This window comes from Dipodomys merriami, unplaced genomic scaffold (genome assembly GCF_024711535.1).
Source record: "Dipodomys merriami isolate MVZ:Mamm:240054 unplaced genomic scaffold, mDipMer1.0.p SCAF_11, whole genome shotgun sequence".
NCBI lineage: Eukaryota > Metazoa > Chordata > Mammalia > Rodentia > Heteromyidae > Dipodomys > Dipodomys merriami.
In genome coordinates this window covers 25,351,724-25,640,081 of record NW_027202382.1, presented here as the reverse complement: position 1 = coordinate 25,640,081, position 288,358 = coordinate 25,351,724, and the positions used below count along the sequence as shown (strand labels likewise).

Below are 288,358 nucleotides of genomic sequence, written 5' to 3'. Positions count from 1 at the left end.
ATGATTAGAAAAATAAAAGTTAAGAACCCATAGCTCTCTTGATAAGAGATATTTTGATAAGATTATATTTTTTGCCAGGCACTGGTGGCTTAAGCCTATAATCCTAGCTACTCAGGAGGCTAAGATCTGAGAATCGTGGGTCAAAGCCAGCCTGGGCAGGAAATTCCATCTTCAATTAAACACCAGAAAATGGAAATGGCACTGTGGCTCAAGTGGTAGAATACTTGCCTTGAGCCCAGACCTAGAGGCCAAGCCCCATGACCAACAAAAAAAGAAAAAAGAAAAACACGAAAAAAGATTACAGTTTTCTAATCACTTTCCTATAGAATCAGGATCCTTAAAAATAGGATAGGTAAGCCAGGTGCTGATAGCTCACACCTGTAATCCTAGCTACTCAAAAGGCTGAGATCTGAGAATCTTGGTTCCAAGCCAGCATGGGCAGGAAAGTCTGTGAGACTCTTCTCTCCAGTTAACCACCAGAAAACCAGAAGTACTACTGTAGCTCCAAGTGGTAGAATGCTAGCCTTGAGTGAAAAAGCTCAGGAGCAGCATCCAGGCCCTAAGTTCAAGGCCAATGACTGACAAAAAATAATAGGATAGATAGGTCATGTATGTATCCAGACAGCCACAACTTTCAGTGTTTGGAAGGATATGTAGAACCTTTGTCCAAACATGATTTCTATCAGCAACAAGACCTTCTGACTTGATGACCCAAATAAAACCAACAATTTGGATTGGAGCCCCAGGGAGAGAAACAGCTTTTGCTTCACTTTCTCCAACTCCTCAGATGTAATAGTAATGGCGAAGGTAAAAGGGAGCACAACTAATTGCCAGCTAATTCCTTCTTTGAAATATCAGTAATGGACAGCAAATCGTAACTCTTGGAGATAAACTAATTCAGTGAATTTTAGTCATAATTGAGAACTTCAGAGAGGGTGAGAGGAATCACAGAGATACTCATTTTTAAATGACACTGTGGTGTTTACAATTGAATATTGGTATTATATGTAAGGTTGAGCATTTCTTCGTGTGTCTATTGGCCATCCTTCTTTCCTCTTCAGAGAAGTTTCTCTGTAAGTCTTTAGCCCACTTATTTATTAGGCAGTTGTTTCTTTGAGGATTTGTTGTTGGGGGATTTAGTTTTTTGAGTTCCAGGTATATTTTAGATAGGGGACCCTTGTGTAAGAAATGGTTTGAAAAAATGATTTCATTAATTAAAGAGAAAGCACAGTTCTGGTATTATTTTAAATTTGACCTGAAGACACATCCCAGAGTTTACATTGCTCAAGGTACCCTCACTTGTGGCGTCAAACCAGGTGAAGAGACTGCCGGCCGTGGTCTTTCCAGCACTTCTAGCTAAGGATCAGAACTTGATAGATCCCTTTTTTTTTTTTTTTAATTTATTTACTTAGAGCTTCTTTTTCTTTTACGTAACCACCCAGAATTGAATTAGAAATACACAAAACATCGAGGATCATGAGATACTATTTCATCAGTCATTTGAAACACAAATTTGCTGAAAGTTTAAATTTTTTTTTTTTTTTTTGTCGGCCATGGGGCCTGAGCTCTGGGCCAGGGCGCTGTCCCTCAGCTCTTCAGCTCAAGGCTAGTGATCTATTACTTGAGCCACAGCGCCACTTCCGGCTTTTTTTGCTTATGTGGTGCTGAGGAAGAGAACCCTGGGCCTCATGAATGCAAGGCAAGCACTCTACCACTGAGCCACCTTCCCAGCCCCGACAGATCCCTTCTTGAGATTGCTGGTGACAGATTCTTGAATGCTGGCTGAGCAACAAAGTAGCCTAGACTGCTTAAAAAATAGATTTGGATGATTTTGACAGCTTGACAGCTTTCTAACTAGTGGGCTCCTACCCATCACCAGTAGTTCTTTCTGGCCTCCATCCATAAGGATTGGCATCCATCTTGGTGAATAAAGGTTGGTATAGTCCAATGGTGTGCCAATAAAGTGTTTCAAACCTGACTCTCAATGGGTAAGAAACCTTAGCCTGTAACATTTGCCAATATCCAGTATGTAAATACTCCCACTGATGTCAGGCTATTAATGAGACATCACTGAGCCAAAGGCTGGAAAGAGATGTACATATTTATTTCTCTAGAGTGGATGGGCTAGCTCCAGCACACCATGTCCCACTTCCTTCTTCTCAGTGAGGAATTCACAGGCCCCCCACTGTTTTCTGTCAGTTCTGGCCCCCACAGTCTTATCCATTCTTCCATTTCCCCCATCTCCTCCCACCAAAGCCCAGCCAATACCTTAGGATATCAACTTTATCAAGTGACTGATTCAGTTAAAAATAATTCTTTTAATTCAGTGTTTTGTAATGGATTTAAGGTAAGACCACAGACATTTCTCCCATTCCATCATTTAAACAAGTTAAAAAAAAAGAAAAACGAACAAACCCCCAAACAACCCACCACTTACATTGGTTTAGTTTCGAGTTGTTTCTTTTTTAAACTAAGTGCTCAAAGTTATTTCACTAGATGGTGCTAGATAAAGTTGAGAATTAGGGCACTACCATAAATCTGGGAGTCCTCTGAGGAAATTGTATCTTCTTATGACCAGAAGTTGTAATCAAGTTGAAATTAGGATATGCCAATTGCTTTATTCCTTTCCTTGTTTTTGTCTGCCATATTGGTCAAAGCTTCTCACCAAGATAAATGGACATTTGCCACTTAAGGTAAGCATTATTTTGTTTAGTGATGGGAAGTGATTTAAAATTTCTGTCATAAAGAACTTGATCTCAGCCAGGTGCAGACATTTGCACCCATTTTCCTCGTGCTTCAGGAGACTGAGATCTGATTATCTCAGTTCAGAGCCAGCCTGGGCAGACAAATCCTCTAGTCTGGTATATAATTAGATAATAATTAGTTAATTAGAACTAGCAAAGAGCCAGAAGTGGAAGTGAAATCAAGGTGACAGGTTGGTTTGGGAGGAATGCAATACAGAAAATGGATAGATGGATAAGTGGGAAGCAACAAGGTAGATTGTGGGCATGCTTTGAATCTTACATTATTATCATCTTTGAATAAGATTTTAAAATGGGATGGGAGAGAAGTGATCAGTTATGTATTCTCTTGAGCATTTTTCTGGGTTGTATAAATCATATTGTAGCTATTTTGTGTGTAACTACAATGAAGACTTGGCTGTATACATCTGTGGAGCTTGTTTTAAATTTTCTTTTTCTTTTTTTTTTTTTTTTTTTGTTAAGATTTGAAGTCACTACTTACCTACTGGATATTTCTCTGGATTGTGTTGCCTTTGATATTGTGGGGTCCACATTCATAAATTCAAATACCTATGAATCTGAAATAATCAGAAAAACACTTTCAGAATGCTCCAAAATGTAAAACTTGAATCTTCCATGTCCTGGGTGCCTTGTTGAATCTATGTAAATGAAGTGGCATGTGGGCATTGTATTATGTGTTAGAGATAATCAAGGATGAATTAAAGTACTGAGGAAGATGCATGAAGGTTATATCTAAACAATGACCATACATTTATATAAGGGCCTTGAATATCTATAGATTTTGATATCTGCAAGGTAAAAGTGGAGTGGAGGTGGAAGAAGGCTGGAATCAATTATTCTCAGGTACTAAGAGATGCTTATAGTAAATATTCTGTAAATGTGTTTATTGAATTTAATAAAATTTGTCAGAAAACTAGCACGGACTAGCACGGTGGAAACACATTCTGATTCCCTCCCTCCCTCCCTCCTTCCCTCCCTCCCTCCCCCCCTCCCTCCCTCCCCCCTTCCCTCTCCCCCTCCCTCCCTCCCTCCCTTCCTTTCTTCCTTCCTTCTTTCCTTCCTTCCTTCCTACCTTCCTTCCTTCCTTCCTTCCTTCCTTCCTTCCTTCCTTCCTTCCTTCCTTCCTTCCTTCCCTTTTGTTCTTTTTCTTTGGCTTGCTATTTCTTTCCTTCTGGGATTGGCAGCCTAGCATCCAATTGATATCCTAATATTTTGTTAGCTGTTGGTGAGTCAGGAGACCTTTAAGTTTGAGGCCAGGAATATTTTTTATGAGAACTTATAAATACGTAAGAATCCAGAGTTCCATACTCAGCTTTTTTGCTATGTGTGAAGAGGTGTCATCATACAGGTTACTGTTGAGTGGAAGAGATTCACAAATGAAAAGCAGTATCATGCATTTTATTTTCTTCCACCAACTTGAAGAGAGAAAAATGGTAGCCCAAGTTTTAGGGGAAAAATAAACTACTTATATACAGTTTCAAAGTTCTTAAATAATGTCTAGTGCTAATACATACTTTTTAAATAAAAACACATTGTTTCTAATTTGAAATGGAATCCTTTTGATTTAAGAGTCAATTTGATCATGAGAGGGATGTCCCTGAAAGCTAGTTCATGCATTTAAACATCCAGTCATCAAAGTCAACTTAAATATAAAAATAGAATATCTCCTAATGCCTATTAGACACATGCAGAGATTTTTCCAAAGGACAAACTACAGGGAGCACTTCCCAGTAACTTCTACTTTCAACATGCCCTGGCCAAGTGATGATGTCCTTTGGAGACACAATCTCCAAATTATCTCTGGAACCTTTAATCTTGAAAAACTCAAGAACTAGAATCCCTCTCCCAACTCACTCTCCCCTTTGGATCACAGTTATGCTGAACGTGGGAGCCTGGAAGTACCCCTGCCAGCTGTGGACTACAGTAAGAAAAACAGTGCCTTGGAGCACATCCGTCTCTGCTCATACTTTGTGGAAGAAAAGGGTATATGAAATGAAGAAGCAAAGACAATGTGCAGTTGCCACTCCTATACTCCCATGGCATGCCACTCATGGAAGGAAGGACCAGCACTCATTTTCGTAATAAGAGATTTTTCTTTTGAGCTCTTCTGAATGGTCTGGATAAAGCCTACTTAGTTAGTAGCTAAGGAAGGTGAAATGGATGGGATTAGGTATGCCTAGTATTCAAGTCAATTTTTGTTTCTCTAACAAAATACATGGTGCTAGGTACTTTATAAAGGAAGATATTTATGTAACATAATGATATACATGTGGGAAGTTTAACATTGGATGGACCATCTGTTGAGACTTAGTGAACCATCTTCTCTCATGGCAGTTAATGTAGTCCTGTGACACTGGGTCTATTCTTGAAAGACAGTACAAATGCATCCATGGGCATAGACTGTCCATGATCTTGCTTTTTGATAGGCCCTTTATCTTCAAGGTTTTAGCATTTCCACATCTGCACAGTAAGGACAAAGCTTCTAGCATACAGACCTTTGGGGGAACCAGCCATATACCTAACGATGGGAAAATAGAGTCATTTTTCCATTTGGCAACATTCACCTATCCCTAGAACCATAACTGCTCATCTGTTTGAAGTGAAAATATTCTATGGTTCATTAAAAATTGCTTGGTAAATAGCCAACAAGATAATTACGCAAATGTAACACAAAGAAACATGAAGCAAACAGAAGTTTAGGAGGACATTAAAGACTGTGTTTTTATCCAAAGATTTAAAGAAATAGAGAACAATGATAAATTAGCAGCATAAAGTCCAAAAAATACTTCTGTTACCTGAGTGGCGTCCTGATCATACCTTGTATTTCCCCAAGTTGTACAACATGGGGCATACACCAAACCTGGTGGATCCTGAATGAGCCATTCCCCAAAGGTGTCCTCTTGCTTCCGAGTACAGGCCAGTAATGGGATGACTGTCCTTACTTCCCTGTCAGTTCCCCCCACCCATGCCAGGTCCCCCACCATAACCATTTGGCATCACATGGAGGGAGACGTGCCAGCAAAGCTCTTACAGTTGTTTGCAGAACCAGCTGCTTGCTTGGCACCCAGCAGAGTTTCTCCAATCCCTTTTGTTTGGGATTGTTCTTAGAGCTCATGCTAATTTCTTTAAGGTTGTAAAAAACTGAGGTATTTCCACATGTGCAACCACTGATGCTTGCTCAGTTAAAAAATAATGATGAGAAATTGCTTGGCTGCCTGTAAGAAGCCAAAAGAATGTGCATGTAGCATTTACGGAGTGTTCACATACCCAGTGCTGCACTGAGAATCCCTTGGCAAGCCTGGGAAATAAATGCCATTTCTATCAGATGTTAATGAGGCCAATGTAAGTGGACTGGCCCAGAGTAAATTCATAACTCAAGCCCAATATTTTTTAGATTAATACACTTTATTTGCTATAGTAGTTTCAGGTTGACAGTAAAATTAAATGAAACATACACAACCTACCCCATTATCAACACCTGTATCACAATGCTGTCATTGTTTGCACTGCTGAATCTATATATCCGTGATCAATCAAAATTCCAGAGTTTGGGTTAAGGTTTACTGTTTTGTTGTAAATTCTACAGATTTGTCAAATGTTCAGTGATGTGTTCCCATCACTCCTCCCAAACTCCTGGCAACCACAGAATGTCCCACAATGTCATTTAGTTGAAATTATACAATATCTTTTCAGAGTTTCATAGTTTGCCATTTAGATTTAGGACTGTGATACATTTGAAATTAATTTTGTGAAGGATGTGGTGTTTAATTTTGTTTATACTTGTCATTGTCCATTTTTCTCCCACAATATTTGCTGAAGTGACTACTTTTACTTTTATTGTATCACCTTTGCTTCTTTTTTTTTTTTGTTAAAATGCATTTGACTATATTTATGTGGGTCCTGTCTGGACTCTGTTTTCTGGCCAGTTGATGTGTTTGTGTGTTCTTTCACAAATGCCATATGATCTTGATTATTGTAGCTTTATAATAAGTCTTGAAGTTCAACAAGTTTCAGTCCTCCAACCTTGTCATTTTACTTTGATATTGAATTGGCTATTCTAGATTTTTTTCTTTTCTATATAAAGTTTATGATCAACTTGTCAATGCTCATAAAATAGATTGCTGTGATTGTGATTGCAAGACATTTACTGATCAAGTTCAGGAAAAGTGACATCTTGACAATACTGAGTCTTCTTATCCACAAACACTAGCATTTTGATATCATTCATCAAATTTTTTCTCATATAGATCTAATACGTATTTTGTCAGATTTATGTTTATTTCATTTCAAAAGGAGGTGATACATTCTTCAGCATCCATTTTTCTGGTATATAGAACAGAATTATTTTGGGGTTTTATGCATGAACAATTGTTTTCCCAGTCTGTATATATTTATTTCCTTTTATTATGTTTTTACATTAGCTAGGACTTCTAGAACAACATTAAAAAGCAGAGGTAAGGCAGACATCTTTGACTTGTTCTTTTTTAAAGAATAATTTTATTATTATTAAGGCATTATACAATGAGGTTACCATTTCATAAATAATGAGTACATTTCTTTTTTGGACAATTCTGTGACTTGTTCTTGATTTTAATGAGAAAACTTCTGTTTCTCACAAATTAACTAAAAATTAGTTGTAAGTGTTTGCAGATACTGTTTGTTAGGTTAAAGCTGTTTGATTCTATTCCTGGCTACCAGAGTGTCTTTTCCTTTAAAAAAAATCATGAATGGATATTTGACATATTTTTGTATCTGCGTGTGATTTTGTTTTTACGTCTACCAATGTGATGATTTTTATTAATTGATTGCATAAATGTGGATCTACTTTTGCATATCTGGGATAAATCATAGTATGTCAGGGTGTACAAATGGGTTATCTTAAGAGTGAGATGAATCTGCTATGAAAGCTAGTTTGGCTAGCTCTCTCTCAGTTCCTGTTCCTTGGCCTGCCCTGTAACACTTCAGCATTCTGCCGTGAGAAGGCCACCTCTAGATGTAGAATTCCCACATGGACTAGAACCATAAGCTAGAGAAACCACTTTTCTTGATAAAGTATCCAATGTCTGGTAAAATCTTATTAGCCACATAAAATGGATAGAAAGACAGAAACTTGCTGCCATGAGTTGGGCCCATGGCTAAACCGACTAGCTTAAAGCATAAAAGGTGACTTTAGAATTGGGTAATGCATCGATAATAGAGCATTCACTAGAAGTGAATTGCTTTTAATGATGACATTAAGGGTGTTTCTGGAAAGAGCACAGAAGACAAACAAGATGCTTGAAGCTTCTTTTGGTTGCAACCAAAATGCTAATAGAAATATGAAAAGTGAAGACTATACTGAAATGTCTTGGAAATGAACATCTTACCGGGAAATTGGAGAAAAGGCCATCCTTGTCACTGCAGCAAGGAATTTGAAAAGATTGTGTTTATGTCCTAGGACTTCACAGCAGGGCAGATCTAAGAATGAAGAATATTTGCAGAAGAGCTAATAACTAAATATCAAAGCAGTCAAACAGCTTCATGGCTGTTTTTTTCACTTCCCATGTAACTTGGGAATCAAATGGAAAAAGTAGAAATTTTGGTAAATTTTCAGTCTGATCATGTAAAGAATGAGAGAAACATGTTTGGGAGGGAAAGAAAAGACATGGCCTAGTAGCTATTTGCTTAAAAACTACCACAGATAAAAAGTTACCAGGTTCTGCATATTAGAATAAGGAGAAAGAGACCCAAGAGCAAAATTTAAAAATCTGCATATCTAGCCTCTTATCACAGACCCAGAGGCCTCAAAGGTCAGAATGCTTTTAGGAAATGGGTCCAAGATCATCTCATCTCTATGCGCTTATTTCCTAGTGTTGATTTGAAGCTCTGCTTCCATCATCCTGATAGTACATCTATGTTTTCCTGCTATGGGTTAAAAAAAGCACGGCTATGGATCAGTGCACTACACTGAGTGGAGCAAAATGCAGAGTTTGATGGCATCCGGGTGGTGCTAATTCTGCAGGTGTGCAAAATGCAAGCGCTATTGGGTCATGTTGGATTCCACCAAGATTTGAAGCCAATAATACCAGGCAGAGGATTAAAGGTCTGCCACAGAGAACCCACACTGGGGAAATGCCTAATGAAACAATGGGAGCGGCACCAACACAGGGACTCCAGAATTACATTTGAATGCCATCAGCATTCAGTGCTAATTTGGTAGAGAGACAGATATGAAGCTCTAAGCTGAAAGATCCTAAATGTATGATTCTAGTACAACCATGGGGGTAGTAGCGATTGCTTTTGAGACCTGGGGGAAAGTATGTTTGTCCCAGGATGCAGATATGGAGCTTTAAAGTTAAATTTCTGCCCTCCTAGATTTCAGATTTGTTTTGGCCTATTATTGTTTTCTACTTACCTATTTCTATCTTTTGGAATGGGAATGCATTCTCATTTCTGTCCCATAATTGTATCTTAGAAGTAGGTAGATGGTTTTTATTTTATAGGTTCTGAGATGGAAGAAGTTTTCCTTGAGTCTCAAATAAAACTTTGGGCTCTTGATTGATCTGGAATGATTGAAGACCTTGGGACTATTTAAGTAAAATGATTGTATGTTACATATGAGAAAGAGATGCAGTGGTTTGTGGTCTGGGGTAGAATATTACAGTCTGAATATGATTTGTCCCTTCTGAAACTCATTTTGAAATTTAACCCTCATTATGAGATAATGAGATATTAAGAGATAGAACCAGGTGAGCCTTTAAAGAGATGATAGTGGGGGTGGGTAAAATGGCAGACTAGAATTTGACTCCATGGCTAAAAGAGTCAATGTAACAAAGGGAAAACTCTATTTTGAAGACAGGAATCACAAAAGGGGTGACAGTACAGCTTGAAAGTATGAAAAAATAATGCAAGAGAGAAAAAATACTCCAGCTCCCTCTGGCCTTTAACTATAATATGATGTGAGAGTTTTCTCAATTTTTCTGCTGTCCCCAACACATTCCTTACTTCATGAACCATCTCTTTCTCAAGATTGGAGGAATTTTCTGCTGTCATATTCTTGATATAGTCTCTATGCCTTTCGTTCATACCTCTTCTTCTCCCATGATTCATAGGTTTGCTCTTTTAATGGTGTCTGGGAGTTCTAAATGTTCCAATTATATTTTGATTTTTTTCAGGATTTATTTCCATTTTTAAAAAATTAAATGCCTCTTTCATATCTTCCATTGTGTTATTTTGTTCAACTGTCTATTCTCATGGAATTCACTCTGACATTTTTTCATGTCTTGTTCAATTTCTTGATCATTCTTATAACCATTCTTCAAAAGCCATTTTGTCTGGGATTTTATTTATTTCACTGTCACTAGTGCTTTAATTGTGGAGTTGTTGGCTTTTGTAAGATTCATAATGCATATATATATATACATACATATGTGTATATATATGTATACGTGTGTATATATACATACATCTATATGTGTGTGTATCTATCTCTCTATCTATCTTGTATTTCTTCATTTGTGCATCTGAAACAAATTCATTAGTGAAAAGATCTTATCACCTGTTGTTTTCATTTGGGGATCTTAATTTGGGACTGTGTAATGTCAGGATTGAGGAACAGCTTCTCACCACTGGTGTAGAAGAATCAATGAATAGCTCAGTAGTGAACCTTTCTCCCACATGCTCAGGCAGATGGGCCTCATTACAGACACAACTTGTTTAGAGGGAAACTAGCTGGAATCTCAGTCCCTAGTGTGCAGGTTGTTGCTGTTTGTTTGGTGAAGGCCAGGCCAGACGTCAAGTGTCGGTCATCTACTTCTGAGCTGCTTTCCCTTCAGAGGCTTCCCTTCTTTGTATAACAGAAGCTACCACTGGCCTGCAGGAGTTCTGTGGCCTGTGGGAAAAGCAGATTCCCATTTTCTCCCATAAGCCCCCTAGTTTGTGCTATCAGTGCATCATGACTTTAAGCTGTGGAGTGTCCAAAAAAGTGTTGGTGAGTGGGAAGAGCAAACAGAGCACTGAGTTCTGCACTGGTAGGGGAGAAATCAGGGACTTGGGTACTCTGGCTAACAGCTGGTTCTTGTTTCTCTGTTGCAGCTGTTCATGTAGACTGCACTTGTAGAAAGAACATGACCAACTGTCATATATTTTGGGAGGAAGGGGACAGGACTTCTGAGTATAGTTAGGATGGGAGACCTGAGGGCCTCTTGTACATAAAGAAAGCAGATAGACCCTCAGTGTGTCCTCCTGGATGGACCCTCAGGTCTTCCAAGACTGACATGGGGCACTGGTAAGATTTGAGGGCTGATTCATAACCTAGCCATTGCCCCCTTCATTTAAACTATACAGACCTAACCTTATTCACGTCTCATATTAGCATTCATTTTGTGTGAACTCATAGCAGACTTGCTTTATGGTTTTGAATTACTCACCATCAATGATCTTGTTATTTACTCTTTTATGTTTTATGCCTAATTTAAGTAAAACTGGGAAATGTGCTAATTTTATTCAGCTTATAATAAGAAGATGCAGATGTAATTTTAATGACCTTAAGCACAAGAATGTAGGAGGAGGAAGAGAAAAAGCTAGTCTATGTAGGGTAGAAAAGGACCATGTCTTTCTCTTAATCACACCTTACCTTTCACATGTCCATGAACTAGGAAGACCAAGCTTTTTTTTATGGGGATGGCTATTCTGACTGTAAAAGAGTACTTTGATTTAACAAAATACATTTGTTTATAATATTTTCAACACAGCCCATTATTGTATAGCTCGATATAGCATCAAAAACATATTTTAGGGAAGCACAGAGAGAATAGTAATTAAAAAGTATATTTGGGTAGCATGGGGATATTAGTTACATTGGAGATTCCAAGTTGACAAGCGAATGCTAGCAATCTGCCAAGTGAAAAAAGCAGGTTAATAGAAAGAACAGGCAGTTATTTTGTAAGTGTTCATACAGTCTGGAAAAGACTATATTTACTTGTGATCCAGCAGCCAAAAATGATCTGGATGATGAGAAAGAATTCAGGGCAAACTGAAAGACTCTCAGAGGTCCAGCAGACATAGTTCTTCACAAGCTCACTCCCAAATCTGTGTTCAGAAATTGAAGGACATAATAATGCAGATCCTATTTCCCAACATGTCTTGAGTCCATACTGGATGTGTGGCATCCTCTGAGCAGGAGTTCCCAAGGATAATAGACAAGAAGACAGATGCTCTGCATCTACCATATCCAAATCTGAGAAGGGGCACGAACACAAGTATACACATTAGGGATGAAGAATGAACTGGGTCAGGAGCTATATTGGAAATGTCAATGCCTTGCTTTTTTATTTTTTTTTAGGTCACAAATCATTTTGTCCTAGTAAGAGAATGCAGAGGGGAAAGATAAATCCCAGAAGGCCAGGATAAAGGGGGTTTAGATCCTTGGAGAAGTCTAGAGAGTTTTTCTCTAGACTAATTCAGATTTCCTGAAATGATAACATACCCATTAGTGAATATCCTGGCTCGTCTGCCCCGTAATATGGGGGGTTGTCAACATGAGAATCTCAGCATGCGTGCAATTTTCCCCTCTCTCCAATGCCTAGTTTACTTGTAGCTCAAGTTTGTTTTTCCAGTGGGGCTTTGAGGACATGCATGCAGGAAGACCTCCCTTAAATTTGCTCCATGACACGCCCCCCCCTTTTCCTTCTTCCTACAGATTTTCTGACCCATATAACTTTCTAGCTTATTTTCTTTAAGACCTTCCCCCTCTCTTCCTCCAATTTTCCCCTGGTTGTTAGAGGAACATTTCAACTTTTGGCCCATGCCATTTATCTGCAAGATAATGCTTGATGCAGTGAATAGTTTTGAAACTACTGTTTTAAAATGTATTTCATTTCAAGCTCTCCCTTTTTCCTACCTTTTTTTTTTTTTTTTTGGTTGTTAAAGCCCAAGAGTATTTTTGAAGAAATCAACATGCATATTAACTTTACAACATCTGGGCTAATTCAATATTCTTTATTTGCCTTTTAAATTTTAATTTAGATGCACATGAGTAAAAATGTTTTCCAGCCATGCCTTCCACTGCCGAGCACACTAGACATAGTTGTCCCAGGAGGCATGACAGGGTTAGAAGCAGCGTATGCATTCTATATGTAAATTGCCCAGGCCAGAAACCCAAACCTGCATCCCAGAATGCACTTGGGTACACAGAAGCTTCAAAGGGAAATCTTTCCCTGGAGGGAATTGGTAAAATTGGAGTTGGGTGAACCTCAAAGAGTCTCGATTCGCAAACATCGCTTGTGTTTGGATTTGGAATTGAATTTGGCTCCAGTGCTTGGCATCTTAACACTGTGCTGTGGATAGCTCCAGCCACAGAGAGGGGAGGGGGAGGGGGGGCGGAGAAGAGGGGCAAAGGAAGGCTGAATTGTGGGGCTGAATTTCCAAAAAGTCACAATAGTGCAATGTTGATTCAATTAAGAAAATGAGAAAATGAAGTTAAAATGGGAAGTCCATCTTTATCTGTTGCTTCCTTTGTGATACCCTTTCAGCTGTCTTCTTTGATCTCATTTGCCTTCCATTCTCCTTCCCCTTCTCTTTCTTATAAGATTACTATTCAAGCCTGTTGCTTCTTTCTTACAGAGTCTGCCCTAAGGCAGATTTAGGAAAATCAGAGCTGAAAAAGACCTGGGAGGTTACAAAGCAGTATGTTCAGTGTGAGGTACATTTTAGAAAATGAATGCACTTATTTATGTATATAGAATGGCTGTACACAGACAGGAGGTTAGAAGAGTACTTGGAAAATTTTGACTGCTTTTGTTTTTTCTTCTGTATCATGGAAGATTTTCTCATTTTTCTTATTCTTTCTTTTTTTTTTTATGGTCCCTGTAAAGTAGTGTCCCAGTTGTCTGTAAAGAAAAGTTACAGACCTGAGTGCTGGTAGCTCACACCTATAATTCTATCTACTCAGGAAACTGAGATCTGAAGATTGTGGTTTGAAGCCAGTCCAGGTAGAAAAGTCCCTGTGAGACTCTTTTCTCTTTAACCTCTCGAAAACTGGAAGTGGAGCTGTGGCTCAAAGTGGTAGAGAGCTAGCTTTGAGCACAAAGAGGATCAGGGATAGTGGCCAGGCCTTGAGATCAAGCCCCCCTCCCCATATAATAGTTACAGTATAACAAATGCAATATATGAAAAGACTGCTAATCTGAGATGCTCTTGTAATCAATATTCAAAAACTGAATTTCTTGTGTCCTTTATTTATTTTTAAAATTGCCATTATTTAGTTTTACTAATATTCAGATCTTTATCTGTTGTGTTTCAATTATAAAAGGATGTTTATCCTTCATTGAAAATATACTTGAATTTTATTGGTTGCATATATATGTGATAAGCACACCAACCCAGTAAACAGTAGAAAGTCTTCAATGTACTATGTATAAAGTTTTAATAAATCATACACGGACAGACTTATAGAAATGCATTCTTACAAAGCAATGATAAACAATGCATTTGAAAAAGAAAATAATCTTACACAAAGTTTCTTAAAGACTTCTTGAAAGCCTTAGTGTCCAGTTTTCATTGTAAAGTTGGTAGAAAAGTGGTTCAGGAGAAAAAAAATTATCAGAAAGTACATGAATAGGGGAGGGAAGGGATGGTAGGGGAGAAACAAAGGAGGGGGTCACAATGCTTGATAGAAAATGTACTTGTTACCTTACTCATATAATTGTAACCCCTCTGTCCAGTATCCTCACAATAATATATATATATATATATATATATATATATATATATATATAGAGAGAGAGAGAGAGAGAGAGAGAGAGAGAGAGAGAGAGAGTGCATGAATATGTGGTAATCATAAGATAAATCATTAGGTATTGATATGCATATGATGTGTCTGTATATATATATATATATATATATATATGTATATACATGGAAAAATAAAATGATTTGAAATATAGATCTTAAATAATGCAGAAAAGACCCAAAACAATCCGTTAAATGTTGAAGGGGAAAAACATTATCTCAAAGCTAAATATAAAAATTGGCAAAGATTTTTGCTGTCTTTTGCCATGTTCTTTACTAAGAATAAAGAGAATCATCTTTAAAGGGAGATAGAAGCAAAACTCTATTGTAAATCATGGTAATCCTCACATTTTAGGTCTTTAGTAAATCACTTCCTTAGAGTTTTTGCTGGGAGACTTTCATCTTCAGCGAAACTCCCTTTTCCTGGGCCATGACATGTAGCAAAGCTTTAATTCTTGTTGAAACAAAGAATAGTTTTAATGGGTAAAACACCCTCATTATAGAATATATCTGAAAAGATAGGACTTTGAGTATATATAGCCTTATATTTACAGTGTCTTCCAGAAGACAGGTCAGAAATTCTGCATTAAGGAATCACAATTTATCATTCATTCTTGCATTATAGTAGATAGTATGAGTGTTCTGTCGAGACAGCCTGGATTCATTATCAACTCAGTATCTTACTTGTCCTGAGATTCTGGACTCTTAATTAGCTTTTCTGTGTTTCAGTTGATTTATGTATATAACAAAGAAAACAATAGGATTTATTCCATGTAATGGCATTGAGAATCTAGTTATTCATACACATATACCCTTAGAACCACATCCAGCCATTGATGTTTAATACAGATTAGACTCTATTATTTCAGCAAAGCAACATGATACACGAAGACCAGCATTGGAATTTATGGAATTGTTTGGAGACCCTAGATCTCAGAGCCAGAGAATCTATGGTTATAGTCTCATTCATTGTTTGCTAAGCAATCTTGGCTGAATTACTTAGACTTTTTTGTGCCGCAGTTTCTTCATGCATGTTCATGTGTGCCAATAGTAGTTCCTACCCCACAGAGTTGTTATAAAAACTTAAAGCTATTATAATGAATTAGGGGAGCAGAAGGGAAAAAACAAATTGTTTAAATAGGGATACAGGTTGACCCATTGCAACAATGAGATGTACAAGATGCTATGTCGAAAAATGAACTTTACAATTTAGGCGGGGGGAGGGGACAATGTAATCATGGAGATGGGGAGGGAAGGGATGGTAGGGGAAAAACAAAGGAGGAGGCAACAATGCTTGATAAGAAATGTACTTATTACCTTGCTCTTGTAACCTTGTAACCCCTCTGTACAGTATTTTCACAATAAAAAACTTATTTAAAAAAAGAATTAACATATAAGAGCACAAAGTGTAAACATTTGAAAAGTTGTGTATTATTTCTAGCTACTTCACATAGTTGTGGCTGTTGTCTGAGCTTTTTTTTATTTTTTATTTTATTGTAAAGGTGATGGGCAAAGGGGCTACAGTTACATAAGTAAGGAAATGAGTACAATTCTTGTTGAACAGTGTTACCCTCTCCCCGTTTGCTCCTGCTCTCAAGTAGCTCAAATGTACTTATGTAATTCAGTAGACCAGTGAAGCACTTTCCTTCCACACCCACCCTTCTCTACCCAATGTTGTACTGCTGGGGCTGGAAACCTGCCAGCTTCATTTCTGCTTTGCCAGCTGGTTCTAGAATAGCAGCTATCAAATAGGGGGCACCGGTGGGGTGGAACTTACTCCTTTCCGTCTACTTCCTGCTCCTGGAGTTACCCTAGCATGTCCTTTTCACCTTGGTGCATACTTCTTCCTCTGAAGCAGTTGGATCTGTGTACCAGTTTTCCAGCACTGGCAGATCTAGTGCTCTTGTCTATGTCAGAGATGGCAGCAGCCAAATGACATATCATCCTCTCTCCCCACTCAGAGTTTGGGCCTGGCCCTTTCTGACGCATCCCTAAATTTAGAGAAATCATTACTGGCCACAGGGACCACTCTTCATCAATCTGAATTTCATCTTCATTAGGCTCTTGTACCAAGCTTCTAAATTTTGATATTTTCCAAAGAAGTCCTTTTTGATGTCTGGTTGTTGTGACACCATAGTATCCTCTTCCTATTCACTGAATTATCTAGTTAACTTTGACTTGTTGGACACCTTCTCTATGTCAGATTAATTATTAGTGAGGAATGGCTTCTACATCCTACCTGAATCATGACTGATACTTGAGGAAATCCCAGATTTGTTCAGGAAGCAGAGTACCTGGAATTTTCCATGGCTGGAATTAAACCATAGACACTGGTATATTCCATCTACATGAAGAAATCATTTTCTTCATCAGCTACAGTGAGCTCACTACCAACAGCTCATACGTCAAAAGAAATACACATCACCTGATTTGGAAGAAATACTTTTATTGTCAAAGTTTGTAGAGTTCACAAACTTTATAGACCACGATAATAATTTTCCTTGTGAAGGTTAAAAGGTGTTTGTGACGTTAGTCAAGTATCACTATCCCACAATGCTGTGAAATTTATGTAATCACATAGAAAACAGGCATTTCCTCTCGTCAGTTTCTTCTACCACATCTACTTAATAAAGTTACTAGAATTTTCTGACTGAATCACTGATTTAGCTCGAAGGACATCAGCACACCTTAACAGCAAAGTTAAATCACTAAATCTTTTAATATTCTGTTTTAGGAGATCATATTCTTTTCTCCAAGTAATGGGAAGGCAAATTACAACCCAAGTTCAACTAATGTAAGCCCTGCCCCATTCATGAAGTTTAAGTTTAGAGGAACCTGCTGTGTTTCAAACATCTTTAAAAACAAGATGACTAATTGGAGAGAGGCAGCAGTGTTCTGAATCCAATGTATAACTGAATTCAAACCTTGTCCTACTCAGTCTTTTTAATTGTGGCAAAATTGTAACTCCCTGTTTTATCCCTGGGCATGAACAGATCTAATAAAAAGGTCCCATAAGAATGGTTGGAAATCAAATGAGTCCCATAAAAGAGCATTTTTGATTATTTAAATATAAGTAAATTTGGAACCTGCTAAAGTATCTGATGTCTTTAAAAGTCCTAAAAGGTTAAAAATGAAGAGCCAGTTAAGATCTAGGGAAAATGAGTAATTTCATGTATGAAACATCTTAGGTTCTCTGGGATCCTTGGATGAGCCTCAAAATACACACATGAATACATATGTAAACATATGAATTCCATATTCTTAATTGGTAATGAAAGTGTTCCAAGTTAATCTTGACTATCAAATACATAATCAGCAATTTAAGTTAGAATCTGTTTCAGTAAATGGAGATGCAAATATTATATATGTGGTTTTATGCTAATGGATAAATGTTAAGTATTAGGTAGTTTAAACAAATGTACTGTGGAGAACATAAAAACATTTTTCTCTAGCCCAGGAGGGAAAGTGAAAATATGTTTTTAGAAGGACTATCACACTTGCATGGCTCCAAATGTTTGTTGATACTGGAAACACTTACCTCAATTGATCAGCTTCAAAATTGAATTATGATGAACATTTCTTGTGATATTTGTTAGCTTAGATGTCAGAATTTCTCATTCAATTATCCCTTCCTCAGTGATTTCATAAAGATCAATAAAATCACATCTCTTACTATTTTCTCTTCCTCTTTTGTTTTTATTCTTTTCCTCTTTTTTTTTTTTTTTGAACCAGTACTGGGGATTGAACTAAGGCCCTCACATACTCCCTTAGCTTTTTCACTCAAAGCTTGTGCTCTACCACTTGAGCCACAGTTCTACTTCCAGCCTTTTGGTGGTTAATTGGAGACAAATCTCACAGAGTTGTCCTTTTATTCTTTTTTTCATCTTCACAAATCTTGTCAGTAGGACTTTTGATACTGAAATTGAGGTGGAAGTGAGAGCAGTATTTTCCAACTCCTGAAGGAGCTTTGATATTCGGGGCCAGATCTTCCCTTTTCTGGACTTCATTGTGCCCAGAGGTCAAATATTATTTCATCTTCCTTCCTTATGTTTTATTTTATTTCATCTTCTTCCTTAAAGTTGGCCTTCCATTTGTGATCCTTGGATAATTTTTCCTCAGTTTCTTTGTTTTATAATGATATTTACAATGCTGAACTTGGCAGTATATTAACCACATTTCAGTAGAATATCTTTATTTATAAGTTCTTATCTTTTTCTGGTGAGTGTATATGTTCAGAAATATTTTTTAAAATATCTTCTAAGAATATACAAATCTGAGAATGACTTTCTTTTGCATTCACAGATGAGTGACATTTTGATTAGGTGTAAAATGTCTTAGTCTCTAGCTACTCAGGAAGATGAAATCTGAGGTTTGAGGTTCAAAGCTAGCCTGGGTAGGAAAGAGTGTATGACTCATATCTTTAATTAGCTACCCAAAAAAGCTGGAAGTGGAGCTGTGGCTCAAGTGGTAGCACACTAGCTTTGAGCACAAAAGCTTAGGGACAGCACTCAGGTCCTGAATTCAAGCCCTAGGACTTGCACAAAAACACATAAAAATTCTCAGTCTCTAAATTTTTCCCTCTAGAGACTGAACATGATTGTTTTCTGTAATTTAGTGATAGGTAGAAGCCTAAGACATTATTTATCGAATTATTTTTGTTGTTAATCTACTTAGTCTACCCGAATATTTGATTGATTATATCACGATTACAATTTAAAATAGCTGTTAGTATATATGAAAGGAGTGCCTTTAGTTTTTATCTTACCTGATATAAAGAGATTGGCTTGCTTTTTACTTGAAATGGCATTGTGTATATGTATGTATTTTGTTTTTCTATTGTTCTCACATCCTCTTTGAGAAAATCTAAAATGTTTAGGTTAAGTCCTTTCTTATATCTATTATGCAATCTCTTATTATTGTTTCTAAATTTGATTTTGAAAGCTTGAGTATTAAAATAAAAATAGTTTATATTTAAGGTATTATAGTGTGCTTTTTTTTTTTTATTGTAATGGCAATACTGAGGATTGACCTCAGAGCCTTTTGCTTCCTAGGCAAGCACTCTATTACTTGAGCCATGCCTCCAGACTGCTTATAAATTGGTTATTTTTGAGGTAAAAGCTTGATTTATACCCAGGCCAGTCTGAGTTTCAAGCCTTCTATTTGTGCTTCCCCGGTCAGCTGAGGATGACAGGCTTATGCCCTATCTTCCAGCCATTGTGCTTCTTTTAGAGCTGGGATAACTAATATGTACCACTGTACCCTGCCATTGGTTGAGATGGAGTCTCATGAATTTCTTTTTGCCCTACTTGACTTCAAAGCCCAATTCTCTGATCTCTACCTCCTGACTAGCTAGGATTACAGCCTTCAAGCTCTGAACCCTGAACAATGTGAAGATTTGATATATATATATAGACAGTGAAATGGTTATTCATTTCTTCTAGGGGTATTTGTGTATATGTTTACAAACACATATATTCCAATTTTCCCCCAGAAAAATTTAGTACAGCATTATTACTGTCCTTGTGCTATACATTAGATCCCTAGAACTTATTATTACATGAGTAAAGCTATGTACCCATTGGGCAAACCACTTTCAATTCCCAACCCCAAGCCCTGTGCCTGGTAACCCCCATTCTGCTCTCTGTTTCTGTGAGTCTGACTTAGATTCACATAAAATTGAGAAAATGCAGTATTTTTCTTTCATTGCCTGGCCTATTTCACTTCATATAATATCCTACAGTTAATTCATACTGTCACCTATGGCATAGTTCCTTCTTTCTAAAGACTGGTTAAAATTCTATTTTGTTTTTTATATGGATGTATGGGTGTGTATATATCTGTTTCCCTCAAATTGTCTTTTTATTTTGTATTTATAAAGTTTTTCTCTGTAGGACCAATTCTCTGTTTATGTTTTTATGTACATTCTGCCATCATTTTGTTCTTTGTGCATTAAAAAAAAAGTCATGTCATCTGGTTTAGATCATCCCTCTCCTGAATCTCACTTTTATCTGTTTATCTCATTCTATTTACCTTCCTATTCCCTCCCGTTTCAAAGCAGCCCTATCTTTCTTCTTCATTCTTTCAAATAGACTATTTATTTGCCAGTTCCTCTCAGTGATCATTTTAAGGAAGCAATCTTTTCTGTTAGTTGCTAGACAATATTCCATTTTGCTTGTTGTGTAAGCTTTTTTTTTTTTTTTAACCAGCTTTAAGCTGACCTTCCCCTTTATTTTTCCTCATTGGAAAAATTTTCCCTTGAGCTACCCTGAATCTGTTGGACTAGGGTAAAATGCTGTCCCTTAGCTCTGTCCATCTGACACTTGAAAGCTATGATCTTCTAGTCTAACATGCATTGCTCGCTGGCTTGTTTACTTCCCGTCTTCACCTTGCAGCGTGCACCATGCCACTACCAGTTCCTTCTCTTCCTTGCAATGATGGTCGACTGCTTGGATTTTTAGTCTTAAGAGTAGATTACAAACCAGTCTTTTGATTACTTGTCATGATGCTGAGTAGTTTTCAAGTTTTCCAACTGTTCTTTCAGGGTTGGTTTTTCAGTGTTGTTGAATGTTTTCCTCTTTTTCTTGGACTCTGTGTACATTTAAATGGCAGGAGCTCTGGCTGGGGCTGCTAGCCAGATGTCATTGTAAAGCTTAAATAGTCTACACATTTGAAATTTTCAATACATATTGCTAAATAGCATTCCAAAAGCTTTGTAGTGATCTACAAACTATTTGTTAGGCAGAAATAGTTTTTCCCAGGGCTGCTTTTCAGTCTATGTTCTTACAGATGCAAATACTGTCTCACAGAAATGACTCTACTTAAGCATTTTTATTGTCATCATCTGCTCATACTGATGGTCAATCATGTTGGCTGTCTGTATCTTTAAACCGTTTAACTGACAAACTTGTATTTATGTTTTGTCTTTCTTAAATAGAGTATCAATGTGGTTTGTGAAGCAAAATATCAATCAGTATCTGTAATCAGAACTTTAAGCCTTGGTTTCCCCAATTAGCTGCTGGATAATAGGGAAAACATACAAGTTCTTTGGGGGCATCTCTACAAAGTGGTAAGAGGGAACTAGAACTGGACTCTGAGGTGATGGTTTCAAATGATGGTTTGAAATTTCATAGTAATGTTGGCAGAGTGGCTGAACTGGTGGATTCTCTAATGAGAAAAGTGTCACCTCAGCCATAAAACTACACAGGGTTAAATGAAGTTTTGGATAAGATTTCTAAGCTCCTTGAGTCTTAGTCTCTCTTCTTTGTCAAATCATTTTTAAAAACATGCACTCACCCCTGGTTACTGTGAAGATTAAATGAAGCCAAGCATCAGTGGCTCACGCCTGTAATCCTAGCTACTCAGGATGCTGAGATCTGAGGATCACAGTTCAAAAGTCAGCCTGGTCAGGAAAGTCCATGAGACTTTTATCTCCAATAAACCACCAGAAAAACTGGAAGTGGTGCTGTGGCTCAAGCAGTAGAGTGCTCGCCTTGAGCTGACGAGCTGAGGGACAGTGCCCAAGCCCAGAGTTCAGGCCTCACAACTGACCAAAAAAAAATGATTAAATGAAGACATGAGTGAAAAGAAGTCAACAGAGTAAATGGTAGAACATGAGCGCTCAATAAATGTTAGACATTGTCATTGGGATCATTAAATTCTAGAACAAAGGAAATGCATGCCATCCAGCATGCATGAGTATCTGTAGGGGGCAAAAAGTCCAAATACTGTGAAAGATAAATAATAAAGTCAGACAATATGAAGCAATTTTATGAATCTATTTTTTTCTTCTTTGACTGGGCTCCCATGGTTGGGCTCCCATGGCTACACTGGAACATTGCTTTAGCTCTTTCTTTGGTCTTTTTTTTATTACTACTATTATTATTTTGTTCCACAAAAATCCAGCTAAGAATTTCCAACAGTTTATTGGCAAAGGAATTTTCTTTGTTTCTCTCATGTCGATTTCACAAAGAGAAAAATAACAATAACAAAACGCCTAAAGAAAAGTCTAAACTTCCCACCCCATCTTTTTCTAGTCAAAGATTCCACGTTATTCTATTTAAAAAAATACTGCAACGATGTTGTTGTTGGGTGTTGTATTTACTTATTGTTTATCTTTTCATCATGCAGTATACACAACATTTATATTGTTTATGCAGTGATTTTATCTAAATTTGCTTCTCAGGGCTAGTCTGTTAAGTGGACATCATATAGAGGATCACAGGGAGGATTTAATGAAATGTGATATGAAATGTGCCTTAGCAAAGATCCTGAACCACAAAGGTACTGTACTGTGTGGTCTGTGGGGATGACCAGAGGGTGCAAGGATCCTCTGGAGGATTGGCTCTTCATCAAGACTGACTTGTTGCTGATTGTAGCAGAAGTCAGGGACCAACCAGGACCTTTCTTACCCCAGCTTGGCTCAGCATTTCACTATGCCTGGTCCTGTTCCCCTTGACTTCTCTATGGCTATAGAGTCTTCTAGCACTCCTTAGTAGTCTTCTTGAGTGCAAATCTATCTCAAAGCTGGAACACAGTGTGTAATACCTTGCCATTAAATTCCTACATGGAAGTCCTAGTGACTCTGAAGTTTAAGTTCATGAAAATGCCTTCTAAAGCTCTTCCTAGTCTTCAGTCTAACATCAACCTGCTTATCCAGCATCTAATAAGACTCTCCTTCCCTATTACTCCAGCCATAGTCCACTTCTCACCAGCCCTAGGATAAATAGCCCTCACTTTTCTGTCTCCTTGCTTTCTTCTATACTCCTTTCTGCTAATGTCTGCTCATCCCCTATTTGATGACTCCTCCTCATCCTCCTCTTATTCTTTCTCTCTTTGCCCATTTGAACTCAAGGCCTTCTGTTTCTACCACTTAGTCAAGCAGATTCACCAATGCTTTTTTGCATTGGTTACTTTTGAAATAGTATCTCACTTTATGCCCAGATCAGCCTGGACTGCAGACCTTCCATTTGTTTATCTCTGTACCCCTCCCCCCACCCCTGGGCCTACATTTTTGGGACAACTACCACCACACCCCAGCCACTGATCAAAATGGAGACTTGCAAACCACCAATCACACCCAATTTTGAAGCTCTGTTTCCTGATCTCTGCCTCCCTGGCTTCTAAGATGACATCCTTGAACTAGTATGACTAGCTCTGCCTTATATTCTCTCTCAATTTGTTTTTATTATCTTTAAATAGTTGTACAAAGGGGCTTTAATACTATGTGTCAATTTATGAACACAGTGCATCTTGATCAGTGTCACCCATCCATCATTCTCTTGTATCTCTCTTACCTTCACCCATCCTGTTACCTAGCTTCATTTTCACATATGCACACTAAGTACTATGACTATATTTGTCAACCCTTGCTCTCTTGATTCTTCATTTTTTTCCTCTGCCCACTTTCCTCCCTCTGACAACATGTATTTCAGAATCATCACTTTTGAATTTTGGTGTCTTCCACTAGAGTGCCTTGTGTTTGCTTTTTGGCTACCATGCTTAGAGACAACTTAGAAACTCAGCCATGACCTTAACTTACCTGGGATCTACCACAGGCCCCAAAGGCTTTCCATGAAAGCATTAGTAGTTTTTCCATCCTCATTCCATAGCTCTCATCCTGGGTTTAATCATGAATTGGTCCCTAGATTTTGGTTAGTTATCTAGTTTCTGATTGGCCTTGAAGTCCCTTTATCTTAGATTGGTACTCAGGTATTTATTCACTGATTGGATTTTCATCAATTATTTTATTTTATTGTTTTACTTTCAGTCCATGACTGTTTTTTCTACTTCCTCATCTTGTCTTTGAATTGGTGATGGAATAAACCCCATGAACATTCTTCATCTCAAATTAGGAAGAGGGAATATTTGATGGTCATAGTTTCCATGTCCTTGTGGAATCCTTGAGTGGAAGTGGAAATAGTCTGGTAAATCCTTATGCTTTTGTTTCCTGGCTTAGGGTTTGTACTACATAGGTGTTTGTCTGATTTTTTTTTTTTTTTTGCTGGTCCTGAGCCTTGAACTCTGAGCCTGGGTGCTGTCCTTGAGGTTCTTTTACTCTAGGCTAGTACTCTACCACTTGAGCCATGGCACCACTTCTAGCTTTTTCTGAGTAGTTTATTGGAGATAAGAGTCTCAGACTTTCCTGCGTAGGCTGGCTTTGAATTGTGATCCCTAGATCTCGGCCTCCTGAGTAGCTAGGATTACAGGTGTGAACCACTGGTACCTGGCTTACCTGATGTTTTTAAGAAGTGGAAGACTTATCAGATTTTAGAAACACTTCATTAGCTGTGCTAAAGAAAGAATCTAACACAAAGACATTGTAGCACTCGTGAAACTGAATTGCTTAGAATTTGGTATCTCTCTAAGAAATGGGATAGCTTAGCCAAGAGTCATCATTAGGAGTCACAGAGCATTTGGGGAAATTGCCAATAAATGTTTCTATGAAGAGAACCTCCCTTGTTTCATACACAAGGGTGAGTGCTATAATAATGTGAAAATAAAGTCTATAAGGAAATTTGGTGATAGGGTGACAGTCTTTTGGGATTGGCAATAAATGCGTATGAAACAAAGTCGAAAGCAGCATTTTTTTTTTTTTTCCAGTCGTGAGGCCTAAACTCTGGGCCTGGGCAATGTCCCTCAGCTCTTCAGCTCAAGACTAAGGCTCTACCACTTGAGCCAACAACTTGGCTTTTTTCTGCTTATGTGGTGCTGAGGAATGAGACCCAGGGCCTCATGCATGCAAGGCAAGCACTCTACCACTGAGCCACCTTCCCAGCCCGAAAGCAGCGTGTTTTATGAAGTTGCTTGTTTTAGAAACTGAGAACCCAGAGGAAGGAACGTGGTTGGGAATCTCTAAGAAAGAAGGCTCAGAACTGAAGCCTTTCTACATTATGTTTCTCCAAGGCACAAACCATATTATACTTATATCTATTGTCCCTCATTGCACGCCTGCAAAATAATCTCTTCATTAAGAGCCTGGCACATAGTTATAAAAACCTTGGATGTGGTAAGGATGAGCATGTTTGAGTATAGGAGATGAGACATGGAGAATCCATTTGATTTTAGTGAAAAGAAACTATCTTTTGCCTTTTCATCTGAGTGTGAAGTTGCTGAAATGATGGACACAGGTGGCTCACGGAATGATTGAAAAGCTCCTGAGGCAAGCACAAAAGATGGATAAAGAAGCCCGGGGGATTGGCAATGTGGAGGAGCCATGGAATATTCTCCTTAGACCTTCACTACTAATACTGGAGACCCTAGATCCTGATGGTCTCTGCCTATGAGTGTCAACACTCTTGTCAGCTTCGTGAATAACTTAGAAAATAACCCTGCATATTTGCTTCATCCAGGAAAGTTGTCCATATCCTTTTTTCAAAAGGGAAAAGTAAATTTCAGTTTGTTCCCTGTGCTGGCTCATCTGTAATGTGTGCCTACCAACGTGAGATACTCTTGTAACAAGAACAGGTTTCCCGAAGGGAGAAATGCATGGGAGTTGAGTGAAACAATTGACATGGCATGGATGTGGCAGTTGAAATTTGTCTTCATGAACATTGTATACTGTCCGAATCACTGGAGAAATCAGCTTTTAGTGGGAAAGATATGGACAGCTGGTTATATTAGGCATATAGAGTACGACAGAAGGTACCTTTCATATGGGATCAGATGTTTTCATGTTAATGAAGGCCAAGGTTTTTTTTTTTTTCAGGTTACAGACTTAGTATCCTGGCTTTTTGTGTCTCTAATGAAACATTTTCAAAAGATTAGGAAAACAGTCCCTGAGAACTGGTCCATTCATGCATAGACAGCAAAGCATATATTTGTATTGTCTCCTTGTCTCCCAATCATAATTACACACAGGTATGCAATAGCAATGGGAATGAATATTAATATTAATAGAAAGCTTTGAGAAATAATGGTGCCTTTTCACGTCTAGAAATAAAACAGCTCATCAGCCAGAAAAGCACATTAAATATTCATATTACGTTATATTGAGGGAAACGAAATACTACCTAGTCCTACTATTAGTAACATGTTCATAAATTCATTCGATTGTTCACTGCCAGATAAGATCAACATCAAGTTGAAAATATAGTATAGGTTTCCCACATTACTCTCACCAAAATCCACAAATATTGTGTTGATATTTTGAAATATTTACCTTATCATTTCATTCTTTCTCTCATTTATACTCTTCCTTTCTCTTCCTCTGTTTCTCAGAGAGACAGAGAGAGAGAGGGAGAAAGAGAGTTTCCTTATTTTCTGAATTGAGATGTTAGAGACATAGTATTCCCTAAATTGTACAGAACCTTCTTTTGTATAACCACAGTATAATTTACACAACCAGAAAATTAACATCGATACAGCACTATTATCTAATCTAAAAAAATTGTATAATTTCACTAACTTTCCTACTAATATCCATTAAAGGAAAAGATTGTATATTTTCTTGCCTAGAATCTGGTCTGGAATCAAATTCTACCTATGGTTGCCACACATTCTTATATTTGAATCAGATCGATAGTCTTGTTAGCATGTCTTTGACATTTTTTAAGAGTATTAGTCACTTGTTTGGTAGAATGGTTCTCAATTTTTTTTTTTTTTGGGCCTGGTTGTGGGGCCTGAATCTGGGCCTGGGCGCTGTCCCTCAGCTCTTCAGCTCAAGGCTAGCACTCTATCACTTGAGCCACAGCGCCACTTCCAGCTTTTTTCTTTTTGCTTATGTGGTGCCGAGGAATCGAACCCAGGGCCTCATGCATGCAAGGCAAGTGCTCTACCACTGAGCCACCTTCCCAGCCCAATGGTTCTCAATTTACGGTTCCCTCTGTTTCATTGTAGTTGCATTTTTTTTTACACCAATACAGCAACGATATTTTTGTGCCTTTCTTAGTGTTCTGTAATTACTCTTTTCTTTTTAATTAATCTATATCTTATTGAAAAACACTTTGATATATAAATTTCAATTCACCTATTGTTTTTATCATTTGTTGATGATTTAAAATTTTTTTATTGTCAAGGTGACGTACAGTGGGGTTGCAGTTATATAAGTAAGGTAATAAGTACATTTCTTGTTAAACTTGTTATCCCTTCCCTCATTTTTCTCCCACTTTCCCTCCTCCTTACCCCCCATGTTGTACAGATAATTTCCAACATATTGTCTTGTGTTTGTTGATGATTTTTTTTGGGTGGGGGTGTGGTCGTGGGGCCTGAACTCTGGGCCTGGGTGCTGTCCCTCAGCTCTTCAGCTCAAGGCTAGCGCTCTTCCACTTGAGCTACAGTGCCACTTTCCAGCTTTTTTCTTTTTGCTTATGTGGTGCTGAGGAATTGAACCCAGGGCCTCATGCATGCAAGGCAAGTGCTCTACCACTGAGCCACCTTCCCAGCCCCATGATGATGATTTTTTTATGAAAACAATTACTACTGTGGAAGATTTTAAGTGGTGATTTTCTAATTTGTCTTCTTTTTAATTTTTTTTTTTTTTTGCCAGTCCTGGGACTTGAACGCAGGGACTAGGCAGTGTCCCTGAGCTTCTTTTGCTGAAGGCTAGCACTCTACTACTTGAGCCACAGTACCCTTTCTGTTTGTATGGTACTGAGGAATCAAACCCAGGGCTTCATGAATGCTAAGCAAGCACTCTACCACTAAGTCACAATCCCAGCCCCATTTTTCTGTTTTATCATAATGGGCAGATACCCCAAATGTATTTTCAAGTTACACAAACTTTTAGAGTAATGCCAAAATTTTTACTTTCAATTAATTTTATTTTTTTCAATTAATTTTAATCTTACCTGCATATCATAAGTTCATTGAGGGGCAGAAGCTTAATTCTATTTCCTGTTGAACGTACAGGGAATCAGCACAGGTACTCCATAGATACTTAAAAGCAGGTTTTTGTAATGAAGGAAGTAGAGGCTTGAGGAAACTAAATGACTCTAAAAATTGGTGGAGCTCATATTCAAGACACTCCTTTATTATACCTGGTCACTACAACAAATGGATGTTTGTTTTTCACATGCTTCATGAGCTGAGTAGTATACTATGTTTTGCTTTATAGTCTGATGCTTATAGGCTGCACTAGGAATAAGAATTAATGACACAGAATGAGTGGTAGAGCTAGCTTGTGTGAACAACTCTATTCAATCACGTCAATAAGAAATGAAAGGCAGATTATCACCTAATCCAGTCGTGATTATCCCCATTGTGTTTCATGCTCTCAGAAGCTACTGAAACAGGAGACCCCTGCATGGTGTGGTGCTCTTGCACCTAATATAGACATTTCTGAGTGGCCAACGTGATTCCTGAGCCATCATCACGACTTAATGTTAAAATAAGCTTATGAGTGCTATACATACCTGCTGGGTTTCTAAGTGAGGTTGATGCCGTACTGTGATCAGAGACAAAAAAGAAAGTATCTGAACAAATCTGGAAAATCCGTTGAGCATATCTATAACATCTAGCAATGGTATAGCCTGAGTTGAAATGGCTTTAGCCAGACGAAGGTACTTATAAACATAATTTCTTACTGTGTTCATAGGACAGCAGTTCTGGATGTAACTCCAGAACCATCTACTCTGTAGGACTAGATTCTGGGGTAGGAGACTTCATAGCTTCTTGATCAATGATTCCCAGTTGGCTGTGACAAGCTGCCTGTCCTCTGAGAACTCCTGGTTTTCTGTTGCTTTGATGTTAAAGAATTGAGAATCATATTTGGAACACAAAATATTAGAATCTTTTTCCTTTTTTGCCAATCCTGGGGCTTGAACTCAGGGCCTGGACACTGTCCCTGAGCTTCTTTTGCTCAAGGCTAGCACTCTACCACTTGAGCCACAGCACCACTTCTGGCCTTTTCTGTTTATGTGGTACTGAGGAATTGAACCCAGGGCTTCATGCATGCTAGGCAAGCACTCTACCACTAAGTAACATTCTCAGCCCACAACATTTCAGATTTTAAATACTTTTGATGATACATGTTTTCTAAACTCATATTAAATAGCTCAAGAGGAACAAATATAATTTAGTCTTGAAATATTGGGAAAGCATAAATTTATCAATCTGTTTTATATTACCAAAGGCAAATCTAACTTTTCTCTTTTATACCCTATTAGTTAAAATATATACTCTGAAAATATATGGGTTTCATAATTATGGATAACTTTCTTAGCAATCATTTGCTAGCTGAGCAAGGCTTTTGTGATAGAACTTGGAGCTGTATAAAAAAATAGATCAGTTATAGGAGCTATAGCAGTGAGAACTTTTTTTTTTCTTTTTTTGTCCATCATGGGACTTGAACTTAGGGCCTGGACTCTGTCCCTGAGCTATTGTGCTCAAGGCTAGCACTTTGCCAGTTTGAGCCACAGCTCCACTTCCCTTTTACTGGTGGTTAAGCTGGATATAAGGGTCTTAGGGACTTTCATGTCTAGGCTGGCTTTGAACTGTGATCACATCCTCCTGGGTAGCTAGGACTACAGCAGTGAGCCATTGACACCAGATCCCTCAATAGAGGGATCTATTTGCTCACATGCTGAGACCAGGCATAAGTTTGGCTTTAGAGAGGACTGAAACAGGCTTGGTGATATCAGAACCCAGTGTTTCTGATCCCTGTCCTCTGCTTTGTTCTGTATTGATTTCATCCTTTATCTATCTCTTTCTCATGCTTCTAACTCCCATCTTGCACTTGCAAAATTCAGATTTCAGAATCTTGAGACATGAATCTTCCTTCTCTACAAGAGATCAGAAGGGCAAGTTGGAGGGCTAGTTTTTATTGGCTCATATTTAGTTGCTTGCTCACTTTGTGCCAGCTTCTGTGACTACATTAATAAAATGCCCAAACTGTCTAGGGCCTAGGTCATATTCCCTGACCTGAAACTGTGTGTTGATTCAGTTCCTTCCAAATTGCATGGTAAGAAAATTGGATGGTACTGGTTTTTCCAAATGAAATCAATGTCCCCAAAGCAAGAGGAAAAACTGATGGGCTGTGAATGAGTATTTAATGTCTAAATCTGGTTGAACCCTGTTCAGAACAACATGACATTGTGTGGTATGACACATCCTACTTTTTTTGGGGGGGGGTCCGGTCTTGGGGCCTGAACTCTGGGCCTGGGTGCTGTCCCTCAGCTCTTCAGCTCAAGGCTAGCACTCTACCACTGGAGCCACACTGCTACTTCCAGCTTTTTTCTTTTTGCTTATGGGGTGCTGAGGAATCGAACCTAGGGCCTCATGCATGCAAGGCAAGCGCTCTACCACTGAGCCACCTTCCCAGCCCCAACACATCCTACTTTAAAAGTGCATTTTCATGCACCTTATATTTTATAACCTTTGGGATATTGCTATGAGGGAAGTAGGGAGGAGTGCCAATCCCATTTTATAGATGAATGGGTTTGTCTGGGGCCACATGAAAGCCTCTCCTGCCTGCCTCAGTCTAAGCCATGATAAAATCTCTGCCTGTGTAGTGGCAGTGCTGTTCAGAGTGAAGCTCTGTTTTGCTTCTATGTCCAGTAACAGGGGTATGTGCAATCTATGGTCTCACTGATTTGGAACTTCTGATTCTAATATTTGGAACAACCACAATATCTCACAGAGCAGATTTTACTGGAAAGTGGAAAAAAATGGAAGAATTCCTCCTTTGTGTTAGGTTTTTATTGCTCTTCCATGGATTAGAAACAACAAGACAGTCTTCACTAAATTGAAGTGTGGCAAATACCATCAAGCCCTGAAGAGGGTGGCATTAGAAACCAGTGTTCCTGTGGATGAGGAGAATGAAGACCACACAGGAGGAAGGGGGATGACCAGCTCTACAGACCTAGTTACAAGCAGAACTGACTCCTAGTTGGTGTGCTTTCTCCCCATTTCACACGGTCTTTCTTCCCAGATGTATCTAATTGGAAAAATTAGTGTATTTATAGAACTACTTTGTCTTATTCTATTTGAAATTGTTTATCAGATAAAAATAAAAACAAAACAAAATTAAACAAAAGAATGTAAACTATGCTGGCTCCCAAATTTAGTCTCATCCTGTCTGCTGGCCCCCTCCCTCTGCACCTGCAGTCCTCAGAAGTGATAACTAGAAGCCCCACCCCCTCCCCAAACTTGTAGCCAAATACTCTCTCAATTTAGCATGGGAATGACAGATCTAGCAGGTCCAATACCCAGGTCCAATTGAAGTTAGATAATGAAACACACACAGGGATGTATGAGTGTAAGTACATCATTGGTAATATTTGGAGAATACTTATATATCATAAACAATGTAGTGTTTACTTCCAATTCAAATGGAACTGCTCTATTGATATTTTCTCTGGCAACTTTCTGGAAATCTGGTAGAAGAACTTGCCTTTGTGGCTAAAAAGGATCAGTTACTAAGTATTGGTAGAGAATTGAGTTGAAACCCTAAGGAAAGCTAGACTGGCTCAGGAAGGGTCTTCCCTGCTCTCCCACAAGCTTAGAGCTTTGAAGAATCCATCTTGTTAGAAGACCAAAAGTAAATATAAGTCATGATCTTCCCCTCCCAGAAAAGGTATAAGAAACGAACTCATAGAATAAGCATAGCCTGATACAGGAGGATGGAGAGGAATGAATCTTGGGGTACCAGCTCATTATAGGAGGTGGATAAACACATATGCCCATCTGCTCCCTTACCTTCCTGAAAATGAAAGCCAAGCCACTTCCTCCCCCCTTCTTCTTTCTTTCCCTCTTTCCTCCTTTCTTCCTTTAAAATCTCTTCCCTTCCTTTGCCCATTTTCTTCTCTTCCCCAAAGGCTACTCTTCAAATATTTTGTGCATCCTTTCATTTGTATGTTTCTGCAAATATTCATTTTGTTTTTGAAGGAATGCATTTTCAATTTACCATCATTTTAGATGCTGCATTCTCTTTTAATTAGTCTAGCTATTAAAAGTATTTTAAGATGCATTTATTTTGTCATGCCTACATTGGTTAGGCAATTTCTTGGTTCCTTCTAACTACTTACATTTTTTTTTCTTTACCCACAATGTAATCTTGAAGGTTAGATCTGTTTTATTTGTCTGAATCTCCAAAGCCAACTGTAGAGGGCAGAACTTAAATGCTTAAATAATTTGTGTTGAGGATTGTAATATGATTTTAATACTCATTTTTATTGAAAAAAAATTTAATTGAATAGAATGGAATGTTAATGAAGAAAGCAGTTATTTATTACAGATATTAATAATTAGGCTGGGAAAAGATTCTATGCTGTTGGAATCTTTGATGGTCCTTATTTAGCTTTCTTCAATTTAATACCAGTGAGTTACAGTCACAAGCATGGTTACCTTGGGGCTTCTGTGTATAATTGAAAAGGTTTAACACAGTCTTATTTCAAGTAAGGCTTGAGGAAAACAAAAGGGATACACCCAGTGTGTAAATTCTGACTTAAGTCACAACTGAAGTGGGAATTAACCTTTAAAGGCAATCAGTCAATTGCATTGCTCAAGTTCTATAAGTTCTTGTGAAAGTCAAATCCAGTTTTGAGTCAAATTAAATGCATAGAACAAAAATTCCACCTTGGTTTCCCGGAAGTAGAGAATGTAAGTTTGTACACAAGAGATAAACAATGACTATCAGCGACAACACAAACCTAGTAAAAACATTGTGGTTGTTTTGTGTAACTTCAAAAAAAATAAAAGCAATGTCTCAATGTTTGCTTCTCAATGATTGCTTATAAAGGGGGCCCAGACATTTTGGCTGATAGGGGTGTGTGTATGTTATGGCTGGTGAGGGAGCTATAGCTGGTGGAGGTTGCTATGTAGCAGAATCACCTAGTCTCAGCACATGAGCTGTAGACTGGGTGGGCTGGCATAGGTAGTGGTGGGGGGAGGGTGGGAACTCAACATGAGAGTGAACTATGGGTGGGAAAACTTGTCAGAGATGAAGTCCTGGAAGCTGATCTCTCTCCTACTCACCCCTGCCTGATCCTAGGGGATAGATGGGTGCTCAAAACCACTTTGCCCATGCCCTGGGATTCAAGGTTGAACTCAGAGCTCCCTGAGGTAGACATAAAATTGGCATGAAGGAACCCAAGATTAACTTCACTTCTGTGTTTCTAGATTTTCAGGAAGAATCTTTCTCATAAGAAGAATATTGTCCCGTCTTTGTGAATTTGACAATATTATGTAGTCATGGAGACCAGGGGCTTTGGAGCTAGACCACCTGGTTCGCAGATCAGTTCTGCCATTTATCAGATGTAGGACCTGTTCCAACAGATGGGACCTCCATGAGCCTGAATTCTGTAATCTGTTTGAGTGATCCAAACACCAAGGCTAAACAGATTTGTTTATCGGAGAATTTCCTAAGGTCTTTAATATGATTAATGTCTACGGTGAATCTCCCAGAGACTGCGAGAGTGATAGAGGAGTTTCCAAGCATACTGTACCACTGTGTGCTTTTTAAAAATTGTTATTCCTCAGAGTATCTTATGGAACTTACTTATGGGAAATGTTCCCACATGAGAATGTTCTAATACTTCTTTCATTACTGAAGAGCAGCCCTTGATTGATATTGCTAAATCTCTGGCATTGGTTGAGTGCTTTATGTGTATTATATTTATTTTATACTCAACCCTATAACATAATCATTACCATTCGTTTGCATATGAGAACACAAAGGTTCTTATTTGAATAAGAACATAGTAAGATTAATTAACTTTCTTAAGCTTATAAAGCACTCGTCAGCTGTCTAATATACTATTTTACCCAGATGTGATTTTTTTTTTACTTTCACTTTTTCCCCCACCTCTACCAGTTCCTTTTAGTTCTTTGACCCAAAAATATTTTAAACCAATATTCTGTTCTTCCATTTGTTTCTTCTATGTCTAGTAATTTAAAGAAGTAATCTAAACCATAGGAAAAATTCCAATTACAAATATATTTTAATAGTGTTATCTGTGATAAACAACAATTCGAAGAATTTAAACAACTGAGAATGATATGATGCTTTCCTGTTCTGAGATTTTCTGGAATTTTTTTTTAAATAAAGAATTTCTGGGGCTGGGAAGGTGGCTCAGTGGTAGAACGCTTGCCTTGCAAGCCTGAGGCCCCGGGTTCGAATCCTCAGCACCACATAAGCAAAAAGAAAAAAGGCGGAAGTGGCGCCGTGGCTCAAGTGGTAGAGCGCTAGCCTTGAGCTGAAGAGTTGAGGGACAGTGCCCAGGCCCAGAGTTCAGGCCCCCATGACTGGACCTCCCATCCCCCCAAAAAAGAATTTCTGCTGAGATCAAAACTGTGTCCCGTATATCTACTGAGGATCATATGTGCCAAAGTCTACTGACTGTTTAATATGTTGCATCCCAATCATTGAAAAATAGTTCTTTTAAATAATTTTCTATAGTAACTATAGATTTTTTAATCATAAAAGTATACTAATTTGGACACATGCATGTAGCTATACAACCACTACCACAGAGAAGATTCATTGAATTTTTATCATACCCCCAAATCATCCTTTATGCCTAGTCATTATGGTGCCTATAATTCTTCCTTTCCCAGAGTGTCACATAAATGGAATCCTTACTTCTGAGTATTGTTCCTTTTACTAAGCCTAATGCATTTGAAACTCATCCATGTTGTTACAAAGCAAGTATGTTTCTTTCAATTGGCATGAGTGTATTTATCCAGGCAACAGTTCAAGGACATTGGATTATTTACAGGTTTGTTTTCATTTTTTATTTATTTATTTTTTTTTGTGTGCTGGTTCTGGGGCTTAACTCCGAGCCTGTGTGCCCCTGATCTTTTGCTCAAGACTAGACCACTTGAGACACCATTAAATTTTTGGCTATCTGGTGGTTAACTGGAGATTAGAGTCTCATGGATTTCCTGCCCTGGACAGCTTTGAAGAGTGATCTTGAGATCTCAGCCTCCTGAGTAGCTAGAATTACAGGCATTAGCCACTTGAGCCAAGCTGCCTACTTGTTTTTGAGCAATTATAAAAAATATCTATAAATATTTATGCTCAGAATTCAGTGTGAACATAGCCAGGTGCTGGTGGCTCATGCCTGAAATCCTAGCTACTTAGGAGGCTGAGATCTGAGGATTGCGGTTCAAAGCAAGCCTGAGCAGGAAAGTCCGTGAGACTCTTCAATAAACCACCAGAAAACCGGAAGTGGCGCTGTAGCTCAAGTGGTAGAGCGCTAGCCTTGAGCTGCAGAGCTGAGGGACAGCGCCCAGGCCCAGAGTTCAAGCCCCATAACCAAAAAAAAAAAAAGAATTCAGTGTCAACATAATTTTCATTTCATAAATACTAAGGAATGGGATTAATGAGTTGTTTAGAACTTAAATATTTAACTATATGAAAATTTCAAGTTGTTATCCAGAGTTGTAGCTGTACTAAACTTATATTTCCTACCAATAATGTATAAAGGCTCTTCAAATTCTTACAAGCATTTCCAGCACTTGGCATGGTCAAGATGTTTCATTTTTCTTTCATTTTGGGGGTGGGAGGTACTGGTAGTCTGACTAGTATCTTATAATTTTCTATAGTGGCATATTTTATAATTTTAACTTTCATTTTGCTGCTAGGTAGTAAGGTCTTTCATGGTTTTCTTGTTTGTGTTTCTTCTTTGGTGAAAGGTATTCACATTTTGCCTATTTTTAAAGATTGGGTTTCATGTATCTTATTATTGAATTTTGAATGACCTACATATGTTCAATGTCTCTTATCAGGTATGTATTTTGCAAATATTTTCTCTTTGTATATAGCTTTGTCTACTTATTTTCCTAATGATGTTTTCTGAAGAATACTTTGTAATCTTGATGGAGCCTCTATTTTGTGTTTGTGTTGTTTTATTGGTGATTATAAGGTATCTTTACCTCCTCAAAAGTCACAAAAAGTTTGTTTTCCATTCTTCTAGAAGTTTTAAGTTTTTACACATCATGTTAAGTTGTATGATTCATTTTAAGTTAAAATTTTGTATTATCTATAGTATGGATTCTCATTCACTTTTCATGTATAGAAACCTAATTTTTCCAATACTATTTGTTGAGGAGACTATTTGTTGACAATGAATCTTCTAAGTTTATGGAAATTATATTTTCAGGCTCCAACTAATTGGGTTTTACTGATCTATATATCTATTCTTTTTGCCATTACTACACTGTCTTGATTACTATAATGTTATAGTAATTCTTTGAATAAGCTCCTGCTAATAATCCATTGTTTTCTGAAGATTGTCTATCTAATTCCTTTGTCTTTCTCTATGTTAGAATCATCAATTTGATTTGTTAAATCTATACAGCACCTTAAGTAGAATTGTCATCTTAACTATATATAGCCTTCTGATAGATGAAGGCTCTCTATTCACTTACTTCTGTCTTTTTATGGGAGGAGGGTCAATTCTGGGATTTGAACCTGGGATTGAACCTTAGTCTTGCTAGGCTGGTGCACTACCACTTGAGCCATGGCGTCAGCCCTATTTTTACCATTTAATTTTTTTTGGAGAAAAGGTTAGTCTTCCTGCATTCTAGTGGGCCTGAGCCAAGAGTGCTTACTTGAGTCTTTTCAACATGTCTAGGATTACAGGTGAACATACCTCATCTAGCTTTCCTCTATGGAGAAGGCATCTCAAAGACTTTTGCCTATACTGGCCTGAAGCTGAAGTTCTCCCAATATCAGCCTCCCAGGTAACCTGGGATGATAGACACACCCACTGCACCACACTAGGAGCAGAAACCATTGTCTTAAAGGATTTTCCTTGATCTGGTCTTAAACAGCAACACCCCCCCCTTCTTAGCTCTGGTTGTGTGTGTGTGCGTGTGTTTGCTTGTTTTACATTCAATTATTTTATTTTATTTAAATTTTATTGTCAAAGTGATATACATAGGGATCACAGTTACATAAGTAAGGTAGTGAGTACATTTCTTGTCGAACTTCTTACCCCCACCTCATTTTTCTCCCACTTTCCCTCCCCTTCAACACCCCCCTACCAAGTTGTACAAATCATTTCCAACATATTGTCTTGTGAGTATCTCTGTTTCATTAGTTCCCCCTTTGTCTTTTACATATTGTTTCCCTTATTTGTAATAATTAGTATACATCTAGGATCATCTTAGCAGATGAGCAGTATTCTGCTCATAGCAGAATATAGCTATATATATATGTATATATATATACATATATATATATATATGTATATATATATATATATATATATATATATATATATATATATATAACCATATAAGATGAGGCTAAGTGAAATGAACTCCAAGACATGGACACAAGAGATTTCTCTTTCTTGTTGTTTTTAATGTACTATGTGATTTCTTTTTTCTTTTGTGTCCTTTTCCTTTCTATGGTTTATCCCCTGCTGTCCCTGTATTTGATTTTGGTATCCTGGGTATTGTATATATGTTTATGAGAATTAGGAAAGTAAAGAAGAACCAAAAAATGGTGAAATAAATGAGAAAGGGGGAACTTTATGATTTCTGGTGCTACTTTAAATGTTTTATTTTTATTTCAGTTTCTACCTATGCATTGCTATTACATAGAAATGAAATTTATTTTCTGTTTAATTATCCTTGTATTCTGAAATCTTATCAATCACACTTAATTCTATAGTTTTTTAAAAATATTTTTACTTTATTTTTACACAGGCTATCTTGTTGTCCCTGAAGAGTGGGTCTCATCTTTTTCTTTATAATTTTTAAACTTTATTTCTTCCTTCATTATTGCCCAGCTAGAACCTCTAATATGATACTGTATATAAGTAGAGAGATTAGAAGCTAGATTTGAAATAGTTATAATGACTTAGGCAATTGAAATCAGGGAAAAATTAATGTGTATTTTCTCCCTTCTTCCCTCTGCCCTCTCTCTTGGTGACAGAATCATTCTCAGTTCTTCTCAGTTTTCTCAATAAAAATTGTATGTCTTAGAACCCTCTTTTCATAGGAAAACCTAGAAGTTTTGTCATCCCAGTGTGTGCTCAGTATGGTAGTATGTGCATCTGCAGTAGTTTGTGTATGTGTGTGTATCTGTATGTGTGCACACATGTGTGTAAGGTACATGCTGGAGATGGAGGATAGAAAATTAAATTACTCAGTGTTCTTCTGATAGCCAGCTTTAAATTCTATGGTTGTTTGTAATTTATTAATACTTTCCTTTATTATAAGAAGTATGTATCTAAAAAGAGGGGAATTTATCATTAGTTGATAAACAAGTAATTTCCAATTAAATAGACACAAATATTATCCTGGAACTTATATTCTAAAATGAGTAACATAAGAATCAAATTAGTGCTGAAGTTTAGAAAAGTTTTCCTGGACTACACCTGCTACTTTATAAACAATATCTGCTTTCTAATTGGGTATAAATGCTTTTTATTTTATGTTTTTTTTTAATGTAAGTAACTGCAAGAGGAAAATTCGTGTAGCCATGTATACCTCATGTCAAAAAGGAAAAAAATACCTGTAAACATTTCCAATTTAGGACTTTGAACAGATAAATAATATATCCCAGTAAGTATAATCCAAAATTATTTGTTGTAATATATTCATGGCTACGTATTCACAAGCAAAAAATGTAAAATAGGATTTTGGCTTGATCTTCTGCAGTAATCCTTAGGATGTTTGTGAAAACCATGCTCAAAGAATTGGCCAACTCACTTAGGGTTTGCATCTGATTTGTGGAGTGTAGTTAAAATAAATCACAAATTGAAAAATCCCTTAGTTATACTGACTACACATATCACAGTCATTGCTCTTTTTCATTTTTCTTGTCTTTGAAGGAAGCATAGCCATTCATGCAAGCATCCAAGGAGGACAGTTGTAAATGGGGCTGAGCAAGAGTAGCTTATTCGACTTAGGTTTTCTGAATCTGAAAAACAAGCTCCTATTTTCCACTTTTTCCAACCAGCTACTTGCCATCTAATTTCACATGAGTTTTCCAGTTTATGTTCTGCTTTTCTGTCTCATCTTTGGGATCATCTTCCTGCTATCAACTTCATGGTATTTGTCCAACTCTCAGATTATTGGCATGTTCATACTAAATGTGGTGGTCATGTTGTGATTGTTAGTTTTCCAATGTATTTCATGTGGCATTCACAATTATGGTTGCTGTAGAGGAATGAAATAGACATATGTTTAGATATCCTTGTTCTGTGGGAGTATTCAGCTCCAGTGATTCAATGTGTGCCTTCTATGAGTCAGTTTCCAAACTGTGCCATTTCATTTCAAAATGTTCAGAGCTTTAATGAACTTTCTCTTTCCTCCCCTCAGATTCATCCCTCCCATCCTGTCTTCCTTCTTCCCTGCCTAGTGCATGCAAAGAAAATAATAAGCCTGCTTGTCTACCTTTTACTGAAAAGGTAAAAAGTTTAAAGAACAAAAGGTAAAGAGTTTAAAGAATAAAAATCTTTATTAATTTAATTTTCAATGTATGACTTCTTCCATTTTAGCTCTGGTAATTATATTCTCAGATGCAGCAGAAGCTGGTTTTGATTAACTGCCTGATTTTCTGTCCTCAAGCAACATATGAGGCGTTTCTATCTTGCCTTGCCTTCATTCTCAATATGCCTCTCCTCTCACTTCGCTTACTCACTTTCATCCTTATTCAGGATTTTACCTTTTCTCCCTGATCTGAACAATAGCCACAGCCACCTCATCTACTGAAGTATATGTTTCTTAATGAATTTTTTACAAAGCAGGTAACTTCAAATAAGAAAAATGTCTTTCCTCCCATTTAGGAGACCCCAAGTCAAAATGTTGTAGAAATATTATAGGCTCTCAGTTGAAAATTCAAGGGCCAATAGCCCTTTCTAAATTCTTTAATTTAATAAATATTTGTTAGCTGGGCACTGGTGTGTCTGCCTGTAATCCTAGCTACTAAGGAGGCTGATATCTGAGTATCATGGTTCAAAGCCAAGCCTGGGCAGGAAAACCTCTAAAAGACTCTTATCTCCAGTTAACCATCAGCAAACAGAAAATGGAGCTGTGGCTCAAGTGGTAGAGTGCAAGCCTTGAGCAAAAAAGCTCAAGGACAGTACCCAGGCCCAATTCAAGTACCACAGCCAACACAAACAAACAAACAAACATTTGGTAATTACAACTGTATCACTATCATAGGACTCAGAGACTAAAACAGTGAGTAATAACCCTGAGAAATGGTGTACCCTTGCCATTCTGAATGTCTGGTTTAATAGATGAAGTGAATACTTGATCAAAAGAGAAGACATAAAATGTCCTAAATATATATTAAGTGTCATCAGAATCTTGAATGGAAAGTGAATGAAGAATTTCTCTTTCCCATGCAGAAGGTGATCTCTGAAGTTTATTTCTCCCTCTCATAAGGTGAAAAATGGGAATTCCTAGTTAATGAGTAGATCTACAGTGGATCACATCCCTGGCCTCCCCATTTCCATCCCGTGACTCCATTACGTTCAGCACGGGACTCCCAAGACTGCCGTTGTCTGCTTTAGAGTGGCAGAAAAGCACAAAGAATTCACGTGGGGAAGTTTTTGGTGGGTCAGATAAGGGAGTGACCCCATCAGTTCCACTCAACCTTGCATTCTCTATACCCCAGTGGTCATACCAAACAGGCATACAAACCTCACTATATGCCCAGAATGAAGAGGAAATGGGTGGGTTAACAAGTAACTAGTCTCTACTGTAACACACGAGGAATTTAGCATGGTTTGTGGTATGCTATGAAAGTATATACATAATAGTTTACAATATCCAGCCCCTTGCCAACTAGAGCATCAGTGAAATTCTACAGTACAAACACTCATGTGGAATAGGGGAAAAAAATCAAAGAAGTTTACTGGAGACGTTATGTTGAAAAATGAACTTTACAACTTTGGCAGGGCAGGAATGGTAAGGGGAAACAAAGGAGGAGGCAACAATGCTTGATAAGACATACACTCATTACTTTGCTCATGTAATTGTAACCCCCTGTGTGGTATTTTCACAATTAAAAAAACTTATTAATTAAAAAACAGAAATTTTTTAATTAATGAAGTTCTTACATGCATTATTCTTCTAAGCAACCAATTCACTTAACTAATACCTGTTGGACATCATTGATTCAGTATTTGATAGACAGCTTAAGCTCAGAGTGTCTAGAACTGAATTTGTTGTCCTTCCTTTCTGTTTTTCCTTCAAACATAGGATTCTTTGTTTTTATTCATCAAAAGAAAGGTAAGAAAAACCTACTTAGAGAGTTTGAAACATTTCTGCACAATCATAATATTGAATCATATAGAATCATAAGGTCTAGCTTGATGAGTTTTCACAGAAAATATAAAACACCAGGTGGCCAGCAACTTGGTCAAGACAACCTGGTCTAATGAGATTTGTCTTGTCAGGAAGTAGGCTGGACTCTCATTCACTTTTGCTACCAGTCAACTCCCCCAGTCTTGACTTCTAAAAGCATAGAATAGATTGGTTATCTCTATATTACACCTAGATGGCCTCTCATGGTACATCTATTTTCATGTCTGAGTTCTTTTGCTTAACATGAGGCTCATATGTGATACATCCACAGTTTTTCATAACTTCAGGTCCTTAATTTTCATTGGATATGTTTATCCATTGCATTACTGATAATTTCCCACTTTGGTTTGACTAATGAGTCTGCTATAAACACCTTTTGGTGAATGGATATAGGTATTATTTGGGGGGGGATACATGTGGGAATTAATTGCTGGTCATGAAGTATTTGACAATTTTTATCTTTACAGCCAATCACATTTAATTTTATGTATCTCTTTATCTGCATTAACTGAACTCTGAAACCTACTGTTCTTTTTTCTTTTTTTTTTTTTTTTTTTGGGTCTGGTCGGGGGGCTGAACTCTGGGCCTGGGCGCTGTCCCTCAGCTCTTCACTCAAGGCTAGCACTCTACCACTTGAGCCACAGTGCCACTTCCAGCTTTTTTCTTTTTGCTTATGTGGTGCTGAGGAATCGAACCCAGGGCCTCATGCATGTAAAGCAAGCGCTCTACCACTGAGCCACCTTCCCAGCCCCTGAAACTTACTGTTCTTGATTGTAACAAGACTAAAGTGAGGTAATCCACTCATTCTTTGCTGTTCTCTATCCTGCTTATAGATAGGAGAACATAGTTGTCTTCTTTTTTGTTCTGGAATAATAGGCTTGCAGATCTCTCAGAAGAGTAATGTCTTCTTACCAGTTGGGGAAAAGAACAGAGGGGGAGGGGAGGGAGAGAGAGAGAGAGAGGGAGGGAGAGAAGATAAAGACTAGGCTGTAACAAACTCTTTTCTAAGGCATTTATAAGATTATTTCTTTGTTGCTTTGTATGTCCCTCCCCCACAGTGTAACCCCCCGCTTTCACTATATTTGATGTCAGTATAACATGTGGAGGAGATGGGGACAAACAAGTCGTTTAAGGATTCAGGTGCACCTGTTGCAACAATGAGAAGTACAAAATGTCATGTCAAAACCAACTTTACAATGTCGGTGTGGGGGGGGGGAGGGGGGTATAATTGGGTGGGGGGAGGGGGGAGGCTGGGAAGGGAGGTGAAGGGTAAACAAAGGAGGAGGCTGCAATGCTTGGTAAGAAATGTATGCATTATCCTGCCCATGTAATTGTAGCCCCTCTGTACAGTATGTTCTCAAATAAAATAAAATTAAATTAAAAAAAACTCTTTCAAAGAACTAAAATCTTCTAAAAGTATCCAGCCCTAAGTTCCTCATGGTTATATTATTTACACAAATAAAGCCTATGCGCCCTTCTGTCAAATATCTGTGGAAAGTATGACTAGCTATGAAGTGGAGGGGTGGCTGGAGTCCAATCAAGACAAGGTGCCAGAAGGATCAAAGTTCTTCCTTTTCTACCCCTGCTGGTATCTGGTCACCCACTCAGGAAAGCTGGGGTCTGCCTTGGCTTTGCTTTACTTTCATGGATAATCAATCACTCACTCTCATTAGTTCTATTGTTGTTACTTCTCAAGTCCACTCTTAGTCTACCCTCCCTGCCAACTTTCTCCTATATATCACTAATGTCCTAACTGTATTTCCTCCTCTATTTCTCCTCTCTTCCTTTATCCCTTCCTACCTCCCTCATTTGTTACCTGTTAGAAAAGGAAAGGTCATTCTAAAATATAAAATCTGGTTGAGGCATTTGATTATTCTCCAATGGAAACTCTTCATAATCTGTTGGTGTCCTTGTTTGAGTATACCTGACCAGATCATGGATCAAAGATGAATACAAATGTCTATCTTTTCAGACTGACTTTGGACACTTTCTTCTTCATAGAACACTTTTCCCAGTCACACCTCACCACTTATGTTTTGGGGCCATTACTACCCCTTATTATTGTCTCTTATTTTGCACACAGCTCCTTCCTTGTTCTGTTTTCCTGTTAATTTCATTTCAAGCAAAATATAATATGCCAGGTCACTTCTATTTAATCTCTCTCTTTATGCCAGTCTTGGAGCTTGAACTTAGGGTCTGGGTGCTGTCCCTGAACTTCTTTTGCTCAACACTAGCAGTTTTCTACTTTGAGCCATAGCTCCACTTCTGGCTTTTTTTGGTAGCGTAATGGAGATAAGAGTCTCACAGACTGTCCTGCCTGGGCTGGCTTTAAATTGTCATCCCCAGTGTCTGCCTTCTATTTAAACACGTATTCCTTCAGATCCCAGACATGTTCCTTCCACTGGGCTCCGACAGACCTTGTACTTCCACAGAAACAATGTATGACAATCATTTGTTTCTCCATCTATTCCTCCATATTCAGCTTCACACCATTCAGTTAGTTAGTAGCGGGGACAATCAGTACTTTTGTAGGTTGTAGGTAATTTTATTGTGCCTTTGAGTTGAGAAACAATGCCCCAGACTGTAAGTTCCTCTGATCTTGAGCCTTTTCTTAACTAACTTTATATCTTTACTTTGTTTCCTTGGGCCTTGTCTCAGTGAGGTTTTTAGATCCTCATTCAATATTTGTTGAGTAAACGAGTATAGATCATGAAGAAGTTTGTTGAGGCACATTATGAGGCTTAGGAAGAGGAGGGATTATCCTTGTCCCTGGCCAACACCAAGTATCTATCACCAAATGTTCAACCCTACAGAGATCCACCAAGTTTAAGACACTGGAAGCATGCCAACCTCTTACCCCGAAGATGTTTAATCTTGAGATGTTTCATCTCCATTTGCACATTTCAACCTCACTGATCCATTAATCACAAAGTGCTCTATGCATGAGTGAGTCTGTGGAAAGTGTGGGAGTTTCTTAGCTCTGTAGCTTATGGTATAATACGGTAATTAATAGATAGAGTTTATTTAAGTGGGAGGACAGGGGATCTTGGCTCTTAAAATTCTTTTTTCATGTCTCTCCTCTAATCTTTCAGAGCTACATTTAGTAGAAGACATTCCTTTAATTCAAAGAAAAGCTATGAAAGCTGACTATATCCTCCACCCTATGTATATTACAAATAAAAAAACCCCATAATATTATCTGTACTCAAGTGAAGGTTTTAGTATGAATTCATATTTGTCTGCATTGTGTCTTTAAAACACATACTCTATCAGCTTATTTGTAGTATGATATAAATAGCAAATGTTGCAACTCTGAATTCAAGGGAAGTAAAAGAATAGGTTGGTATCTTCAACAAATATCAGACTCTAGGGTTTGATTTTTCTCTAATTTCTGCTGTTATAATGGCTATATTGTATTTTGCCATTTGGGATTGTGTTGATTTTAATATTTTAGTGACTATAGTAAAAGTCTCAACCAAGATTATGGAAAAGAACTGAAGTCAAAGGCAGCCACTCCATTGTTGGCGTTCCTTTTCCTGGTTCTGGTCTTTCTGTTGGCTTTGTCACGTTCAATAGATCTTTGATCCTAAAGCAAAGACTAATGATGTTTTGTTGTTTATCCAAGGGTCTCTAGGACTTACTTTGGGGCATCATAAAGACTAGATGCTCAGCATATTTCTTTGAAATGCAAGGATGGCTGAAAGAACATAAAATTATTTCACTTTCCCCTGGAGTATTAGTGTATCTTTAATTGTTCATATATACTGATGTAGTTGAACATTCTTTTATGTTTTAGTCTTGATCTCAGGGCTTTGTGCTTGTCAGGCTGTCCATTCTCTAGTCCTCCACCCCACCCCCTTTTTTCTGGTTATTTTTGAGATAGGATTTTGTATTATGTACACTTTTCTCCCTAGGCTGGCCTCCTTGTTCAATCCTTCTGTTCCCAGCCTCCTGAGCATCTAGGATGGCAGGTCTGAGCCTCTGACTCCTAGTTAGTCTAAGACAGTCTTTTATTTCCAGAATCTTTGGAATATTTTACATTTGAGCTTTACTTTATGAGAGCTACAAAAGCCTGAGAGGACAAAGCTGAGAAGGTTTGATAACTGGGGAAGAGAGGGAAGCGGGTTTAAGGGTACGGGACCCATTCTAAACCTCCCAGTGCTCAGCATTACTATTGCAGTGCACAGTATCCTTTGTGAGGGTTGTAGAGCCTGATCAGAGTGCCTGGTATACAACTCATCCCTGCACCCGCTCGGAAACCTCAAACCACCAGCTTCTGCTTAGTGCTGAGTTACCAGGAATTTTTTTTTTAATTCAACTTGACCTGGGACAATGTTTATGGTAACTTTTTCTCCTGAGAGCTACTGAGTGCTGGGTACAAATCAATTGGAGATAAGAAAACTGAGGCTTAGTCCAAGTTCCTGGCCAGCTTTACTGTGCATATAAGCATATGTCTTGGGATCTGGTTAAAGATTCTGGTTGAGTTGTTCTAGATGGAATCTGAAATTCTGCATTTCTAACAGCAGCTGTCACATGACACTGCTGCTAATTATGCCCCAGGGATCTCACTTTGAACAGTAAAGTAACTATTCTTTTAGCTCCCAATCTGTATTGATTAATAGATGCTGTGTTACAGCCTGCACAGGAATAATTTCTGGTTTTCTACTAGGTAGAGGGTAATTGTAGTGAAAAATGTTGTATTTTGTGTTTCAAAAAAGGTAGGAAAGAGGACTTTGAATGTATTCGTTAGGAAAAAATGGTATAATTTTGAGATAATAGATAACCTCAGTATTCTGTTAGCCAATTTGCAGATTATATGTATACCCAAACATTTTCTTTCAATTAAAATAATTTTGGATTTAGCCAACCACTGGTGGTTTGTATCTTGTAATACTAGCTACTTGAGGAGCCAATACTGAGAGGATCAAGATTTGAGGCCAGTCTGGATGAAAACATTCATGTGACACCCTCAAGGAGAGACAGGCATTGTAGTGTGCACCTGTAACCCTAGTTATCATAACTAGATTGTGTCCAAGCATACACTACAGCAGGAAATAAGACCTTATTTTGAAAGTAATGAGCAGAAACCAGAACTAGAGGTATGGCTCAGCAGTAGTGATGCCAAAATAAAAATAAAAGATAAAAAGTAAATCTGGTTCGGGGCTGAAAAAAACCCACAATCCGGTTTTATGACAATGTTCTCCAAGCAAGTTATAAGCATGTTGGAGTTGGAGAAAAGCATTACTCTGTAGTAACAAGCTTTATGGATAATTATGGACTTTCATCTTTTCCTTATTTTTCTTTGTAGTCCTGGGAATCATACATACACAGTGCCTGACAGAAGCTAAGCAAGTGCTGTACCACTTCTCTAAACCCAGTCCCCCAGCTATATAATTTCTCTTTTGAGAAGTAAAGGTGATGTGCAGAGGGGCTACAGCTACATAAGTAAGGAAATAAGAACATTTCTTTTTGAACAGTGTTAACCCCTCCCTCATATTCTGCCATTTTCCCCCTCCCCTTGTACCCTTCCCCCCAAGCTATAAAGTTCATTTCCAACACAGTGTCTAGTGAGTATCACTGTTGCATTGGTTCAACCTTTGTTCCACTTTTTCTGTGATTCCCCTTCTCTTCCCCAAATCAGACATACTTATATACAAGATAAAGGGTACAGAAATAAAAAACAGTGACAATAGGGAATTAGCCAAAGGGGGAAAAAGAAAGAAAAAAGAAATAACTCCAAACAGTACAATAAAAATCCCTCTCACTTCCATTTCTTGGATAAGCATCATTTTATATAGTCATATGCATATCGCTATTGAGCTGTTGTGATCCTCTGCTAAGAATAGCCTAGACATTTTTTAGTTATTACAAATGAGGGAATCTAGGCAGCCTATGTTTGGTTTACTTTGCTTAATATAATTTTTCCAAGTTTTTCCATTTCCTTATGAATGGGGCAATGCTATTCTTTCTGATGGAAGCATAGAATTCCATTGTGTATATATACCATATTTTCTTGACCCATTCATCTACTGGAGGGCATTTGGGTTGATTCCATATCTTAACTATGGTAAATAATTCTGCAATGAACATAGTTGTGCTGGTGGCTTTAGTGTGGCCTTGTTGCGGTCATTTGGGTAAATATCCAGAAGTGGGATTGGGGGGTCATAGGGTAGTTCAATGTTTAGTCCTTTGAGGAATCTCTATACTGCTCAGCAGAGTGGTTGAACAAGTTTACATATCATCAACAATGTAGTAGAGTTCCATTTTGGTCACATCCCTGCCAGCATCTGTTATTATTAGTTTTCTTGATAATGGCCATTCTAACTTGGATGAGGTAGAATCTCAGTGTTGCTTAGATTTGCATTTCTTTTATGGCCAGAGATTTTGAACATTTCTTCATGTGTCTATTGGCCATTCTTATTTCTTTTTCAGAGACGTCTCTGTAGTTTCTTTTTATATCAAAGTTGTAATAGAAAATTACTTTCAAGAAAAACATGTCTAGAGAAAATTGCCTGACTCTAAAAAATATATAGAACAATGTCATAATAAGCTAAGAGTCTGTCTTTCAACAACAAATATGTGGGATCTTTTTCAGTTCTGTCATTCTTTGGGAAACAACTGGTTGTCCAAATCCAAGTTGAACTAAGCTGGACACCAACTTAGTTCAGTTCTGACACTAGCCACCTGGAGTGAATACCAGAATCCATTAGTCAGGTCCCCTGTGACTGCTTCCACTTAAGATGACAGCTGCAAATGGGGTGTTCTGGCTAGTTTCATGAATGATGATGTTTGTGTTTTGCTCAGTCTCACTCAGGTATGATAATTTAAATAACTCTTACATGATAGGAAAGTGCCAATGTTCATGATTTCTTGTGTAGCCTTTGGTATATAATTATAAATTAAATCATTGGCCATTGGTGATTCAACTTGATCTCTAGCCCTTCTCTCCTACTGGGAGGTCAGGGGGTAGAGCTGAAATGATTAGCCATCTTGACACTATACTGGGGTTCACCAAGAGTCACCTCAGTAGTATAAGCTCCTGTCTGGTCCAAAAGGGCTTATTCAGAATAACAAAACAAGAGCTCTCAATCTTATCACTTATTAGATTCCTTGAGTTTTAAAAGACATGTTACTAGAGATGAGAACAAATGCTATATATAAGCCTCTCCCATTATACCACATAGTGTAAGTTTACGAATGCACCATATCAATTCTATATCTACATATTCTTTTTTTATATATAGTGTTTGTCCATATTTTCTCCTTGTTTTCCTCACTAAACTCTACTGGGCATGTAGCATGAGTTCATGTATTTATTAAAAGTTGCCATAGATGTCCGTTTTTAGAAGTATACCCCCAAACAACTGAGGATCTCACATACACCCTATTCATAATGAGAAATGACATTTCTTGAGAAAGAGAGAAGGGCAGAGAGAAAGTAATGAAGTGTGAAGTTGGCTGGGGTTTGTTGAACCACATCTTCTGGTAAGGGTGGAATCATTCATTTGCCTGGGCGGAGTTTGGGAAGGAAGAACTGTGAGAGCTCCAAGATGAAGAAGAGAAGTTACGTTCCAGACTGAGGAGGGGGAGAGCTGGCTGCACTTCTCTCTAGCTTCATTGAGAGTTTCTAATAGGTGGGTTTAGATCAAGCATCCCCTCCCCTCAAATGTTGTCTCCTTTATCTAAGGAATCTCAGTTTAGGGCATTGTTTTAAGGAAAGAAAAACACCATACTATACATACATGCTATGTATAATAGCTATTTTGAAGTAATATACAATTGGAAACAAATCAAATTACTAAATTACTAAAGGACTGACTAATAACCTACAGTAATTAATAAACTATGCACCCAGAAAAGTTATATTTTTGACCCCAAAATATGTATCAACATGAACATATTTACAATGGGGGTTAAGTAAAATGGCAGATTATTAAAAATTATGTGTTTTTATGAGTGTGGTCATGAAAATTAGAGATAAGAAGGAGACTATAGCAAAATTGGATGGAGTTTTAGAATAAGAGAGGAATTTTCTCTCTTAAAATTTCCTTCTTGTTACTGCTTCTCCAAAGAAATGTTAAATGTTCTTAAGAATACAAATTGGCTGTATCACCGAGCACGATGGTGTAGCCTAGCATTTTATAGTGAGAACAAAAGCTATAAGCAAACTTTTATTTACTTAAAAGTGTCTCTGTGAATAAAATTAATTTTCTGTAGCTTTTTGCTCTATAGGACTTGTGCAAATGACTTGGAAAAATGTTCAAATTCAAAAGTATGGTGAATCTGAATTGAAGCCACTGGCACCTGGGGGTACTAGTTATCTAATAATCTAAAAACTCTAAAACATCAAAATGTTTCTAGATTACAAATAAGAATGTTTCTATGCTTATCTTCACATAGTCAAAGTTATTTTCATGTGTGTACACGCTTTGTGTGGGTGTGAAAATATGGGCAAATGTAAAGGCATGACAGTTTTTGTGACTCGTGCAACTTTATTTACTCAATTGATGATGTTGGAGGTTAGATCTAATCAGCAGTTTCTACAACGTCCTTCTCATTGACCTTCCCAGGAATATTGAATGACACTTTTGCTAAAGAGAGTCATACTTGGTGACATGTGCCAGGTACCTAGAGGCTCCTGTTACATCCAGGAATCAGGCCAAACTCTCAACAATCAAGCAGAGATTTGAGGCCTGAATTATTTCTTGCCAGCTAATGTAAGGTGCATTTTCATATGTGTTTGCCCAATGATGCTCTCCCATGGGTCCAAGGCCACTATGGGACTTCATTCTCAGAAACCTCTTTAGATTCCCTCCCTTCTACAGCCCCCTGGGCAATCTGCTGCATCTATAAGACCTGTTACCCACATCTCAGAAAAATGAGATCACTTGCTTGAAGCCAACAAGATATTTGTTTCACCTTTCCTTTCCTCAGCCACGAGTACCAACGAGCACCACAAATACTGAAAATAACACTGTTAAAAGGCTGGGAAGGTGGCTCAGTGGTAGAGTACTTGCCTTGCATGCATGAGGCCCTGGGTTCGATTCCTCAGCACCACATACGCAAAAAAGAAAAAAAGCCAGAAATGACGCTGTGGCTCAAGTGGCAGACTGCTAGCCTTGAGCTGAAGAGCTGAGGGACAGCGCCCAGGCCCAGAGTTCAGGCCCCACGACCGGACCCAAAATAAAAATACTGTTAAAATATAGATCTCTGGAGGCATAGCATCTTTTAAAAGAAGATCCTGATGTTGACCTAGAGATAGTCATTAGTTGCTAGTTGCTGTAGAAGAATGACACCTTGGGATTATTTTTGAAGGATATTTCAACCTCAAAATCAAAATATAGCAGTTCGAAACCTCTGAACAAACATCTAAGATGAAATTGCAGCAGTATGTTTACCAAAGAAAGATCTGGGAATCAGCTGTTGAGGTAGAAATGTATTTTTTCTTGATAAACAGAAGTGAAATGAATCAATTCAATACCATTTAGAGGTACGACGAGGAGGAAGAAGAAATTGTGTTTACTCCCCTATTCTTGTGTGGCTCCCTTTTATGCTTTGACACCCTCATTGGGCTTGAAAATCTGGCTTCACTTTGAGCTAGAGAAAACTTGGCTAATTTTTAAGGTCAAAAGGCTAGGAAATAGTTGCATCCAGACAAATTCAGTTTTGACCTCCTCAACCCACCATTTTTAAGCTCTGGACTCTTCTACCTCCAATTTAAATAATTTTCTCACAGATTTCTCATCTTTTCTGTTCTCTAGGAAACAAAGACCATATTCCAAGCTCTTGACAGGGAAGTGGGCCAGGACCCCTTGCTTAGCCTAATTCAATTCTCTTTCCTACTCAACAGTTTCTCAGAATTTGTCCATTTAAAGTTCTCCTTGGAAAGCACTCTTTGAAGAAGGGCTAAGATCACATTCTTTCACCAATTCTCTGTAATCTCTTCCAAAAAGCAAGAACCACCATCTTCTATGTTAGCTGAACTCTCAAAATCATATGACATGTTTAAAATGTTACCTTTCATGTTCTCCATATCCTTTGAACTTCTGCTCTCCAGGGATATACTGGTCAGTTCTTTAATCTTTTTGAAGCACAATTTCCTTACCTATGTGGTGAGGGAAATATCAGAGAACTGAAAGAAAATGAGCCGTGATAACATAAGGGAGGCAGAGATGTTATGCCTATCAGTGGTGAATGCAAGATTTGACCCTAGACAGTCAGATTCTAGACTACCTGATAAGACAAGGTCAGAGGATATTCTAGACAGGAGGACCACTAGTTACGAAGGTCAGGAGGTAAAAGAGTGTATGACACATTTGATCTGCCAATCACAGTTGGCTGATCAAAATGTTGGAAACTACTCTGTAGTGTCTCTGTGCCAGGAAAGAGCATTCAGCAATATGCTTTGGACTTTAAGCCTCTGGGCTGTGGGCCTGTGTGGCTACCCATGATGGCTTTGTGTGCTATTTGATCTTGAGGTTCTAACTCAATTACTTCCTGAGAGTAAACGTAGATTTGGTACTGAGTTTGTTCTCCAGAACAGAGAACATGTGAAGGTGTCAAACATTCTGGGTAGCATCTCCTACTTTAAATCTATGAATGGCTTGATTTGTGCATAATTGCTCTCTGTAGACAATTAAAGGCATAGACGTGGAGCAGAGAGCTTAGTGGCAATGGTTAACTATCAGATGGCATATTCGAAGCAGAGGACAAGCCGGCATTGCCATTCTGGGCCAGTACAAATATGGACTAGTTAAAGGGCACTCTGTTATGAACATCATTATTCAATCTATCAGTGAAATGGTGACTATCTGTCCTTATTACACCTAGGACCCTCAGAGCTGCCTGATGACTCTTCTCTCATTTATGCTCAGAATTATGATACTTTTTTTTGCTTGCTTTCAAGAAAAACTATATTGGTTCATGATTGTTTCTGCATTCAGCAGGTATCAATGTCCTCACTGTCATTTTTAAGGTAACAGAAAGTTATTTTTTCACACTATGAAAAAAATCACTTAAAAGTGACTAAATGATAACAGGCCCAGAAGGAGAATGAACTAGCCTCAACTCAAGGCATAAACCAAGGTAGGTTGCCTTTTGAGGTAATCCTGTTCATTCCTTGTATTTATTGAAATTTTGGCTTTGTGGTAAATATGAATGAAGGCTGTCATGGTTTTCGTAGTCTATATTTTTGGAGGTGTTCTTAAAATTCCCTTCTTAGTTCTTGAATGGAGCATAGTTATAATTTTGTGGTGTTGGTGGTAATCATTTGCATGGCTTAGATTTCTAAAAACTCTTTATTTGGGGGAACTTTTCAAGCATTCAAAAATAGAGCTAGGTACGCCCTTACAGCCTATATTCAGGCTCATCTGTTGTTAATGTTTTGCCATATTTGCTTTATCTGTCTGTCTGCCTAGCTAGCTATCTCCACTTTAGCAGACTATATTTCTTATTATTTTATGCCAAATATTTCACTATCCATTTCCTACATATAGTTATCAGTCTCAATAAGTTTCACGGTGACCTAGTCCTTTTATCCTATTTAGAGTCTATATCCAATTATCAATTGACTAAATCATATCCTTAGAAATGTCATTCAGATACCTTAACATAATAAAGAGGCTGTATATATCAAACCTATAGCCAACATCTTACTAGCTGGGGAAAAACCCCTGAAATCATTTTTCCTAAAGTCTACTCTGAAGTAAAAGATTTATATTATTTAAAGTAAAGAATACTAGGCACAAAAAGGAACCTTCTATACAATATCATTTATATAAATTTTTAGAATAGGTGATGCTAATTTGTGATAGCTGGTCAATAGATGTCTTGGGGTGGAGAGGCTGGGATACAAACCAAGGAATGATGATGTAGTTCTGTCTTTTGATAAGGATATTAGTCAATAGGTGTATGTGTTTGTCAAAGCTGTTTGCCCATGTGATGAAGACTTTACCACTTATGATATGTAAATTTAACATAATAAAATAATATGAAGAGCACTTTTAAAAAAAAGAAATGTCATTCAGTAGTACAGTCCCATCTAGCTTTGTATTTAGCACTAATATTTATTCTCTACCTTAGAATTTTTGAGTGGTTATAACAATGCAATAGTCTAGATGGTTTATAAATAATAATTTATTTCTTGCATTTTTGGAGCTAGGAAGTCCAAATTCAAAGCTCTGCAGAAAGTCTGTTTCCTTCTTAGTAGATTATCTCTACTTTGTATCTTCACATATAGTAGAAGAAGCAAGGAAGTTCCCTGGAATCTCTTGTATAAGAGCACTGATCATGTTCATAAGGGCTCTGACCTTGTTACCTAGTCCCCTTCCATTGGTCCCACATCCTAGTACCACTGCATGGTGGTGGGGAGGTAGAATTTCACATGTGAAATCTGAGGGAACATTAGCATTCAGTTTGTAGCACTCTCCTTTTATCAGGAATCCTTCCTTAGCCTTGTCTTTTATGATGTAGATAGCCTCTTTGTACTCATGTTCTACTACTTGAGCCACAGTGACACTTTTGGTATTTGTTTTGTTTTTGTTTTTGTTTTGAGTAATTTATTGGAGGTAGGAGTCTCACAGACTTTCCTGACCAGGCTGGCTCCAAATGGTGAACCGAGGAACTAGGATTACAGGTATGAACCATTGGTACCTGCTCTCCTTTCCTACTAAAGATATTCAACTCAATCCCCCTTCTAATAAACAAGGAGATCTAGCCCACATGGGTAACTGGCCCTTACTACTGTAAGGGGCAGCCCATAACTCAAGCCCCAAGCTGGCAGAATACAGCTTATGCAGACACCACAGCTTGGAGTAGAAAATACACTATATTGTTGTAAGAGCAATATACACAAGACAATATGTTGGAAATGATCTGTACAACTTGTGGGGGGGGAAGTAGGATAAAAATAAGGGAAATAAAGGAAGGGGTAACAAGTTTGACAATAAATGTACTTATTACCTTACTCATATAACTGTAAACCCTCTGTATATCACCTTGACAATACTAAAAAAATACTACAAAAAAGAAAATCCATTTATATTATTTTTGTCCCAAAGAATGTGATATACAAAAGAACTCATTCTGGGTATCATGTTTCCCCTGGTTGGGTTTGCCTATCCATTCTCTACTGGACAGATGACATTGTCACATGTGCATCACAGGTTTTCTGGGACAGAAATCTTGAGTTATGGACCCAACCCTGTAATTAACAACTCACGCCATCCTGGATCAGTTACCCATTTGGGCCTATACTTCTTCATTAACAAGAGGAAAGGATTGAATTGAATGATCTCTAATAGTCCTCTGGATCAAACCACTTTGTGTATGTGTGTGTGTGTGTGTGTGTGTGTGTGTGTGTGTGTGTGTGTGTGTGTGTATGTGTGTACACCCACACGCACTTGCATGTGCACACACACTTGCCAGTATTGGGGTTTGGACTTGAACTCAAGGCTTGGTCTTTAACCATTACTTCTTCCTCTGAAGGTGACTTGAACTCAAGGCTTGGTCTTTTTTTTTTTTTTTTTTTTGGTCGGCCGTGGGGCTTGAACTCTGGGCCTGGGCGCTGTCCCTTAGCTCTTCAGCTCAAGGCAAGTGCTCTACCACTTGAGCTACAGCGCCACTTCTGGTTTTCTGGTGGTTTATTGGAGATAGGAGTCTCACGGTCTCTCCTGCCCGGGCTGGCTTTGAACCGCGATCCTCAGATCTCAGCCTCCTGAGTAGCTAGGATTACAGGCGTGAGCCACCAGCGCCCGGCCAAGGCTTGGTCTTTAACCATTACTTCTTCCTCTTGAGTCATAACTCCAGCTTTGGCTTTTTTTGTGGTTAATTGGAGATAAGAGTCTCTAATTAACAGACTTCCTGCCTGAGCTGACTTCAAAAGGAGATCCTCAGATCTCAGCCTCCCAAGTAACTAGGATTACAGGCATAAGGCACTGATTACTCCCCCTTCCTCCTTTTTATGAATCTGAAGCAAATGGCTTGTGTTTAAAGGTAATTAATTCCTAAAATTTAGGGTGATAATAATCAAAGCAGCTTTCTTAGTTACCCAGATATTTAGAAATCTTGGTCTGGATTTGCAGGAAAAATGATTAAACTAGAAACATCCATTGTATTTTGATTAGTGAGGGAGAAGATCATTTTTGGCCTGGACACCGAATATAGTTTATCTCATGCAGATAAACTGATACATTAGCACTGAAATTCCAAGATGCTCACATATTTCAAAACATATACTTAGGATCTAAAGATTTCTTTTTGGCTGATAACAAGATTCCTGTAATAACATGCATTTAGAGTATTTTCCAAATACCCAAAGGCACGCATGACTTTAGAGAACACATGTGCATTTCATTGCAGTAACCTACTTTTGTGCTTAATTAAATTTCATTTGGCAAATGTGGCAATATGAATTTGATACACTATTATCGCATGGCATTACCAATAAGCCTCTCAGGCTTCTTCTGCCCTGGATACCTCTGGCATAGAGCACTCTGCAACAGAAAGAAGAAATCTGTGAAGCTGCCAAAGGCAGGCAGAACATTCCCCAAGGCAGCTCCCGCAACCTAGAAAGAGGAGCCTGAGAGATCTCAGAAAACACAGGCCTTTGGTGCTTTGAAAGACAGTTCAAGTACTCCTTGTCCTCCTGCTCTTTATTCAGTGCACGTCTGAGCTTGGCACTCAGCTAAGCTTTCAGACATCGGTCCTGGGCCTAGTATTAATGGAAGAGTGTAAGTTAGAGTTGTGTGGTAGTTTGTAAAGCTTTTTGTCCTGGGTTCCAGGAGAGGTAGCTTAGGGAAAAAGAAGGCAGAAAGGGGCAATTTGGGAGACAGAGATTGTGTCCGAAATCTGTTTTTGATCCTTATTAATATACTTTTATAATAATAAGGCCCCTTTTTGCCTCCTTCATCTGAAAAAAAAAATGAGTTTTTTTTTGTGCCCAATTCACAAGGTTAGAGATGAAGGAAGGTGCAGGTAGTTGGCTATCTGGCACACAGCGGGTGTTCTTTTCCTGTATTTTAAAGTAAGTAGGAAGGACAGGTATTCGTAATCTTTTTTATATAGACGAAAATGGCAGCTCATAGAATGGTAAGGTCACTGTTCTGGAAAGACCGAAGAAGGGACTGAACTTGGGACTTTCCATCAGCCCATCAATGCTCACTTGTCCTCGCAGTATAGTATTCTGGGAGTTGGGTATGTCACTGCAAGCTTCCAAAAGGCTTGAGAAAAATTATTTTTTTTTAAGAGAAAAATTATTTTTAAACACTTTTTTTCCTTTTGAAACTTTAGAATAATATAGACTTTCAGAAAGGTTGACAAGACAGTACAGAAAGATCCTGTTTACTTCTCATTCATTTTTTAATTATTATCTTTTTTTTTTTTTGTCAGTCATGGGGCTTGAACTCTGGGCCTGGGCACTGTCCCTCAGCTCTTCAACTCAAGGCGAGCGCTCTACCACTTGAGCCACAGCGCCACTTCTGGTTTTCTGGTGGTTTATTGGAGATAAGAGTCTCATGGACTTTCCTTCCCGGGCTGACTTTGAACCACGATCCTCAGATCTCAGCCTCCTAAGTAGCTAGGATTACAGGCATGAGCCACAGGTGCCCAGCTTAATAATTATCTTTATATAAACAAAGGGGTTGCAATTCAATATGTCAACTTATATGTGTAAACAACAACATCATGCCTTTCATCATTCTCCATACACACACACACACACACACACACACACACACACACACACACACACACACACACACACACATCTATCCCAGCCCCACCCATCTATGCAAGTTTTTTGTTCCACTTTCATATATGTATATATGAGTGTTATGACTATATTTGCCCACTCTTCCTTTCTTCATCTATTTTTTTAGCCCAGTTGTTAGTGCAATACATCAGGATGGTACACATATCACAACTGATACTTTGGTATCATTGGTACCTTACTGTGAACAGTTCATTGCGATTCTACTATTAATTGAAATTTGTACTTTCTGTGGATTTAACTAGCTGTTTTCTAATGTGGCCAGAGTTTTAGGCCAGTGGCCTAACTTGCATATTAGATCCACCACTCTTCCTAATACAGCCAATAAAGTGATCAGTAAGGACAGAGGAAGATTTATGACCATGGTCCAGATGTACCACAGAAAGAGGCAGAAGAAGGATTTTAGCTCAACTTTGTAATGTAGACATGAATGGAGGTTTGAACAGGGGAAGAATGGGGGCCCAGGGCAAAAGGTGTGCATAATTATTAAGTAGTCCAGGGAAAAGTATGGCCTGGTTGACCAAGTGGTTTCGGAGACATTGTCATCATTGTTATCCCTTGAGAGGAGTAATCTGGTCAATGTAAGCAAGGATTGTCTTGTGTTTGGTCTGTTCTTTGGAGGCTCTGCTGTTGGTTTCCTTGGGGTAGTTTATTCTGTTCTTTATCATAAAAGTGTGGATTGATCAGTCCTGTCAGTCCTAAATTTCAAGGTAGGAAATATCAGAGCAAAGGAGGTGCTTACAAAATGGAGGCAGAGATAACAGCTTTCATCCTGCTTTAGTTCATTTGTAGGCCTAAGGAAGGAGTCCGTGGTTTTCAGCAAAAGCAGCTTCTAAGTACCGAATATACTAAAGTCTTTCTTGTATGCTATCTTCATTACCTATAATTGTCATGTAGCCTCAGCTCTCTCTAGTCTATGATAATTTCTGTTTCCTTGGTTTTGATGGCCTTGACAGTGTGGAGGAATGGTGATCAGATATAATGTTCCTTGGTGGTTTTTTCTGGTGTTTTCCTATTGTCTAGACTGGAATATTATGGATTGTAGGGAAGAAGACCATAGGGATGAACTGCTACTGTCATCACATTACATGAAGAATACATGCAATCAATAAGCTATCACTAAGGAGGGCATGAGTGACATCATATTTCTTCATTATAAAGTTATTCTCCACTCTTTAGATTTTGTGGTTTTATTTTATGTTTTAGATTCTTTGATTTTTAAAAACAAGTCACCACATGCATGGGATAGAGGGAAGTTAAGCTCCACCTTCTGGAGAAGTGATTTTTCTAAAGCATACAAGTGTTTTAAGAATGCATTCTTCTTTTCCAACATACCTGAATAATGTTAACTGCTGCTGCTATTGGATACCAGCTGTCATTGCTAGTTCACCTTCAAGTCAGCATTCAGAGAACAGAAATATTTTACAAAGAAGGGTAGAGTTGAAGAAAACCCCTACAATCTCCATAACAATACACTTAATCTAGATAATCCATGCAGAATTTATCTTGTAAGTTTTACCACGTATAATTTGTAGATGTGTAATATGTGTTTATCATTTATGATGACAAATTGTCCTTTCAGTGGCTTTACAAAAATTTTAGCGATGATAATAATCTGTTCCATTTAAAAAGCTTATTTCTTACAACATTGCTTCCATCACCTTAGATAATTAGAGCAGGGGTCGATTTTGATCCTGATTATACATTTCTTTTCCTGTAATACCTTCCCTTCAGACATCAATCAGTTTCTCCCAGTTTTTCGTTTATATGCATTAACAAAAAAAGTTGAAATGATTCAAATAGAATAAAAATTTAGAATCATATTTTTAGACTTTGAGTCCCTCTCCGCTCCCAGTCTTGGGGCTTGAATGATGGGTCTGGGTGCTATCCCTGAGCTCCTTTAGTTCAAGGTTAGTACTCTACTACTACTACAGCACCACTTCTGGCTTTTTCTACAGTTAATTAGAGATGAGAATCTCACGAACTTTCCTGCCTGGGTTGCCTGTGATCCTTAGATCTCAATTTCCCGAGTAGCTAGGATTACAGGTGTGAGCCACCTATGCCAGCCCAAGACTTTGAGTTTTCTTTTTCTTTTCTTTTTTTTTCAGTTTGCTTTCACCCAGGGTCTCATGGTTTTTCCTGAGCAAGCTCTTGTTGTAATCATCCTACCTCCTCTTCTTCCTGAGTAAGTGGGACCACGGGTATGTGCCACCACACTCAGCTGGACTTTGCTCTATTATGTGACACTTATAAATTAATAAAAGACATGTCTATAAAATTTTGACTCATTTGCAAACCCTAGATACTAGTGAAGGAAAACAAGAGTTACATTTCTAGGGTCTTTTTATATTAGTTTTTGGGGTTTTCCCCCCTAAGATGAACTTATAATATGAAGAGCTAAAACCTTTATAGTTCAAGGTATTAAATTTATATGAACTGTACAATGAACTAGGGAAGAATGAATCTTCTTCTGCCCCAAAGGAAATACACATGTTGCTAACAGGGGGAAATGAAAAGAATTAGAGAAGACAAGCAGAATCTTGGTTGCTGGTAGGATCATTCCATCATTCCAAGTCATTGATTGAATTATTTTTGGAAGAGCATGGAAAGGAAGAGGGAATGGTTGTTATCGCATACCTGGTTTTAGTAATTCCCAAGTAAATTCTTGAAAAATCCAAAGCAGAAATGTTCACGGCTTTGTTTCACTGGGTGAAATCTGGAAACTGTAAAATTCAACTGGTTTTTGGCATTTAAGCCAGCAAGTGAGAAATAGAGAAATATTGAGTGGCAGGAACTGAGAGGGACTTTACATACTCTGGGGCAATGGAGGAAGTGTTCCTGAATCCAATCCAACCCCAATAGCGAGGAATTGGCATAGCTCAGAGCCCAGCAGCCATACTGAAAGGACTCTGTAATGTACAATAGGAGAATACAGAACAATCCTGAATGCAAGTATAATGGAGCAAGAGATGATCTTGCTTTGTATCCCACCTTAGGAGATTAAAGACCATACAGGGGAGAGCTACCTAGATAAGATGGAGTTGTCGATTTGGTATGTCTCCATACTCTGATCTCCAATCAATCCATTCTAAATGTCATGTCACATTTTGATCACTGTGTACATTTTGTTTTGTGTGTTGGTACTGGGAACCTTTTCTTTTGTGGGTACTTTTTATTTTTTGCTTAAAGCTAGTACTCTGCCACTTGAGTCACACCTCTACCTCTGATTTTGTTTGGGTGGTTAATTGGAGATAAGAGTTTTGCAGACTTGGGCTGGGAAGATGGCTCAGTGGTAGAGCGCTTGCCTTGCAAGCCAGAGGCCCTGGGTTCGATTCCTCAGCACCACATAAGCAAAAAGAAAAAAGCCGGAAGTGGTGCTGTGGCTCAAGTGGTAGAGCACTAGCCTTGAGCTGAAGAGCTGAGGGACAGTGCCCAGGCCCAGAGTTCAGGACCCATGACTGGACCCAAAGAAAAAAAAAAAAAGAGTTTCGCAGACTTTATGTCCAGGCTAGCTTCGAACTACAACCTTCATGAGCTACTAGTATTTAGCTTTGTGTACATTACTTTGTTTCAAATGGGTATATATGCTACTCCTGAATATGGAACAGAACAAGGACAAGCAGTATCAGAGCATAGTTTGCATAAAATATACATTGTTATTTGTCTCATGGATGGATCAGGAGGGCAATGAGAATCAAGGTTGCTAAAGATAATTTAGTGAAAAAAGTCAATAACTATGGATGTAACTAATTCCAGCAAGATGCTATAAAAACTTGCCACCAAAATACCTCTATATTAATGTGGGCAATAACTTTCTTTAAGGGTAGTCCAACCCTGCAGTCTTCGGAGAATTCAGGTTAGGTCTTGAATAGAAAACTCTTTTCATGAATATTTGTAATTACTAAGGTGAGAAATGAGCAAAAGATTCATTCTGTCACTTTGAAAGAACATAGGAAGGAAAGACAACAACATACTCTGTTGGTGTAGATATATTAGTTTTTTGTTTTTGTTTTTGTAAATTCCATGACAGCAAGAAATGTATCTATTTCATTTATTATTAAGTACCTATTTCTTTCTTTTTTTTGGGGGGGGGGGTCTGGCCGTGGGGCCTGAACTCTGGGCCTGGGCACTGTCCCTCAGGTCTTCAGCTCAAGGCTAGCACTTTACCACTTGAGCCACAGCACCACTTCCGGCTTTTTTCTTTTTGCTTATGTGGTGCTGAGGAATTGAACCTAGGGCCTCAGGCATGCAAGCCAAGCGCTCTACCACTGAGCCACCTTCCCAGCCCTTAAGTACCTATTTCTTAGAGTTCTAATTGTAAATAGTAAATTCTCAATACAAATTGAATACGGCAAATAGATAATAAGTCAGACAGATCTTTATCAGATCAAGATTCTACTGAAAAGAATCTGCTATTGTTCTTTAAGAAAAAAAAATTGATCATGGGGCTTAAACTCTGGGCGTGGGTGCTGTTCCTGAGCTCTTCAGCTCAAGGCTAACACTCTACCACTTGAGCCACAGAGCCACTTCCAGTTTTCTGGTGGTTATTTGGAGATAAGAGTCTCAAAGACTTTCCTGCCCGGGCTGGCTTTGAACCATGATCCTCAGATCTCAGCCTCCTGAGTAGCTAAGATTACAGATGTGAGCCATGTGCACCCAGCATGCTGTTAGTTTTTTGTTGTTGTTGTTGTTTTGGGTTTTTTTGGTCATGGAGCCTGAACTCTGGGCCTGGGTTCTGTCCCTCAGCTCTTTGGCTCAAGGCTAGCGCTCTACCACTTGAGCCACGGCACTACTTCTGGCTTTTTCTGCTTATGTGGTGCTGAGGAATTGCACCCAGGACCTCATGCATGCAAGACAAGCACTCTACCACTGAGCCACCTTCCTAGCCCCCGATACTGGTTTTAATTGGAAAAGTTTCAGTGTTTCCTAGTCAATGGGGCCTCCATATCAAATCTTGAAGTCTTCTTAGGAGATTCTGAGATGAAAGAGTGAAACGTGTGTGATCCTTTCAGAGGGACTGCCTGTACTATTGAAAAGGAAGTAGTTAGGTATTGTCAAAGCTGAGAGCAGTGTAGTGTGAGGTGAGACTCATCAGACTGGTAGGTTGGAACCAGCCATTCAAGATCCTGCCTGCCTGCCATGTTGATGTGTGATTACTTGCTCTGTAGGTTTAAAGTAGTATGAAGGGTTTTCAGTGGAGGAGTGGCATGATGAGATTCAAGTTCTAGAAATATCACTGTGAAAAGATGCTTTAGAGGTGGGAAGGAGACTAGAAAACCTGTCAAAATAGTCTTGCAAAAGTCCTACCGAAAGATGAAGGTAGGAATTTCCCATAACCAAAATGTGTTGTATTTTGCTGTCCCAATTGCTTGGTAAAAAATACCTAGGTTATGTCATGCATCAGAAATATAGTCAAATTATACATCTCTGAATGATAACTACTCTAACTTTCTTAGGTCAGTACAGAATGAGTTAAACAAAGGGCAGTTAGCAAGTGTTTATGTGCAGAGAAGAGGCATGCCCAGGAAATGAGGTAGCTTGTATACTGTCTCCCTAAGTCATACAGACAGCAGATCCCAGAGCAGCAAGAACTGGTGCCAGTTAGAAGTACAAGTTCATATTTGCATGTCCCTTCCTTTGCTTGCTGATCCTCATTCCTCTTGTTGATTCTGCCATCCATAACATGCACAGACGGAAAAACGCTAACCTGAGGAATTATCTAATAATGTAGTCATGCTTTTAGCAATCTACATTAGCCTTTTTTTTCTCTTTGACAAACTGTCAGGGTACAGGGACAAAGAGAGATCTTTATGTTACAGGTTTAACTGCTAAACCTTGTCATAAACTGCTCAGCTCTACTTTGTAGAAAGAAAATGTATTTGGTGAACAATGGAGTCAAGTTAAAACAAGAAAAAGAACATGTTCTGTTCTTGGGGTAGATGTGGTTGTGCCAGGTGTCAAAGTGCCATTGTTTTAAGGCAGTACACATTTGAGGTGAGGATTCTAAAAGGCCAAGAGCTATTGGAAGACCATACCAAGTAGACAAAAAAATTCACTATGTTGATGGTATCCAAAAGTGGTGTGAGGGTATACTGTGATGGTGGCAGGAGGGCAGGGGGAGGAGGGAGGAAGAGGGCTGGAAATACCATGACTGATGACTTTTAGTCTTTTCTACAGGTAGAAATAATGGAAATGGCAAAAGATGGCACAACAGAGCTACAGAAATACCATCCTGAGGAAGATCCTCAAGTCCCACCTTTGCCTCAAACTCTGGTGAGACTTTAGAAAATCTCTTCAGCTACATGAGGATTTTTTTTCTATCAATAAAGCAAGTGTTGATTTATATCTCCCTAAATTCCTTCTCACTTTGATCCATCTTTTAGACTGTGGTGTAGAATCTGTAAAGAGTCACTAAAAAGCCTATATGTTGCAGTAGAGGCTGGTTTTCTTTCTTTTTTTTTTTATACGATTTTTTTTATTGTGAAAATACCGTACAGAGGATTTACAATTACATGAGCAAGGTAAGGAGTACATTTCTTATCAAGCATTGTTGCCTCCTCCTTTGCTTTTCCCCTACCATCCCTGCCCTCCCATCTCCACTACACTCCTACACTACATTCCTACATTCACACCCCCCCCCCCCGCCAAACTTGTAAAGTTCATTTTTCGACATAGCATCTTGTACATTTCATTGTTGCAATGGGTCCACCTGTATCCCTATTTAAACAATTTGCTTTTTCCCTTCCCCTGCCCAAATTATACCAACATCAACTACAGTGAAAACAGGGGTTATACCGTGGGGGAGGGACATACAAAGCAACAAAAAAAATCACCTTAAAAATGTTAGAAACAATAGCAAGAAAGAAAAAAAACACTTGTGTCCTTATCTTGGGGTTCATAGGTTGGTTTTCTTCTTACACAGATAACTTGAGGATTACCTTTAAAATGAGATCATATTTCAAAGGGATTAGCATAGAACTGGTCAAATTGTGGATTCTCAGTATTTACAACTCTCCTTTATTAAGCCTCCCATCCACTTAAGTGATTTACTGAGTCATGTAGTGTTCTAGCAGGTAGGTGCATCATGGGAATAAGATACATTTGCTGCTTTTATGGAATTTATGATAAACAATCTAAAGGATATACACAGGCAATGTTTTATTTTCCTCTTCCCTGTCTTCCCTTCTTCTTTTAACCTCCACAGCTTACAGCAATAGTTGCTGGCTGGTTTCTAACCCCAAGAGCAGTTGATTGGAAGCCAGAAAGCCTGTTGTGTCAGACTGGATGTTTTATTTCAATGGCTACCATGAACCTTTTCAACTAGAGGGCCTTGCTTTGAAAACAAGTTGGACAAGTGAGCGTGAAAGGAAAATGAATAGAGTTAATTAGAGTAGGTAGATAACAAAGATATGCTTCAGGGGTCACTGCATAAGGAAGCTGATAAACCAATACTGGGCATGTCTCTAGATGAAGCATCTGAAAAGCCATACCCACTAAAGATGATAAAGATTTACTTAATACCATCTTGCAGGTGGTAGCAAGTTCCCAAGAAGTAAATAATGTATTTCCACTCTCAAGTTTTCCCGAGTTAGTCTATAAATTCAGGAATCCACATAATGTAGATCAAGAAATTTTGACCTTATCATTTTCATGTGGTCAGTTCTGAAGTAAAATGCAAAGTTCTGAAGTTAAACAACCTCTATAAATATTTAATACTAGGGTGATGAAATCACATGCACATCTGATTGGTGGAGAAAATAGACAAAAGTAATATTGAGAGAGGCAAATATGCATATATTTAAGAAGAGCATTATTGATTAAATCTTGATAGATTAAATTACTTCAATGTGATTTTTTTAACTTGTAAAATACCACCCAAACTTTAAAGAAAGCAGACTTGGGTAGAAATATCTCAGTAACAACAGCAAGCCATAATGATAGAGATATAATTTATAAAATTTAGTACAGAGAAAGAAACCTTATAAATAAAAAATATATAGAAATCACTATATAGATGGAAAAGCCCCCGTGGATGTTATTTAAGTAAATATTAAAACAGAAAGTGCAAAAAAGAATTTACTTTGCTCTAAAGAATATTGACCAAACAGTGGTTTTATCTTTCTTGCTGTTGCTTTATTTGTTTCTTTGTATGTTCCTCCCCCATGGAGGAACCCCTGTTTTCACTGTATTTGATTCCGATGCCCTGTATCTTGTATATACACTTCTCCCATTTGGGGAGGGGAAGGGAAAAAACAAAATAGTTAAATAAGGATACAGGTTGACCCATTGTAACAATACAAGACACTATGTTGAAGACGAACTTTACAACTTTGGGGTGGGGGGTAGTTGTGGAGGTTGGAGGGAAGGGATGGTAGAGGAAAACAAAGGAGGAGGCAACAATGCTCAATAGGAAATGTACTCTAAAAAATGTACAAAAAAGAACATTGTAATTTAAATGGTATCTTAGTCTCCCCAGAGATGATACATTTTGGATGAAAATTCATCAATATAGAACTTGATAAAGATGAGCTTTGTGGGTCATATAGCAGAGGGAAAGGGTAGATGCTGGGGAATAATAAAAAAAATACCCCAATTGTGCAGTGCCCTATCATGACAACTATTAGTTGTCCATAAAATATACCTATTGATCCTCAGAGCAAGAAATAGCAAATTGTGTTTTCTGAGTAAGATAAACTGGATACTATAGCATCAACCCTTCAATCCAATCTTCCTTAGATAGTCATATTTCTAAGCCCTTGTATTGTGAGCATCTGTTTTTATGGTTGATAACCATAAAACCTCCTATCAGAGGGTAATTTTCTTAAGGGTAATGATTTCCTTTTATGCCTATGCTTAGAGACAGTGCCCTGTAACCACACAGGAATTTAGAGAATGTTTGTTAAATAAATGAATGACCAAATTTTACATAAAGAGTCACATTGCCCAGGTTAGGAAAGTTGAGATGCTTCTCTCTTACTTTATTTCCATCAGAATGTAGGTCCAGTTGAGAGACAAGCTGTGTGGTTTCAGGATTTCAGCTTGATTCTCAGTAGAATCAGAATCTGACTGAGAAGCTTATTTTGTAGGGGGAACACCTACATCATTTAAAGGAAAATCTGAAACTAGATGTCTACAGGGGTTTTCCCCAGAGACAGATTCTGCTCCACCATTTCCTTGGAGACCCCTGGCTCCACTTGTTCTGTTTTTCGTAGTAAAGCTTTTGGCCCTAGCTTTGACAGCAGCTTGGAGGCAGATAGAAAGATTATTTCATGAAGTAATTTAGATATGATTAAAAAAAATTTGTCTTGGCACAAACCATACAAAAGCATGGGCTTAACCAGTTACTGTAACACAGCAGTGAAAAATAGTCTAAAAATTCAAAAACTACAAAAATCTAGGAAGAAAAATCTTGTTTCCATTGGGTTATCAGGTATTCACTATTAAAATAAGGCATTCAAGTGGTAAAATAGGGCTTGGGGCATGGTTCAAGTGGTAGAAGACCAGCTTAGCAAGTACAGGGTCCTGAATTCAAGTGTCAGTACTGTTTTGTTTTGTTTTGTTTCTTTTTTATCTCTAAAGAAAAAAGAGCAGTAATACCAGCTGCCAATGATTTATAATCCTAGCTACCCACCAGGCTGAGATCTGAGGATTGTGGTTCAATGCTAGCCCAGTCAGAAAACTCATGACACTCTTGTCTACAATTAGCCACTAAAAAGCCAGAAATGGGCCTGTGGCTCAAGTGGTAGAGCACTAACTTTGAGCACAAAAGCTTAGGGACAGTGCTCAAGCCCTAAGTTCAAGCCCTAGGACTGGCACACACACACTACAAAGCATAATGGAGTCCTTATTTTCTTGTGCAAGTTCAGAAAAGGCACTTGAAGAATTCTTTATTTGTCCGGATCCACAAAGAACAGATATTTGGAATTTTATAAGTTTGCTCTCTGTAGCCAAGAATGCTTATTATCAGGCCAAAGGTTTGAAGGATTTGTTGTTTGAAATCTCCCACTACTAGTTATGGCTTAAAGAGTCATTTCATCCTCTATCTCTGAAGTAATCTAGCAGGGTCTGACACCGGAATTATTTTGCAAGATGGGAGATTAAGGAGCAACTTTGTTGTCATGCAGACAAAATTCTTGTATACATTTGAGCAAGTCCTTCAACATCTCTAAGCCTGTTTCTTCATCTCTAAAACAGTGATAGATTGAGGAGGGAATATAAAGTATCTAATGCAGGGACCAGGAGCTCAACCGATGCCCCAAAGGGAAGTCAAGAGAACATAGCATCAAAGGGTGAAAAGTGACTAATTGCAGGTTCGAGCCCACCTGTGTCTACTTTTCAATTGAATATTCTTTTTCTTTAAAAAAAAGATGGAGATGAAATTCCTATAACATTGAATTCCACATTATAAATAAATGAATCAGTTCCATCGAATACATTCATAGTGTTGAGTATCTGCCTCCATAACTCATTTCAAAATATTCCTATCACTTTGGTAAAACTCCTTCTCTATTAACCATTATTATCTTCTCAGTCTCTTTTCCCCGAGTCCATGGTAACTTCCAATCTATGATCTGTCTCTAGGAAGCTGTCCATTTTGTCTATGTCATATAAATGGAGGCATGCATCCTGTAACATTTTGTGTCTGGCTTCTTTTACTTATTATCTTTCTTTGGGAAAAAATTCAGCCATCTATGTTAATTTTTAAGATAAAGTTTACACACAAGAGAACACACAGATTTTAAAATCTAGACATTAAAAGAGCTTACAGAAGTGTTCCAATTATGCAATCACCATATCAGTAAAAAAAATCACACATATTTGTCACCCTAGAAAATACTTTTTGAAAATAAACAGGGCTTAGGAATTCATGTTGTTGATGCTATTGCCAATGGTACACTCCACCTTTTTTATTTACTTCTTTGGAAGTACTATGGTTTGAACTCAGGGCCTTGCTTGGCAGACTGTCTACAGTACTTTTAGCCCTTAAGTTTTATTTTTGAATCACTTGTTGTTGGTAGTTAGAAAAAGAATTGGTTTTTGTTTGTAAAACTCATGTGACCTGGAAACTTATACTTTTTAGTTCGAGGAAGGTTTTTTTGTTGTTATTTATTTGTTTTTATGAGTGGGGTATTATTTCCTACATGATCCAGTATGCCTTCTGTGAATGAAAGATGATTTTACTTAACAGTTCTTAACAATTTTCAGGTCTTGTACTTCTTTTGTCTTGCCTAATTTTGCTAGTTAGGAGCTCCTGTACAAAAGGCAGTATGAAGCAGGGTGTTTGTGGTTCATACCTGTAATCCTAGCTACTCAGGAGGCTGAGATCTGAGAATTATGGTTCAAAGACAGCCCGGGCAGGAAAGTCCGTGAGACTCTTATTTTCAATTAACCTCCATAATATTAGAAGTGGTGCTGTGGTTCAAAGTGGTAGAGTACTAGCCTTAAGCTGAAGAGTTCAGGGATAGCACCAGGCCCAGAGTTCAAGCCCCATGACCGACAAAAGAAAAAAAGAAAAAAAAAGGCAGTGTGATGGTAAAATGTCAGTAAAAAATAGTCTATGAGTAAAATCCTAGCTGCTGGCCACAGTAATGGAACTATGAAGGCAAAAGGAAGCAGAAGAGAGACAAGAATGGAGGTGGTAAGAAACAGAAATGCACTGTGATGACCCTATGTGCAGAGACAGAAGATAGGAAAGCATAGAAACTTCCCAGAGGCCTCTAGACCTGACTTTATGAATAGATCCCAGATGATACTATGGCTGAGGTGGTTAGTGAGCATTTGTTAGGCAGGCTTTTAATCTTATCTTCTATTGCATCTAATCATAAAATCATCATGAACACAATTTACATACTTTGGCTTCTCAGGAATAGTGATTGGTTTTTTTACCATGTGGAATATGAGTTTTATAAATTCATGTGTCAATATGGTAGAATCACATCCACTCAAAGACTGACCATTAAAAAAATAAGTTTTAGAGGTCATCATTTTTAATGAGTGGAAGTCATCACAGTTTTTCAATCTTTGGAGTTTATTTTCTTAGGCCCGAAGAATTCTCAAAAATGTGATGTTACCAAGACTTTTCCTGTGCATCGTTCAGTCTTGGTCCTCCATTTTTTTCTAGTTGAGGATACTTAAGTGGCTTGTCTAAGGTCACGCGAAGAACAGTGGTAGACCAGAGATTGGAATCCAGCTTCTTACTCTTCAAAGCTCAGACTTCAATCTGCTGTTCTTCATGAAGACAATGCCAACACCAGAACCCTGCAAGGAATTCCATGAAACTTTGGTATTTGGGGTCTGGATCGAATCTTCTCAAACAAAACACAGGAGACCGTTTTCCTGTTGAAGACATCATGACACAATACAGTATAAACCGTGTTTGTCAACCATGGTAGTACAATGGGTCAGACTAGGTCAAATTTTCACTCACACGAAGGAGACATTACAAAGTGTTTATGAATTTCTGCTTGGACTATAACTGAAGTTTTCTTAAAAGAAGAAAATCAGAAAGTAACAAGTTAGAACAAAGATGAGAATTTAAGTAAATGAGAGTATAAAAAGAAAGTGACTCTAAGAACAGAAATAGGACAAAAGAGTTTGGTAGGGTTTTCAGGTACCGAGTCCTAAGACTTCTTTCTGCGAATGAAAATTAGGATGTTCAGCATAGGAAATCATTTACCATTCTCAAATGTCCTGTTTTCTCCTCTTCCTTTCTTCCTGAGTTTCCCCGTCTCCCTCTTATTGAGTGTTGATGATGAATGTTTTCCCATCACACGCTTAGTAGGACCAGAGATATTTCTCTACTTCTCCTGTGGGCCTTTCTTTTGCCTTGTTCACCTCTGTAAGAGATGAGATCCACTAACATTATCCAGACTCATGTAAACAATTTGCTTATACCCACTCATTTGATGTTGTGGTTTTTTAAGCAAAAGATTATGGCTGACTCCTCTTTACCTTAATACTTACATCAAGGTTAGTATACAGTAAACCCTCAAAAATTTTTTCTAGCAGATGTACAGCAAGAAAGCTCCCAACAGTGAGAAACTCTTCTGCTAGATGCACTTTGTATAAGTAGGAAAAAAAACTTGTAAAGCACATATTTGAAAATTGTCTCCAAATTAGATCAATACTAAATACAAGTAACTGCTGACATTTATAGGATTACTTTCTTTATATCCATGCTGTGGAATGAGAGTATTGCTACAGCTTGAAGAACTTTGTGACATCCAAAATTACATGTTGCTTCTGGAATGCTCACTGTCTAATAAAAAAGGAATGGCTAGGAAAATGGGTAAAACATGAATATTCTGGTTAAAAGAAGTAAATCTCTAAAATTTTATATATTTTATTCAATTAACAGTCATATTCACCACAGCCAAAGTATATGTTCATCTATATATGTCCTGACTAAAATACATAGCACATAGGATGTCCCTCATCATCATTACTACCACCAAAACCCAGAACAATCCTATATCACCAAAAATAATACATGTGTATGCGTATATGGATAAAGGAGTTAATGACTATAATGCATCTTGATCAGTGTCACCCCTTTCATTGTTCTCCCCCATCCGTCCCAACCCTACCTTCTTCTCAATTTTCCTAGTTTCCTTTTCACATATAACATTCAGTGTTATACCTGCATCCACTCCCCCTCCCTATTTTACTTCTTAGATAAAGTCTTCTACTTTGACCTGGGGCTGGCCTGGGGATCATGATCCTTCTACTTCCACTTCTGCAAAACTGGAACTATAAAGATGTATAACCACACTTGGCCCTATGTCTATTTTTAAAGTTAGTAGAAGAGGAATATTCCAGTAGCCTAACAAACTTCCATATTTTTAGATAACAATGTCTGTGATGTTTTGATGGAAAGTTACAGTAAAAGCCCAGTGAGATAAAGTTACCATTACTACACTGAAATTATATTACATTGCAAAAACATGGTCTATACAACTCCGACTCCAGGGAATCTATTTTGGCTTTATTTTTGCAAATGAATGATTTATATTTGCACATGTTCCATGGGATTTTGGAAAGAAGATTCTCTGTTTCTTCCCTTATAATCACCCCATATAGATTAGATTAATACATTATTCAAATCTTTGATATAGGTTGTTTTTATATAAATTTGGATAGCCAAGGCTATGTTAGTATTTGAAATTACGTTTGGATTTCTCTACATTTTTCTTTGCATTTCTAACAAATAAACATTTTTATTCTTGAATTCGTTGTGGAATATATATATATATATATATATATATATATATATATATATATATGTTGTGAATATGTGTGTGTGTGTGTGTGTGTGTGTGTGTGTGTGTGTGTGTGTGTGTTGGTTGGTTGTTTGATTGGTTGGTCATGGGGTTTGAACCCAGGGCTTAGGAGTTGTCCCTAAGCTCTTTTGCTCAGGGCTAACACTCAACCACTCTGAGCCACAGCTCCATTTGTAGTTTTCTGGTGATTAATTGTCAAGAAGAGTCTCACAAATGTTTTTGTTGGGACTGGCTTCAAACTGGGATCCTCAAATCTCTCAAGTCTTCTGAGTAGCTGGGATTACAAGCGTAACATGCTTTTTATTTAGGAGGGTACTATAGTTTGACCTGAGGGTTTTAGGCTTTTTAGGCACTCAATCATTTAAGACGCACAAATAAGTGGCTCTGGTTATTTTGAGATAGGGTTTTAGCTTTTTGCCCAGGTTGGCCTGGACTGTAATCCTCCTATTTGTGTTTCCCATATAACTAGAATAATAGGTGCTTTGCTCAGATTTTCTGTTGAGATCTTCCTAGTCACAGCACAGGCTCCTGAACAGCTGGGATTATATGTATGAATCACTTCACTGAACTAGAAAGTACTTTCCATGCAACTTGTTAACACATGCTCTTTTGTTTGTAATCAGTACTTTGACTCCTATTTCCTTTGTATCTGGATTTGCTAAAATAAAACTATGTATTCCTTATATTTGTATTTTTGATTCTTAAAATTAAAATCTTTTAGTTTTGTTAATGTTCCTCATAGTGATTTCTCACTGTCCATGTGCATTGATACAATTGATATGGATGCTTATATTTCAATCATCTTTTCTTGGATAATCTTTTTACTATGCATCTCTAGTGATTAATTTCACTAGAGCTTAGTTCTCCAGGGTGGGCTACAAAGCAAGCCAGGGGTGATGTTTAGGGGAATCCCAGACTAAACAACAATTTTCAGTCTTCACATTTAACTACTCTACTAAGCTTTATACAACTTCTCTCAGGTGCACAAATAGGACAATGCTCACACTGTTAATAGTAAGTAAGGTAGAAAAGAGTCAGTTCTAGAAGTGGAGGTGGGTGACAAGGACACGTCTCTCCTTTGTTCCTGTCCATCTACTCACTGGAAGTGATGGTGGCTCAGTGAAGTAGACTTAAGAGTTATTGCATTTATTCCTGCCTGAGCTCACAACAATGACAAGGATTTTAAAGTGATTGCACCCTAAGGACAACATTTGTGATGTAAATGAAGGAACAATGATGGTAACCATCTTGTCCTCTACCCTCCTAAAAAATGGACTAAGTAATGCTTTCCATTTTTCCTGGCAGGAATGTACCACCAGCCACATTATGAGGTAACAGAGCATTTCAGAACGGATATTTGGAAATGTTTCCTAGCGTTTCTATTGCTATGTGATACGTTGCTGAAAACGACTTAAATGTTATACCTATAAAAAATAATCTCTCATATCAACACACTTAAAAAAAAACTCCATACCAAATTTTTATGCCCTTGAAACGTTTCAGAGAATTTTCAACCCATTTACTGAAGCATAAAAATACACATACTCATTCCTTCTTAAGAACAATTGATGGATATCATAGAAGGGGGAAATTTACTACCAAATTATAGCAGAAACAGTTACGTAATTGATAGATAAAATAGAATGTACATGTTGTGGTTATTCAGTATAGCCCAAAGCAACTTATTCCCCTTGAGTTTATCCCTGTATGATTCTGTGAAACATCTTACTCGTCTATCAAATCTGAAATAAACCTGGACCCAGAACCAGATACTAGAGGCCTGTAACTACTCAGGAGGCTGAGATGTAAAGATCTCAGTTCAAAGCCAACCCAGATAGAAAAGTCCTTGAGACGCTTAGCTAAAATTGTAGACTTAGAGTCCCATTTGGGATTGCTATATTGCTAGGCATGCAACTCAGGAGTTAAAATACATTCAGAGCAAAATTATCCATTCTACATATACCAGAAGTTATTTCAGTAAATGAAAGAAAAAAATGATATGTTTACTAATAAATACAGTAAATTTTAAATTACTGCTAGCTTTAAGTTCATCCTTTTGTACAAAATCACTAGATGAGTATAAAAGGTCCCTCCAAAAACATTTTACTTATAAAAATAAAAAATAAAAGACATAATCTTTTTAAGTTGGCCTATCCATTTTCCTTTTAATGTGTTAAACAATATGTTTTAAGGTGGTGATGTTGAGAATTGAACTGTATTTTTTGTAAAAAAATGGAATACGGTTTTTAGTGTTGGGGCTTGAACTCAGGGCCTCACATTCTTCCTTAGTATCCTCACTCAAGGCTGACACTTGATGCTTGGATCTCAGCTTACAGAGTAGCTATAATTACAGATATGAGCCACTGGCAACTGGCCTAAGTTTTATTAATCATAATAAGTGATGATAGTATGCTGTGTACTGTGAATTACTGGACACTGGAAGACTTGTTTTTTAAAAGTAAGTTTTCTTATTCTTCTGCCATCCTCTCTTCTATCCATTTTTTTTTCTCCCCCAAAGGAGTTACAGAAAATAGAATTCCTCTCCTTCAAAGCATATCATGCAAACTCAAACTGCTCTTTCCCCCACAAGGCAACCCACAAAGTTAACTATCTCCCTTTTCCCTTAACAACCTTCCTTCCAGAAAGGTCTTCTGTCTAGCTATACTAGACAGGCCAAGAAAGAACATACACAGATGTTCCTTGCCGGCTTCCCTGCCTGTTTATGACTATTCCATTATGTCTTCTGTCCTATCACATCTCTACATGACTGTTCATTCTTCATGAAACCTAGGCACAAAATGACAGTTTTCCCTGAGTCTCTGGTTTTTCATTTCTGTAGGATCTTGAATCTCATAAAACAGTTTCTGTATTTCTGACCATACCAGGGACTGAATTGAAGGACTCATACTTTTGCTTGTTTATTTTGTTGTTGTTGTTGTTTTCTGAAATCTGGCATTCTACTACCCACATTCTACTACCCACACCACACCTCTACTTCAAGCTTTTTGCTGGTTAGAGATAAGAGTCCCTCAGATTTGTCCTTCCAGGGTGGCTTTGAACCTTGATCCTCAGATCTCAGTATCTTGAGTAGTTCAAATTACAAGTGTGAGCCACCAACACCTGACTTATTTCCAACTTGGAGTAAATAAGCTTGTGATGCTTTTCTATGTGCTCACATACCTCTTCTTATTGGTGTATTGGCCATGACTCTCATGATAGATGAGGAAAGGTTTTATACTTTTCCATAATGACATCTGTAAGATATCTCTTTTACACCTGCGATGTCTTTGTCAGACTTGACCCTAAGTAGTCCTTATGGGCTTGGCCTCCAGCTTTGGAAGTGACAGCTTGCTTCTGATGTATACACCTTGCTCATAAGGCTGTTCCTGACTCAGGGAGAAAATCCAGAAGCAGTAGTTCTACACTTAGATTGTTGAGTTTTCCTTTCCCAAAGTCTCTTTTTGCTCCTCAAAGTTAGAATTATCTGGGTCCTTGCATTACCTTGTTGCTTCTTTCCAGTCCTGGGGACAATCATGAGTATATTTGAATGATGCTTTTGTTTCATTACCATGAGTCTATATGGAATGTTGATTCCTTTACGTATTGGGCATATTGTGGCACTCTTCCTATTTTCCAGTGTGAAATGTTGGGCTTTCCCGAATTTTATATCCACTGCTCATCCCATATGACTGAGGGTGGAGAGGGCTGGGTGTTCAATGCCTGCACTTACATCACTGCCAGATGCGGAAGAATTACACGATCTTACATTTAAATGCTTGTGGAAATTATATGGCCTGTGATATCAGTTTCTTTAAAACACCTTGTAAACTTTCACTTCTGCAGAACTATCATAAATCTGTTTAATTCAACAGTTTACATTAAGTACTCTCGTATTCCACTTGGAAGTAGAATGCTTTTCTGCTCCATTGGAACTTTGCACTGTTGGAAGTTATTAAGAAGCCCACTTGTAGTGGCCAAATTTCTCTGTATCTGAGAAGCAAAAGGAGTCAGAGCTCACACGTGGATCTGTTTAGTGAGGAACTCCTGAGGCCAAACTTTCCAGAGGTGTGCTGAGCGCTGTGGAGCCCCTGGTTACAGACATCAGAAACAGAGCTTCTGCCATTAAGGGGCTCCCAGGCCAAAACCCTTTTGTTGCAGGGATCAGACAGTCACTGAAAGAGCATGGTGATATTTTGCACCATCAACCCTCAGGCTTACTTCTCAAGCTTCTTGCAGGTGACATATACACTTTTTTTTGATGTGGGGAGAAGGGAGAATAGGAATAAAAGGGTAAAAAAAACAACAAAGACGCTTTTGTTTTTCAGACTTCAAAATGAGCTTTTAGTCTTCACAAAAAGGTTTGAGTGAAATATGGCACAACTGTTATACCAACACCATCCATTCTAAGTGTTTCCTATCATTGAGAGTGATTCTCTGGGCAGGAATGTGATTTGGGAGGAGTGATCCTGTGAAGCCTGGTGGTGTGGGGGATGAGCAGTCAGATTTGGGCATTCATCTGTGGGACATTCATCCAAGACCTAGCTGAGTCCTAGGAAGCGTTCACTCTAGGGAGATCCTCGTGGCTCATAGTTTGGGACAATTACAAAATTCCCCACCACAGAAAAGGCTGAGGGCCATGACATCCTAAGAAGCTGAAGATGGAGCCTCAGGATTTCAGATTATAAGACCTTTGGAAAAGGATTTACAAGGGGGAGAATGTGTTAGGTGGATGGCTATTGAACAATGAGCACTAGAAATAGTGAGAAAAAAGGAAATAGCATAAGAGGTACAGCAAGGCAGGGCTTCATAGCAGGTAGTTTCCACTTCCTGAACCCATGTCCAGCTGAGTAAGGCCAGTGGCCAATGAGAAAGCTGGTTAATGGCACAAGTGGAATGAGGGTGGGAACTTTGAATCCAGTTATGAGGGTATCAGCCACCAGAATACTCCAATATGTGTGCATGTCTGTGTGTGCATATAAATATGCATTCGCATGCGTGTGTCTATGAGATGTTTTACAAAGTCAAGTAAATGAAGTCATGTGCAATCTTATATTAAAAAAGAAACTTTAATTAAACATGAAAGTCATGGAAATCCATTATCATCTTGGAAATCTTAATCACTATCCAAAACAAAATGTAAAGAAGAGTTAATGAACATTTGGAAATTGAACACAATGTGTGTATGGGTATGGAAACAGAAAGTAGAAACAAAATGAAGGTTATATTCTAAAGAATAAAGAATTTTTTAAACTAATTCTGTCTTTTGTAGGAAAATGGATGGAACTGGAGATCATCATGTTAAGGGAGATAAGCCAGAGTCAGAAGGACAGTTATTGCATGTTTTCTCTTACATGCAGAACCTAGAATTTTTTTTGAAAGGGGAGGGGATTGGACCTATCTGGTAAGCAAAAGTGGACCATGAAGGAGAGGAAAGAGTAATGAGAGTGAATATAATTAAAGTACACCATATACAAGTCTGAAAAATGTCACAAAGTAACCCTGTATTTTATGTAATTATCATACACTAATACAAATGACTGAAAAAAAGGTTTTCTTCCAATGAAAGTTTCTATATAAATATCTATGGGCATATTTATCAGAATGACAACAAATATGAAAATTTGAAATCAAAGCTTTAAAAATTGTATATTTTAAGGAGGGAATTTTTTTGTCTACTGAAGTTATAACTCTACATTAGAATTTGATGTTTTGAGCATAAATAATAACTTATATTACTTCTTTGACAAAAGAAAAAGAGTGATCCTTTGTTCATGGAACCAAAGACAAATTCTATGGCCTACTTGTTCTCAATGACTTCATTCAGTTTGACATTTTAATATCTTGTCAAGGTCCTGTTGGGCATTGATCTCAACAATTCATTAGGAATTCATGGTAGGAAAGCATTACTCTGAACATTTGTTCCAGTTCTTACAGTAAAGGAGGTGTCATATACATTACATAGCTTTTTCCTGTTAACCAGTAACTCCTTGAAGATGTAGATATTTTCCATTATTAGCTCAATGACATTTATTATCATATTCCCTCTTATGCTATTTCTCTATTCTGAGACCCCAATGACTGAACTCTGATTCTATGTCATTATATAAAATTGCACAAGTGCTCCACAAACAAAATTATTTTGTCTAACTTTCTTATAACAGACTAAAGAAGGAATTGCTTTCCTATCATTTCCCTTTATATGAGAGCTCTGTTTATTATAACAGTACAGATTTACTACTGTGATTTGATCTTTGGTGTGTGAAAATCATAAGTTTAAATTCTAGAAATGACATTTTATAGTAAAAAGTGCACTAGACTAGAAGTGATTCACTTGAATATCAAATAATTACTTGCTGTGTTTCTTAAACAAGGCACTTCACCTCTCTAATTTATTGTCTTAAAGTGGGATAAAAAAAGAACTTGTTTCATCAGGTGCCTGTGGCTCATGCCTATAATTCTGCCTACGCAGGAGACAGAGCTGAGGATCAGGATCTATAGCCAGCCTGGGTAGGAAAGTCCATGAGACTCTCATCTCTAATTAACCACCAAAAAAGGAAATGGAACTTTGGCTCAAGTGGTAGAGTTCTATTCTGGAGCATAAAAACTCAGGGACAGCACTCGGGCCCTAAGTTCTAGCCACAGTACTAGTGTGTACACATGCATGCACACACACCCACATATACCCACACACTGTTTCAAGGTTGCTATATGGATAAGAAATCTACTATACTGAATGCTCAAATACAGTAAATGCTTCGTAAATGAATTCTGGTCTCTAGATTGGTAGAGAGGCCAGCATGCTGGATGAGGAACTGGCCATTGCAACGTTGAGTTTTGAAACTTAGAATGGCGTGATTTGGATGTTGAGGCTTCAATGTGTACAGCAGCCTTGAAAGCAGAAGATGTTTTATGGTGTGTACAGAGAAGATAGTACTTCAAACCTGAAAATGGAACCAAATCACTTGAAGAGATAGATAGGATTGGAATAGTTTGGGGGTTGGAGGGAATGATGGAAGAAGTGACATGATCAAGATCCATTATATAGATAATTTTAAAGAATTAAAGAAAAGGCACAATGGACATAAAATCCATGGCTTAAAAAAGGAGAGTACTTAATCACACATTTGCAGTGAAGAAGATAGAGAATTATGATCATTGGCATTTAAGTACTTTGGTATATAATTAGAAATCAGAAACTTGTCTGGTCTAGCAAGTAGGAAACCCTTTGCTTTTAGGATCAACCCTGTATGCAGGGTCAAGATTACAGATGAGGGATCTTGGTTGGTTGAAAATGGCTTTTGAGGAGAGAGTTGGATGGGTAGAAGAAGGAGGAGGAGGGGGAGGAGAAGAAGGAAGGGAAGGACAAGGAAAAGGAAGAGGAAGAGAAAAGAGAGGAGAAGAAAAAGAGAGGGGGAGACCGAGGCAAACAAGGAGAAAGAAGAAATGGAGGAGGAGAAGGACAGACTGACTGAGCTTGTCTACACTGTTGAATGTTTGGAGAGTAATAGACAACCTAGGAAGATGGATGGCTCCTGCTCCTGGAAGGCTTAGCGACATGCCAGCTGCACGAGAAGCGTCAGTCTCACGGAGAGTGGTGCAAGGTTGGTCCAGGAGGCCAGGAAGACCCATGCAGAGGTCCAACTCTACAAACATGGAACATTTGCTGAGTCCTCAAGTTGCTGCCAGGACTGTGATCATCTTTAGTTTTAACCTTTCTACTTGTTGATTATGACTAATGAGATCCCATATAGAAGATGATACAGTTGCTAGCCATAAATGAAAATAGTTGGGAATAAGATAGTCTGGAAGATTACATATGTAGGCAGGCATCGTGTCTACTAAAATAGATTTATGTGTCACTAAAGAAGAGTGAGTCAACCTTCTTGTTTGTTACTATTCTAACTAATAATAATGTTCTTCTCTCAATCCCTTTGTGTTGTTCTAATCTCCATTCATAGGCACTCATTATTCCAAAATTCCCAACAAAACCCTCTCATGCTCTTAGTTTTCAAAGACAAGAGGCAAGAAGGAGGTTGTATAGTGGAAAGAGATGGACCCTTCCCATTTGGAATATGGTAGGAGAAACATACTAAATCCCAGATCCTAGCACTTAGCATATCAGGAAACATAACATGGAATAGAACATATTCCACTACAACCCTCCTCCCCCTTATTGGGGCTTGAACTCTAGGTCTTAGCTGTTCCTGAGATTTTGTGCTCAAGGCTAGTGCTCTATCACTTGAGCCATAGCTCTATGTCTGGCTTTTTTGGATGCTTAGTTGGATGTAAGAGTCTCACAGACTTTTCTGCCTGGGCTGGCTTTGAACTGTGCTCCTCAGATCTTAGCCTCCTGGGTAGCTAGGATTACAGGCATGAATTACCAGAACCTGGTCATATTCTCCCTTTTTAAAACTTTAGGTTCTATTTTATCAAAGCTATGTATTGGCATATTCTTATAAACACAAGGATTTTTCTAGCTACTCTCACGACCAGCTCAGAAGCAACCATTTGCAGCACTTCCATAGACTCTTTTAGCATATAGCTTTATATATTTAAATAAATTTAAATTTATATATTTAAATATGAAGTTGCTACTTCACATCTTGCACAAACTATTGCTAATTTCCTCCCATTGAATTGCATAGTAATAGTTCATATTTCTCTTTCCCTCATTCTCTTAATGTACTAAGTTGTACCTGAATATGTGATATCGTGTGATTTTTCTTACACATTCCTTTATTGTTCTTAGAATTATCTTTTCTCTGCAGTGTAATCTATGTGTTTGTCATTAATTCAGTCCTAAACTTTATTCCAGTTGTATGAAGTTAAAACACATTAGTCTACTAAGTTCATCTCTTTGAAGGTATTTTTACTACCAACAGAGACCAGTGCAGTGGATGTGGAGATATATACCTCAGAAAGTCCTTCAAGAAACATCTTTTTTTTTTTTTGCCAGTCATGGGGCTGAACTCTGGGCCTGGGTGCTGTCCCTCAGCTCTCAAGGCTAGCGCTCTACCTCTTGAGCCACAGCACCACTTCTGGCTTTTTTCTGCTTACGTGGTGCTGAGGAATCGAACCCAGGGCCTCATGCACACAAGGCAAGTACTCTACCACTGAGCCACCTTCCCAGCCCGATCTTTCATTCTAGCTATTAGGACAAGTCAGCAAAGAGCCCGCCTCCAGTGATCAATTCCTCCATCCTTGCTTTGGTTGCAAAATTGCTTTACCTAAGAAGCCCATATCCAGTGATGGATGATGGGGTGGTTACAAAAGTCAACCTAACCCACTTTGGTGTGACTCTACTGGGCTGTGATGTTCCAGAGCTTTGTGTGATCTTAATTCTCTTGCCTTTCCTCTTGGCCAATAGAAGTATTGATCGATGAAAAGAACAGTGTTGTTTAGTTCTCCAAAATTCATTCAACTTACATAACCTGTAGGACAGTCATTTCTCATTTTCCTAGCACTCCAAACCCTGGAAACTACCATTCTATACCTCATAAAAATGCAATCATGCAATATTTATCCTACCGTGTGCATTTCTGTGTTGGTCTCACTGTTTATCAGATCTCATTTTTTCTCTCTTTAGTTTATTCTCTTGTTTTGACAGTGCAAATTCTCTAATAGTTTTCCTAAGAAACACACACACAAACACACACACACACATATGAAAATTATTTTTTAAATAGTATGTGTCCGATAATGGCTTTATTCTACGATTCCATTTACTTGATAGCTTATTTAGATGTAATCGTTAGGGTACAACATCTCTTTGCCTCAAAGATATAAAGACATTGTTTAACTTTTTGTCCACAAATTTCTCAATATAATTATGATGTCAATACAATTCTTTTATTTAATTTATTTTTTATTGTGAAAATACTGTACAGAGGGGTTACAATTACATGAGCAAGGTAACGAACATATTTCTTATCAAGCATTGTTACCTCCTCCTTTGTTTCCCCTTCCCATCCCTTCCTATCCCTTCCCTTTCCCCCATTCTCCCCCCACCCCGCCTTGCCAAAGTTGTAAAGTTCGTTTTTCAACGTTATGTTTTGTACATCTCATTGTTGCAATGGGTCCACCTGTATCCCTATTTAAACAATTTGTTTTTCCCTTCCCCTCCACAAATTATACCAACATCAAATACAGTGAAAACAGGGGTTATACCATGAGGGAGGGACATACAAAGCAAGAAAGAAATCATCTTATAAATATGTTAGAAACAATAACAAGAAAGGAAAACCATTTGAGTCCTTATCTTGGGGTTCATTTCACCTAACATCAACTTATCTGACCATTTCTACTTGTCTCAGACATATACTAGTTATTGTGAATAAGGGAAACCATGGGACCTATGTTTCTTTGGGCCTGGCTGTTTCTTCTTTCCACACTGTAGGATCTTTTCTTTGTTTCTGTTGTTTTGAGATTATGTCTTAATCCAGTTTAGGACTCTACTAATATATTGCTATTCATCTAGTCATCTTTTTCTTTATATTTGTGTATTTATGCTTTAAATCAACAGATAGGCAGACAGACAAGCAAAATAAAACACTGTGATGTCAAATGGCATTTCATCAAAGTTGAGATTTAGCCTAACATTATAAACAAAGGAAGAACTAAATTTTCTTAAAGGAAAAATTCATCCATTGAATTTACTGTATCCTCCTTTATTTACCCTTTTCTTCTTCCCCCTTTCTCCTGTTTCTTAAGTACTAATTTACTTTATTATGCCAGACCTCATGTTTATAAAGTTGTTATGTTGGTGTTTTTGACTCTACATAGCTTCGGCTAAAAACAGTTTTGCTTAAAGATAGGTCTGCTCAGTCCTGATTCTAATTCTGTGCAGCCTGTGTTGGGTACCAAGCAAATTGTTATCAGGTAAGAAGAGTGATAAGCATACTTATAAAGAAGCTGATATTCTATGGATTTTCATAAAATTTTCATCCAAAACTGTCCATTTTCAACTACTATGAACATCTAAAGTTCTATCTAGGAAATACAAATAGGGAGACATTAGAGGAACCTCTTGCCCATGTCACTTTTCTTATGTAGTGAAAACAGAACCTCTTCCTCTGAAATGAATGTGTGATAGAAATGGATCCTAATGAATCAGCTGTCCAATTCTTTACATCCCTTCGAATTAGCTATGATCTCGCTATGAGAATCAACTGGTGTTTTGCACTAAATGGTATGAAATTACAGACCATAGTCCTATGGCATTCAGTTGCCAGGAAAATGAAAGCTCATAATTTCTGGTCCTATATGTCTGAATGATAAGAGCACCTACAGAAAAAGAAGAGGCCCCTGAGCTTTGGTTTGTTGGTTTGCTTTTAGCTATTCTGCTTCATAGCCTTTTGGTTCAAGTAAGTCATGTACTCTCACAAAGAATTATGTTTCTTCTCTACAGTATGAAAAATACAGATTTCTCCATAGAGTTGTTGTCAATGAATTCCTATATATATGACCAGGAAAACTGGAATTCTCTACCAACAGGTAGTTGAGCAGGTGTTCGTTTTAACACACTGAATTGTTCATCTGGATAGGTTTCAATTGCCTCCTCACACACTGAACCCTCAAATTAAAGCCTGTCAATTTAAGGTGTGTGAAAACCTCAGAATGAGGGGAGATTTCATAACTGGAGTTTAGTCCAGCAAAGAAAATTTGGGTTTGGATATAGGAACTGACAGCTACAGCAGAATTCATCTTAATGGCATGCATTACAATCTGCAATTGGAAACTGGCATTGTTGAATTGTCCCTTAGAACTGGCATGAGACAGTATGAATCCTGACATGGGAATTCACGTGGACAAGAAACATTCAATAGACTTTTCCCCTGTATCCAGGGACACAGAAGATCAAAGAAAGTGGTCTACTTATTCACACCAAATTATCATGTATACAGGCTGTTTCCATTTAATATAATAGCTATATTGGAATATAAAGAGTCACAGTATAACTTACAAGTGATGAGGAAATTGGACCACACATCAAATGTTTAACTTTAGAAAAACAACAACACAGTGACTACAAGTCTCTCTGTTAAACTCCATTATCTACAATGACTTGGAAGGTAGGTGTCCATCCAAAAAATGATGAGGGAAAGAAATCCAGTCTAGCTATTGGGGAACTCTTCCAAGACTAGTTGCATAGGGTTTGTGCCTAGGATCTGATTCCAAATTGAAGGATGACACAATTACACCAACTCTTCTTCACCATAGTAAGTGACAAAGTACTAAAGTCTAGGGAAACTATTGGCCAGCTTGGATGTTGATGGCTTCAAAGTTGTATATGTTACCATTAGCACTTTGTGCTAACCAGGCAACACATGGCTTTTAAGGAGTTCCAATTATTGTATCTGTCTTACCTGATTAGAATGTCTTAACTGATTGGAATGCTATAAAAAAATCAATGAAGTTAATAGAATGACTCAGAAAAAGGGATTTACAAACATGTATAAATTTCCACAGCCCCAAAGTGTAATTCATAAACTAGGAAAGTGTGAAAATATAATTAATAAACTAGTAAAAGCTTACTTATTAGCAATGCTTTATTAAGAGCCCAAAGGTAAAGATATCTCTTTCAAGTTTAAATTTTCTATGAAAAAATGTATTTCCCTGTTTATTGGAAGTGTCATTTTATTCTTTTTTGAAGCAAGATATAAGAGACAATATTTCTGTTGTAGAAGAAATTGTATTTTTTCATATCATATACCCTATATTTGTCTCTTTATGAAAAATCCAAATATGTGATCACTGATTGTTTAAGTAATCAAATATTTCCAGCTAGCAGAAAATTGAGAATCAAGGTGAGGTGGAGTTGTTGTGTTGAGAGATGGAGAATTACTTGACAGTTATAAGGATCTGAGAGAAACAACAACAACTATCTATAGGCTCAAGCAACATGACATATTGCATTACATACTGGATATTGGTAGTGGCACATACAAATTTATTTTACTTTAAAAAGTGTTCCTTGTTTTTGAAAAGTTTGGTGGCCACTTTTCTACCCTAAAATTTCAAATATACCCATGTTTTTCTTCACCTGGTTTAGACCACCGTGCGATGAAAGGAGATATTGAGGCCTTCACCAGGCAGAAACCATCCATAGTCCCAGAGATTCTGTAACATGGTCAAAGCCATGGGACTCAGGAGAGATGCAGCCAGGTTTGAAAACCATATTGGTCTCATTTCAAAGTCTAGGTCTTTATCATGATGCTTTCCCAATGAGCAAATTTGCTTTTTTATACCATTGTTTTCAAAGATTCCATTCCTGTGAAGAAGCAATGAGAATGTTTATTCCTGAGGATGTAGAACTATGTTTATATGTGCTGCTCTGGGCCTCAGTCATCAGTCATTTAATGTAATTAAAAGCAAGTACCCAGTGTAGTGGCCCTGAGATTCTTAGAAGAGAAGAAAGAAACTATCTGGGGAATTAGGAAGGTTTACTGCTTGTAGCTAAACACTGACTTTCTATGTGACCATGGAGAAGACATTACTCTATGGTGACTTCTGATCTCCAATTTGTAAGATTAAAAATTTTAAATCTACTCCAGAAACAATTGGCTTCCTAATCCAAAACACAAAGTACCCAGGCCAAGGGACAAAATTAAACCTGATTCAAGTCTTCATTATCAGCTGGCTGTGTTTCTGGGGTAAACAAGTGAAACCAACCTATTTTAATTTCACCTACTCGCCTCCTTCATATTGCTGAAGAAATCACAATAAATATTATTCTCTTATTTACTTTGCCAAGAGGCAATAGAGCCATTAAATCTGTTTGTGAAGAATTAAACATCATGCTGGCTTCATTGTCAAAAAATGGGGAAAGGTATACAGAGAGATTATAAAACTTTCTTCACGAATGGAAGAAATTATAAAATAGTCACAGGAGAAAGTGTTATGGTTCCATGGGCAAATGATATATTATTCACCATAGAAACACTCTCAATGAAACTTCCAACTGGACTTAGAAGATAAATGAATGCATTCTATTTTATAAGCAAACCACCTCAGTGGGATCATTTTAGACAAATTAAGATATAACATAGTAACACATGTTACTAGAACTGCTTGGTACTTGAGGGAGATGCTTTAGAGGTGCCTTTAGCTTTTGACCCTCAGGGGATAGGTAAAGTTTGAAAGTGCTAAGGTATATGTGTGTGTGTGTGTGTGTGTGTGTGTGTGTGTACACACATATTTGTGTGCATATTGTATATATATATGTGTGTGTGTGTGTGTGTGTGTGTGTGTGTGTGTGTGTGTGAGATGAGTGATGATTTACCAAGGTTTATTTGAGAAAGAAAAGGGTCCTAGAATTGGTGAGCATTCTAAATCAAAGTTTATTCAGAATTTTCCTACCCCACCAGAATCAGAGAAGAAAGAAGTAACACATAGAAACATCTTCATTAGTTGAACTTGGGTTCTTGCTTTATATGGGTGTGATCTGATCAGTGGGCAGCTTGTAATTGGCTGAAGCTTGATTTCTGGGATTAGTTGAAACTCAGTTGTGTGGCTACTAGAATATTCAACTTATTTGCACATCCGGCTAGGGCTGTTTGCTATTTATGGAGACCACTTTGGGCCACCTTTGACCACCTGAGTGCAGAGACAGGCTAAGATTAAAATCAACAGTTTTGCAAAGACCTGTATTTGGGGCAACCATTAGCTCCCAAGTACATCATACCTGAAAGTGCAGAAAAGTGGTTTTACTAGCTCAGCGTGTTGGTTCTTGCAGCAGCTAGGACTGTCTGGGAATCAGTATAGCCATGTCCATTTTGAATTATAGAGAAAAAGGCTTGCAGATCATGCTTTTATTTTCCTTCTGAATTTGCAGCATAGAAAGATTGCTTAACACTATCACAGAGGAACATATAATTTTGATCCAGAGACTATTATAGCTGGAAAGGAACCCTACTTTCATGTAATTTTATGAGCCATAGGAAAGGGTCAAAGATGGTACGGGTGTGACATTCTGGCTTTTACAGTGAGAATAAAGTTAGGGCTTTTGGAGAGAGTGGCTCATACTTGTAACCAAAGCTACTCAGGAGGCTAAGGTCTGAGGATCACAGTTCAAAGCCAGCCCCAACAGGAAAATCTGTGAGATTGTTATCACAAATTAACCACCAGAAAACAACAACAGAAAGCCAGAATATTGATGAGACTGAAGTGGTAAAGTGACAACCTTGAGTGAAAAAGTTGAGGAACAGTACACAGGCACGCGCACGCATGCACACCCACACACACATACCCCCCCCCACGTACACATACAGAATGTTGTGGAGGGGAAAGTAGGTGGTAAGGGTGCGGCCAAGGAAAAGATACATTTCGTGTCTCTTTAGGTTCTTGATGAAATAGTAGAACTACAGTTTCAATTCATAATTGGCAGTAAGCAGAGACCATACCCACACAATCAATTGATTGAATCATTCAGTCAATAAGGATAACAGCAAACTCAATCATTTTTAACATGCCTCCTTTGTTCTTTTTAGACACTCAGCATTGCCTTGAAGTGGACAAAGGGGAAAAAAAGTCTTCCAAAACCAAGAGTTTAGGAAGACGCTTCTGATCCTTCTCCTATTTGTGCTTGTTTGAAGGGAAGGATTGTTCATCTTTGATAACTCCAAATTCAGTGGAGCTCCTCTGCACTATCAAATGCCATCCTCACAGTGCTTTGTAAGGTGAGAGCAGTACAACTTAACACTATAGCATGTAAGTGTAACAGTGAGCATCAGGGATACTTTGGTCAATCTCACTGTCTATCCCAGAAGAAAGCAATGCAGAACATCTCCCTCTTAGTCTGGAAAAGCTTTCCTTTGTCAGAAACTTCATCTGTTGTATTAGAGGTCATTATTTACTCCATCCATCTGAAAAGGTTGCTAGGGATATGAAAGGAAGACTAAAAGGTGCCAGGCAAGCAAAGGAACTCCTACTTCTCAGTCTTGGGCCAGGGAATCCGTTCTGTCCAAACATAGTGGGGGATGAGAATTGCTAAACTTGTGCAATAATGTTCAAGGAAACAGGATAAAGGACTTGCATTTAATCTGATAAAACTGAGCCTGATTTTAAAGCTGGTATGTACAAGGAGGAATGGCCATCCTTCCTGCTAAGTCCTCTCACACCTTTTTCAGCATGGTCTCTGTCCTCCTTGGATGCCTAGCTCTGCAAATAGATTGAAGAATGATTCTCTGCTCACTGATCTGCCTTTCTTTCAGTCAACTTGGAAGCTCTTTATACTCCTCATGGTCTGAGGTGATGATTTTGACTAGTTTCTGGAGAACAAAGTTCTTGCTCAAGGGACTATAATCCTGCCAAATATCAACATTGTTTTTGGTCTTTATTGGCCATTCTTACTTATCTAGTGACAGGCCTTAGTGAACTAGCAAACTGCCCAAACACCCCCAAAATATTGACCTTTTTGGGAAGGAAAGACCAAGTTCATTGTTAAACTCCTGACCCTAGACTATCAAGGTGGGAAAAGCAAGAACGGGAAGAACTTCCCTCCCAGGTGATTGATAGTCTTTACACAAGGCCGTCCACTCTAGGGAGGAAACTTTTGAAGAATGTGCACTGCAGTGGTAATTATTTAGAACCTTAGCACCACCATCTATCTTCAGATATTAGGGGATGTGACTAGCTGCTCTTCCCATGTATGCTTCTCTATATTCTGGGGAAATGTTTAACAAAGAAAGTGCTATCTATTCAACCATGGGGGTTCTGGAGTCTAAACTCTTTTTATAAATTATCACCAAAGTTGTAAACAATGGGAGAGAGGGATTATAGAACCCTTGGTTGGTGCTACATTTTCCTTAGTAGTTGTACATTTTACTGGGAATTTATCTTTCCACTGGCATAACATCTAACTTCTTTTTTTTTTAACATCTAACTTCTGATAAGTTCAGGAAGCTATAATCATAAAAGCCCATAGATAGACAAATTAGTGGGAGAAAGCTCTATGTGATGAGAATATATCATGCTGGCTTTCAAATGGGCTCTCAGATATTCTATGGCTTTCAGTCCATTGGATCGTATAGAGTTAACTGAATAAGTACATTTCAGCTCAGGCTGAGGATACCCTTGCCCCAGGTATATGACTAGTCCATAGGATAACCTTTGAAGGAAGCAGAGCTGTGAGGCCTCTTTATTAATCTTCATGCACCTAGCTTCTGATGAAACTGCTTTATTCTGGGCATTGAAAATCAAATGAGATCATGTAATGAATTTCCCTGACCAATGTCTAATGAATTCTACCCTTTCTCTTTTCTCTCTCTTGCCTGCTTCTGAAGTGCAATTATTCTAGATTTAGTACAGATTCAACCTCCATGTCCAAAACCTTTTAAACTTTCCCATTCTTGGGGAAAAGCTAGGAAAGTTCATGTATTTTTCTATATTACTGGAGTTGTCTATGAATAGTATAGCTGGCCAATCTAAACGGATCTCCCATTCCACTCTCCCCAAAGCAACCCTCACACTCCTGCCTCTATTCCTTCAATTCCTGCACCAGTGTTTCCAACACTAATGCAGGTGTCTGTGTGTGTGTGTGTGTGTGTGTGTGTGTGTGTGTGTGTGTGTGTGTGAGACCATTAGTCACACTTTTCTGGGGTACCACTGGCACATGCTCTCTTATCATTGCAACTCATATGATCCTGTAATATGCCATATCTAGTTCTTTCTCTCAACATTGAACTCTTTGAGATAAGGGACCAGATCTTGTTGAGACTTGTTACCTAGTGCCCAATATAGAAACACCATGTTTTCAATTTAATGAAACATCATGCCAGACACTGGGAGTCAGGGAGGGGAGATAGGAAAAGGGTCTGAATATTGTAGACAATCTTAGTTTTCTTGAAGACTTCTTATCAAATAAATACATATGATTGATTACTTTAGAGAGAAAGTGAATTGATTTTTCTCTGTGAACAAGGAAGATGCTTTTTTCTTACATATATGTGGTGAAGGCCATACATTATACAAAAAACAAGACCCGGATAGGTAAGCCTACTTAACTCAATTACATATATCAGACAACAGCCAGGGTGAGAGAATAGAAAAGGAGGGGAGAAGACAGGAGGGAGGAGAGATTTGGATGATAGGAGAGGGTGTTGTGGTGTTGGAGCCCACTAGGAAATTTTCTTCCTCCCTTTTCTTTGGAAGGAGAGAAACAGAGGGGGAGACACGTAGAAAAGATGGAGCAGCTGTCATAGAAAGGGAGAACCAAGGCTTATTAGTTATATAACTCTAAGTCAGTCTGGAAGATGATGTTCAATTTGAGGATTGTTAAATAGAGAACACACAAATAATTTTCAGGAGACAAATGGAAAAAAGCAAACACAGACACAGACAGACACAGACACGCACACACACACACACACACACACACACACACACACACACACACACACACACACACACACACACACACACACACACACACACACACACACACACACACACACACACACACACACACACACACACACACACACACACACACACACACACACACACACAGAGGAACCCAAAGTGAGGAAAACATGAACCAGGCTTTAAAAGGAAGGGCAGTCTAATTAGAGCTATTTGAGTTAGGAAAAGTCATGCCTGAGGAAGAAAATACACAATTTATAACCCCAAGGAGGGAGCATCCACAGAAGGTCAGTGGGGTGGGGGCTGAGGAGCCACAGAAACACAATAGTTACTTCACTTTATTGGGTGATTGGTTTGGACTTTCTTGTAACAATTCTATATATCAACAGTGTCTTCCTTTCTATTTACAAGTTAAGTGTGGGTTCAATATTAGCTATTTTAAAGTCAAGATTTGTTCAGCTGGTTAAGGGGAACAGTCAAGATTTGAACTCATGGCTACTTAACTCATCTCCCATATCACTGTACTGTTCACTTCCTACAGTGGGATATGATGCACAAGACCCTATTTTCCCAGATCCAAGTTATAGTATTTGCACAGTTGACTTGGAACTCTAGGGTGGGACTTCACAATAGCCTTCACTACAATCCTGTTGAACTTCTCTCTTGCGTAGAGTACTGTCCCTGTGCTTCTCCAACTCCTCTTGTGGTTCTTCCCTGTGATCCTAGTCAAATGGGAACACACCATCTGGGACTTTGTCCAGCATAGCAGGTGGCAGCGTGCACCCTGAAGAATCATGCTCAGCCCAGAATTGGCAGTGCTTATCACTCATTTGGCAGAACTAGCCAACTAGAAAGCCAAGCTCCAGAAACATTTCCTGAGCAGCATCAGTGGCATCTGTTGCTTTAATGTACTGTGTATTGTGTGTGTGTTATGTTTCATGTACCATCCATGTGGGTACTCTGTGAGGACATAAGATCTCATCTGTTTCAGTCATAGATAAATCTTCAGTGTCCAGAATGTCCTTGGTAAGAGTGGAATGTCAACAAATGGTTGAATGCCTGAGAGAATACTTCACTTCTGCTCCTCATTTGCAAAATGAACTTGGGCAAGTTTATCTACTCCATGAGCTTCCCCATTACCTTTGAGAAAGGGCTAATTTCTTATAGAATTGTGGTTAGAATTAATGAGATAAATAGGCATAGCATCTAGTACCAGTCCAAGCCCATAACGTACTCTGGGTAAATATTGATTTCATTCAACTGCCAATGGCCAAAGTAGCCTCTTGCTTTTAATCCAAATTCTCCAGCAAATTTATGTTTTAAAAAAGAGCAGTTTTATAGTTTGAATACATTCTAAAATATTTCTTCCTTGCCTAAAATGCAGAACAATACTGATGTTCTTTCCAACTCTTCTTTCTTTTCTTTTTCCTAACATTGCTGTAAAAGTCTATAAAAGGAGCAAGTTTTACAACCTGGGTGGGGGTGGGGTGTGTGTAGCCACTGGCCAAGCTTTTCAAAAAGTGTAACAAACGAGGTGTGAATCCAACTGGTGAAAACACATACATTCTTCATGAGTCTGGCAAATCATGTGTAGCCCCCAGGTGCACTTGACCTGTTAACAACATTTAGACAGATTTATCAGCTGTAAATTTTGCGCCAAGCAAAAAAAAAAAAATACAGTCATCATGGAAAACTATGGATGTCCCTCACAAAACTAAAAATAGAATTACCATACATACAGCCCAATAATCCTATTTCTGGGTATATATACAAAGGAAATGAAAGTAACTTCTGCACTCAGGATTTCATGCAGTGCTATGCAGAGTAGCTTATGTATGAGGAAAACGTGTCTACCATCAGGTGATGAATAAAGAAAATATGATATATATATACATATCTATATACCTACATACACATGTATTTCATATATACACATATATTGTGTAATTGATACATCTATGTTTTTATATACACACAATAAAAACTGCTTAGCTTTTAAAAAGGAAATCCTATCATTTGTGACAACATGGATAATCTCACACATGGAATCTAAAAGAATTGAACTAATACAGAATAGAATGTTGTGTTGAGAGGCTGAGAAATAAGTTGGGTAAGGAAAGGGAGTCCACCATTTCAATTAGGAAGAATAAGCTTAGTGATTTAGTTAATGGACTATTATAATAAGTAAGTTGCATACTTCAACTTTTTTTAAATGTTTCATCACAAAATGGTTTTTGATGCAAAAGATTTATCTATAAAACTGAATAAGTCACTCCACATTGTAAACATGACGGTAAAACATTCCATTGTACCCCAATTATTTATCAATGAATATTTAAATTCAACCAAGCACTGGTGGCTCATGCCTATAACCCTAGCTACTCAAGAGGCTGAGTTCTAAGGATTATGGTTTGAAGCTAGCCTGGGCAGGGAGATTCTGACCTTCAATTAACCACCAAAAAACTGGAACCAGAGCTGTAGCTCAAGCAATAGAACTTCAGCTTTGAGTAATAAAAGGTAAGGGACAGTGTCCAAGCCCCAAGTTTAAGCCACAATACTAACACACACACACACACACACACACACACACACACACACACACACACACACACACACACAATTAAATAAGTAAATATTCATTTATATTTGTTCTTTTGAACATAGATAGAAAGATTCATTGGCCATAAAGAAATTTAAGCAAATTCAGTAGAGGGTTTGATTTTTGCCTTTAGTGGTCTACCTGGTTCTAGCCCATTACTCCTGGATTCTAGGCATCATGTTCACCTAAGCCTGGTGATTAGGAATAAGCAGAGATGTGAGGTGTATGCCTCAAGCTGGGACTGGTTAGCTCCAGTTTCAAGAGCTTGGACCAGGTAAGAAATGAGCAAAAACATCCTTAATTAATGCTGTTGCAAAGAAGGCAAAAAGGAAGAGAGTCCACAGGACAACAAACCTTCCCAGAACTTTTTGATGACACACTATGTATTTTTATGAGATCATTTGCTTGGGAATGTATTGTTTGACAAAAAAGATGGAGTTAATTTTGAAATGTCCTAGATTGAACTGATTGTGATGAGTCAGAATGCCATGAGCTTTGTGTTTATGAGACATCTTTCATTATATAATGGGAGAAAGGAGATTTGGACTTGAGAAATGAGTTCATTCTCCACAACTTACAGAATACATGACGTTAGGTAAATAGTTAACCCCCTAAGCCTTAGTTTCCTTATCTGAAAGAAGGATTATAAAGCTAGTGTCAGAGGCTGTTGTAAAAATTTTCTGTGGATTGGAAGGATCAACATCATGAAAATAGCAATACTTCCCAAAGCTATCTACAAAATCAATGCTATACCTATCAATATTCCAACCTCATTCTTCAAGGAAATAGAAGAGGCAATCCAAAAATTCATATGGAACAATAAAAGACCCCGAATAGCAAAAATGATCCTTAACAGAAAGAACAGTGCTGGAAGAATATCAATACCAAATTTCAAACTCTACTACAAAGCCATAGTAATCAAAACAGCTTGGTACTGGTACAAGAACAGACCTCAGGACTAATGGAATAGAATTGAAAACCCAGAAATGAACCACAGACCTATAGCCACCTAATCTTAGATAAGGGAGCTAAAAAAATAGAATGGAAGAAAGACAGCCTTTTCAGTAAATGGTGCCAGCAAAATTGGTTAATCATTTGTAGAAAACGAAAGCTAGATCCTTATATATCACTCTGCACCAGAATCAATTCCAAATGGATCAAAGACCTCTGTGTCAAAACAGACACCCTGAAAACATTACAGGAAGGAATAGGAGAAACCCTAGGTCTCCTTGGCACAGGCTGAAATTTTCTTTGTGTGTGTGTGTGTGTGTGTGTGTGTGTGTGTGTGTGTGTGTGTGTGTGTGTGTGTGTGAAAATACTGTACAGAGGGTTACAATTACTTGAGCAAGATAATGAGTACATTTCTTATCAAGCATTGTTGCCTCCTCCTTTGTTTCCCCTTCCCATCCCTTCCCATCTCCCCCCCCCATGCTCCCCTTGCCCCCCTACCTTCCTCCAGCACCAAACTTGTAAAATTCGTTTTTTCGACATAACATCTTGTGCAACAATGAGATGGGTCCACTTGTATCCCTAGAGACCCAGAAACACAACAAATCAAAGAAAGGTTGGACAAATGGGATTGCATAAAGTTGCAGAGCTTCTGCATGGCAAAGGACATAGCTAGCAAGATCAATAGAAAGCTCATGGATTGGGAGAAGATCTTCACTAGCCATACAATGGACAAGGGTCTCACACCTAAAATATACTTGGAACTCAAAAAATTAAATCTCCCAAAAACAAATTCTCACAGAAACAACTGCCCAATAAATAATTGGGCTAACTACTTAAAGAGAAACTTCTCTGAAGAGGAAAAAAGAATGGCCAATAGACACATGAAGAAACAGTCAACCTCACTAGCCATAAAAGAAATGCAAATCAAAACAATATTGAGATTCCACCTCACCTCAGTTAGAATGGCTATAATCAAGAACTCTAATAACAACAGATGCTGGAGGCAATTTGGACGAAGGGAACCCTACTGCATTGTTGGTGGGAGTGTAAACTTGTTCAACCACTTTGGAAAGTAGTATGGAGGTTCCTCAAAAGACTCCACATAGAGCTCCCCTATGACCCAGCAATCCCACTTTTGGGCATTTACCCAAATGTTTACAAACAAGACCACACTAAAGCTACCAGCACAACTATGTTTATTGCAGCCTTATTTACCATAGCCAAGATATGGAACCAACCCAGATGCCCCTCAGTAGATGAATGGATCAAGAAAATGTGGTATATATACACAATAGAATTCTATGCCTCCATCAGAAAGAATGGCATTGCCCCATTTGTTAGGAAATGGAACGACTTGGAAAAAATTATATTAAGTGAAGTAAGCCAGGCCCAAAGAAACATAGGTCCCATGGTTTCCCTTATTTGCAATAACTAATATATATATCTGAGATAAGCAGAAAAGGTCAGATAAGATGATATTAAATGAAATCAACCCCAAGGATAAGGACACAAGTGTTTTCTTTCTTGCTTTCTATTGTTTCTAACATATGTATAAGGTACCACATTTTTTTGTTGCTTTGTATGTCCCTCCCCCATGGTTTAACCCCTGTTTTCACTGTATTTGATGTTGGTATAATTTGTGGAGGGGAAGGGAAAAAACAAATTGTTTAAATAGGGATACAAGTTGACCCATTGCAACAATGAGATGTACAAGACACTATGTGGAAAAAGGAACTTTACAATTTAGGTGGGGAGGAATGTAGTCGTGGAGATGGGAGGCAGGGATGGTAGGGGAAAAACAAAGAAGGAGGCAACAATGCTTGATAAGAAATGTACTCATTACCTTGCTCATACGATTGTAACCCCTCTGTACAGTATTGTCACAATAAAAAACTTATTTAAAAAATTTGTGAGTTAATGTTTGCAAAATGGTGCTATCAATTTTAAACTACAGTGGTGGCGGTTAAAATTTTTCTAAGGGAATTATAAGCAATTCAAAAACTTATCCTATTAATTCTTGGAATGGAGATAAAGATTCAGTGCTCTCTTCTCTCTTAGCAACCCTGACTTTCCTTAGAAGCAGTTGATATATGTGTTTCTTATTACCTAGAATGTTAAATATCACCTATGCACCGTTACATTTATTAGTACACATACTAATAAATGATCATCTACATCCCTTCATCAGCATTCTCATTGCGATTTATAATTCCCTTTCTAGACTGTTGTAATTATCTCTGACCAATTACATGGGCTGTCTTTGTGTTGTCATTCTAACTCAAACAATCTAAATTAAATGCATATCATAACATATTACTTTTCCTTAGGGATCTATAACCCATATCAGCTTTGCTCAAAGGCTGTAGTTTAGTCTAAGTGGTTCTCAACAAGGAGGTGGGGAATATCTAGGGATATTTGACAATAGAGATATTCTTGGTTGTCAGAGTGGCAGAGAAGTTACTACTGGCTGATACGAGTGAATAGAAGCCAATGCTAATACCACATACCAATTCCTGTGTATCAGTATTTCCCAACACCCAGGACAGCCCATGCCAACAGACATGCTGCTCAGAATGTTACTGGTGATGTGGAAAAATGTGAGCTTATCCCACGGATTCTAGTTAACTTGGTTTTTCCTACACCAAGCCCTAGTTTCATCATTGAGCTCACATGGTGGCTGAAAGCCATAGTGAATTATTCTCTTCTGTCAGATCATTCTAGCAGTTTCCAAATGCTGTGACATCTCTGGACCTTGGTACTGGCTGTGTTTCCTGCTTTGTGCTCATTTCCCCTGCCTTCACAGCCGGTGAACTCCGCCTTTCCTGCCCCTTGGTCATGTGTCCCCCTGGCCCCCCCTTCTGCCTACTCTCTCATCTGACTTTTGTCACATTGTAACCAGGGGAGCTTGTGCTATGATGCTATCTTTGTGGATAACCAGTAGTGAATTGAGAGAAGGCAGGGCTCATTATCATTTATTTTAGCTGCAGAGCTCACATAATCTTAGAAAGCAGGAATTGGCTGAAATGGAGGACACCTCGAAATCAATGGCTGTCAAATCTTCTGTTGGAATGCTGTAAAGAGAGCTGCTGAGTCAAGCTGTTTCCCTAGTTACTGTATGCCTGATGGTCAAAGGTGTACCTGTATACCTGATGGCCCTTTAGACATTGCTTTGACTAGGTACCAGGAGCTTGCAAGGGTTTTATTCACTCTACTCAGCTTAGACTTTCTGGTGTATATCTTCTCATTGTTTCAATTATCTAGATGTAGAAACTGAGGCGTGGAAGTTGTTAAAAGCAGCTCCAACAACGGGGAGTGGAGCCTGGGTATAATCCAGGCATTCAGTCCCCACAGCCCACCCTCCCTAAGGCTGTACTTTGTCATTCTGTGATGACATCCACTGTCCTGATTTATAATCCTTGGGGAACAGTTTTCAGTGGGTCTGCACTTTAGAGATACAGAAAGAGGGCTTGTAGGAGACAGTCATTAATGGTACATCATGTCAAAGTGGAGCCAGACATTGATCTGAATTCTTTCTACTCAATAATATAACTTAATGGTCCAATGATACACTGTCAAGTAAACCTCTCTTTGCCAAAAATGTCCACAATCTGAGGCAAAGAAGCATCTGTGATCGGGATTCACATGAGCTTAAACCCTGGAAGTCTTTGCACACACACACAGTAGGGACTCGCTGCAGATAGAACTTTGATAATTACTTAAGCCCCTTAGAAATCTACACCAGATCTGGAACAACTTTTGATTCCTGTCTGGGACAAGTCTTCCAACCTGGGAGGTCTCTCTCTGTGCTGAATGCCATTTGCTACACATCCCTAAGAGCTTCCAGGCTGCTTAACTCTTCCCAAGCATTTTGGTTTAAAAATACATTTCTAATCAGTGGGTCTGGGCATGTTATTTGTGCCTAGAGAATGCTATTCTCTTTGACTTCGGAGCAAGCCAGCACATAGCACAAACCAAAAAATGTGACACTATTTCCAGATTGTGTGGCCAGAGAGCAGAAAAGGATTCCCATGAAATTCTGAGAAGAGGGCTTTGTTTTTCCAGGGTGGTCCAATGGTCTTGGATTGCAATCGGCAATAAGGTCTGGCATCTTTGAGGAAATCTCACAGAAAATTTATTGCAGAATTTCCCATTCTCTCCTTCGCAGAGTATCTTTGCCAGGGTCTTTACCTGATTAAAGGTATCCAGTTGTCATTTATCACATGTGATCCCTGACATGCTTAAGCTTTTGTCATGTTTATGATTTTGAAGCTTTTACTGAGCTTCCCCTCAATGTCAGCTCCCTTAGGTACTGGAGAATAGGAGTATTTAAAGTGCTCATCATCTTGCAAGGAAAACACAAGATTTTTAAAATTTTATTGTCAAGTTAGTATGCAGAGGGTTACAGTTACATACATAAGGTAGTAAGTACATTTCTTATCAAACTTTGTTGCCCCCTCCCTCATTTTTCTTCCTCTTTCTCTCCCATTATCCCTTCCCTCCACAAGTTGTACAGTTCATTTCCAACATATTGTCTTGTGAGTATCGCTGTTGCATTGGTGCCAGATTTTTTTTAGCCCATTATTCTCTAGTTTTGAACTCAATTTCATTAATGGTACAATGGACACTTTAGCACAAATCTATGCTAACAACCTGTGAGAAAATTGAGTCACCAGTGTATTGAGAGCAGAAAATGAGCTCAACAGACCAGAGCCTATTAATGGAGAGTTGAACAGAGATACCATGGTGACCTGAAGAGAGTCAGGAAACTCCAAGCATGGCATAATGGTGGCAGGGGTAGAGTGGCATAAGTAGGGTCATGGTTAGGGGGCAGGGTCACAGGGAGCTAAAAGGTTCAAATAACTTGGCAAGTTTATGGTGCAGGTTTGGCAAGTCCAGGAACCTATTGTTTAGTCTACTGTCCCATCTTGTCTATCACCTGAGGGTAGAGTGGGGAAATGGAATTTTACATTTAGATTAAGATTCTAGGCTAGAGACTAGACTAAAGAATTATGGAAGATCCCCTGGGGGGGAAGGGTAGTTATTGAGCCAACCCATGGGAGCAATACTGAATTATGCAAACAAAGCAGATTCCCATCATAACCCATCATGCTCTGGTGCCTTTGTCATTTTTCCTTTTTTTAAATGGAAAGTGGATCTGCACGAGCTATTTCCCAACATGAACACTATCCCATAATACTCTGCATCAAAGACTCCAAGGCTCCAGGTCTTATATCAGAAATATCCTCTCCCCTGGCACTTCTCAAGCTTCCCAACCTTTTCACATCTGCATCACTGTTGGAGATGGGGATGCTGGGTCTAACCAGTGCCATCTTGGCCAATGGTAGATAGGGAATTGGGTTTAACTGGTGCCATCTTGTCTTCATGGTAGAGGAAGGGGAATTCCTACCTCCCAGGTGATAGGAATGCCTGAATGCCTAGTGGCTGGGGCAGGGACTTGGATGGTAATGTTACTTGACCTGTCAGTCCTATGAATTGAACTGGGATACTCTCGAGTTTCCTGTGACCCTACCCCCTGACCTGACCAGCTCAGACACTATCACACCAGGTCTCTGGGCTATTTCCTAGTTTCTGGCTCTCCTCCAGTCAACATGGCATCTTAGTTCAGCTCTACATTGGGGTTGATCTGGGTTGTTAATGTTGTTTTTCTGCTCTTTCTTTCCTCCCCTGCTCTCATGGCTCAGTTTGCTAACAGTGTTAAGTGTATTCATGGGGCTACAGATCTTTTGCCAGGAGTCTGCCTGCAGATGCCAGCTTTCTAATAAAGACTCTCAATTTGACCCCTCAAAATGTGGCTTCTCTGTATCTTGCCAACTGGATTCACTTTACCATGGTGTGTCCCCAACACCTGCCCCTCCAGAGTGACAACTCTCTCTTCTTGGAACCCCAAGTCCATCCATAGGTCAGAAGGCCCTCCTTCCTACATGATTCTCAGGATCAGAATACATCAACCTACCCTTGAACTTATTTTGATTCCACCTTGATCTTCTTCAAAGGTTCACTCTCAGTCAGCTTCTTCAGGTAACTTTAGTCCCTGGGAAGAAATAGTCTCAGTTGTGCCAAATATGGAGCCAGTGTGCTTCTGTAGAAAGAACCAGGGTTTTGAGTCCATTGATGTTGGTCTCCAGCTCTGTCACTGGTTAGCTGTGTGAACATGGGCAAATCCCTTAAATTGAGGCTTGATTTTTCTCATCTATGTATGGAAACTATAATGTGTAACCCCTAGGACTGTTTTGAGAATTGCTTGAACAGAGAGCTTGGCACAATGTCTGGCCTCTAGTATTGTGTTATAATTAGTAATCAGCATAGCTGTTTTGAGTCTGGCATCCTCCTCTCCTCTTAAATCTATAGGAGGGGATGACCCATCCAAAGGGTATTTTATAATTTGCATGCATGGAAAGTAGGGGACCTTTCTCATTCCTCTAGGGTCTGCTGATGAATCCCAGACCCAAGTCAGACACAGCAGTTCATGAGCAGACTGCATGACTTTAAGACTTTTCCATGAGAGGAGCTTGTGTGCCTGCCTGCCTCACAAGGTGGTGGGAAGAAATCCAAAGATCAACTGAACAATGAGATGCCTTTGTAAACTGGAGTGTTCATGTTTCTGTTTATTTTATGAGTTTTAAATCAAATTTCTTCTGGTATAATTGACATACAATGCTTACATTTTAAGTGCATGCTTTGATGAGATTTGACAAATGTATACACAGGGATAACCACCACTTCAACCATGATACAGAACACTTCTATCACTCTAGAAACTTCTCTCATGACCTTCTGTAGACAATTCTCTCTTACCCCTGGCTTCAGGCAAACATTTATCTGATTTGTACCATAATAAATTAGTTTAACATTAGCAAGGAGTTTACACAAATGAAAACATGGTGGATGTACTCTTTCACTTCTGGCTTCCTTAATTCAGCATGCTTCAGATTCATCCCTTTTGTTGTGTCTGTCCATAATTGGTTCCTTTTTATTGCTAAGTACTATTTCATTATTTGACAAACCAGTATTTTGATTAAATACTAACCAGTTGGGGATCATTAAGTTGTTTCTTTTCCAATGTGGGATTATTATAAACATGGTTGCTTTAAATATTCAAGTAAAGTCTTTTTGTGCTTTTATTTATCTTAAAAAACAAATACATAAGACTGAAATTTCTGATTTATAGATTGTGTAGTATTCACTTTAAAAGAAACCTCTAATCTCTTTTCCAAAGAGCTTGCACTTTTTACAATCCAACCAACAATGTGTTTGTTGATTCATATCTTTATCAACCCTTGGAAATGTTGGGCTTTTAATTCCAGCCATTGTAGTAGGTATATCTTAGGTTCTAATTGTGGTTTTGATCTGGGCTTTCTGATGATTACTGATGTTTACTATCTTTTGAAGCAATTTACATTTGAATCTTTTATCAAGTATCCTCAAATATTTGACCTAATCATTTTCTTTTTAGTTCTTCCTGATCTAGATCCTCCTTCTTTGTCACAAGTCTATATTGTGAATTTCTTCTCTCTGTTTATGGCTGCCTGGCTTGTTTTTCCCTCCCTCCTTCCCTTCCCTTCTTTTCCCTTCCCTTCCCTTCCCTTCTATGTTACAAGGCAATTACTTATATTGAGTTTTTCTTTATATTTCTAATTTATCAAAATGTACTTTTAAAATGAGCAAAGGTTAAGAAACATTTTTCCAGGTTGAGAGAGGAAGGGAAGGATCTGCTCTATGGACAGAAATAACTGCTTTAAGCTGGGCACTGGTGGCTCATGCCTGTAATCCTACCTACTCAGGAAGGTGAGATCTGAGGATTGCAGCCTAGCAGGAAAGGTCATCCAATTAACCTCCAAAAAGCCATAACTGGACTATAGCTCAAGTGGTACAACTCTCTGGTCTTGAGAAAAAAAGCTCTGGGGCAGTGACCAGGCTATGAGTTCACACCCCAGTACCAGACAAAAAAGAAAGAAAGAAAAAAAAGAAAGAAAGAAAGAAAGAAAGAAAGAAAGAAAGAAAGAAAGAAAGAAAGAAAGAAAGAGTTGCTTCAGAATTGATGCAGACATTATTACATGGGAATGAGTATTACTAAAGTACTTGGCTGAAATAAGTACTCTATGCTTCTCTGAGTTGATTGATTGATTGATTTCCTCATTACTTCATTTATGCCCAGCATAAAGACCAACTTAATACAACTTATTGCAAAATCCAAATGAGTGAGAGGTTTGAAATAATAAGGTCATACAGCATATGACAGGACTGATAAGGCTAAAAGATTTGTTGTGATGGATATTTTCTTGGGCAAGAGAATTTTTGGATATGGTTTGTTGAAGTATGACTCTGCCCCATGGCTGCAAACAGAATCTGCCTTGCTAGAGGCCACTATTATTCTTTCCATTACTTGAGAGATTGATTACCTTTGCTTATTCTTCTTTATGGGGAAATTGGCAAGATTTGATCATGATCCTACTATAAAGAGATGTAGATGCCTAGGCTATTCCTAAAATCCTTTGGACGCTGAATTCTCCAGTCAAAGAATTGCTTCACATTCCTTTTCCAACTATCCAGCATATTAATTTTCTAGAGCTTCTATAACAGAATATTGTACATCGGGTAGCCTATACAATGAAAATTTATTTTCTCACAGGCTGGAGGCTGAAAGTCCATGGTCATGGAGTTGGAAGGTTTGCTTTCTCTGGTAGCACTTTTCTTCCAGGCTTAAAGAATGTCATCTTCTAGAGTCCTCATGTGATTTTTCCTTTCTGTATATGAACATCCCTGCTATCATTTGCTTTTGGTTGCTGGGAGTTATAACACATACCTATTATCCCAATATTTGAGAGACAGACAGAAGAACTGACTATGAATTCAAAGCTAGTTTGGGATATGTAGCAAGATTTTGTCTCAACTTTCTGTTTTCCCCTCCCCCCCAAAAAGGGAGTTATATTAGCATAGGTAATACACACATAACCTCATTTAAATTTGCTAACCTCTTTAAAGATCATGTAGCCAAGTGTATACAAGTATCAGGGTTTCAGTGTATCAACTTTGGGGGAGAACAAAATTTAGCCCATAATATAAAGACCTCATGTGGTTTACTTTTGAATTGGTTCAATATCACATCCATTTTTCTCCTTCCCTGGTACCCAGAGAAATAGAGTACCCTCATAATTCTTGAGAACAATTTTAGTAAAATAGAGCACTTAAGAACTCCTAATAGGGTCTGGGAATGTGGCTCAGTGGTAGAGTGCTTACTTCATATGCATGAGGTCCTGGGTTCGATTCCTCAGCACCACATAAGCAGAAAAAGCCAGAGTGGTGCTGTGGCTCAAGTGGTAGAGTGCTAGCCTTGAGCTGAAGAGCTGAGGACCCAGAGTTCAGGCCCCATGACTGACAAAAAAAAAAAGAACTCCTAATAAATAGTATAAATTGAACTCTGAGTCTGGGGGCAAAACTTCCTAGATTGTATTGAACTGTGTCTCTAATTAGTAGTGTCTGAACTTTTGGTCAGTGTTTTAGAGTATGCAGGGTAGTTTACATGACCTTAAAAAGTATAATAGAAAGCTGGACACAGGTAGCTCATACCTGTAATCCTAGCTACGAAAGAGGCTGAGATCTGAGGATTGCTGTTTGAAGCCAACCTGGTCTAATTTTGAGCACAAAAGCTTAAGTACAGCCCTGGGTTCTAGCCTTAGGACAGGCATATACACACAAATTGTAGTAGAACACATGCAGACTTCGTACCTCCCAAACACTGAGTTTCTAGTAAGTCAAACATTGGTTATGGGATATACTTATTCCTTAGGCAGGCTTGATTAAATATTCCCAGGAGACAGGAGTCTCATCATGTTGCCTTGTTTTATACTGAACTAACCTCTTTGATGCTGTGCTGGTAAAAGTGACAGGCTCTGCATATTTTATTTTATTTTTTACTTTCTTCTAAAAGTATTTTTGTTTTAAGTAGTCGTACAAAGGAGTTACTATTCAACAAAGCAGTCTATGAGGACAGTTTTCAACATTTTCACCCATTTCTCCCAGCCCCTTTCCTCACTTCTGTTAAATTGTGTAGGACCTACAGATTGAAATTTTGTCTCCCTCCTTCTTCCCTTAATCTTACCGCCATCCCTTTGACCGATGCCAACCTTTTCAAGTAACTATTTCCTTGTGTTTATTTTGTTGAACTATGATTTTGCCTTTCTAAGGAATTACATTGTTTGACTTCTCCCCTAAAGCTACTGTAGTGCAATTAATATGGTTATGTACACTTCTATGCTCAATGTATAACATTAGACTGTGGATTCAAACTCAAGCTCCTCTAATGAAAGAGTCAAGAAAAAGCAAGAGGCAGGGCGTATGGGGTCCTAGATGATTAATTTTCCTTGGTATTTTGCATTGATGGGCCTTTTATCATATCTCACAGTAAAATTAGAAGCTATGGATAAATTAGTTACAGGTAAGACGAAGGGGGCTGAGAGAGACTTTGAGTGATGTATGTAACAGTCTACTAAATTTCCCACCTTAGCCAGGATTTGAGAAATCTTAGCCATAAAATTATCCTCCCTAGCTGGGCGCTAGTAGCTCATGCCTGTAATCCTACCTACTCAGGAGACAGAGATCTGAAGATTGCAGTTCAAAGCCAGCCTAGGCAGGAAAGTCCATGAGGCTCTTATCTCCAATTAACCACTAGAAAACCGGAAGTGGCACTGTGGCTCAAATGGTAGAGTACTTGCTTTGAGCTTAAGAGCTCACAGACAGCGCCCAGGCCAAGTTCAAGCCCCACAACCAATAAAAATAATTAAATAAAATGAAAAATAAATACATAAATAAACAAACAAATAAATAAATTATCCTCCCATGCAAAACCAAGAGGAAAAGAAGGCCATAATTTAAAAAGAAATCATAGTGATTCTAACAAAAATGCCTATTTGTCTTTGGAGATTATCTTCACTCACAGTTTAAACAAACAGACCAATCAAAAGAAAAAGATGATTGTTATATTTATCATGTTTCTCTACATAGGGTTGTGTTAACTAAATTAATTATATTACAAGTACACCAAATAGGATTCCAAGCTTTTGGTAAGACAGAAGGGAAAATAAGCAGATGGATGACCAAAATTGTACAAATAAAGTGATCAACTAAGAGAGTAGGGAAAAAATATTCATTTCTTGGCTTTACAAATCTATTTGACTTTTCTTCACTTTAGTGTTCCTGGTTCACAGAAGTATGTACTTAAAGGTTAATTTGAATCATCTGGTTTTTGTGCCTTGTTTTACTCTGGTAGAATGATTCCAGGGAGTTACTGTACATTCCTTCTCTGATTACCTGTTGAGAATTCCCTTGTCCAATGTGTTTCCTGCCTGTACTTCATACACTACCAGTGGCAGTGGCTGGTGGCGTTCACATTAAAGACTGGGGGCAGTCACTCAAGGTGGCTTCTATTTTCCTTCTGGTTACCCGAAGGAGACCGGAAGGCAATTGGTAGGAAAAGAGATTGATTTTTTAATTTATTCTCTATTTTTCAGCAACAGAATGTTGCTGAAAACTTTAAAGGCAATCTCTACCATTGAGAGATAGCCGATATTGGGAGTTTCTTCTGGATATAGGAAGAAGCTTGACATATTAAAAAAAGACACCCAAGATTATTTGGGTGTGTATTGGATGACTTTCCATCTACCTTTGCGTGAAGGCTGAAGGATTCAGCCAGTTTCCCCCAGTTTGCTTCAGTTAGGAGAGTCACCCTGGGATGAGCTCCTTTTGTCTGCTGCCTCTCCTGTTGGGAAAACAAAAATAAAAACCCTCATGAGGGGCTTGGAAGGTGGCTCAGTGGTAGAGTGCTTGCCTTGCATGCACGAGGTCCTAGGTTCGACTCCTCAACACCACATAAGCAGAAAAAAGTTGGAAGTGGGGCTGTGGCTCAAGTGGTAGGTCACTAGTGCTAGCCTTGAGCTGAAGAGTTGAGGGACAGTACCCAGGCCCAGAGCTCAGGCCCCACAACCAACAAAAAACAAAAACAAAAACAAAACCCTCATGAGCCTTCAGGGGGAACATCCCATCTGAAGAATGCCATTTTGTTACCAAGTGCAATTTGCATCTCAGTGACTGCAAAGTCAAAATAATCTTGGATGGGAGACACAAAAGTGGAGATTTATTACCTGAGCAGGTGAGAAAAGCATGGATATTATTTCCAAAGCAATGCCTGCCCCAAGTGAATGAAACAGAGATTTTATTCAGGGCACCTATACATACTGATATGGAAAAGTATTTTGGGGATGGGCACATTCCTGAACATGCTTGATTCAAGATGTTCACTACTGAGCATGCTCAGTTTAATTCATAGTTCAAAGACAAACAAGGGACAGGAACACTTCAGGATAAGTTTAAGTTTACCTATGTTGTAAAGATGGCTAACAATCACAAATTGCTTTGTCAAATGACAACACCTTTGTACAGCCACCTAAAGATAATTTTTTAAAAGAATTTTTTAAAAAGATGGCAGAACAAGAATGCTTCGGGCATGCTCAGCTTCTTTCCCAAAATGATGTTAGCTGCAGCCAAAAGAAAGAATGCTCTGAAGGTACATTAATATAGGAGTTTTCCTCTCAGGTCACTTGCCTCAACTAGCTGCTAATAGACACACAGAGAAGAAATTCTTCTATTTTAGGTTCTAGCGTGTCATTGAGGTGATGTACAAAGACTCTTCTGAAAGCACTAGCTGCCGAAGGAAAGCAAGAAGTCTGCATTTGGTCATAACCCTAGAATTCCATTACCTCCTGCAGGAGAGACCTTATGTGAAAAGAGGACTTGGTAGGCCTATGATGTATAAATTTGTAATTCACACCCATTTTCCTGTATTCACATGCACATGACTCACTTTGTCATAAACCTGAGAAAGCTCTGTCTACCACAGCTCTGTGGCATGTATGTGCTTGAATGCTTGAACAGGGGGGGTGAACAGTGCCATCTGAAACCTCCTGCTTTTAGATACCATAGTACAAGAGAGATATGCTGGGGTCTGGCAGGTCACATCTGCAGTTGCAAAACCTGAGGAGTAAGCATGCGACAAGGCTAACCAAGTGCTGTCTTTCCGAAAGGTGAAGCGTTCATGCCTATGTCCTGCTCTGGAAAATTGATAGGCCCAGGATGTTCTCCCATGGCTCCCTTGGCTGGCTTGTAGCTCTGGAGTCCTGCAGGGTGGTGCCTAAGGCTGTCATCATCCTGGAAGGTTTCCCTGGGATGGAAGGCTTCACCATATGGAGTTGTGATGGTCATGGAAAGAATGCTAGGCAGCAAGTCAGCCTTCACCCTGAAACTGACTCAATGTGACTTTCAGGGTAGCTTGCTTAGCTCCCCAAAGGCTTCCATTATTCCTCTGTAGAATAGACAGAATGTGAAGCTACCCTCCAGCTCTGAGTTGCATGTTCTTCGGGCGATAATTCTTGCAAAACACTTGCAAACTCTGAAACTAATGGACTCACCTAGGAATTATTCAGGACCCCAGAATCACATGAACAAACTCACAGTACTCACCGGGAGCTTGTTGTTTTAAGTGCACTGATTTCAAACTTGTCCCTTGTAAACAATAAAACGTGAGTCTTTATATCTGAGCATCATGGTGCATTGGGAAATAAATCATTCCTTTTTAAAATGCTAACTTTTTAATAGGGCAAATTATTGGCATTTAATTTCTAATTAGGGTGCTGCTTACTCATCTAATTACACTGTGTGCATAACAGAAATGTCCAGGGGTTAGAAGAGTAGATTAAAGCTCAGAAGACTGTAATTCTTGTGTTTACACAGATATTGATTACTTCAGTGCCTTCAATTCTGGACTGGAATACATGAAAAGGACAAAACTATAATGCACTCTGGAAAAGGTTAGGCTGAGGCTCTTTGTGGTGAGTGTGTATGTGTGTAGGTATGTGAGTGTGTGTGTATGTGTGTGTGTGAGTATGTGTGTGTGTGTATGTGCACTGATACTGGGTCTTGAACTCCAGACTTCATGCTCTTGCATAGCTTTTTTTCACTCAAATTTGGAGCTCTGTTACTTGAGCCAGGCCTCTACTTCTGGCTTTTTTATTGAAACATTAGAAATAAGAGTCTTGTGGATTTGTCAGCCTGGGCTGGCTTTGAACTTCCATCCTCAAATGTTGAATTTCCATCCTGAGTAGCTAGGATTATAGGTTTGAGCCACCAAGCTCTCGTTATTATTATCCTTACTACTACTAGTGCTGCAATTTCATTTAAAATTATTTAAAATACAGGTCATGAAACTATTTCTTCATTCTACCTGTAATACTATTAAAAACAAGCTAGTGAAGTAAGCCAGGCCCCAAGAAACATAGGTCCCATGGTTTCCCTTATTTGCAATAACTAGTATATGTCTAAGACAAGCAGAAAAGGTCAGATAAGTTGATGTTAGGTGAAATGAACCCCAAGATAAGTATTTAAATGTGTTTTCTTTCATGCGATTGTTTCTAACATATTTATAAGATGATTTCTTTGTTGCTTTGTATGTCCCTCCCCCACGGTATAACCCCTGCTTTCATTGTATTTGATGTTGGTATAATTTGTGGAGGGGAAGGGCAAAAACATAGCTTTTTTATTCTGAAGAGAGTGTTTTTTTCTAATTTTAATTCTAATTATAGGTGCACTGAATTGTAATTGCAGAATACAGAGAAGTATGTAAAAGAAATAGAACTACACCAGATACTCACTGTCAGTAATTCAAACTGTATACTGTTAGCATCATTTTCTTGTTTCTTTTGAAATGAGGTCATACTCCATATATTGTCTGATGAGCTAGGCATTTTTATATGTAAAACATACCACACAAATTTTCTTTCATCCATAAACATGAATTGCCAAGCAAAAGGCTGAGGCTCTGAAGTTCAAGCCATAGTACTGGTATCACACACACACAGAGACAGACAAACACACACACACAAATAAATAAATATGAATCATGAATCTATACCTTTTAAAAGGCTGTATTATACCCCCATGATAACCTATTTCATTCCCTATTATTGGGCATTTTAGCTCTCCCTCAATGTTTTGTTTTTTGTTTTTTGTTTTTTTGGGTCCGGTCATAGGGCCTGAACTCTGGGCTTGGGTGCTGTCCCTCAGCTCTTCAGCTCAAGGCTAGCGCTCTACAACTTGAGCCACAGCGCCACTTCTGGCTTTTTTCTTTTTGCTTATGTGGTGCTGAGGAATCGAACCCAGGGCCTCAGGCATGCAAGGCAAGCACTCTACCACTGAGCCATCTTCCCAGCCCCATCCCTCAATGTTTCTGAAGTATTATATTACATGGTTGCATTAATTTTCTTCCATTGCTATTACAAATCACCACAAGCTGAGTGGCTTAAGACAAATTTATTCTCTTATACTTTTAGAGGCCAGAAATCCCAAACCAGTGTTTCTGAATACAGTCAAAGATATCATTGGTCTGGTTCCTTCTGGAGATTCTGGAGAGCACTTTCTTTTCTTTTTCTAGAGTTGACCTATATACCTTAGCTTGTGGCTCCTTCTTCCATCTTAAAAGTCTAGTATATTCGTCTAGTCACTTCTGTTGCTCCCTATATATTATAAGGACTCTTGTGATTCTATCAGTCTTGCTTGGATAATCCAGAATTACCCTCCCATTTCAACATCTTCAACTTAACCACAGGCGCAACAACATGTGCAGTGACATTCGTCAGTGTGGGGCATTCATTGCTATAAAAATTTAATTTAGTGCTTCATTGCACCAAACGGCATTGTAGGCATTTTTTTCCAGAACAATCTCAGCTCTGTAATTCCATGCATGATGAGGCTTTTAGAAGAATGGTTGTAATTAATGTAGAAAGATTTATGAGAGCGAGTGCAACAGTAAGCAGAAAACTAAGAGAGATGTCTGACACCGGGGTAGCCCTCTCTGACACTGACTTGCTGTGGCATTTTCTTTACTTCATTTCAAAAGAAGACTGTAATTCTTTGAAATGAAGTACTGCAAGTGATATAAGAGACAAGCAACAGAGATGTGCTCAAAACATTAGCAGTGATGATGTAGGCACAGGATCGCAGCGCTCAACACGCAGTGAACATGCTTTAATTAATGAGAATCTTTGAAAGAAGCCTCACCTCAATCTCATAATACCATCATCTGATCATTTATAAAGCACCTGCTGTACATAGGATGGTTTATTTCTCTCTCTTCTATCTCCCTCCTTCCTGCCTTCCATCCCTCCTTTTCTTCTCCTTCTCCTCTTTCTCCTTCCTTAGTTTCTTTCCTCCTCTTCTTCCTCCTCCTCCTCCTCTTCCTCTTTTTCTTCCTCCTCCTCCTCCTCCTCCTTTCCTCCTCCTCCTCTTCCTCCTTTTCTTCCTCCTCCTCCTCCTCCTCCTTTCCTCCTCCTCCTCTTCCTCTTTTCTTCCTTACTCTCTCATTTTCCTGCTGATTTTCTTTTGTTAGTACTGGGGCTTGAACTCAGGATCTTGACTCTTTGCTAGTACTCTACCATTTGAGCCATTGCCTCCACTTCTGACTTTTTTTGTTGCTATTATTTGTCTGCCTGGGCTGGCTTTGGACTGCAGTTCTCAGATCTCAGCCTCCTGAATGGCCAGGATTACAGGCAAGAGCCACCAGCACCTAGCTCACAGGATGTTTTCTATCTGCCATCAATAATTCTCAACAGAAATCTCATAAATGATGAGACACTGCAGTTTTTTTAATACAGCATAAGTAACTTATTCAAAGTTCCACAGATGCGAGGGACTGAATTGTTGGTTTATCCAGATGCCCTTGGATTCCAGTTCCAGGGAACTTGCTGCTTGTGCCCATATTGAATAGAGTTAACTGCAACAGTGGTATTAGAATCTGGAGGTGACATTACTAGAATAATTCATAACACCATGTCATTGGAAGTTTGGGTATTTTTTTATGAGGTTTAATGGGCAGTTCTTGGTGGATCTGCACACCAGCCTTGTTTTGCTGCTCTTGAAATCATGTTTCCCCTGCTCCAGACTGTACAGAGAAACCAAGTAAAGTCTGTCCATTCCTTCTGGCTTCCTTGGCTGGTACTGGTGGTCAGGATTCACTCGTGCTGCAGTTATATAGCCAGCCCCTTGCCAAGTTCCTTTCCCTTATGGAAACCAGATGGAAGGTGGAGTCAAAGTCTCAGCCACAGAAGTGAGGCTGAGTTGCCCAGATAGATTCTCTACAACGTTTCAAGAGGCATAACTTCTCTCCCCCGCCCACTGCCCCATTTCTACTGCCCCAAATCCAGAGTCAATTGTAGAGATATAGCCTTTCTCTGGGCCTTGCCCAGATACTCTTTTTTTCTTTTCTTTCTTCCTTTTATTTTTTAAATTTGCAATTGCAACTTTGTTTATAGCAAGAGTTCTGTTTGGTTGTCATAAATTGTAACCAAGAGAAATAATATCCACAAAATAGTCATAAGCAGCATATGCTTTGAATAGCCTAGATTGATAATGTGAGGTCTTGCATAACTTTACTAACCTCTAATAGCATTTGGGGGGGGGTTAAACAGATGCACAGTAAAACAATCAAGCAACCAAACAAAAACAAAAGGCCAACAAAGCAAGCTGGAAGAGTGGTGAGGAGAGATTTGGCATGTGCTGGTGGCCAAAGAGAGAGAGAGTCAGCAAGATTGACTCCCAGCCTTGTGCAGTTTTCTTTGTTGTTGTTGTTGTTGTTTTGTTTTGTTTTTAGGGAATCAGTATTTCAAAACTTGGAGAAATCTTTTAGCTCATCCTATTAAGTTTCCCAAGCTCTTCTCTGCTGGGAGAGCCTGGAATAGTTGTATTGTGAAATAATATCATTTGCTACTTATGACTTTATATGCTAGATACAGGAGTAATGCTAATCGAAAAAATAGAGCAATTGGTGGGAATGTAATCAGTGAGGACTGAGAATTTCATAAATGACCACACTCTAGTTACATGCTGTGGGGCAAGTCCCATGCTGCGCAAAATAACAGAAGCTATGAATCAGAACCACATTGGGCATTGGGTACATATTGGCTGTGTGGCTTTGGACAATATCTTCAACCTCTCTGGGTATCAGAAGCAACCTATAATGAATGAATTTGAAATGTGTAGTAACCTAGTACTGGGATGTGGCTTCTGTTTATGGAGTGGTTGCTTCTAGTTTGTTGTATGTGCTCCATAGATCCTGTATCTGAATGTCTACCCGTGACCTAAATTTGCTGCAGAGAATCATATAGGAATTTATCTCTGGAAACAACTATGGTTCTTATCCTTTTTCAAAAAGGCACCATCCTTTTTGGAAGAGTCACAGGATTGTGGAAATTAGAGCCAGATGGTTTTAGATTAAATATCTAAACTAGGCCTCCTTGAGTCAATTCACTAAAAGAGGGCCAGGCATACTGTGGAGATAAAAAGTTTGTTGAGTAAATATGAAGAGGAGTGAGCTGCACTTTTTCTTAGTCCATTCTGTCTAGATTATTATTATTTTTTTTTTTTTTTGGTCAGTTGTGGGGCTTGAACTCTAGGCCTCAACTCAAGGCAAGCATTCTATTACTTGAGCCACAGCAGCACTTCCTGTTTTCTGGTGGTTTATTGGAGATAAGAGTCTCACAGAATTTCCTGCCTAGGCTGGCTTTGAACCACGATCCTCAGTTCTCAGCTTCCTGAGTAGCTAGGATTACAGGCATGAGCCACCGACACTTGACTTCTATCTGGATTTTTAAAAACATAGTCTTCAAGACTTTGTTTCCTTCTGCTACATCACACACACACACACACACACACACACACACACACACACACACACACACACTCACTCACTATACCAACCTATACCCTAGTCCTGGCCACAGCCTCACCCATGGACAACAAACACCCAATAGCCTCTATACCCACATTTCCAGATTGCCTCATTTCCAAATTGAAGCGTAAGTTAAAAAAATTCCTAGGAAAAGTCTGAGACAAACTAGGCTCTCTCCTTTATCCCTCTCCCTCATCCCAATTTCAGGATATATATATATATATGTGTGTGTGTGTGTGTATCTGTAGAAATCTAATATCTATAGATATCTATCTATCTATAGATATACTTGTATACATATATAAACATATATACATATAGACAGACAGGTAGATGGATGGATAGATAGATAGATAGATAGATAGATAGATAGATAGATAGATAGATAGATAGATAGATAGATAGATAGATAGATAGATAGATAGAAAGAAAGATAGATAGAAAGATAGATCTATCTCACATTCAGGACCTGTCAAAGCATTGGCTATACACTTCTCAGTTCCTGTCCCATCATAGTAACCACCAGTTCTATTATCAGGAACATGACCCAAAACATGTAGAAGCAAAAAGCGGTGTATCTCCAAGTTTTACAGCACTTAAGGCAGATAGACTGACCAGGCTCACATAACCTTGCCATGATCTGGCCCATTGAAGAGTTTTGTGCTGCCGCACAAATTCAGAGCCTGATACCCTCCAAATCAAACTCATCTTTTATGGCATGGCCTGAGAGATTCTTAGCACTTCATTTTTCTACTTCTTTAGGTAATATTTTTTCTTGATCGGTGCATTCGATCTGTTATAAACTCTTGTTCCTGTTCCATTAGGTGACCTAGATTTACAGTCTTGATTCCAGTACTCATTAGCTAGTTGCTTTGGCTGTAAGTCATTTGCATCCTTGGAGGTCCAGTTACTTTGTAAGTGAGACAGGATGGCAACCTGTTCTGCCTTCCTTGCATGGTTGTTGCCAGGATAAGATCTGACAAGGAAGGCAAAGGTATTTGGTAGCTGTGAACTGCTGCCACTGTTAGTCATTGGTGGTAGGAAGACTTGACCTAGGATGTCCAAGCTACCTAGTTTGTCTCAGACACTTCCCGTTTGAGCATGAAAATTGACAGCATGGGAATCCCCTTAGTCCTCTGCAAACCAGGCTGGGTGTTCACCCTCCCTTTATCAACCACCAGTATGTCTCCGAAACACAACATAGCTCAAGAACTACTTCTGGCTTACTTTACTTAATATAATTTTTTCTAAGTCTTTCCATTTCCTAACAAATGGGGCAATGTCATTCTTTCTGATGAAGGCATAGAATTCCATTGTGTATATATACCACATTTTCTTGATCCATTCATCTACTGAGGGGCATCAGGGTGGGTTCCATATCTTAGTTATGGTAAATAATGCTGCAATAAACATAGTTGTGCTGGTAGCTTTAGTATGGTCTTGTTTTGATCATTTGGGAAAATGCCCAAAAGTGGGATTGCTGGATCATAGGGGAGCTCTATGTGGAGTCTTTTGAGGAACCTCTATACTACTTTCCAAAGTGGTTGAACAAGCTTACACTCCCAACAGCAATGCAGTAAGGTTCCTTTCTGTCCACATCCCCTCCAGCATCTGCTGTTATTAGAGTTCTTGATTATAGCCATTCTAACTGGTTTCCCTTATTTGTAATAACTAATATATGTCTGAGACAAGCAGAAAAGGTCAAATAAGTTGATGTTAGGTGAAATGAACCCCAAGATAAGGATTCAAATGTTTTTGCTTTCATGCAATTGTTTCTAACATATTTATAAGATGATTTCTTTATTGCTTTGTATGTCCCTCCCCCACGGTATAACCCCTGCTTTTACTGTATTTGGTGTTGGTATAATTTGTGGAGGGGAAGGGAAAAAACAAATCGTTTAAATAGGGATACAGGTAGACCCATTGCAACAATGAGATGTACAAGTCGTTATGTCAAAAACCGAACTTTACATCTTTGGCTGGGGGGGGGGGGTTGGGAAGGGATGGGAAGGGGAAACAAAGGAGGAGGCAACAAGGCTTGATAAGAAATGTACTCATTACCTTGCCCATGTAATTGTAACCCCTCTGTACGGTATTTTCACACACACACACACACACACACACACACACACACACACACACACACACAGCTAAAAAGAAAAAAAACTACTTCTGGACACTAAAACACAGGGACTCCATGGGAGAAGAAAAGAAGCTGACAGTGTGGGTATGGTCACAGTGGTCATGGAGCAGGAAGATGGTGGTAGGATGTGCGGGGGGGGGGGAGGATCCCAGAATTCTGCTTGGATATCTGGTGTCAAGCTGGCTGAAGGTCTCTGACTTCACATGCACACTCTGTCCTTCAGGAACCCTATATTTTGGGGTATCATGGGAACCAGATGCCTTGAGGTCATTCGTTCTGAGCTCTGTGTAGTGTCAGCTATGTGAAATAAAAGCAGTAGGCCCCTGTGGGGAGAGTCTGTCTCCTTTCCCCAACAGGACCATCATCTCAAAGGTAAATGGGCTATCTTCTAGGGGCTGAACAATTTTGCTAGGGACATTCTTTGAACCTGGCCGAGAGGTGGTAACCGGTCTCCACTGAGTTACCTGCTAGAGGTGTCATGTTTCTGTCAACTCCTGACAAAGATAGTCATTGTCTTGTGTCACCCAAAGATTCTGTAGCAATACTGCAGACCAAAAATGAAGTGGAGGAGAAGATGGAAGGTAGAACTTTCCCCATTGCCAGCAAGCCTGGTGGTGGTGTTAGAGAAGGCTTCTGGGTGCTAGGATCAGAGAACAAGAGGCCAGGAGCCCTCTAGGCAAGCAGAGAAGAGGTGAGCAAGGAGATTGAATGTGAGCTGAAGACTTCCAGCTTTGGTAACATGTTCCATTGCCCTAGCAGATGTCACTTGTAAGACTCCAAGTCAAAAGCAGAATTATTTTTTTTTCCAAAAAAAAAAAAACCAAGCTCGTGAGAGCTAAGGCTTCTTTGAGCTTGGATTTCAGATGCATGAGACCCAAAATTGCTTCAGATTGTGCTCAAGTATCGATTACATAGAGCAAGTCACATTTCCTTCTTCCAGCCTCTCACATGTGCAGTGGACTCTTGATTGTTGGGTGGATAAAATGATATTTAGCTTAAGCCTTTGGGATAGTCTTCATCATTGAAAAATAATATAATAAGAAAAGAATACATATTAACTACAGAAAAAATAATATAAGAAGTATTAAAGAGCAAAAATCAACCCCCACTTCTTCTCAGGGGACAAGGGTGAGCTGTTATGAGAGAGAAATGCTATTTTAACATATCAGATAGTATAGAAGTACATTTGTTACAGTTACATTTTAAGCATGAAAATACATAAAAGGAAAGATAAAGAGCTTACCAAAATTTCAGTAGGGTTAATGACTAGAAATGGGAATTGGGACTTAATTTTGTCATTAACATTTCCAGGAGTTTCTCAAATTTCTGTATGTATTCCTCTTTTGTTGTTGTTGGATGTGGGGCTTGAACTCAGGACTTAGGTGATGTCCCTGAGTTGCTCAAGGCTAGCACTCTACCACTTTGCGCCACAGCTTGACTTCCAGTTTTCTGGTGGTTAATTGCAGATAAGCATCTCACAGACCTTCCTGCCTCCTGAGTAGCAAGGATTACAGGCCTGAGCCACCAGCGCTCAGACTGCATTCCTATTGTCTATAGTACGTTAGTTTTCAAATGTTAAAACAGCTTCTAAGATCTAGGTTAAATGCCATCCCACTCATCCATTTCTTTTCTTATCTTTAAAAACACACAACTTGGGCTGGGAAGGTGGCTCAGTGGTAGAGCGCTTGCCTTGCATATCTGAAGCCCTGGGTTCGATTCCTCAGCACCACATAAGCAAAAAAAAAAAAAGCCGGAAGTGGCGCTGTGGCTCAAGTGGTAGAGCGCTAGCCTTGAGCTGAAGAGCTGAGGGACAGCGCCCAGGCCCAGGGTTCAGGCCCCATGACAGGACCAAAAAAAAAATAAAAACACACAACTTTGTGGGGTTAATATCCTTACTGCATTCTCTCCTTCTCTTTCTCTGTCTTTCTCTCTTTTGGATGAAAATCCTGAAGTTCAAAGATATGCGAAAACTTGATCAGGGCCATATGGCTACGACTGGAAAGCCTGGTGTTGAAATCTCTTGTTTTCCAGTTTTGTAGCCCTTACTACATACTCTTCCAAACTACTGCAGCACTCTGGCTCTTGTTGGGACATTCTGCTTTGCCATCGAGCTATCTGGCTTCTTTGTCCAGCCCTCCTCTGGACTGGAGGCAGTGTACGTGTGTGTGTGTGTGTGTGTGTGTGTGTGTGTGTGTGTGTGTGTGTGTGTGTGTGTGTGTGTGTGTGTGTGTGTGTGTGTGTGTGTGTGTGTGTGTGTGTGTGTGTGTGTGTGTGTGTGTGTGTGTGTGTGTGTGTGTGTGTGTGTGTGTGTGTGTGTGTGTGTGTGTGTGTGTGTGTGTGTGTGGAGACCTTCCAGGCAGGAGGTGCTCAACCAGAACTCCTGGTGATGGAATGAATGTTTGAGAGAGATGAGGGTAGGCTCCACCTCAAAAGGACTGATGAGTGAATAGCCAGTGCTACCCTTCCACTCTCATGGCTGCGCCATCCTGAGGAAGACTTCCAGTTTCCGGCCAGCAGTTCTCACTGCAGCTGCCAACTTCTCAAAGCAAAAGCAGCCTCATATTTTAAAGTATTTTTAATAACAAGATGACAGATATTCAGTGAGAGGCTCCATGCCAAAAGTCTCTATTGTTTTGACTCATTTGTGCTCCAAAATAGATTAACATGGGCTTTTAATCCTTGAGCTCCTGAGGTACCATGACAGAATGTTGTTTATGTGTTGTTGGACCAGGATGGAAGAGTTTCTTTGCTTTCTTTTCTTTTTTCTTTTTTTTTTTAAAGTATTAATTTGAGGTGTTCAGGCCAATATCCTGACAAAGAGGCTCTCCTTGAAAAACTCTTTCAACTTTCAAGAGGTTTCTGTGGGGCAGAACAAGAGTTTGTTGGAAACTAGAAATTATAGGAATAGGACCAGGAAACTAGAAATTATAGGAATAGGACCAGAACACATTCTAATCATGCTATTCTTTTTATGGGCTTTGCCACTTCTGCTAAGCCTTTCTCATAGGGTGGCTGTACTTCTGGCATTCCTGGTATAAAAACCAAATATACTACAAAGGTGGTAGTTTATCAGGTGTACATAGACAGTATACTACATTAAAAAAAAAAGAAGGAAAGGCTTCCTTTTCTTTGTCTTCTCTCTCATCCTGAGATCATAGTTGTGTCTCTGTCTTTCAGCCCATTTCAGGGATTCTGGCTCTTCCCAAAAATATGACTCTAAATGTCATGCAATAACTTCTTCCAGCATTTCCTGCAACTTTATCCAACTGGCTTCTGATTTGGCCTCTACTACTTGCAAACTCAACAACCTTGTATAGATGTCTAGCACTGCCCTTCTCGCCTGGTTTTAAATTAATCAGTGGGTTCCTTTTCTGCATTAACGTTGGGAGTTTCTCAGGGCCAGAGGTATATTTTTCCATTTTTCCCACACTTAGCATTTGTCTCATACAGAGAGGTTCAGCATCTCATACATGTAGGAAAAGTGAATAAAAGCCTGCCAGCTTTTTCATCCAGGATGCTTTCCTGTTAGAACAATATACACCGTTACCACTCATTTTAAGATGATATGCACAATCTGATTCATCTAGCAAAAATCTCAAGTAAATTACACACACACACACACACACACACACACACACACACACACACACACACACACACACACACACACATGCATACACATCTAAACATATATGCAGCACTTCTGCAGAATTCTGGGAAACCTCTGGCAATAAAAATGAAAAATCATTTTTGAGATGCAAAGCTGATGTTAGATAAACTCAGTAAACTGGGTCATGTATCTAGAAGGTTTAGTTCTAGAAAGAGGGTGAGAACAGAAAAGTTGTTCTTGTGCCAGGCCAAAGAAGAATGACTATAGGCTTACCTGGAGAAGATTTTATTTCCCAGAACTGGCTGCAGATGGACATCTAATCCTCAGTCTTTGGTGTGTGGCACTGGAAACACAAGGGGCTCCAGACATAGAGAGTTCTTTTTGTGCCGGTGCTTCTCTTGGGAGAGATGGAGGGTAGTCAAGGGCTGATTACCATGCCCAGGCACACTCACGAAAGTCTGCCAGATTCAATAGCTAAAGAGGCCTTGACATGTTTCCATTTCTGATTCTGCCCTTATAAAATCTTATAAAATGTGCTGCTAATTAAAATAACTGCCAGCTCAGTCTCCTGCAGGGAACCCCATGCATGTGCACAGAGGCAGTTGTTTTCCACGTTTCTAGTGCCAGCATAATAACAAAAAGTGACAACACTAGCAGCAGAGCCCCACGCAGAAGGGCAGCCTTAGGGGAGCCATGCCCCCATGTGTAACTAATCAGGTGAAGCATCCACTCACTCTGTCCTGTGCTAGAGAAGGAAAGGGTTAAGTAGCAGTTGATGCCACTTCCAAACATGCTATAGGCATGTTTGATTTGGCAAGTGGAAAAAGCATAGAGCACATGCCCTGACAAAGTCGAGTATTAAATCAAATTCAATACACTTACCAAATTGAATCTGGAGTCCGTGTGATTTTTTTTTCTCCTCCATCTGAACCATAGTTTGGGCAATTGTTTTTTAAGAAAATTCATATCTGGTCATGTTACTCCTTGTATGCCTCCTTCACTGGCTCCCTAAAGCACTCTGCAGAAAGCCTAGACTTCTTCACATGGTGGAAGACTTTCTGGGATCCACACCTCCCTTACTTCATTGCTTACTCTACCATGACAGCAAACCATGTGATGCCCTCAGAGAGTCACATTCTCCCCTCCCTCTGTCCTTGGATGCAATGTTCTATCTGCTGCAGTGACCAGCACATCTGTCCTCTCCCACTAGCCCATTCGTAAACCAACTCGACAGTTCATGACCGTGTTTAATCATTGAGAGAGTCTTTTCTCACATACTTCCTTCCCTTTATCCTTGACCCTCGGTCCAGAGAAATACTCCCAGTGAGCTTTTCAGGATTTTTCTATCACAGTTATCAATTGCAATTGACATGGAGGAAAGAAAGAACTGCTCCCTAGCTATGCTCAGAACCCAAGCTTAAAGTCTGGGAACCTCAAAGACTCTAAGGTTGCAGATACCCGACTGGTAAAAGAAAGCTTGCATAGCTAAAATATAAAGGTCTGACAACCAACCATAGGAAATAACCTGCCATAGAAATAATATGTTGATTAGAAGTAGGAAATAGTGAAAATGGCTTGCTTCCTCTTTAGCTATTTATTTCTTTGTATCTGTTTTCCACCTTGGTGACCCCATGGCTAGTTGAGAGCCTCAACTAGTTACTGCTGTTTACTGCTGCCACTGCCCAGCATTGAGAGTGAATATCAAGCCACCTATTGCTAGTTCAGGAAAAGATCAAAATTCAAAATTTGAAGTGCAATTTCTCACAATATATATCACGTTCACACCATTGAAAAACCAAAGTGTCATAAGTGAACATGTAAGTCAAGAACAACATGCACGCTGAATAAGCATTTGCTTGGTGTTGGATCTGTAGTGTGTTTTAAGGATTACGGACATGATTGCAACCCAGATGGCCTCTTAGTACTTGAAATTTATATCTCAGTTAGAGAGTCATACATACATATAATTAGACATGAAATTATTTAATCATAAACTTAGATGTACAGAGCAGAAGCAAGGCATTCAGTGAAGGATTTTAATAGGAACATCTAACCCAGTGTGAGAGTCTAGGAACATACTCCCAACACAACCACTACTAGAGAGGAAACGGTGAGAATGCTTGTATTATATATGAGACAGACTGAGCAAAAAGATACTGGGCAAATGCAACCTCATATGTGAAGCCTCAGAATCAGGAAAGAGACTGGAATGTTCAAGGAGCAGGAGAAAAGAATGGAGTTAAAGAGGAAAAAAATAGCAAAAAAAGCTATAGAGGTAAGGGATGAGCCTTGGAGAAATAGGTGGAAGAGAGGGAAATCATGTAGTTTTATAAACACAAGGTAAGGTTTATCTTAGAATGTTGTCCTTATTGTAATTGGTAACCACTGAAAGTGCTTAAACTTTATGATAAATCCAGTTTTCAGGGTTGAAAAATTGCTTGGCAGCAAGTATGAGTACATCAAATGGGACCCATTGGAAAGCTGTTGTATTGGTGGTGGCTTGCCCTAAAAGCAATGAGAAAAGAATGCTGAAGAGTAGATGGAATCAGGAGATAATGAGGAACTGGAATCAATGACCTTCTGGATCAATGGGGCTGTTGAGTTGAAACAGGATGAAGTATCATAGAATGAAGTATCAATAACAAAATCAAAATAGCTTCATTTATTCAACAAATAGCCCATAGCTGCTCATGATATGCCAGATAAATACACTGACGATGATGTCTCTACACATCTCCAACTGCCAGCTTAAACCATAGTAATACAAATATGCCTGCTAAAGAGCATTGCTAAGTTTATTTCTGATACTAATTCACTATGATTTTAGTCTATGTATTTATTAGTGTAGATTAATTGCACAAAATGATTTTACTTATGACTTTGTTATATAGCCATATATCTTATTCTTTTGCTTTCAATAATTTTCTTCCCCCCTCTCCTCTATTTATCTTCCCTAATACTTCCTTTTCAACTTGCATGTCTTTTTTAAAAAATTGATATTCCACATGAGAAAAAACATGTTTTCCTGTAGAGTCTGTCTTATTTTATATGATAATCTCCTTTTACTTATTTTCTGGCAAATGACTTTGTTCTTTATAGTTAAATCATATTCCATTGTTTGTATATACACTATGTTTTCTTCATCCATTCTTTCATTGAGGGTCACTTGTTTCCACTACATTTTCATTGTATACAATGTTTAGCTGGCCATGACATACAGTCTCATTCCCATGGACTACCACCAAGGATTATTATTTATTTGTACTTGAATATGTCATCATTTAGTTCTATTTGGTTTACTTTGGTTATTCTGAAAATCTGATCATCAGCCCTCCATCGCTGACTTGTGTGGACAGGAGGCAGAGATTTTATTCTGCCTCTTACTAACGTCATGGATATAAGTGCATTACCTAACACATAATCTCAGGATTCATCTTTCTAAAGGAGCCTAATTTAAATGATGTTTGTATCACTAATAACCCTTATGGATAATCAGATGTAATATGCTTCCAATTATGAAATATATAAAAATGAAGATTCACCTGTGATGCATTCTAGTTTCAAACCTTTAACCTAATTCTAACTTAACCTTTACATTAAAGTTCCAGCTTAGTGGCTACAAAAGAAGAGATATCATGAAAAATAACACCATGAAGGAACAAATACAGAAAATGTATGTTTTAGAGAAAACTAGTTTGGCCTTATCAATAGTCCCATGAGATAAGAATGTTCTGGATTAAAGAGAAGAAGAGCAATATAGCAAATAAGTACAATCAGCAGTTTTATGTAAGCTTAAAGATGAAACTGGGAAGATTGGTGATGAGTATATGAATATGAAACTTGTACTAGGTAATGTTAGAGAACCTCTATAGATTGCCTTAGTTGATGAAATTAACCAGGTAGTATTTGAAGGAATCTGCTTTTGTCAATTAGAAAGGAATAAGAAAATATTTGAGAAATATGTTGATATCTGTGTTTCACTATGAAAATTACATGTGTGTAAATCTCATACATATGACTAAAATTGTTTCAAAACAGGCCATATACTTATGGTCATTTATTATATTAGTTCAGTTAGTTTCTATTCTTAATAACTAGTGAAGTAGATTAATAAAATCATAGTCATAACACAATGTTGTGAGACTTAGGTAGTATATCCAGAAAGTCTTATTTGGGTTTTTTAATTCTTTTTTCCTCACTTTTTTTTATTAGCATCAACTAATTATTCTAGGGTTTTCCATTTTGACATCTCCATATGCATACACAATGACTGGCTTCCTCCTTATTTTCAATTCGTCCTCTGCTTCTCAAAATAATCTCAATAAGCTTCATTTTCATACATGTACATGAGTATTTTGACCATGTTCACCTTGTTCCCCTACTAGTAACCCCTCATACACATAAAGGGGAATATTTAACTTTTGTGTCATTCTTCTTTTCTTCCAAGTGTATGCAAATTGATCAAAGGGGTTTCATGTGGTATTTCACATATGCATGTTCAATGTTTTAATCTGATTGACCTAGTTTGCTACTAGCTCTCATTTTCCTTGTCCCCTCTATCCTCTATTATTCAATAAATTTTTAGTGAACCCTATTTTGTGTTAAATGAATGAATAGTCTAACTGATAATAATTTTGTTCCATTCTGTACATCAAAAGTTCAGTGAATTCCTGAATCTCATTGAGTTCAGCCACAACATATCAGGAGAAGTCTCTGGAGCCTCTTAGAGACTAGCATACATGTGAATTGTTTACATGTCATTGTGTTAAGTAGACCCAATCTGTAAAATTACTATCTAATTTACTACTATGCAAAGAAACACTACAATCTAAGTATTTAACAATCAAAATGCATAATAAAATTTATATTTGGAAGTATAGAAATATTCAAAGACAGCAAGATCTTTTCTGAGTTGAAAAGAACCACATGGCTCTTATTGCACAAAAGATCTTTCTTATGTACAATGAGCCACTGTTCTGGAATTTTTAAAAGGGGAATTGGTTCTTTGTCCTTTCTGTTTTTACTCAAGTCTGGAGGGAAAGATAGCTCATTTAAATGAGATGATATGGACCCTGAATTTGAGGAGACCTTCATTCATCATGGCAGTACAACTGCTACTCTGCAGCTCTCATGACCCTAAAATTGGGAGGTCACCTTAAATTTTGCATCCTAGTTACTTCATTTGCCTTACTTTGCCCTACTCTTGGTTTTAATACCTCCTGTGTACCTTTTCTGTCACAAGTGCACTGAAGAATTTTGTTCATCTCTTTCCCTTCTTGGAATGCAAGTTTTTCTTTCCCTGAGGAACTACATGCTACTAATCTCTGTATCTACTAGCACTATGCATACAGGAAATGTTTATATATGATGGTTGAGAAATAGGAGGATGGTGGAATAAGTCAAATGACATTGGAAATGCATATAGTATTAGAGAGTTACTGAACTATCAGGAACAAATGACATCTTTTGTAGAGCTAGGCAGTGGAAGATGAATACAATGTAAACTTTGTTATCAGAAATATTCCCGGTAACCATGTACTGGTCAACCACCTAACTACCCTCTAGGAGAGTCTAAAGATAGTCACCTAGGTTTGAGGTATGAAAGAACTGTAAATCTTAGGGTACACTGGGAGAAACCAAATGGTCCACTGAATCTAGGTTTTCTCCAAAGAGACTGCTATGTTCCTTGATCAAAGATGAAGATAATGTTCCCTGGTCCCCTCTGTTCTTCTCCATATCCTTTATGTAGCATGTTCAGGGTGTCAGTTCAGAAAGAATGGCTGGCTATTAGCAAACCTCTTTTATGTTCTTGTCACCCTACCAGGTCTTCTCTCACAAAAATTATATTATCTATTCATCATAAAAATTCGATTCAAAACTTTGGCAAAGTAGCAGGTTATAAAATTAACCCCCAAAAATCAATGGCTTTTCTATATGCCAACAATGAGAAAAGTGTGGCTGAAATTAGGAAAGCAACTCCATTTGTAATAGCCCCACAAAAAATAAAATACCTAGGAATTAACTTAACCAAAGAAGTGAAGGACCTCTATGATGAAAACTTTAAAATCTTGAAAAAGGAAATCAACACAGAACTTAAAAAATGGCAAAACCTCCCATGCTCCTGGATTGGCAAGATTAACATCGTGAAAATGGCAATACTTCCCAAGGCTATCTACAAATTCAACGCGATACCTATCAAAATTCCACCCTCATTCTTCAAGGAAATAGAGGAGGCAATCCAAAAATTCATATGGAACAATAAAAGACCCCGAATAGCAAAAACGCTCCTCAACGGAAAGAACACTGCTGGAGGAATATCAATACCAAATTTCAAACTCTACTATAAAGCCATAGTAATCAAAACAGCTTGGTATTGGCATAAGAACAGACCTCAGGACCAATGGAATAGAATTGAAAACCCAGAAATGAACCTACAGACCTATAGCCATCTAATCTTCGATAAGGAAGCTAAAACAATAGAATGGAAGAAAGACAGCCTCTTCAGTAAATGGTGCTGGCAAAATTGGTTAACTACATGTAGAAAACTAAAGCTAGATCCTTATATATCACCCTGCACCAGAATCAACTCCAAATGGATCAAAGACCTTGAACTCAAAGCTCAAAACTCAAAACTCAAAACTCAAAACACTCTGAAAACATTACAGGATGGAATAGGAGAAACCCTAGGTCTCCTTGGCTCAGGTCGAAATTTTCTGAATAGAGACCCGGAAGCACAACAAATCAAAGAAAGGTTGGACAAATGGGATTGCATAAGATTGCAGAGCTTCTGCAGGGCAAATGACATAGCTGGCAAGATCAATAGAAAGCCCACCGATTGGGAGAAGATCTTTACTAGCCATACAACGGACAAGGGTCTCATATCTAAAATATACTTGGAACTCAAAAAATTAAACCACCCAACAACAAATCCTCAAAGAAACAACTGCCCAATAAATAAGTGGGCAAAAGACTTAAAGAGAAGCTTCTCTGAAGAAGAAAGAAGGATGGCCAATAGACACATGAAGAAATGTTCAACATCCCTAGCCATAAAAGAAATGCAAATCCAAACAACATTGAGATATCACCTCACTCCAGTTAGAACAGCAAAAATCAAGAACTCTAACAACAACAGATGCTGGAGGGGATGTGGACAGAAAGGAACCTTACTTCATTGTTGGTGGGAATGTAAACTTGTTCAACCACTTTGGAAAGCAGTATGGAGGTTCCTCAAAAGACTTCACATAGATCTCCCCTATGACCCAGCAATCCCACTTTTGGGCATTTACCCAAATGTTAACAAACAAGACCACACTAAAGCTACCAGCACAACTATGTTTATTGCAGCATTATTTACCATAGCTAAGACATGGAACCAACCCAGATGCCCCTCAGTAGATGAATGGATCAAGAAAATGTGGTATATATACACAATGGAATTCTATGCCTCCATCAGAAAGAATGACATTTCCCCATTTGTTAGGAAATGGAAAGGTTTGGAAAAAATTATATTAAGTGAAGTAAGCCAGGCCCAAAGAAGCATAGGTCCCATGGTTTCCCTTATTTGCAATATCTAGTATAGGTATGAGTCAAGCGGAAAAGGTCAGATAATGTGATGTTAGGAAAATGAACCCTTAAATATGTATTTTAATGTTTTCGTTTCTTTCATGCATGTGTTTCTAACGCATTTATAAGATTATTTCTTTGTTGCTTTGTATGTCCCTCCCCCACAGTGTAACCCCCGCTTTCACTATATTTGATGTCAGTATAACATGTGGAGGAGATGGGGACAAACAAGTCGTTTAAGGATTCAGGTGGACCTGTTGCAACAATGAGAAGTACAAAATGTCATGTCAAAACCAGCTTTACAATGTCGGTGTGGGGGGGGGAGGGGGGTATAATTGGGTGGGGGGAGGGGGGTAAAATTGGGTGGGGGGAGGGGGGAGGCGGGGAAGGGAAGTGAAGGGTAAACAAAGGAGGAGGCTGCAATGCTTGGTAAGAAATGTATGCATTATCCTGCCCATGTAATTGTAGCCCCTCTGTACAGTATGTTCTCAAATAAAATAAAATACAATTAAAAAAAAAAAATCATTGAAACAAAGTCTGTGCCCCTGGTGGATGAAAGGGAGAAAGACAGAGACCTTGCAAAACTTGCCTGATGCCACACAATTAGGAGCTAGATGGAAAAGACTACCTCTAGGCTCCAGGGAATTAAAACAGATTCTTTTTTTTCCTTTTAACTTTTATTTTTATTGTAAAGATAATGTACACAGGGGTTGCAATTAAGTAAGTAAGGTTGGAGTTGGGGTATGCTGGGTAAAACCAAATGGTCCACTAAATCTAGGTTTTCTCCAAAGAGGACGGCTATATTCCTCAATCAAAAAGGAAGATAATATTCCCTGGTTCCCTCTGTTCCTCTCCACATCCTTTATGTAGCATGTTCATGGTATTAAATAAATTAATAAGGTAGTGAGCATATTTCTTTTGGAGCGATATTACTTCCTCCCTCGTTTTCTCCCATTTTCCTCCCCCTGGCCTCCCCACCCCCTCCCAAGTTGTAAAGTTCGTTTCCAACATAGTGTCTTGTGAGCATCACTGTTGCATTGGTTCTTGAAATGTTTATATTAATCCACAGAAGACTCTAAACACCTATTCCATTCTACTATGGAAATAAAGCACTAAAAGCTTGTCAAAGTAACTATAGAGGGGTGTAGAAGTGGGTAGGGGGGGATAGATATTGAATAACTCATAGGGGTTTTTTAAAATGTATTTCTTATTATCATTAAGTAGTTATACAAAGGCATTTCCATTTAACATGTCAATTTATGTGAATAATGCATCTTGATCATAGGAGAGTTTTGGAAGAACAAAGAGATAGTACTATCAAACATAGAAATGTATTTTCCTGTTCTAAGGAGAGAACATAAAATTGCAGTTGCCAGGTTTGCCTTAATGCCAAGAGCTACAAGCTTGAAGACACCCAACAAAAATAACACTATCTCCTAAAACTTTCCCAAAGAGAATCACATCACATATCATGCCTCAAGCTAACCGTAAGGTATTTGAGGCAGAGAATGAGATTATTACATGCTTTCTTTTGGTGAAAGAGACATACTTTGGGGAATAAGGGCCTAAAATTTCTAATTTACTTGTTTAAAGACTCTTGGCCTTTACTTAGCAGAACCATTGAGTTATGACTTCAGACTCCATATTTGGTCCCTTTGATTTCTGCTTTTGTGTGTGCATGTGGACAAACTATTATTGGGTAGAAACCCTGTGAAAACTTCAACCAAAAAAGCCACTAACATTCAAATATTTCTCAGTTCATTTTCAAATTACTCACTCATCATCTCCAAAAATCAGCAGCACGAGAGTTCGAGCAACTCTGGTCAAATTCTCCCCACCAAAGCCCCACTCTCTATGACACAGTTACAAATGCTTTTTAGCTCCATTTTGCATACAGTCTAGAAAACTTGGCAGGGTCTGTAAAGTGTGTTTTCATACTCTTTGGATTTCATCTTTGTAGTGCAGCCTCATGGAAAAACATCACATTCCAAGTGCGACTGGGAAATTTCATTCACTACAGTGATTGCCAATAACATGTGGGGAGTTTATTGTCCCTCCAGCAAGCTCATCAAATCCAAACTAAATGTGTGCACTGCAATCTCAGCTGATTCATTTCCATAAGATGCAAGTTGATGCTATTTACTGGATACTCAAATCCAAATTTATGAGTCTAAACGATGGTGGAATGGAATATAAAATAGATTTTTGGCACAATATAGCAATAGAGTCTTAGCAGGAAATAAAATAGCATACTCAAAGGTTGACTATAATTTCATGAAAAGAGTTATCTACAAATACATGAACAAAGTCAAGGGAGTCAAGAAGGAATGGGTTAGGCACTCCAAAATTAACAATAAGAAGAATCTATGCCCCAGATAGAAGAGGCAAAGGGTAGAGAGGTGACCTAACAGGACCTGCAGTTGTAGGAAACAAATCATGGCTCAGTGCAACAAGACTGAGAAGAAACACAATAACAAATAGCATAGTCCTTCTCCCTTTGTCCCTGATCACTTGCTGATGCTGTCCATAGGCCAGGCTCAATCAAAACTTTGAGAGCCAAGGACATGGAAATATCCATTATAGAAGACTGTCTTGGGCTGGGAAGGTAGCTCAGTGGTAGAGCACTTGCCTTGCATGCGTGAGGCCCTGGGTTCGATTCCTCAGTACCACATATGCAAAAAGAAAAAGCCAGAAATGGCGCTGTGGCTCAAGTGGTAGAGCGCTAGCCTTGAGCTGAAGAGCTGAGGGACAGCGCCCAGGCCCAGAGTTCAGGCCCCACGACTGGACCCCCCCCCAAAAAAAAGAAGTTTGTCTCCTGGAGATCCCTGACAGACAGACAAAGCCAGAGACTTGCCATAAGAGAAGGAGATGATGCAAGACACAGAGAAAAATCAGATAGTGCATACCAATCGATCAGATTTTACTCTAAGACACAGAATAGCGCCTGAATAGGAGCTTGGTTTTGATGTTACAGATATCTAGATTCAAATTTCCCTAACCAGTGAGTGAGACAATGAGTTCTTTTTGGAGAACACCTGCTGGGATTCAAGAGAATTCCAGTTTATCCTGTCTGAGTTTGTTTCCTCAGCCAATAAACTAGAAATAATAATAATACTAATAACAATAACAATTTACCTAATTAAGTTATTGAGAACACTCTATAAGTTCTTTCCAATAGACTCTGGCAAAAAAAAATAGTAGCTACATATGTGTGTGATATTTGTGTGTTTCCTCTGTAATTCGTCTATCAGTTAATCCTTATAGAGTGAGATGACTTCCTTTTGGAGGTGGAAGAACTAGTCCAACAGTGTTTTATTTATCATCTTTTGTTATTTTATTTATTACTGGATTTCTTGGGATATTCCCTGTTGACTCATACCTAGGAAAATAGACAATGGGCAGACCCAGGTGAAATCTTGTATATCGAGGCTCCATGTTAGGAAAGAACCATTTCAGTGGTGTCAGTTGTATGAAGATAACTTTCTGGGATGTAGCTCAGTGGCAAAGCGCTTGCCTAGCAAGTGCAACGTCCTGGGTTCGATCCCCAGTACCAAAAAAAGAAAAGACAAAATAAATCTAATGTTGTCTCTCCACAGGTTTTCAGGGAGCTATTCTTTACATTGTTCAGCAAGTCTTCACCATTTCTTTAATAAGTTTTATTCCCATTTCATAAGTGGATGTTCAAAAATGTTCCCTTCCCCCTAGTGTGCACATTGGCTGTTCCTGCTTTTTCAAGAACTCAACCAATTTAGTTCCTGATCATAAGGTTATCTTCTTCCGATCTGGAGCCACAAAACACTTTACATCTGTGAGTTTAGAAGCATATAGACATGGTTGGCTACTTATAATTTTGACTGGACTATTAAAAATGGTCTGGTGATTAGAAAACAACAACATAGTGGTCCTTCGTTGAACTATTCATTAGTTCACACTGGTATTACCTATTAAATATGGTCCCTAAGTTTCACAACTATCCTGAAAGATAGTGTCTTGCTCTCCACTAAGGAAATTGAGGCTCGGGTAGATGGGGTGGCATGTTTAGCTACTAAGAAGCATAACTAGGCTAGACACCATGGGCCTACTCGAATCAAAACACAGGGATCTGTTTATCTTCAAGTCAAGGGCTATATTTTCATTCAGCCATGGCTATTTAAAAATACAAATCACAAGGCTATAGGTTTTCCTATGAAAGGGGTAAGTCTTATTCATCTCTCTCTTCCCTCTGCTCACCACTGTCCCTGACATAACATGGGTGACTGATTAATGTTTGTTGAATGAAAGAATGATTGACTGAATGAATCATTGATACAAAGATATTTTTGTCTCTACGCAGCATTTTTCTAATGCATATTTATATTTCATTTGACAGTGTTTGCAAATTGCTTAATATTCCCCTTCAGCATAACTTGCAGTGTGGAAATGTTTCCATATGCTAGACGTTTCCCCTCATTTGACTGAAGGAGGAAAAAAAGACTAAGAAAAACATCATTTAATGGCTAAGCATCCATATAAACCCACGTTCTTGCATGTACTATTCACAAACAGTATATTTTGGAAGGGTGATTTTTCCAAAATGTATTGAAATAGACATTCCGTTTGGGTTAATATGGGTTAGGAAATGCTCATGGGCTTCTAAATACAGTTTTATATTAATTCACTATGTCCTTAAGGAGTAGAGTAGAGGGAAGAGCATGTGTCCTGGATCAATTGGCAGTATTCAAATCTAGGCTGTACTACTTAAGAGCAACATTGCTTAGACAACTTACTCAGGAGAGCTGTATCTTACTTGAATTCTTCTCTAAACCAAGTCCGATTGCTCTTTGTCTCATGACATGGTTAAGAGAATCCAATGAGTTAGTACAGGGGATTATGACTGAAACTGTTACTAAAGCCCCAGTAGCGTTTAGTTCAGAAAAGCCATCCATCTTCTCCATTCCCATATCCCCACAGTAGTTTAGGATCCTGTGGAGTCCGGACTGACTTGCCTTCCTGCTTGCTGGACTGAGTCCTAAACTCGTACTACTCAAGCCCTCTGTCTTTCTGAAACTCTGCTATTGTTCCCTCTCAACTTCAGGACTAAGCACAATTGTCTTTGTATTGCATCAAAGTCCTTCACAAACTCGTTCCCTTTTTCTCCTCTAGCCTCATTTCCCATCACTCCTACATACATGCTTTACTACAAGTACCAACAAATATAAAAAGTTGTATCGGCTTGATGAATCATATCACCCGAGTAAAAGAACTGAGCAGTGCTTTTTTTTTCTTCCGGGGAAAGCTACAGAGATGAAAACTTTGGAAGGTGCTTTGATGGAAGAACGTATAGAAAACAATGCAGGAAAGAATTAACTGGGAGATGCTCACTTGTTGGAATGAGAAGGGAGCATCAATAAGGGGCCTTAAATATGGCACAAATGCCTGAATGGATAGTGAGTGATATTGATAATGGAGCTGGGGATACCCAGGAGAAAGACTGTGTGTGTTCATTTAAGTGTGTGCATATGGTTTGGTGGAAACAATAGGTGATTATACACACGTGTATAAAAGCCACCAAGAAACATTCAATGCTAAGCTAATGATCATATGTCCACTTCTACCCCGAGATCTGTTTCTGACAAATTCTCCCTTCTCAACAAGTGATTTGAAGTCTTTCATGATTCCTCTCTCTCACAACTAGTATCTCACATGTCAGCAAATTCTGCTGTCTTTAAAAATATATATATCCAAGATCGGGTCATTTCTCATTGTCTTCGTAGCTGCCCATTCTCAGGGACACCACCATCATCTCTCATGGGATTATTGAAAGGACCTCTGATGCTGAGTGGCTTTCTGTCTTTCCCTCCCACAACCTGCTGTCAACACAGCAGCCAGTGTGGCCCTCTTAAAGAGGAGTCAGCTGACCCCTCTGTCCAAAGCCTCCAAGTTCATCTCACTCAGAGTAAAATCCCAGAATATTTATTTTGCGGTCTGTATAAACCATCCCTCTCCAAGTGCCAAGCCCAGCCTCACCAGGACGTTTTCTACACCAGCTTTCTCTTAACCGACTCTTCCATATTGGATTCCTGAGTACTCCTAAGATCATTATGTTCCTCACTGGAACTTCCCAGTGTCTTTCTCTCTAGCTGAGATGGACTCCCCTTAGATGCCCACCAATTAGCCCCCGACAGCCTCTCTGTCTTCACCTGAATGCCACTTCTTCAACAAGGCCTCCTGTGGACTTGTTAGCTGAATCAAGTGCTCAGCTACTGCTGATCTCCCAATTGCCGCTCCCCTGATTTATCCCTCTTCAGCATGTTATCAGCGTGTGCTACACCCTACCTTTTACCTTTAAATTGTCATCTATTATTCTCCATCTTTCTGCTTTATTGCTTCCATAAGCAATATGGGGATACTGATTATGATATTATTTCCCACTATATTCCATGAGTTTCACATAGTATACCTGATCACAAGTCATGTAACAAGCATTTGCTGAATGAAAGAAGGAATCCAGGCAGGGTCTATAGCAATGTGTTGCTCTGAAGATGTGGTTATTGAAGAGGAAAGATCTGGGTTAAAGCCAGATTTAAGAATCCTTAATAATGTTGTTATAACTATGTGGGAGTAGTTAAGTCAGATGAAGAAGGAGATATTTGAGTTTTGAAAAACAGGGCCAATATAAAATCTAGAGAAAATAATTAAAGCTGCACAGATGAAATTGCAGAAATGATAGCAACAGCTTTGGGTGTTTGGACTTGTACTTTACCATTTACTATCTATATGAACCCAGGGAAGTGACTGGCTCATTCCTGGGCTTCATATTCTCACAGGTGATTGGACAAAAAGATGTCCGTCAGAAAGTTATTAAGAAGATCATCCAATAAGATACATCTAAATTAGGTAGCAGAAAGTATTAAGAATATAGTCTGTTGATTTGGATACCATTATAATTATTAAAATCTAGGGATGAATAATGCAAGGGAAAGAACCAGAAGACTGTAATAGAAGATACATATGGAGACATTTTTAAGAAAGAGAGACTTAACTGGAGATGTTTCTCTGTGGCTATGGCAAAATACGCCAATGGATATGTTAGGCCCTAGGGTAAAGCTATTTAAGAGAACAATTTCACTTGAACCAAAAAGTTATAATCCCATATTTTAAAATGAGCTAATGTTTTCTGGAAAAATAATTGTCCAAGAAAAGAAATAAAATACAAACAAAACAAAACAACACTGAGACCTCAATTGTGTCCAGCTGACAAATGTAGGAACATAGTGACCCAAAAAATTGTTTCTGGTCTTTAGGAGATTTACTTGCTCACTAGTCAGAACTAGTTTGCTAGTTTTATGAGGTTAAGCTATTGTGCAATAGTATTCAGCTGGCTCTGTGGGTGTTTATTTACAGATGGCTGCCATCTTGATATATTGTCTGTCAAATTATAATTATTAAGGATGGAGTTAATTGTCATTTCAACTACCTGGTAATTACCCACTGTGCTTTCATGTGGTGACAAATCTGTCCTTTAGATCAAAATTGGGAGCTTCATAAAATACTTCGCCTCCACGTTCATCTCTATTCATGTCATGTTCAAAATAAAAAATTAGTCAAAATTATCAATACTTTTAAGTGTAATTTGTAAGCCTCCCAGTAAAAGAATTGGCAATTGTTATAAATATTTTTGAGTAGTAGGGCTAGTATAACAAGAATCCAGTGAAGTGAATTTCATAACTGAAATTACAAGGCATGGTCTTTTAAAGGTTCATCTAATAAATATTTTTTAACAATGCTTCTAGTATATTCCATGGTATATCACCTACAGTGATAGGTTATAACCTTCATTATTTGTTTACCCCATTGTATTCTAAAGACACTTACCCTTATGTCCTTCTGAACTTTTAGGATGGAGTCCAGCAGAAACAGCAATGGTTAGTCTATCTATAAGGCCTTTATCACTTTGGCCTATGGCTATGAATGGGATTCTCCTCTTGTTCTTGAGGAAGACACTGACAGAATTAGTGAAAACAAAGAGAAGTGAGAGTATGTGTGTCATAAATGCAAGATTTTTCTTCTCATTTTTGGCGTCTGCCCCTTTCTTTGCATACTTGCACTTTTTTCTTCTTTTCCACGTGTCCATTTTTGGGAAGATACACAGAGTGGTCTGAGTTATGAGAAGACGATCAGGCAGAATCTTTCCCAACAAAGCATGGCCTTGAAATGTTCTTGTCATCTTACCATCTTTCTTGAAAAAAACCATCAAGTAAACATCATGTGTCCCTCTTCATCTAGCTTTTCTAGGGACATGCAGGGAATAAGCTCATGCCCCTGGATCCTCACAAATTCTTTTTTTTGGGGGGGCGTCCAGTTGTGGGGCCTGAACTCTGGGCCTGGGCACTGTCCCTCAGCTCTTCAGCTCAAGGCTAGCGCTCTACCACTTGAGCCACAGCACCACTTTTGGCTTTTTTCTTTTTGCTTATGTGGTGCTGAGGAATCGAACCCAGGGCCTCATGTATGCAAGACAAGTGCTCTACCACTGAGCCACCTTCCCAGCCTCGATCCTCACAAGTTCTATGCATGGTCATCTTCTAATTAACAATAGCCATAGTTTAATCTCACCTTGGCTGCTTGCTCAGTAATGAGAACCAGCCTGGCTGATTTCTGCTAATGACCTTTCTCAGTCAGAGAGGCATCTATCTATCCATGGGGCCCAGAGAAAAACCTGTGAGGAACTTCCATTTTCTTCCCTCTGTTAGTTTGTGAGTCCATTAGTTAAGGAAGAAAAGCTCGGGAGGTAAAGGTGGGACCACCTTGTATTTTGTTACCAGGCTTGGACCTGGTAACTCTTAAAACCTGGTTTCTCTTAAGAGATGATGCACAACTGTACAAGAATTCAGCTTCTTCAACAATGTTTTCCAGCTGAGTTTCCTATCATGGCTTCCTCTAATGTCTTTTCCTTCCCTCTGTTTCATGAGGCCATAGTAAAACTCCAATTTCACCCATAGGATCTTCTGTAGGTTCTTCTCTAGTGACTATCTGTCTGCTAGTATCAGTCTGTCTTCTATATGTTCATGTCTGAGAGAGACCTCACATATTTTTGATGCTAACTGGTGGAGTCGAAAATGTTCATGATATTCAGTTGCCTTTAGCATCTGGTCTTAAACTATCACTCCTATCTAATGTTCTTATCAACCCTATGGAGTATGGTCTCTCTATGATAGACTTTACAGTGAAGAGTCCAACTAATTTGCATGTCCTTTCCTCCTCCACTTCATTCATCTGGAACGTTCCTGTTATTCTCCAAAGCTGGCAGGTCAGTGGGGAATCCTCCACTTCCCCGGCAATTTCTATGCCTATCATATAACACTAAATAACTTTGCTTATCTGCTCACTTCCTTTTTGGGCTCCTCAAGAGCAATATCTAGTGTGCTTTATTTTTGTCCTCATAAAGTAGGAGCTAAGAAGTGGGGATGTGGCTCAAAGTGGTAGAGCAAAAATACTCAGGGACAAGGACCTGAATTTAAGGCCCATGACTGACAAAATGAATGAATAAATAAATAAATAGGAGCTAAATAAGTTGGATATATTTGTGTTTCATTATTTGTACATATCCCCTTCTTTATCATCATGAAATAGGAAATAAATTGGATACATTTCTCACTTCTAGGATCAGTGTATAGTATGCTATATATATATATATATATATATATATATATATAAGAATAATTAGTTGCTAATGGATCCTTATGAAACACAGCTAAAACTTTGACTAATATTCTGGGTACCAATATCAGACTATGTAATTACCTTCATGGAAAAATAAGAATTAGTTTTATGGAGATGTCTACCTTTCCTCCAAGACATTCATTCATGGCACTGCTGATTAGAATAAAAGAAGGCTTCCGTTTGTATTAAAGGAAAACTTTTTTTGTTAAATATTAAGGAAACAGAGCATGTATTTTTATGATCAGTGTATATTTTTCTTTTTTATATGGTTATTTCTGTGGAATTCAAAGCATTTTTATTCTTTTCTATCTCCCTCTATCTTCCTTTCATCTTATCAAAACAAGAAATGTATAGAAAACATAGGTTGGCTAACTTCTAGAAGGAAAAAATGACAAATCTTCCCATCTGCTAATAAAGCATTCTTAATGAAAGATTAGACCATCTCATACTCAATCTAAGATGTTAATTGATATAGACACCTATCTGTAAAACTCTTCTTTGGGGGGCTGGCCATGGTTGTACACACATATTGTCCCAGCCCAGCCAAAAGTTAGCATAAGTCCTTATCTCAAAAACTAAAACAAAACAAAACAAAAAGAACTGGGGTAGAAGGTAAAGTTCAAGTGGTCGAGTGCATGCGTAGCAATCACTAAACTTGAGGTCCTGAGTTCCTCCAGTATTGCCAAACAAACAAACAAACTTCTTTTCTTACTCAGTGTCCACTTGAGGATCATTAGCCAATGGAACCTGGGTCCATGAAGGAGAATCATCTTTCTTGGTTGGGATTATACAAGAACGCTACTTTCTGAAATTCAAATGGCTCCATATGAACCTTGCAGTATTCTACCTCTGTTCTGTTCTGGTCTCATTGGGAACTTTTCTAGGCTAAGACTTGGGAGTGTACAAAGCTGTGCTAATGGAGTTCATGACTTCCTAAGGCTCTGCTACTCTCTAGTGAGGAACCATTAATTACTCTCATGATGATTTATATGTACACATCCACTATCTTCATATCAGCAAAGCACCGCTCTGGATTCAAAGTTGCAATCCTTGTCCCTCCTACAGGAAACAGTTGAATGACAAGAGTTGAGATGTCAGATACACAGACGGTGCTATGCTATGATTTGGATTCCTGCCTTAGTCTTTCTGGTATTGGGCCCTGCTCTGATGCATAGAGCTGCTTCTCCTCCTCCTCTCCTCCTCCTCCTCCTCCTCCTCCCTCCTCCTCCTCCTCCTCCTCCTCCTCCTCCTCCTCCTCCTCCTCCTCCTCTTCCTCCTCCTCCTCCTCCTTCTTTTCCTTCTTCTTTTGATCCATATTGTCAGTATTTCAATGCCTACATTGGAAGGGGAAAAAGTAAAAGCAGACCAAAGTATTTAACATATAAAATGTGTGACAATTCTTTTCCCTCAAATGATGGGCCCTTAGAAGCTCAGGAGCAGCATAACTATACCTAGAAATAATACTCCAATTTTCATTCTAGCCAAGGAGTAGAAGGAGCAATATTGACCCAAGAGGTGGTAGATATGGGATCTGGCACTGACTGATCCTGTTACCTTGAAGTCCTCACTTCTTTTCTTTAATCTGAGTTTCCTTGGGTCTGAATTCCCTGACATGTAGAGAGTTAAAGGATGATAGATGAATCACTTTGTAAACCTTTAAATCCTGGGTGTGTATGTGACTGCCAAGAAGTCTTTTCTTATCACCACTGTTGAAACCTACTATCAGGGCCATACACGTGTTTGCACCCATAAAATTAGCGACTTCCCTCTAGGAAGTTTATTGTAAGAAGGTAAAAAACCTTAGGAAGGAGGGAAATGCTATGCTAAAGGAAGTGCTTATTACACAATTCAGCAGTTGATTGTAAGCCCAGTGGTCAGTAGTAAGATAGGTCAGGATCGCTGGTGGAAGTTCGAACCTCTTGAGAACTACAAGGAGAAGTGCTTTTGGTTGTACAGGAAAACCAAATGCATGTGCCCGTAGATTGCAAATCTATACGAACAAGAAAAATGCAGGGGGATTGGATAGCTTTCTGTGGCATATTGTCTCTGAGTTAGGTGCCAAAGCTAGGCATGCTTTTATATGAGTTATCTCATCATTCTTCAGAACAATTATACAGAGAGATACTACTTACAAATTTAGGAATTTAAGTCTCAGAGAACTAGTTGCTTGCCAGGTCCTCACTCCTGCTAGTAGGCCTTGTGCTTTAGATCCAAACCCAGAGAGAGTGGATTTTTGTTGTTCATAGTAACTATGGGGTATGAAGTCTTAGTCTCAGTGAACATTCACTAAGTAAATATTTACCAGTCACTATTGGAGAAAACATTAGATTAGGTGTTTTCAAAGTAAGGTTTGTGCATAGTTAGGTTTCTATGTATCATTTTTTTCTATACAGATACTCCCTAATTCAGGAGAGTTCAACTTTATGATTTTTGTACTTTATGATAGTATAAAAATGATCCATATTTAGTAAGAACCATAATTTGAACTTTGCTCTTGTCCAGGCTAGCCACAAAAAGGATGATATCCTTTTACAATGCAAGGTATGCAAGGTAGCAGTATCCCCCCCCTCCCCCGCCCCAATGTGAACACTGGGGGAGATTCTCAGATCTTTTCCCTGTTGCTGAATTCTGATGTTTAGCAAGTTAGGGGAAATAGATACTTTTTTAACTTAATATTTTCAACCTACTATGGGCTTATTGGGATGTAACCCCACTATAAGTCAACAAATGTGTATAATCTTACTTCAGGCATGCTGAGGTAAGGTTAAGGATGCTCCTTCACATTGACCATTAGCATGGTCATACAAGTCTAATGAAGTTTATCGAACACACATATTTTCTCTGTAAGTCACATATATCACAGCCATTTTGCACTTAGAAACACTAGACCACACTTTAACACTGCTTGGACACCAGTAAAAGCACCACCACAGACAAAAAGAAGCATAAAAACGTAAAATGCATGGCACCAAGTACACTTCAAATAATACACTGGTTTACAGTTTGGAAGCTAAAATAAGACAGTGGTGCTTTGCTTAACCATGACAGGGGATGGTGAAAAACTTTTTCCACTGCTCTACACATGTCTGTGAACAATTGTGGAATTATTCCGGGTTTTGAATTTAGAAATAAATTTTAGTGAGTAGACAAGTTCACAGTTGTAGAATCCATGAGTTAATGAGACTTGCATTCACTCAATCACCAGGTGTTTACCGCATGTCTGTTATGTTGCCTAACATTGTTGTAGGCTTTGGGGATTCCTCAATGAATAAACTAAAGGCCCTGTGCTTGTGGATCCAGCAGTCTGGGGAAAGAGTGAATGCAGGATGGACATATGCCATGTCCATGGCAGAAGTGGATGGAGACATAATAAACTGGGAGTTTATTATTGTGGACAGAGAAGTGGAAGAGTCCATTTTACACAGGGGAGTCTAGGGGAATCATGGGCGGTATTATCTGACCAGATACTCACAACTAATCAAGTCGTAGCCCCAGATAGGAAGAGTGATTTGGAAAATGGGAACATGGTTAGCAAGAGACCTACATGGGGGCCTGGGAAGGTGTCTCGTGGTAGAGTGCTTGCCTTGCATGCATGAGGCCCTGGGTTCAATTCCTCAGCACCACATAAGCAGAAAAAGCTGGAAGTGGCGCTGTGGCTCAAGTGGTAGAGCACTAGCCTTGAGCTGAAGAGCTGAGGGACAGCGCCCAGGCCCCATGACCAAAAAAAAAAAGACCTACATGGCTAGAACTATAGGAAGAAGTGGTAGAGGAGATTAAGAAAGACTGGACTGCCAAAGGATGAGGGACTCTTAGCATTCCACCTGGTTTTTGACAGGATCATGGTAGGAAGGTGAAGTGTCTGTACTGGGATACTTTCTAAGTTGTCTTAATGGTGGCAATCCAAACACTATTACGTGTTGGTTCTTGGAACAGGTCACGCAAGGTCCTGGGAAAGGATCTTTTCAGAGGAGAAGAGGCTTTGCCAAGGCTCTCAGATCTCTCCCCCCTGCCACACACACACACACACACACACCTCTTTGCATCATCTGAAGAAGGTAGGGCATCTCAGGTGCCTTGCTTAGGGAAGTGACTTAAAAATGAGCTTGGGCTTGGTGAGATTCTTTGGGAGATAGGACAGCTCTGGGCTGCAACCATGAAGACAATTTCACCAGCATTTGTAAGGCATCTGTGGAGTCAGTCACAACAAACAAACCATCCCCCGGACAACAGAAGTGGGAATGGGAGGCAAATCCATCCAGTGAGAATGAGCTTGTGGAAAAACGCTGCTCACTCCGTGCAAGTCGAGCTCTGTTCACTGAACTGGTCAGAAAGTGAGTGCTGGGGGCCCATGTTGGAGCCAGCTGCAAAAGTCCTCCACAGTTAGACATCCTGGGCCTCTGACTTTCAGTGTTAATAAAGAGGGAAACTGAGGCTCACAGAGGGAAAGTGATAGACTCCTAACTCAACACTAAAAGAGTGGTTAACTGCAGCTGGAATGAAGTCATTCTAGACAGTTATTACTAGAATTTAGAAGCACTTTGACAATGTCCCATAATTTTCAGAAAACCCATAGCTTGTACCAGCTGCTTTGTTTCTGTTTATGCCAGCGGTAGCAGCAGCAGCAATCTGTACCATTTGGCTCAGTGAGCTGGTTTCTTAATGTATTATGATTTTTGCAACCTGGTCACTTCAACATCTGGCTGTCAGAGTGCCTGGTGGAAATTTGTGGCTAAGATAGGAATCAGTGCCAGGAGAAATGTTCTCTGTCAGCAAAGGTGGCCACTGGACGTGGAAAAAGAGTGAGGAAGATGTCCCACTGCTTTAGACTTTACTGAGGAGCTGTCTTCCTTTGTAGTTTCCTGGAGAGAGAGGCCTGTGGTTTGTAAGGGGTCTGTGGCTATGGGTTTATGCCCATCCTCTGTGAAGCATTCAGTGCAAATGAGGTTGAAAACGGCTGGTTAGGGACAGTGCTGTGCTGTCAACTTGTTGTCTGGAGCATGGATGATTGGTTGAAATACTTTTCCTAGGATGGATTTGAAGCAACTATCAATTCATACCAAGATGTCAGAAGTCCTGAAAATGTGACCATCTGCTTCCCTAAGCTTGTTCCAGCCACCTTCAACACACCTTGATAGCTCTCGAAGGAGAGGGTACTTAAAGAAGGGAGATGTGGTTAATCCGAAGAAGAGGGAGATACGATGGGAGAGTGTGTCTGTTTTCAAATCCTAGATTGCAAGAGGAACAGGAACTGGAAAACTATTCCATTTGGGGAAGTAGTTCTGTCTGCTGTTTAAAAAAATATATGAAAGGGGAGGAAAAAAGAAAGAAAACATTGGCAAAAGTAGTGCGGGGATTAGAATTCAGGAAGGAAAACCCCAGGGTATAATGGTCATTGTTGCTAGATCTCTGTTGGGCTGAGAGGTACTTTTCCTGAACCCTGAAATCTGAGTCAACATGGGTTGGGAAGCGGCTAGAACAGAGAGGTTTATGAGAGCTCAGTTTTAAGAATGTTCTGGTAAAGCTACCCAAAGAAAAGCAGGACCTGCCCATAGGGAACACTTCCACACAGGGGGACGAGGGAGTGCAAGGACACGGGGCAACCGCTAGGTGGAGCTGTGGCTGTGAGACGCCAGAGACTCCCAGTCTCAGGGGGTCTGCTCCGCCCACAGATTGTGCCTCCTTCCCTCTTCCCTGTTCAATCAGTTTCATTTCCTTCTTTTTTTCCCCCCCTCTCCGAATTCTGTTTCCTCCTGACCAGCGGTTCATTTTCCTACTTGCCTTCTTAGCTGGCTTTAGCTCCTGCTTTAGACACTGACTCTACAGCTTTCTGCAGAGGGAGCATGCTCCATAGCTTTCTCCTGTCCTCTGATACCCCAGGTACTTATAAAGCACATTCCCACTTTTCTCCATTTCCCCTTGCTCCTTGCTCAGGTCTCAGCTCCACATTGCTGACTGCAGAAGGACAAATAAACAAATTGAAACTGAAACTGAGTGTTGGCCCTACTGTGAGGACATCTGGGAGGCTGGTAGGGAAATTAACATGCTTGCTGGGGTTTCAGGTTACATATTTTGTGTTGCCTGGCAACGGGAGCCCACTGTTCCCTTTCATGCGTTCTTCTTCCCCTATCCCCTGTTTATAGTGTAATTACCACTGTGACATCATAATCCCCCATTGAACAGCTGTCAGGGGGCCCAACTGCTGAGTAAACAGGGCTTTACAATCTCTCCTCCACAGGCTGGTTTACTAAATAAATCAATATTTGGTTTGTAGGCACAGAGATTAGGAGGAGATGGAAGTGTCTTTTGAAAAAGCCCTCTGGTTTCCCAGGGCCCCCAGCGCACCTGAGAATGTTGGAAAGAAAAGCCAAGTTCACGGACAAAAAGAATCCTCCAAGAGACTTTCACCTGCCTTGTGAGTTCCCAAGGAACAGCTTCTCTTTATGTGAGACCTATTTGTGACTGAGTAATGTCTCTTTATTCTAAGGCTTAGGCTGTACTTTCCTCTGTCTCTGTCTGGTTCTCTCTCACTCTTTTCTTTCTGCCTCCACCTAGGTCTCTTTTCTCTGTCCCCAAACCCATTTTATTTAATCTTTCTAAATGGATATGATACCCTCAGGGACTAAAAGAATGGCACATAGATAAACAAACACTAAGCTCTCCTTCCCTTCTATTTTACCCACCCCCCTCTAAGGTTAGAAACTCCATAAAGAAAGCAGCCTCTAAAGGCTTTTTGTCCGATTTCTGAGGGATCATATAGGAGAGCATGATTTAGATCCTTCCCCTCTCCCTGGTTGGGAAAGGATGGAACCTAGATGCCGAGAACTTGACTCTCAGAGGCTCTGAGTTCTAACCCTGGCATTGTCTGTCACTTGCTCTGTGACCCGGGATAAGCATCAGAACTGTGCTACTAGAATCTCCATGCTTCTCCTAGCAGTGTCAGACTGAGTTGAGTTCAAATGTTGCTCAGTTAATAATCAACCACAAAGCCTGAGACAGGCAATCCTGTGGCTTTTACGCAGTAAGAAGGAAGTTAACCATCTATTACTGTATTAAATGAAACAGTACACACATACCTTGCTGAGGGCAAGGGCTTGGTTGGTATGGTCGGGTTTTTTGTTTGTTTTTTGAGACTTGAACTCAGAGCCTCATGCTCTCCTAAGGGAGTACAGAGTTGGTGCCTTATTGTGTGAGCCATGACTGCATTTCTGGCTTTTTGCTCATTGGTTAGAGATAAAAGTTTCACAGATTTATCAGCTTAGACTGGCACTGAACTGGGATTCTTAGATCTCTGCCTCCTGAGTAGCTGCGATTATATGTGAGAGCTGTGTATCTGGCTTAGTGCATGTCTTTTTAAAGCTAAAATTATGCAATTCCTACTAAGGCCAAACTATGATAAAGAAAGGGCATTTAAAAAAGAAGGAAATAGAAGCAAAATCAACACCTGTGATGCCTATTCAGAACACACAAAGTACCATATCTTTGTATGATCATAGTAACACCTTGAAGAAGTAAAAACCAAACCCCAACAGAACAAAATCCTCACCGTTATTAAATGGATTATTCACCATCCAGGTGTCCACAAATACGCTCTTGGGTTCTTTATTTTACAGAAAATCGAGGTTCAGAGAAGTGAGCCTCCAAGGTCATCTCAATGTTGAAGATTCATCTTTCATGAGTGAGAATCCTTTTTCTTCCCAGGGCCATTTGGATGTAGCAACATGGACAGGCCATGCAATACTATCAATACAGACAGATGGGCCATAGAAGCCAGTGGATGAGAGACATAGATAACTGTCCCATCACATACCCAATGATTTTAAGGACCTTGTAAGGGCTGCTGGCCAGATGAGGCACACCTCTGTATCACTGGCATGTTGTTCTCCCTTAGCTTGGACATGTCTGGTCCACAAGAAAAATGAGGTGGCAAGAAATGAAATGCTCAAAGTTAATGACCTTGAGGAAGAAGAGGTGTGTCTCAAGTGGTAGAATGCCAACCTGGAGCAAAAAACAAAAAAAAGCCAGGCCAGAACAAAGTCCTGAGTTCAAGCCCTAGTAACAGCACACAAAAACTCAACCGAAAATACATGAAGATAATGACGCTGGGCAGGAGAGGAAAATTTCAATAGCATCCACATGCTTCTCTCCTCTCTTCTTTTGTAGAGTTCACTGTGCTGGGTTCATTTAATGGTTTCAGAGAGTAATTAATCTCTTCCTCATATACAACTCTGCCATTGTCTGCTGTGTCCAGGACATTGCTAGACTTCTGGTTGGGAAGTTGCAAAAGGTCTGCATATCTAGATGTGTACCCTAAAAGAAACCACAAGTCCTCAGAATGGAGGGCAGGGGGAGGGAGGGAGGGATGATAGACCACGACTGATATAAGTTTGTGGTAGGGGTTGGGAGAGAGCATCAATTTTAGACAATCTTCAGAAACTCAGTTTCCCCATTTCTATACAAGGTAAAGCCCAGGCATGTGATAATTCCACTGTTCTCGCTGGCTGGTGGCTTTCTCTTTGAAAGAGCATGGTTTCAATCCAGTTTCATTATAGATCTGTGTGTAGATCTGTATACTGATAACATTCCTTCGTGCTAAGTCTGTCCAAGATAACTAACCTGTTTCCAAGATCTAATTTTGTACGTGGGAATCTTGCCTTGCCCTGATTTCCAGAGCCATAGGCAGGCTTGGCAGGCTGCGGCTAGGGAGGCCCCGGCTTATCCTATTGCTGCCCTGAGCAAGAAGATATCCCTGACCTGCACACTGAAGCAGAAGTGTCTGCTGGCTTGTGCCACTTCGTTTCCCCTCAGGAGAAAACACCTTGTAATTTAAGGTCCCTTGTTTATCTACCAATGAATAAAGTATACCCAGATCCCTTTATACTGACTTCTGTAAAAGATTTACTTTTATAAAAAAAGCCCTTGAGCCAGGCACTGGTGGCTCACGCCTGTAATCCTAGCTACTCAGGAGGCTGAGATCTGAGGATCAAGGTTCAAAAGCCAGCCTGGGCAGGAAAGTCCATGAGACTCTTATCTCCAATTAACTACCAGAAAACTGAAAGTGTCATTGTGGCCCAAGTGGTAGAGTGCTCACCTTGAGCTGAAGAGTTCAGGGACAGCATCCAGACCCCACAACCAAAAAAAAAAAAGCCCATCTGGAGGCTTCCATTCATCAGTAGATCTCAATCTATAGAAGAAGTCTGCTAAAACCCCAAACTAGCATGCAGGCCCAGAGCTCCTGATTAAGGAAATGGCTCTGAAGTGGAATCTGAGCATCTATATATCTAAGCATTTCCCAGGGGTTGCTGCAAATGCCGATGATCACCTTTGACAAAACACTTGCCCAAACCATCCTCCATTCCTGCAGCCCATGGCATCTGATGATTCTGAACTAAGTTTCTACATGATTCATTATTGGTCTAATTCCTTCTTCCATCAAAGAGTTCTGGGTCTGTCTGTCTTCTCAAAAACAAGACTGCAAATCAGTTTGTTTTTATCTAGTCACATTTTCCATATCCCATTGTAGCCTGTACCACATGCCAACAGGTAGATGTGGACAAATTCTTAACCTGCTTTCTCTCTCATGACTACATCTTTGGCCTTGCTATTTTCCTTCCAGGCTGGAAGGTCTGAATTATGGATCTGAATGGAATAAAAGTTAAGGCCCAATGTGTTGCTCATCTCTAAATGACCCACACAAGGAAGGATACTTTTCCATCTCTTTATTTAACTATGGCTGCTAGAACAAACGTTCACCCAACCCCTAAGACACTGTCATGGCAGGATGTATGTGCACACCTCTGCTACCCACTAGATGAGACAGTAGAAGGAAGAGACCAGGTAGAACTGAACTTGAAGTTCCTCAAGTCCTAGGTGCAGTGGGTGTCGATGTAGGGTATGCCACAGTCAACTATGACAAGAGGAGCCTGATGCTCAGCTTCTTCTGCAAGCCAATCATACCAGGTTCTCTTGGGAAAAGAATGTCAATCTGGGCCCCCATCTCTAGATTAACTAGGGTGAATGTTTCCGCAGTTACAGCTCCAGTCTCATTTTGTACTTTAATGGTCTATGTCATGTCTACAAGCCAGACTGAATATACTTTTATAGTGTTCATTTTACAACTGAGAAAACAGCTTTAAGATCACTAATGGACACAGTAAATGATTGGTGCATTTATTTATTCCTCATTCACTCATTCATTCATGCATGCATTTACTTAAATATATTTGGTATCTACCATGGGCCTGAGCACACAAATAAAAGTCACATGTTATCAATGTTCACATGAGGCTTTTGGTCTAGTGAGTCAGACACACTGATCCATCACCCTAGTGAATGTAAAATCATGCCTCTAAGAAAGGCTAGAAAAGGAATGATTTGCTCAAGGGAGAGGCGTGTAACTGGTTTGGAGTCAGTAGCAGAAGACTTGAGGACTGACAAAATCCTAGAGTCTAGGAATGGCTTCTGTGGCAGAGGCCAGTTGTCTGGAGAGTAGAAGGAGATGCTCACTGGGTCACGAGGGAAAGGAAGAATCTCAGGAAGAAGGAGCTATAGGAGCAGCTAGAACTGGCCCCTGGAGTCAGGATCACTCCCTCAACTCTGGCCTTCTCTGCTTTCCTCAGCTGTTCTGTTTGGCAGCAAGTATGGCTCTAGGAAGGATCAATGGTATGCATGAGAACATATTGACACAAACATAAACACCTGTATGCATATACACACAGACACAAGTACACATGCACACATGCATTATTTTTGGCCCAGATCAAAGCTAAGCTCACTCCTTAGAGCTGGATCTAAATGCTGATACCCAGAGCTACCTTTCTCAGGAAGCTCAGAACATTTGAAACTACATTCTCTCTCTCTCTCTCTCTCTCTCTCTCTCTCTCTCTCTCTCTCTCTCTCTCTCTCTCTGTCCCTCCCTCCCTCCCTCCATCCCTCCCTCCCTCTTGTGTGAAAAAGAGTGTGGAGGAAAAGGAAAAGAGACCAGCAGTAGATGACGGAAAATGAGATCTTTAGTGTTAGACTGTTGGGGTCTACTCATGATCTAACAGCTTCAATTAAGCTCTTCCTTCTTGCTGTTTGTGATAGAACACAGGAAGAATCAGGATGTGCTATTATTCCACTCTGAGCCTTTTGGTTTCCAACATCCATTGTTCATACCACATCAAAATTTTCTTTATGAAGCACTTATTTTAAACAGTGGGGGACACTGTTTTGTTCTGTGTAATAGATAACCAATAATAATTAACCTGTCCTTTCAGCCTTGCTAAAAATGACTATCAAAAGGGAAATGGTTCCTGTTTGTCAAACTCTCCTTTCTTTCCTTTCCTTTCCTTTGAGTTGTTTTACATAGAAAAACAAATTGACCCAGGAAGTAAAAGTAGTTTAGAACTGTTCATACCATAATCTTACAAAAACAAAACAAACAACAAAAAAAACCAGAAAAAATCAAATCTTAAACTGTCAGTAAAGATGGCTGGAACAAACCTGCTTCTATGGGCAGACTTGATTAAATAATTACAATAGCCACCATTTTTGAGCACATATTAGTTGCCAGCTAATATATCAGGCAATTTCAGAACTCCAATTTTATAGGAAAATACTGAAGTGCAGAAAAACCAACTTCTCCTAAGTTACACAGCTAGTAAATGAGATTCGGTTCCACCACAATACTTTCCGGCAGTGCAGTCTCTATGGCTCCTGTATCTCTGTGTTCTCACCTGTAAAATAAGTAAAGTATGGCTCACTCACCCTCTCTATGTCTTTCAGGAGTTATTAGCAACCATAGCATTTCCAGTTGGTGTAGCACTTCCGTTTCCAAACCATTTATGTATCCTGAGTCCCATCTGAGCAGCATAACCACCTTGTGACATGCATGCCATTACACTTATCTTTCAGACTGAGGAAGCCAAGGCTCAGAGAGGTAAGTTGATTTGCCCAAGGTCACAACTCTAAAGGATGGAAGCACCAAAAATGGACTTCAGTATCAGTGCTTGGTCTACTTAATGTCAGCTGCCTCTCTAATTACCCAAGATATCTGTAGTAGATTCAGAGTTGCCCAGGAAAAGAAGGGAGCCACCATATAATATTGCACAGGGGGTTATTAGCATTGTCACCATCTTTGTTGGTAGGTGCCAAAGGGCACTTGTGATGTGACAGGTCCCCTTTATCCCCAGCAGATCACCTTACCTTTCTCTTTCCTGTAAAGCAAACCTCCTCTTTCCTCTCTTGGCCACTGAGACCACACTGGTCCTTATGTCTCTGCTGTGTCTCCCTACAGTCCCCAAACTGTAGTCTGGACTTTTTCTCAAGAGCTATGATTTTGTTTCGTTGTGTTCTTCTCCCTTGAGTACACTGGAAGGATCAGAGTGTTCAGCAATTTAATTAATATTTTAGGTCTATGACTGACTGGGATACATACCCATTAAGTTGTCCTGCTTTAAATTGGCTTGAGAGTAAGCCCCTGGGAAAGATGGAATATAATTAAGAATGTTCTTAACCTGTGTTGTTGGCTCAAGTGAATGAACACTGATAGGGCCAGACAAAGTAATCATTCAGGGTAGAGAAGTGGACTCCTTGTTTACTAAGTGAGAAAGAAGAGCTCGGAGCAGGTCACAAGGTGTTCATCAGATAGTGTGGAGAAGATTTTCCACTGCTGGAAAAACATTCTGATATTCATAGAGTTCTGGCTGTAAGACCTATTTATTGGGAATCTCTGATAGGAATTTTGATAGCATCTGGAAATAGGTTGACACAAATAGTGACACCAAGAGGCATAATAACAGGATGATTAAAAAGAGTTGGATATAGATATTAGATATATTCTAAAAAGATGTCTGCTTGGGCAGGATAAAGGCAAGAGAAAACCCTTGCTCCTTTTTTTTTGCCAGCTAGAAATATGGCTCCTTGGCACCTGTCTGTCTGATTGATGAAACAGTGAAAGTTATCTTCATTGGCCATTTCTCCTTTGGACTTGGATACACAATACTACTCCTGAATATTCTGCCCCTCTTGAATTGTCCATTCTCAACAAGGTAAGTGATCATGTTCCATATACTTGGTCCTTGTCAGACCCAGCTCACCTCCGGTGGATGTCCCAAGATCCAGAATGCAAGAAAAAGAACAGAAGCTTTTAGGAATCCAGTCTCATATTTCCCAGAGACATTGCCTATCATTAATACTGTGATTTCAATCCATGTTTTTTAAATACATTTTCATTGTAAAAATACTGTACAGAAGGGTTACAGTTACATAAGCAAGGTAATGAGTACATTTCCTATCAAGCATTGTTACTTCCTCCTTTGTTTTTCTCCTACCCTCCCTTCCCTCCCACCTCCACAACTTCAATCCATGTTTGACTCCAGTGTGTCCTGCCCTATGGATTCAGAACTCAAGTGGGAGGCAGTGTGATTAATTAGCACCCGTTAAACGTGTCTCAAGCAGAATCCATGCTTAGATGTAAAGAAATCTTTTTTTTTTTTTTTTTTTTTTTGTCGGTCGTGGGGCTTGAACTCTGGGCCTGGGCGCTGTCCCTCAGCTCTTCAGCTCAAGGCTAGCGCTCTACCACTTGAGCTACAGCGCCACTTCCGGTTTTCTGGTGATTTATTGGAGATAGGAGTCTCATGGTCTCTCTTGCCCGGGCTGGCTTTGAACTGGGATCCTCAGATCTCAGCCTCCTGAGTAGCTAGGATTCCAGGCGTGAGCCACCAGCGCCCAGCAAGAAATCTTTTTTGTGATTGTTAGATATGGTTAGAAATGGATCCCACAGAAGAATTCTTGAGGAAAAAAAATTAAACTAAAACAGAAGTGGACAGTTGAAAACACTTTTTAAATGTTGATCTGAGGATAGCCACTCTTCCCACAGCCTGGGAAGATTGTGTTGTTATTCAGCAAATAATTCAACTTGAAGAAGGAGCCAGTGGAGAAATCTGTGTGTCTCGTTCCAAAGAGATCCATAGAATAAAGGCTTTCCTTATGTAGTCAGAGAGAGTCTTGGGTGGATCTTGCAGTTAAGACTGAAGGAACCATCAGAACTAAAGCAAATTTGAAGGGCCCTCACAGGATGGGAATTGTATGTGTTGTCAGACACATGAAAGTGGCAGAAAAAACTAATAGAGAAATCTATTACAGAGGTACTTGAGCAATCAGCATTTCTGTCCCCATCTGTCACCCTTCCCCAGGATAATAATCCTAGTTATGTTAATTGCCACACCCGTGGAAGTGGTGCTAGTTTGTATCATAGGGACACTTACCTATACTATATTGCTTAGTTCTGTGAGAGATGAAATAATAACTCTGTATTATAGAGGGAACATCAAAACTGGATATGAGCAAATTAATGAAGACTAAAGAATTTGTAAATGGGGGCTGGGAAGGTGGCTCAGTGGTAGAGTGATTGCCTTGCATGCATGAGGCCCTGGGTTTAATTCCTCAGCACCACATAAGCAGAAAAAGCTGGAAGTGGTGCTGTGGCTCAAGTGGTAGAGTGCTAGCCTTGAGCTGAAGAGCTGAGGGACAGTACCCAGGCTCAGAGTTCAGGCCCCATGACCAACCAAAAAAAAAAAAAGAATTTGTAAGTGGTAGAAACTATGTTCAAAATCACCATCCCAAATTCCATTTCTAATTACACTGCCTCTGAAAGATCCCCAAAGTACAGGCTTGTCTTCTCCCTTTCTCAGCTCATTCTGTTCTCTGTCTGGAACATTGTTCATCCATATTCATGTATTCAATAAACATTTTGAGGATCCCTTGCTATGTATCTGGGAATTGGCTTAACCCTGGGAAAACAGATGGACAAAAAAACATACCACTACCCTTCATGAAAATAAAATCTAGGGAGAATAGGTACAAGAAGACATTGATGTAATTTGACAGCATGATTTGGGGTTAAAAAACCCCAAACACACAGAAAGCACACTGTGAAATCATAGCTAATGAGACAATGAGCTCTACTAGTAGATGAGAAGACAGGGAAGGAGATGTGGAAAGGGAAGATGAAGAGAGGACTTAGAAAAGCATTTTTGAGATATTATACATGATAGCACTTATGGCATTCTGAAAATTAGCAAGTGTTAAAAATAATTAAACTTTTAACAGCTACTCATTACAAGGCTTCTGTATGTTAGACTCATTCCAGGTTTTAAAGATCCAGCTGGTGCTGGGCACTGATGGCTCATGCCTGTAATCCTAGCTACTCAGGAGACTGAAATCTGAGGATCACAGTTTGAAGCCAGACTGGCAGAAAAGTATCAATGAGACTCTTATCTCCAATTAGCTGCTCCAAAACTGGAAATGGTGCTGTGGCTCAAAATGGCAGAGCACTAGCCTTGAGCAAAAGAGCCCAGGGATGATGCCTAGGCACTGAGTTCAAGCCCCACATCCAACAACAACAACAACAAAAATCCAGGTGGTACTAAAGTCCCTGGACTCATGAAGCTTACATTTTAATGGCAGAGTCAGTTGCAAAGAAATGAGAAGTTCTGGGACTTAATACCAAGTGATTATTGCAATGATGAAAAATAAACTCAGGTAGGGAGATGAAAGGAAATAAGCTACTATTTCACAAAGTCAACCTGGGGAGGGCCTTGCTCAAGGGCTCTGGGGGGAATGAAAAATGAAGCCACGTGGGTTTCTGGATGGGGAGTGGCCCAGGCCTAGGAAACTACAAGGCTCTGAAGCCAGCTCATGCTGCACAATGTTGAAGCATAAGCAGAGGAAGGAAGATGGATCATGGAGGGGTCAGTCCTCCAAGGGGACAGTGCAGCCCTGCAAGCCTGATGAGAAAATGCTGTTCCCCATCACTGTTCATTGTCTGCTCGTCTATCTACACTAGAAATGATTGAGTTTCCTACACTGGTCTAAAAGACACACACATACATACGCACATGCATGCATGCTTCCTCACATGTCCTAAGAATCAGCGGTCATCTGGAGTATCAGCCCTGGAAAGGAGCTCAAAGATTCAGCCAGGCTCACAGTGCAGATGGGGAAGTAGATTTAATGAATCTTCCAGTGTATCTATACAGTTGGCTCTGGTGAAGATAGCAGTGTGTTCCAGAAGTGACTAAACAGAGCCAACTTTAAGGAGGTTTATAAGCCATATCTTAGACAGACGTTATAATTTGTTGTTGTTGTTGTTGCTTGGAGGGCTTGAACTCGGCCTGGGTGCTGTCCCTCGGCTCTTTAGCTCAAAGCAAGCACTCTACCACTTGAGCCACAGTACCACTTCCAGACATTACAATTTACATAAACTTAAACACGTTAAAAATGTTTAAAAAAATTCCTAATTGTACTCTTGTGCTCACTGAAGTAGCAGTGGAGATGCAGCAGACACTATGTTTATCAGTGGCTACTATCCAGCTTTTCCCACTTTTGTGTCAATGGCGCCATGGTGGAAGGTGAGAATCAATGACAGTGGACAATTTATACCACAGAAACTGACAAGTGCTACCAATTAGAACTTGGCTTAGCGTTTTGTTGATCATCTTAAAGAAATGGAGAGGATGCTATCAATGAAGATAAAACTTAAAAGTGCAGTATCCTGAGTCTAAAGCTAAAGCCAGAATAAGTTCTGGTTTAATGACTATGATTTGACTTCAGTGAGAAATACTGTCATGATAGATCACACATCAGTTATTAACATTAAGCTTATTAGAAAAGGAGGGAAAGAACTAGCCAAGAGGTTAGGTTAAGAAGAGCCTTAAAGGCTATGAAAGACATGGGAAGCCACTAAATTGGCTATTTCTTATATGAACTAATTACTAGACACAAAGTTGTTCAACAGACAGTTATAATATAATTATTTTTACAAATAAAATACATTTTTAATCACTATTCATTGAGCTGGCTCACCAGTACTCAGTTTAATCAAAATGGATTTTTCCTATTCTCTCATTGGTATAGGATTCAGAGCCATTTAGGGGCAAGATATCTTCTAGCCAAACTTTTCTTTTTTTAAGTTGGTTTGTTTTTGCCAGTCCTGGGGCTTGAACTATGAGCCTGGGTGCTATCCCTGAGCTTCTTTTGTTCCAGGCTAAATACTCTACCACTTGAGCCACAGTGCACTTCTGGCTTTTTTTTGAGTGGTTTATTGGAGATAATAGTCTCACAGAGTTTCCTGCCGGGGCTGACTTCAAACCAGGATCCTCAGATCTCAGCCTCCTGATTAGCTAGGAATACAGGTGTGAGCCACCAGCACCCAGCTACAATCATCTTTTAAAAGAAAAATTAGTGTGGAGGAAATATACACAATCAAAAATTTCAGCTCACCCAGTTGGAGAACCAGTTTGACATACATAGGTCGAAACTAGAAACTATCTCCAGCTGATTATCTTATTTTGGTTTCCTTTGCAGATCCATTCACCAAAACATGGGGCATCTTCATAGATACTGCTCCTTTGTGGTAGGCAGCAGCACCTCGGTCTGAAGCAGAGGCCAGGAACCAAAAATCTCTTTTCTATGTCAGGCCACTTCCAGCTCTTCTGGAATATTCCAGGAGTGGTAGTTTTCCAGGTTGTGAACATAAACCAGGGAGGTGACTTTGGGGGCCATTTGTGGGTGAAGAGTAGCCTTATTATAGTTCCCACAAAGGTAGTGAGCAACCCACCCACAGCGAGAGCCACACACTGTCCCCCAGCTCCGGTTCCAGTTCCTGGCATAATCAGAGCTTGGGACATCAACAGGAGTCTGGACTCCTGGACACTGATTTGAAGAGGCTGAGCCAAGGGGGAGGAGTGGCCTCGACCACTCCTGATTTAGTCCTGCATGTCCTCGGCAGAAAAGGAGTTAGGGGATGGGGAGAAAAAGGGAAAACCGTATTGTCTGCCACTTTACCTACTAGTCCTAGGCATGCCCATGAAATATTTATTTCCCAAAGCTCAGGGAATGGTGAAGGGCTTAGGCATCAACTAACAAACTCCCACCCAGCCTCTCACACGAGTCTTTTTCTGATTTTGGAAGTTAGAGTTCTGGAAGCTTCTCTAGGCCAGGTTTCTCTTCTATGGCTATTACAGGGGATAAGGTAGGAAGATTGATACCAACAGATCAGAGTACTCTGTTCTCTTGGTTAAAGAGGGAGTTCAGCTCTTCTCTGGAAGTTTCTAGCACCACTCCTTCTCCTGTGGTCTGGGCAATGGTGGCGTCATCCTTAGAGACACAGCAAATGTCTTATCTACACACCATAACCTACCCTGTTTCTTCAGTGGGTTACCTCACCTGTTGGAAGCCATCTTCATTCTTCTTTGTTCCACGAGCCTCAGGAGGTCACTTGGATCTCTGCAGTCTAACTCATGCTCTCAAGTGCTGGAAGTTGCTCCAGTATTTCGGTAATATTCAGATGAAATCCACATTGTGACTGTCGGTGCCACCTGATGGCCTACCACTGTGGCTGAGGAAATGGAGGCCATAAACAGGAAAAAGCCTGCTTTAAGTCCAAAATCAACACTTCTTTTTGGAAGGGCAGCTTTTTGTTTGTTTTGGTTTTGGTCCTGAGGGGTTTTTAGAGGTAGATTATTTTTGAAGCCAGGCATTCTTGGCTCATGGCTATAAACCTAGCTACTCAGGAGGCTGAGATTTGAGGATAGTGGTTTGAAGATAACCTGGGTAGAAAAGTCCTTGAGACTCTTATCTCTAATTAACCAACAGAAAGCTTGAAATAGGGGTGTGACTCCAGTGGCAGAGTGCCAGCATTGAGCAAAAGGGTCAAGTAAGAGCACAATGTCTTGAATTCAAGCCTCAGTTCTGGCATACGCACACAGAAAAATATTGTCTACAGTCATTTTTCCATAAACACTTTGAGAGTCTTGTAATGCAATGGCTTCCTCTAAAGTGTTTACAGATAAAACACCCAAAACACTGTTTTGCCTTCCCCTGTAGTTCATCATCAAGGGACTCCTCTCCTACTGCCTTCCCAGTGAAGAAACATGAAAAATCACTATGGAGATGAGCATAAGAACTTCTAACAAACAGTTCTGTTTAAGTGCTTCAATTGCAAAAGACAGCTTTTAGAGATGGATTCTGCCAAGTCTGGGTTGATCTTGGTCATATAATCTAGTTAAGAATTTTAAATGGCTTCTGACTAATAGGCTCAAAATTAGACATAATTTTGCATACATGCACACACAGCCATGCACCACATAGCTCTTACTTGTTCCATCTGCTGGATTTAGTTTTCCTTCATAGTGCATGATCTTGTAATTAAGAAGTCTCTTCTTCGAAGAGACAATTACAGCTATAGATGGCAGGGAGCGGGAAGCTCAAAGAAGGTTTCCTAATATTAAGCGAAGGCCATTTGCATTGCAACTTAGAAATCTGATGTGAGTTTCAAGATAATAAAGTGAGAATGCTTATAAAACTGCCAAGAAGCTGTAATTATTCAAAGAACTGATGTGTCACCACATGAGTTCAGGAAGAAACCCTTCTCCCCAATACTACAAACATATGCAACTTGTAGAATCTTGGGGTGGGGGTGGGGTCTGAACTATAGCTTAGAAAATACAAGTCATTCTGTCTCTTTTCCCAATGATTTACAGATAGGTCAAAGAGGCACTCAAGAAGGAAAATGAATTGACAGGAGGCTGGGTTTAGAACTAGATTAGAAATCTCTCTCCTGAACCTCAGTCCATAGCATCCTATTACATAAGCTGCTTTTATCCAACTTGAGCCCTACTGATCTCTATAGGAGAAGGCTAAGAAAGGGTAAGTAGATTCAGAAAAAAAGCTGGGCATATCTACAAATGAGAATTCATTTCCCCAAGTCCCTTCCTTTTCCTATCTCCTTCTTTTTCTGTCCCCAACCCCCACCTCACCCTTCCTGTCATGGGGTACTTTCTCTTAGAATCCACCTGAGGTGAAAATTCTTTAGTAGGTTATGTAGCAGCACTGCCAACTGGCCAGATGACTTATTCCAGAGCTGCTAGGGTTCAGATGTCATCTCCAGCACCCTCAGACCCCCTGCTCTGCTGTGATGTCTATAACACGTTTTTCTTAAAGAAACAAATCAACACATTTATTTGCAAAGCATGTATGAGGAACTCTCTAAGCATCTGAAAAAAACTGCTATCGGGAATGGCTAGATTTAGGATCATTGCAGGATATAAGATCAATGTAGAAACCAAGTTCTAGTCCTATACGTGAGCAGAAAACAACTTAAAAATAGACTTTGAACCATACATGATGGCTCATACCTGTAATCCCAGCTAGTCAGAAGGTGGAGATCTGGAGAACTGTGGTCTAAGAACTGCCCCAGGTAAAAAATGTGAAAGTAAAATTTGAAACTTTTAAAGGGTTAGGTTGGGAGACATGGCCCAAGTGATAGACCACTTGCCTCACAAACGGGAGGACTTGAATCAAACCCAGTATTGCCTAAACAAACAAATAGAAAATAAAAATAAAATTTGAAAAACAATGACGTTTTAAAAAGCATGAACCGCATGAAAATCTATCTGTATCTCTTGAGGCTTCCATAACAATAGACCATAGGTTGGCTTTACAAATAACTATGTGAAAAACATTTATCACTGTCTAGCCGAAATAATTGATCCATTATGCTTATTGTTTTTAGCTTTTGTCTCTCATCCCCTACAACCCCAAGAGAATTTAAGCTCCACCAAGAAAGAGAAAATAAAATAAAATGTATTAAATTTAAAACCAAGTATTGATTAAAAACCAAATATTTGGTGCTATTATTTGGCATAGCAGGCATCCACGAAGTATTTGCTGAGTAGATAAACAGAGGCTACATTTTATATTTTAGGGTTAGAAATAACATCTGCAGAGATTTCCTATTCTTCCTTTCCAGTTTCTCTGGCCTATGAGACACTGAATAAGATGATGAGAATGTCTAAACTGAAGAAACATTACAAATGAGAGTTTTGGACTATGGTAATGAGAGCAGTTTTATTTTTGTTGCTTTGTTTTTGTTTCTGTGTGTGTGTGTGGTGTGTGTGTGTGTGTGTGTGTGTGTGTGTGTGTGTGTGTGTGTGTGTGTGTGTGTGTGTGTGTGTGTGTGTGTGTGTGTGTGTGTGTGTGTGTGCTGGTACTGGGGCTTGAACTTAGGGCCTGGGCACTGTCCCTTAGCTTTTTCAAAGTTGGCATTCTTAACACTTGAGCCATTACTCAATTTTTGGCTTTTTTGGTGGTTAACCAGAGATGAGTCTCTCAGATTTGTCTGCCCTGGATGGCTTTGAACTAGAATCCTCAAAACTGAGCTTCCTGAGTAGCTAGTATTTCAGGTGTGAGCCAACCAGAACCCAGCAAAAACAGATTAAAACAAAACCAAATGAACAAGAAATGATATAGAGAATTTTGAGGTTCAACCCAGGGAACTTAAAGTATTTTACTTTAGGGTGGAGTAGTATGCTGGAGTATATAACACTGGACTGGAAAGCAGAAAATGTTCATCTAAGTCCTTTAAATTCCTTGTCATGTCTTTATATACCTTCATCCATCACTAAGCTACCCACTCCCATGCCCATCTATTCTTCCATTCACATATCCAACTTTATGGGCATAGATTAATTGTATAAAGAGATCTCTTTGTTTTATTTCCATACATACATATACTATATTTCAATCATATTCATCCCTGTATTGCTCTTTGTTGTGTTTCCCTTTAAAAATTTCAATGAGCTACATTATTCCATTTTCATAATTGCATATAATATATCCTGATCACATTTACCCCCATCACCCTCTCTTTTTGTCTTGCTCCATTGACTGTGGAGAATGCTCCGTCTTTTAAACTTATGTTATAGATTTTTTTAGGTCTACGTTCCATGTATGAGAGAAGACATGCAATATTTGTCTTTCTGAGTTTGGTTTATTTTGCTTACCATGATGACCTCAATTTTAATTAGAATTTGTTAATAATGCCTTGACATTTAAAAATATCTCACTTTTGGCCGGGTGCTGGTAGCTTATGCCTATACTTCTAGTTACTCAGGAGGATTGCCATTTGAAACCAACTCTCAGGCAGGAAAGTCTGTGAGAATCTTAGCTCTAATTAACCACCCAAAAGCTGGAAGTAGAGCTGTGGCTCAAGTGGCAGAGTTAGAGCCTTGAAGAAAAACAAACAAACTCAGATACAGGGCAGAGGCCCTGAATTTAAGCTCTAGGCTGTTGCATGTGCATTTGTGCACACACACACACACACACACACACACACACACACACACACACACACACACACATTCTTTTAAAACACTTTCCAGCTAATGTAATTTTAAGATTTAAAACAACATTTAAAAATTTCTCAGATTGATTCAATAAGCATGTGTTGAGCACCTACTATATGGCTGGCACAGTGCTAGGTGCTAGAGTTGCCAAAAGGAATAACACACAGTTCTTCTGCTCAAAAGGCTGGACATCTCCTGGGAATGTAAACAAATAGTGGCATGAAACCCAGCCAACTAGAAAGATCTTTTCAGATAATGTTGGCATGTGCTCCCCTGAGGGAGCAGCAGAAAGCAAGTAACGAACTCTTTGGAGACCTACAAGTCAGAGAAAGTCTCAAAGAAGACCTTATATGAAGCTGAGTGTTTGGGAATGGAAATCTCTTGCCTTTTCTTCACATCCATCCATATTTGAACTGAGTCAGAATGATGTAGTGAGAGCATTAATCACTCCGTGCACACTCTTGATAGGGGAGTAGGTTGGTCTGGTTTGGAAAGAACACCATGGTCACTTAGGAGCCAACAAGCCACAGCACGAGAGTGAAACTTTGCACTTCTGAATGCATGCAACTTCAGTTCTTTCAACAAACAGTCCAAACATCAAAAACACATTGAATCTCATTACACCCTTCAGATAAAAAGTCACATAGTCCATGAACATTTTACATACTCTGTGTATTGCATTGTGTCTTTCACCTTTGGGGAAACTTCAGCAGGCCTGGGTCAGAGGTGGCCTCTCCCCTGTCATCTTAGTGAATCAATGATCAGAGGCCTTTCCTTGTTGGATGGGATCTGTTCAGTATGTCTGTAATGACCAGAGAAAGAGAGCTGGTTAGCAATTTTGGACAGTCTCCCTTCTAACCAAATCATAGCTCAGACTCAATCCATAAGATAATGTCCAGGATTTTCATCAGAATAGTTGCTAGGCCATCATGGCCTCGAAGTACCTGTGCAGTAGGGCATCTTGTGGTCCATTCATGGACGAAGAAGCTGAGTCTTTGACAGGGGTGGTAATTAGTCTCATTTGTAAAGTTGGAATATGACAGAGCTAAGGTTCTAAATCAGATTTTCTAGATCTCAGAAAAATGGATTGAGTGGATATATTCTATTCAGTGTTCTAAAGGAGGTGCTCCAGTTGTAACTCCAAAGGTCAAAGGCAGGGCCAGCATGACCCATTGTGAGAAAGGTCTCATACCTTAACACTGTTCACCTGGGAAGGAGCTCAAAGTGGCTTCAGACTACTGAGTGTTCTCTTGATCTGAGTGGTGGTAGTACAAGTGCTCGTCTGCGAAAATAGGTCATGCAGTGAGCTAATGATGTGAGTCCATTTTTGTAGATAGGTCCTATTTCTATTAAAGTTATACTTAATTGTATAAACATGTCAAACTAAAAAAAATTAGAGGGACTGAAAATTTTAAGAATGTCCCCAAATGAGAAATTTATTGGCATTTGTCTATAAGATAGCACAAAATAGATATGCATGCAAGTATATTATATGTATATACGAAAATAGAATAATGAAATCCATTAAAATTATAACAAAAAGGGGATAAAGTAAATCACAAGAAAATGCAATTCCAGAATCATAAACCAGTATAGGTTGTCTTGATCAAATTCCAGATATAAAACATTATAGGTTGTCATGATCAAATTCTAGATATAAAAGAGTATAGGTTGTCCTGATCAAATTCTAGATCTTAGACTCTCATGGTTTTAAAAATTATAATCTTAAAAAAGAAAGTAAATAAATAAATAAATTATAATCTTATTAACTTTAAGTAGTTGTACAAAGGAACTACCATGCAACAGATCTGTTTATGAGTACAATATGTCTTTATCAATGCCACTCCTTTCATCATTCAGATTCTTGGTTTTAATGGGCCAGAAAGGCAGACTATGGAAGACAAATGGGGCCAATGGGATGTAATTACAGAAATCATTGTAAGAAATTAGGAATTCCACAAGATGCCCTAAATGTATGACCTCAAAATAAAACCTGCCCCAACAGAGGGAAGGAGCAGAATCGTTGGAATTGCTTCATGGTTTCTGGGTAGAGAATTAGAGGGAAGAAGTATTTAGTCTTCCTTTCTAACTACAGTCTGTCTATTCTCGCATTTGGGACTGGAATTCACTCTACCTCTCTGGACCCAAAGTCCCAATGTGGCCCCTGATTAGTACTTCCTAAGATGTGCTTGAGTTCTAAAATGAGAAAATACAGATGTAGCAAAACTTACAGAGATAAAAGCTGAGCACTTTCTAAAATTGAAGAATACAGATCATGAGGAAAGTTAGTAAATCTCATGTAAGAATAATTATAAGGAAACCCTGTCCTGCCATTTTGTTTCTGCTTAAGATTGTCAAACAAGTACTGACACATTGATGCCTGGTTTCTTATGATTTCCTTAGTAATAATAAGTAATTGTTGGTACAAGTGTGTTAACTTTCATCCTCACAGGCTAATCTTTTTGGGAATCCCAAAACGGCCAGGTGGATGCCAGAGTTTGAACCTCAATGGGACCTTCACTGTGTCCCCAGGTAGAAGTATTTACCCTTGGGGAAGCAGCAGGATTTCTAGGGCTGCGGAAACTAGGACTTCAAAATTTCTTAATCCCCCAAGTGGGTCATTGGGGGTCAAGTTGATTGGATCCATTCTGTTTCTATCTCCCACCAATTTGGCTTCTAGACTCATATATTTTACCTATGGAGAATACATCAGCATATGAAAATCATTAGCATATAGGCTAGTTGCAAGGGTCTTTTAGTAGGGTCTCTTCTCAAGATGACATCTCAGATGCACCTTTAAGAAGCCATTGTTGTTTCATTCTACAGGTGAGTGGGTTCTGGGTGGTATGATTGATAAAAGGAATGATGGATCCCCATGGTCCAATGCTGCAGTTCGTTTACTGGAAATTGGACTTTTTAATCTAGAGCTGTATTTGATGAGATTCTCAAGAGTCATTCCTAAAAACAAAAGAAAACCTATTATTGTGTTTGCTCCATCACTTCCCAGGACTTGCAGCAATCCCTCAGTTCATCCTACTCTTGGTACATGTATCTAGTCCTTTAAGGAGGATATTCTTTTCCTCAGGGCTCTGTCTGGAATCTTGAATGAATTCCCATACCAGTCAGATTTTTGTCAATGCAAAACTGAAACAAATTTGCAGCAGGAATGCATAATGCTTAGCAAGCCACAGAATCCATGTGACATTTATTTGTAACATTTGCTGGGAGTATATTTAGCACCCCATTTTGCAAGTAGGAAACTTATTTTATATGCATTAGGAAGAGGTGGGAGTGATTATGATATTTAAGAAGAATAGAAGTGTAGATTTCTGGGGGTGAGGTAGAGGAGTAGACAAGAAGAGAAAGTCATTTCTTGGGAAGTTGTTCCATCTTAAACTTCAGGATGACTTCTTTTCTGAGTCTCCCTTTCAATGTTCATGTGAGTTTTATAATATTTCCAAAAGAAACCATTTGCAATTTGTGGTGATTTAATTTCTCACTCCAAAAAAAGCCTTCTCATTTTTATTATTTGTGCTGTATTCAGAGTTTTGTGGTCTTTTTTCTTAAAGTATGAATCCCTTCCCCATTTAATCCCTGAATGAGGATGAGCACCCACCTCATAAATATTTGAGCTCCACTGAGAAACAGACAAGTTGGTACACATTGGATCGAGATTGCTTTGGCTGCTTTTTTTAAATATTAAAATGTTTCCAGGCTCTGGCTAACTCTGCTTATATAATGGCTCATTCTCTGAATCAGAAGTGTGTTACTAATGACTTACATATGAGCAGCATAAATATCTACGTCACTGCAGCTGGAGTGTCTGGATTACTTAGAAGATGGATATTGAAGATGAGGAGACTAAGAATTAGAGTACTTCAATAAGATACCAGATGTAACAGGGTTAGGAAGTGGCAAGTTACAACTCAGGATTAATCTCTAATTTCTCACCCACAGAGCTTGCTGCTCTGGCATGGCATTCTTTCAATAGCATACAATATATTTCTGTAACAGTGATTTTCCCCCCTCCCTATTAAAATGACAACAAAAAAATGTCATTCCAAAATATATCCGCCCAAGGTTTAATACTAGAATTGAATTATTCCAAATCCTCCTCAATGGGAAAAGTTCAGAGAAAAACCAAAGGAAGTGAGGGAAAACAATGAAGAGAGATTTAGTAGACATAAAATTTGATGGTGACCTAAATATCAAAGATGACTGTCAAAAATATCAAAGATGTCTGCATGCTGTTAGTCCAAACAACCAAATAATGCACAGGATTGTTGTTGAACAAGTAACATCGAGAACTAGACAGGCAAAATGATGACCCATCACCTGCTATATCAAAGATATCCATGTCCTCCTGAAATGTGTGGAGGTTGCCTTACAAGACATGATCAATTTTGAAGTTGTAAGTTAACAACTTTGGAATGGAGAAATTATCCTGGTTTATCTATGTGGACCCACTTTAAAGAGAAGTCTGAGAATGAGTAAAAGGGGAAGATCAGAGTCAGAGAAGAAATCATGGTTGCTGACACAGAGTGGAGAGACAGAAGAGCGGGGGGGGGAGAGGAGAGAGAGAGAGAGAGAGAGAGAGAGAGAGAGAGAGAGAGAGAGAGAGAGAGAGAGAGAGAGAGAGAGAGAGGGAGAGAGAGAGAGAGAGAGAGAGAGAATTGAGCATTATGCTCTGTTAATCCTTACCATGGAGTATGAAACCATGAGCCAAGGAAAGCAGGGAGACTCTAGAAGCTGAAAGGGCAGATGACGAGATTTTCTCTTACAACTTCTAACCTATGATTTCTAGAGCTCATTTCTAGATGGCAAATACATATTTGATGTTATTTCTAGAAACAAATGGGTACTTTAAGGTGTGACCAGTAGAACTGACAAAGATGGTGAAGCCTATGGCTGAGTCAGAAGAAACACAAAGTCTACTCTGGTCACATTGAGTCTGAGAAGCCTAAAGGGTTTCCTGGGTAAAATATCTGGAAGGAAACTGCTGCCACCAATAGGGGCTTATCTACAGAAATAGGTTTCATGGTTCTGGACATGAAATTAGGAGATGGCTGAAGCCAGCCAAGGATGGGAGATAGAGAGGAAGACTCTATTCCTATGGTACATCAACTCTAAGGAGTGGGCGAAGGAAGAAATCTGTTGGTGTGTTGCTATTTTCAAAGAAAGAACAGTTCTAGGGAAAATGGAAAACATAGGAGAATGGCACCCACTAAACCCATCAAGAAGTTTCTAGAAGGAATTGAGGTCAGCCGAATCACATGCCTCAGAGGACTCACACCAATCGATTCAGAAATGAGCCTGTACCAACATATGGAGGATGCTAGTAGCTTTGTTGGAACTGGGGTCAGACACACAAAGGGAAGAAAACTCCCATCATGTGGAGTAGTAAAAGGGAGAGGTCAATAGGAAGAGTTGATAAGAAGAGTTGAGTGTAGAGTCATTTTTTCAGGAAAGCTTGTGGTAAGCCCAGAGGACACTGGCATCCATCCTGATTATTCTAGAAAGGGACATTTGGAGGTATAAAGGCTCACTGGGTCAGTGAAGAGTCTCAGAGAAGAAAAGCTCCTGTTTGGCCAACCTCATTTGTGGCAGCGCCACAAATCTTGTCACCAGCCTCTCTCGTGTTATATAATGGGCCACATTAAAGCAGCTCATTCCAGGCACAGTCTTATTCAAATTTCCCCTATTCATTTTCCCCTGTACCATATATTTGACTATCTCTTTGGGAATGTATTTCTAATTCTCAGCCAGTCATCTGTACCTAGCTGTGCAATGGATTCATAGCCAGCAAGTAGCAAGAAGTCAGAGTTTATAAGGTTCATGGACTCTTTGAATTCCTACTCAACGCATATACAAAGGAGTATAATATGGATGATTATTTTTAAAAATAAGGATTAAGTTGAATTGACATTGTACAGAAATTAAAAGCCATATTGGTCTAGAAACATTGAACTTATTTTTTTCATTTGTACAGGGATAAATACTCTATTAAATAGGTAAGGGCTTATTTACATGGGTTTGATTACAGAAACTAATAAAGTATTCTCTATATAATGAAAAAAAGAATTATAGTGATTATGTGTATGCCTCTGTGTGTGTGTGTGTGTGTGTGTGTGTGTGTGTGCACGCATGTGTGTGCATATCCACTTGAGTCACTTGAGCTATAGCTCCACTTCTGGCTTTTGGGGTGTTTAATTAGCAATGAGTCTGATGCACTTTCCTGTTCTGGCTGTTCAAACAATGGTCCTCAGATCTCAGCCTCTGGAGTAGCCAGGATTTTAAGAATGAGCTACTGATGCCCACGTTGATAATTGCATTAAAAAATTCTTTATTATACAGTGCCCATTGTGAAATAAAGTCCTTTCCATCATTCCAACTTTTACTATCCTTAGCTACCAATGAAATTATAAATGCCAACTTTATAGCTTATTATAAAGGCAGCAACCAATCACCTTATGGATAGTGGCTGGCATATGACAGCAATAATTTATTTTGCTCATTCATTCTTGTATCCATGCTTTCAACATTATATAATTGGGTTGTTTTGTTTACCCAAAGGCAATAATTCCTAACCTTTGTTTTCTGGTAAGAAAATAAGATCTTCTAAAGCTTTCCAAGTAGCAGCCTTGGTCTGAGCACTCAAGACTGAGGAAATGAGACTGGACAATTCCATAATAGCCCTCTCTGTTCTTTGTAACTATCTTCTGACCAAGCCTTGTTGTGGCAGATTCTGGCCCCATAGGTTTGGTTATGTTTATTCTCCAGCCCCACAGCAGCTGTTCTGAGCCTTTTACATCTGCCTTCTTACAGCCTGGACACAGTCACTCAGACTCCAAAGGGCTGCTTGAATCTCCTCACAATGTTTGCTCCTATTTTCTCTTTAATCCAAAGGATTTAATTCAGCATGTAACTTGCTTAATTCCTCTCGGGACATTTGGACAAATGTTCAAGGCTTTGATAATTCTTTCTAGGTTGCATAAAAAGGGAGAAAAGGTATTCATCTTTGATGACCCAAATGAGCAGCAGAACTTGCTAATAATGTTTGGCTCTGAAAAATAGCCAACATCACAGCCTAGTGTTTTAGACCCAGTGATTCTTGGCCTGAAAACTTATTGGTCTTTTACAGACTTCAAAATGACTGCTCCCAATTGTGGTTCCTTTTTTATGACTAGAGGAAGCATTTATTAATTCAGTATTTCTGGGTTTCTGTATCTGTTTGTTTCTTAGCAAAGAATATGTTCTTAGGTGTTATCTTCAGTTCCCTTGGGGACTAGTTTCATACTCTAGGGACAAGTGGGGCTAGTTCTTGGATATTAGGGATCGTTTCAGAAATAGGAAGAATCCATAAAAGGAAACAGAAGGTTTTCAATATGGTGGACTATCAGACTATATATATATGAATTCTGATGAGTTCATTCAGATGAATGATAGGGCATTTGTTGTGGGTCTATGTCTGTTTCTAAGTACCTTCATCACAGACAAGTCACTTGGTCCCAAGCTTCAATCCTTACCAAACTGTTGTGGATAATATCTGAGGTGGCATAAGCCAATACCCACCAGAGCAGGTAGGTAACAGGTGACTGATAGTTTCCCATCTAAGTCATTTGATACAATGTGCATTTTACAGATGGGTAAACAGGGGTCAAGAGAGGAGTGGTTGTCACTCTCTCAATTCATGGCCCACTCTACTAAATCTAGGTTTACTGAGGATATGAAGGAACAGCAGAAATGTTCCTTCATAATGAACAAAACAGAAACTGCAGTCATCTTCAGAAAAGGATTGTTCAAAAAAGATCCGTATTTGAGAGACCAGAGGACAAAGGGAAACAGTGAGGTCCTCTGAATGGAACTGGAATGAAGAGAAACTCCCAGCAAGTTGAGTCATTAAGTAAGCATGCAATGCATTAGAGTACTTAAGGATTGAAAAGTATTTTTTGTAAATGCCTTAACCTTCTCAAGCCATGTTGAAGTTGTTCAGGGCTGCTATTGTAAGTAAAAGTGTCCACGGATGAGGCATAAATGAATAAGCATGGGTGTCTCCCAGTGGTTATATGTGGAGACTCAAGTTGGAATTTGAGATAATTTTCATGACATGAAGTATTTGTCATTTGAGTTTTTTAACTGCTTAAAAAAGTAAAAACCATTCTCAGTTATGGGCTGTACAAAAACCCCAAACACAAAAGTTATAGTTTGTTAACACTCAGAATAGAGGCGTGGCTATCAGAAGCAATGTCTCTTAGGGTAGCATGACAGTGCTCTAGCAGAACATTTCACCACCTCTGAAACCCAGATGCACCAATCTGAAGGAAACAAGGGGAAGCTAAAGCAGGCAAAGCAAAAGGCTCTCAAGGCAATGAGAGGACTGGCAGAAGGCAATTCCAGCCAGTGTCGATTGCACATCAGGACTCAATTTTGTAAAGTTTATTTGGTAATCAAAAAATATATCTAGAGCTAAGTTAATTGAAATTTTATTGTAATTAAAAGTATGTTAATGGGGTATAGTGGTGTACAACTCTAATCCCAGCACTTGGGCAGCTGAGGCAGGAGGAATGTCAATTTGAGTCTAGCAGGGTACTTAGTAAGCTACACAATGAGAGACTGACACACACAAGAATATAAATACATATACACATGTATATACACGCAAGTAAATTCATATATTTATTTTACCATTGCAAACATCTTACTACTGTCCCTTGTCTCAAGTGAGATACATGTGTGTTATGTGTGTATGTATATGTAGATATGTAGATATACACATATATGTAATTATGTTTGTATAGCCATTTGTATGTACATATACATATAAATACATTCAGCATTTTATATAAACACAATCATCTGGTTGGTTCTTACCTCAACTAATTGTTAGCTCTATGATGTTTCTTTTCTTCTTTTGTTGTCTTCTGTGTTTCTCATTTGTAAAATGGGGAAGCTAACAGCATCCATGACCATGGACTATTTTGAGAGCAAATGTGATAATGCATATAAATTCTCTAGCACATAGGAAGTACTTAGTAGATAGAAAGAACTACATAATGGCTCCCATTGGATATGTATTATTTAAGAAACCATATCCATGTATCCATAACCATATATGAAATATGCACATAATATATAATTATGTATAATATATTAGACACATAATATATAATTATATAATATAGTATATATGCAACATATATATGTATATATAGTATATATAAATATGCATGATATATAGTATATATTTTTATATATAGCATATATAAATATATCTACTATATATTTATATATACTATATGTATCTATATATACTATATATTTATATATACTATTTGGAGTATCTATGTTTATAGAATATATGTAAAAAGTAAATATTGGTATATATTATAAGCATATATTATATATAAGTATATACAAATATAAGCATATATATTACATAATAGTATATGCTATATAAATATATATAATATATTATATGTAACATAATATATTACAATGTATTAGACAATTATATATTATATACATATATGATATATATCATAATAAATATCATTATACAATTATATGTAATTTATATAACATATAATTACATAATATGTTGTAATATGTTATGTATGTAATATATCATATCTCTGGATGTACACATCAAAGAACTGTATGCTACTACAGGGATCCTTCTATGAATACTGTATTGAAATTTACTTTTCCCCTTCACGTGTTGTGAAGAGCAAGAAGACAGTCTAAAACAAGGGTTGAGCAGCTCACCAGATGTTGGCATATCACACCTGTAATCTTAGCTATTCAGGAGGCTGAGATTTGAGGATGATGTTTCAAAGCCAGCCCAGGCAGGAAAGTCCATGAGACTCTTACCTCCCATAAATGACCCAGGAATAGCTGGAAGTAGTATGTGGCTCAAGTGATAGAGCACTAGTGTTGAGAAAAAGAATCTCTGGGACAGTGCTCAGGCCCTGAGTTCAAGCACAGAACTGGCATGGAGTAAAACAAAGAGGAAGATTTGAAAATATGGCTTTGTCATTTGACTGCTTAGACTACTTTCTTATAAGCACTTGGTAAGGTACAGCCCCCACCTTACCCCAAGCTGAAGTCTTTTCTTACAATAAAAAAAAAAAAAAAAAACAGTACCTATCATACAGAGTTGCTGTCAGGATTACATGAGGAAGTACATACAAAATTCTTAGCATAGCTTAGATCCACGTAGGTATATAAAATCATAAGTACCAAGTCCAGTGTATAGTAAGTAACCAAATATTCTTCTGAAAGTGAAAATACTACTTAAGAGAAATGATAATGACCTGGAATATTTACTCAGCTTCCTCATAAAATCCTCAGTATGGCAGCAAGGAAAGAAAACACATAAGGAAAATATGTTTAAGGAGTTAAGAATAACTGTTGGAATCATCTCCTGTGACAAGGCCAGTTGAAGGCATACAAATGCAGCTGTCACCAGGCGAGGGTCCCCTCTGCATTCACACTGCTGTGTCGGTAAAACAGATTGCAGAACTAAAGCTTTTGTAAAAGCGGTACTAAGCACGAACCTGGATCTTCTCCAGATGACTGTGCTAATTATGCTGGGGATATGCTTTCACAAGGCGATTTAAGACCTATTTTGGTCATAAATTACTTCTGAAATGATCTCTCTGATACATGGAAATGTCTTCAAGACAAAAATCTGTAACTTTCTCAATGATTTATAGATTCACCATTGAAGTGTAGGATTTGACTGGCTGATTTCTTACAGCTTTTCCTTCTGCTGGAATTTAATTTGTGCACAGGATAATATGAGTGGATTTCAGAAAACATGAAAAGTCTGGAAGAAGGACAAAAAGGAGGTGTCAATATCACCACAAAGAATTTGTCAAGGGCGAAACTTTAAATCATCCATCGTGTGTGTGTGGTGTGTGTGTGTGTGTGTGTGTGTGTGTGTGTGTGTGTGTGTGTGTGTGTGTGTGTGTGTGTGTGTGTGTGTGTGTGTGTGTGTGTGTGTGTGTGTGTGTGTGTGTGTGTGTGTGTGTGTGTGTGTGTGTGTGTGTGCATATGCATGCACCGGGAGAGAGCTTCTGTGACCAGATATTCACTGAGGTGAATTAATTGGCAAATACTACAGAGACATACAAAATGAGATGCAGACAGCTTCACAAAGTAGGCATTTGATTCATGTGTTTCAACCAGTTGTAGCAGTGACCAAGGATTTGCCATGCATCCCCATGGCAAATTTAAATCTACAGAATTTAAATCTATAGGACCCTAAGAGGAAGGAGATGCCATTGAACTATTACAAGTGGGAAGATTCTAATGGCAAAAGCATTTCATGAGGGATCACAAAGACTGAAGTAGATCAGATGAATCCTCTCCTTTCCTTCATGAGTCATCTTCTTAAACTAAAACATGAAGCTTTGCTCATTACTACGTGCCTGCGTGTGCTTCGATATGGAGGTATGTGCTCTTTTATTCCAGGAAAATTCTGACTCTGTGAAGAAGGCTGATGAGTAAATTAATCTCTCTTAAAAGCATTTTAAAACTCATTTTCTTCAAAGAGAAGTGATGCTGGGGAACTATGAATACATTTCACTGTGTGCTGTAGCTATGACGTCAAAGATGGTTTTAAAATTACACCACTTTTGAGAGGGAATTTCGTGTAAACTGCGGTATTTATACATCAAAGATGTTCTCCAAATTGCAAGGCTTATTAGAGCATGCTCTGTACTTAGTCATGCATCAGCCTTTGAAAGAGGAGTAAATTCTCTAATGGCCAAAAAACACCACTACATCTCTCACCTAGTCCAGCATTAAAGTTGATATATGAGGGCCTTTCAAAATATGATTGACTTGTGGATAATTCACATTGTTTCTGGGGTCCTCTGTGGATATTCAGCCTTTGGTATGTGGCCAAAATTGTAGAGAATTCTGGAATGATGGGTAAATGATTCACCTATGAGAAGTGTGAATTTTGGATGGCAAATGGCAGAGAAGGAAATAGCTCAATCATATGGAACAGGGCACAATATAGCAAGTTGAAACCAAAGAAAGCATCACTCTAAGGCCAAGGGCACAAAGTTTGATTACCAGCTCTATGCTAAGTTCTAGAACATTAGACAGATTAGTCATCCTTGCTGAGGTTTGGTAGGACCATTTGTGAAGCAAACAATGTGATCAGTTCTGAGACCCCAGGGTTCACTCAAGTTATCTTTTGGCCAGCAATATTCCTCTACAATTCTAGCCACAAGAGGTACTACTTCTGGGTAGATACCCAAAAGCATAAAAACAACAAATGTGGGGCTGGGAATAGAGTTTAGTGGTAGAGTGCTTGCCTAGAATTCATGAGGCCCTGGGTTTGATTCTTCAGTACCACATAAACAAAAAAATAATAACAAAAAATTGAAAACAAATGAGCTTACTATAGAGACACCCACATGCCCATGTTTGTCATGATCCTATTCATCATAGCCAAGTTAATGAATCTGCCTAGGTATTCTTCATAGGAAGAATGTGTACAGAAACTACACATATATCCACAATGGAGTTTTGTTTAGTCATAAAGAACAGAATGAAACTGGAAATTACCAATTCAGACTCACCAAGTTATGAATCACTTGTTTTATTTCTCATGTGGAATTTAGGAGTTAAATACATGAAAGGGCTATTAGAGATGCAGAAAGCTATTAGGGGTAGGAGATAAGGAAGGGCAATAGAGGGAGGAGTATGATCAAATACATTGGATGAATGTATGAAAGTGTCATCATGCAGCCCATTATTTAGCATAATTAATGCATCCTGACAAAAATACTAGAGGAAAAATAATCCATATTGGAACAAATTGTGTGTGTGTGTGTGTGTGTGTGTGTGTCTGTGTGTGTGTGTGTGTGTGTGTGTGTGTGTGTTGGTTGTGGGGCCTGAACTCTGGGCCTGGGCACTGTCCCTCAGCTCTTCAGCTCAAGGCTAGCACCCTACCACTTGAGCCACAGCGCCACTTCCTGCTTTTTCTGCTTATGTGGTGCTGAGGCATCAAACCCAGGGCTTCATGCATGCAAGGCAAGCACTCAACCACTGAGCCAACTTCCCAGCCCCTGGGATAGATTTTAATGAAGAAATTGTACAGACAAATGGCCACGCCTGTAATCCTAGCTACTCAGGGGGCTGAGATCTAAGGATTGCAGTTCAAAGCCAGCCTGGACAGGAAAAGTCTGTGAGATGCTTATCTTCAATAAACCACTCAGAAAACTGGAAGTGGCACTTTGGCTCAAGTGGTAGAGCGCTAGCCTAGAGTTGAAGAGCTGAGGGACAGTGCCAAAGCCCAGAGTTCAAGTCCCACAACCAACAAAATAAATAAAAGACCATTCTACAAATGAAAAAAAATAAAACTATGAAGAACTAGTAAAATAAATTCAAAAAGAATATTGAAAGGAACATGCACCATGTTCAGGTTAAATATTTGAAAGGAATGTAAGAATGGCTTTGTATTAGAAGACCATTAGTACTATCCGTCACATCATTTGATCAAAGGGGGAAAAATCATCTATGGATCCATCCATGAATGGTCTCTTAGAAGATCTAACATTAGTCTATAACTTCTGAGGCCAAAATATGTTTATTAACTTAAAGAATGAAATATAACAATTTGTTAGTGGCAGATATATAGACATCAGCAAGCTTGATTTATGGTGGTGATACAGAAAACCACCTGCTGCTCTTTAGAGAACTTACAAGTGTGCTACCCAATGCCCCTACCTCACACCAGCTGGCAGAAACCAACCCAATACACCTTTTCAAAATGGAAGTCTAACTATTTGACACACCATATGCAAACAGTCCATTGTAACTTAATTTCTTCTTTGTCCACCATGGATATTGGGTATGATCTCTTTGAAGTCCACTATACTTGACATTAGTAGGTCTTTGCAACACCACATGACCACTTGCTTAGTAGGAAGCCTTCTTTTGCTCACATACACCCTAAATATGAAGTCATTTATGCATGTCTCCTCCATCAAAAACACTTAAACAACTGTTCTTTAAGATAGCCTCTGTTGTAGTAAAAAAATATGCTTGGGTCTTAATCCCTGATAGCTGTGGATGAGAACTTATTTAGCAATGATGTCTTTGTGGATGTAGTCAAGTTAAGATGAAATTCTACTGGAGTGGGCCCTCATCCAATGAATGATATTCTTACTAAATCAAGGACATTTGATTGTGCAGACATACTAAGCCAGGGCATCCAAGTGAAGGCAGAAGCAGAAATGGCCTAGGCCGCAAGCCAAAGAATGCTGGAGTTTTTGAGAACCTGAAAGACACAGACAGGATTCTGACCTATAAGCTTTACTGGAGGCCTGGCCTTTTTTTTTTTTTTTTTTGGTCAGTCGTGGGGCTTGAACTCTGGGCCTGGGTGCTGTCCCTCAGCTTTTCAGCACAAGGTGAGCACTCTACCACTTGAGCCACACTGCCACTTCTGGTTTTCTTAGTTGTTTATTGGAGATAAGAGTCTCATAGACTTTCATGCCAGGGCTGGCTTTGAACCTCAGTCTCCTGAGTAGCTAGGATTACAGGCGCCCGGCTAGGCCTGGCCTTCTAACACCTTGATTTCACACATCTAGCCTCTAGAACTTTGAAAAGTAAGTCTGTATTGTTTTAGGTTATCTGATGCTTTGTTATGTGATGCTTTATTATAGCCACATAAAGAGACTAGTACAAACTATAATGAGCATGTCCATACCTTGAAGTGTTGCTGTTCCACTTAATCATGATTTGTAATCCTCATAGCTACTTTTAAACAATTATCCAAAGAAATATTTTATTTTATTTTATTTTGGGAGGGTCTGGTCGTGGGGCCTGAACTCTGGGCCTGGGCGCTGTCCCTCAGCTCTTCAGCTCAAGGCTAGTGCTCTACCACTTGAGCCACAGCACCACTTCCGGCTTTTTTCTTTTTGCTTATGTGGTGCTGAGGAATTGAACCCAGGGCCTCAGGCATGCAAGGCGAGCGCTCTACCACTGAGCCAACTTTCCAGCCCCTCCAAAGAAATATTTTAAAAGAAAACAAATACCTCTTAGTTATTAAGATAGAAGATCATGACAAAAAAAACATGTTTTAGATTAGGAAGAGAAAGACATTATTGCAAAATCAAGCAATCTGAGGTGTATGTTTAACATATTGGGAAACATTATTATTTTAAAATTCGAATTATCAACTCAATATTATCAGGAGTCTATAGCATAGCAATACCAACATCTAGTAACAACATATTTTAAAATTCTATCTTCTCATCCATTTTTTGATCAAATAATATACTTATTAGGTTACCAATGCCTTGTAGGTTACTGATGCCTCATGGATCAGGAAAAATTTTACTTTGAAGGAACTTACAGTCTTTGGGGAAATTGACAACTATCTAAAAAATTATTTTACAATGGTATAAGAAAAGAAATAGGAGAAGACAGTGAATTGTTTTGAAGTTCAAAGGAAAGAAAGACTATGTCAAGTGTGACATAATTCTCCATAAAGTAATATTTTTCTGTATCACTTAAAAGCTATTTGGCAAGAATGCCTTACTTCTAGCATTCAGGCAGGAACAGATTTCTAGAAAGGATGGCCAGGTTTAATAGGGAGTATCCTCACTCTTACACACAATGAAAAGAAGCAGAGTAGCTCCAATTACAGGCAAATACTGCTTTTTTATATGCAAAAGCATCAAGGATTTAATCTTAAATCCTTAAACATCTATGGCTAATTTTAAACTTGACATAAAATCTGGAGGAAATTTTAAAGGCACACAAAATAATTAAGAGTCAGAGCAATTAAAAAAATTAATCCGCCGGGCGCTGGTGGCTCACGCCTGTAATCCTAGCTACTCAGGAGGCTGAGATCTGAGGATCGCGGTTCAAAGCCAGCCCGGGCAGGAGAGACCGTGAGACTCCTATCTCCAATAAAAACCACCAGAAAACCGGAAGTGGCGCTGTAGCTCAAGTGGTAGAGTGCTCGCCTTGAGCTGAAGAGCTGAGGGACAGCGCTCAGGCCCAGAGTTCAAACCCCACGACTGACAAAAAAAAAAAAAAAATTAATCCAACTGTTATTATATACTATTTGTCTTTGGGTTTCTTTTCCTCTTGAGGGACTTTGCACTGCTTCTGAGTGTGAGAACACCAGAGGACCAGAGCTCCAGTATTCTCTTTTGTGAAGTGTTTGTGGTTTGGCTTTCAGTTCTCACAGTGTGCCTGTGTTGCTTTTGAGCTCTCTACAGTCTGGCTTGCTCATGCTAGCACGTGCATCTCTAGTTAGTTAGCTAGTCCCATTTCTGCCTGTGAGTGTGCATACATGCATGAGTATACATGTGTGCAGGTGTATGCAAACAGTGACACATGGATGCACATCAGATGTGGGTGAGGGCAAAAATAAAATTGTTTTCCTATATACCATTTTATTTGATTAGTAAGAGGATGCTAGAAATTTTCATTATATGTTGTCTCTATACAGTACTGGGGGAATCTTAATACTTGGATTTAAAAAAAGATTACTACTAACAATTCAATTATTCACTATAAATATTTTTGTCAGAGAAACTAATGGCTTTTTTTTTTTTTACTAAGTTCTATATATAGAACAAATGTCTTCTGGAGACTGGACTTTTTTCTTGAAGTTATAACTTTTCTTCTTTTTGCTTTTCAAAAAGCTTATATTATCAAATATATATATCTGACAAAAAATGCCAGCCCCATGACCATGTTACTAAGACTGACTGTATCATTAAGCTTTTCCTTAGCCATAATACAACATCTGAAGCAGGCTAATTTAAAAAGAAAAGAAGGGCATTTAGCTCACAGTTCTGGAGGTGTGCAGTCCAGGGACCATTCTTGCTGACAGAGTCCTGGGGCAACACCTGGGACATCACATAGGAAGAGACAGAACCTGTGTCTTTAAGGAGTCTCTTCTCTCTCTCTCTTTCTATAAAACCATCAGGACCAATCATGAGGGCTTCACTCTAATGACCTTATTTAATCCTAATCCCCTCCCCAAGGGCTTATCCCTAAACATTACAGTTGGATTATTTCTACACTCTTAACTCCTTACCTAAGACTGGAGGTTAACTCCTTACATGAGTTGAGGAGGGGCATTAAAACACACACACACACACACACACACACACACACACACACACACACACACACACACACACACACAGAAACTGGAGTGTCATGTGACTATGACCAGGGGCCAATCCAAATAAGTCATGATGTGCTTTCCTTCCTGAATCTGCACACAGGGGCTCCACACTCTTCTCACCAAGATGTTCTAGAAAATGGAACACTGACCAAGCTTAAATGAACTTGAAAATGATTTCCCATCCTTGCTTTAAATGTTAACTCTTAGTTGTTTGAATTTTTAAAGTATTCTAGTAATTTCTACCACCACTGTAACCCCAGGCACCTTTGCCAAGGCTGGAGCAACAGGGCCTCCCAGATATTCGCTCGCTTGTTTTTCTCTTTTTGTTCACTTTCATTTTGATGTTTCCCTCGCAAGACTTCTAGAATTGCTTAAATAAAACCAGATTCAGCAGTACCTGCCAATGTAACCAGTATAGATTGTCTTAAAGTCCATTGTACTAAACTATTCACTTTTAACAAATAACTGACTAGTGTGTTTGACTTGGAAACATGTGCTATAGATAGGCTGTAAAAGGCAGAATCTCTGCCTTCTAGACTTTACATTTAAAGACAAAAAGGTGTGTGTGTGTGTGTGTGTGTGTGTGTGTGTGTGTGTGTGTGTGTGTGTGTGTGTTAGGGAACTGCTTACTCTGCCTTGAAGAGAATAGTCTGGGTTATCACAACTCGTTCACAAAAGGTTTTGGCTAAACAGTTGGATGAGATTCAAATTCTGTGTGTATCATTCTCCCGAAACAACACAGCCAGCTGGCAGTGTTTGTGATCAATGCCAACTGCTCCCAAGCTTTGGAGCAAGGCACAAGCATGTGTCTGTTGTGTAGGATATAGGAAAGTCACTGAAATCCCACTTAATCCATTTGCTCATAAAACAGATTCAGTGTTTGTTTAGTGCTTGGCCATACATTTTCTCCAATTTCAAAACACATTGGAAATCCCACCCACATTGGGACATAGTTTTCCCTCTCTTAAAATTCTTGAGTAACTCTTTGCTGAAAAGGAGCGCCAAACAGATCATGTGATAAGGGTTAGAATGCCTGTGGACACCTGACAACTTATTTAGGGTGTTTGTTGTCAGTCAAGTGGGTCTTCTAGTATCTTCCACATGAGCCGTGGCAAGTTGAATTACATCGCTGAGTCTCTTGAGTGGAGATCATGATGTCTGCCTGCCAGGTGCTTTATGATAACTAAAGGAATGATGTATATTAAAAGTCTTGGCACATGTTACAAACTTCACAAAATCGGCCATTGTTATCATTCTTCTTCTTATCAATGGCAATATTATGAAGGGATTCAAGGGAAGTGTGTGTTTGCTATTCATCCTCTAATCCACTTATTCCTTCACTTTTTCATTCCAGGAGCCTGTGTGCACAGCTTTCTGCATGAGGCTCTGGAGGTTGTGGGCAGGATTCTAACATGTGCATTTTACCTTCAATGATCTTCAGTTCTAATTGGGAAGTACATATGTACATACTTAGAATACAAAGTGGCAAACAGAGATGGACTTCAACATGTTGGGCTGATGAAGAAGATCTTCCTGGGAATGAAGGTGGACGAGGACATGGAGAAAGGGTGGAAATGATTCATCTCTGTTCTCCCTCCTAATGTGTATACTAGTCCATCAGGGTCATTAAGCCCAAATCAAAATGGCTTCCTTTCACCTCTCTCAATTCTTTGTCTTCCCTGCTTCTAAGAAATTAGCGTCACTACTTCTAGTGGGCCCTCAGTGTGAGCTGGCAGTCATAAGGACACGGATGAGCAACTCTGTCATTCCCTGAAGACTTACAGCAGAGTAAGTTTATTTTGAATAGCATCCATCACTCAACCTTCTTTGTGAGGGATGAAAAAAATAAGGAACCTAAATCTCACTTGCTTATGGCTTCTTTAGCTGGATTTCACATTAGGAACACCACTTGCATATTGACATTTGAGGTTTTTCTGTAATTATTGAATACTGATTCAAATTTATAGTGGTCATGTTGGCTCACCTTAAATCGTTTATATATAATTTATTTAAAAAATAGTCTGGAGTTTTTTAGGACATAGCTTGAATGACTGGAGATTTATCTTCATAGAATTAAAAAGGCTTGTGCTTGCTTCTCTAGTATAGACAATGAGCACAATGTAACTCAAGTTAGTCTATTTTTGCTTGACAACTCCCTGCCAAATGCAAGGCCCAGCTGTAGGGATGACTTCTAAGTGTCATAATGTGAAAATGGCAAACAGTTTTACCACTTGCTAGTTATTATAGGAGGAATAGAGTTAAGATGCCATTTCCTTAATATGATGAATATGCATATGTTTACACATTCTTAACACATGTCACATAAACACACTTTCATTCCCAATGTCATGATCAGTCCACAGAGGCCAACCTTGTTATTTCTGCTAATATATTTTGCATTGGCTTAGAAAAGCTAGCGTTGCAAGTAGCTAAGAAAAAAAGGTAAGCAATAGAAATAGCGGAAAAAGTCAAACTTGCATTTTCATAAACACTGAATGGATCATTCCCAAATAGCTTCACTGCAGTAGGCTTATCTTTTACCTTCTCATGTTCAGCATACCTTCTGCATTTCCTAGTTCCATGCTCCTCAAAAACAATATCCTTATGTCCTAATCGACACATATAATTATGCACCTTCTTGTTGAATGGTTAGCTATGTTGGGTGCTTCTGGCAAAACTGGGATTCCAGCTATGCCTAGAAAAAGTCTTCTCTTGTATAACATTCAGAGACAGCCATCTGAGAATTAAACAATGAATCAAATCAAGAGAGTAGTGTCAGTGAAGAGTTCAGCTTAGTATAGAAGGCACCAGAGAGACCTAGGTTCAAGTTCTACCTCCTGCCTATAAGCTGTTCTGAGTTCTCTGACTCACGGTTTGCCTAGAAGCAAAAATAATTCCTGCCTGACAAACACACTGTGGAATATAAAGAAAATAATCTTTGCAAATTGAGTGGCACTTTAATTATTACAATAACATAGAGATAACAATAATCATAGAGATAGGTTAAGGAAAATGATAGAAAATAATGGGGAAAAAATCCCTTGGGTTGAAATTTCATAGGATAGACGGAATGTTAAAAGACACTTGAATACTCAAAGGGTGAATACTAACCCTGACCAAATTAAATTGTAGTTGGTGACATTTTAATATAGATGTGACCCACTTTATAAAGTACAGCTTGTAACCTTGGATGATATAAGTATCAGCAAGGTTGGCCCATGTCTCTCATGCTCTCTCCTCTCACCTGTGGTTCTGTTATTCCCCTTGGACATATTTTATGTAAATGTAGGTATTTTCAACAGGTTATTAGGCTCCATTGAGTTCTTAGCATGTCCTAGGCTACTTTATGATTCCATTTCCTTACTATGTACCCATGCTTACAGAGCATAGTAAAACACAACTAAGCAAGTGATCCCATCTGCCTCTCCTCTCTGCATTATCATTCTCAAGAACTGTATTGACTAGGGATTGAGGCTAGGAGAATGATGTTTATTGTTTATCAATAGACAGTTTTATAGTTGATCATTTTTTTCAGTGGAACAGTTTGTTTGGGTAAAGCAAAGGAGTCTGGGTGAAAGACTGTAGAAGGGGGTTAACTTTTACTCAAGCAAAATCTATGGTTATCCATACCTTGACCAACATAGTCTCTCTAACAATGGAAAGGTAATGTTTTCCTTCATGGGCTGAGTTTCTGTGGGATCTTCCCAGTATTTTGTTGCTAACTTTATTTGCAGGGGAGGGTGGAACCTGACAATGGCAGTTGTTTGAAACCCTGAGGAGCACTTTCCTCACACAAGTGTAGGAACTAGATCTAATGGCCTCCTCCACTTGCTATTTCTATATGCTTAACTCTGAAGATTCATTTTAAATGTATTGCTTTATAGTGTATTGATTGGTCTGATTTCTTGATATTTGCAAATAGTTATTTTGGTATCTTATTAACATCTTGTAAAGCTTCACATAGCTTCAATACAATATTTCATTTATGAGCTAAAATTTGTATTTAACAGACAAGTATACAACATAGTACATCTTTACCTTTCCTCTGACTCATTGTTTAGCATTTTAAATATAATTGATTATCCTAATCATTATATAAAATGTCAGAAAATAATAACCTTAGTTCTCTTTTTATTTTTTAAATCACTATGATATTGATATTCACTCAGACTCATGCATTGAAATATAAGGCTAGATGGTACTAAGGATTTGGCATATGTTAGAAACCATTATATTGGTCCCAAAATGTCACAAACATCCCCAAATGTCACAAACGTTTCACTTGACAGAAATGTCCATAGTAGGTCTGATCATATTGAGGGCTGATAGTATAGCTGGGAATTCTCTGAATCAACTTCTGTATAAAATATCAGTTTTATTAAAAGATAAGCAACAAAACTGTTCATTTGAGGCTCATATGTGTAGTATTAAAACTCCAATAATAATCACAATACTTATTGCAAACTTTTTTTCTTATAGAGGTTTTTATCACAAATATTGTTTAGAATTTCTAGTTTATGGTGATATAAAAAAGAGCAGACCATCTCTTTAGTCTGTTTTAAAATTCTCAGTAGCAGCGAATCTTTGGATTTGTCTACACAGTTTATTGTACTACCATGCTCATTGTACTAGAGTAGCTTGTGGGAGCCACCATAAGAGCAAGGACTGGCTTGTGTTAGATTCCCAGCAAATGCTAGATTTTCTTCTCTGTTTTCAGTTTAGTCATACCTACCTCAAACTTTACCCTGAAATTTAATTGTCTATGTAGATATATTTGTACAGATGTTTCATACATACGTTTCAAACAAATGCTTGATCCTAGATACTAAGCATGAACTTGGGATACCAGAATTAAAGTAGATACACCTTCTGTTAGTGAAAAACCTTTTCCAACAACAAATTATTGTAAGTTTTGGCCATCATCACTACTTTTTAAAAGTTTATTTCTAAAATAAAGGTAGTGGCTAACACCTGTAATCCTAGCTACTAAAGAGGCTGAGCTCCGAGGATCACAGTTCAAAGCCAGCCTGGGCAAGAAAGTCTGTGAGACTCTTACCTCCAATTAACCACCAGAAAACTGGAAGTGACGCTGTAGCTCAAAGTGGTAGAGCACTAGCCTTGAGCAAATAGAACTCAGGGATAGACCCCAGGCCCTGAGTTCGAGCCTCACAAACAACAAAAATGAAAGTATTATAAGTCACAGAAATTACCACACACATGACTTAAACTTATGGAAGGTAATTTGTTGTTTGATGACCAGACCGTCAAGAGATGTGTAGTCCCAGCTTGGCTTCTAGCTAAACAAGACACTAAGGATGCTGATTTCTTTAATCCATTGGCTCTACCATCTTGTTTGCATATAATATCTTGCCTTGTGCAAAGCCAGCTGGGGCCACAATGTCTGTGAGACTCATATCTCCAATTAACTACCACTAAACCCGAAATGGCATTGTGGCTCAAAGTGATAGAGCCACTAGCCTGGAGCTGCTAGCCTTGATCCACTCAGGGATAGTGCTCAGGCCCAGAGTTCAAGCCCTACAACTGACAAAAACTAAACCTAAAACAACAAAACAAAAGAAAACAACAGCAAAATGCATCCTGTTTTTCCAGGATAACGTAAAAAATAAGAAGGGTAAAGATGTAGCAGCATTAGGGCAATCATCCTTGGCACTTAATATTAATGGAAGCATAGGGATTCCTTTTATTGAGCTTCCCAGTGACTTCTTTTTTTTTGTCAGTTGTGAGGCTTGAACTCTGGGTGAACTCTGGGTGCTGTCCCTCAGCTCTTCAGCTCAAGGTGAGTGCTCTACCACTTGTGCTACAGTGCCACTTCCAGTTTGGGGGTAGTTAATTGGAGATAAGAGTTCCATGGACCTTCCTGTGGGGATGGTTTTGAACTGTGATTCTCAGATCTCAGCCTCATTAGTAGCTAGGATTATAGGCATAAGCCACCCGCACCCAGCTCAGTGACTTCTTTTTATTTATTTCTTTTCAGTCATAGGGCCTAGGCACTATTCCTGAGCTGTATTTGCTCAAGGGTAGTGCTCTACTACTTTGAATCACAGGACCACTTCCAGTTTTCTTGTGGTTAAATTGGAGATAAGAGTTTCATGGACTTTCCTATCTGGGCTAGCTTTGAATCGTGATTTTCAGAGCTCAGCCTCCTGAGTAACTAGGATTATAGGTGTGAGCCACCAGCACTTGGCTTCCCAGTGACTTCTCATGTCTGTGTTGGCCAGAATTGAGTTATATATTCAATTTTCACTAAATCACTAACAAAAGCAAAGGGAGTTGTCATGACTGGCTGACACCAGGAGTGATAATGTAGGTCTATGCTGCACATGGTCACATGAACAAAACCTGAGTTTTGTTGGCCAAGAAGTAGGGTATGGTTAATTGAATCGGGAAGTTCATAGTATGTGGATTTCTGGCTCAGGAGGACTGTGCACCAACAAAGTGTGCGAAGGCACCATCTATTAGTTCCCTGCCTCAGTTACTGCTTTCTAAATAATAATTGTTCTTGACTCCATTGAGCTCATAGAAATACGTGAACCAGACACTTGTGAAATGATTGCCACATTCAAGCAGATTAATATATCTAAGCCTCACCTTACATAGTCTCTGGCTGTGATGAGAATACTTCAGATCTTCTCTCTCAGCAAATACATGACATGAGATGCATTGCTACTGTTGCACAGTAGGTCTCTAGAAGAGGTCCACCTTCTAACTGAATGTTGTACCCTTTACCTGATGACTGTAACCTAACTACATTACTTCTAGTAGTCACTCTTCACTCTCCTATGAGTTCAACCGTTTTGATTCCACTTACAAGTGAAGTCATATAGCATTGTCTTTCTCTATCAAGCTTATTCCATTTTATATAATGTCCTACAGTTTCATTCATGTTTTTATCAATGACAGATTACCTTCTTTTTAAGGGGGAATAATACTCTGTTGGGGTTGTGTGTCTTACATTTTCTTTATTCACGTATCTGTCAACAGATACTTAGATTATTTCCATGTCTCAAACACTCTACATAATCTTGCAAAGATGTTGGGAGTATAGATATTGCTTCAATATGCTGATTTCATTTTCTTTAGAGACATACCTAGAGATGTGATTTCTGATCTGTATTATAGTTTAATTTTAATTTTTGAAGGAATCTCTGTACTTTTTTCTGATCTCTTTCCTTCCATATTTTGACCTTTACTTGTCCTTCTATTTTTTTAAATTTAATTTTATTGTCAAGGTGAAGTACAGAGGTGTTACAGTTACCTACTTAAGGTAGGGAGTACATTTCTTGTCAAACTTTTTATCCCCTCCTCATTTTTCTCCCACTTTCTCCCCCAATTACCCCCCCCCCAAGTTGTTCAGTTCATTTCCCAAATATTGTCTTGTGAGTAAAGTTAGGATTACATGAGCTTCCAGGACCTTTTTCAGATACTACATATGAAGCAGTTCACTAGGACCCTGCATTTATCAGTGCTAGAGTTTCTGCTTCTATCTTTTCCAGGCAAGATTCTCTCATCACCCTACTGCATGCCTTTATCACCAGACATCCAAGCCATTTGCTCCAGCCATTTAATGACTAAGAACCTCCCTGATTGTGGCTTTGTCAGCTAGTGAAGCAGCAATATGACTTCTCTAAATTATTTCATTCTAGCAACTGTCAGAATAACATAAACGTGAGAGAGTTTTGCAGCTATGTGAAGAATCAGAGCGCTGGATAAATTCAGACAGAGTAAGCTACTATAGCCGCTCAGACATTTCACACTGCCTGAGGCCCTCCACTTATATGGTGTGCCATCCAACCACATAAAACTCTTTGGAGAATGGCGAGCAAAGAGTTCTATAGATCTGTTGCCTGTTTCCTTGAGGGAGAAAGTTTGCTTCTAATTATTGTCTTAGATTATTAAAAGATATATCAAGATCCACTCTCTTAGATAGCAAAGGACTCTGAAGAATGAGTTTCTTTTAGGAAAAATAAGTGATTCTTAGTACCATATTTTTCTCTGAATTCTTCTTACATTTCCTCCATAGAATGTGAAGAAGACTAGAGAAATGCAAGAACCACAGATTCCTAGTGTCAATGCTTCCTCTTATCATTTATTATCTTGATGATCTCAGGCAAGGTGTTCAGCCCCAATCTTGCCATCTTTGAGGTATAGCCATTAAAGATTATAGACTAAATGTTCCCAAATGAAGGTCTGGCATCTAAAAGGCAAGGAAAATGTTACTGGGAGAATAGCATTAGATAAAATAGAATAGACTAAGCTTATTCTAAGCTAGGAGATCGTAGTGAATCCCCAACCCCTTTTTTGGATTTAAATCCAAGGTTGGGCTGCACCCATCTCAGAGAACTGTAACTTACCATATCTGTTTTTACATAAATCAGTTTGATTCATACATATATTTATATATGCATATTTTTAGATATAGGAATCAAACTCAGAGCCTCAACCTTGTTAGAGAAGTATTCTACCACTTGAGCTACAGTTCCAACCTTTTTGTTTTGATTTTGTTTGTAAATAAGGTCTTACTAACTGCCTGGTCTGGCATCAAATGTTCAAAGATCAAGGATGACTTTAAGCCAACTTTTGGATAACTTTAGGGCTGTCTGAAGCATGATTGTCTTATTTTTGGCTTTTGATGATTTTTCTCTGAGTACTGCAAATTAGATCCCAAAGTCAACCTGTGATATCACCATATAGTCGCACCATAGTAGCAATTTTCATTGTCATCTTACTAGCCTTTATATTACCAACAAAATATGGTGAAATATGTATGCCTCCCAAGTTCAATATTTTACTTTATGTTAAAGGGTAACATGTTAATTTGGGTATCCTAAAGATACTTATGCTAGAAAATCTGTAAAACATCTGAGGAAAATACTAAGGAAAAAGGGAATAGGTGAATTTGTGTTTCAAAATTGCAAGTGTTATTGATGTATAAGAAAACCAACTAGTTGATTTTAAAGGGCATTTTAAGATGGGATGGGATGAAATAGGAAAAATAGAAGATAGAATAAGTTGTCAAAGTGTATTTCAGGTATTGAGAAAAAGTCTTCTTTCATTAATAAAACCTTTGTGGGAATTAGGTTGCAATATGAAATGTATATCTTTTTAATGGGTCTCTAAATATAACTGTTTAAACAACTAATGCTGGGTGGAATTATGAAGTAGGATATAGGGAAAAGAAATCCTTATACACTGTTGCTGGAGATGTAAATTCATGTAGCAATTAGTATGTGGAAATTAGCATGGAGGTTCCTAAAAAGAAATAGAACTAACATATGATCTGTTATACAACTCTTGGGCAAAGTCTGTATATAATAGAGATATTTGCACATTCATGTTTATTGCATCATTATTTATGATAGTCAAATTATGAACTTATGGAATCAACCTTGGCACCCAGCAGTAGATGAATGGATAAAGAAAATGCACGTAATATTTATACAAATATGTTTATTATATATTATAAGTGTGTATATATACACATATAACTGTATGTATAAAATATGTTGCATATAAGATGTAGATATATATTATGAGAAATATGCAGGTAAGTCAGTAATTAGAAATTTTTTGAAACTATGTACAATAACTAAATCGAAAAAAGTGAAATTGAGTTAAAATTGCAAGTTTGAAGAATATAGTATAGTTTTATCTATAGAATCAGTAATAGGGAAATCTAATAGGGAAATATAATAAATGACTTCAGGATGCAAATGCAAGTGAGAAAACTAAGAACAGATGCAATAGAACAACAATCCTAGTAGCATTAACACATGGTTTATAGGATACTCTAGTGCTTATCTCTGAAGCAGAGTGAATATAGTTGTAAAGGAAAAAAAGGGGGAATTTGTATAGTTCCAGAAATATTCTATCTCTGAATTCCAGTAGTTTGTACATGAGATTCTATTTTATTTTATTGGATTTGTATTATATATTTTGATACAAGGGATTCTTTATGAAACATTCTTGCTTTTTATCAGAAGATGAGCATTTTATGAACATGATTTAGAAGTTGTACAGAGAGTGTCTGATTTGATTTACTTTGTTCTATATTTAGATCATGTGTTCCAAGTCTGCATAGGGAGTATACAAGAAGTACATAAATTAACATACATTTGAAAGGATTTTCACCATAACTATCATTGTTTCATCAATATTCTTCAGTCTGGAAAACATCTTTACCTGAACTGTGTAGTCCTTCTTTTGCAGAAGTGAGCTGGAATGTGCATCTCCCAGATTCTATCAATTACATTTTCTATTCTCACACCTGAAGGGCTAATCTTAGATTTCTCTCACCTTTATATTGCAGGCAATAGAAACTGCCAAACTTAAAAGTCAGTTTTGAAGTTGAAGAGTTTACAAGAGTCAATGAGATTGGGAGTTAGGATTGTTTTCTGTTTAAAAGTTATTTCAACCTGACAGTCTGAAGGAGCATAAGAAACCTGACAAAGGTACAGGACATTTCAACAATACAATGAGATAAAACCCTGAAAATTGGCTTACTCTTACACTGTTTTGAAGTTCTGGAATAAAACCACCTTGATAGAAAATAGAGGAAGATTATTTTTGAAGTTTCTTTTAAGATATCACTAGGAAGCCAAGTTATATTACCAAAATATAAGATGAATCAGGAGAAGGCCTTCTAATATTTTCACTTAAAAAATAGTATTTGTTTATTATGTCATTCCTAGAAAGTAAAGTGAAATAATATGAACTTTGGAAGAAAACAGAACTATGCCCAACAATGACAGGCAGACTTGGAATCAGAAGATCCCTTGGAGGCAATCTTTGTATCCTCCTTAGGGTTTGTCCCTGGAGAAAAAAAAAATGAGGTAAAAAGTGCAAAACACTGAACAAAAAAAATCTCTGTAGTAGCTACTCATTAAAGATCTATTCCTCTCCCATCCCCAAAGGGTTGTAAGAATTCAGGGGAAAAAATGTCTGAATTATATCTTTACTCTTTTCTCTTCTCCTCTCATCAGCTTTTATAGGGTAGAGTTTAATATGAATTACCTGCCAAACTATAAAGGATATTTTAAAGCAAAAAAAATTATGAACCGAAAGTTAGAACTCAAGGAATTACATTTACTGAAGTATAGTGAGTAGAAACAAAATTCGAACAGATTAAGAGAAATAGTTGATGTGTACAAAAATCTAATATATGAAGAATTTTAAATATAGAAAAGTTTACAAAAAACAGGATGGAATTAAAGAAGGTATAGAAGCGATATTTAGAGAAATCATGGTCTAGGATATACCAAAATAGAGACTTGAGGCTGCTGATTCAGAAAGCATAACGAACCCAGAATAAGATAAAGGAAAGTAAAAATCCATCTGGACCTACAAACGTTACAGTGGGCCTGACCTAGCCCAGACAACCAGAATCACAGAGCAACCATTAGTTTTCCTTTGCATGTCTTATACTTAAAATTGTGAGATTTTGAGGATAATTCAAATTTATATCACGATGGAGTAAATTTTTATAGTGGAGAAGGCTCTTGGCTTTAATGTCTACTTAATTTTATTATCCATATAAGTACATGGTTTTCATTTCAGTTAACATGGTCCAAATATCTATATGCTATATCACAAAAATACTATAATATTTTCCCATTTTTAAAATTTTTCAGTCATCATCATACTCTTTCTTTGTATTTTCAGAATTTCCCCTGCAAAGGACAAATAGCTGATATTAAATTCCTTTTTATTACATTAGTCAATCTCTGACACTTTATAGGGAACTTAGTGACTTGTATTTGTTATAATAACTTAGTTTTATTTCTGGCATCTTATTTTATGCTTTGTATCATTCCTAGTTTTCTTATTTCTTTAAACAGAAACCATATTATTATATTTAATATTATTTGTTAACAATATATTTTTTAAAAAAACCTTTCCAAACAAAACTAACACATAAGAAAATAATTTTAAAAGTTAACTGTTTAGTGTAGCTTCCCCCAAAAGTTTCAATAACTGTAGATAAGAAAGTTTATGCACAGAAATTATAAACCTATAGCAATATAAAGAATTACTACATAAACACAGAGGTACATACATAAATAACAATGGCTCAGTATGTTAAAAGTATCAAGATTGTAAAAATTAATTGATACATGCAATGGAATTTATATTAAAATTTTAAACTAAATATGAGGGTTTTCTTCTCTGGAACTTATCATGCAGATTCTATAATTTATGTTTTGTTTTTCTATGTATACCTCATGCTCAGCTATCCTAAGTTTTTTTTTTATATACATAGAACTTTTTGTCAATAAATGTGGGAAGGGCAAGGATGGGTTATTTAACAAATACAGTTGCAACAATTGGCCATTTACATAAAATAATGTTTGATCAGACACAAAATCATATTCAATTTGATTTAAAATCTAAATGCAAAACTATAAACATCCAAAATGAATATAAATTTTAGTATTGAGAATATAAACACGCCTCAGTATCAGAATTAATAATTGGAAAAAAATAAACGGAGTACCTGTGGCTCATATCTGTAATCCTGTCACTTGGGACATAGAGATCTGTAGGATCACAGTCTAAGGCCAGCTGAGTCACAACAACAACATATCAACAACAGTTATGAACAATCACTTCAGGAAAAGAAACAGCATAATTGATAAACATCAAATTTACCTCACAGCATCCCCTACTCTAGTTGTAGGACGAGGATCAATCAGCTCACTGAAGAACTGGAGTTTTAGTCTCCAAGATTATGCTGTTTAAAACTGCAATTTAAAATCCCCCAGTACTTTTCAGCATTCTGGCAAAGTGTTGACGAGAGTGCAGATGTTGGACGGAAGTTAAGCTTTGTGTAGGAAGTAGACAGCCACAGAGCACTGACTGGCTTAAAAAAATTAATCCAAATATTCTTTAAAGAGTTACATTTAGCATCAAAATGCCTCCCAAAGGCACACATATTTGCAGCACTTGCACAAAATTGCTGATGAATGTGAAGGAAGGGTTCATTTCAAAGACAATTTCACACATACACACACACACACACATTAATCATTCCTTCCAACATCTCTTAGAAACTAATGAACAGAAAGCTGCTCACACTATGATTCCCTTTGAAGCCAACTCTGCATTTCCTCCTCTGCTGTTTGAAACAAAGTACAGCTCTTATTTCTCTAACTCCAAAGATCGCAAAGGATCTGGCCCCGGGGATAGTAGATGTTCCTCTTGGTAGCTGGCAAGCAGGTTTCAGTGTCTTAGGAGGAAATCGATGACCACTTTGGGACTTCCACACAGATGCTGGCCAACCACAGTGTGTACCACAAGGCTGACCTCCTGCTGCCTGCCTGGTACATCACAATCCAATCCCCACTATCACAGAAGGGAAGGGACTATGTGGAATCCTCTGGCTTCTGGAACATCAGATCGAATGGAGGAGCCTGTTTTTTATTATGTTTGGGAATTTAAAAAAAATACTGTTTAACTATTCCATGACTTTAATGGAACACAGATTCAGTTTGTCTTAGAAATGACTGTTGGGCATTATAATTACAATTTGCTTGCAGTGACGGCACACTGTGCAGTTGACTTCCAAACCGCAGAGGCAAAGGGGAAGGGGGACGAGTGCTGAGACCCATGTGTGTACACACGTACACACACACACACACACACACACACACACACACACACACACACACACACACACACACACACCACACACGTCTGTATCACCCATTGGTCCATTTGCAATTCATGATACTGTGAAACAGAGGAATTTTTCTTTTCAAATGGCAACATCCGTTCTCTGACAAACTCATAAATCATTTTATTTTTGTTAGAACATAAAGAACAGTTTAGACGCGGGTTTCTGTTCATTTGGCAACTGTATCTCATGCTGAAAGCAAGCTGCCGTCAAGCCTGACAAGAAGGCCACATTCACTGAACGAGCGTGCTTTGCTGCACCCATTCGGAGGTGCACCATCTTGGATAATGCCCTCAATCCAGAGTCTTCTGCCAGATCCAGACACTCAGCATTCATCTCATCTCTTGGGTCCTTGCCAGTGTAGCCCTTTAACCACTTTGGAGAACTTTAACGTTTCACCTGAGGCTTACACTGATAGTGGTGTCTGGAATGAATCCAAATGGGGCAGGAGAAATGAAGCAGATCTCAGCTAATGAGGTTCTGCTGAACACCATGTGTTAACTCTGGGGCTTTGGCCATTTTCTCTGAGCAACTAGAGTGCTCTGCTACGCGAATGCTACAGCAGGGATGGAGCTGTTGGCTATAAATTATTCAGCATCCCATGTTTTATCACCAGGGGCCTTTGTACTCTCTCTTCCCTGCTCCTGAAAAGTGCATCCCCCAAAGGCTCTGCATGTCTGATTCTTCTTTCTTCAGGTCTCAGCTCATTTGATTCTGATAATTAGTCATTGAATTCAATGTTATTATCAGCTTGCAAAGGATAAAGAAACTAGGGCTCAGAAAGAGTCTAAATAGCTTGTCAATTGGCTAGTCACTGATGTGGTGGAGACAGGATATGAAACCTCTGGGTCTGGGAGAGACTATTCTAAAAGATCCCATTATGCCCTTTAGTTTTCTGCTCTAAGAAGGATCTGTCAAGTGCAGAGAGTTGGTTCTTCCTAACTAGTTTCAAAAATGGTGGGGCTCATGTGGTATGTTAGGAACCTAGGGAGCTCTAAAAGATTTCTGAAGGAAGTAAACATTGAGTTGAGTCTTTGGGGGAATTCTTGAAGAGGAAAAGATGTCTTATGTAGGCGAACAGAACACTGGGCAAAAAGTCATGCATTTGTGTAACAGCAAGGATTATAGAAATGGTCACTGCTTAGAATTACTGGAAAATTAGTATGATTCTCAGAATAATCTGAGCTGAGGATGGATAATCTGGTAGGAGAACATATAAAAACATAGGATGTCAAATCATGCTTCTTCCAATCCAAGGGCTGTCAGGGTAATCATATTCAGCAGGGTGATGTGATCGTACTTGCCTTTTCTAGAAACCCACTATGGCCACCACATGGAGAAGGGGTGGGAGCTGGCCAAGGCTAAAGAAAGGAAGTCATTAGAGGAATATATTTGTATGATCCTTGAGAAAAGTAAGACATTTAGTGTCATTTCCCTAAAATACTCCTTCTCAAGGTTCTAGACAATCCATTGAAACAATAGAAGTAGGATAAGTGGGCCAAAAATAGAACATTTAGATAAACAATATCTGCAAGACCATTGACTCTTCTCATACATACTGAGAACTGAGACAAACGGGTGTGATCTAGAAGAGAGCCTGCTCCTTGCACATATCCTAAAGCCATTTATTCTTTGCAATGCCAGACAAAGGAAAAGGCAAGCTAGGAAGCTAAGGATGTCATTGCTTCTTCAGCATGTGGTGGTCTGGTATGTCTAAAGTTGCATTGTAAAGAAAAGTACTATTGGTCTAGCTGACTGCCTCCGGACCTTAGCAGACTGTGGGCAGAATGAGCACTGGTAGAACTTTTGGCAGTAAAGGAGCACTGTGAGAGATAGGTATACCACTTTCAGGTGAAGGATCATGAAAGGCAGGTGCTGCTTGCCCAGCCTGTCACCACAGGCTTTCTGGAAAAGTGCTATTGTTGGTGTGATGACCACTCTGTATCAACCTTCCCTTGTTAGTAAATTTTTTTTATTGTGAAAATACCATACAGAGGTGTTAGTAAGTTTTAACAAACCTCCTCTCTTGCATGCCAATTCTGGATAGTCTCCATTCTACGTATACTCTTTGACTTCTAGACAATATACCCAACTGCTTAGCACATCTGAGTGGTAGATTTACAGTGTTGGAATAGGATAGGTAAAAGATGCTGTGATCCTGAAACAGAATGGTAACGTGGAAGGACGGATCTGACTCCTGAAGATTTAGAAGAGCGGTCAGTAAAACTTGGATTGGGAGAAAAAGAGAGTGTTATTTACTTCCAGGTTCTGGCTCATGTTTTCTGGGTGTATAATTCTGCCATTCCTGGAGAAATGGAATTAGGCTTAGTCATGTAAAGGGAAAACAATGTAGTTTTAGTACATGACTAGTGTGCGTCATGTCATGACCTTACAAACAGAGAGTTAGGAAGATGACAGAGTAGGGAGTTGAAATAGGCAGGAGAAGAGGCAGGGAGCAAGGTTCAACCTTCATATGCTTCTGATGGGAATGTAAACTAGTGAAATCAGTATGGAGGTTCCTCAAAAGATTAAAAGTAGACCTTCCTTATGACCTACCATATTGCTTTATGGCCCATGTCTACAGAAGAGTAAACCATTGTACTAAGAAGACACTTGCATACTGGTTTATTGTAGCAATGTTCATGATAGCCAAATTATGGAATCAGCCAAGGTGTCCAACAACAGATGAATAAATAAGATGAGACAGATAGATAGATAGATGGATCTAGATATGCCAAATGTATGTTTTCATTCATATATGGAAGCTGGACCTAAAAATACCTCTTCATAGCAATACATATTTAGAGTACATATTCACACACATACACATGAATACATACACAAATATGGATCATGATTCTAACAACAGAAGGTAATCAAAGATGGATGATGAGTAATTTTAAAGTGCAGCACTATGAACATGGCATAAGGAACCTCAATGAACTCTGTTGATTAAGAGAGGATTGGGGAATGCGGGTAGAAAGAGAGCAATAGAGAAGTTATTCTGAGCAAGTATAATATATGCACATCTCATATATAATGATACCTCTTGGTTCAATCAGTATACACTTAAAAAAAGAATGATAGGAAAATAAAGCAGGCTCAGGTGGTAGGGTGGGCTGCCCACCATCTGAGGACAGGCAAGGGCAGACAAGAGGATAAATAGGGATATACAGGTCTATTTGCATGTATGAAAATAAGACAGTGAAACCTGTTGAAATTGTTTAAAGAAGGGGAGTGGGATCAGGGATACATTATAATAAAGGGAGGTACTTGATTGTGATACTTATTTTGATATATGTATGTGGAGATGTCACAATGAAATCTCCTTTGTACGCATATGATAAAACGAAGTTATCACAAGAACAACTGAGGAGAGGATTTGGAATTTATAAGCATTATAAGAATGTGTTAAAAAACACTTCATAGAAGGTGTGCAGAGAGAAAGAAGAATCCTTAGATAGGGAATAAAGAACTTGAACTTAGAAGGGCACAAGACACCTGGAAGCCACAGCCACTGCGACAGCCTGAAGCTTGCTTGGTTTCTATGCTTTTGTCAAGCAAAGGAACTGTGAAAAATTCTTATAAATTCTTTTCTCAATTTTCCTAACAAAATCATATTTTTAAAAATTCCATGGGGCTGGGAAGGTGGCTCAGTGGTAAAGCGCTTGCCTTGCATGCCTGAGGCCCTGGGTTCGATTCCTCAGCACCACATAAGCAAAAAAGAAAAAAAAAGCCGAAAGTGGCGCTGTGGCTCAGGTGGTAGAGCACTAGCCTTGAGCTGAAGAGCTGAGGGACAAAGCCCAGGCCCAGAGTTCAGGCCTCACAATTGGACCCACCCCCCCAAAACAAAGAAATCTAATTAAAAATTCCGCTCCTTTAAAAGTAGTTTTAATTTTTTTCAGATTGTGATGCTTTTCATTGTTGAGGGTCCAACAACCAGAAAAATAGAAGACTGGACACTTGAGAAAAGTTTTGGAGTTGCATTGAAATGACACCAGTTTGAATGCAGTAACGTGTGTGGGTGTGTGTGTGTGTGTGTGTGTGTGTGTGTGAGAGAGAGAGAGAGAGAGAGAGAGAGAGAGAGAGAGAGAGAGAGAGAGAGAGAGAGAGAGAAAGTTTTGGAGTTGCATTGAAATGACACAGTTTGAATGCAGTAGTGTGTGTGTGTGTGTGTGTGAGAGAGAGAGAGAGAGAGAAAAGTTTTGGAGTTGCATTGAAATGACACAGTTTGAATGCAGTAGTGTGTGTGTGTGTGTGTGTGTGTGTGTGTGTGTGTGTGTGTGTGTGTGTGTGTGTGTGTGTGTGTGTGTGTGTGTGTGTGTGTGTGTGTGTGTGTGTGTGTGTGTGTGTGTGTGTGTGTGTGTGTGTGTGTGGTGTTGTCCCTGAGATTCTTTTTCTCAAGGCTAGCACTCTACTACTTGAGCCACATTGCCAGTTCTGACTTTTTTTGGAGATGAGAATCTCACAGAATTTTTCTGCCCAGTGGACTTTGAATTGTGATCCTCAGATCTAGCCTCCTGAGTAGCTATGATTCCAGGCGTGAGCCACCAGTGCAGGCTTGATTTGCTTTTATTAATCCAGTTGTTTCTGGGGTAGTATTTTTCACAAACTTCTGGCCCATAATTGTGATAGTATGTCCTATGGTAAATAAGGAAATGAAGTAGGAGGAAAAGGTTTTCTTTTTTCTTTCTTTTAAACTTTCATTATTAACCATTTGAAGGGTTAGTTTATGTGATCATTTCCTAATTAGACTTCACTTATGCCTAGCTAATCTTATTTACATTAAGATTTATCAGTCTTTTAATATATGCCAACCACCCTTCTGAATTTTCTACACACTTCGGGTCAGAGTGAGTTCCTAATACGTTTGGCCTTGTTACAGATAAAGACATTGAGGCATTAGGAGGTGAAATGATTTCTTCTAGTTGACTCAGCCAATTAGAGGAAGAGGCCAGTATTTGAACACACATGTACACATGCACGTATTTTAAATTCCAAGACTAATGGATATTTTTATTCTTGTAATACAACTGCTCTGTTTCTAATACCAAAATGTGGTTCATATTTTGCTGACTCTTCAAACTGGATAAAGGTTTTAACTCTTGAGCACCTCCATCCCTCTGAACAAATACATGAAAGTTGAATAAGGAACAGCATGACTCTCTCCTACCCCCATGAGCTTCTCCCTTAAGTCTGCATGTGATAAACCTTATAATAGATAGCCGACATGACTACTCTTGTGCTTTTGAGGTCATCATTATATATAATAAAATTGTAGTGTCATGAGAGTTTACTTGATAAGTGAAGATTGCTTAAATGACTAATGTGTGGGGTAGCATATACAGTGAGCATACACTGGAAAGAAGGAAAGATTCATTTTCTTGGCAGGATCGAGTGTGACATTTCAGCATGCTACTCAGACCACTATCCAAATTACTCCTGAGCTCCCTGAGTGTGTGGACTCATGAGTGTTGAATGTCCAAGGTCCAATCAAAACTTCAGGATTTTCTCACTATTTTCTGACTTCCCACATTGAAATAGCAATGAATGAAACTGTGGCTAAGGGGGAAACCACTGGACCAGGATTGGCAGAATCCCTTAGGATGTGTTTCAGAATGTCTACCACACTGCCTACCTAAGATTGCTGTTTCATAGCCTCCTTTACCTTCGTTTCTTTATTACAAATAGAGACTATCCAAATTGTGCTATCATGTAGGAAATATCCAAATAACTATTATTATGGGAACTCCATAAATAGATTACATGAAGCTCCTGACTCCCCCAGCTCCACCCCTGAATAGTTGCTTATTAAATCACGACTATTGTCATGATTGGTAGATTGTGAGTAGGAGAGCCAGAATCTGCACCTAAATACACTCCAGTCCATGTGGTCTCCACTTCTCTTCCCACACAGCATTGCTTTGGTTCTGAGGTAATCCATTCTGAGATAGGACCTTATTTTGTCAGATCATTTGCTTAAAGTTGTCCAAAAAAGTCATGATTCACATTGACTCATATGAGAAGGGCAAGGCAAGGTAGATGATTTTTTTTCTTAACAACTATAAATTTGAGGAAGCCTTCACATGAGACTTTTTCTTTTTTCCAGTCTTTTAGTTAGGCTCAGAAGACATTTTAATGTTAATGGGGCTCCCACAGGGATCATATAATTGATACAATACTCTTCCAAAGCTGTTCTGCACACTCTATCACCCCAGTAAAGCAATATATCTTCTTGTGTCAGAAAGCTCAGAGTGGCTGCAGGACTCTGACTTGTTTGACTGTGGAATGGTGTCTTTGAAGATGGATATTAATGAGGAGGCTGCCTTTGGGGCCATGGGAGCAAGCCTGCGGTACGCGTTGGAAGTGCAGCAGGGCCCTTGCAAATGCCTGAGTGTCAACTGGGAGAAATAAAAATGCTAAGGAGAATTATTGTGATAAGCAACTGCTGTTGGTGAGCCATTTCAGGACCAAACCATTTAATGGGGTGGAAAGACAAGTGGGTCTCAAAGTCAGCCAGACAAAGCTGGACTGTTGTCCAAGTTTTGTCTCTCTGGCTAGGTGAGACTTCCAGCAAATAATTTCACTTTAAGATTCTCATCAACTTTCTTTATAAAGTCTGGTGACACTATCACAAGGCTGTAAGGACACAGTTATATGGTACTATGACAGCTTAGCAAGTGTAAGGCCCTGAGTCCAAACTCTCAGTACTGATTAATAACAATAACAACAACAACAACAATAGTATCGACAACAAATAGTGATAACTATTTCTCAGTGTTGGATGGATGTCAGGGATCATAGCAAGGGTATTTAATGAATGCTGGGTCTCATTTTCCTCTTAAAGCTTGCTTTTAATCTAGTAGTGTTATTTATTTACAATAATTATTATAATTTTTATACTATTTAACAACTGGATCTCCAAAGAATAGGAGAGGAAGTTCTGATCTGTAGCTTTTGACTTTGTGGTGCAGATTTTCTATCATTCTGATTTCAAGCTGCTAACCTAAAGAAATTGAATTTGGGGATGGGAGAAGATATGAATAATTAGCTTAGGAGATTGGTTTTGCCTTCTCTCTTTCTTATTCTAAAGTGTTTTTTTGTCTGAGATATAATTTATTTTGCAAAATAAGGCTTCTTGTTACCCAAGGAGCTCCTCCAGAGTAAGGCTTGACGAGCAGAGGTTGCACCATTGTTCAAATTTAAAAGCAAGCCCCTTCTTTTCTTCTGGAAGGATGTGGTCTTAAGTTGGAGAGGAAAGCAGGAGGAATGTGGGCTGTACTTCAGAGCCCTCTTTGCTACAGCAGCAGAGTGTCCTTGTGTGGGACACTGCCTTTCAGTTTTATCTGGTGCCTTGCCTTTTGTGATCTCCCTTTAGATGTACCATACTTCCCTGATGCTACAAAGCAACTGCTCACAGATATGAAAAAAGACCCCTCTGATCCCAATGTGAGTCTTTCTTTGAACATGAAATGTGTAAAAATCTGTCATTATTATTAGAATTGTGTTTTTAGGCAGAAATATGCATATGGATGGGTGTATAGGAAATGTAAGGTTGGAAGGGAGAAATCAGATAGTATGTGTTAAATTTTTTGGATTAAAATATTTGCCTGGGAACTAGCTGTTGGCTTAATGACTTGAGTTTAGCTATAGAAAATGCTCACATATGTACCATACGAGACCGATTACAAACTATCTCAGAAATGCTATCTCATTCAGATCACACCTTGTAAGGTCAACAATATAATGGCCAGATTTAAGAGATGAGGAAAATAAGTTTCAGAAAAGTTAATAACATAGAATACTGAAACTGGACCCCTTGTCTTGCTGTATGGTTCTGGCTGCTTTTTGCTTGTTTGTTTGATTGATTGGCTGACTGGTTGGTTTCTTTTTTGATTACATGATCCTATTTCTCTATTATTGACCCATCTCTTTAGAAAGTTTTTCCTACCTACGATTCCTTATCTGATATGCACAATGTAGAAAATAATTTGAATGACTGTGATCTCAAATCTATCAAGGATGCATCTAGTAGGTTCTAGTGGCACTGGAGAGAAGTTCATTACCTACAAACAATGAATAGCTTTAAGCAATTGGGTTAACTTCTCTTGTAAAGTCTTAGTTAAGAAAACTGGCTTGGTATTTCAACAATCTCATATCAACAAACATAGAGTAACCCATTCAAGCTTATGTTGGAAGATGTCTTATTAATAATGCTCCACTACTCCATCTCAAGTCTTCTTAGCAAACTTCCAACTCTCTTTGGAGAAAAGTGAGATCAGCAAAGCTATGCTCTTGGAAAATGTCTTAGGCCATATGTCCAAGACTAATGATCTAGATTCTGTGACTTGAGCATGTTTCTGCATCTCTAGAGCTTGAGTTCTTGATCTGTCCAATAAGTTCTATTAAGACTTGCAGGTTAAATCCTAGATATTAAAGACAATGAAAGAATAACTTACCAGGACCTTTGTAAATATAATTGTTGTTCTAAGGGGAATTTAACACAACAAAAGCCTACATTTAAAAAATCCTGCTGGGTGCCTGTGGCCAATATTTATAATCCTAGCTACTTGGGGAGGCTGAGACTATAAGGATCATGGTCAAGGTCAGTGTGAACAGAAAAGTTTGTAACATTCCCTCTTAACCTGTAGTTGGATACAGTGGCATGTACCTGTCATCCCAAGCTACATAGGAGCCTGGGATTGGGAGAGCTGTGATGTCAGACCAGCCCAAGTAGAAAAGTTTATGATATTCTGTCTACATAAAGGGTAATTGGACATAGTAATACACACCTATTATCTCAATGATAATGGGAAGCCTTTAGTTGATGGATCACGGCTCAGGCAGGTGCCTAGGTGGGAAGTGAGAAATGATTCTAAAACTAGCCAATGAAAACCAGGACTAGAAGCATGGCTAACGGTAGAGCACTATCTAGCAAGTATACGGCCTGAGTTCAAAACCCCAATAGCTTAAAAAAAATCCAGTTTCAAATAACCTAACAATGTCCTAGGGAAATATGAGCCCAACAAAAACTACTAGATGAGAAGAAATAAAAACAACAGGAGGAAATTAAATAGAGAGAGACTAAAAGAACAATATAAAGGATCAATGAAGCAAATAGTTGCTTTTTTTTTTGAAAAGATGAACAATATTGAGAAATCTTTAGCCTCACTAACCAAAGAGGAGAAGTATAATTAAGTAAATCAGAGATGGAAAAAAGGATGTTATAACAAATACCAATGGGTCATTAGAGAATAGTAAAATCAATTCCAATAAATTGAAAAATCCAGAAGTAGACAAATTTCTAGACACATAAGACCTACTAAAATAGATCCAAGAGAATATCAACAGCACAATAGACGTCTAATGAGCAGAGATTGAAGTCACTGTGTTTTCTCAATGATAAAAAAGCCCAGCAAAAATTCATTGTTCAATTCTATGAGATCATTAGAGAACAAATGTGCTATTTTCCAAACTACTCCACAAAAAAGAAAGGAAAACACTACTTGACTCAGTCTATGGAGACTATGAAATCTATGAAGATTTACTACCAGAACTGCTTAAGGATTCAACTAAAAGAAAAGGAAACTAGAGAACAATTTCCATGATCAACATAGACCCAGAAATCTCTACATAGAATACTTGGAAACCAAATTCAACAACATGTTAAACAAATTTTAGACTATAACTAAACTGGTTTCATTTCCAGGCTGCAAGGATGGGTCTATATAAATAGAGAGATGTAATACACACATCAATAGAATCATTGACAAAAATAATCACATGATCATCTCAATAGTTGTAGAGTAGATGTCATGTCAAAAGCTCTGACAAAACTCAACATTCTTTCATGAGAAAATCCAGAGGAAACTAGGCATAGAAGGGCCATACCTCATCATAATAAACGCTATATATGACGAACCTATAGCCAAACATAATGCTAAATGGAGAAAACCTGAGTTGGTTTCCTCCAAAGTTAGGAATGAGACAAGGGTGCTGATGCTTCTCACAGGTATTATATATGGTTCCTTAGATCTTAACCTAAGCAATAAGGCAGGAGGATGAAATTAATGGGATGCAAATAGTAAAGAGTCAAGGCATCGCCTATAGCTTTTTGAAATTTTGCCAGTACTGGATTTGAGAAGAGGAAGCCGTAAGGGGAGGTAATAGAGGTCAATAGAAGATAAATATGATGAAAGTACATTAAACAGAGATATTAAAATATCATGATGAAATCCATTGACTTTATACAATTAATAGATATCAATAAATAAAATCCATGTCTAGGTGGCACAGTGAACGCTCATGAATACCACCACCACAGCCAGAGGCCAGGAAGCCTTCATCTATGTGCAACTGTTCAGAGAAATATTGGTTGTCTAAAAGATTATACCCCTACCCTGTTAATTGCCATCTCTGAGAGATACATGTTAAGAATACAAGGGTTATAATGTACACTAAGAAAAATTAAAAAATAAAATAACCAAAGCTCATTTCATTGATTCCTAGATGGAGGGAGAAGAAGGAGGGAGACTTGGGTGTAAAAATAAAACAGAATAAATTAAATGGAATGAGAGAAGAGTTAAAAAGCCATGTGAGGTGTATCACTGTCTTAGTGTTTCTATAGAGTGTCAGTTCTATTTCTATATTAAATGCTTATTTCCAATCTTGTTCCAATTTAATGTGTTTATTTTGTATGGTCCTGGTTTTCTTTTTTTCACAAACATCAACAAAGTATCATGATTTTCTGTCCTGATCATCTACCATGGTTTTTCCTTCCTTATTTTCTCTTGTCCTTATTTTCTCCTATGGTTTGGAAGATGTTTTGTCTCTGTGTTCCACATTACAGTCTGGATTTTACACCATGCTAATTTGATCCTTTCCTGCTTCAATGCAACTTTTAAATGTGCTATTGGATTTTAATTTCTTTCTAGGATTTTCTGCTTTCATTTGCTTAGGTCTGACTCTCAGTCTGTATCTCTCAGAGAGATTAATTAGTGGGTTGAGGGAGATCCCTGTGGGCAATCAATATTTCCTCTGATTTGGATCACAAGAACTATTAGACTGCTTTATTATTATCTCCTTTTTAATCTTCTGCTTCACAATCCAGCTTTCCCTGAATTTTTATTGTGAGTATCAAGTAGGAAAGCTTCCCTTTACACATAAAAAGTTGTATTTCTAACTCTGCTTGTTCTCTTTCTCTGCAGTGCACTGTGATTTTTAGTTCTCTGGGAATGTTCCCAATTTCCATTTACTCAACCTTGAGATAGGTGAACAGGTGAACTTCACACCCAATTGATGCTTGAGCCACAGGCGCCCCCACTCTCTACACTGTCCCCCACTTCCCCCAAACCTGGCTCCTCATATCATAATCTGGAGGCTGAGCTGATGCAAAGGTTTATTTCCAGTTGATTGATAAAGCAGCTGGAGAGATGAGGGAAGGGAGCTGAAGTCATGAGCCATGTCATCATTACTAGTGCTGCTCTCCCTCATCTCCCAAGGAGGACTTCCTTTTTGCCTCTGGTTTCCCATGTGATTCTGTTTTTGTTCAGGTACAAAGAGTGGGTGGGGGGAAGAATGTAGTAGCTCGTTATCAGAGCCTTGTGAACAGAGGAAAATTCTACTCCTATGCTAACTTTTTGCTAAAGCTACTGTGTCAAAAATATGATGATTATCATCAAGGTGTTTGAATACAAAACCTTCTCTATGTCCTGTGCCCTCTTCTTGTCTTTCTCAATTCAAAAATTTGTGATTTGGAATGGACGAGTTAATTCTTACCAATATTATTCTAGTAGAGGTTTGAGACATACAGATTGTTCCCTAGAATGTAGTAAATGTACTTCCTTTTCTAAATGAAAGTAATGCTCTTGTGATAATGCCATTGGAAATGCAGAAAGAGAGAAACTACATCCTCTCCTAAAGTCATCACTTATTGGCATACTAGAGGCTAATATTTTCATTTTAATAAACTATTAAAATAGCACTAGAAACATATGAAAATAAAATGTGCTTCTATCTATCACTGAAAATAAAACCATTTAGTGGGGATCAGGGAGCCTTTCAAATTCTCTATAGGTGTCTCTCCAGTTCACCTATTATAAGATAATTCCATCAGTAAGTTGAATTCATTTTCTGTATTACTTCTGTTACAGATACATTTTTATTATTTTACAAGTCTGAAGGGAAAAATTGTCCAGCATACAATTATTGTGATTGTTTCGAAACCTTAAAATTATTGTAGTTACTTTGATAATTTTTGCACTTGTTCCATACCTCCCAATTGAAACCACACCTTGCTTCTTTATTGAGTTATAAGTAGTATACCACAGGTCATACGAAGCTCCCACCAGTCCTCAGGGAAAGCATGCAATATGACCCAGCCTCCACGCTCTCCAAGCATACTTACAGATCCATAGAATCATCTCCCTCTAAGGAACAACACTTAGGGTGATTTTGTAGAGCCACAAAATTCCATGTATACCTGTCCCATAGGATGGGGTGGGGGGTTAAACTGAACAATTTCTACATGAACTATGGTGTCTGTCCCTTCAAGAAAAGCTAACTTTGCACACAACTGCAGAGGCAATCGCTGGGCTGGGTGAGGCCAGTTCCTACTTAGATCCTAGGGTGGGCTCTCTGACCAATAAAAACATTTCTTACTGAATGGCAGACAGCAAACTGAGACCACTGAATACTTGTTGTGGAAATAGAGTTGTAAGAACCAGATTAAGTAGGGAAAGAGAAGCCATTTCTCAAGAGAACTAGGGAAAACCATTGTCTGCCCAAGGTACAGAAGTCCTGAGACCCAGGGTCCTGTGGCTGTGGCTCATAACACAGTTTATAATGTATCTTTTTCTTTCCATGCATAATCATCTGAGACATAAGTACTAAACGAGTCAAATATTTTATAGACTACAGAAAGAAAGCTTCACATGTTGCTAAATAGGAGAATGATGTTCTTGAAAGTCGTGGTCCAAAGTGAATCCTACTCTTTCTAGAAAGAAGGTGTTCATTATTAACCACACCATCCGCCAAAGAACTGTATTTTCTGCTGTCATAGTATGACACAGAATAGGGCCTAGCAGTTTAAAATGTAGGCAAATGTGCCCCTTGGCTTGTTTTATAGGATTACCCCCTTGTACAATACCAAATGCTGCTGTAGTTCAGATAAAGACTGTTTAGAAAGTTGGATGGAGTTTCTGTTGACAGTATTAACTTGGCACTGAATACCTTATTACACATCCAAGCTTTGGAAGATAGTTTTATGAGTAACATTTGGGTTAAATCTATAAACATTGTTTATCTTTGACATTATTTCCCTTTAAAAAAAAAAAAAGCAATAACAGGCACATTCCCTTTCCCCATGTCATTTGGCCAGCACCAAGGGATAGGAGGTTGGTGGAATAAGAGCAAGGAAGAAATGATGACAGGATGTTGAGATGCTATCTTCCCTGGCATCTTCCAATTCTGCTGGTTGAGGGGAAAATGTTGACATGACACAGATCTTGCCCCGGGGGGTCTATCAAGTGACAATTGATGGATGCTCACCACCAAATCCCTTGCCTTAGGGATGTTATCATGTCACATTTCTGAAAATATAGAATGCGCTCTGGATAATATTTGCACATGTGCTGATAAATGCCGCTGCCAAGAAAAGCATGTTTGAGAAAAGGAATTCAAGGGCCGTGGAGGGTGATGGCTGTCTTTGAACAGAATTTATGTGCTTGTGGTCTCTCTTGAGTTCTTCCAGGGATGTGGTCAGGTCTACCTGATCCTCCTCTTAACTCCTCTCACCTTATCCTTATCCAGAAAGATCTGAGTGGAAATAAAGCTTGATTCTTCATTTCCTAATGATAGCTGATGATGGAGATAATAAACTCACTCCATTTTGGGTGAGAAAAGCAAACACACACACACACACACACACACACACACACACACACACACACACACACACACACACACACACACACACTCAAGCCAAACCAAAATGAAACACAAGGTTTAAAACATGAAACAGAATCATCTGTAATTCACCTAATAAAATCATATTGTTTCCATTTCTGTTTTATATAGTATTCAGCGTTTGTGAGTTATTTGGTTTAATTAATTTTTTATTTTGCCTTCTGGGGATTGAATTCAGGGATAAAACTTACATAAATGTTCTACCATATAAGACACGCTTAGTGCTTTTATTTGTGAGGTTTTTTTTTTTTTTTAAGAGTTACTATTTTAGGAGGAGACAACAATGCTTGATAAGAAATGCACCCATTACCTTGCCCATGTAATTGTAACCCTTCTGTACGGTATTTTCACACACACAAAAAAAGAGTTACTTTTTTTGGGGTGGGTCCAATCATGGGGCCTGAGCTCTGGGCCTGGGCACCGTCCCTCAGCTCTTCAGCTCAAGGCTAGCGCTCTATCACTTGAGCCACAGCACCACTTCCGGCTTTTTTTTTCTGCTTTATGTAGTGCTGAGGAATCGAACCCAGGGCCTCATGCATGCAAGGCAAGCGCTCTACCACTGAGCCACCTTCCCAGCCCCAGAGTTACTATTTTAATTGTCAGATTTTTCTCTTTTTTCTAAAAAAATATTTTCTTATCTTTAAGTAGTTATACAGAGGAGTTGCCATTAGACAAAGCAGTTTATGAATAATGCATCTTGATCAATGTCGCCCCTTTTAAAATTTTCATTCACCCCTCCCACTTTTCTTTCTTTCTTTCTTTCTTTCTTTCTTCTTTCTTTCTTTCTTTCTTTCTTTCTTTCTTTCTTTCTTTCTTTCTTTCTTTCTTTCTTTCTTTCTTTCTCTTTTTTTCTTTCTTTTTTCCTTCCTTCCTTCCTTTCTTCCTTTCTGAACAGGGTGTGGCTACCTTTGCTTGGGCTAGCCTCCAGCTATGATCCTCCTATCTCATGCCTTGCTCTAGTCTGTGTTTTACAGACTTTATATAAACACAATTATTTTGAATTCAACCTTCTACTTTTTCTTAAAGAAATGAAGCCACTTTGGTAAAGTCATGGTTATAATTTTTTAGGTCTCCAAAGTCATTAATGGAGAGGATAGTTATATTTCACCTAGTTATTTCCTCATTTTATCCTAAATTGTTTCTAATATAATCTTCCCCTAGTTGGGGCTGGGGGAGAATCTGTAATGACCATCTTTAGCCCCTGGTCTTTGATTTTTCTATAGATTGAACAACTTTTTGAAGAAAAATAATATTTTTTATAGCTTTTGTCAAATTGCTTCCTGAGATTTTCCAAGAGATGAATACTATTACCCATTCCTTAATTTTAAATAATAGGATATCACTATACAGACTTTGGGACTTTTGTAATATTTTCATAGACATGATGAACAGGTGTGAAAATTCAGGTGCTTGGGTGGAGGAGAGGGAAGCAATCCCTTTGGTCACTTTGGTTCCAAGACAAGGACACTTGGAAATCCCTTAGCTACCGATGCTTTTCTCTCTGCATTGGCTTCTAAGAGTAAAAAGTGTATTCATCTTTATCAGAGTTTAGAATTATATTTTTATTCACTTATGTCTGGCTTCATTCAATTTTTCTGCCTTTATCTTTAGTTTATTCTCTTATTTCTTTTTATTTCTCTTTTTTCTAGTTATCAACAAGACCATTATTATTAGTATTATTACTATTACTATTATTATTTGGATGGTGCTGGAGTTTGAATTCAGGGCTGCATGCTTGATAGACACACACTATATTCCTAAGCCATATCTTCAGTCCCCCCTCCCTTTCTTTTGTTCTTTTTGGTTTCACTTACTGCTCAGATGTATGCCTGTACTGTAATTCACCTATTATCAGCTTCTTTTCAATGGGATGAGAGACTCACCTCTCTACATGCTGTTTCCATTAGGATAGAATATCATGAACATTTTTCCTAAACTGGCCTAGAACCATATTCTAGTTCCCATCCAGGAGTTCCTCCTACGTAACTCAGGATGACAGGCACATCCCACTACGCATACATATATTGTGACAAGAGATGTTGTGAACTTTTCTTCCTGATGTACATGAAACTGTGATTCTCTCTCAGTCCTCCAAAGAGCTATGATTATAGATATGAGGCACTGACATAATTTGAACTAGAAAAGAGCAATTAAAAAGAAGTTCTAGGAAAATGGGTTTGGGTATATGCTCATTGAATGATGGTAATGCAAATAAGTGAATATGTTGTTTAGACAGCCATTTTTTAAATCTTATCTACTATAGCATTATATACAGTATCAAAAATTTTAATATGTAAAATTTGTAGATGTGCATAATAACCCAGTAAGCTTGCGCCTATGGGTGCTCCTATGGCTCTCCTAAGAGAGCCCAGCATAGATATTTATAATAATATTGGTACAAATAGCCAAAATTGGGAATAATAGAAATGTTAATCAATGGTAAAATGGACCACTATCTCATGAAGCACTTATACAATTGAATATTACATAACAATAAAACAAACCAAGTACAGATACAAAATTATGCAATCACACCCATAATTCTAGCTATTCCTGAGAGGCAGAAATCAGGAAGATTGAAGATGGAGGTCAGGCTGAGCAAAAAGTTTAGCACAAGACAAGCCATCCCAGCAACGAGCACCTAGACTCAGCCAGTCTGGGGAACAAGAGAACATGGAGCGGAGTAAGAGGACATATCACATCAGCAACTTTGTGCCTGCCCTTTCAAAATTAACCAGAGCCGGGAGGTCAGTGGAAGTAAGAAGCCTGCCCATCCAATGCCCATACTTGTCTACCTATTAACTGAACAAGAATTTACATTCTTGCCTTTGTTACCTGACTTCTCTTCTACCTAGTCACCAGATGTCAGAAGTAGCTAAGGACATTTCTACCAATATTTTTCAGCCCCAAGTCCTTCCTCTTGCCATTTATTTGCTCTCTAGTAATTTTTTTCCCAGCCCCTCAATGCGTCATGAGACTTCTCCAGACTTCATTCAAGAGACTTGCCTCCTTCAGACTTCATCTAAGGACTCACGACACCAAGGGACAGCTGCTGCCGCTGCCTTCTTGGGGAGGGGACCAAATTCCAGCCTTTTACCCCTAATGTCAATGTCCCTTGTCAGCAGGAAGTAGCCAGAGAGAATCCACACCGCCGCCGTATTTCATGATTATTAAAAGGCTGGAATGTAAGGTCTGCTCCTGGATGGCGAGCAGACTCCACCCTCCTCGCAGCAAAGTCTCCACCCAGTACTTGCATTACCTAGGCAACTGGCACACCTGGAAGAGGTCACATCTGCATCTGCTGAGGTCACATCTGAATTTGATGTGGCCACACCTTTCTCTGCCCAGACCCTAGATAAGGCCTAGCCCAGGCTCTTTCCCAGCTCTTTCCCAGCTCTCTCTCTCCCAGCTCTCTTTCCCAGCTCTTTCTTTCTCAGCTCTTTCCCAGCTCTTTCTTTCTCAGCTCTTTCCTAGCTCTCTCTTTCTCAGCTCTCTCCCAGCTCTTTCCCAGGCCTTTCCCAGCTGTGTGGAGGGCCAACATGGCCTGGTGCCAGCCAGAACGATGAATAGACCTACCCCTTACCTGAAAAAAAAGAAAGTTTAGCACAAGACCCTATCTCAACCAAAGAGTTGAGTATGGTAGTATACAACTGTTATCTTAGCTTTGTAGGAGGAATAAATAGGAGGATCATGATCCAAGCTGATTTAGGCAAAAATACAAGACTCTACCTGAACAATAACTAAAGCAAAAAGGGCTGGGGACTTAAGCGGTGAAGCACTTACTTGCCTAGCAAATACAAGGTCCTGAGTTGAACCCTCAGGACCACTTAAAAAACTAACAAAAGAGTCCTTTAAAACATAGCACTAGACAAAAGAAAGCTAGACTCAAAGCCACTGTGTGTAACATATCCGTTCGTATATAAAGTTTTAAGACAGTCAGAGAACATTTTGTTCCAGAAGGTATAGAAAAGTGGTAAAACGATGAAACCAAATAGAATTGTAGCCATCAGAGTCCAGAGGTTGGCTCTTTGGGGACTGGTGGTCTTGATGAGGAAGGTTCTTCTAAGTAGGTAATGATGGTCTCCGCATGTAGGCGGTGTTTCTTCATTCAACAACGTGTCAAGGTTTAAACCCCTTTATATATATACCTATGTGGTTTTACAACAAGAAAAATATGTACAAATGCAATCATGGTTGCAAGAGAAAATAAATTTCTATGTGTCTGCTGCTAAAATCCCCTGTTGAAAGCGTCTCAGAGTATTTCCTTGCAGTCAGGACATCTCTGTCTAATCCCCATCTGCTTCCCAGTGGGATGGGGAGGGAGGTTTTGTCTGCTTGCCTTTCAATACCATCCCAACCCCTCACACGCATACACACATTGTATTTGAATGAACCACATTGAATAAATAAGTTGATGAAGCAATATGTGTCTAATTAAGCCATTGCTTCTCTGATGCCTTTTGAGTTCCCAACACTGCTCATATTAAAGCAGAGGACATGTTAGTTGGGCCATGTACCTCTCTCCTCCATTGAGCCCTCCTTTGGTAAGGTGGACACTAGCTAGAGGGCTGTGGATTTTATTAGAATCAATTTGCAGTGGCAGGAATACTTAAGCAGTGCATGGAGATCCTTATGTATGCCTTGTTTCCTCTGTGTTATATAATAAGCTGAGTGACTGAATCACAATGCATGGATGGGCTCCACATAGCTCTCATCTGTCTCATTGCTAAGTGTTCCAAGACATCAAACTGCTCCCTTGAACGAGTCCCCAGAAGAGCATTTGGTATGTACTCTATATGCTTCCTCAGTGACTCCCCCCACACACACAAATATATTGCAAGACAATTTTGTTTTATTTGGATGGCAACATTGCCTAAATATTTGTCCTTATTTTCCTTAGATGCATGGAAACAGGATTGTGAAGAACATGTCTAATTCATCCAGGCCACTCATTAACATCCTCCTATTCACACGGATCTGGGCCTCATTTTGAGTCTTTCCTATGGTGACTAATATGAGATTAACACATCCATAGCTGGGAGGTCTTGCATCTCCATAGGACCTTTGTTAGAAGGTAAGGGATTGTCCCACTTAGAGGTAATCACAAGCTGGTGCATGTCTGTGTTCTGGAGTATCAATTGTAAAATGTAGTTCCCTTAGGAGCTCCAGAGGGATCAGCACATGCTAAAATGTGGTCCTCACTGATTCAACCAAGAACAAATGTGTTTTCCCTACTGTCTAATTATCTGGTACTCTGAGGTGTACAACACTGGGAAGAAGGGTGGCTTTAAGCAATACATGGTGCTCATAATGGCTTGGCTTCAACACTGCTTCTGCATGACCTGGAAGGTACAGTCCACCTGCCCTCCTTATGTGTGGTTGCTTACTGTTGCCATTGCTTGCAAAGGAGATTTATCAGAGAAGAGAAACATGGATGAGTTTCTTCTCATTCTTGTCCATTTGAGGCTGCTAAATTAAGAACAGAACCAGGGCCTATCAGAGGGAAATATTGAGCAAACCCAAACCAGTAGCTCAGTTTCTGAGCTGTCATTCAATTACTCATTCTTCAATTCTCCTTTGTCCCCCTTTCTTCAGGCTCCAGGGTATTTCTCTGGAGTCCTGTTGAATGTGCTTTAAGTAGTTTAGTGACTACCTTGGAGGTAACTCCAAGAACCCTGCTCATTGGGCTGCATCTGGTAGAACGTGCTCTCTTCTTCCTTGGATGACATTTGACATTGATCCTGAGAATATGCACTACAAGGTATGAATTCCCTCACATGCTTCCCTGATTGGAAGCAGACCAGGCTTTCCTTCCACTCGACTGGCTCTCTCCCAACTGGACTAGACACACCCGTTCAGGATCCTGTACCACTCTCATCCTCCTGGGTCTATCTTCAGGGGCACTGGATGAGCAGCACATCACTCTGCACGTGGAACTTTGAAGCATCCAACAGCGACAACAAAATCACGTGGGATAGGGAGGAACAAGTGCTAAGAAAAAAAATCATCTTTTTTATGACAGGGGATGGAAATGTTCTGGAATTTTTCCCAGGTATGTCTAGGGCATCACTATTGCTATCAAGTAGTTGACCTGGATCTGGGAGTAAGGAACACCTAGGTGAGGAGATGATGATTAGAAGACTGCAATTACACCAGAAGGAATGAAGGAGACTCATGGTCTTGTGAGGTGTTAGGTGAGGCTGAAAGATGCAGGAAGAAGAACAGGCCCCTACTTAAGGGGCCTGGAAATGAACTTTTGAAACATTTTCTTATTTCAGTCCAGGCTCATGCTGCCCTTCAGTCCATAATGCATTCTGTCCTTGGAAAGGGCTGGATTCTAGACCATGTGCTTAAACTAAGAAGTGGGTTGGTGTGGGCACCAGTGGCTCATGCCTGTAATCCTAGCTACTCAGGAGGCTGACATCTGAGGCTCATGGTTCAAAGCCAGCCTGGGAAGCAAAGTACATGAGACTCTCCAATAAAACTACTCAGAAAAACCCAGAAGTGGCACTGTGGCTGAAGTGATACAGTGTTAGCCTTGAGCACAAACAGGCTCGGGGACACTGCCCAGGCCCTGAGTTCAAGCTCCAAGACTGGGGGTGGGGAAGAAGTAGGTTGGGCAAGTTACTCTCATCTCTGGACCTCAGTCTAGTCTCAATCTATAAAATAACTGGTTCTTCATGTCATGGTTCTTTCAGCCATTATTGTCTGCTAAATGTCATTATATTCTCAAAACTAGAATTTTCAAGAATTAAAAATAAAAATAATACAGACCAAGAGGTAGTTCAGAAGCAACACAAATTCTCAGCACATTTCCCAGACCCACATTCCAACAGCGTCTTTATTTTCCAGTGACTTCCTGTTACTTTTTTTTTTTTTGATAAAATGCAAATGACTCATCCACAATACCTCTGCATAAAGGATTTGCTCGGCTCAATGTTACAGCTTCTTTGTAACATACGCTCTCAAAGATTTTCACATATAAAATTACTTTCCTAGCTCTTTCTCAAAAGAATCTAAAAATGAGAAGCACAAATGTCACAGTTCCTGTAAAGGAAATGAGGTCTACTTCATTCCGTTTAGTTTTAGGATAGCCATTTGAATGACTAATTCCACAGTTACTTTCGTAGGCAATGTCTTAGCTCCTATGCTTTCCACTCTTACCTCCTTGCTGGCTTCTGCCAGTTCTTACCTAGCCATTTCCTAATTCTGGAAGCACATTTTCACCTGGTTATAGAACATTGTCTCTGAGGTAGTCCCCAAACAGTTTGAGAAATATTTGACTCCTAAGCTCTGCCTCATTATTTCATTATTGGCCAATAGTTTTGTCAGTGTCTTTATTTTTATGCCAGTACTGGGGCTTGAACTCAAAGCTTAAGCATTGTCCCTTTTTATTCAAAGCTAGCGTTCTACCACTGGAGCCACAGCTCTGCTTCTGCTTTTTGTTTTTTGTTTGTTTGTTTGTTTTTGTTTTTGTTTTTGCTGGCTAATTGGAAAATCCTATGGATTTTCCTGCCTAGGCTGGCTTCGAACTTGTTCCTCAGATCTCAGTCTCCTAAGTAGTTCAGAATATAGGCATGAGCTACTAGTGCATGGCTTCATCAAAGTTCTGAAAGACCTTTACATTTTGGAACACATATTTACATGCATTCTCTTCTTGGTTTTCATATTAAATTATTCCTATTTATCAGATTAAACAATTGAAGCTCAGAACATGTAGTTAAATGTCATAAACCTAAGAAAACAAGTAAAACTTACTTCCAGAATATGTCCTCACTTGTCCATTAAAAATCCCTTGTGTGCTTCCTGTTGCCTATAGAACAAAATCTAGTCTCCTTAACCTAGTATATCAGGCCCCCAAACGCCTTTCTAGTATCCTTTTCCTGTAAATGTAAACATTCTGCTTTCACATGACTTCAAATTACCATTCTTACGTATGCTGGCTGCTTTTCTTATGCACATTCTGTTCCTTCCTGTACTGTTCTGCCTAGTGGCATCCTGTTTGTCCTTTGAGACTGTTCAATTTCTGGGCTATATCCTTTACATAAAACCCCCTGGGCTATATTATTGTTTGAAGTCCTGAATATTTTTGGATTTCAGGAGGTAACAGAATTCATAAAGTATTTATTACAAAATATATCCAATGTGGTTTAGGATGCAGTCACCCTTGGAATAAAACCTTCCAATAGTCACAGTATGTGTGATAAAGACACCAAATAAGACAGGTGAGGCTTTGCCACTTAGTGAAGAGAAGGCTTCAAGTTTTCAGAGCGCTGGAGTTCGGCATTGTTCATGTGAGTCTCCAGCCCTGTGTTGCTTGTTTCTGGAGGCCTCTTCAGTGGGACGCCCTCTTTGATTAAGGCCCTCTTTTTCCTTGTCCCCAAGAATTTTATTCTAGGTATTGAGTCAAGTACTTATTTTGTAACTATTATACTTTGCTGTAGATACTATGATAGATAACTCAGACCACCTCTGGAAGCTACTGGTCTGATGGAGAAAATGGAGTCACGAAAAAGCAGAAACAATTAAATAGATTGAATCCAAGAATAGAGCTGGAAGCAAGCACTGAGAGCTGTCGGAGAGCAGAGGGAGCAAACAACTAGCCTAGATGGGAAGTGAGGAAGTTACAAAGACTTTTTTTCTAGCAGTGGAATCTTTTTTTAAAAATAAGTTTTTTATCGTGAAAATACTCTACAGAGGGGTTACAGCTACATGAGCAAGGTAATGAGTACATTTCTTATCCAGCATTGTTGCTTCCTCCTTTGCTTTTCCCCTACATCCTCCCGTTCTTCCCACCTCCTCAACTATACCCCTTCCCATGTACCCCCCCACCCCCCACCCCTACCTAAATTATAAAGTTTATTTTTCAACATAGCATCTTGTACATCTCACTGTTGCAATGGGTCAATCCATATCCCTATTTAAACATTTTGTTTTGGGGCTGATCCTTGAGCAAGCATTGGGACTGGCAAGTATAAGAAATGGTGTAAGAAATCAAATACCATTACCATGTCAATAGCTTAAAGAAAAGGCCAGGCTAGGGTGACTGTCATTGTTAGTGTTTTTTAAAAGAGTGAAGGATGCATTAAGACAGAAGGTAAGCAATGAAGCTGCAGCGTGCATCTGGAACCAGAACTTAAAACAACTGTGTACCTGCTATGTGTTTCATCATTAAAGGCCATGAATAAAGGGCTGAACTCTTAATGCATCATGTAAAATGGAGCTGGAGGGGGATATGGAGGCCATTAGAAGGATCCATAGTAATCAAGAGGATCAGGGCAATGTTGAAGAGATAGAACCTATAGAGGTACAATACTCATCCCATATTAGCTGTTTTTTGTCTAATTTTCACGAATGAGTGATTGCTGATTGTTGCCATCCTTGCAAAGGACTAAGGAAAGAACATTCTAGAAACTGCAGGATTATTGTTGGGAGAATGTGCAAGAGTAACAAGGGCAGGGAGGTGTACCCACTGTGGCTGGAACACAGCGAACTCCAGGAGACAAGGACACATGAGGAAGCAGCAACTGAGTGACAGAGCCTTTTTTGCCCACTGTAAGAAGTTTGAATTCCGTGGTAAGAAGCTGGGAAAGTTGTTGGAAAGTACTAAGCAAGTAAATATCAGAATGTGGTATAACTTTTACTAAGCACACTTGGCTATTATGCCAAAGATGGTTGAAAGATGACACAAAAAATAGGTAGTAACGGCTACTGCAAATTTCCTAATAAGAAGTAACTAATCAGGACTGGCATTTTAAACTAGAGAGAAGGGATGTGATATCATAATAGCTATATCAAACTTGCTCATGGAGTGTGTGTGTGTGTGTGTGTGTGTGTGTGTGTGTGTGTGTGTGTGTGTGTGTGTGTGTGTGTGTGTGTGAAGGAGAGAGAGAGAGGAGGAAGGAGAAAAGAGAGGAAGAGACTAAGCTAGAAATCTAGGGAATCACAAATCATGTGAAGTCTTGGCATGTAAGTAGCTCTAAAGTGTTAGATGCATGGATAGCATGATAGCATGTGTTTATTTAAAAATGATTGGCCCTTGAATAATGACAACTACAAAGCCTATGTATCATACAAGCTTAATGAAAGTGTTCTGAGAGCTTTTTCAACAAAATTGCATTTAGAAGTAAATATTTACTTGGGTACAACTCATTTATGAAATTAAGTCATCTTCATGAGACATACTGGATGATTTTATAACTAGCAGTCAACATAATATCCGTGGAACTATGCCATATAAAGCCTTCCTAACTAATGATCTTACTTAGAATATGTAAACATGGTCTTTTGTTGGAAAGGGCAGTTACAGACACAAGCATCTTAGCACTTCAGAAATGCCAGCAAGAATAGGTGCCATTTCTTAGAGAGTTAGCTCTGAAAGCACGAAGCTATGACTTCTAAGGTGTCCTTTTCTGGTTAGAAAACAAAATTGACAACAACAAAACAAGAACAACCAAAACAAGGAAAAAAGCTTTGTGGCATTTTAGGCAGCTTGCTATTTCCCAAAGGCAGTATTCATGATGTAAGCAGCAGGATTGAAGGTGCCCTGTGAAAAGCACTGAGCAGGGTAGTGTGGGTGTGGCCTCAAGGCTTTGCTGGTTTTGAGTGCCTCTGCCACCATGCCAGTCACTGTCAACTCTCTCAGTGTCCGGTGCTCAGCCTGAAAATTTTGTTGAGATCTAGTACTCACTGTTCTTGCCAGTTCCATCTCCTTCCAATTTTCTTCTTCTTCTCTTCCTTTGTTCATGTGCCTTACACTATTGCTCTCCGCAGAGTATCCTAAGGCCACTTATAGAAGCAAATCTGTTTTGCCTTTAACTGTTCATTGTCCCCTCCTTAGAGCAATACTGTTCTCAGTGGTCTACCTCCATGGTTCTCAGCCCAGGTTGGGTGTTACCATCATGGTGGAATGGAGTTAAATTGACTTTTGTACAGAGTCCACTGTAGAACAACTATTCTGATCCCTATCTGTGGGACCTGGGTACAGCCACTTCTTCATTCCTCCTTTCCAGTTCTAAAGTTAGGGACCAATGGACTACCCTCCATGTCACCTCTCATTCCTTTCTTGAAAATATACATTCTGCCACTCTAGGGTCCTTGTGGGATTGTATTCTAGACTTTTCAGATATGTTCCTGGAGGGTCTGACATTGCTCCTGGCTAAGTCAGGCTCACGTGGCCTACATCTTCCTTTCACAGAGGCCTTTTCCCATCTCCCTCCATTTTCACTCTTTAAGAGACTTGATAATTTATTTAATCGTATCATTTACTATTAATAATATTTTACTGCAGGACCATTTGTGGAATAAATGCTTGACTTTTCCAATAGCATGTGGGCTCTGTGAAGGCAGAGGCCAGATCTGACTGGAAGGCCTCACTAGTTCGGTACATACTACAAGGCCCAGCTGCTCACAACAGGTGCTCTGCGGGGCACACAAGTTAAAGTAGATAGCAACTGGATTTAAAGCCCAGAGCAGTGTGGCTAACTACCAGTTAATAATTCATCCATCAGTGTCAGTATAGGACTAGTTCCCACATTCACAGATGCCCAATTGTTTTATATAAAATGGCATGATAGACCTTGGTGCCAATGGCTCACGCCTATAATCCTAGCTACTCAGGAGGCTGAGATCTGAGGATTGTGTTTCAAAGGCAGCCTGGGCAGTAAAGTCCATTAGACTCTTGTCTCCAGTTTACCACCAGAAAAATGGAAGTGGAGTTGTGTCTCAACATGGTAGAGTGCTAGCCTTGAGTGAAAAAGCTTGGGGACAGGAAACAGGTCCTGAGTTCAAGACCTATGACCAAAAAAAAACCCCACAAAACAAAAAACAAACAAAAAAACTGGCATGATAGTTGTATGTAGCCTACCACATCTTGCCCTATACTTCAAACCATCTCTAGATTGCTTATATCACTTACTGCCCTGTAAATACTCTCTAAATAGTTCTTTTTTTAATTTAATTTCATTTTATTTGTGAACATACTGTACAGAGGAGTTACAATTACATGGGCAGGATAATGCGTACATTTCTTACCAAGCATTGCAGCCTCCTCCTTTGTTTACCCTTCACATCCCTTCCCAGCCTCCCCCCTCCCCCCCAATTCTAAATAGTTCTTGCATCACATTATTTAGGGAACAATAGTAAGAAAACAAACGTGTATGTTTTTAAGAAAGTATTTTTGCTCCATGGTTGGTTGAATCTATTAATACAGAAGCCTCAGAAAACAGAGAGCCAAGTATACTGGAAAAATCACCAGTCTCCTTAGACCTCACTTTGACACATGGATCCCAGTTTAATACATGGACTAGTACCTTGTTGCCTTCAGTGTCACTGGGGACTTGAGAAGGGTGATTGACAGCATTTGTACCATAAAGCATTACATATATATAATAAAATGTCCAATTTTCTGATGATGGCCAGACAGATCTATCTGTAAATAAGGTCTTTCTTGTGCACATCAGGTGAAGAATATGGGGAATTCAAGTCATTTAATCTCCAAAGGTGCCAATTTGCAAGCAGAGGGTAGCCTGAATGGCATACCTCTTCTCTTTGCTCTCTTCTACCTCCTCCCTCTGCAGCCTCTTCTCTCTTGGATGCCCAGTGCCTCAACTCCCCACTCGAATTCTGCTCTCCACTTAATTACTTCTAAATTCTAATAATCCTTACTTGATCTCATTCTCAAAACCATCATTGTACTAAGGGACAATCTCAGCCTGCACCTCTACCCCCCAACTACAGGAAATTATTTAATTCTGTCCTGTGTGTTGCTGAAAGCCAAAGTATGCTCCCAGATGATGGGAGAAAACAGGTACCAAGGGAATCTGGCTCCTGTACAGCCATAAATGACTCAGTTATCCACTTCTCCAATGAGACAGAATGATAAAGAAATGCAGGACTTGATTCCCAAGTAAGATTGGAAATCCTGACATTTTGGATGAGGAGGAACAGGAAATAAAACAATGTTCATTCAGTAGACACTCACTAAGCCTTGACTGCAATGAGAGATAGGCCATAGACCAACAGTTATAAAGTCATACACTCATTTTCTTATCTGACTGAAACAGCTCTGTGCATCCCATTTCATACAAAAACAAAGCTAAAGAGTATACTGTACACATGTCCAGGTCACATAGCTAGAAGGTGGTGTTGGTGTGTGGTGAAATCATAAAGCCAAGTGTTAGATTTCCGTTTTATCATTATAGCAGGGCACCAGACACTATCACAGATAGCATGGAGTATAAAAAAAATGTAGGTCTGATGAGTGAGTACATGCTCATCTTACATATACACATGCAATAAATTATATATAATGATAAATATTTTTATGCCAGAAATACTCCCTTGAGATTGGAAAATAGAAAATTCATCACTATTTTATTTTATTTTTTTGTGCCAGTCCTGGGGTTTAAGTTCAGGGCCCAGGTGTTTTCCCTGCGCTCAAGGCTAGTACTCTACCACTTGAGGCACAGCTCCACTCCTGACTTTTTGGAAGTTCATTGGAAATAAGAATTTCATGGATAGGGTTGGGAAGGTGGCTCAGTGGTAGAGTGCTTGCCTTGCATGCATGAGGCCCTGGGTTCGATTCCCTAGCACCACATAAGTGAAAAAAAAAGCTGGAAGTGATGCTGTGGCTCAAGTGGTAGCGTGCTAAGCCTTGAGCTGAAGAGCTGAGGGACAGCGCCCAGGCCCAGAGTTCAGGCCCCACGACTGGACCTAAAAACAAAAAAAAAGAATTTCATGGACTTTCCTACCCACACCTGCTTCAGACTGCAATCCTTAGATCTCAGTCTCCTGAATAGCTGGGATTACAGATGTGAGCCACCAGCACCCAGCTCATCATTATTTTAAACCAGTGGTTTGATATGCTAGTGTGTACAGGGTAGTACCCCCAGAAAAACGATGTTCTTTAAAGTTGCAGGATGCATTCATGGACCTTCCTCCTGCCTGTGATGGCTACCACTTCCCTACCACTTCCGGTCTCCACTTCTCTTCCCAAGCCTCCTTCTCTGGTAAGCCTTCCCATGGCCAGGACCCTTACCTCCTCAGTGTCCCATCCCTCCCCTTCTGGAAGGTTCTTGTGTGATCACAGCCCTTCTGACTCTTTGGGATCCATGGATTTCCATTGTGCATAGTCCAAGTCTGTCCTTGTCTTCCTTTCACACTGGTTCCTTGGAACAGACTTTACATCATCAGCTAAAAGTGAACTCTAGAGGATGGGAGGGTGGGTGCGTACTGCTCGCCAGCATCGCCAAAGCCCCTCCTCAAAGACATCATCTCAATCAGACCTGCCAAGTAAAATAGAGGAAATTTAGTTAAATTTGAATTTCATATGCACAATGCATATGAACACATATGAGTGTAAGTATGTCCCAGATATTACTTGGTATATACATATACAAAATGTTGTTGTTAAATTCAAATTGGTTTAGACACCTGTTTTTGTTTTTACTAAATGTTGCAACCTTACCTCTCCCCTTCCCTGGGATGCAAGTAGTGAGGAGGGACAATGTGGGCCAGGTAGCAAGAAGCTGAACTGTGGCCTTAGTCTTCTACATACTCACTGTGGGTATTGTCTTTGCCAGTAACTCAGTTTCCCCTCTGTCCAGTGAGGCGCTGAAGCAAGTAGTCAGTCTTCAAGCACTTTGCTAGTGTTGTTCTGTTTTCTGCACTCCTACTACTTTGCCCAGACCATGGGAGAGTTCAGTGATTCATTATGAAACACACATCCCCTGGATTGAACCTTGTGAGAGCAAAGGTTGCTTTTCATTAAAGGCAAGTGTGGAATTGTTAGGGGCATGGGGGACAAAAATTCAATGGCATCTTGAGTTGAAAAATTGAAAGCACCATGTTAAACTTGCTTAATCTGTATAAGCCTCAGTTTCTGCATTTTTGGGGGGAGGGTCCGGTCATGGGGCCTGAACTCTGGGCCTGGGCACTGTCCCTCAGCTCTTTACCTCAAGGCTAGCACTCTACCACTTGAGCCACAGCACCACTTCCAGCTTTTTTCTTTTTGCTTATGTGGTACTGAGGAATCGAACCCAGGGCCTCATGCATGCAAGGCAAGCGCTCTACCACTGAGCCACCTTCCCAGCCCCAGTTTCTGCATTTTATTCAGTGAAAAGTTGATGTGTGCTCTCTCCCCATCATGTAATAAGTACTTCATACACACCAGTTATTACCATCACAGAGTGTGGATTTATACAAGCTGACTACCTTTCTGACACAAGAAATTGGTACTTCGGTAAAGTATTAGATGGGAAAAAAAAATTGAAGGAGTGATAGGAGAGCTAAATTTCACAGATGAAGTGGTCATCAGGGCTGAGAACCTGAGATCTTCTTCCTGTGTAAGGAAATGGTGTCTACTTGACGTCCTGAAAAGTGTATGTAAATTCATTCAGTTCACTTGGAGGTAAGGCTTGGATGTACATCTAGGCTCAGCATGATGGATCCTCACACCAGCAGACAACTTCTTAGAGCTTTCAGAGCTTGGCTGCAGTGTACCCACTCTAGGCTCAGGATGCTTGGCTACTTCCAGGCAGTTGGAATATTCAACGTTTTATATGTAGATGAGGAAATGGGAAGCATAATTTATTCATTGGGCTAACTGGAGCCTGATGAATGGTTACACTGACCCAACTTTCTGATTGGAATGCTAACTGAAAAATATAGATCAAGTCCCAAATCTGGGGAAGCCATAATGAAAGCAATTCCAGGGAGAAGGGTAGAAGAGGTAGAGAAAGAGGGAAAAAAAAACCTGTACACAAAAATACAGGGACCCCAGGGTCTGTGAATGAGCTGGTGGCTCACTCCTGTAATACTAGCTACCGAGGATGCTGAGATCTAACCATCGCAGTTCGAAGCCAACCTGACTAGAAAAATCCTCCTGAAACTCTTATCTCCAATTAATCACTTCACAACTAGAAGTAGAGCTGTGGCTCAAAGTGGTAGAGCACTAACCTTTAATATAAGAGAATGGGGACAGCACCCAGGCTCTCAGTTTAGGCCCCATGACAAAAAAAAGAAAAAAAAGAAGAGGGACCCAGATATATCCTATCCTGCCTGAAGAAACATCAAGAAAGGCAGCATGGAGGCTAGAAAACATTTCTCTTTTGGTGAGAACAGAGTTTAGGGCCCTGCAAGGCACTATCTCACATGATGACAATGGGAAGAGATAGTACTTAGTGAGCACTTACTGACTGTAGGCCAAGCATTGTGTTGACTTGACATGAACTGTGGCATCTGATATCTTCTGCAATTTTTTCCCCATAAGGTTTTGCAATCTTCATTGTAGAAGACTTTTACCTCCTTATTTAAGTTTGTACCTAGGGAGTTTTTTGAGACTATTGTGAAAAGACATAATGATTCCGGTGGTAGCAGAGTCAACAATGGCTCTCCAAGATGGTGGAGAAATCCCCGGAATCTGTAACTGTCCTTTTATATAGAAAGAGATATGAACAGATGTGGTGAAATTAAGAACTAGGAGATGAGGTGGTTATTCTAGATTATCCCAGTGAAAGGCAAAGGAGGATTTGACACAAAAAGCTGAAAGGCATGTGATAGGGAAGCAGAGGGATTCAAAGATGTTAGCTTCTGTTACTGGCTCTGTCACTGGGCCAAGTAGCCACAATCTGGGATATAGCTCCAGAAGCTGAAAAGGGCCAGGCAATGGATGCTCCCCAGAGTCCCAGGAGGGAATCATTGCCAATGATAATTTAGTTTGAGCCCAGTGAAGTTGATTTTAGTGTCTTCCCTCCTGAACTGTAAACAGATAAATTTGTGTTAAGTCACCATGTTTGTGATAATTTTTTGAGAGCAACGTTAGGAAACAAATATAGCTGACTTGACTAATAGCAGTCCAACAGAGACCACGAACTTGATTGTTGAAGTGATTGGCTCTCTTTGCCTGAGGATGTCTATTTCCAGAATGCCTGTTCTTAACTGTAAGGTACTTCTAATAACACTACAAAGAAATTTCCATTGAAGCCATGTTCAGCCTAAGATTGAATTCAGCACGTTAGAAAATGATGTGAAATGTGTTTGAGGTCAGCCTGATGAGGCTGGAATTTGGAACACAGGAGCATCTCATTCTAATGCATTCTGAATGTCAAGTCTCTCTGCTCTGCAGCTCCAACTCAAATAATGGCTGCACCATGAAGGCATTGGAGATGTGTACAGTACATTCCAAGTCACCTGATATGTGATCTCTCAGAGGTCAGCTGACTCCCACAAACTCCATCCAGTGCTAGAAAGTATGGCTGCAGGTAGCAGGTATTGTTCTTGGACCTGAGGTGTGGCTTAGGAATGTGGGTGGAGAAATCCTGAGCCTGCCAATTGGCTGCTACAAGGAGCCATGGGTGGGAAAAGGAAGTGGGCCTGACTCACCCAAGCCACAGGCCACTCTTTACAGCCTGCCTTCTGGATTGGGCAGGAGCCAGAGAAATCAGTGGGAGGAGGAAAATCCTCCTTGCCTGGCAGCTGGTTAAGGTCCATGGATTCCCATGAACCTGGCCAGAATGATGAGTCTGTCTCATCACCATTCACTATACAGAGTCAGGCCACAGAATAAGTGCAGAAACTCTGTAGTCAGTACAGGCTATGCAAAGCATAAAGTAGTATCTATGGGACCAGGTGAACATTTTTCTCCTCTCACCATAGATTTCTGTCATTCATATCCCACAGTTATTATCTCTCTCCTTCCTTCCCTTCCTTCCTTCCTTCCTTCCTTCCTTCCTTCCTTCCTTCCTTCCTTCCTTCCTTCCTTCCTTCCTTCCTTCCTTCCTTTCTTCTATTGTAAAAGTGATGTACAGAGGAGTTAGTTACATAGGTCAGGCAATGAGTACATTTCTTTTTGAACCGTGTCACCATTTTCCTCATTCTCTCTGTTTTTTTCCCTCCTGACCCCACTCCCCTATAAGTTGTATAGCTCATTTTCAACATAGTGTCTAGTGAGTATCACTGCTGAGTTAGTTCACCCTTTGTCCTACTGTTTCTGTGTTTCCTCTTACCCTCTCCCAAACAGATAAATTTACATGCAAGACAAAAGTACAGAAACTCAAAACAGCAACAAAAAAAGAAAAAAAAACTTCTTGTTTCCATTTCTTAGCATTCATTTCATTAAATAACATTTTATATGATCATATGCGTATAGCTATTGAGCCTTTGTGCAGTTATCACATCTCTGAAGCAGAATAACATATAGACGAAGATAGAGACTAATGGGGGAGAAAAGAATAAATGGGAATTTCTTGTTAGGGATAATTCTCTAAGGATATCTTGAAAGTGAATAGCATTTGTTATGGATTGAATCATACCCTCTAAAAATGTATGTTGAAATCCAGAACCCATCATACTTATTAATAAGATGTTTTTAGTGTGTGTGTGTGTGTGTGTGTGTGTGTGTGTGTGTGTGTGTGTGTGTGTGTGTGTGTGTGTGTGTGTGTGAATGTACCCAGTTGAGATGAGGTCCTTAGTACGGATGCTTACTGTATTATATCTGGTGTCTTTGTAACAAGAAGAGAATGCCCAATGAAGACACAGGGACTCAGAGACAAGCCATTTGATAATAGAGACAAAGACTGGAATCATGTTGCTGCCAGCTACCATCTTCAGAAACTGAAGAAGCAAGGAAGCATTTCACGCCAAGCATGGCCCTACCTACATTTCAGATTGGGAGAGGAAACATTTCTGTTACTTTTAACCATCAAGTTGGGGTACTTTGGCCTGGTAGCCTCAGAAAATTAATGTAGATCTGAAGAGTTTGCACATTGAGATAGTCCATTCTTCATCATGTCTCTTTCAGACTCAGGTCAAGGCTTATCACCCCAGGCTCAAACTAAATGGAAAGCAGAAATGTAAGAAGACCTGTCTGAGCAGAGGCCTGATAGCTGGAAGGTTTGGATTAAATTTGAGGAAAAAATGAATTGGGCTACAAAGCATCCAGTCACAGGGGATGAGGAGGAAGAGGCAGGTTGAGGCCCGAGACTGATGAGCCTCATTTCCCAGCCAAACATAACACTCTTAGATTTGGACTTCCTCTTCCTCTGAGGAGTAAGGCATATGTATCTCACATACATTACCACAAAGACAACATCAGAACCAACCTCCCGCCTCTCCACACCTTACATAGAGATGCTATGTGTTTTTGTTTTGGAAATTCTTGCTTCCCTGTTTGTTCTGAAAGGTGGATAACCTCCCTGATCTCCACCTACACTTAGAACACATCGAAAGACAGGCACAGGTATCAGCAAGATGGTATCAAAAGATGACTTTCAATATAATAAAACCTTGCTGGAGTGTGTGGGTGGATAGAAGCAACAAATAAATATAACCCTGGAACAGTTTAACTAGGAGAGAGTTTGCATTTGCAGAGCAGATCTTCTAAGGCTTAATCATCACCTCCTTTGTGTTAGGATCAGTGGAGAGAGGTTGTGCAAATTCCCAGGCTTAGTTTTTGATGAACAAACCCACAAGGAACTATGAAATAATATCTATTTCCACCAACCAGAGAACTCACTGTGTTTCAGAAGGGAGGTATCAGAGAAGACAGGCACAATGTGTTCAAGGAAATCTAGAGGTGTAGAGAGGTGCGGCTTTCCACTGTTTGCAACGTTAATACCATGTCAGCACATGTGACTTATGTGACACCATCTTGGGCCTGAGAAGACTTGAATGAAACATATGAGAAAGGGAAGGCATTGTCTTCAAATGCCACACCAAGATAATAGCCATCTGTGGTGGACCATCTATGAGGAACTCTAGGGAGTGAGCACCAGGACTAAGAAGAAGACTTGGAGTATTTTTAGCTTTGCCATAAAGTTATTGAGCTTCTTGCTAGCTCCTCTACTTTCTGGATGTAGATTTGTCAACTGGACCAAAATCAAAATTATATTGTCATATTATATATCACATATATATATATAGTATGATATATATATATATAGTATGATATGCATATTTGTGTGTCTAGATCCAGGGTAGTAATCTTGGGCAGAGTCCTGATGAAATGTCTTTGGAAGTATAGACGGTTCCTTAGCTGGGCATATGATAGAGCAAAAACCCAGTAATAACAGTGTGCCCTAATGGAAAGAAAGTCTGTCATCACGGCAGGCTCCTAAGCATCTCATTGAACATTCACTTTTCATTGATGTCATTAGATGTGGCCTGAGAAAAATGCTCAGGGGCCCTGCTAAGATATAAATGTTGTCTTTAGATCTGGGAGGTAGAGTCATGCTTCCTATGGCTCCTAGCTCTGTTTTATCTTGGTGCAAAACCCAGCTTTCCCCAGGGCCCTGGACTTCTTGGTTTTCTTTCTCTGTTCTTGACTCAGCTCTAAAGACATCCCAGAGTCCCACCACAGTACACAGCTCTTCTTGGGTGTGCCCCCATCTGCTACTTTCATCTTCTTCTGTGCCATGCTAAGACTTTCAAGGCTTTCTTCAGGATGCTCCAGGCTGGGGTTGTCCTATCACCTAGAGAACATCTGGCTGTCTTCAAAGAGCCTCCAGCTCAACATTTTGTAAACCAAGATGTTTATCTTCTCCCCCTACGGAGAAGCCCCAAATCGGCTTCTGTAGTGCCCACAGTACATAGGCAAACAAGCATGACTGTGTTCTAACAAGATTTTTACTTAGAAGAATGGCTAGATGGCCAGATTTGCCCCCAAAGGCTAGGGTTTGCTGGCCCCTGCCCAGTACTGGGGTCAATGTGATCTTTCTCCAAGACAAGTCAAACCACATCCTTTCTTTTGCTTCTAGACCTATAATGCCTCCCATACTTACCACTCTTTCCCTAGCACTGTAGGATTTGGCCATTTGCCATCTCACCCTGGAGATTACACTATGTCACCTGCATTATCTCCATCTCTATCTTGATGCAATTCCCAGAACACTGAGTTCTACATGTCAGTTCCATACCTTGTCACACCTTTCCTTTCAGATGAAAGGCTGTTTTTTTTTTTTTTTGCCTCACTATAAGACTTCTGGATATGCTGCTTGTTTCTGTAGATTCAACCCTATGCCACTCTTTCTTGACATCATTCATTCATTCTTTTCATGCTTTTGTTCAGTGTGTATGGACATCACTCTTTGATTCATGCTTTTGTTCAGCATTGCATGGATAATGCATAAGGGGAATATATGTCAGGAAGAGTTTCCAGATAGCATGGTGAAGGAGGGGATAGAAATGGGTCTACTTGGCCTGAGCATCCTGTAAATATAATAAGATGGGAGGCATTTCCTTCAAATGAGCTTACCTACAGCATGAAATGCAATTCAAAATTTATGTCCCATTACTGGAACACACTGCCCAAGGTATACTAGGTTTCAATTAAAAGAAAATACTGGAATTATCCTATGACTAACAAAATCATATAGCAGTCTGCTTTTTTAAGACATGAATTTATTACATGCAAATGTTTGAGGCAATCATGATTTTTTTCATCTCTCTCTAGCATTGCCTCATTTGCAAGTTGCTAGAATCTTAGAATAAGTGAATATGAGCGCCTCTGGATTTCTCCTTAGCAATGGAATAGTGATACCAGGACATAGGTATTCTGAGGCATTTTTTTTTGTAATTTTACTTTCTTTTTCACTAGGGAAGCATTTGGAATTTAGAGTTTGTTAAAGGTCTTTTTTTCATTTTATTTTATTTCATTTTATTTTTTTGTGAACATACTGTACAGAGGGGTTACAATTACATGGACAGGATAATGCATACATTTCTTATCAAGCATTGCAGCCTCCTCCTTTGTTTACCCTTCACATCTCTTCCCAGCCTCCCCCCCCCCACCCCCCTGTTAAAGGTCTTTGAATAGAAATATTTGTTTTGAAATTTCTGGTAGTCTCTCCACCAAAACCATGTCAAATAAACTTGCATTCATTGAAACTAGCAACATGGAGCTTCAGTCCTGTTCTTATTAGTTTGGTTGATGTCTCCAAACAGCACCTAAGAGCAATTTCTGGAAGCTTTACTGCTGAAGGTGGGGGGAAAGAGAGGAGAGAGAGAGGGAGAGAGAGAGAGAGAGAGAGAGAGAGAGAGAGAGAGAGAGAGAGAGAGAGAGAGAGAGAGAGAGAGAGAGAGAGAGAGAGAGAGAGAGAGAGAGAGAGAGAGAGAGAGAGAGAAAGAGAGAGAGAGAGAGAGAGAGTCCTTAAATTTGGAGCTCCCACTAAGGTGGAAGTAACAAGAGATGTCATTCAAGATGACATTTCACAAAGGGATAGTGGGGAAAAGATAGGGCCATGATACTGGACATTTTTAGTCTAGCTAGGTGGTCCACATTGGAATTTCCTGAAAGTCTATCTGTGGTCTCACAACTCTCATTTAACTTTCTAATTAGGTCTGTTACATATGATTTATTTGTTTGTTTGCTCAATTGTCTCTCCTCATCAGGAGAGCTTCTGTGAGCTTCTCATTTCCAGAAATCTGAATGTTCCCTGCACCCCTTGTCTCTGAGACAACATAGGCCTTTTCATTGGAATTTGCTGAATGAGTACATCTACTTGCACCCTCCAAAGGCTGCCTGTGTTTTGACCACCAGCCAACCACAAATGTGATTTAGGGAGACCAAGGCAGCATTGTGGGGAACCTTGAAGTTCAGCTCAGTGGCGAACCCACTTCAAAGGGTGATGACTGAAGAGAGATGGTTAATACATGTGCATTACATTTACCTTAGAAATTAAGGCTAAACATCTTCCAGTCAAGTGGCATTGGGGTTTCTCCAATCATCTAAACATCTGAAAACTAGCTCGGAAGACACTGAACATACACACAATGTGGCTGAGTTTAGCTGGTTGTGGTTATGTCTCTAGATAAAAATAGCTACTCTATGGCTTGATCCCATGGAAGAAGACAAAGCCTTCTCAGTTCTGAGGGAGAAAAAAAACAGTTGTAAAATCCTTCTTTAAAAAGAAATAAACGTATTCTTTATTTTCCAATGAAAGAGGGAACATTGGGAAGTACAGAAAGTTGCAAAGAAAACCCTCATTTTATGGTTTCATATGCTTTCTATAGTCTCTCAATACAACTCATCCCACAGCTAGGAATAAGTAGGAGAGGAGGAAAAATGCAGTCATTTTGCTGTTATTTTTTATTCAGACTTAGCAGAGTAACACATTGCCTTTTTTGCATATGCTTTTACTTTTATCTGATTATGAAAGTAACATTTTCTAATTTTAGAGCTGACAAGAAGCAAGTACCTCTCACCCATATTCCACTTTTAAGGAATAAAGATATTAATATTCTGCCATGCTATTCTAAAGCCTGTTTTCTAGGCAAATAAATATATTGAGATTTCACTGGGCAGAAAATGTGACAGCCTATAAAATTATTTCCATTTAATTTTACATCAAAATCATCTATACCTAAAAGCCTTTTGTAAGTCCCAAATAACAATTCCATCAAATTTTCTGGATGAGTGTTTTAATAATTTGGCATTTCTACATTTATAAGATTATTCCTTTATTGCTTTGTATGTCCCTCCCCCACAGTGTAACCCCCGCTTTCACTATATTTGATATCAGTATATCATGTGGAGGAGATGGGGACAAACAAATCGTTTAAGGATTCAGGTGGACCTGTTGCAACAATGAGAAGTACAAAATGTCATGTCAAAACCAGCTTTACAATTTCGGTGTGGGGGGGGGAGGGGGGTATAATTGGGTGGGGGGAGGGGGGTAAAATTGGGTGGGGGGAGGGGGGAGGCAGGGAAGGGAAGTGAAGGGTAAACAAAGGAGGAGGCTGCAATGCTTGGTAAGAAATTTATGCATTATTCTGCCCATGTAATTGTAGCCCCTCTGTACAGTATGTTCTCAAATAAAATAAAATACAATTTAAAAAAAAAAACAAAAAAAAAAAAAAAAAAAAAAAAATAATTTGGCATTTCTAAATTTTCACCATTAAGTAGTAGTCAACATTGTAATTAACATTGTACATAGAAGTTGTGTGAGTTTCTCCTTAGGAAAAAGAGTCTATATGTATATCCAGGACATGTTATCTAATATCTGTGTTCAAATATATGATCTTTAAAATCTCATCAGAGAGCTTGTGTGGGCAAAACTTTAGAAAACGATTTGGCAATATCCGTTTCTCTGACTCAGCATTACCACCTACAGATCAACAACCAAGAAAATGTGGTTCATATTTCTACAAAAAGATAGGTAGAAGAAATTATACTAAGTGAACCAAGTCAAGCTCAGAGACAAAGGGTACATGTGTTCTCTCCTATGTTGAAGTCAAACTTCAATCATAAATATATATAAAACATAGAGGACCATATGCATAAACATACACAAACTGATTAAAGTATGATATATGCAGAGGTAGATTCCAATGGTGTAACTCCTTTGAACAACTGAAAGTTTATCAGGTAACTTGAGCGGTGGGTGTGGCTGGGAGAGACAGGGAGCAGGATGGGAAGGGGTGACATTTATCAAGATGCATTGTACTCACAAAGTGACATGTTGAATTGAAACCCCTTTGTACAACTACTTAAAGATAATTTAAATTTTTTAAATAAACAAAATTGTTCATAATCACCTCAAACTAAAATAACATGAGTAGCAAAACATGAATAAATAGTGGTGTACTCCTAGAAGATATATATATAATATATATATTATATATATAGAAGATATATATAGATATATAGATATATAGATTTAGAAGATATATATATATATATATATATATATAGGGTCTGGTCGTGGGGCCTGAACTCTGGGCCTGGGCACTGTCCCTCAGCTCTTCAGCTCAAGGCTAGCGCTCTACCACTTGAGCCACAGCGCCACTTCCAGCTTTTTTCTTTTTGCTTATGTGGTGCTGAGGAATCGAACCCAGGGCCTCACGCATGCAAGGCAAGCACTCTACCACTGAGCCACCTTCCCAGCCCGTCCTAGAAGATATTTTATACATATATTTCCTTTTTTAAGTTTCATAAAGCCATAATAAAATGGATGAGAAAAATGAAATAAAACATAGTACAAATTGAAACATAGTACAAATAAATATTTTGTCATTTGATGCATTATAAAAATTGCTCTGCCAAAAGCAAGTAACCAGTAAAGTTTTTGTACTTATCTTTTGTACTTACCTCCTAATGGGTTAGTAATGATGTATGGACTGTGTCGTCCGTAAATTACATGTTAAAGAGAAGGATGCTGTAGAAGAGACATGTTTTGAATTTTGAAGAACATTTTGAGTTAGAGCTGAAACTTGAAATGCCTGTAGCTTTGTTGTTTCCATCTCTTTTATTGAGGATTTAGAACCTAGATCACATGACAGATTCTAAGGGCATTGAATCTGCCTGTCATGAATTGGTACAGAAATTAAGGGGATGGTGAGGTTAGGAGAGACGGAGATAAGATGAAAGAGGGGACATTGATTAAGATGCACTTATTCACAAAACATTCAGCTTGCATGTTGAATTGAAACTCCTTTGAACAACTTCTTAGGGATAATTTTTTAGAAGTAAACACAATTCATATAGTAGCTGGGGTGGTGGCTCATGCTTCTAACCCTAGCTTCTCAGGAGGCTGAGATTTGAGGAACAAGTTTCAAAGCCAGCCCAGACATGTCAATCTGAGAAACTCTCATGTCCAGTTAACCAGTAAAATGGTGGATTGAAGGCATGGGTTAAGTGGTAGAATGCGAACTCTGAGCAAAATAGCTGATCAAGAGTGTAAGACCCTGAGTTTAAGCCCTGAATACAGAGAGGCAGAGAGGGGGCGGGGAGGGAGGGAAGGAGGGAATTGGTATAATAGAAACACAGTAGACCCTGGAACCAGGCAGGTGTGGGACTAGATTTCAATAGTTTTGCTGTCTCTGGAGCACTCCAATTCAGTTCTCTCTATACCTCTGTTCCTTATCATCATCATCATCAGGGTAATAAAAAATAAAAAAGGAGGCTCAAGAGTCCAACATTAAGACATTCTGTTCAGAGCAAGTGTCGCCAATTACATAGATCATAGAGTCACTCCGCCGTATCCATTCTCTGTAACTTTCCCAGCTTTCAAAATTTGCCAGATCTCAGCAATCTGAAATTGCCCCCTCCCTGTTATCTTTTGTTTTGGAAGGGGATGGATTCATCTTTAGCCTGGGATATAGCAGGTCTTAGTCAAGATAGAAATGACCCTGAGACCTTGGATGTACCCTGGAACCCTAAGTCTTCCCAGAATGCTCTACTATTTCAGGAAAGTCATTGAGACCTAGCAAGGAACAAGCTCCTTTATTTTAAAGAGGTAGGTATTACAAAGAGTGAAATAAAGGATTTTTTTACAAAGCAAATTCAGTGACTTCAAAAACAAGGTCACAAGCACTGTACCAGACTCTAGCATCATCATCCTTGAAAACCATGAAACACTGATCTCCCTGAGGGTAAATCTTAGGAAATGAGTCCTGCTCCTCCCTCTCCCCTTATTCCTTTTGACAGGATGCTCTGGGACATAGTGTATGGAAGATCTTTGCTTTCTGGATGTGGAATACAATTCTAAATTCCTATCACCAGCTGTGTGACCTCAGATGAACCCCATGTAAGATAGATTTAATGCTGTAATTCTGGTTCTTGAAAGCCGTGGAGAAAATTGTGAATGTGAGACCCTTACAGCCATCTCTTCCCTCTTCCATCTCTCACTCATTTTCTTTCTACAAGGTATAGACAGCAAGTGCATTTGAGGCACAACCAAATGTTCCAGAGCTCAGAGCCCTGGGAATAGAGTATCATGGCAGCTCTGCTTCCCATTCAGGGTCTCAAGAGACCCTCTGAGCAGGTGCAGTATAAACTTTTACTGTTTAGAGGGCAAACATCAAAGCCTCCTTTGACTGCTTGCACACCTTGTAGTTTTTAATGCTGAAATGTGAATGGCACTAGTAAGTTTTGTGAGGTTGAACAAGGAAATAATTTGTTCATCGTTGTTTAAAAATGGCTCTGAACTTGCACCAATAGCAATCTTGTGTTTATCTGGAATCTTTTTCTAAAACCATTATAGCCCAGCACAGCCTGGTAAAGAGTTTTGGTGAGTGATGGGGACCACATGGCCTTGAGAATGCAACTGATTTTGTGATCACTCCATGAAGAATATGCTGGCATGGCCTTAAAAATATCCTTGGGATAGGGCTCCTCGACAGTGGACATCCAAGCAAAGCATGTTCAACAGGTCTAGTTTGGGACTAGGGCTTCATAGTTCTCAATGAAATGTTCTACTCCAGCACCATCCCTCATTAACAATCTATGCCTTGCACACACCAGTAAATTCATGACTTGGTCTGCTACTTTGTCTTTGTCTTGATGCCTAAATGAGCTTTTGTTTCCTGAGTGCAAACCTGATAATCTGGGCATGTTGCTCTATGCTGCCATGAGTAATATCCCTCCTGCTTTAACCTTGTCTACTGGACCCTTTCCCTCCAGAACTGTTCACACGAGTAGCTCTCCACCTTAATTTACCTGTGCTGGCATACTTCTTGGTTATTTATTGAGCTGGTTGGGTGGCAAGAAGAGAGACTTTCTCGAAATTAAATCAGTAGGTATATTCAGAAGTCTTAAGTCATACATGAATCTTAGATATGTCTTGAGTTGCTATTTCTGATACTAACTGACCCTTAGTTTTTGTGAGATTTTTAAGCTGGCCTTGGGACTTGAACGCAGAACCTGAGCACATGGTCTGTGAGCTTTTTAGTTCAAAGCTAGTAATTGACTACTTGAGCCACAGCTCCATTTATGGCTTTTTGCTGGTTAATTGGAGATGAGTATCACAGACTTTCCTGTTCAGGCTGGCTTTGAACTGTGATTCTCAGATGTCAGCCTCCTGGGTAACTAGGATGACAGTCCTGAGCCACTGGTCCCCAGCTGATCCTTAGCTGAAACATGTTCATTTCATTAAAACAGAGCTAACTTCCTGTATTTTATGATAAAAGAGAAAGGAGGCCTGGGCAACTCAAGAAGGTATAAGACCCCCAAATCCTCATTATTTACATCATAGACTTAGGATGATAATAGCACAAGTGGTAGAACATGTACCACTGGAAAGATGCAAAGTAGTTTATGTAGAATACAAAGTTTCATTACCCTTGTTAAGGATCTATAATCAAACTGGCTACTAATCATGCTGTTTTTAATCACCTAGGAATTCAGAAAAACCAAGCAAGTAACTGAAACTAAAAATCTTTTGATAGAAATGGCAAGTTTGAAGGCCAGGAGCAATGGTTTATGCTTATAATGTCAGCTACTTCAGATGCAGAGATAGGAGGATCGATGTTCAAGCACTCAGGCAAAATGTATAGCGCTACCAAAACAAAATAATTTTTTATAACATAAATTGCTGAGGCATGGCTCAAGTGGTAGAGTGGTAGAGTGCTAGCATGAGGCTTTGGATTCAAACCCCAGGACCACCAAAAACAACAAAAAGTGACTTTTACAATTGGATACTGCATGATTTAATGGGAAGAGAATGGATTTTGGTTTTTTGCCTGCAACAAGAAAAGGGAAAAAAAGGTTCATTTTTTTAAAGTGCTTATTCATATGCTTTTGAATTCACCTTCGAGGAATATTGTTATTTTACTTGATTATCAAATGTTTAGGTCCAGGGATTTGTATTGAAATATGCAAATATTTGATGGCATGGAGGGAGATGTTAAGACAAAGGGGAGATTAGCTGCATAAAAAAATAGAAGAATCGGGCTGGGAAGGTGGTTCAGTGGTGGAGCGCTTGCCTTGCATGCATGAGGCCCTGGGTTCAATTCCTCAGTACCACATGAGCATGAAAAGCCAGAAGTGGTGCTGTAGCTCAAGTGGTAGAGCTCTAGCCTTGAGCTGAAGAGCTGAGGGACTGCGCCCAGGCTCAGAGTTCAGGACCCATGGCCAGCGTGCACATGAGCACGCATGCGCACGCGCGCACGCATGCACGCACAGAACAATTCCTCACTCGGAAAAGAAATTGTTTGGTTACTAACTACTTCTGTTAGTCAGCAGTTCTAACATAATTGGAAACATAGCTCTTTTATATCCTCTGGAGATAGAAAATCCAGTTTGAGTTTGGGGCCAAGACACAGACTCAAGAGGAATTCAGATTCAAGAGGCCCAGAATCATGGCAGCAGTTGGGTGGGAGAGGCAGGAGAGGAGCAAGACAACAGATCTGACTCAGATCTGGCCTCACACAAGTCCTGGATAATGGCCCAGTTCTTTCCCCTTTTAACTTCAGCTTCAACTCTTTTAGAAGGGCAAGGAAAATAAAAAATGAGAAGATCTTGAGCTGGGTTTTTGTTGGTTTTGTCTTGGTTGTCTTCAGGGTCTTGACCCCTTGAGCCATGTCTCCACTCCTGCTATTTACTGGTTGTGTGTAAGGGTCTTGCTTCCTGCCTACGTTCATTTCTGAGTCTAAATCCACCTATCTTTCAAAGGCTTCCCATCACAGTTTGGATGACTGGTCTGTACCACGCAACCAGCTTCCCGCCTTGGAGACCCAGTCTAGTGGACTTTTCTACTTGAGCTGGAACAATGGTCTACCCATCTCAGCCTCCCATGTAGCTTGAGATGACAGATGTCACCACTGCTCCTGTCTCTGGATTGTGAAGGAGGTCTCAAAAGCTTTTCTGCCCACTGTGGCTTCAAACTGTGATTTTCCCATGTTCAGCCTCCCAAGTATCTAAGATTACAGGTGAAAGCCCACGGATGCCCAGCCCAAGCTGAGTTTTCACAATAGGCTAAGTTTACAGAAGAGGGCAATTACATTTGCCCTGAACTGAAATTTCATTAAAATAAGTTTAAACTCCAGAAGTGCTGCTGTGGCTCAAGTGGTAGCGTGCTCGCCTTGAGCTAAAGAGCTCAGGGATATCAGCTAAGCCCAGAGTTCAAGCCCCATGACCTGACAAAAAATTAAAATAAATAAAAACTTAAACTTTGTGATTTCTCATTCTGTTGAATGGCTACAACGCTCACACTTGCACTCTAGACATATGCTGAGGGAGGTAGTCCTGTAGTCCTTTGTCCTGGTAAGGGGGAAGGGAGGATGGGTTGATGATGTGCCAGAATGTCTGTATGCTTCCAATCCTCCTAGGCTGCCCCATCACACCCTCTTCCAACACATATTTAAGTTCTGTAAAGTTGAAAGCTGGGAAGCTCTTTTATGGTTGTGTCATCTGCCCTTAGCAAGTGCTCAGTACAGAGTGGGTACTAAAATAATTCTTTGTTGAATAATAGCTAGAGGAAAGTGAAAGTGGTGAGGGAGGAGAACCAATCACAACAGGTAGAACTAATGACACCCAGGGAATCATTGGTGGATGGTCAGTACACAGGGGAGGGCAAAGAAGCTCTCAGCCTTCCACCTGCAGAGAAGAAGGCAAGGCTATAATCTATCAAGTCCTCAGTCAGCTCTAGACTACTGCTGACCCCTTCTGATTGGCTACCAGCCTCATGAAAGTGTGGGTGGGGAGAAATTAGAGCACATGGTTTGGGTACAAAGTATTTTGAGTTTTTCCAAATTCCCACTGGGACACAGCTGTGATGGCAACTCTACCGGCTGCTACAATCCTTTCCTTACCCTTCTGAGCTCTCCGTTAGAATGCTTTGACAGCATAAGGAGCCCAAAGCTCAGGGAAAACCCAAACCCTCTGCTACAAATCCCCAAATGCCTCCTGGATTATGATACTCTCTCTTTCAAGCCCTTCAGTGGCTTCTTCTTGCCTTTAAGATATCCTGCCAGGGATAACACTTGTTTAAGGTTTTCATCCAGTAGCTAGGAGGAGTATTTGATGCCCTTCCAGTAGAATGAACCTTCAGGGGTAGGTCAGATCTTCTTCCAATGAAGATCCTTTTAGGGAAAATAATGACAGTAGAAACACTGGGTAGCAAACTGAGGATGGATGGGCAGAGAAGTTAGCAGTCATGTGTAAAGAGAGAAAGCCAGGAGAAGTGAGGACATCTCTCCTGGCAACAGCCTCTTTCTCTCTGCCTCTGTGGCTGCAGCCTGAATATCGCTGTCTTATTAACTCATCATGAGTTAATAAATTTGGAAATGATTCTCTGAGCAGTGACAGGCGCAGAGTTAGCACTGAATAAATGATTGCTATTCTTAGATTTATTCCCTTCTTTCTGTTTCTTGCTGTGCATGCTTTTCTATCTTTTAATCCAAGCGTCAGTCAATGTGCAGTGCATTCAAGGTGACTATGCACAGTACCCAGGAAGTTTGGTAAAGTTTGTCCTTGTGGAGTCAAGAGTGGGTGGGTATAAATGGTTGGTGGGAAAGTCCAAAGTGAATGTCAGATGAATGTGTCTATCTTCTGTTGCAGGGCTTTGGGATAAAGAAATGTCAGGGTAGTATCCATTAAGTTTTTGCTGAGCCCAATACCTGGTGGCATTTGAATTGGGCTTTCACATATGAGTAGAGCTATTCAACAATCAGAGAAAGATGTCAAAAGAGACAGTTTCTCAAAGAAGCAGCATAGACAACTCATTCTGTGGCCATGATATTTTAAGAATGCAAACCAAATTTGGGGGTGAGTGGGGGAGAGATGATCCAAAATGGGAGAACTTTGCCTTCGAGATTCCTATGTAGGTTTTTACCCATGCTAGGCAAGGGGCGGCTGGGGGTAGGGGAGTCCGTGGAAGTCAGCTGTGTCAGCTGTGTACCATGACACTACACGGGTGGTCTTCCTGAGCCCACCCACTAGCAAGGGGAGGACTGAGTGTGGCTTTGGGGCATGCTAATGGACTATGCTGAGTCACACACATGTGCTCCAGGAAACCACATTCCTGAATACAATGGCCAGTGGCATCTGGATACCTCCCCCCCCCCACCATCCCAGTTTCCCTTCCTCCCTTCTTCCTTCCCTACTGCCTACAAAGCTAAGTCCAGACTCATCAGCTTTGCAGCATACTCACTGATCTCCATAGCTTCAGTTCCTATACACCTCCTGCTACCATGAGTGTGAAAATCCTGTCACTGGGATGCTGGTGGATAGCCAGCCATACTGTTTACTTGTCTGCCTCTATTACTGTATGTGTAGCCTTCTTTTTTTAAAACCTTGTCTTATAAATTTGCAAACTCCTATTCCTCTTTCAAAATCTAAATCAAATGGTCCTTATTTTCTAGGAACTTTCTCTAAGACATCATATCTTCTCACCCCTAGCAAAAGCAGAATTGACAATTTTATCCATGTTCATCTTATTACTTTAAATAGGACAACAGTAAAATAATGTGTATTTATGCTCTCTTTAATGTGCTTTTCAAGAGCATTCTCTCATCCAAAAAATATTGATTACCTATCAGTTATTTGTCAGACACTTAATGACAAAATGATATATCTCTCTAATTAATATTCATTGTGCCTTCCAATATTTCAAAAGCTAGAACAAACATGCTCTATGGACAAGAACTATGGAAATGGTGACACAGATCAAGATGCCTGGTACTCATAAACTGACATGTTGAACTGAAATCCCTTTGTCCAACAAAGAAAGTGAAAGTTTAAAATTAAAATATTTTTAAAAAATAAGCTCTTCAAGTAGAGAGGGAACAAGTGAATGAATGAATGAATGAATGAATGAATGAAATTAATCTTTTCCTTTAGGCTCATAATGCTCTCCCTCAGGCTGGATAGAACATAAAAATTTTAGTACGCTGAGTGCTCAGGAAAGACATGCCATCCTATACTCTGGGATTATTTGGCTGCTATCATTTGATGTAAACCAAAGAGTGTATGTAGTTGTTGAGAGATCGAGTCTCTCTGATCGTCACCAACTTTTTTTTTCTGTACTGAAACCGCATATTCCTGTGGCTTTGAAAGATTGAAATATAGTAATTGTATCATGAGTCACCATCTCCTTAGTGGGCCACGAATGAACTATTTGGCATAGACCCCACTGGTGGGGGAAGGCTGGCCTCAGAGACCTGTCTTGATGCCTGTCTGTGTCTTGCTAGAAACCTCAACCGAGGCTGTGGCAATTTGGGGTTTTTCTAAAAGTACTCTACACCAGTTTCAAAGACAATTTTCAAAATGGGGTTTGAGGAATAAATAGGCAGCCATATAATCACACTTTCTCCCTCTTTGAGAGAGACAAAATAAGCTCCCGTTTTGATTTGATGATTGGTACTTGGTCCACATGCGTCCCAGGCCCTAGCTATAATTAGTCTATTTCTATAAAGGGTGACTATGAATCAGTATGACTGATTGCTCTATCCTGTACACCTGAATGTACACATCCAATCCTTAGAGATGATTGCTGAAAAAAGCATTTGATTTGGAGCAAGAATATTAGGCATCCCTTTGCTGGAAATAGAGTTGTGCAAATCACCCATCTCATTTATAAAAAGGGAGATAGTGTTTACTGTGCAGAAACATTTTAAAGCTTACAGGAAACAGTAGATATAAATGTCTTTGCACATAGAAGATAGATGATAGACAGATACCAATTTCTTATGTGTCGTAGGCTATCAAGTGTTCTTTCTAGTAATGGTATCCTCTGAACCGCCTTGAAAATGACCCTTGGGTTTATATGGAAAGTAACAATGCAGCTTTTATTTCTCTATCATCTGGGGCAATTCTGTCAATCTCTTGGGTTTTCTGGGAACCACTGATGGGTCACCTTATGCTGTGTTTGTCAGGTTGCTCTTTGGGCACATTTTCAAGGACAAAAGGTCATTTGAATGGGCAGGGACAGTATTGGAAACTTCCTGTGCTTCTGCCTAAAATCTTGATTAAACTGAATTCAATGAGCCTCCAGCCACCATTAGGGTTTCCAAGGTGACTAGGGGTAACATGGCCTCCCCTGCCTCAGGTTTGAAGTAGTCTGACCCCCCCCTGGCAAAAGGCTCAGTAGCAGGAGAGCCCAAATCCTTCTCCCAGTATTGATGAAGATACTTACAGGTGGGTAGCATGGTGAGTGCTGAAGCCTAATGTCTAACATCCAAACCTTCCATTTGGACTTCACAGCAGCTCATCCTAGAGTCAGTTTAGCTCTACAGAGTAGAAGTGCAGCAACAAGCCATTGCTTCTTTCCTACCATTCCTGGTTGAAATGGAAAGATAAGAGACCTAGGCTGATAAATTTAAGTTATCTGGGGGAATGGGCCTCGTTTAATCAGGTCTCCCAACAAGGTGACAGACTCTACCATATTAGGTGGGGTGATGAGTAGGACAAAGGGCCACACATGCACATGAAAGCACAGATCCAACAGGAGTAGGCTATGTGGGCCCTGTTCTTGTGCCCACCTCCTCAGGATTCCATTATTTCTGCATTCTCTTCCAACCTGTGCCCTTATGTAGAAAGGCAGGAAGCATTCCGGAACTGCCCATTCTGTGTTGGTGCTGCCGACGTGTCACTCCTTGTACCCGATTTCCTCCTCTTTATTTAATTTCATGTGATGTTTTAGTTCTTTAATGGAGCTTTCCATTGTTTCTTGGTTTTACACATTGTAGAAGAGACACTTCCAGTTTACCCCCTTTCTTAGCCAGGCCAGGCACCCATGCTAGTCTAAAGACTTAGAGTCTCAACTGGCTGATTTTTTTCCGTGAAGGCTATGAGGTCTGAAAGGACAACAGAGACTTTCCTGGTCTCAGGAAACTATCAGGAAAGACACAAAAAATGGAAACCTCTCAGCTCAGCCCTCTGATGCTCTGTGAAGCTACCCTCTGGCAGTTGACATTTGTCCCAGGCTAAGAAAAAAGTCACAAGTTCAGAGGGTGACTAAAACACAGAGCACAGTAATTTTTTCAGTTATTCAGAATCCAGTCAGAGGTAGCAAGACAACACTGATACTTTATAAGATGATGTCAGGATAGAGCCTTGTGAATAAATACCTAAGACTGGAATTATTGGGTCATAAGGTAATTCTTTTTGTTTTTAATGTAAGGAATCAATACTTTTTAAAAAATTTCATTGTAAAGGTGATGTACAGAGGGATTACAGTTACATAAGTAAGATAATGAGTACATTTCTTTTGAACAGTGTTACACCGTTCCTCATTTTCTCCTACTTTCTCCCTCTACTCCCCTCAACTATCCAAAGTTTTTGGGTAGTTCTATATTTAGAGTTTTTATTGTCAGTTGTGGGGCTTGAACTCAGGGCCTGGGTGCTGTCTCTCAGCCTTTTCTTTGTGCTCAAAGCTAATGCTCTTCCACATGAGCCACAGTGCTACTTCTGGTTTTTGAGTGGTTAGTTGGAGATAATAGTCTCATGGGGACTTTTCTATATAGGCTGGCTTCTAACCATGATCATCAGATCTCAGCCTCTTGAGTAGCTAGGATCACATGTGTGAGCCACCAGCACCTAGCTTATGTTTAGTTTTTTGAGGAATCTCCATACTGCTTTCCAGGGTGGTTGTACTAGCTTACCTTCCCACCAACAGTGTATTAGATTTCTTTTTTGCCTGCATCCACACTAAAAATCTGTTATTGTTTGTATTCATGATAATGGCCTTTCTAACCAGGGTGAGACGGACTCTCAGTGTTGTTTTGATACTCCTTTCCTTTATGCCAGAATATTGAGTCTTTCTTCTTCATATGTCTATTGGTTATTCTTACTTCTTCTGAGAAGTGTCTACTCTGTTTCTTTTTCCCCATGTATAAATTGGGTTGTTGATTCTTTAGTTTCCTAAGCTAGATACAAACTAGGATACAGTAAGGCCACCTACAATGACTGTGTTCATTGCAACACTATTCACCACAGCCAAGGTATGGAATCAACCCTGATGCCCTTCAGTGGGCAAATAGATTAAGAAAATATTATATATATATGTATAATATTATATATATAATATTATATATACATATCACACACAGACACACACACACACACACACACACACATATATATATATATATATATATATATATATATATATATATATATATATATATATATATATATATACTACAGTGGTGTTTTATTCATGCTTTTAAAAACTGATATTGCATTATTTGCAAAGAAATGGAAAGACCTGGAAAAAAATCATGTTAACTGAAGTCAAGCCTCAAGCCCAGAGGACAAAGGATATATTTTCTCCCATATGTAGAAGCTAGAATTAATCTATAAATTATACTTTAAGGTGGGATCCAAGTATACATGAGTGTATTACCCAAAATATAGTAGATTCAGGGGAGAGCTCAACTTATGTAATTCCTTAGAAAGGCTAACTCACAGTTCAACAGAAATAAACACCAGGAACTGGGTCTTTGAAAGCAAGAGATGGGGCCAAGGGAAAGGGGTAGAAGAATGAAGAGAGGAAATGGGAAATGCAGTTATAAAGTTTAATACATATTCTACAAAATTAAGAAAATTGAGGGGAGGAGTGAGGTTGGCAGGGACGAAGAAAAATCATGAAAGGAGTGAAGCTGATGAGGATTGATTGTATTCATATGCAACTTTGTTGAATGGGAACTCCTTTTTATAACTTCTTAGAGATAAAAATAAAATTTTTAAATAAAGAATCGTGTCCTGTGACTGAGATGATTGGAGTGTCATTCTGTGTTAGTGCTTCTCATGTTTTCCCTCACCTTTGCATCAAGCAAGAGTCAGGCTGTAATTAATTTCACACTTCAGAATGGTCCCCAATGGAGTAAATAGGAGTCTCTAGGAGATCTAGGTGTGTGTGCTCTTTTTGTTTTGTCTTTTGCTAAAGTCCTAACTGAAAACATTATGCTAAAATCCTTGATGGAGAGAAGAGATGGAAAATGTGAGCAGAGAGGGGTTAGACCACCACAGAGGTAGAGAAGATTATAGGGCCAGTTATTAGCCCAGACACAGGCCCTCCTATTTTGCTTCCCAGGGAAATGTAGAACTCTATAAGGGATTAACTTCTTGAGTACAGAAGATAGAATTTGGGTACAGAATTCCAGGTGCAACTGGACTTTAGGAGCTGCTTCAGGCTTACTAGACAGTAAAGATACTGACAGTGAGCATGATGAAATAGACATTAGAAAAATATTTTCTATGAAAGATTCCCAGAAAAGCTTCCAGATTTTGATGTAGTCTGTGAGGAGAGGACAGCTCTACTTGACACCTTGATAGGATGATGGATCAGAGTCATAGTAACTTGATAAAAATAGAAGGTAGAAGTGTGCATTATTTCTGGGATACAAATTGAGATTTGCACTTCCATATATAAAATGTTTTGGGTCTTTAAAGACAGAGACTTGCAGAATGATCCTCAATGAGACTATTGTAAATCCATAGTTTCAACCATAAAAAATGCTTTGAGTTTTTTTAGAACTTCCTTCACAATAATTTTTATGCTACAATTCAGGTAAAACTGAGGGTGTCTTGATTGGAGTTACTAGGACCAAAGACATGTGTAATGGCCTTCTCCTGTTTGTTTATTTAGAAGGGTATTTCTTCAGCAATTTTCTGACAGAATGACCACTCACTGGGTACTATAGAATAGCTGAGTTCTAAAAAGAAAGAGAGAGAAAGAGAGAGAGGCGAGGTATGAAACTAACCTCAAATTTATGAAGTGCTAAGATCTGTGTTTATGAATTTATGATAAAGTTGTATACTAAATGCACCAAAAGAATTTGGCACTAGCTCTAGTGTACACAATTAAAATCTAGCGCACACCAGGTAGGATATGTATAGGAATAAATTAGGAATTGTATATATATGGGCAGAGACAAAATGCAGCAATGTTAATGAAGAGACACAAGGCCACAGAGCCTATGAGGTTTGCACAAAGCACCAGCACCATCAAAGTTGAACAGATATAAGATTAGTTTATTCCTGGTCTGGGAATGTGGCTCAGTGGTAGAGTGCTTGCCTTGCATGCATGAGGCCTTGGCTTCGATTCCTCAGCACCACATAAGAGGAAAAAATTTGATGCTGTTTAACTAGGGATACAGGTGGACCCATTGCAACAATGAGATGTACAAGTCCTTATGTCGAAAAAGGAGCTTTACAACTTTGGTGGGGAGTGGGGGGGAGGATTGGGTGAGGGAGGGGGGAGTATGGGAAGGGATGGGAAGGGGAAACAATGAGGAGGCAACAATGCTTGATAAGAAATGTACTCGTTATCTTGCCCATATAATTGTAACTCCTCTGTACGATATTCTCACAATTTAAAAAACAAACAAACAAACAACTGGATGTGGTGCTGTGGCTCAAGTGGTAGAGCACTAGCCTTGAACTGAAGAGCTGAGGGACAGTGTCCAGGCCCAGAGTTCAAGCCCCACAACTGACAAAAAAAAAAAAAAAGATTAGTTATCCTATTTAAATCCTACCTACACAAAGTCTTTACTGTCAACAATTTTTTTGGGGGGGTCCGGTCGTGGGGCCTGAACTCTGGGCCTGGGCGCTGTTCCTCAGCTCTTCAGCTCAAGGCAAGCGCTCTACCACTTGAGCCACAGCGCCACTTCTGGCTTTTTTCTTTTTGCTTATGTGGTGCTGAGGAATCAAACCTAGGGCCTCATGCATGCAAGGCAAGTGCTCTACCACTGAGCCACCTTCCCAGCCCCGTGTCAACAATTTTCAAAAGGAGGACACAATGAAGATTAAAATCTGAGACTTAACTGGTGATTAAATCATACATACATTTATACAATCATTATATATATGTACACACATATCCTATATGCATATATACATATATAAGCAATGTTAGGCAAGATCCACATAAATGAAGATACTAGGGATTAGAAATATTTTGCAGGAAGAAAATGTGTGACATCCAGCTTTCTGGGTTGCAAGTAACAGGATCTGACTGATTTATAGAAAAATAAAAAGAGAATTTTTTAACAACATGTTCCTGTATAAAAGCAGGCTTGGAGACTAGACAAGATTTAAAGAGCATCTCAAAATTAGACATTAAGCAGTTACTTGACCAGAAACACAGCTGGACACTACTGCAGCATGTGACATTTGGCTCCTACTGCTCTTAGACATTACTTTGTGAAGACATCACTATGCCAGCACCGGACAGTGACATTAGTCACCATGGCTGCAGTCTGCCATCACAATCTGTTCCATCTTTGCTTCTTTTTGGCATCTCTTGCTTCTGATGCTAATTTTCTAGTAAGAACATGTCTCTAGCTTACTAGATTATATGCCTGTACCCTGGTTATTAGCTGGAAAGAACACCCTTTTATTTATCATCAAGCAAATAGTCAATGGAAAAAACTTCTCCCCACCCTACCATCCCCAACACCCACCATCAAAAGTAGAATTAAATGATGAGCAGTTAAAATGTATTTTGCTACAAAACTAATGGATGCATCAATTATGTGTCTTAATGAGATTCAACATTCAGATGCCAAGGTTAAGTGCACATCAGAAGGCATTAAATGCCACAAGCCCAACAAAGTCATTTCTTCAAGTCTCAAAGACATTGGCACTTACTTCATTTTATTATTGTTTTAAAAATAGAAATGATTGTGTCTTCTTATACTGATAAATTATGGGGTAACTACCTATGCCTCTTCTTTGCCTATTTGTACTTTCTGCAACATATAACATATATAACATTATAAAACATTATAATAAGAGCTGGTGTTGGCCAATAAGGGAATAAAAAATACAGAATGAAGCAATGTTGCATTTGACTTTTTTTTCCCCATCATCTGAGTCAGTTCACATATTAACAGGTAGATTGCACAAGTTATATTTGTTAAATGAAATGCTTAAGATAGCATACTATTTACTAAGTGGTTCCTATGTGTCAGATACTTTGCATATATTATCTTGTTCAATCACCATTGAAACTTGGTTGGAATGGGAGTTAGTACCACTGCTGGATGCAAGAGAAAACTAAGGTTCAGAAAACATCAGTGACTTGGTCAAGATAATAATAACCAAGAAATGGGCAAAGCCGAGACCTTCACTAAGAGTTTCTATAACCCTCCTAGGAAGCTCTCCCATAGGCCACTAGGCCACGCCTCCTCTGAATATTAGCACATGTGAGTAGCCCTGAGTCAATATTGTTCTGATGGGTGTTGGCTTCCTGCATAGGCACATTCCTTTCAAGATAAAAGCATTGCTCTCACAGGCTTCATGCCAAAGAGAATGGGAATCACAGCTCCAAAATGAAACTGAGACTTGGTTTTAAGAAGAGGGAATTGGCAGAAAATTGGGGGGAGGAGGGGAGTCAAACTGCAAGGTGGGGGGAAGGAGTCTTAAACTGCAAAGACAAGTGCTGGCTGGGCAAGTTCCCCCTGAAAAAGCAACATGAGGATGCCCTGGTTGGTGAAATTGCTTTTGGCCAAAGTTGCCTTTGTAATTGATGGGAACTAACAACCACTTTGGGGCCATATGACACACTTTGCCTTTTTGTGAGTTGCCTTGATGTTTTCCAAGTTGCTTTTTCTACAAATATTGACTTCAGAAGTGAAAAAAATTAATTATTATACATTTTGTAAATCATAAACATTTTACCTTGGCATTAGGTTTAGAAAAATACTCAAACTGTATTGAAATTAAACTGGAAGTCCAAATAAATTCATTGAAATCAACATCTCTTCTCTTCCAAAACCACCAAATACATTTAATAATACCTTACACACAGTACTGAAAATATTTTCCGCCTCTGGAGAGAATACATAATAAAGTACAAATCTGGCCAAGAATGGTTTAAAAAAAATAACAAGAACAAACTGACTGTAGGACAAGAACAATGAGACTTTTCTCAGTTGCTTTCTACCTGAAAAGATTCATTTCTTGAATATTCAACAGTATAACCATGACAGAAATAATAAATTAAGATTCCTTTGCTATTCTAACAAATCAAGTATGTTATTTATTGGTTCTTTTTTCATTCAGATATGGTAGATTAAACTTCTAAAACTGACAAAGACATTGTGCTGTGATGGTATAATAAGTTATAATTTTATTTTCAGTATCAAATTCAGTTGAGGGACTATTGAATCACTTATTTAAATTGATTTCCTATTTCTATTTTTTTATGGAAGATGACAAATTTAGTTTTGCACTTAATTCCTTCTACCCCACCATTACCCTTACAAGTATTTTCTTAAAATAACTTTCCTGGATTTTAGTCACATGGTCTAATAAAATAACCTCTTGCTATTCTCTGTAGATTTACAAAACTACTTTGCAAAGTGGTTGTCAATTTACCCTGCCACCAGCATCATTTTCTTTCTACTACAAACATAGCAATTTATTGTCTTTTATTTCTTTTAAATTGAAATTTCTACAGGAGAAATTCTCTTATTAAGTGAAAGCATAGATAAAAGCCGCTACTCTGTTGTCTGGTGAACTCTTAAAAGACTGAAACTCTTTTTTCAAATTTTATTTTTATGGTAAAGATGCTGAAACTCTTAAGAGTATGAAATCATTGGAGATGCCAAGGGTCTTTAGTTTGATCTGTCCCTCTGTGGCAGGTATTGGATCGGTACCCACATGCCAGTGCCTTAGGGACACCAATGAGTGGATTGTGTTTGTCAAACTTGTCCTTCAGGGTTCCCATAAGACATGGCCACAGAATGCAGCCAAAGCTGGAATTCAAAGGCCTGGCTGGTTGCCCTTCATCCCCTGCAAGGCCTGGAAGCCGAGAGAAGGGCCATCCTCCTGGGTATGCTACAGAACCTTTCTGGCTTCCAGAACTCTGCCTGGACACCTGGAATTCAAATCCTCCCCCCCCCCACCACCACTGTAGAACCGGAAGAAACAAATGCACCCTGGGGCTGCCTTCTACAGTTTCACCCTTTGAATGTGTTCTTTGTAAGGCTAAAATGTATTCTGCTAGAGTGATATTGGACGTACACATTGCCAGGGTATGAGCAAACATCTAGAGCAATACCCTTATTTAAAATGTGGAAAGTAAAGCACAGAAAAGTGGGGGGGGGAGGGCAGGAAGACCTCAGTTCCCTCTCTCCCGGAATAATGACCACACTACCACCTTCACATGTTACTTTAACAATGGAATGCTTTTTTTTAAAAATTTAATTTTATTTTATTTGAGAACATACTGTACAGAGGGGTTACAATTACATGGGCAGGATAATGCATACATTTCTTACCAAGCATTGCAGCCTCCTCCTTTGTTTACCCTTCACCTCCCTTCCCAGCCTCCCCCCTCCCCCCACGCAATCATCCCCCCCTCCCTCCCCCACACCGACATTGTAAAGCTGGTTTTGACATGACATTTTGTACTTCTCATTGTTGCAACAGGTCCACCTGAATCCTTAAACAACTTGTTTGTCCCCATCTCCTCCACATGTTATACTGACATCAAATATAGTGAAAGCGGGGGTTACACTGTGGGGGAGGGACATACAAAGCAACAAAGAAATAATCTTATAAATGCGTTAGAAACACATGCATGAAAGAAACAAAAACATTAAAATACATATTTAAGGGTTCATTTTCCTAACATCACATTAACTGACCTTTTCCGCTTGACTCATACCTATACTAGATATTGCAAATAAGGGAAACCATGGGACCTATGTTTCTTTGGGCCTGGCTTACTTCACTTAATATAATTTTTTCCAAACCTTTCCATTTCCTAACAAATGGGGAAATGTCATTCTTTCTGATGGAGGCATAGAATTCCATTGTGTATATATACCACATTTTCTTGATCCATTCATCTACTGAGGGGCATCTGGGTTGGTTCCATATCTTAGCTATGGTAAATAATGCTGCAATAAACATAGTTGTGCTGGTAGCTTTAGTGTGGTCTTGTTTGTAAACATTTGGGTAAATGCCCAAAAGTGGGATTGCTGGATCATAGGGGAGATCTATGTGAAGTCTTTTGAGGAACCTCCATACTGCTTTCCAAAGTGGTTGAACAAGTTTACATTCCCACCAACAATGAAGTAAGGTTCCTTTCTGTCCACATCCCCTCCAGCATCTGTTGTTGTTAGAGTTCTTGATTTTTGCTGTTCTAACTGGAGTGAGGTGATATCTCAATGTTGTTTGGATTTGCATTTCTTTTATGGCTAGGGATGTTGAACATTTCTTCATGTGTCTATTGGCCATCCTTCTTTCTTCTTCAGAGAAGCTTCTCTTTAAGTCTTTTGCCCACTTATTTATTGGGCAGTTGTTTCTTTGAGGATTTGTTGTTGGGTGGTTTAATTTTTTGAGTTCCAAGTATATTTTAGATATGAGACCCTTGTCCGTTGTATGGCTAGTAAAGATCTTCTCCCAATCGGTGGGCTTTCTATTGATCTTGCTAGCTATGTCATTTGCCCTGCAGAAGCTCTGCAACCTTATGCAATCCCATTTGTCCAACCTTTCTTTGATTTGTTGTGCTTCCGGGTCTCTAGGAATGCTTTTTGTTAAAGCTGATTCACAACTGTCCTGCTAAACTAACTCTTAGTGGGTTACTCCTTGTTACTGATGACTGTTCCTGGTGCAACAAGCAATAATTGTAATACATTCATGGAGAAACTATGGGCATTGACTTAGTCATTTATATATAGTTCAGTTATGATAGTATTTAGTGCTTACAGTGCACCAGACTCAGTTCCCAGTGTTTCTTCTATTCCAGTATTTTTCTAAAATATATTTTACATTGAGAGCTGTTTCTAAAGAGTATATTAAAGGATATGGACTAGGTTAGGTTTCAGTGACAGGCAACCACTGTCTTCACTGATTTACTACAACAAAGCTTTTATGATACATGCATTGTAGGTTTATGTTAGTTCTTTCCTCTGGGACTCATCTTGAAAGCATTGTCTTTATCTCTGACCTACTTGGATCCTAGTGGACATAGGAATATTGTGAAGATAGAGCATGCAATAGCTTTTAATGCTACAGTTTGAGAAATAATGCATTACTACTTTACTGCTCAAAGGAAAAGACATGGGCATCTGGAATGAAAGAGGTAGGTAAGACCCTCCCTCAGGGAGGGTGCTGTGAATATACTGAACAAATAGATTCTATTTGACAATAATGTACTAATGAGCTCATCTATTTCACTCTCTCAATGATGAGATACTGGCAAATGTCCTGGAACCCAAGGTCAACCTTTGTCCCAGTGGAAAATGTCATTATGATGGTCAGACAGATACCCCTATATTTTGGGTAACTAATTGACCACATTTTTTCTGTATACTAAAAAAATTTCATTGTAAAGATGCTGCACAAAGGGTTACGGTTACGGTTACATTAGTAAGGTAATGACTACATTATTTGTCGAGCAATGTTACCCCCTCCTTTGTTTTTCTCCTACTATCCCTTACCTCCCCCACTCCTCCCCAAATCATTTTAAGTGAAGTAAGCCAGACCCAAAGAAATATAGGTCCCATGGTTTCCCCCATAAGGCAATAATTAGTATACATCTAGGGTAATCCCATCAGATGAGCAGAAAAGCTCAAAAGCTATATACATATGACCATATAAGATGATGTGAAATGAACCCCAAGTATGGGCACAAGAGGTTTTTCTTTGTTGTTGTTGTTTTTAATGTACTATGTGATTTTCTTTTGTTTCTTTTGTATGTATCCCACCCCCCGGGTATACCCCTGGTTGTCACTGTATTTGATTTTGATACCCTGCATTTTGTATATATATTTATCTAATTTGGGGAGGGGAACCAGAATAACAAAATGCTGAAATAAAGACAAATGCTCTTGCTAATAGTGCATCAGTACATTTATTAGTCTGTGTGACATTTCTTTCTGGGTGAAAGGGAAGATTTCTGCAGTCACTTAGTGTTTCAATAGATTTATTTCTTTAAATTTCTGATCGACTTTAAGAGAATTCAGGACATGAGAAGAGGACAAGGCCATTCAATGGTGAAATCCTGTCTGGAGGCTTGCATATGAATGCCTAAAACCTGTCCAGGAAGGATGCTGTCTCTATGGACAAATGTACTGTTGAGAGGATCTCTTGAGTTGAATCTCCTTTCTGTGGCTTTTATTAATAAAAATCAAAGATAAATCATCTATCAGTATGCATATAAAAAGATAGAGATATTATTATAGATGAACAAACTTTCCATATATTACATATCTATATATATTTAATGTATTTTACATCCAGAATGTTTCTATGTACTAGAATGTTTTACATACAGAATTTCATATACAGAATGTTTTATATAACAAATTTATTCAATGTTTATATTTATATAACTATAATATTCATGTCTGTTCTGCTAGCATGTTGTATATTGCACTATATAATAATATATTAAAACATATCTAATTATACATATATATCCCAAGCTTTTATTTTAAAGGAGATGTTGTGGTACTCTTTTTTCTTCTTTGGGTGATACTGGGATTTGAACTCATGGCCTAATGTTTGCTAGATGGATGTTCTACTTGAGCTCTACTCCTACCTCTCTCAAATTTTAACTCCTCCAGACTCAAAAGACCATTTTTTTCTAATACAGTATGATCTTGTTTCTCTGAACATCTCAAGTGCTACTTCTGAAGGTGTTAATCCCATCTCTAATAAAAATGAAGTGTATAAAAATTATTCACTCTTCTCCCTCTTTTTTTATCCTACTGGAATTATAACTCATGGTAGCAAAGCAGTTCAGAGATAATATGATATGATCTTTTCAGATCAAATATGATATGATATGACCCTATTTCAGGATAATATATGATCTTTTCTGTGATAAGTGAAATTTACTCAGCAATTTCCATTAATGAAAACTAAGTTTGATATTTACAACAGAAATGCTAAAGGTAAAGGTAAGAATAGTCGTAAATTCTTACAGGTTCCAGAAAATGTTATAAGATAAACATGTTGAATTGAAGCTCTTTCTTCAATCCAACTCTTTAAAGATACAATTATCTAAAGATTCTAAGAAAATCAATTTTTAAAAGATTACATCAAAAATAGAATATCTTGAACTGATTCTGGTGTAGGGTGATCCTTTTTTTTTTTTTAATTGTCAAGGTGATGTACAAAGGGTTACACAAGTAAGATAATAAGTACATTTTTTGTCAAACTTGTTACCCCTTCCCTCATTTTTCTCCTATTTTCCCTTCCCCAATTCCCCCCACCCGCAGGTTGTACAGATCATTTCCACAATATTGTCTTGTGAATGTGGAGTTGCCTTGGTTTCCTCCTTGTCCTTTGTCTCACCATTCTGTTGTTCCACTTCTCTTCCCTAATTCAACTAAACATATACACAATACCAGGGTACCAAAATCAAATACAGTGACAACATGAGATGCACTATAGAGGGAAGAACATACAAAAGAAACAAAAAAATCACATAGTACATTAGAAACAACAACAAAGAAAAGCTTCTGGTGTCCATGTCTTGGAGTTCATTTTGTTTAATGTCATCTTGTATGGTCATGTGTACATAGCCACTGAACTATGCTGCTCATCTGCTAAGATTATCCTAGATGTATACTAATTATTGCAAATAAGGGAAACCATGGGGCCTATGTTTCTTTGCGTCTGGCTTACTTCACTTGATGATTTTTTCAAGGGTGATCCTTATATGGATTACTGTGAATCTAGATCCTAATATGGATCAATATCCCAATGAAATAGAGAAAGCAATCCAAAAATTCATATGGAATAATAAAAGATCCTGAACAGCAAAAACAATCCTTAGCAGGAAGAACAGTGTTGGAGGAATATCAATACAAACTTATAGTAATAAAAACAGCTGATGCTGGCACAAGAATAGCCCTATGAATCAATGGAACATAATAGAAGATCCTTACATAGAACTAGCTTTGGTTTTCTGCATGTGGATAGTCAATTTTGCCAGCCCATTTGTTGAAGAGGCTACCTTTCTTGCAACCTATGTTTTTGGCTCCCTTGTCAAATATTAAGTAGCTGTAGGTCTTCTGTTCTGTCCATTGGTCCTCAGACCTATTCTTATGCCAGTACTAAGCTAATTTTATTACTTTGGCTTTGTAATAGAGTTTGAGGTTTGGTATTCATATTCCTCCAACATTGTTCTTTCTGCTAAGGATGCTATTTGAGGTTTTTTTATTATTCTGTATGAGTTTTTGGATTGCTTTCTCTATTTCACTGAAGAATGTTGTTGGGATTTACAAATTGCTTTGGGCACTATTGCCGTTTTCACAATGTTAATTCTTCAATCCACAAGTAGGCACACTGGATGGTAAACAAGCAAACAGGAACAACAACAAACTACACTGCAGACATGATAAATTATACAGGCCTCTAGGCATTCACACAGTCAGACCAAAGGAGGATATTCTTAGGAGAGGATCACAAAGGCTCAATATGTGTATCTGATCTTATCAAAATGACTCCAAGAAATGGAAACAATAGGTTTTGTTTTCTTTTTTCTTGTTTATTTGTCTTTGGGAGTATAAGGGGGGCACAGAAATGCTTGGACAAAGGGTGAACAAATGTAGCAGTGATACTCACTAGACCCTGTGTTGAAAATGAACTGTACGACTTGTGGGTGGGGATGGAGAGAAAAACTAGGAGAGAGTGAGGTAAGGGGTAAGACATTGTTCAAAAAGAAATATACTTTATCTTACTTTTTTTTTTATAACTGTAACCCCTCTATATATCACCTTTATAATATCAATATAATAAAAATGCAAAATAAAAAGAAATTATCATAATGTTTTGATAAGTAATATCATTTTTCTTGGTGCTTATTATTTACTTTAAGTATCTAGCTTGTATTCAAGCCCAGACTAGGGTAGACAGTTGGCAAATTTTGTTTTTAAATTAGTGTATACTTTTTAATAAGTATATAAAAATCAAGCCACATTTGGGGATTTTTAAAAAATAATCTCCATTTTACTTTATAGAAGCTCTGTGAAGAAGAGCCATGTCTTTTTATTTTAATCCCTGACCCCTTCATGGTTGCTGAAACATGTATGGCACAAAATGGGCACCCAGTTAATACTTGCTAAGTTAACAAAATCAGCAAAATGGAAACCACAAGAATGGTCTTGCCTGCAGTAGCTCTCTCTCTCTGCTCAATAAATACAGAAAGAAACAGCAGAAATTGCTGTCAATTGATCTGAAGGAAATGGCAATTGGGTGGAGGAGACTTGAGATGTACATGAGATAAAAATCAGTAAAATTTGGAGGTGGGTATGAAGATTAGGGTAAAGGAGGAGTCTAAAATGATTTAGGAGTTTCTGATTAGAGTGTGAACGGAAGTTTCACAGTCTCCAGGACAAATTTAATCTGCTCAGTTTTTATAAATAAAGTTTTATTGGAATATGGCCACCATTGATTTACATATTGTTTATTTCAGCTTTCACACCATAATAGCAGAGTTGTATAGTTCTGTTGACAAAGACCATATATTCCATAAAGACACAAAAGACTATAGAAAAATATTGGTTGATTCTTGCTTTACATCATATAAATTTTCAGTGGAGGGATAGGTATTGGCAATACCAAAGAGATCTATAGTTCATTAATACACTTTGGTCTCCATGTCCATGAAACATGTTGTTAAACATGTTTAGCAGAAAGTGGTAGCTACTATCCTGGAACTTAGGTGCATAATTATGGCCAAACATATAGATCTAAGAGGCTGTGGTCAAACTGTGGCTTTGCCTGTTGTGTTGAAACTCCATGGTGGTAAAGCACCTCAAATAAAGATGTCATGGTGATTTGTGATGTTTACTGAAGTCTAGCTCAGGAGATGTGTCCATAGTGTTGGATGATCTTCTGAATAAGCATGTGGGAAATCAGGAATGTGTGCAATACATTAGTTTCTTCCTGGTATGGAGCAGGGGTAACTACTGAGTGAAAGGCCCGGGCAGAATCCTCCTGCCACCATTGGTTTGCTTCAAAACAAGTCTTCAGTGTCTTCAACAATCCAGCCTCTGCTACACTTAAACCTGAGGTACCCCCTCTATATTTGCTGTGCATGGTTTTGCCAGCCTAGCCATGGAACACCTTGGAGTGAATGACTAAAAGGAAAAAAAATATGAGTTATGATGCTAAAATGACACTAGTATAGTTCTAAACACATGAAACTTTGCTCTAGCCCTCAAAGTTAATCCTAACAAATCAGTTCACAGTTTTTTCCATCTGTAAGTGAATTTTCCTTTACCTCACACTGGCACAGAGAACTCAACACAATCAATGCAAGGACATCTTGTTCCGATCATTTTTAGACTTGTTCCAACATGCCTTTGAATCCTTTTACTTCCGGAGTGACTCATTCCCATTTCCTCTTTTGCCAACTAGGGGAAATAACAATCCCGTTTTCTTCTCCTTAGTGAGTACAGCAAGGACAAACACTTAGTTTGCATGCAGGTGGACAGTGAGGTCCTGCAGAGAAGACCTTGCAGTTTCTGCCACAGTGTCCAGCAGAAGTGGACCCTCTGGGGATTGAGTGAGTTCTCAAAGATTAACGTACTTTCATTGTTGTATAGGATTTGTAATGTAGCAAGATTATTGGCATTTGTGCCAGTAATTCCCAACTGGAGATAAATGAATTAAAAAAGAAAATTGTGTGCCCATCCTGGACCTTGAACTCAGGGTCTGGGTGCTGCTCTTGAGCTTCTCTGCTTAAGGCTAGTGTTATACTTCTTGAGTCACAGCTTTATTTCTGGTTTTCTTTGGTAGTTAATTAAAGATAAGGGTCTCACAGGTTTTCCTACCTTGGCTGGCTTTGTAGCACAATCATCAGATCTCACTCTCCTGAGTAGCTAGGAATAGCAATGTGAGACACTGGTACCCAGCTGGAGTTCAAATTTTACAATTTTAGAGAAGTGAAAAAGAAATAGAAGGCCTAAACACATTCTAGATATGAATGTTCATAAATAGGAGAATCCCTGTTTAGCCTCTGAACCTATGCCAATATAAATCCTTGATTTTATTTCTGGAAACATAGTTTTAGAGCATACATGTTTAAACTCCAGTTCTAACAGAGGTCATTGTGCTAAATACTGCAAAGTACAGTGAAAGTGGATAGAATCCAAACAGGGAAAAACACTGAAACTATGGTCAGGCTTTTCCTCAGATCACATTTTTTTCTTACCTCAATAAGAAAATGGTTGCATTTTATTTTTTAAGGTTGAATTTCCATACATCTTTTTTGAATTTTATGCGATGCCAGTCTGGCAGCAATTGTGTATGAATGTATATGAATGTGTGTCAGAATGTGTATGTATGTCTGTGCACCCATGATGGCTTTTGGATCTGCATGCATGTGTGTCTGCGCATGGATAAGTATATGTATATTTTTCTTGTGGACATCCTGGTTTGACGGAAGGAGATCTTAGCTCCCACAAGAGCCACACTTCTAGTAGGAGGGAGCTTTGTTAAATTTTCAGCACATGCATTTGCAGAATTAAAGGGTGCAGGCACTAGGAAAACCACAGAACCCTACGCGAACTATTCTGGGTCTCCCCAAAGACCTTTAATTTACTATTGTATTTAAAGACAATACAGGGCCGCACATAGTCCCATGTTTCAAATGCTCATCTGTTCCATGGCCTTGGAGACTGACCAGCCCTTAGTCAGAATCAACTCAAGACTTGACCAGGCCTCCACGACACCTTACTCAAATCCTACATTGTGCTAGGGAGGTTTATCTGTTGTTGTTGTTCCTTTGTATGTTTGTTTTCTTCTTGGCTCAGTCTTGGCCAGAAGTCAAGATAAACTTTGCTGCCTTTCTGCCTGCTGTGCTTAATTTTCTGTGGTACCTAAAATACTGGATTTGTAGCCTTTTTCGTTTGGTTGTGGTTTGGCTTCTGCTCTCCAATTCAGCGTTCAAGTTTCCTCCGTGAGCAGGACTCAGAAATGTTTCACTTGAGAGTTTAAGTTTCAGGATTTTAATTATTCACATCGTCTAAACTTGGCTTTGAAATCAACCATATCAGGCATGACAATTCACCCAAGAGTCTGAAATGGAATAAAGAAGGCAGAGACGAGGAGACATCTGGTGCCAAACCAACCCCACGAGGTGCCCATGTGTTTATGAGGGGAGGCTGGGGAAAAGGAAAAAGTCACTTTCATCAGGCACCCAGATGAGGTTTGAGGTATGGTATATACGGTAGCAAACTCAGAATCTTTTTATTGATAAAATTTCCTAAATGTTCTATTCTTGCTAACATTTCCACACATTGATGCTCTGGTGTGGCTGCTGTAACCAGGGTGGGTTAATAACAAATGGATTTTTTTTTTTTAGCACTCTGGGTTACTCTCTGTTATCTCTGTTACTCTTGCTTCTCTGGGTATTTGTTATGTCCTATTAACAAGCACCACCCCTTTCTATGAACTGAAGTTAACTAATGTCAGCTCATTTTTTTGGCTAATAGTAGTGTTGGCCTGCTCACTCTGTGTGTGTGTGTGTGTGTGTGTGTGTGTGTGTGTGACAGCATTAACCTAATGTTAAGGCATCTAGATATGAGATCCAAGTATGAAGAGACTATGAAGAGACTGTGGTCTTAGCTACTCAGGGGGCTGAGACCTGACAATAGTTTGAAGCCAGCTGGAGCAGTAAAGTCCATGAGACTCTTATCTCCAACGAAGCATCAAAGAAAAAGCCAGAAATGAAGCTGTGGCTCAAGTGGTAGAAGGTTAGCCTTAAACAGAAATGCTCAGGTATAGCGCCCAGGCCCTGAGTTCAAACCCCAGAACTAGTACCCACACTCACAAATACATATGTGTGCGCACACACACAAAATGAAGAGGTTCTGGACTGGGAATGTGGTTTAGCATACATGGAGCTCTGGGTATGATTCCTCAGTAACACATTCATAGAGAAAGCTGGGAATGGCACTGTGGCTCAAGTGGTAGAGTGACAGCATTGAGCCAAAGAAGCTTGAGGACAGTGCCCAGGCCCTGAATTCAAGCTCCAAAATTGAAAGGAAAAAAAAGGGTTCCTGGAGTCCTTCAGTTGCCACGTCTTGTTATCTATATCAAGCATTTCTTGGAAGTCTCTAATAAAGCTATGTGTTACATAGGTAATGAGGATCCAAGGATATTTTGTACCAAGGGAATACTTATAGAAATTATTTGACTTCAAAAACAACATGGTAAATAATATAACACTAAATAAAACCATCTCATCCCCTATCCAGTCCCAAAATAAATCTATTAACATACTGGTGTATTTCCATTCCTCCCTCTCTCATTATCTCTCTCACCCTCCTCTCTCTCTCTCTCTGTGACTCCTCTTGGGATACAATTGCAAAGTGACTTTTTGCATCTCATTTGGAAGTTTAGTACTTTCCCTAAAATTAAACCCTACACAGGCTCATAACTTCTCCAATTCCTCCCAAGTGATAAGAAATCTCAGGACCTCTTTTGCAACAAATGAAAGTTCAATTCAAAAAGTATAATCTTTAGTCCTTTATAATAATAGGAACATTGATTTTTGTTTAAAGTGGCCTTCTCAACTTCCTGCTAGGCTGGATGTCCCTAAATTCCTAAAGAAGGCAAAAAGGGTATAGCTTTCTTCTATTTTGCTTTTGCTCTTTTCTCTAACTCTTTTGTCCATTTCTTGTCCCCTGTGGAGTTGGAGATAGGAAAGGAGCTAGACATTTCCCATGAGATGATACTTTAAACATCTGCTCCTTAGACCAAGCAGATAGTGAAGGCAACGCAGCCACTGGCCTTTTCTGACCTCTCAGGACTCACTTCCTTGCATTCTTTGTCTGTTGGGCTGCTGCTGCACTGTTCCCCAGATGTTTTGTGCTCTTATGTTAGTCCTTATTCAATGCCACCTTCAGCTTCTCTCTAGTAGATCCTGTCCGCCTTTAGGAGTTCTGTTGGGCAGGACTCAAACCCCACAGTAGTTCTCTCTCACACTGTCTTGATAACGTTCCCTTCTTTGGAAAGCACACTGCCTTCAATCTTGCAGGAGTACTCAGTACTCAGCACCCAGTACAATAGTCTCACTCTTAAGCCTACATCAGAAGAACAGCCAAACTGCCCTCAACACTGAGTTTGGGGTTTTTTGATTCAAATGCAAGAGGTGTATATTGAGTTTTCTGAGTGGCCTTGTTGAAACTCTTTTCAGTAGTAATCAGTAAGGTCAGTTTCAGGAATCTCCCACTCCAGAACACCCCCATTCTATCTCCCTTTGTGGATATACAAGAAAGGTTTTCATACCACAGTAATATTTTTCTCTAAAGAACTCTATTCCTTATTCTCAATTTCCATAACTGGATCTTTTAAGACTCTAGAGGTAGACAGGGATTAAAGGGTCATGTAAACATTTCCTTCAGAAATTAGTTTCTTGATTTGGTACTTCTCTTGGGAATGACTTATCTGTCAAATCTTAGTGGTGGTTGAAATTTATGTTTGAACATCAGTGTGAACTTTTATAACTCTGTGTTCTGATAACATTTACACTGGTTCCACGTCAGTATTTGTTTTAAAAAAAAAAAGATCTTTAGGTAACTTGATGCTAATTTTATAGTTTCCTATCGCCATTGTTAGAAATAACTACAAACATGGTAGTATTTAAAAAAAACCTGAATTTATTTTTATATTGTAGTTAATTGGAGCCAGAATCCCTGGTGGGTCTCACTGGGCTAAAACTGGGGTGCTGACAGTGCTGTGCTCTTTGGGGAGGCTTGAGAGTCAACCTGTTTTCTTGGCATGTCCAGGGGTCCAAGTCTATGACTTGTGACCCCACATCCCTCCAGCCTTTGCCTCTGCCATTGCACCATTCCTCCACTTCCACTTCTGCGACCATACCATAGTATCTGCTCTCAGTCTCGCCTCTGTTTCCTCTGACAGACCATCCCTGTACAGTACAGGATGAGATCCTCATCTCCAGATCTGAAAGTCTAAAAACATCTACAAAGGTCTCCCTGCCATACAGAGTGGATAGTCACCTGTTCTGGAAGGGATAGTAGTACATTATTTTATTTGACCTTAGCTATAATCTAGGCACTTTTAATTTCAAGTCTTGGTTTAAATATAATACAAAGGACATCAATTAATTTCCTTGTAAATAGATTTGCCTGAGCTTTTATTTTTTCCTTAATGGTTTTCTCATTGTTAATCTCTAGAAGGTAAATTATTGGGTAAGAACCTTTCTTGAGGACTTTGAATTCATCTTGACAAAACTCTTTTTCAGGAAAGTTCTAGGAAAATTAACTGTCAATTATCAGTGGGCATCTTTCCTTTTTGCTTCTATTGTAATGTTCCTGTGATTTCTCTATGAAACAGAGTGAAGTAGGACCTTTCTCATTAACTCTTTTGAGTCTCTTCAGTTAGAGGCTGTAGGAAAAAAATACATGTCTAGAGCCCAGAGATAGAAAGACCCCTTTTATACCATCTGAGTGGCATTTAGCACAATGAAAAGAACCTAAGCTTGGGGTCAGGACCAGTAGGAATTAAGAACTTGTTCTAATACCTGCTAGACAGACAATCTGCACATAATATTCTAGCCCATGTTTCTCTTTGAAGAAATGCATGTCAGTGAAGATGGTAGCAGGAAATTCACTGGAAGCTATTGAGTAATAGTAGGGGATCATGGGTTTGGGGAAAGCAAGAATAAGCATTGGAGTCAGTCAGATGAAAGTACTGTATATGCTTGTGCAAAATACTCTGGCAAAGCCTGACTCAACAATTAATACTCATATAAAAAATGTTAAGAAAGTGAAGTGAAAGTGCCCTGTCTAGAGTGTTAGAAGAGGAGAGGATATAGGGAGGGTAAATAGTATAAAGAAAGGTGAATACGATCTGATACTTTTATGCACATGTGGGAAAATGGAACAATGAAGTGGGTTGAGATTGGCTAGGGAAAGGGTAGAAAGAATGGAGAGAGACTGAAGGAATGAGTCCAATTAAGATACATTATATGTATAGATGGCTATGTGGAAAAGAAACCCCTTATACAATTAATGATGCTAATACATTTTTTAAAATGTAGATGATAATAGTTCTCTCTTAGGGATGAAATGAGATAGGGAAAATATCTAGAACATTGTCTGGTAGGTGTGAGCAATGAATATGATGGTATCTTACATGCATGAACTTTCTTCTGCAAAGTAAATTTTAACACACACACACACACACACACACACACACACACACACACACACAATCCTGCTGATGACTCCGACCTGTATGGACTTTAATGTCTGCCTCTTCTTGCATCCAAGCTGGATTATTAGTAAAGTCCAGGTTGGGAAAGTTCTGACAGCCTAATCAAACTACAAGAGCCGCCATTTCTCAGATTCAGTTGGCAAGTGCTTGTCAGGGCACTGACATGGCCCAGCAGGACTGCTGTGTGTATGGGGGGTGGGGGTGGAGGCGAGTGGAGGGGAGATTGCAGGAAGCCTGGGCCTCAGTGGCAGCTTCCCCTGGCCCCTCCTCTGAGCAACACTGGCTGCGTGTTGTTGTCATTGTACCACGCTGTTCTACTGTGTGGAATCATAGTTAACATTCTTCTTCCAGGCACACTGAAAACGTTTGGCTCCCATTCTCCTTGAGCTGTTTTATAAGGGCAATAACCAAGGCCAGGGTGTGCTCTTGTAGGCAGGCAAAGCATGCAGGGAGGCTGCCAAAGAGTTTCCTGCTCTGGGGGAGGGGCCACCCATCCTTGGCTTTCAGGATATGTGGCTGGAGTTCACAGTAACTTGCATGGAGCCAGTGCTGGGACTTTCTGTTCTCAGGGCTCATGCCTTGGATTCCATCCTTCAGTCCTGCTGCACTGATCAGTACAGTCTGATGGGTTTGCGCATATTTGCCGCCAGCTCAGAACACATGTCACAGCAGCTGGCTAAGGCCTAGCTGTAAGGCTTGGGACTGGGAAAATACTCTTTAGAAATGATTACCAAACTGCCCTTCCCCTCCTGTTGATGCAGGCATAACATTTCTACAAGTCAGCGGCAAGGAAGCAGGCATTCCCTTCATCTCCATGCTGTGAATTCACTTCTGGAATGGATAGACAGGGCTGATGCCAAATGGAAGGTTCTAAGGCTGTTCCCGCATCCTCTTTGAAGTCCACCTTGGCATGAGCAGATCTCTTTTATGTATTATTTGTTGTGTGTGGGGGCTATGATGGGGAGAATCCCTGGGAGATTGCTATAGCTGTTTTTTCAGGATTTCCTTTGCTTGGGAGCGGTTGGCTATGCTTTTTTTTTTGCAGCTGACTCTTGGCACCAAGCAGAGGACTCAGAGTACATCCCCAAGGGACAGCATTATGCCAGCAACAAGGACGTGCTGCCTATGAAATACAAAGATGAGCAAAAGCCTTGTACTGGTGGAAGAGATGCCACTTTCTGCTGAGGAAGCCATGTGGCCCTGTAAAGAACTCGGACCTCCCCCCCCCCCCACACACACATGTGAAAGGTATGGGTTGATATCCCAGGTCTTGCATTGACTCAGAGAAGAACCTTGACCTCGGTTCTCTCATCCATAAAGTTGGAAGCAAAACGGCTCACCCCAACTCCAGGCAGAGATTCAACAAGATAAGATTTTCCAAATGTTGGTTTTCTTCCACATTTCCAAGCTGGACATTTTAAAACACGCTGAATGACTACTATATATCCTGCTTATCTTCTTCATTTATTTATTCCTTATTCACCTAGCATCCAAGAACTTTAAAAAAGCAAACAAATAAATAATACATTTCACAGCCTTCAATAATTTAGGTTATGTATTAAGATGTTAAGAATAAAGAAATACCCATTTGAGCCAGGCACTGGTGGCTCACACCTGTAATCCTAGCTACTCAGGAAGCTGAGATCTGAGGATCGTGGTTCAAAGCCAGCCAGGGCAAGAAAATCCGTGACACTTATCATCTCCAATTAACCAGCAGAAGACCGGAAGTGGTGCTTTGGCTCAAGTGGTAGAGTGCTCTCCTTGATCTGAAGAGCTGAGGGACAGCGCCTAGGCCCAGAGTTCAAACCCCACAACCAACAAAAAATAAAAATAGGAACAAATGCACATTCAAAATGTGGCACATCAATTGTCCAAAAAAACTGTTAGGTGACAAATAAAGATATTACAGATATTAAAGGGTATTATGGTGATAAAAGTTCAAGAAGAAACAGATGTAACTAGAAAAGACATCGATATTAATTTATGGAATGAGAAAAAGGAAATGAGAAAATTAACCAAGTGGATGCTGTCAATGTAGAGGGCACCATAAAATAATCCCAGGTTTTAGAAATAGCAACCTTCTATAATTGGGTGGGGGGAGGGGGGAGGCGGGGAAGGGAGGTGAAGGGTAAACAAAGGAGGAGGCTGCAATGCTTGGTAAGAAATGTATGCATTATCCAGCCCATGTAATTGTAGCCCCTCTGTACAGTATGTTCTCAAATAAAATAAAATAAAATTTAAAAAAATGATCTGGATCTTAAATACCTCATATGCTAAAAGATGGGTTGCTAGTCCGTGGCACCACTGAAATGTAGTAGGTAGAATCTAGTGAGAGGAAGTTAGTTTATTGGGAGCTTATTTTTGAAGGGAACATTTGGACCCTAGCTACTTCCTCTCTTGTGGCTTCTCAGACAGCTGCTATGAGGTAAGACATTTACTTCTACCACGTGTTCCTTGCCATGATGTCTCACTACAGGCCCTCCCTCCAAAAAAGTAGAGCTAATTGATCACTGAAGCTTCAAACCGAAGTAAATCTTCCATCCCTTTATCAAGTATTTGGCCAAGGTGAAGGAAAGATGACTGAGAGCAATCTTTAAAAAGGGATCAAAAGTAACCTGCTACAATAGGGAAGGGGAAACTGTTTTGTTGTTGTTGTTGTTTTGTTGCTATTCTATAACCGAACTCAGCTAGATTCTACTCAGTAAGACTTCCTTTGTCAGTAGGAGGCAAAGGTAGGCTCTGACAATTGTGTTCCCTAGGAGCAAAAGAAGGGGAACTTCATCTAATGGCCTCCTCATAGCCATATGATCAGGAGCAGGCCATGAAAGTGAAGAGATTGCATGGCATTTCTAGGCTTGACAACAAGAGGTTCCTCATGATCTTCTATGTATCATGTTTTCATCCACATGGCCAAGTCACAAGAGTTGCTAGTTGCATTACCCACACTACACTGAACCATGATGTAAGTAAAAAATATACGTTTGCAGTGTTAACTTACTGAGACTATGGGATTGTTTAACCTCCTAACACATGTACCTAAAGTGCCTAAAACTGTGTTTGTCTCTTAGTAGACACATGATGTTGTGGAACTTAATGCACAGCAAGAAATAATCAGTGTTTGTTATGCTGTGTTTAAGGCATGGTTTGGATAGATGAAAAGCACAGAATCTTGTGGGTATGAGGATTCCATTCATCAAGTCACTGGGTAGTCTATAGCACAGGATGGGTGAGATACTCAAAACCTGTATGTTAAGAATAAAGAAATATACATTCAAAATAAAGCAACTATGGGAAACCTACTGGAAGTACTTGTGTGTGGACCAGGCTTCTGGGAATGGATCCAGCTCTCATATCCAGAAAGACATATCTAGAATAGCAAAAGCAAGAGTTCCTACTGTATCTAGTTATAAAGTATTCTTACTATACCTACTTACAATGGGTCTCTGTCATTGTAAGTCTGCCATTGGTGGTCTATTTACATAGTGTCTTATGATTTTGCCTCCTCTTGAGTCCATCCATTCATGTTTGGTTACTTTGAGGTGTGATGGTGATTTTTTTAGAACTTTAAATTTGAAGAACTGATCCTGGTAACCTAATCAGAAGAATGATACTTGGCCAACATGGTCTGAGTGATGAGTTTTAGGTGTCATTTTAGACAGTGCCCTGCAAACAACATGTGAAATGGCAATAATGACGATGAGGTCATGGTGGCTATCACTTATTCAGTGCCTACTTGGCTCTAGATAGTCTTCTAATCACTTTGCCATCACCATCTCATTTGATTTTTCTTTTTTGGCCATAACCCTAAGATGTAATTGTCATTGTTTCTATTCTTAAATGAACAAATGAGGAGCAGAAAAGTTTATCAACGTACTTTTCATAATTGGAAAAGCCAAAACTAAAATTTAACCCTGCTGGACTCAAAAGTCCAAATTATTTCCATCAGAGCAAACTGTTCTCTTCTGAGCTTTAACACTCTAAGAAGCCAGAACAGGAATGGAACTACAGTATGGAAGGATGTTCTTGCCAATGTCTATCAGAACCGTCCATATTCTTAACTCTGTGTGTGTATGTGTGTGCTGGTCTTGGGGCTTGAACGTAGGACCTTTGGCAATGTCCCTGAACTTTTTTGTTCAAGACTAAGTCTCTAGCACTTGAGCCACAGCTCCAGTTCCAGCTTTTGTGGTGCTTAGTAAGAGTCTCGAAGACTTTCCTGCCCAGGCTGGCTTTGAACCACAATCAGCAGATCTCAGCCCTCCTGAGTAGCTAAGATTACAGGCATGAGTCTCTGACACTGGCTTCTTAACTTTTCCTTTCTTTGTTTCCACTTGAACTTTTGCTCCAGGCTAAATAAAGACTTTGGAAATCAATCTCAGATATTACTATTAGTTAAAAAGAGCTATCTCAGAAAGTGAATTTCATTGCTGTAGACAGAGAATGTATCATGATTTATTGGACTCTTTCGTGGTTTTCCCCACCGTATCTGAGCATACACACTTTCTCATGAGACTGTGACCTATGTTAGGAACGTAGTTCAGCTAGTCATCATTTTACTCCTAATACTTAGCAAGACATTGGGCAGAAAGAGTTGCCTGTATGGTTCTCTCCAACACTGCCACTGGAGTGATTATTTTTAAATGCACATCTGGACGGGATAGTGGGAGAGCAACAAAGGATGGAGTAACAATGCTGGACAAGAAATGTACTCATTACCTTACTCGTGTAACAGTAACCCCTCTGTATAGTATCTTTAGTATAAAATAAAATTTAAAATAAAATAAAATGCACATCTGATTATTCTACTTACCTCATGCTACTCAATATTCTTCAGTAGTCATCATTACTCACAGAATACACCAAATTTTCTCAGCAAAGTATTCAGGTACCTCTTAATACTTCTCTCACCACTTGGTCAGCCTCTTTTCCACTAAATGTCATATTGCAGCAGAACAAAATTCCTTGCTGTGCTGTGGGCATAGCATATTCTTTTATAGTTCCTACTTTTTCTCTGCTTCAAATGCTTCTACTGATTTCCCAAGGAAACCCCCTTCTATTCAAGGCACATTCCTTGTAGCCTCTTACCTCTTCCTCTAAGTCAACTTAAACACTGCCACTTCTATGTCTGACTCCTTCTTGTTGGACCTTCTTAGAAACTTTCAACAGGTAGAATTGGGCTGAAAATGAAGTAGCTTCCATCTCAAATAGGAATGATCAGAAGACAGTTTGGAACAATGGTATAATATTGAATGGGATACTTATTGGATTTGTTTATACATACAAGTATGTAATCCACAGAGACTACCATTAATACTGGGGCTGGAGGTGTTTTCATGGTATTGGGCAGAATCCAGTGGCTGATAAGTAATATAACCCATTGTAATAACAACTAAAAGCTAGGCTGGTGGCTCATACAATTTTAGTGACTTGGGAGACAGGTCAGGAGAATCATTTATTTAAGACCAGGCAAGGTAGAAAAGTTCATAAAAATCTCATCTTAACTGAAAAAAATGGGTGTGGGGTGAAGCATATGCCTCTTATCCCTACTAAATGGGAATCATAAATAAAAGGATTGTAGTCAGGCTGCCTGAGCAAAAGGTAAGACTCTATCTCAAAATAACCAGAGCAAAATGGAATGACTTAAGTAGTAGAGGGCCTACTGAACAAGCATGAGACCATGAGACTCTGAGTTCAAATCCTTGTACTGCCCCCACTCTTCCAAAATGGAAATATCAACTGAAAATGGATTATTGAGTATTTGGCACATTGGATTAATTTCTTGGGTTTACATATAGTGTAATGAAAAACTAGATGTTCACTCAGTCCCTCCCTCTTTCCATTTGTGATCTGTGTCTTCAATGTGTGAAGCTTAAGTTTAGTAGGATCTTCTAGTCTTCCCCTAGCTTTGTAAGAAAGATCAGATCAAATACAAACTAACACTAGGCATTGGGATCCTAATGTGAAAACTATGAGGAAAGTCAGGACCTTGAACCTTGGACTACATTTTACACAGCCTTTTCTTTGAAGGGATTCAAGCTAGTGGGCACTTGGTATGTTTTTTTTTCAAAAGAAAGGAAACAAAGAAAGAGAAAGAAAGGAAAGGAAGGAAGGGAGGAAGGAAGGAAGGAAGGAAGGAAGGAAAGAAGGAAGGAAGGGGAGGGGAGAGAAGGGAAGGGAAGGGAGGGGCAGAAAGGGAAGGAAGAGAAGGGAGGAGAGAGAAGGGAAAGAAAGGAGGGAAAGGAAGGAAGGGAAGGGGGGAAGAGAAAAAAGGGAAGGGGAGGAGAAGGGAGACAGAACATGAACTCAGATTCTTTAAGATGCAAATGTCAGAAGTTCATGTTACACCTATTCATTCATCTGGTTTTCCTCATCATAAAAACACAAATTATTTTTACAAACAACTCTTGCCTTTCTCTTCCCTGTATAGAACTTCCAGTCACACCTTCAGCAAACACTAGGGTCTTCATAAATATTGGGATGTCTAAAATGAGGTTTCCCTGCTAAGAAATGAAACATAGTAGAATCTGGGCACCTAAAGTTTAGAAAAGCCTTTTGTATAATTCCAGTATATTTCCTGACCTGCGTAAGATTCTTGAGGCTAAGGGGCATGGCTGCTTTGTTTTGCTAATCACCAATTTCCTCAGCAACTGGCTTAGAACTGGGGGAGAGGGGAGTATAGGAATTCAGTAAATACTTGTTGAATCAAGGAATATACACTGGATTTGTGGAGGATCATTCTCTTCCATGATTGCAGTCATGTGTCACTTGTTGATAGAGATAGCTCTAGGCCATCTGTGTATGAACTGTGTCAAGGTTACTTAATCCTAGTTGGCATAGTTCATTGCATACAAAGGTATAGCTTATTGCTCCTAAGGTACAACTATACAGCATACCATTGTACTGAATATGATAGGCAATTGTACCACACAGGTAATTGTATACTTAAAAGTATCTAAGTATAGAAAAGGGTCAATAAAAATGTGGTATAAAAGGCACAGAAGGGCACACCCCTCTCTGTAGGAGACTAGGATAAGTGGGACTTGAAGGACTAGAAGTTGTTCTGATGAGTCAATGGGAAAGTAAATGTGAAGGCCTTAGATATCACTGAGTACTGGAGACTATAAACTCCCTTGGTTTCTTGTTTAAAAAAAAATGCTCCTGTACAGCTTGGGGGAGAGGGCTGGGGGAGAGAAAGTGGGAGAAAAATGAGAGAGGGGGTAACAAGTTCAACAAGAAATGTACTCACTACCCTACTTATGTAACTGTAACCCCCTCTGTACATCACCTTGACAATAAAATTAAAAATATATATTAAAAATTGCTTCTTCTTTCATCAATGATCCATTCATTGTAACTAATGGTAAAAATGTATTTCATATATCTTTAATTTTTTAACCTTTTGATTTTGGATAATAATGTTTATCTTTTTATATCCAATTCTGCACATTTTTTTCCTACTTAAAAATTTTACTTGAAGAAAACTATTTAAAAATTTTTCAGCTGGGCGCTGGTGGCTCATGCCTATAATCCTAGCTACTCAGGAGGCTGAGATCTGAGGATCCAGGTTCAAAGCCAGCCCGGGAATGACAGTTTGTGAGACTCTTTTTTTTAAATTAATAAGTTTGTTTTTAATTGTGAAAATACCATACAGAGGGATTACAATTACATGGACAAGGTAATGAGTACATTTCTTATCAAGCATTATTGCCTCCTCCTTAGTTTCCCCTTCCCATCCTTGCCCTCCCATCTCCCCTCCCAGCCCCCCCCACCAAAGTTGTAAAGTTATTTTTTTGACATAACGTCTTGTACATCTCATTGTTGCAATGAGTCCACCTGTAACCCTATTTAAACAATTTGTTTTTTCCCTTCCCCTCCCCAAATTATACCAATATCAAATACAGTGAAAACAGGGATTATACCATGGAGGAGGGACATACAAAGCAACAAAAAAAATCATCTTATAAATATGTTAGAAACAATAGCAAGAAAGAAAAACCATTTGAGTCCTTATCTTGGTAAATCACCAGAAAACCTGAAGTGGTGCTGTGGCTCAAGTGGTAGAGCACTCACTTTGAGCTGACAAGCTCAGGGACAATGCGTAGGCCCAGAGTTCAAGCCCCATAACTGACAAAAATATAGTTAAAAACTAAGACACAGCTTGGTGCCAGTGGCTCAGGACTGTCATCCTAGCTACTTAGAGGCTGAGGATTGAGCTTTGAAACCAACCTTGGCAGGAAAATCAATGAGACTCATTTCCAATTGATTACCAAAAAACTGGAACTGGGATTGTGGCTGAAATGGTAAAGTAGTAGCTTTGAACAAACAAAAAAAGTTCAAGGACAGCACTAAGGCCCTAAATTCAAGCCCCAAGACTGGCACTCATACAAAAAAAAAAAAAACAACTAACACACACACACACACACACACACACACACACACACACACACACACACACACACACACACACACACACGGGTAGGCCACCATAGTAGAGATCCCTAGTATCACTGTCTTCTGTCTTGTCCCATTGGGAGGTCTTCAGGGACAGTGATGTTCATGGAGCTGTTATCTCCTATGACAATTGGTATTTCCTTCTGCAATGCCTCTGTAGGACCTGTCTGAAGCTGTTGCAAAGTTAGCTTTTAACAAAGTAAAAGGAGGACACTCTGACATAGAAAAAAACAAGCCTTGGAAATATCTAAACCAGCAGCAGAGTTATTTATTTATTTATTTATTTATTTATTTATTTATTTATTTATTTATTTATTTATTTATTTATTGTTGGTTGTGGGGCTTGAACTCTGGGCTTGGGTGCTGCCCCTGAGCTCTTCAGCTCAAAGCTAGTACTCTACCACTTTGATCCATAGTGCCACTTCTGGTTTTCTGGTGGTCAATTGGAGATAAGAGTCTCACAGACCTTCCTGCCTGGGCTAGCCAGTGTTTTTCATTATCATTCTTAAATATTAAGTACTGGCCATTATTGAATGTATTATAATTTTTATATGACTGTCAGTGTGTATGTTTCAGACCAAGTCAACACAATTGAATATAATGCATTGTTCTTTCAAGTTATGATGTTATAATAGCTACAGTCACTAGTAATTAATACAAATTTTTCACCTCTTTAATAATCTTGGGAGACCATGATGAGAGAGAGAGAGAGAGAGAGAGACAGAGACAGAGACAGAGACAGAGACAGAGACAGAGACAGAGACAGAGAAAGAGACAGAGAGAGATGTTCCAACATGGAGGAAAATGCCATCATACAATGCATAACTATGCAAAATAAATTCCAATCCACTTGAGGATCACATATGAAGCCTTGTACATAATAACTCTAATTTTCCTGACCAGAGTCTTCTTTCATCACTACTTTCTATTAATGTCTATGCTCTAGAATTTAGCTTTGATGATTATACTATGTATTTGCTTTCATTCTTATAGGTTTTGTGTATCCTGTTCCATTTGAAATATGTCTCAATGCCTTTTTCTAAGTGACAAACTCCTACTCATCTTTCAAAACACAAGCTGCCTCACAAGTTACAGTCTGAGTAGAATAGTCCTCAAGGACTAAAATCTTAGGCAATAATTTGATATTCTCTGAGAACTAATACCTTAGGACTCAGATTATGGTAAATATACTATGAATGTTGATTTAATAGACTTGCATTGTCTCAGTGTGAGGGAGATGCTAAACTATTTACAAACTATGTGCAAACAGTAGGATATGATTTGTAAGTTGGGAATTGATACTCATGTCCCACTTATTAAGTAGATGATATTTAAGAAAATGGGCTCTGAACCCATCCTGTGTTTGGTGATAGAGACACCACCATGGATAAAGTCACTCTAATCTCAAAGACTTGTTATTCTGGGAGAGAAAATAAATAAAGAAACAGAACATTACAGCACAGTGTGTGTACAATGTGAGCTGGAACTACTTGTGTAGTCTCAATTCTTGGGCACACAGTAAGTCTCCTAAGATTTTGAGGATGTGTACAAATCTAGGAAAAGTGAAGCATACCAGTTTCAAGCTCTCCATATAACCATCTAAGGAAGGGAGAGAAAGCTAAGAAAACCATAGGAGAACTTAGAATGAAATGTTACCTGTCAGACTCTAAAGTCTTGGCGTGGAAGATTATCTATCAAAACTCCCAACTAGCCAGGCACCAGTGGCTCACACCTGAAATCCTAGCTACTTCAAAGATTGAGATCTAAGGATCACAGTTTAAAGCCAGCCCAAGAAGGCCTGTGAGACTCTTATCTCTTCTTAACCAGCAAAAAGGCTAAAATGGAACATTATCAGCCTTGAGTGAAAAATCTAAGGGATAGCACCCAGACCCAGAGTTCAAGACCCAGTACAGACAGACAGACAGACAGACAGACAGACAGACAGACAGACAGACACACACACACACACACACACACACACACACACACACACACACACACACACACACACACACACACACCATGCATGCACAAATACCAACCGGACATTTATTCGAGCAATAACAAAAAAAATCCTCTATAGTAATTCACTGTCATTTTAGTACTTGTAAGCAAATGGCAACCAGTATATCATTCATTTATTCAACAAACATGTATTCAAAACAATTAAAGACTAGATACAGGGAGTGAAGATGAAAGAAGAATATCAATCCCGGTCTGGGTAATTCTGAATTTATCATGGACAGAGTATAGAGGGAGTTTATCAAGAAGATAACAAGGATGAAATATGCACAAAAGATCTAAGCAGGTAATGCACCTGGGTCTCTTGTTTCTGCCATTTCTTATTCCAATGCCTTCCATGTTTCCATCATAGGTCTTCTGGAAAGTATTCCAAGGTTTTTGAGTATCAGCCCTTTTTGTAGTAAACATTCCTGTTACAGTGTTCAACCAGGACCAGGAAAACAGCTGAATATTCTCTTCAATAATACCTTTTACCAGCAAGACTATAAAGACCCTGAATGGCCCAGAGTGACCACATTACACAGACAGGTGAAATTATCAAGGCCATATTTTATACATGGTGAAATAAACACAAAGAGAGGAAGTGAGGTGACTAAATTCTCACAGAGGTTAGTTAGTGTCTGGGACCAGAGCCCAGATTCTCAGTTTCCCAGCACAGGACCTTTTGCACTAAGATTGTCTGTGAAAAGAGACCTTTTGTCTCCTTCAAGGCTGAGAAGAGTGTTAAGGTTTATTTAACCTCAAATTGGAGAGAGGAAATAACATTTATTAAACTCCTACTATATGCCAACCATAGTACCAAACATGTGCATGCCTTCTCATTGGTCTTCACAATAATGTGGTCATTATCACTTGCTCTGTGTACACATGAGGTACCTGTGACTTTGGCCTATGCTTTGAGACTTGCCAGCTTCAAAGTCACCTAAGATCACTTCATCCCTTCATTCTTATATTGAGTCATATGATGTCCTGAAATTCATGTTTGTTTATCAGTGTTGCACTAGTGACAGGACAAAAAGACAACGGGAATTAATGGCAGTCCATTTGACTGCCATTTCCCTTCCCATAGTTCTTCAATTGTCCTAACCATTTTCCATTTCATTTCATAGCTATCTCATGAAACAATCCCTGTTTATTTATAAACTGTGGGTTATAAATTGTGTGGAGCACTAACACAGCAATTGTCATTTAATCCTCTGCCTAGTTGGACCCTGAAATTATATTGGGGAAAATACACTTAAGTTTCTTATTGGCTAGGTAACCATCTTGACATATAGTTATTTAACAGCAAGTGTAGTGTTTGTATACATACTAAATTATTTGAAATTGAATCAAATTTGAATTAAGAACTCATATCCTCTGTAACTTAATTGGTGAATTAACTTTTTATTACTATTTCTCATTGACTAAATGAAAAAATGACCTATAAATATTTCTTAAGTTTTATATTGATCAATATTGTTCATTAAATGAAGCTCTGAGTCCTATAAGCCATCTGTATGCCCAAGGATGTACTTTCAAAAATTAATTTTTGCATGATCATTATTTGTCTGTAGTGGATTTCAATTGTTCACATGAATGCCATATCTTATAAATAAGAATGCCAGTCAGAGCTGGGTAAGATTGAGGAAATGTGATAGTCTGATTATTTCCAGTATCTGTAGGTATGAGGCACTGGAGAGTGAAAGAATAAATATGTACAAGACCATGTTTATGAACCAAAGTAGCAAGTCAAACAAAAGGAAAAAGTTCTTCTGTGCTGGGTGGCCAAGGAGAGGTCAGTATCAATATTGGCACTGGTGCTGCCAAGTCTGTGTTTTGCATGACGATAAGTTAACCAAGATTTGTTGGTGACAAAAGGCTTATCAAACAAAGAGCATTTTAGTACACAGCTTGGCTTGTTTGACAAAAGTGACACCCATCTTCTTTCACAAAGCTACTATAAAATTCATATCCGGCCTTGCAAAACTGTATGTTGACAGCAAAGAATATGAGGTGCGAATTTATTGTATTTTGACATGCTCATTTTACTCAGCATAAAGAAATATGAGTTTCTTTTCCCAGGAAACAAGGATGCTTATTTTTACCTTGTATAAGCAAAACATATAATGGATATTTTAACCACAATGTGAATTCACAAACAAACTTACTGAGTCAGACAATATCTTTGTGCACTGAGGTATTGTCTCATCTTATTATTTGGAAATTAAAATGCAATGAATTTGAACAATATAAAACCTTTTTCTATTCCTTCAGTCAACCGTAATAGACAATAGTCCAGGGAAACATCATTTATTAATCAGTTCAGACGTTTTGTGTTTGAATTATTTATCTTTTCTTTTTGTCAGTCGTGGGGCTTGAACTCTGGGCCTGAGCACTGTCCTTGAGCTCTTCAGCTCAAGGCTAGAGCTCTACCACTTGAACCACAAAACCACTTCAGATTTTCTTGTGGTTTATTGGAAATTAGTCTCACAGACTTTTCTGCTCAGGCTGGGTTTAAACCTGGGTCCTCAGATCTCAGCCTCTTTAGTATCTAGGATTACAAGCGTAAGCCACCGGAGCCCAGCTTGAATTATTTATCTTCATATCTATTTATCTTAAAAATCTTTTTATTTATTCATTTCCTGCCAAATTTCCCACAAGAATTTCACCATCCCATTTTTCAAAAAAGTGTGTGTGTTTGTATGTGTGTGTATAGTTAACAAAATTCTGTGCAGTGACTTTCTTCAAGTGAAAACTACATTGAATAAAGTGTTTCCTTAGTCAAGGCATTAAAGGAAACAGGATGTAACCTTGCTGTCATTATTTGAATAAGAGGAAATACAACACAGGTAGACACAAAATTTTCCCAAAGTGTGAGCTAAAATAAGCATTCATCCAGTACTTCTCTCTCTCTCTCTCACACACACACACACACACACACATACACACACACACACACACACACACACACACACCACATACATAATAGACATTGTCCACAGAAGCATCAAACCACCTATGAAACAAATGAGATGTAATGACGTACCTTCATGAATCATTCACAGAACTTTAAGAGCAGTGACGGACTATAGAAAAGTAGAGCTCATGTGTAGTTATTTTCCAGGTCTAATAGATGGTGAAATCTCTGATAAGAAGAAATATTTCCAAAATAAATGCTCCACCCATGAGAATGGGTCCCTTGTGGGAGAAGTTTCCAAACACATTTAGATGTGACACCAAATGTGAAGTGGATTTCTAGCCATATTGTAGCCCCTTCCACACTCAACAATATTTGTGTGACCCCCTCAAGAAGTACAAAGGCAGCAAAAGTGTTGCGGCCTCTAATGTGAGTCCATCCATTGTTCTGAAGTTTTAAACACAAGTCAACTCCATTTCTTCTAAACCATAGCCCTTCAACTGTTTGGAATGGCTTCCATAAGTGACAACTCTAGAATGTCTGTGTGGGCAGAATGGAAGCCTAGTGTTCCATTTGCTGAAGGGGCGAAGGACACAAGGTCACCTGTATGCAGCCAGTTATGGCGTTCGGTTGTCAGCTGCGTATTTATGTGTGTTGGATTGCAGGAAGAGGTCTTGCAGAGACTATGAGACTGATCTTCAGCAATTCGTAACAGCCTCGATGCTATCATTGTCTACCCAAAGGCATCAGTAATATATCTTCAGTGCCCCCAGGTCTATGAGCAAACTAAGTATAGTACTCCACTACTCAATCATCTAAGGAGAAAAGCTAAGGCGTACTTTTTTGTTTGTTTTGTACTAGTACTAGGCCTTGAACTCAGGGCCTGGGTGCTGTGTCCCTTAGCTTTTTGCTCAACACTGGCACTCTCTGGCTTTTTGGTGGTCATTGGAGATGAGTCTCATAGACTTTTCTAGCTGGCCTTGAATAGTGATCCTAAGATCTCAGCCTCCTGAATAGCTAGGATTACAGGCAAAAGCCACCCGCTCCTAGCTGAGAGACTTCTGTCTCAAACTTCAATGTGGCCAATGTTCCCAAGGGACTTAGATTGAGAATTAACTACCTCAGACTGATTAGGCAAGAGGGATGGATGGTAAGTAAATAAGGTCCTATGACCCACGTATATCCCTTACGGACATCTTATCTGCTGTTAGCTGAATCACAAAATCTGGATTTGAGAAGAAAATAAACTCTTGGTAAATGGAAGAAAGAACTCATTTAATCTTTGGCAAGTTTGCTATGAAACATTGATATTTTCTGGGCTTACTGTGAACGGTAAACTCATCAAATAAGCTGTTTCTTTAGCTTTTATTGTAAAGGTGGTGTACAGAGGGGTTACAGTTACATAAGTAAGGTAATGAGTACATTTCTTGTTGAAAAATAAGCTGTTTTAGCCTCTAGGATAGGTGGCATGATTCCAGTTAGATTTGTTTGCGTCTCCAAATATCTTCCGTGATAAAAGTACCCAAAGCCATAAGCATAATATTGACAATAACAGCAACAATAACCTTTTCGTTTGTCTTGATTTGCATTTGTTCTTCAGGGCATCCTTGAAAGGGTGGCGTTCACAAGCTCTGTTTTGTAGCAAACAATACTGTGGTTGAAATAAGTGACAAGGTTTGCTTTCAATTATACAGTGAATTACTTCAACCCTGGGAAAGCTGAAGCTCCTGCGTTTAAAGGGGGTTGCACAGTATCTGGGTCACTGCGCTTGAGAGTAGAACAGTCTCTATGAAGAGGCAAATGGGTGAAAGTTTGAAGCCAGGAGCGAGTGGGGAGACAAGAGGAGGCTGCTGCTCTGGGAAGTGGTCCAGCCATTTGTTTTGGTTATTCTCCATGTTCTTGTTCCCTGCCTGTTTCTCTCCAACCTACTTTAACAAAATTAATAAAGGTCATTAACCCTTGTGGACCTTCCCTGAGAAGGTCTGGGCCAGAAGGCCTAGATCAGCTCTGCTCTAGGCTTTCTGGAAAGCTCATTTGCACGTCCAGTGAGCAGCTTGCTCTTCCAACACTAGATTTACCTTTGCAAGAGTGGTTAGCCTGGCACTGGTGGCTCATGCCTGTCATCCTAGCTACTCAGGAGGTTGAGATCTGAGGATTGAGGTTGGAAGCCAGCCCAGGCAGCAAAGTCCCTGAAACTCTTATCTCTAACCAGCAAAAAGCTGAAAGTGCAGCTGTGGCTCAAGTGGTAGAGTAAAAAAGCTAAGGGACAACACCAGGGCCTAGATTCAAGCCCCAGTACTAGTACACACACACACACACACACACACACACACACACACACACACACACACACACACACAGAGGGCCTAGATTCAAGCCCCAGTACCAGTACACACACACACACACACACACACACACACACACACACACACACACACACACACACACACACACACACACACACACACACACACACACACACACAGCTGTATTTCAGGGAGCTAAGGAACCATTATAGGTGGTGATGGATTGGCAAAAGCTCAACAATAACAACACTGTAAGAACAAAAGGAAAGGAAAAGAAATGAAATGAAAAGCCATGATTTGTAGCATTTGCTGAATTCCATGGTAGAGGACTCCTACTATGGTTCATTTCAAGCTACTCACTTTATATCTCCTGGCTAATGAAACTTCCTGACAATTTACCAGTTAAGCCTTACTAAGTTTCTACTAGCTTCTCCAGCCTAACAACCAGTTAAGACAATTTTGCCAGGAGAAAGCATGCAATCAACTTCCATCTCTAGCCAGAAAGTAGGCACTTCCCATACCCCTCAGCCTAGCTCACCGCCATGGACTGTATAGCTACCAAGTTATGAAGATTGCACATGGGTTTGTCTTTATCCTTGGTACATTCATTTACCTTAGAAATCACAAAAGGACCAGCAGGTGACAGCTCAAAATAGGATGTCTACAATATTCTAGTACTCTTACATTTTTCTTTCCCCCAACAATGTGCAAGGCGTATATGTGTATGTACATATACTCACACACACTGAAGCCTCTGACTATATTAACATGATATATTGGCTCTCACCTAAGGAGGGAAAATGTTCTGACATTGGGTTTGGTGTGAAAGCGACATACAGTGGACTTCCTGGTTTTTTATTTCCACAGTTGCTTAAACTCTGTCTTATCTGTAAATTAAGGCTTCAAGGTTTAAAGATTCAATAAGATTATAATGCTTTACATCTTATTCACATCCAGTAAAAGGGAGCTGTAGTTTTTATTTTTCCTACACCTGTCTAGGTAAAAATCTCACCTACTGTCGATATCTCTCCTCTCTGTTCTTTTGTGGATACTTCAGGACGAAACCATAAAGAACCTGGTAGCAGAGTGACATTTATTTGGTTGCTGTTTAAACTGAGTGGTACAGTTGTTGTTAATCTTGAGTATTTTTTTATTTAAATACTCTTCCCACATGTTCAAATAATATACCTGTCAACCTTTAGAGGCCTGGGAAGAGATCTTATCTACTTTGCCACAAAATGGCACCTGCCTGAGTAAACATAAAATGTAGAATGGAGAGGCAGAAGTTTGCTCTATTCGTAACCTAATTCACTAAGGCAAACAGAAAACATGGCCACCAGGCTTAGCCTTCCTGAGCAACTTTAATTACAAAGACTATGATTTGTAAGACTGTACTATGCAACTAAAACATGGTTAAGCTGTCCCAGAACTATCTTAAATCCTTTAAAAAAATGATCAAGGATGTTGGCGAATGCCAATACCTTGAAATTAAATTAGTTCCTCTGAGAACTAATAGGGTAATAGATGTTAGAGTCTTACTTTCTCCACAACTTGATAATGTCACATTTTAAATTGAGTTTTTATTTTTATCAACACGATTAAAAGCATCAAATAATTCTACAAGGCAAATAACATTCAATTATTATAGTTTATTCCTCTCATTTTTGTCTCCATATACCTCACATTACATGCTAGTTAAGTTTTAGTTTCAGAATTATGACTTAACTTCCCATAATGGGATGTGAGGATTTAGCTCTTTTGCCCTCTGCTCCACTTAATCCAGGTATACTTTGTTCCCTCTGTTGGCACAAGATAGCTATATTTTAGTTATGATTCAAATGGCTTTCAATATTTGCATTGTAATGATTATGCAAGTGCTAGTCACAATTTATCATGGAGTATATTTCCTTTCCTACATAATGCTTTTGTTTGTTTCTTGTAGCATATCTTACTAATTTGTCCCCAAACCCACTGAGTTGTAAGAAATTTCGTCAGACATGCAAATGCAGTAGGTAATTGCTTATTCTCCCTTGAAGGAAGACCCCAGAGTCTTTTGAACTGGTCTGATATGGGCAGATTGTTCTCTAGCCATCCTGCCTAAACGTAAGTTGAGGGTCTTCCTTTTGCTTTCAACTTGGAACCTCCCACTTGCTACTGGAAGATCCAATAGGAACCTTTGCTAGATCCACTCATTTCCTGGATTCCATTTCTTTCTTAGTCTTTTTTTTTCCTTGGTGGTTTTATTATCTCAAATACAATTAGTAGTTCTTTGAGCACTTTTAGGTTGAAAAAGTTACTTTACTATGTCACTTGATGGTTGGTTTGAGTAGATGTAACATTTCCAGATCAATTTTGAACATGTTGCTGTTTCCTTCTAGCTTTTAAGGATGCATTGAAATGTTTGTTACCTTTCTGCTTATTTGAAAATATTTCTTTTCCCTTTCCTGAAAGGTTTCTGAGCTTTTCTTTAATCAATGATCTAAAATGGTGATGTGTTTTGATTTGTGTGAGTTTTCATCAATATTATACATCTCAGCCTAAAAGTTCCATCCTTTCATTCCAAAATTTGAGTAACTTCCTTAATGATCTTACCTTCTAGTTTATATTTTCTCCATTTCCTGAATTCTTTTATTCCCAGATGCTATACCTTCTGAAATGGTTCCTTTTATTTTCTTTTTTTAATCTTTCATTTTTTTTCCTGTATGTTTCTGGATGATTCCCTCAGATTTATGTAGAAAACTTCCCACTTAATGATTTAATTTTGCATTTTATTTTTAAACTTTTCATCTCATGTTTCCTTTTTATATAGTAGTTCTTATTCCATCTATTCAAATTCTTATTTGATCTTTCAGAGGATAATGAAAGTATTTAAAAAATTCATATCCCAATTTAGGCTGTCTTTCTCATTTGCTTATGAATTTTGATCTCTGTATTTTAAAATGCTTTTCCCAAATACCTCACGTTTAAGTGTCAGGCGCTAAAATTTTCTGTGTATGTGGTATGACTGTTGTATGATTCCCAATGGGGTCCTCGGGTTGAAACATTTCATGTATCTGTGTCCGTATTTGTAGGTTTCTTTCTCTTCAAACAATCACATGCCTCAGAAAAGTCTTCTCTAGCCTCCTGCCTTGAGAGGATCTAAGGCTGGATGCCCTCACCAAGGAAGAAAATTCAAATATGTCAATATGTGATATAGACTTTCACTCAGTAACCTATTTGCAGTGTAACAACCCCTTTTCAACACTGCTCTGTGTTTTCAGTCTGTTCTTTTACTCTCTTAAAGAGACGAAACCTCCAACATTTTTTCCAGAAAGGGATAGTAGCAGTCACTCCACTGCATGGTGAAAAGTTGAGGCTCCCATTGATTTTTAGGTAGACTTTTAAGCAATCCCTCCTTTTTGGACATTCCTTCTCCAAAGGCACCCAGTGCTACACAGCCTGGGACTCTGCTGTGCTTTCCCTTGCTTCTAGTTGACCTCCATTTGTATTAGAATATAATGTTGGATTGTAATTCAGCTTTACTGAGTCTGCTAATTCGGTTTCCCATCTGTTTTCTATCTTCCAAAAAATTCTGTTTTCTTTAACCTTCTTGGTTTTTAGGGGTTTTTATTTTTTATTTTTAGTTAGCAATCTATTGTTCAAATGGAGCTTTGAGACTGAAGTGAAGGGAAAGGCATGCGTACATTCCATAATCTTTAACTAGAAGTCCTTTTCAGCATAATTTTTTTTCTCAAGTTCACTCATTTCATTTCTTGCCCTTCTATTAGAATCATCCCTTGTCCGTGAGTTACTGTCTTTAATATCTAATTCAATCTCATGTATGAAGTAGCTATTAGAAATCAGATGTGGTAGATACAAAAATATAAGACTAGGCCCCACTCAAAAGAATATTCATTAAAAAAAAAACTGGGCACCAATGGCTCATCCCTGTAATTCTAGCTATTCAGGAGGCTGAGATCTGAAGATCACGGTTAACCAGCCTAGGCAGAAAGTCCCTCTGAGACTTTCTCAAAAACCAGAAGAAGAAGTGTGGTTCAAATTGGTAGTGCACTAGCCTTGAACAAAAGAGCTCAGGGACAGAGCCCAAGCCCTGAGTTTAAGTCCCATGACTGTCAAAAATTATAATAATATTTACAGGAAATTTTGAAGCAGTCATTTTGCTGAACTGAAAGGTATCTTCCTTTCCTTCTCAGCTTCCCAGCTCCCCTTTGATTAACCTAAAACTGCCAAACTGTTTACAACTTTTAGTGACTGAATGCCAGTATGATAAAGGTAAGCCTTTCTCTTTTACAATGTACATTTTCTTCTATTTTAGGTCCATTGTTTATCAGCATCTTGCAATGCTTTGACTTCATCTGCTTTGTCCATATTAGCATGACACATAATGGAGTTGCTTGCTGGATTTTTCTTTCATGGCAAACACTCACATGTAACCTTTAATAAAGATCTATTATTTTGACTCTTATATCTGCTGCCCTGGGCTGCAAAAGTAAAAAGGGAAAAGGAAAGCTCTTGTTTGTCAGAAATGCTTGCTTTAGCAGGGAGAGGGATATGTAACTAACAATTTCAAGATAGGATAGTGTATGCATGAATAAATCTAAGAATATATTTTGTGTCTTTAGATCAAGAGAAATGGCCCAGAGATGGTGTTAGCTTCATTGTTTTGAAGGATCATAAAGAGGTGACTGGGTTCTTATAATCTCATACAGTCAGGTGGTGAGTTAGTGTTCCTTACTATGCTGCAAGCAGATTAGTACAGGGAAAGTATTTGAGTTCCATCTTGAATAGTTAATGCCTAACATAGTGCCTGACACATAGCAGAAACTCAATAAATACTAAATGAATTAGACATGGAGAAGTTAGAATTCAATTTACATTGCTCTAAACTTTTCCCCTGAATTAAATAGGTAAGTAAGTAAAACAGTGATATAATCTGAGTTTTCAATGACAGTTTTTTATAAACTAGTTCTGGCTATTTACTGTTTCATTCTTCTCAGCAAAAAATTTAAAACCATATTTACTTTCCAAAGCTACCTGGACTGTGTCTACTAGCTTAATTTGAACTACACCATCCTTGAGAAAAAAAATTCCTGAGGGAAAAAATATGCAACTGTGTCTCCTTCCAAATAATTCAATTAATATGTATTGTAAGTAAGCAGAAAGAGTTAATGGTTTGATCTGAGACTCAGAGCTGACCTCACAGTGAAGGCTGAGAAGTAACACTAGGAAGTTCTCATGCTCTGGGTTTATTTTGGGTCATTTGGGGAAAGCCTACTTGGAAAACCTTATTACTGTGAAGATCAGAGTTAAGCTCCCTGTCCTCATTTACTACCATGTTTATGCCTTAGATTTTCTGATAGTAATGGGGGATTTTCTGGTGCGAATCAATTGAGGATTACCAAATGGACATGAAGAAGTTGGAATTGACATACTATTCTACATTAATTTAAATGTACATTTTTTAAATTGACATACTAGTATACATTCATTTAAATATAAATTTCTAGAACAAGTAATCAATGGTCCATGGAGTTCTGATGCTAACTTTAATCTCTCCTTTCAGAAACTTGGGAAAGTGCTTCAGAGTAATAGTCCCACTGAAATTTATATAGGAGGTTTTTTTTTACACTAGCTGATATTGAGTCTATTTTTCTATCTATCTATCTATCTATCTATCTATCTATCTATCTATCTATCTATCTATCTATCTATCTATTTGTTTCTATCATCTATCTATCCAACCATCTATTTACCTATCTATTTTAATGGTACTTAAGGTAGAACTCAGAGATCCACACTGGCAAGCATTCTACCATTCCAGCCATGTACCCTTTTGCCCTTACTTTTTGTTTTTTTGTTTTTCAGATAGGAAGATAAAGAAGAGAACAATCAGAAACTCACAGTAACAATACAATTGCATTTCTCTACATTTAAGATAAGCCACTGGAGCCACCACTTCCCCAAAGTACCTGCCAGGGATCAAGTCTGTAATCCACTGAGGAGCATTCCAGATCCAAATTCTAGCAGGTTGTCTTCAGTTCTATGGCTTTATCATTCTCCTTTTCATTATAAATACTAGGTTTGGAGAAAATTTATTATCTGTCTTACAGAAGTCTTACACTGAGGTTTAGAAAAGTGACCCTGTTTGGTCAAATTAAAAATTAATGGTTAGAAATTGAAATCATCCTTAGCTGAAATGCCCACAGCTCAAAGCCAGCTTCTCTATTCTGCCTCCGAATAGAGACTTACAGAACCTTCCTTGCTGGCCTGGCCTCCTTCCAACCTATTCCCCAACCTTTCTTCTTCTGTGGCCCCCTCCATATATAAGTTTTCACAAAGCTTGACGATGCAAGTCAAATAAGTGGAAACATAAAGATAGCAATAAACTTCTTACATTCATAACTCTTGAAACCATTAAATTCCAGTTGTGGAAGTGATAGGATCCCAAGGACAACTATAGATTTAATCAGATATAAGGTGCCACGTGAATAACTTTAGGCTTCACAATGGGTTTTGCAGATGTGTATTTTGCTTGACACTGACTTGATGACATCAGTATGGAGCTTGATTAACCACAGTGCTTGTTTTCAACTCAGAACTTTTTTTTTTTGGAAGGGAGTGGCCAATCACTGTCAGGGCCTGGCTGCTGTCCCTGAGCTTTTTTGCTCAAGGCTATCACTCTACTACCTTGATCCACAGCTCCACTTCTTGTTTTCTGGTGATTAATTGGACATATGAAACCCATGGGGACTTTTCTGCCTGGGCTGACTTGGAACCGTGGTCTTCAGATCTCAGCCTCCTGAGTAGCTAGGATTATAGTCATGAGCCACTAGTACCCCAGTTTCAATTCAGAACTTTTAAGCTCCAGACTCTTACATGTTTATCACCATATCCCTGTCTAGTTCTTTGTATTTAGCTGATCTTCCACAAGATGTAATCACAACACAAGAAGAATTGCCACCACATACCTTTGAGTACACATTACATCCTCTACCTGTCATTACTTTGCACATGAGCAAGTCCTTCTGAAAAGCCCTCCCAAATATTCCCAGAAACTCTCACTCCTTGATCTAACTGTATATCTTACACATTTTTCTACAATACCTATAGTATGAGTAGTCTGAGACACCACTTTTCTGTGAACTTCTTAAGGTTGGGGGCAATGGAAGAAGTATGAATGTTTTCATTCCTGTGTTACAGCTTAGAGAGGAAAAGCAATGTGCCCCAAATCACACTGCTACATTTCCAGTTCCTTCTTATGGACAGGGGTTCGAAAGTACAATGACTACCCAAAGATTCCACCTGACTGTTTCCGTTTATGCAATAGTCGCGTAATTCTTTCATTGTCATTTCTTTTGGTGACTTAGCACCTGAAGGAAGTGTCTCAAATAGCTCTCAGCTTGTTTCTGGTAACTTTACAAGGGACCTTGAGTTTGCACTCTTTGGGCCTCACTTTTCTCAACAGTAAAGTGAAACTGTTGGGCTGGATGGTTTGGCACTTCCTTTGAGTCCATCCAGTGTGTGCATGTGGCTCACCACTAGTTGACCTTGGCAGGTCAGGGGTTTAGGGTTTTCTAAAAGAGCTGAGTGCACCAGGGAATGGAAAGATCTTCCATGCCCATGGATAAGTAGAATCAATATTATGAAAATGACCATACTGCCAAACATGATATACAAATTCAGTGCAGTCCCCATCAAAATCCCAATGACATGCCTTACTGTGATAGAGAAAACAATCTAAAAACTCATATGGAACAACAAACGTCCTAGAATAGCCAAAGCAATTCTTGGCATAAAAAGCAATGCAAGCAGATTATAATACCAGATTTCATACTCTACTACAGAGCCATCATAACAGAAACAGCTTGGTATTGGCACAAAAATAGACCCAAACATCAATGGAACAAATTAGAAGTCCCATTAAAATCACATATTTAGCATCATCTGATAGAGGAGCCAAAGACATACAGTGGAAAAAACATAGTCTTTTCAACAATTAGTGTTGGGAAAACTGGGGAGCCACATGCAGAAAACTAAAAGTGGATCCCTGTCTGTCACCATGCACTAACATCAATTCAAAGCAGATTAAAGACCTCAACATCCAACCTGAACTCTGAAACTACTATAAGAGAGAGTAGGAGAGACTTTAGAACTTATAGGTATAGGTGGGAACTTCCTAATGAGTCCCAAGAGCATAACAGAGAGGAGAGAGACTTTACAAGTGGACTTACATTAAGATAAAAAAAAGTTTCTGCACAGCTCAGGGCATAGGTTCCTAAACTAGACAGACAGCCAACCAAAAGGGAAAAGATCTTTACCATCAATATGTCATACAATGGCCTAATACCAATATATACAAGTTGCTCAAGAAACTAACCTCTCCCAAACCTAATAAACCAATCACTAAATGGACAAGGGAGCTAAGGAGAGACTTCTCAGAAGAAAAGGTAAGAATGGTAAAGAAACACATGAGGAAATGCTCATGATCACTGGCCATAAGGAAATGCAAATCAAAACAACCCTGAGTTACCATCTCACCCCAGTTAGATTGGCCAATATTTTGAATTCTGACAAAAACAAATGCTGGTGGGGAGTCTGTCTCTTAGGAGCACTACCAAATTTTCCCCAGCTTCTCCTGCTGCCATTGCTGGGCAAACTTTAACTTGAGCAAGCTTCAGATGTCCATTTCAAGTTCATATCTTCTAGAAGCCTTCTTTAACTTCCCATAGGTATATAGTCTATGTTGAGCACTGACTTTAGTGTTCCTTTCTACACTACATTATTACTGTGTAATACTTCAACTCTGAGCACCTACATTTTTAAAAAAAAAATCACTTTTTAACCTCACCTTCAATCATGTATTAATTAATCAAATACGCTTGATTGCTTATTCCCTGAAAGTCACAAAAGACATTGACTAATGAAACCAAACCAAACCATAGCAATGATCCCTGATGTCATGGTAAATACAGTCTAGTAAGGGAATTAATCAAATTATCATCTAATATATGGAGAATGAAAATTTATGAGGTAGAAATAATAGGTAAAAGGAATTATAGAAGAGTCCTGTGTCTCATTGATTCATGAATCTCTAGTATATCAGACCTAAGATCACATAATTACTCAGTGAATATTTATAAACATGGAAGCCACATTGTCCACTGAGTTGGCTCTGAAATTGTGGTCCCTGTGCTCATGCTCTATCAGGGAGTTTTTTTCAGTTCACTGTCATTCAGGAAAATGCCCCTGGCCAGGCTTAGTCAAGAGGACCTGAAGGTCCAGTCTATGTAGCCATGGCCTGGAGTCCTGGCTATGATATCTGGACAGGCTTTCACATCTCCTCTGTCTATAAGGATCCTCCAAACCATCTACTTGTGCTTTTTCTCCAATAACAAGCTCATATGGATCTCTCCCTTTTCTTGTCTTTCATGAACATCTCTGTCACCAAAACTTTTGCAATTATAATTTCCAGATTACAGGTAGGGCTGTTCTAAGTCTGTCCCCTACTCCTGCTCCCAGAACCTCCCTACCTAGTAAGGAACAGGATTCACTCTGAGACTCAGACATCCTGGATGAATGCAGCAGACCAGCCTTTCCCAGCATCCTCCTGAGACACTCCCCCAAACTTGCTTAATATTGCCTTCATCACAGCCAGGAACATATTTGGTTAATCAACTCTCTTTTTTCCCCCAACTGGAGCCACTCTGATAAAGATTGAAAATGTGCCCCTATTGTAAGTGGCTACTGTTTCCAATTACATATGGTTCTCCCAGCCACCATGCAATCTGTTCACTTCATGCTGGTTTGCAAGAGCTGTTCGCACCAAACCATTGACAGCCAGTATCTAAACTGAAACCATCTGCTTAACCATTTTTCATGCACTGCTGGGTCTTGCAGGCTTCCCCAGTCGAGGCCCTGTGGAGCAGTCCATAAAAGAAGCATGAATTAACGCAGCCTGTTTTTATTAAACGTCTTGCAACTGATGGGAAGATGGACAAGCCTGTCTGGCAAAGATAATGGCCAATCCTCACAGCATCTGAAGTCTTGGATAAACTCCAGCAGCACCCTGAATCTTAAGACCATCGAATGTTTCAAGAGTGTGGTCGTGCTTAGAGCTGATTTATCTATAAAAGGCTTTAAAAAAGATTTTATGGTTTCTCCTCTTTCTTGTGAAAAATTCATCCATAACTTACAGCCTTTCTGTCTTCTTCCATATTACTTACATGAAAACTCAGGGAAAATCAGATCCGAGTGGCTAGGAATCTTAGGAGAGTAGTCTACTCTGTCCTGCTATCATCAAATGCAGACAATTGGGTAATGGAATCTTTCCTCCCTGATACAGGAAAGCTTTCTATGCAAGAGACAACTCTAGATTAGTCAATAAACTCAAATAACCTTCATGCACTTTTCTTAAATACATTGACCAAGATCCTCAATCTCTATGGGAAAAGATTTCTTGGAATACTTACTCTGGATTCTGATCTTTTTGTCTGGATAATATTTTAGACATAGGTGAGAAAAATGTCAGTGGTCAGAGGCAAGGACAGCTTTAAATAATCAATGTTCAGCCAACTCTTGCCTACTCTAATTCCAAGGTTATCATGCAACTTTCTTGTATTTTGATTTCTTAAGTAAGGTACCTATCAGGCTCCACTCCACTTGATATTTCACATTGCAATTGTCATACAGTGGTATTGGTTAGTGGCAAAGATTTTATTAAAGTCTTTTAAATGAAACAAATAAATTCATGAAGGGTTCAAGCCAAGAATAATATGTCTAATTCACCAATGTGTAGGGTAGAATCCATAACAGTTAACATCATCCAGTGACAATGGAGTCGCTGGAATAAGTGAGCTGACATCTCAAGCTGAACACTGGTCCTGTCTCTACTATATTGACATTTTATTCATTCAAAATTAGATAAATGGAAGACTTTTAAATTAAGTCATAGCACTGCCGGTCATTGTTATGTTCATTAGTAGCACACTGAGATTTTTAGAATTGCCCAGCATTACAGTAAAGCCACCAGAACAACCATGCCCCTCAAATAGACAAATAGATCAAGAAAATATGGCATATATACACAATAGAATTTTACTCACCCATTAGTAAAAATCATATTGTACCACTAGTAAAGAAATTGAAAGACTTGAAAAAAATTATATTGAGTGAAGTAAGTCAGGCCCAGAGACACAAAAGTTTCATAGCTTCCCTCATATTTGGAACCTAGAATTAGTCTGTAAACCTATAAGTAGACACAATGGTTGGTATGTGAGTGGTTACAAATGTATTAACTAAAATATGGTAGACTCAAGAAAGAACTCAAATGGTGTATTTCCTTAGAAAAGCAAAGTCAAAAACCCAACAAAATAAGCACCAGGAAATGGGTACTTTCAAGAGAGAGGTTGGGCCACGGAGAAAGAGATAGATGAATGAAGAGGGGGAGAATGCAGTCAAGAAATTGATGTGTATACTACAAAATTAAGAGTGGGTTGGGGAGGGGTGAGTCAGAATGTTGAAAAGGGTAATACTAATCAACATTCATCATATTCATAAATAACCTGCTTTGTTAAATGTCAACTCCTTTGGACAACTACTTAAGGATTTTTTTAAAAAGAATGTTATGCTTGCCATTACTGGAAAAATTTAGAGCCTAAAATGATTTCTACAACCAAGAAGAATTATTTTATCTAGTAGTGTTCCCATTCTTTCCTTTCCCCACATTTCTTCAGTTCCATATTACTATTTATTTCTTAGTGGATTTCCAAATGTCTTGCCTTTTCTATAAACAATCTCAAGTACCTTTAAGGTAAATGCTAAAGGGATATAAATATGTACATGCATTTTAATAAAAATATTTGATTTAGGATTCTACCTTTTGTTTGGCAAGAGAAATTCTAGTTGTTACATCCTTGAGAAATTGTAACTTGCCCACTCTTTCCACATTGCTTGATGAACTTATTAACTTGTTGACTGGAAAATACTCACTTATTTGAGGAGTGCGCTCATCTATTTGTAGGAACACAAAGCAGGGCTTTTATAGCTCATTGGATCTACCGTGCAAAGGTGCTTGTGCAAAAGTGGAATTGACATGGGATTGACTAAGGAAAAATACATTAAGTCCAGAAGTAAAAGTGGGCTCTAAGGTAGGCAAATATTATCTAGTCAGCCTAAGTCTGCAACATTGGCCTAGATGCCTAGATTTCTGGCATCATTGATGTCATTCTTGCCTAGTCTCTAAGTACTAATCTCCTAGTTAATTCCATTCCTTAAAGAAATCATAGGTAAGAGGCCTTTAAGAAAAGTTTTTCTTTCCTTCCATCCTTCCTTCCTTCCTTCCTTCCTTCCTTCCTTCCTTCCTTCCTTCCTTCCTTCTCTCTCTCTCTTTCTCTCTCTCTTTCTCTCTCTCTCTCTCTCTCTCTCTCTTTCTTTCTTTCTTTCTTTCTCTTTCTTTCTTTCTTTCTTTCTTTCTTTCTTTCTTTCTTTCTTTCTTTCTTTCTTTCTTTCTTTCTTTCTTTCTTTCCTTTCTTTCTTTCTTTCTTTCATCCCAATCTGAAGAATACAGCATAAAGCAGAACACAGAGTACATGCTCAGAAAAGTGCTGCCTAATAAACAGATTTGTGAATGGAGAAGTAGATAAAGGAATTCTTGCTCTGATGATTACCTTTGGTCTTAAACTCTGGGTCTTCAAGGAGGATTGCATACTTCCAAAGCACATAACTGAAAGTATACATGTCTATCCACAGACATGCACCCAGCATAAGAAAGAACCTAAGGATCAACCACAGACGTCTTTCTATCCCAGATGCATATGTGTCAATGGACAACTATGGCTGTGTGTTTGTGTGTCATACAGTTGCTTTCTTTTCCTGGGCTTAAGTCAAACTGCTTCCTGTGTAGATGCTGCCAGAGAAAAACCACAAAACCACCTCTAATGAGCTTGCACTTTAATTATTAACCTCCCATATGCATTATTCCTAAGGGTGCTCTTCTAGATTATTCTATTGCGGCATCATCTCCACACAGAAGAAAGAACACAGACAGCGATGCCAGAAGCTTTGAGGGAGCCTCAGGCTTGACCTCGGTGAGTTGTATGGCTTCTCAAAATCCCCATTTGAAAAAGGGGAGACCAATAGAGATGATTAAGGAAAGATGGGCCAATAGTACACAAGACAATGAAATAGTAGGCAAGCGAGGCCAGTGTTATCCAGCTCATCTAACTCTGCCCCCACATTTGCCTGAGTCCCAGGGCTCTTGATGTCTTTGGCATCATTCTTACTAGTGTCTGAGTACTAGCCTCACACTTCTTTATCTTTCTTTTCTTTTGCATACATTATCAAGGGGAAATTCCCTTTGGTCCACTCTCTGCTTAGTGCTACACACTAGGCAAATGTATTCACACCACCTTCATGGGGTGCTGTCTCTGGTTATCAGATAGGAAAAGGAGTTTCAAGGAGATTAAACACAGATCTCAGGGAGAGATCATTTTATTAAGCTTTCAAAGACATTAGTAGTGTACCATTCAGAGTTAGGCCACAGACAGGTCTACTCCCAGCAAACTTCAAACTGACCTACCTTTACTATTTTAAAGAAACTGGAAGACCTCTTATTCTTTTTTTTTAGCTCTGTAGTCTAGATAACAATATAATGGGGGTGTTGGAAAAATACCAAATGAGCTAACATCTATAAAACATGATAGATGAAAGGTATTGTATAAAGAATAGTACTCACGCAGAAATGGAGGGACAAAGAGTAAACAAATACACCAATGATACTAGACACTATGTTGAAAATGAACTATATAACTTGTAGAAGGAGGGAAAACTGGGAGAGCGCAGGGAAAGAGTGGCATTAACCAAAAAGAAATGTACTCATTACCTGACTTATGCAACTGTAACTCCTCAGTACATCATCTTTATAATAAAACAAATTTATTTTTAAATTAAAAAGAAAAAGAAGAGTATCATGAAGGAGAATGTAATATTTACCTTCTTCCCTTTCTTGAATTAAGAATGGGTTCCTGCAGGTCTTTATAAAGAAACTACTCACAGATTCCAAGCACCAGAAGCTTGGGATTCTGGTTTTGTATCGTAGGTACCTGCAATTTCCAGCATTTTTACTCCCCAGCCTTGAGCAACATCCACCCAAATCCACCTGTTTTCAGATTTAAAGTGAACTTGAAAGTTTCATACCGACCCACCATGTTGACTACAGGCGCCACTGCCTGGGTACAAATCTGCCTGACATCATGTGTCCTCCTTAGTAGCTTTGATGTTGCAAAACTGTACTAATGGCTCTGTCAGTTCAGGGAGCTCTTTGAGCTAAGCACTGATTGATTAAGTGATGAATTCATCCTGCAAGTTTGCATCTGCTCACCACACATTCTCAGTGTGTACTTCCTTGGGTGATAGAGTTCAAAGATGAATAAGAGTTAATCCCTGCCATTCAGAGTTCTTAGCCTAGTGGGTGAAAGGCCCAGGTAAACAAATAATTGCAGTCCAGGATGATAAGTATGATAATAGAAGCACATTCAGAACTCTTAGGGAATAGAGGGAAGGCAGTGATTTCTCATATTGGGTACTAAAAGTTGAGACAGGCTTCCCAGAAGAAGTGACACTTAATCTAGGTCTTAAAATCTGAATGGAAATATCTTAGGTACATGATGAGGAAAAGGAGGCTCAAGTAGAAGGAACACTTGAAACAAAGGTATAAATGTTAATATATACTATATATATATATAGATAGATAGATATTAGCTTATTTGTGGGGAAAGAACATTGAATATGGTAGGAAATAAGACCAGTAATAAAGGCTAACTAGATCATAAAAGGATTTCAATATCATACTAAGAGTCCTGGATACCATGTATAGATTTATAATGTCTAATATGGTTATCACTCTGCATGAATTTGAATCTTTAAATATAAATTTATTAAAACCTAGCTCTAAAAATTTAGTTCCTCTGTTGTACTGACTATATGCCAACAGCCCTGGCACATTTGCCTGGCAGTTATCACATTGAACAGAGCAGATAGCATTTCTAGAATTGCTGAAAATTTGGTGGGCTGCACCTAGGTATGGTCTAGAGAATGTGGAGGGAAAGATCATGGATAGGTTTGTTTGTACTGTCTAGAATAGATTTGACGTGGGTGAAAGCAGAGGCAAGGAAAACTGTTAAGAAGATGTCCCACTCTCAACAAGAATGAATGAAAACCAGTACTGTAGCATGGACTGTTCCTATGCAGGAGGATAACAAGACCACCTTGGAAGTTCAGGAAGTGTCAAGAGACTGAAGGCCATGGTCATCAATGCACAATGTCAG

General features: G+C 39.0%; 1 long non-coding RNA gene across 2 annotated transcripts; it reads left to right on the top strand.

The window, feature by feature from the left end:
- The first annotated feature begins 141,690 nt into the window (after nt 1-141,690).
- LOC138816276 (uncharacterized) lies at nt 141,691-283,142 on the top strand. Of its 2 annotated transcripts, none has more exons than XR_011368603.1 (5): nt 141,691-141,910; nt 147,262-147,415; nt 148,387-148,526; nt 278,901-279,062; nt 282,933-283,142. It is a non-coding gene; the product is annotated as an uncharacterized lncRNA (long non-coding RNA). The 2 variants fall into 2 exon arrangements; XR_011368602.1 differs by having other exon boundaries at nt 148,383-148,526.
- Nucleotides 283,143-288,358: the final 5,216 nt, after the last annotated feature.